The sequence below is a fragment of the Phasianus colchicus genome, chromosome Z (assembly GCF_987193195.1).
Source record: "Phasianus colchicus chromosome Z, bPhaCol1.hap1.1, whole genome shotgun sequence".
NCBI classification, from domain to species: Eukaryota; Metazoa; Chordata; class Aves; order Galliformes; family Phasianidae; genus Phasianus; species Phasianus colchicus.
This window is the reverse complement of record NC_143476.1, coordinates 90,899,771-91,186,695: the sequence shown is the minus strand read 5'-3', so window position 1 is coordinate 91,186,695 and position 286,925 is coordinate 90,899,771. Positions and strand designations below refer to the sequence as shown.

General features: G+C 43.7%; 6 protein-coding genes, 2 long non-coding RNA genes and 4 other non-coding genes across 22 annotated transcripts in view; 9 read left to right on the top strand and 3 right to left on the bottom strand.

Moving 5' to 3' along the window:
* The window catches only part of LMAN1 (lectin, mannose binding 1), a 20,002-nt gene extending 15,310 nt beyond the window's left edge, over positions 1–4,692 (bottom strand). For both annotated transcript variants that reach the window (XM_031597114.2, XM_031597115.2), the window contains exons 1-5: positions 4,478–4,692; positions 3,676–3,830; positions 3,489–3,596; positions 1,202–1,263; positions 402–501 (exon numbers count right to left, since the gene is read on the bottom strand). In XM_031597114.2, the coding sequence (XP_031452974.2) occupies positions 402–501; positions 1,202–1,263; positions 3,489–3,596; positions 3,676–3,830; positions 4,478–4,667 (615 nt within the window). In that variant the 5' untranslated portion in view covers positions 4,668–4,692. The remainder of the gene's footprint in view (positions 1–401; positions 502–1,201; positions 1,264–3,488; positions 3,597–3,675; positions 3,831–4,477) is intronic.
* A 7,903-nt stretch (positions 4,693–12,595) lies between these two features.
* Positions 12,596–19,826, top strand: LOC116231382 (uncharacterized). Its single transcript, XR_016461445.1, has 5 exons — positions 12,596–13,060; positions 15,772–16,132; positions 17,272–17,425; positions 17,890–17,941; positions 19,715–19,826. It is a non-coding gene; the product is annotated as an uncharacterized LOC116231382 (long non-coding RNA).
* On the bottom strand, positions 17,725–18,895 carry LOC116231381 (uncharacterized). Its single transcript, XR_004167444.2, has 3 exons — positions 18,520–18,895; positions 18,279–18,390; positions 17,725–18,149 (listed from the first exon to the last, which is right to left on the bottom strand). It is a non-coding gene; the product is annotated as an uncharacterized LOC116231381 (long non-coding RNA).
* Positions 19,827–30,202: 10,376 nt separating the features above from the next.
* Positions 30,203–42,300, top strand: ACAA2 (acetyl-CoA acyltransferase 2). Its single transcript, XM_031597112.2, has 10 exons — positions 30,203–30,305; positions 32,866–33,032; positions 33,902–34,030; positions 35,075–35,191; positions 35,758–35,905; positions 37,082–37,257; positions 37,924–38,053; positions 40,105–40,175; positions 40,704–40,858; positions 41,672–42,300. Exons 1-10 carry the CDS (start codon positions 30,290–30,292, stop codon positions 41,754–41,756), a joined length of 1,194 nt encoding a protein of 397 aa, XP_031452972.1. The 5' UTR covers positions 30,203–30,289; the 3' UTR covers positions 41,757–42,300.
* A 63,966-nt stretch (positions 42,301–106,266) lies between these two features.
* LIPG (lipase G, endothelial type) lies at positions 106,267–115,028 on the bottom strand. Its single transcript, XM_031597111.2, has 10 exons — positions 114,901–115,028; positions 114,653–114,822; positions 113,577–113,756; positions 112,982–113,093; positions 112,010–112,234; positions 111,359–111,601; positions 110,892–111,012; positions 110,150–110,371; positions 109,184–109,276; positions 106,267–107,681 (listed from the first exon to the last, which is right to left on the bottom strand). The coding sequence occupies exons 1-10, from the start codon at positions 114,989–114,991 to the stop codon at positions 107,660–107,662; spliced, it is 1,479 nt and encodes a 492-aa protein (XP_031452971.2). The 5' UTR covers positions 114,992–115,028; the 3' UTR covers positions 106,267–107,659.
* Positions 115,029–123,939: 8,911 nt separating this feature from the next.
* RPL17 (ribosomal protein L17) lies at positions 123,940–127,632 on the top strand. Its single transcript, XM_031597110.2, has 7 exons — positions 123,940–123,986; positions 124,364–124,416; positions 124,496–124,536; positions 125,878–126,012; positions 126,310–126,408; positions 126,986–127,177; positions 127,538–127,632. The coding sequence occupies exons 2-7, from the start codon at positions 124,377–124,379 to the stop codon at positions 127,583–127,585; spliced, it is 555 nt and encodes a 184-aa protein (XP_031452970.1). The 5' UTR covers positions 123,940–123,986; positions 124,364–124,376; the 3' UTR covers positions 127,586–127,632.
* Positions 124,211–124,278, top strand: LOC116231387 (small nucleolar RNA SNORD58). Its single transcript, XR_004167449.1, has one exon. It is a non-coding gene; the product is annotated as a small nucleolar RNA SNORD58 (small nucleolar RNA).
* On the top strand, positions 126,160–126,226 carry LOC116231385 (small nucleolar RNA SNORD58). The gene has a single exon (XR_004167447.2). It is a non-coding gene; the product is annotated as a small nucleolar RNA SNORD58 (small nucleolar RNA).
* LOC116231386 (small nucleolar RNA SNORD58) lies at positions 126,730–126,797 on the top strand. Its single transcript, XR_004167448.1, has one exon. It is a non-coding gene; the product is annotated as a small nucleolar RNA SNORD58 (small nucleolar RNA).
* On the top strand, positions 127,251–127,320 carry LOC116231388 (small nucleolar RNA SNORD58). The gene has a single exon (XR_004167450.2). It is a non-coding gene; the product is annotated as a small nucleolar RNA SNORD58 (small nucleolar RNA).
* A 171-nt stretch (positions 127,633–127,803) lies between the features above and the next one.
* CZH18orf32 (chromosome Z C18orf32 homolog) lies at positions 127,804–131,352 on the top strand. Its single transcript, XM_090131570.1, has 3 exons — positions 127,804–127,939; positions 129,695–129,944; positions 130,548–131,352. The coding sequence occupies exons 2-3, from the start codon at positions 129,720–129,722 to the stop codon at positions 130,620–130,622; spliced, it is 300 nt and encodes a 99-aa protein (XP_089987696.1). The 5' UTR covers positions 127,804–127,939; positions 129,695–129,719; the 3' UTR covers positions 130,623–131,352.
* A 1,754-nt stretch (positions 131,353–133,106) lies between these two features.
* On the top strand, positions 133,107–285,353 carry DYM (dymeclin). Of its 10 annotated transcripts, none has more exons than XM_031597109.2 (18): positions 133,107–133,261; positions 140,868–141,045; positions 148,480–148,532; positions 149,180–149,273; positions 150,413–150,546; positions 157,073–157,145; positions 167,099–167,224; positions 168,372–168,514; positions 194,817–194,999; positions 197,007–197,185; positions 202,337–202,462; positions 208,894–209,007; positions 210,335–210,429; positions 226,745–226,909; positions 244,452–244,554; positions 259,228–259,410; positions 262,728–262,841; positions 284,174–285,353. In XM_031597109.2, exons 2-18 carry the CDS (start codon positions 140,906–140,908, stop codon positions 284,321–284,323), a joined length of 2,175 nt encoding a protein of 724 aa, XP_031452969.1. In that variant the 5' UTR covers positions 133,107–133,261; positions 140,868–140,905; the 3' UTR covers positions 284,324–285,353. The 10 variants fall into 10 exon arrangements, with proteins under 10 accessions (XP_031452969.1, XP_089988109.1, XP_031452962.1 ...); XM_090131983.1 differs by lacking the exons at positions 226,745–226,909; positions 284,174–285,353 and adding exons at positions 263,527–263,709; positions 263,792–263,862; XM_031597102.2 differs by lacking the exon at positions 226,745–226,909.
* The last annotated feature ends 1,572 nt before the right edge of the window (positions 285,354–286,925 follow it).

The following is a 286,925-nucleotide window of genomic DNA, read 5'->3' as shown; positions in this document are numbered from 1 at the left end:
CAAAGTGCTTTTTTAAATTAATCACATTTCAACAATCAGCTGGAAAACCCTCCACAGCTCAACAATCAGCTTGAGCAATGCTGTCCAAGTTCAATGGCTGCTCAACCACTTGGAAGAGGATGAGGCACATATGCTGGCTTTGGGATACGGAGCAGGTAGGAGGACATTAGTGTGACTGACCTCTAAGAAACACCAGAAAAATCAGCAATAGTTGCTGAGTCAGCTCAGGATGCACCGTAAGAACTTACGTAGCATTTGAACGTAGGGCACCTCATTCCAGCTCCTGAGTTACTAAGCTCAAAATTTAACACAGGAGGTGGGGAGGTGTTGAAAAAACAACAATCATCTCACACTTAAAAAGCTGAGAAACACAAGTAATTATGTTATTTCAGAGTACTTACAGTCAGTGTTTTTTGGTAGTATGTGATTTTTGCTCGAACAGGATAGGGCTTATTACGAAAGTCCCTCTGACAGGAGGCCAATGCTTGTGTGGAACCATCACTACACAAGAAGACAACTTGCATAAGGCTGTATCTTGTGATTTATCAACTAATGCAAAAAAAGCACCAATGTATCACTAAGAAACATCACACTATTTTTTCAAAACATAAAAGCCATAGCAAAATGTGTTTCCATTGTATTGACTCAACTCTGGGCTCAATGGTGCTAGATATTTTACACAGAATAGTAGAGATGGAAAACAGTAATGGGGAAGTCTGTTTGCTTTAAGTCATTCCCACACTCATCAATTAATTATAGTCTGGACCAACCCCAGTAAAGCTAAATAACTCTCTTCTCAGAAAACCCAAAAATATGTTAATTTTACTGTTGACAATAAACCATCAGAAATCAAAACCAAACGTATCAATTTGTGAGCAGTTAGTTCTCAGCCACTCACTCCTTTCAGTTATTAGCTGTGTGTGCAACACATCTATAAGCAATAAAGAGGTAAAAAGTCTGCACATCTGTTCATTTGAGCTCATCCATCCCCAAACCTACATACCACTTCAATATCCATTGCCTGTTCCTTTGCTCTAACTGCCAAAACAGTATTTTAACAAACAGAAAAGCCCAAACACAGGATAAGAGATGGAAAAAGAAGTTTCATAATAAAAGAAACCTTTCTCGAAGACTTCCATGCAACATCTCATCATTCAAAAGAAAAGATTCATGACAAAGCCAAGGCTGAAAATAAACTTACTTCTGATGGTCATACAGAAGCTTTCCATCATTGCCCACAACAACCACGCCAGGATTGTTTTTCTAAAAAATAAACAAAAAAACCCAACAACTATCAAACAAATGAAACAGGTTAATTCAAAGAGAAATATATGCAACCTCACTGACAGGCTTTCAGTGATCAAACACACAGGCTACAAAAACACTACAGCTGGTTTTATTCTGATTTCATCTTGATGTATAGAAAGCAAGATGTCTGAGGTAGTATGTCACACTGCATGCTTTACAAGAGACTAACACATTCTTTGTGCTGCTGGGAGTGGGAAAAAAAGGTTTTTGGCTATCCTACCAATCAGCATCATTTCACAAACATAAATGTAAAATCTGCAGATAGAAGAAATGTTTATGTAGCAAATACACTGATTTTAAAAAGCACAGATGATATGTACATCTGACTCCAGCTATGTAACTTGGAAAAACATCCCAACAGACAGCATGCTGGCATCCCACTGACCTCACCAGTCATTAAAAAGACCACAGCAGCAGCTATCCGTCAGAGACTAAACCATCTGCCAAACACATCCCTGGTTATTCAGACCAACAGAAAAATGAGAACAAGCCGAAGTAAGAGCAAAACAGATCTAGTGTTCTGCCAGTTGAGTTTAGAAAGTTAACTCTTCTTTTTATAGGAACACAAGATTACAGAGATAATCTCCTCTTCAGCATTTCCATTCACTATCTCCAGAATGAATATACTGTCCAACTGGACAGACTCATAGTTCTATAGAAAACATGACAGGCCTTGCCTGGAGTTCAAGAAAAAAACAATGCTCAATTCACAGTGTGGGGGAGGGTGGTCCTTTAATACCATAAGAAATCAGCACAGCTAAAGTAAGTGATTGCTTTACTTCATCATGTATCATCATGTATATTGTGGCAACAACAGAACTGCAACCAACACCAAGGAATACATCAGTTTTTACTCCTCAGCCATTGCGTCTGGTTAGACACATTGCTTCAAATCAGTATTACACGCTCTGTACAATCCAAATACTTCAATGTCATCTTCTTACATTTAGCTTCAGTGTAACAATGGTCGTTCTATATCAGTTCAGAACAGTACCACGAAGAATTAATTTCTCCACAGAGCTGGAAGAAAGCAGTAGGCTATCATCTAAAAAAAAAAAAAACACCAAAAAACAAACAAACAAAAAAACAACCAACTCTCACAACTCCAGGATTTAAGATGTGTCAGACCAACACGGGCATGGCAAAGGCTTTTGTTTCAATTGGATGTCATCATCTCCTTAAAAACAGATAAATTCGTATCACACAGACTAAACTCATGACTGGAGACGCAGTTCTGAAGTCTTGGCAAACAGCACTGTTTACGTGCAGCTTTGGACAGATGGCACCTTTACCCAGCCAAGCTATGCTGGGGTCCATGTCCCTGACAGCAGTTGGAAGAGGGGGGAAAGAAGAAAGGATTTCAAAATTCTTAGCAGGCTGAACAATATTCCATTTCTAGCCTTTTTAAGATGGGAAATATGAATGCCACCCTCAGCCTGTCAACTTCTATATATGTTGACTGTACTTTAAAACACATCTGTAGGGAAACAACAAACAGAACACCCTAAATTGTTATACCTACAAAAACAGAGCTAGAACACTGGGAAAAAAGAAAAAAGCAAAGCAGACAAACTGTTTCATTACAGTTTCTGAGGATCTTCAAATCATTCTGGAACAGGAAAAACAGATAGGTACAGCAAAGCTGTATTTTGGGTAGGAAAAAAGCAAAGCACTGCCATCCTCACTGCCACTGACTTTTTGCTGTTAACTACTCAAGTCAGATTTGTTCCAAGAGAAAGAGCATTTCCAAGGAAAGACATGGAAATGTGTTTCCCTTTGGCATATTTTGTATATTATGCTGCTTCCAAAGCATAAATCTTCAGATTTATCAGTATTTTGAACTGCATATGGAAATCCCCAACTTCAGCTTCTACGTGTGTTCAAATCATTTCCCCTCCAAAGCTAACAGATGAACAAGAACTTGGTAGTCTACTTATGAGTTATGTTTCTGCTTTCTAGCTTGAACCCCTTCCCCACTCCTCAACACATCCCAAAAGAGCATACAGAAAAGGTCCAGATTAAACTGTATTAGAGAAATATGATTGTTTTAATGCAGCCCTTTAAGTAAGAGGTGTGGGGAAATAGGAAAGTGACGCGTTATTTTTTTCCACAAAGCTGTGAGTGCCAAACAAGCAGGAAATTAAATTTATCTTTACTAGAAGAGTTTGCTTCCAACCAACCTTTCCATCATTGTCAAAGGAATCAAAGAAAATTCCAACACCATTCCACTTGTCAGCCGCCCCAAACACGGGACCTTCCATGCCTTGCTCCTCTGTAAACCAGATTGCCTGTTAGAAAGGAAGGAAGAACTGTAAGCCAAGAGCCACTTTTCCGAGTATGTCTCTTACATCAGATCAAACTCAATACCAGCCCATCCGCTCCAATGCGGCCTCTGCCTGTAACTCGAAAGGTCACTTCGACTTCCCAATATTCAAATATTGACTTGTTTTTGGTCCACACCGATCCCTTCTGGCTCTTCAAAGACGTTGTTATACGAATCTGATCCGCGCTCGGTATGGCATCTGGAAGGGAAAGGAACATTTTAGGTAAACACTCCATTAGGGAGGAAAAGAAAAATGAAAAGAACCTAGAAGCAACAAAACACGAGAACAGAAAGGATCGTTACTTTTAGTAGGTAATTACTACTGCATTTCAAAGCGTTTTTTCACCTTCTGTTTGGTACAACAACACGCACCTGAAACAGAAGGTTGATCCGATGGCTAAAATATGATCGTAAATCTTTTTTAAAAAGTTTTCCGCTGCGTTTTTTGCTGGCTTTAACACAAACCACAACATTTCTCGACGCAAACAGACGGCCTTACCCTCTGCTCATCCCCAGCGCGCTGCCCTTTTGACACGTGTAGCACAACGCCACATAACTGTGAGTCACAACCCAGCACCCAGAGAGCGGGCCCGGATCAAACAGAAATAAAGGGGGGGGAGGAAGAGAGGGAAAGGCAGAATAAACGAATTCAGCGACAGCAAAACAGAGCCGAGCTGCGCGCCCAGCGAGGGCAGCCCCGTCGCCCGCAATGACACATCAGCACCACGCACGGCGACGGACCGGGGCTCCGCACCGCGGCCGGGAGGGCGGACCGCCGCCACACGGCGCCGCACGGCCCCGCACCGCCGCCCCGCTCCGCCCGCAGCCCGCTCCCCCGCCACTTACTGCCCGTGTGCGCCCAGAACGGCACCGTGCCGTCCGCCTGCACCAGGTGCGGCCCTTTGAAGCTGTACTTGTACTCGAAGCGGCGGTGCGGCCCCGCCGAGCCTTCCGCCGCCGCCGCCCGCCCGAGGGCCAGCAGCACCCCGGCCACCACAGCTGCCGCCAGCCCGCTCCGCTGCGCGCGCGCCGCCATCTTGCACCGTGCTGCGGGACGGCGCGCGCCGCCAACAGGGCGCCACGCGATTGGCCGGGAGAGAGGGCGGGGCCAAGGGCACGGCAGGTGGGCCTGCAGGCGGGGAGAGAGGAGCTTCCGGGCTGGGTGGGCGGAGCTTCCGGGTGGCCGGCCCTCCGCTTCCGCCTTCGCCTCCGCCTGACGAGGCGTGGGATGGTCCTTCTGCAGTTGTTTGGGGATGGGTGGAGTTAGAGCTGTTTGTGTTAGCTGGGAAATGGTTTTAAGTTGAGGGAAGGGAGACTGAGGTTGGATGTCAGGGGGAAGTTCTTTACAGAGAGAGTGGTGAGGGGCTGGAACAGCTGCCCAGAGAGGCTGTGGATGCCCCGTCCATCCCTGGAGGTGTTCAAGGCCAGGTTGGATGGGGCCCTGGGTAGCTGTGAAATGTAGAGGTTGGTGGCCCTGCATGTGGCAGGGGAGATTCATGATCCTTGAGGTCCCTTCCAATCCTGGCCATTCTGTGCTTCTGTGATTCTCAATTAGGCGAGGTGTAGATGCTGCTCAGATGATGTATGGTAGAGGAGTGTTTCTGAGATGAATGTTGGAGGAACTTAAATATCTTTTGTGTTCTGTATAAGTGTTGGCTGAGAAGGAAATGCTATAATAGTAATAACAGTGGTTATATAATATCCCTCAGAGACTTCAGGCTGTGTCTTGGGTACTGGTGTTTTAAGGGAATTGGGGAACTAAGGGAAATATTATGGGAATAGGGGATATGAAGGGAATTGGGTCTTTCTTCCTTGACAAAACTCAGCTGCATAAAGATCTAGAAGGGGATTCATAGAATCATAGAATCTTTGAGTTGGAAGGGGCCTCTGGGGGCCATCTAGTCCATCTCCCCTGCAATGCACAGGGACACCACAGCTCCATCAGGTTGCCCAAGGGCCTGATCCAGCCTGGCCTTGAAGGTCTCTAGGGAGGGGGATCCTGCTGATAGAATCTAAATGTTCTGGCAATAGAATACACAGCAATTACTTCAGGGGAGTAAAACGTCATAAGCGTCAGAGATGTGAATAGAGCAGCATGAAGCCCTGCCCTGTATATACCATGCGTCTGGCAGTAGGCTTGGAGCTTACAATGCCAGTAAAATAACCATGCTATACTGAAAGGACAAAAAAGCCAAAAGCACCAGCCTTGAAATGAATCTCTTTTATTACCCCCACCCATAAGCATGTCTGAAATTCTACAACTTAAAGACACAAGCGTGGAACAATTCATAATTCAAGAGAACACAAGACTGCAGAACTTCAAGACATCACGTTTTTTCATAGAATCACAAGGTTGTTGGAAATGACCTGTGAGGTCATCGAGTCCAACCGCCCTCCCATCACCACTGCTACCACAAGCGCTAAACCATATCTCGCAGCTCCTCATCCAGGCTCCTCTTGAACGCTGCCAGGGATGGCGACTCCACCACCTCCCTGGGCAGCCATTGCAGTGCCTGACCACTCTCTGGGAGAAAAAGTTCTTCCTTATGTCCAACCTAAACCTCCTCTGGTACAACTTGTGGCCATTTCCTCAGGTCCTGTTTGTTGCTTGGGAGAAGAGGCCAAACCCCTCCTCATCACAACCTCCGTTCAGGAATTTGTAGAGTGCAATAAGGTCTCACCTGAGCCTCCTCTTCTCCAGACTGAACAATCCAAGCTCCCTCAGCTGCTCCTCATAAGACCTGTGCTTAAGCGCTGGTGAGTAAAAGAGAACATTATGCAGCTGCTTTTGCATATATCATCACTGCAGTCAACTCATCTGTTTGACTGATTACGCCCCTTTGTTTTATATAGTAATTCATAGTTATTTCATAACTGTTGAAGAACGTGTGAAACTCCAGACAGCTTCACAGCAGTCTGTAGTCAGGGAATAGGATTTCCCAGATTACCATATGGGTATTTCTTAATTACCACACTGTCAAAAAGGAGAACTCCACTTCATGTGTATAATCATGCTGTTCTGAAAGTTCCTCTGCACTGCAATAACTGTCACAGTTCAGCTTCTCCTTTCCCTTGGTTGAAGAAAATGAAGTAAACAAACTATGTACATACATATGTAGGCACACAAGCTTGCAGATACATATACATAAATGTATACTTTACATATACATTGCCCAAGTGGCATAAAATTCAGGGACATTTTATTCAAAAATTATTTATACAGGGAGTCCAAAATGGTAACAGCAGAGGTAAATGCCTATCCTATAGATGTAGATATGCAAGAAGTGAAGTTTTTTTTTAATGCAGCCTAGAACATAGTTGGCCTTCCGAGCTGCAAGTGCACACTGCTGGCTCATGTCCATCTTCTCGTCTACCAGGACCACTAAGTTCTTCTCAGACCCCAGGTTTTTCTTAAATGGATACCTAAAAGACATCAAAGTGTACCTTAGAAGTACCATTTTCCTCATATAAATGATAGAGAAAGAAAAGTCTGTGGCAGACATCTCTATCACGTGCCCGGGTGAACCGGATGAGGTTCAATACAGCAAAGTGCAGAGTTTTGCACTTGGGCTGGAGGAATCCCAGGCATCCATACAGACTGGAAGGAGCGGTCCTTGAGAGCAGCCCTGTGGAGAAGGACCTGGGGGTCTTGATAGATGAAAAACTTAATATGAGCCAGCAGTGTGCCCTTGCAGCTTGGAAGACAAATGGTATTCTGGGCTCCATCAAAAGAGGGGTGGCCAGCAGGGATAGGGAGGTGATTGTTCCCCTCTACTCTGCTCTTGTGAGGCCCCATCTAGAGTACTGCGTCCAAGTGTGGAGCCCCAGTACAAAAAAGACAGGGAGCTGTTGGAGAGGGTCCAGAGGAGAGCCACAAAGATGATCAGGGGGCTGCAGCACCTCCCCTACAAAGACAGGCTGAGGGAGCTGGGCTTGTTCAGCCTGGAAAAAAGAAGGCTGCGGGGTGAGCTCATTGCAGCCTTTCAGTACCTAAAGGGAGCCTACAGACAGGAGGGGAATCAACTCTTTGAAAGGGTGGATAACAGCAGGACAAGGGGAAATGGTTTGAAGTTAAGGGAGGGGAGATTTAGGTTGGACGTCAGGGGGAAATTCTTTACAGAGAGAGTGGTGAGGTACTGGAGCAGCTGCCCAGAGAGGCTGTGGATGCCCCGTCCATCCCTGGAGGTGTTCAAGGCCAGATCAGATGGGGTCCTGAGCAGCCTGGTCTAGCATTAGGTGGGAAGGTTGGTGGCCTTGCATGTGGCAGGGGGTTGGAGATTCATGATCCTTGAGGTCCCTTCCAACCCTGGCAATTCTGTGATTCTGTAATCTGACACTCACATCTTATGGCTTGCTTGGTAGCTGATCTTCCTCTCTTCACTGTCCTTCAGCACTATTACCTGTTGCTCTCTTGCTTATTGCATTCTAGAGCAGTCAGGAAAATGCTTCTCAACGTTATCTGTATTTGTTCAAACACAAAAGGAATCTTTTAAATCTGTTATATGAGCCTTTAGATTACTTTAAAGCTGTCATAGACATTCCAACAACCACGTTTTCATCATGTACCAGCTTTCTGAAAGGGAATTTCAGTTTACAGATGCCTAAGTTTGAAGATGTTACAAAGCATGCACGTTTCAGTTACTCTCTGCCACTGGGCATGGTAATGACTGAAAATGATGTGAGTGGTCCCAGTGAGCTTTTTATGCATAGCTGTGCAAAGGCATTACAGATACTGCTACAGTTATTTACAATTTTCTAGGAAAAAAAAAATCACAGACTGCATTTTTATATGAGCATTGCTCTCGTGGCCCTTTCTGGCTTTTCAAACAGTGTAAAGTTTTTGTCTACTCAGTCCAAAAACAGAAACAACCCCTAAGCATTACATAATCAAAAAGCAATGCTTAGAACAGCACAACTAAGGCTTTAAATGTTCAGAATAAGAAGTGTCATGAACATGAACAACCAGTTTTTCTCTACTTACCCCATACACACTTCCATCAACTTTCTTAACCCTATTCTATCTAGAAGAAGAAAGTCTGTCAGTTTCTTAGGCCTGGCTTGTAACTGTAGGTCTGTTTCTAGAGAGACTTGGGCAGGCTGTGTGAATGGGCCATCAGAATCTCCTAAAGTTCAACAAAGGGAAATGCAAAGTCCTTCATCTGGGGTGGAACACATGCACCAGGAGAAGCTGGGGAGCAACCAGATGGAAGGTAGCCCTGCTGCGAATGACTTCAGGTCCTGGTGGACAACAAATTAGTCATAGAACAGCAACAGCTCCCTTGAAGCTAAGGTGTCCAACAGCACCCTAACAGAAGAGCATCACTAGCACGTCAGGGGAGATGATCCTTCCTCTCTACCATCTAAATAATAATCTGTATTCTCTCCCTAGACTAAGCAGGGTAGTGCTCTTGCAATCTGTGGCTTGCACATCCTTCCTAAAGCATAAGTTAGATCATTAGCAGACTCCTTAAACACCAGAGAAAAAGAGTTCTTCAGACTAAAAACTGTCAAAATGCAGTTCTTAGCATTAATTATGACATTAACACATTTAATTTCCAGCAACTTTCTGGCATCAATGCTTAGTAGCCACGAAAACAAACAAACAAACAAACAAACAAAACCTGTGGACGTGCTTCCAGTAAGATCTGTTGATTTTTTTTCTATTATTATTTTTTGTTGTTGTTGCTGTTGACTCGAAGAAAGCAGTAAAAGAAAGCAGTGAACTTTAGTTGCATGTTTTAGAAAAAAAGAAATATTCCATTGTCTGTGGTCTGTTTCAGCCTTGAAACAAAGCAAAAGTTCCAGCCCTCTGGGCAAGACTGTTCTGGTACTTGGAAAGGTTATAATGGTACTAGAGGAGCCGACCAGAAGGAATATGTACTCCAGTCTCAGAGAAGTTTCTTAGTGCAAACTGCTGACAAAGCTACATTTGGAATTATATGCTGGGCTACAAACTGGAGCAGCTGATGTACCAGCACACAGCCCTTGCTGCTCCCTGCTAAGGCAGTAGTGATCACAGAAGGCCCAGAGAAAGCCTGTGATGACTGTGGGTTGAAATGCCCCATGAAATGCCCGGAGCTTACCTGCCATACCCTGCAGACTTGGAGACCTCACTGCAGGGTCTGTTAGTTACTAGGAAACCCACAGAAGTCTTTTTTTTGTAGATGAGTTAATTGCCAGACTGGCTGACTGAAGGATCTTGCTGCCTGCCTTTCTAGGTCCCTCAAGCACTCTTTGTTTTGTTACTCTTTCTTTTTCAAATTAATTTGCTCCATTTTGCCATAGGGAACTGAAAAGCTCTTCCAGACTGAACTAAACTTAGACTGAAACTATTCTTCTATGCTTACCGACCTTTTGTTAGGATCCTGAAATGGAATATGCCATAGGCTACAAGGCATTATTGTACGACTACTTTCTGTTGTTTTTCTAAGCTAGAGATCTAAAGGATATAAAACAAAGAAATAAACAAGGAATGCAGATATCTTAAGAGCAGCTGGACACAATTTCAAGTGTTTCCCTCCCCCTTTTCCCCCCCCAATTGATTATTTTAATTCCTGGTAGTGATGTCAATCCAACGGTACAAGAGAATCGGTATTTTTAGAAGGGATCTCTTATTCAGATACTTTCATTCCCCTGTTGGTTTTGCTGTGAGAGAAACCAGTCACAGCTTGCTGCTGCACTGTAGCCTAGCACTTAAAAAGATTATTTGTATGTAGCATATTCTTCCTTTCTACACTTCTCTGGTCCGGTCTACACATGGGGATAGCAGAGGACGTGACACTTTGCTGGTTCTTTTACATGTTCTCACTGGACTGGGAGAGAACGGTAATTATCTTTCCTTTGTCCCCAGGGGAATCTGTGTCACCAGACCCTGTGCTCTCCATTCACTTATTTATGGATTTAGTCTCTTCTCCTATGGTAGCCATGAAGTTCCTATAATCAGTGTGAAAATCTGGCCCACACTTCTGAACCCTTCCCCAAAGAAGGCAATGGTACCAGAATGGTCCCTGGCTTTTTTCTAACGTTGTATGGGGAACTTGAAGGCAGAGGGAAATCACTGAATGTCAGCGACCTTGTTTTCCATCCTCACAGTTTGAATGCAAAAAAACTAAAAAAAGGGAAGCATGGTTTTCTTAAGAAAATGCTTTATTTTTTTACAGTGTATGTGTAAAGTACATATTTATATATCTCTTATTTATCTATATTTTAGAAAGCATCTCAAAATTCTGTGCTTCTGTGAAAACCAGAACTTTTGGGAGAAGTGCTCAAAATGCTGGGAAAGCAAGCTATGCCTTCAAGCTGTTCTGACTACAGGAGCTCAGTGCCGAGCTCACAGCGTTCCTTCCTGCTAAGGAAACAAAAATCATTTCTAAATTGTTAGAACTTCCTTCAATACTATCCTGCAAATAATGCGTGAATTGAAACAGAGAAAAGAAAGAAAAAAAAAAAAAAAGAGGTCATGGTGTCGCCTTTCTAAAAAGTGCTGAGGAAACCATTGCTTACCATGCTAGTAGCAGAATTCTGAAATATGATGTCTTGTACTGAGAAATTCTGAGCAGGAAGGTAGGTGAGCTTATCTGTATGTTGTGTGCCTTTTCTTGCAACTTCCATTTATCACACTGGTGAAAGAAAAGTGTGCTGTCAGAAAATAGAAGCAGTATTTTTAGAGACCAACTTTGTTTTGTCTCTGTGAGGACGTGCAGAAGTAGTAAAGTCACTTCTTGTATGAAGAATATCTTAAAATGTATAGTTATCTTAAAGAGATAATTAATATTTTGACCCTCTTTTGTTATTTCCTCACTTTCCCTGTGACAGCCTTGAGGATTCTCCTGTGTTACTTCTTTTAGTCCAGGAATCCATGTATGAAGCGTGTTACTTAATTTCAATGACCGTGTTAATTATAGAAGACAAGCAGTTACTGAATCTTGCACCATAATTAATCAACCTGATATTTACTTACTACATTGTTCATACCAGATTAAGCTGTAGTTAGACAAGCAGGACAAGGAAAGTGAGTGACAGAAGCATTATCATGGCACACTGCCTCCTATTGGGAAAGTTCATCTTCCTTCTGAAAGAGACGCCTTCAGGGATCATGTAATTTGAATTCCCTGTGAATTTAGTGTCATCTTAGCTTGACCAGCTCTGGAAGAACATATTAACCTCCCCTTGTGATTTTCAGAAAACCATTCTAATTTAGCAAGTAATTAAGGGTCACATGTAGGATAAGGAGCTGGATAAGCTTGGATTACGCACAGGAAGCTTTGTCTCCAGGGCAACCCGAGCAGAGGGCTGCTGGAGCTGGGGGCAGGCAGAGCTTCCACCCCGCGAATCGGTGCGAGAAGCAAACGCCCGCAGAACTGGTCATCACCGGGATGCTGGGCAGAAAGCTGCGGCCAGCGGGAGCCTTCTGCCGAGCGAGGTCAAGAGAAGTCCAAAACAATGACGCTTGGCAAATCCTGTGTTTTTTTAAAGCCGAAACTGCTTCAATCGTCATCGAGGGATTTTGCTGCGCTCTCACTGTGAGGCTGCCGGCGTCCGTGTAACTGTGGCTGCTAACGCACGCATCCGTGGGCCCCGCTGGGTCGGAGCGATGCCAGCCAGGCAGCCCGGGCTGCACACCGTGCTCAGGTGTAACTCTGTGCTCAGGGAGCTCTCCTCACACAGCAAGCATGGAGAGTTAACGTCACCGGCACGGCCAGGAGATCCCAGCTGCTTGGCTGGACGCTTGGGAGCTATGAAGGGAAAGCAGTGCTTTTCTTTACCCTCTGGGAAATTATCGGGTTTCTGGTTTAAAACTAAGCCCTCTAATTTCAGAAATTCCTTCGTCTCACCCTCTTTTATTTCTATAAGAATAGGAGGCCCGTGCCTGTGATCACTGCGTACCACGTCCTTACAGCCACACAACCCCCTTCTTGGACGCTTCAGGGATGCTGATTCCACCGCTTCCCCGGACAGCCTGCTCCAACCTCACCACTCTTTCTGAGAGGAACGTTTTCCTAATATCCAACCTGAATAGGAGTGGCCTATGAGACATGAAATGCTTTCTCAGTTCAGTTGTACCCTATCGATTTCTTATGATCTCTAAGAGAAATAACCATGGGTGTTTTCCAAAGTTTTCTTTGGAACAAACAAGTGCCCTCTACTGTTTGCTACCATCAGGTGTCATTGTCATACGATGTATTTTAACAGTCAGGCCCATCCCTTGCATCTTGAATGCAGGTACACCTAACCTTATACCATGCATTTTGGAAATGCTCATTCACTGTGGATGTGTAAATGATGTTTGATTTCACCTTTCCTCTGCTATTTTCATGCGTAGCCTTTGCACAGAGGCAGGCTGTTCTGCATCAGACCAGCACTACAGGCACAGGGGGAATTTGCACACTCCACTCTCTCACCTGCCATAAAAAGCAAGTTGTGCTGGAGGTAAGTATTAAAAAGGGTAATAGTCTTCAAAAAAGCACTGGGTTTAAACAATTGCAGATAGAATTCATGCAAAACATTACAGGGAATGTTGTATTTGTTGCAACTGCTGAGCACATAAAGAGAATGTTGACCTGCACAAGCAATTTTGGGAGCCCTGAGCAGGACAGGTCACCCTCAGAATCCCTTCATTTTTGCCTGCTTTCTGTGATAAGCCTTGCTTTGCTTTATTCTCCATATTTCACAGTTCCAACTGAAAGAATCACAATACTGTCTTACTTATTTTTCATGAAGGTTAAAGACTTGAGCAGCGTCGTGATACTTTGTTTGCATGTGAAAATGCCCTACAGACTGAGCTAGGGACAAAGAAGAACAAAGAAGGTTCTTTCTCTGGTTATTTTAATTGTGAAGAATAAAAAGTAACTATAAAATACTTAATGAACTATAATGAAGTTCATCTGGAAAACCCAACATTCACACTGTGTTTATGATTCCCCTGGCCTGGACTAACATCAGAGCCTCTGGAATTGCATATCCTGGTTCAAACATTATGGTGAGGCCATTTTGTTCCAGAAAGGGTCCTGTGGTGTTGCTCTTAGCTGCATGTCTCCCACACAGTGCTGTGGTGCATACTGCCCTATTACACGTGACTGCTGAGTGAGCCCACGGAAAGCTTTCAGATGTGCCAAAAACCACTTGGAGGTTCACTGGTGTTATTTTTTCTTGGTGTGAAACAAATAAAAATATCCCGCCTGACTGAACGCAGCTCAGGCTGCAAAGTAATGTTGGTAATTATCTTCTTATTCATATTGGTGGTTTTAGGCAGTCTGAGAATCCCAGCCCCATTGAAACACTGAGACTTCAGGAAAGCATTTAGCCTAACCTGATTTGCAGTTCAGCACCTGATCCAGCAGATGTACCAGCCAAAACTTTACCAAGGGTAACAAACAAAGCCTGGGGTTAATTTAGATATTTCTCAGATTAAGAGGTGGGAAACATGCAAATAAGGCTATGATGAGGCTTTGTAGCTTCCACAATGGGTATCAGATACTCTTCAGCAAGCCCTTGACTTTCAAAACGATTGCAGGATTTTTCAGCACTTCTGCTGAGGAAATTCTTACTGTTAATGACACGGAAAAAAAAAATTCCAAGAAAAATAATCAAATACTTTACACTGTTCAGAAACATTTAGGTTCCTGTTTACTCACATTCTCACAGTAAACAGGAGGCTAGTTAGCAAAGGTACAGAGATGAGATAAAGGCAAAGCACATCTTTCTCAGAGTCCAGTTCAGGGATGCTATCTCAGATTTAGAAAATAAATAAATAAATAAAAGAGGAGACATCGTATGCTAATTACTATTCCCAGAGCAAAACTAAACCTTAGAAATAATGATTAGTCATCAGCTACAACCTGCTTAGTAGAAGAGGCTAGATTTCAAAAAGATGCATAAATTGGGTGGCTAAGTCCACAGACACAAGAATTAATGAACTGCCGAGGGCTTAACATGTTTCAAAAGTCAAATGACTTAACCTAAGTGTGGCCTAAAGCTGCAGAAACCCCATGGTGGTAATTAATTATAGTTTTAGCTTTCATAAACATCTGCTGGAAACTGGTGGGTGCATCTTACCACACAAGAATCCTTTTTTGGTCACCAAAAGGCAAGTGGAGTGGCACAGCAGTTCAACACTAGTCATACTCTCCTCCCTTCGTGCTTTATTCAGTTTTAGAATTGCAAAGTAACGACATTCAGTCAGCTCTTCCTTCATTCCATTGAGCATTTTAAGTACTGAGCAGAACTGATTTGGAAACATCTGAACTGCTTTGAGCACTAGAAGTCATCAAATTTAGAATCTTCAAAAGCAAATGACCTGAAAGTGAATCATGAAAAACACAGAGGCATCCCCAGCTTTGGACTTCTGGCAAATGGAGCTCTTTTGATCCTCATCACAGCACAACAGGAACCACCCACTGTTCTCAGGAATCACACACTGCTGCTTCTCTTCTACTTAGTGAGCCCTTTTCACCTGTCAGGTGTCTGCCCCATGCTATTTATCTCAGCTCTGCTACGTTCCTGTTATCTCATTTATGTTACTTAACCTTTCTGCCTTCTCCATTGTATTCATCTGCCTCCTGACAACTGACCTTCCTTCAGCAGCTGGGCATGTTTTTAGTTACTTTATTGTTTCTTTAAAGCAATATAGCTGTTAACTGTAACGGATAAGATAATTTAAACAACGATCAGTCCCTAAAGCATTACTTGTTGGATAGAGGACCATCCAAATCACTTTCAGCATAAGAATGTGCACTGCACGCTTTTGCTCTTATATGTGAGCAGGAATGAATTCTCAGCAATGTTGGTACCCCAAGGGATAACTAGTCAGATAACAGCTCTGTTCAGTTTAGTTTCATTAAGACTACTGCCTGAAGCAGAAGCAACACTCAGAGCTCAGAGGAAAACATATGCTCATACCCTGAGACATGCTGACAGCATCCTGGTCACTGGACTGGACTGACAGATGGGATCCAGGGCCGAGGGTGTCAGGGCTCCCAGCTGCAGCAAGCCCCCTGTTACAGCACTGGGTCACTGCAGGAGGGTTCCAGAGCACATCCAGCTCTCCTTTCACTCACCCAGCTCTCCTCTGCTGCTTGCATTCCCTGCAGGCATTACTGATGGCAGTGGCTGTGGGAAAGTGTTTTTTATTTTTTCTATAGCAGGTGCTGTTCCACTGTATTGGGAAATCCCCTTGGAGGTCAGAGATGAGAGATTTATCATCAGTTGGAGGCAGGAGCCACTAGTTTGGACTCACACATGATCTGATCTGGAAGTACCCGAAGCAACAAGTTTCAGAAGAAACAGAAAGATATTTCTGCATTCGCAGGTGCAACGTTAATGAGAAATGTGATTTTTACCACGTGACATCTGCTACTTGCACTTTGCAACCACTAAACTGCTCACCACTTCCAGAGGAAAAGATAAGGCTTTCAGACCCAAACCCACCGAAAGGGGGGGTGGTTCAAGGCACTTTAGACTCCTCATTATCAAAAGGTGAGATATGCCATCCTGTAGGCTGAGGTAAGTGGCTTCTACTTTTCTTGCTCCTCTGGTGTAGTAGGGCTGCGTTTGTCAGCTGTAGGTATCCCTAAGCTGTGGCTGATGAAGCAGCATCCAGAGCAACGAAGTTATCTCCTTGTAGGGTTGGGAACACCAGGAGCTGGAGGAATACTCCAGCTTGCTTGTCTTTGCTTCTTAAGAATAGGATCACCTTCAGAAAATGAAGGTAATTTCTATTTAAATTGGCCTCGCTGTGCACCGATTTGTGGCCATGCTCATTAGGAAGGGAGGGGGTCCGGGAAGCACCTTGCCTAATAGCAGTAAGGCAAAAAGTGAACTGGAGGAGGAAATGGAAAGAGGGTAGAATATGTTTAAGGATTACATCTTGGCACGCACAGCATGTGATTTTACAACCCAAGTCACACTGGCTAGGGGTAAATCAGCAGCTATTAATCCCATGGGAAACAAAGGAAACCCAAGGTACTACCTCCTGCAAGGATTCTGTGAGAACTCAGCAGGTAACCGTGATGAGAGTGCAGATCTCTGCAGGCACAATTATACCTACCATGGAAAACACATGAAGATTTTTCAGTGCATAAATCAGGGGCAGGAGGAAGATATTTGTTTTTGTATTTTAATTAAACGTAAAGGGAACTGAAAGATTTTTTTTAGCTCCGCATCTTTTGGGACCTCCTAAAGCAAAGAGCTGTGCTTTGCTGAGCTTCCATAGATGGATAGCTCTGGGAACAAATGTTGAGAGGAATTAATCCTAACTTCATCCACTAGGAAGTTTCTTTCTTTCCAGCCTTTAAGAAAACCCTGGTTTTCATGACAACAGAAAGAAAAGCAAGTGCCCATGCATAAGAGTGAACAGAATCCTATTTAGAAAGTGAATAGGGGTACAAATTACCCAGCATAAACACACATCCAAGTAACTGTCTGTTTGCAAACTAATTGGTTTTTCTAACTATGGTTACTTATGTAGGCAAAAAAAAAAAAAAAAAGATGAAAGGGGAGACCTTGACTGTTATTTTCTCTTCAGCATAAATAGGCCATCTGAGTTGTCTTAATAAGGGATGTATCATGTTCCTGAACTGACCATACGTTTTATAGTTTTAATTGCTTCTACCACTTTTTTTTTTTTTTCTTTTTTTTCCCAGAGGGATTTTGAAGGGTTTAGAGACTGTGAAAGAAGGGAGAAGAGTTGGCAATGTCGGTATCACATCCTTTGCTGGAGTTCATGTATTGATGTAGGGTTTTACCACACAGCAGTGAAAGTGCTGGCTAAAAAAAACCAATTCACAGATCACAGAGGTATGCAAAATCTACCTTCTAAATGAATTTTTTAATATAATAAAGCCATAGCCATATCATAACTCTCTTTTCCAAACAAGACCTCCTTCCCACTCCAATGAAGTCTAAACAAACTGTATTTAGGTCTTTTCCTAACATAGGATAGCAAACATCAGTTAACATTCAGCCCAATTATGATATCATATTTAATTATAATGTCATATTCAAGGCCAGGCTGAGTGGGCCCCTGACCTGGTGGGGGCAATCAGCCCATGGCAGGAGTTGGAATTGGATGACCTTTAGGGTCCTTGGAGGGGACCTTATGGATGGGCCCAGCCATTCTATGAATCTGTTATATTTACTGTGTTATATTTGCTGTGTGACTGTATGACAACTGCTTGTGTTTAAAATCTTACAGTCACCAAGTACAGAATTCAAAGCGCTGCATGAAAGTCCTTATTTAGGTTCACGTATTTTTGTGACAGGTAAAAGTTGGGAGCACCAAGAAGTGCAGAAGCTCAGCTGAACTTCAGTTAAGTAAGTGCTTTACACACTTGACAGAATTTTTATTCAAGATATAACATATTTAGAGCCGCCCAAGGAAGTCCTCCTTCCTTGGGAGGGGTCTAAGAGATGCCTGGCTACAGCAGAAGGGGACACAATCTAATGTCAGGTTGATGGTTGGACTTGATGAGCGTCAAGGTCCTTACCAACCCAGGTGGTTCTGCGATGGGCCAGCTTCTTCCTGGAACCCAAAGGCATCACATGTACGTAAAAAAACACAGCCTCATGGATACTGAAAGATCATTCTGTGCCACGCATCCACGTAGCCGACATATAAGCAGAATCAGACACGGCAGAAGATTGTGCTCACCATGGACTTTTGCAGCGTCACGTTCAGTAAGCCTGCACGATTATTTTTGCTACTGCTGGGCAACGTCAGCAACAGGGCAGACAGATTCTTCATATTCTTTCTTAGCATAAACCTGTCAGCCATCCCGAAACAAATGAAGAGTCTTTTGGAGAGAGGCGTCCATCGGGTGCCTGCCATGCAGCCGGGCTCTGCCGTGCCTGGCACTGCCCCCTTTTCTCACAACCCTCTCGTTGACATTTACCTAAATTCAGTGCTGTCCCTTCACGTGCTCGTTTATGCCGACAGGAAGGCATGCCTATACATGGCGGTGGGGCTGCTTGAGGTCTGTGGGGTGCTAAGCCCTCATTAACTCCACTCACGCTGTCTTACTCTGCTTGCCAGCGCTTAAGCAGTGCTTTTTTTAAAAAGCAACCAATTAGCACCTCATCAGCTCCAATTAGAGGAGACAAAAGCAGTGTAAAGATAACTCAATGAGAGGGGGTGGCACAACATCATGTAATCTTTTAAGACAGCAGTGAGCATTCACTGGGCGAGCCGCGCTGGGCCTATTCACCTTTTTTACTTCCCTCTGGATGCATTTAAGTCTTTTTTTGCTGGGAAGCCGGGCCTCCCAGGAGTCCCAGAGTCTCTCATTCAGGGCTACCTGTTTACAGCTCACCGAACAGAAGGACCTAAACAATCCTATATTGTACGCCTGTTGCTTCCTTAAACTTAGGCCTCCACAATGGCATGTTTTCAGAAGCTGGGCAGAATAAGTTAAAGGCTGGCTTTATACTCATTAAGTGTTCTCCTTGTACTGTCTTCTAATTACATGGCAGGGCAACAATGTATTTTTTTTCTTCAATGGAGTTCTTTGGAGCAGTTAATTTGGTGCCTATACTAAATGCCCCAAAACATTAATTAGTGTGGAAGGAACCCTAATTTCCTCGGTGGCTTTCCTCTCCATTTACTTCCCTTGTTTTCACATAGGCTTGGATGAGCCTCTATAATGAAATTACCTCATTAATGCCTTTATTCTTGCAGAGTAACTCATTCAAGATCTACCATTTAGTTTTAATTTAATGCTGTCAAAAGCAAAAGGTGCATTCATGTCTTTGATTAGTGCTTTTTTCCCCCTTCTCTAAAGAGTGGACAGATTTAAATTATTAAGATGGCAAGTAGTGAGTTATAATTGGATACAAGCAGCACTTCAGTGAATATTAAATGCTTTCAAAGCCTGGTCTATGTGGTCTGCTGACTATTAACTGTGTCCAGTGAGTAATTTGGTGGGTTTTGAATTAACGGCACCTTAGCCACTGTGAAGCAAATTAAGTTTAATTTTGTTTATAAAAAACAATGAAGCTGCAGTTATCAACATGACGGTCGGTCGTAACAGAGTTCAGTTTTTCCCATTGTCCTGTACTGACCTCATTGCTTGGTTACTTTTGCTAACACAGAGTCTCATCCTGTACGTCACAGTCACGCAAAGTCTAGATGGAGACCTATTTATGTATAGCCAACAAGACGGAGCCTTTCACTTGCAAGAACAACTGGCTTCTTAACACTGTCAGGAAGAAACCACTCCATCCACGCATGACCACGTTTTACCCTTCCTCCACACCTGTGCAATACTTCCCAGCCACCAGACTCTTAACATTTTACAGAGAGGGGGAGAACTTCACCCAGAGCAGAACTGAATAACAAAAGAAAAGAAGAGAGGTACTGGAAAACAGCTGTTGCAGCCTGGGAAAAGCAACGACAACAACAAAGAATGCATTTCCACAGCAACGATTTTCTGTACACAAAATGCAGTGAGGTTTACACAGGAGGTGGTGTGCAGTGGTTGTCCTGCATCTGCACCAGCAGCCTGTACCCTGCATTGCTGCAGTGCAGCCTGCCCTCCCTCTGCGTTTCAGCCTTGTGCCAAAGGGGTCATGGCTAAGGGCAGAAGTGTGACGATGCTAATGTTGCCTCTGCTCTTCTGGGTTATGAGAAGCTGAATCTCAGGCTACTGACGGCTTTCATTAGCGATAGTAGATTTAAATTAAGCTTTGTCCTTATTTTATTTTTAAATAAACAGTTTATGTATTGATAAATTGTTTCTCTAATGATGAGCATTACCAGTTTGTTTTACCCCAGGAAGGAATGTATAAGAACTCTTCAGCAAATAGAAGTCTTTGGATTTTTGGACTAGTGATGTTTCCAAGATACTGGGCTTTCCCTGTGAAGCACACAAGGGAAGTACAGCATCTTTAGGGAGAGGTTTTTTTTCCTCAGTTAGGATTTGGTGTAAAATTTCAGTCTGGCTTTAACTACGTCTCTCCTTCAAGGCTTAAAATACGACAGTACTTTAATCCTTATTTTTATAGATGTAAGTAATTCCTACTGCAGGTTTTTGGTTCACTGGCAGGAACACTCAGGTTTGGATATCGCCCTGTTATCTGACTTCTAACTCTGGGTTTCAGCTAGGCTGCATGAGAGCCCTCTCCTGATACATGGTGTTTTTATGCATGTATGCTTTTCCAGTTCATAGTGCCTGAGACAGAGCAAACAATACAACCGTGGAGAGGATACACAGCCTGCTGCACAGAGTGGCATCAGAGTGTAAGTTTGAAGTATAAAACCTGAAGAAGGCAGCAAAGAGTTTGGGGAACCAGTTCTGATACAGTCCATTGCCAGCTCTGTGGTGTGCCAGATCTCTTATAAATTGCTATTTATCATGGTCCAAGAGTTGTGCAGTGTTAGTGACAGGTCCCAAAGTGAAGCTAGTTCTCTGGCATTGGCTTATTTTGCAGTAAGAACATGCCATAAAGTCCTGTTCTTATTCTAGGTCAGCTCAGAATGGTGGGGGTGGTTTATGAAAAGCTAGTTTCAGTCCAGTCATTGTGAAGATAGTAAATGTTCTTCTGAGCCACATGAAGGCCCCAGTCCAGGTGTTTTTCTCGGTGTAATATATGCTGCCAAATTTGTGTGTTTCTGAACATCTAGCAGCATTCACCGATGGGTTTCCATTAGTCCAGTGACTGAAGCACTTGTTCAAGAAGCAAGATAGCTTGTCCAGTTCTCTTTTAATCTGTAGGAAGTATGCACATTTTAAATCGCCACACCATGTCTTTCTAGGAGAAGGGATAAGGAATGATTCTGGCCTTTCACTTACTGCCTTTGAAGCAGGGCATTGTGCAGAAAGTCAGAAAGGGCAGACAAGACCCTTCAGCTGGGAACTGTTTTGTCTCTGCTCCAAGAAGAGTTCCCATATTTCACGTTTGTGTGAAATACAGTGCTAGAGGCAGGGGTTGGGAGCCTCTTCTAGAAGGTTCATGGCCTTCCTGTAGGATATCATGATTGTAGGAGTCACTCAAAGAGCTTGGCTTCTCTCTCTGGTCCAGGGAATATCAGACAGAGAGAGCAGCTCAAGAGCTTGTTCACCAAGTGAGCTAGTTGCAAGGCAAACCCAGCAATACAACTGCATGGCTACAGATAGTGGCTCTGAGAAAATCTGGGCTTAGTATGAGTGCTGATCCCAAGCCTTATTTGCCACAGCTTGAAGACAATGTAGGACACATAGATGTAACCTCTGATGAGTGCCTATGATCAGGCAGAAGACAGGCACAGGAAAGAAGGTATGATCAGCAGGAATCACAACTGAAAAATATTACAGAAATCAACTGAAGTGACACACTATTTCATTCCTCAGCAGGTATGCAGCAAAAACAAACCTGTGTCTGCAAAGCAGATGCAAGAAGAGAAGCAAGGGAATGGTGTACAAAGGGCAGAAGGCTGGCAGGGCTGTCAGGCAATGGGATGGGCACAGGGCTCTCCAGGGAAGCCCGTGCTGCGCTAAGAAAAAAGCACAGCAGGGTTGGCCTGGTTCTGTCCTTGCTGGCCCACAGTGAGCACCTTGAGGCAGCAGAGCAGGCAGTGCTTCACTGTGCAATGTGTCACATTTGGCAGCTCTTTTGCAGCTGCCATGTGCTTGCACCTTTGGATTGCGGGGCAAAGCAATGCTGCAGGTGAAGGAACTCAGATGGACTTAAAGCAACTGCTTGGACAGGTTACTTTCAAATTCCCTGATGAAATTCTTTATGCCGTGCCCTCCTGTTACTAGTGCTGATGTGCAGGAGGAAGCAGAAAGAGAAGCAGAGAAGGATGAGATGAGATGAAAGGGTCTCAGCCCCTGAATGGAATGAATTGCTCATCTGTTCTTGAGTTCTATGAGGAGACAGCATAAAGCAACTTTAGGGAAGCTCACACAGCCGAGGAGCGCATCTTTGCTATCCGTTTTCAAGGAGTATTCTTAGCGTTGGCAGTAAGTTGCAAACTGGTCAATTAACCGCGCGGTGACAAATGATTGCTTGCCAGAGCTGATAGACTCCAGGCACCGTTAGCGAAACTAATGCTGCCGTGCGGAGACTGCGGTGCGAGAGTGCCCCCTGTTGCTCCAGTGAGACTTGTAAGAGTTCCGAGGGAATCGGTCATATACTGCAGAGAGGCTTCACCGCGATGAAAGGTGGAAAAAATGGCACGTAAGTGGGAGGCTGACAAAGCCAGGAGGGTGTGTGGCAAAGCACTAGAACAGCACAATGAGAACCAAGAGGCATGTGCATCCATAAGCAGAACCTCTTATTACTCTAGCAAAAACGTGGCTGTAAGGTCAATGCATTACTCAGGCATAGTGAGAAGTCTGAAGGGATGGAAAATCTCTGCCCCAGCAGATAAGAGCAAGAGAAATACCACCACGAAGTAACGTGTTTGTGTGCAGCCCACACCTTGCTCCCTGCAGCACAAGAACAGTGTTAGTTAGGCACACGTAAGTACCTCTCTCTGCCTTCCATTTAGCAGGATACCTCTGAAAGACTTCTAACGGCAGTTAACGTCCTGCTTTGGCAAAATCTTTCCTCCTGTTTGCTGGAACCCTGGGCATCATCTGCACTGCATACTTCAGAGAGATTTTATTTCTGCACGTCATCCCTGCACTGTTGAATTCCTTCCGATGACCTGGGGCTATGAGGAACACCTGGTTAAGTCTTTTATTCAGTTTGATCAAAAGAGCACTGACTCAGCCACGCATTTAGCTGAATGAGCGCTTCGCTATGAATAGCACAGATATTTGGACTCAAGTGTATGTTAGCAGCAATCAATTGAAATCTTCATAATGAAGGCCTGTGGGAACTAAAGGTGGATGAAAGAAGAGGAAAAGATGCTTTGTAGGGCAAGGTTAGGATATAAAGACCTGCATCTTGTAAGCAGGTCAGCTGTTCCACACAGAGCCAGCAGCGTGCAGACATTGGTATTCTGCCTCATCCCCCCCATCACTAACAATAAGGTGGTTATGGTGAATGCAGGCTGAAATTCACGTCACATACTGGTGAATGTTGCATAATCATCCAGGACTGGGTACGCCGAGTGACTGCAGGAGAAGAAAGCTAGTGATTAATGCAATACTATGATGGGGAGGGTTTGCGTGCTACCTACATCTATAGATGATGTATTGGCATGTGAAATATAGAGGGGTTATTAGAGGCAGCAAGTGAAAGCAACTGTTCTTCTGACAGCAACAGCAGTGACATTAGTGGAAACTAGCAAGCAATAGGATGATGGTTCCTGTTTTGAAAATACTTAATGCATATTGCTTTTGAAGATATGCTTCAGGGAAGCAGATCAACACCAATGAAGAAAACAGGCAGCAAAAAGCTATCTGATTGAGCTGTCACATGGCCTTATTACTTTGAGAAAAAAATGGGGCTTTCTCCCCAATGTCTACGAGTGCTTTGAGTTTATGGAAACAAAGTTTTTATCACAGAATCTAACAGGGAACCATAGTCAAAACTTAGGAAAAATGCTATAAAAGTAGAATCGTCCAGTGATCTTAGTAGTCTGATTCATTGTAGGAGAATCTCCTGAGATCCAGCAAGTTGAAGAGCAACTGTTTGACCCATATTGTTGATTGCAGTCAAATTGTTTAAAGAAGAATGAACAGGAGCATCTTGGGAGGTGAAGGGACAAGAAAGGAAAGTTTAGGGAGAGAGGGAGAAAGAGAGGGAAAATGTAAGTGCTCTGAGTGACCAAAGTTGTGAAGGGTAGAGAGATTTGTTTGCATATATGAAGGTCTGAGTGGGGATAATGCATACCTTCAGCCATGCCACTGGAGCAGACTGATCAGCTCTTCCCCATGCAGAGTTCATGACTGTGAGAACAAAAACCACTGAGGGATGCAGCACTGCTCTTGGCAACATGAAACACAGGCATTCTCACTGATCTATTGTGGTAACTGATTATAGTTTTTACTAGAAAGGATGCAGATACACTTCATGTTTGTAATTATAGTCAGTAACAGAAGGCTCACCTTTCCCATCATAAGAAATATAGCTTCACCTGTAATCAGATTAAATGACTGACAATTTGGTTTACCTATAAAGACCTCTAGTTCTTAACTCAACCCTCCAGCCATGGCAATTCACCTGCAAAACATTTTATTTAAAGAGGTTCTATCTGCAGTTTTTGTGCATATGGCAAAGAAAAGATGAAAAAAATACATAGCTTATAACTAGAAATATCTATTTGGCTGCAAGGCAGTACTGAATTTGCTGTGCTACTGAGTAAAGACAAAAAGAGTAAAGGTATTTAAGACTTCTGTTTGCAGCACCCACTCTAGAGCATCTCTCAGTAGCGGCGTAGATGTTTTGGCTGATATTAAGGGCCCTATGAACTGCATTTTGGGTGCTGTTCTGCAGAGGAGAAACTGCGATCCCTGGATGAGTGAGTTTGGAGTGAACAGCCAAAAAGACAATCCAGTAAATTTATTGACAGAAATGGGTATCTCCTTAGCTGATGGTCTCCAGGGTGTTCTGGATGAGTCTGGAGGACTCCATGGGAGCCTGAGATGTCTCTGATAAGGTATCTCATGGCAGAAGCAAGAAAGCATGCTGAAGGACAAAGCCAGTAATTGATGTCCTAAATCTCAGAAAGGTCTGAACAGCAACTCACTTTCAGCCAAAAACAAACCCTTGTACAAAATCACAGAATCAAAGAATGGCTTAGGTGGGAGGGAAGCTTAAAGATCACCTCTGCCATGGGTTTGTTGCTAACCACCAGCTCAGGCTGCCCAGGGCTCCATCCAACCTATCCTTGGATGTCTCCAGAGATAGGGCATCCACAGACTCTATGGGCAATCTTTGCCAACTCTTGCCACTCTCTGAGCAAAAAATGTCTTCCTAACATCTCACCTAAATCTCCCCTCTTTTAGTTTAAAGCCATTCTCCCTTGTTCTATCACAGTCAGACTGTATAAAAAGTCAGTCCCCCTCCTGCTTGTAAGCTCCCTTCAGTACTGAAGGCTGCTGTGAAATCTCCCCCGAGCCTTCTCTTCTCTAGGCTAAACAAGCCCAACTCCCTCAACCTTTCTTCATAGGAGATAGAAGAAGGCCCCTCTGCAGATCTGGACACACAGGGGCCTTACATGGGTAGCTCTGCACACTCCAGACTCCTTAATGGGATTATCTCTGGTGTGAAATGCTTGCTGCACTGATTAACCCTGCTCTTGGGGATGGCTTGGTGAGTGTTACTCTGGTAGTACCATGTATATGGATGTAGTTCAACACACACATACCCACACATATACATATAGACACACATACAGATAAAGGACCAGCTTGCTTCACCACCTGGAATTCAGTAGTAACTTCTAATGTACATATGCTAGAACACCTGAGACCACACTCAGTAGCTCTGGAATGTGTATAGCTTCTCCTAGAGCTTGCTGTAGGGCCCTGAGAGACCTGTGTGTCACAACAGAGGACCCTGGGGTCCATGTTAGGATACCCTGGGGTTCTGGGGACTGTTGTAGGGTACCCTAAAGCACATTGGGACCCTTGGAAGACTTCTTGGGAAATCTAGGAAGGCTATTTGCTGCCTTGAAATGTGAGAGGGGATTGAAGTGGTGAAATCTGATTGACAGGGAGGTGATTTCCCTGGGAAAGTTCCCTAGAGTGCACTTAAGAGCACACCGAGAGGTCTCTGCAGTGCTCTACAGCACACTGTGGAGCTGATGGGCACATGGGGTTGGACGGCCTGTCACGTCCCATGGTAACGCACAGGAGAGTGTGAGGACAATAATGACGTAAGTGTTGTTGGTAGGAAGACTTGCTTGGGCAAAAAGCAGGGAGAACGTGATGGGGACGTGCGGTGGGAAGTAATATGGTATCCAATGTCAGCGTTTCTGATGAGGTTACGTGGTTGTTAGTTTAAAACTGATTCGTTCATCCTTCTTAGAAGCACTTACCACGAAGCGTTTTAAGAATACAGAGAGAATTTAACTAAAGGCCGTCCTGGCTAGCAAGGGTGCTGCAGTGTAACTGTCGCTCACAGGGCCTCGGCTGCAGCATCAGCCTGGGGAGAAAAGCTCACGGCAGGGCCCGAAGGGTCAGTCTGAGTACAGAACGGGACATCGCTGGCGGGCACAGGGCCGTTCCGAGAGACGCAGCTTAAGGGTCCGCGCTGCTGACGGACCTCACGACCCGCACCGCACCGCCACGTAGCTGCGACCCGCCACAACAGGAAGTAAACATAGCGGCTTCCTGCAGGCCGCGCTAGGCTCCGGATTCCAGCAGGCTCTATGGCCGTCGGTCCTCCAAGTGAATGGCGCACGGGTGCTAAAGCATAGCGGAGGTCATGCACCGCGCATGCGCAGCGGCTCTCTGCTGCTCCCCGCGGCACTGCACGTACCGGAACGGCGGCACCTGCGCGTCGCCGTGCGCATGCGTGGTATAGTCAGGAGGCCCTGGTTCAACTTCCGCGTTACCGAGCGCATGCGTTTCACTTTCTGGAGGACTGAACACCATAGATAATAGCGGCGTAGGAGTTCAGGACAATCAGACGCTGCTTCCGGGAACACGGACGCACGTGTACCAGGGCGTGGAGACTCTATTACCATGGAGACACGGAGCGACAAGGAACAGCGTTCCCGTTTTCCAGCATCCACGCACAGCACGGCTCGGAAAATACCCTGCATTAGCAACAAGCTGACCGCGCAAACTCCGTAGTCTTAAGCATAAGCACAACTTCCTCCATAAGACTTATTGCTAAGACCCAGCCCAACCACACATAAAACAACATAGAACATACAGACAGACGCTTTCTACCCATCCAGTTACCATTGCCACCTTGGCATCTCGAGTCCTCTCCTAGAAGTCAGAGCTGGAAGCAGTATCGGGACCAACAGCTCTGGACGGCTTTCCCCGTAGACTCCATGCTGTCTCTTCTCTCTTTTTCCGTTCGCGCTCCATACCGAGCTCCGAGACCGGACCGCTGTGCTCCCGTCTGTCCCCGCTCCGCGCCCGGTGGAAGCTGATTGGCTCAGCGCCGCGGTAGATTTGCATGCGCCCGCCCCACCGCCGGCTGTGTTGAACTGCGCCACCTCCCGGATACAGTGCGGTACTGCAGCGCGGCTCTGAGACCATTCACCCTCAGCTCCAATCCTGGAACTGTTTATTAACCGCAGAGATTCTTAGTCATAGCATTTCAGTTTTCAAATTAAATTTTATAAAGTCGTATTTCTCTGAGCTTCCGTGTTAAGTACGCTGAAGAGCCGATCAGTATGTTTATTTCCCTATGACGGAACTTGTATACCATCCTGACCTTACAAAAAAATACATTGGATGGAGAAATGTATTACAGTTTAGCACAGCACTTACAGCACAGGAAACCCCCCAGGTGAGTTGCAGGAGGAGGTGTTTTTTCACATGAATCCCTGCATTTTATTCAGACTCGTTAAGAGGTGTGGATGCAAAATGACACAGGTTGTGGCAAAATGAAAGAGGCATCACTGCTGCAAGACGTTTTGTAGGTTGGATTAAAATGCTGAGATTGTGTTTGTTTTAGACAAGGCACACAGCAAAAAAAAAAAAAAAAAAAAAAAAAGCCACCCAGACTGGAAAGATTGGTTTGTTTTCCTTTAGCTGTAAGTGAGAATTGCAAACACAGCAATTTCTGTAATGATGGTTATGTGCAGTGCTGCACTCTGTCGCATGGGAGTTCTTCACACTGAGAACACTGCTTGGAATATTTCTTCACATCTCCTTCACTGGCAACTGGAGAAGCTGCAGAGCTCCCTTTCTCAGCCAAAGCAGAATGATAAATTGGAGTGAATGTTGGCAGTGAGATACTGCTTATTAAATAGTTTTCCATTTTTACACATCTGTACACTATGCCTTTGTTAAAAGGAAAATGCTGTAACAGTTACTGTAATATTCCACTGTGGATAGAGAAAGAACTGTAGAAGAAACACTTTAGAAGAAACGGTGATTTCTGGTTAAAAACGGGAATGAAACACACATTTCAGTATTTATATATTGGAAACACTCTATTTCTAAATTACATATAGAAGTGAGCATTAGGTATTATGGTTTCAGAACTGAATGGAGCTAATGATGTTCAACATTGCAAGGTTTTACACTTGGGCTGGAGGAATCCAAGGCTGTACGGACTGGAAGGAGCAGTCCTTGAGAGCAGCCCTGCAGAGAAGGACCTGGGGGTTCTGATGGATGAAAAGCTTAACATGAGCCAGCAGTGTGCTCTGCAGCTCGGAAAGCAAATGGGATCCTGGGCTTCATCAGAAGAGGGGTGGCCAGCCGGGACAGGGAGGTGATGGTCCCCCTCTACTCTGCTCTTGTGAGGCCCCACCTGCAGTGCTGTGCCCAGGTCTGGAGCCCCCAGTACAAGAAAGACAGAGAGCTGTTGGAGAGGGTCCAGAGGAGCCACAAAGATGATCAGGGGGCTGCAGCACCTCCACTACAAAGACAGGCTGAGGGAGCTGGGCTTGTTCAGCCTGGAGAAAAGAAGGCTGCGGGGTGACCTCATTGCAGCCTTTCAGTACCTACAGGGAGCCTACAAACAGGAGGGAAATCAACTCTTTGAAAGGGTGGATAACTGCAGGACAAGGGGAAATAGATGGTTTTAAGTTGAGGGAGGAAGGATTGAGGTTGGATGTCAGGGGGAAGTGGTTTGCTGTGAGAGTGGTGAGGTGCTGGAACAGCTGCCCAGAGAGGCTGTGGATGCCCCGTCCATCCCTGGAGGTGTTCAAGGCCAGGTTGGATGGGGCCCTGGGCAGCCTGAGCTGGTATTGAATGTGGAGGTTGGTGGCCCTGCGTGTGGCAGGGGGTTGGAGATTCATGATCCCTGAGGTCCCTTCCAACACAGGCCATTCTGTGATTTTGTGGGCTGAAGTGATCAGAGGTATGCTGGTGGCAAAAAGGGAAAACATGAAATATCTTTTCTTTATTCCTACCCCCATTTTTTCTTAAGGTTATTATATGTCACTGCAACCAGATTCATGAAATCAATGGAATTATAAGCAAAACAGTAGATTTTTTTTTTTTTAAATAAAAAATGCTCATTCTCCTAGGATAAACCTCAAATAAATGTTTTAATTCTCAAATTCTTTAGCTGAAGCCATACGGCAATATACATAATAAAGTGTTTCTGCCCATCCTCCTTCTTCTGGCAGCTAGAACTGCTCTGTCAGCACATTTTACTCATACAGATGCTACCTCTCCTCAAACAACAGAGCTTCGAGTGGCGTTCTGGGGGGAGGATTCCCCAACCAAAACAGGGGCCAAGCACAGGGAAGCCGTCTGGAAATCCCCGCGGCTCTCTGTGGCGGCTGTGCTGGTAGAGGCGGCTGACAGAAGCCCGAGAACCACTCTGCCGCCCGCCCACGGTTCCCAAACGCCCCGCAGGCCGCTCCGCCTGAGGCCTACCCCACCGCCGTTGCTAGGCAACGCGCTGCGAGCCGCCGTTGCCTCACAGCCGATTCGCCTCCGGGCTCGGGAAGCCGACGAGGAAGGAAAGAAATTAAATCAGCCTTAAATAAAACCGAAAACGAATAAATAAAATCAGATTTAGAGCGGATTGATAAAGCGTCAATCAATCAGTGCCTCCCTCGCTCGCAGCGTGACGAATGTGCGGAGGGGCGTGGCGTGGCGTGGCGTGGCGTGGCGGAGCGGGCGGCGCAGGCGGCAGAGCGGAACGGCGCGGACCATGGCGCTGCTGAGAGGTGAGGATTCTGCTGGCGCTCGGCACCTCACGGCTCTTCTCGGCGCCTTTCGACGCTTTTCGGCCCTTATCGGCCTCTTTCGGCCTCTCTCGGTTCTTGTCGGGCGGCTTCCCGCCGTCTGTGGGTCCCTCAGCGCGGCCTGAGGGTCCCGGTGTGGGCAGACCGGGGCGCGGGCCTGGGAGCGTCCGTGTGGTAATTTCTGCCCGTGGTCGTAGCGACAGCTGAGCGGCTGCGGGAAGCTCCGTCAGCTCCTGAAGCGGGTTGCGTGGACGTTTCTGCGGAGCTGGGCTGGCTGTGGGTGTTGGTGGTCGCCTGTCTGTGCGCTCAGCTGCCGACACCACACCGTTCTTCCCTCTTCGCTTCTCATAGGGCTGCTTTTAGCTGTTTACAGGTCCAGAACAATCCCTCTACCCCGGGAGTAACAGTTGCGTAGAGGATTTGCAACGTCTGTTTTTGCCTTTGGAATCCACCCACTTGCAAGCATGCCTGTAGGGCTGCTGGAACGAGACAATCTTTGAGGTCCCTCCCAGCCCAAACTAATTCTGTGATCCAGGTCAGGCAGTGTGTGCTTAAACCCTCATTTATTTTTCCAGATATTTTTCCAGTTGAGCTTTTGATTCCTCCTACAGCTCAGGAGCACCTGTAGGAGCTGTCTCTCCCATCATCCAAAATCAGAGTAATTACACTCCAAACTCTATTGTGATTGGTTCAGTTTGGCATAACTTGGCTGCTGGGTGAGGTTGTGGTTTCCTTCTTTCCTTGCAGTTCATCCCTGCCTTCTCACTTTGTCTGGAATCAGTTCTATGGAGCTGCCCCATAGCAGCTGGGAGATGTGGGCAGTGGGGCTGAAAGAGAGGTGTTGTAAAACAAAGGCTGAAGTGCAAAGTCCCCAGCCCCTGTCTGTTTGTAAAGCCATGCTTTGTGATTCAGCAGATATCCAACCTGCTGGTCAAAAGGAGAGAAAATTCTGCTGACTTAGTCAGGAGCCTGTGCTGGCAGCAGCTGTACAGGCACAATTGTGGAGGAGATGGGCAGGAATCAGTGAAGTGCTGGATCAGAGGCACAGTCAGGGCTGTGCTGCTGGGAGAGTAAGCTTAGGAACATCAGCAGGCCTTTAAAACAGGGTTTGAATTATGATTAAATGAGTGAAAAACAACAGGCAGCCTCATTTTTGCTCCAGTGTGTGCTTGTGAAGGGTAAGTTTGTAGTGTTTGTTCCAAGCCTGCAGCACCGCCTTCATTCCTTTTTGACCTCTGAACACACAGGGACTTCTTCAGAGATACGTGTTTTAGCGGCTACACTTAATAACCTGAAGAGTGGGCTTTTTGGATGCATTATCTTTTAGGTCGCTTCCAAGCCAAGTCTTTCTGTGGTTCTGTAATCATACTTACTCCTTGCAGAAAATAAATGCTGCGTCTTACAGTTTTTGAATAGACAGCATATCAGCACTTTAAGGGAGCAGCAACAGTGTGCTTAGCAAAGACTTATTTCTAAGGTCTCCTTAATACTGTAGAAATAAGCCCATGGGTAGCATCTAGGTGTGAAGGATCATTTTGTTTTCCTGTTTTTTATGGTTTAAAAATCCATGTTGTTTATCACATTCTTCCTTATCCTTGAAGCTGCAACTCTTGCTTAGTCTGTGCTAGGGGATCTCCCATATCATCTTCTGAGCATAACTATTGCAATGCTAGGACTTGTCAGTGCAGCAAGGCTGCTCTTCAGCAGTTTGGAAAGTCCTTTCCTGGAGAGCATGTGATCTGGGATCTGAATATATGAGAGATGGAGGAGCACCTGGACTCTGACAAGAGTGATAAAGGCAGTGGATGAGAAACTTTGGAAGCAATTGAGCTTAATAAGCAGACATTTCCATTTGCAATTATTCTTCTATCTGCATATATCTCTCCTGCATTACTTAAAATACCAGCAGGCATTCTGTGGCAACTGCAAGTGGGCATGTGAGCTCTGTTGTTCAACTAGGGGAAAGTTCAGAGCCTGTTCCTGCTTGTTCTGGCACAGCACGGAGCTGTTGTGAGCAGGAGGTGTCCTGGCTAGGGCAGAGCTTTGTTTGATCTGAAATCCCCTTGGGGTCCCTCTGGTCAAGCATTGACAACAGCTCAATAACAGATTATTTCACAGGTGTGTCCACTGCGGGATCTTACAGATGTTCCTTTCCTGCCTGTAGAACACTGTCATTAATGTCTGATGTAGTGTGTCTTCTCCATAGCTAAAACGTCTCCTTTTTCTAAACCTTTTCTTGGAAAAGGGATACTCGTGGAGTCTTCCCAGCTTTTCCTTCTGACTTAATTCTGGCATATCTCCCCCACCTGAAGTATTGCTGCATCCTATATCACTTGTCTTGAACTACTTGGGTTCTTGCAAACTGTTACTCAATTGAGGGTAACTTCGTCATTTTCTACCTAGTACACTCTGTACAAATTTTTTAATGTATTCATTCTCTTTGGTATCTCATATATCTCTCTGATATCTCATAGAAAGGAACATAAGGCAGACCAGCTATTCCCTGCTTTGTCCAGCTGCAAAATTCTTGCTTCTCTTGCAGGTGTATTCATCGTTGCAGCAAAGCGGACTCCATTTGGCACCTATGGAGGGCTGCTGAAGGGCTTGTCAGCCACTGACCTGACAGAGCATGCTGCTCGGGCTGCGCTGGCTGCTGGCAAAGTCCCTCCTGAGATCATTGACAGTGTGATCGTTGGCAATGTCATACAGGTTGGTAGCATGGAAATTTTGTTGGTGGGTGAATATTTCAGTCACCTCCTTCACTGTGGTGCCATAGATAGTTACCTCTGCTTTGCAGCCAAGAATAAATCAGAGGGGTAGAGATGAAATGGGCGAGTAGCATTCATAGTGTAGTGTTTCCTGTTCATGTCTAAGGGACATACCCTGCATGATTTGGGACATTACTGGGAGAAAGGCTTAGCTTTCTTTTTTTAGGACCACAGATATAGTTTTAAGTAGGAGAGGCTGACCTCTGCAACCATACAGATTAATTTAGTGGCTAGTTGCTAATCCCCAGCACGTTTTTCATGTTTTCATGCCTTGAGCTGGATTGAAATCTCGTTAGAACAGGCCAGTGTGCAATTAGAGCATCACACTTACAACATTTCATAGTTCAGTGACTGCAGAGCAGCAGTTGTATCTGCATTTCTCATGGTTTTGTGTTTTTTTTTTTACCCTGTCAATCTGAGCAATTCTAAGTTACCTTGAACTAACTGCTGCTTCCTGGTCAGAATCTGGTCTTATATTGGTCTTTTGTGTGTATGTTGGAAAATAAGCAAGAAGAGAAAACAAAAGACCTTTGAAGCTGGTGACTTCAGAGCCTTTATGTCTCTGGGACCGTTTTTGTCATGATGTCTCCTTTATCACAGCCTCTGCATGTTCAGACATTAGTCCTTTTTGATAATATGAGTTTATTTTTTTGAAGTGACTCAGAACTTTTCTTACAACTAGCAGGATTTCTCTTGAATATCCACCTGTCTTCTGCCAATAATTTTATCACAATATGTTGACTTCTGATCAGAACTTTTACTTTTGAAAAGAATGAATATAATACAACCTACTGTTTGTTCTGCCTGCAGAGCTCTCCAGATGCTATTTACATTGCAAGACACGTTGGTTTACGTGTGGGAGTCCCTGTCCCAGTTCCAGCCCTCACTGTCAACAGGCTCTGTGGCTCTGGTTTCCAGTCCATTGCTAACGGGTGCCAGGTACTAAGTTCTTTTCTGCCTGTATTTCTGCATTAGTTGCAACTCTTATCACATCTTTAATAAGAGAGGTAGAAGCACGTACTGTGTGTTTGTGATGAGTCTTACTATGGGTTTCTAGCTACCACTGGTAGAGGCTTCACACTGCACGTGCATGGTTGTGTGCAAGAGTTCAGCCTCCACAGTGCCATTTTTAATGGCTGGTTTTAAAAATGGTCATTGTAGCTATTTTGAGTTTAATGTAAGGAATGCAACAAGTGTTAACCAGTGAGATAGAGTCCAGCTGTACCGTGGTTGTGTTCTGTGATCCTGTTGGCATGAATTAAAATTACTGGGTGTCAGAACCACAGATGAGGGCTTTTATCTTTTGCCCACTGTTTATATTCCCACCTAGTTGGCTATATAAGCAGCAATCTGTGCTTTTCAAGTGTTTCTTCCTTCAAAGACCCAAACTCTTTCATGGGTACGATAATTTATAGCAGCTAGGTGAATCATTTAAAGAATTTTTTAGTGGTCAGATTGTCTGTTTGCAGTTTAGGACTTTCAGGCTCTGCAGACTTGTAGCAGTGCTGAATTAGTTTGTGGTTAGGGTTTCTTTTGGCAGTTCACTTGGCTAATGTTTTCTAAAACTTTTTCTTTTGAAGTTGCTTTGGTTTTGTGGTAGGGATGTTTAAAACCAAGCCAAAACAAAACCACATGCTCAAACATCTGTTAACCTAACCATACAACCATAGAGATGCCATCAGGTTCTCAGTCCTGTCACGTAGGTGAACCCAAATTCTCTTCCTCTTCACTGATATGCCCATTCCTCACTGATGCATGAAGGGAGGAGTGTGTAAGACAGAGACAGACTCCAATCCTTATGGAATGGTAAACCTTTTGTGTACATATGCAATCAAGCACGAGTTCATTCTGTGTGTGGCTTCACAGATAGCAATATATTTCTGTAAAACAGTTGTTACTACCTTACTACCAAACAAAAGCAGCAAGTTACATCCTAAGTCTTTGGATTTATTGGTTTTTTTTTGTTGTTGTTGTTGTTAATAGGAAATTTGCCTTAATGACTCAGAAGTGGTTCTGTGTGGTGGAGCTGAAAGCATGAGCCAGGCGCCTTATGCGGTTCGAAACATCCGATTTGGAACCAGACTAGGAGCGGAACTCAAGGTCTGATACTTGTTATAAATTTCTGTTTTATAAATAAAGTTGTGTTTACAGAGGAACATATGCTGTCAGGCGTACACTCTTGGAAGTGAAATCATTGCATATTAGGTCCGGATTTAGATGTTCAAAGGGTATATCCAGCATTCAAACATCACCAAAATTGTAGGCTCACAATTTTATTAAGAATGCCAGTTTTCTCCCATTTCTAAAACAGTGCTTGAATTCCTCTTCCAAGATAAGTATATTAGTAAACTCTTAGAGCCAAAATTCGTTTGGTGCATTCCATCAAAGTACTGTCTATAATATATAGGCTCTTCTCAAAGTTCTCAGGGCCATGTTTGAGTGGAAAGAATCACTCTAGGGCCTGGTGTAAACTAGAATAGCAAACGAGAACTTGCATACTGCTTTGTGGTGAGTTTGTTCTAATTTATGCACAGCATCTGTAGGTGACTTGGGTTAATTTTACAAGGTGACTGTAGTTCCCAAGAGACTGGGATAATTAGAAATTAACAATCACAAAGTTAATATTGCTCTGCTTTAACATGTTCTTTAAATAATGTTCCTTGCAGCTGGAAGATACGTTGTGGGAAGGTCTAACTGACACACACGTTAAAATCCCGATGGCAATTACAGCTGAAAATCTGGCTGCAAAGCACAACATCACGCGAGAGGATTGCGACCGATACGCCTTGAAAACACAACAGAGATGCAAAGCTGGTTAGTAAATGTAGGAATTGAAGTATTTTGTTTGAGGCCAGTTTCAAATCTTGCTTTTAGCAGCAATTAAAATTATTTCTAAGTTTCATGTAGCTTGTGCATGTTAACATCATTTGTCTTTTGATTTGAAGAGACTCTAATTCATGCTTTACTTTGCTCTGGATAGAAAGAGCCCGCTCTAGCAGGGTTGATTTGGAATATACTGAACAGTTAGAGCAAACAGAATCTGAATGTATCTGAAGGGGGAACATTTGTTCAGGACCCGCATTTAAACTGTTTGCTGGACACTTTATATGGCCAAAGCCATAATTCAGGGACGTTGCATTACTGCAGTTGATTGTTAGTGTAAATAGGATTGTAGGGTAACGGAAAATAGGATGTGCAGTGTTCTTTGTGGATTTCAGCATACATTGCAACCCACAAGAAGAAAAGATCTAAGCATACTTTTAGGTTCTAATAATGTTGATTTTAACAGCTGCTACTCTTGAAAACAGACTTAATATTTTTTTTTTATGTGAGTAGGAGTGCTGTTTTTATTCTTTCCTGCTGATCTAAATGAATTCCTGGAGCCTTCACTACAAACTGTGCCACTGAAGAGACTTCTGCTTCTTTCTTGTTTTATGTATGATGTATAAGACTCCAGCTTGCTGGTTTTATTTCTATTTGTGCATTCACAGTTGTGCATTAAGGAGACACTCCTATGGCTACTGTGGAAAGAAAAGAATCTTGTAAAACTTGTTAAAAATGCCAGAGGCGAAACAACAACATCAAATGTGGCAGTTTCTGAGAGTTGGAGCTTCTTGGCTCTCTGATAAGCTCGAGAGTTGCAGAATAAAGTAACAATACATGAATGTATGCGAAAAATACATCTAGTGGTTTAAGGACGGGGAAAAGTGTAGTTATTTAAACTTGAAATAACATATCAATATTGGAGACTTTCTTTGGAGAAGTTTTGGATTGTGTTTGTACAGTCTTTGTTGTGCTCTAAAAACTAAACAGTAAGCCCCCAAATGGCTTATTTAAACAAAATCACGTATAAACAGCACTGTCTCTGAAGTTGTAGCTAAGACAGATCAAAAGTTGTGGGCACATGGAAATGGGATTATTGGTCATGCCGGGCAGTCATCTCCTGCTATTTTTGTAAGAGACCTTTTATTTTCCTTTTTGTGGTTTCAGCTCAAGATGCTGGTCATTTTAATGCTGAGATGGCACCAATTGAAGTGAAAACAAAAAAAGGGAAAGAAAGTATGCAAAAGGACGAGCATCCGAAACCTCAGACCACTATAGAACAGCTGGCAAAACTCCCACCCGTCTTTAAAAAGGATGGGACAGTCACTGCTGGGAATGCTTCAGTGAGTACGTCACTGCCTTGGATTATGATGGTGTCACCTTCAATGCTCTTCTAATTTGTTGTCCCTATATTATCATGCATTTTCTCATTGGGTGTGCCACTGCTTGTCTTTGTGGCACAACTAGTATCTTCTATAGTCCAAACCACATTTTGCTTTTGCTCAGAGCAGACTGAGAGCTTAGCAACATGTCAGTAGGGACAATTCCTCTTCCAGACATTATCTTAATTCACTGATTAATGTTCTTTGGGCCAGTACAATTGCTGTAATCATATAATCCAAATTCCTGCTTGAAATAGATCATAACCACAGTATGAATGTCTGTAATGTATCTTTTATAATTGTACAGTCATTATCTAATATTAATAGGGCCCCTGCAAATATACGGAATTATGTTTCCAATGTAAGGGAAACTTAAGTGGAAAAAAAAATACTTTTCTGAAACATTAAAATCAATTAATCATCTAATCATCTATTTGATGTTCATGGTCCACAGAGTAGTGAAAGATCACTGTATGTTTTGAATAAAAACCAATACAGCAGTTTATTACATCTTAACAACAGTGTCATGGACTCAGGTTTTTTGTTGAGGGACGTTTTTAGTTTAAAATGTGATTTCTTCTTGTTTGTACTTTCTCCACTAAGATTACTTTTCTCTGTTGTTACAAGGGGGTGTGTGATGGAGCTGGTGCAGTCATCATTGCCAGTGAATCAGCACTTAAAAAGCACAGCCTCACTCCTCTGGCAAGAATAGTCGCCTACCACTCATCTGGCTGTGACCCTTCCATAATGGGCATTGGTAAGTTGCAAGAAAATGCATTTTCTTTTATAGCATTAAGCAGAGTTAAACTCTTCTTCTGTTGGGCATTTTAGGGAGTATGTGCCGTGCCTGACCTAGCACCAAACCACAGTCCCTGCACCACTTTTCCCTCCTTTTTTACTCTGTCTGTTAGTAAGTCAAGAAAATAGGTATGCTCTCATTTAAAACAAAAAAAAAATCACAAAAAACTGACAGATTTTATCCTGAAATTTGCCTTAGATTCCCATTAATGTTTAATTATGAGTTGTTTTGCTGAAGGAGTACTGGCTTTGTCTACACTTTTCATTATTTACTCCATTGCTTAAGTTAAGACTAGGTTCCAACATCAGATATTATTCTGGTAAGCCCACTAATCATTTTTTCCTAGTCTCATGTTTTATGTTTTCTAATCAAGTAAGCTGTTAATGCAAACAAACCTTCAAAGCTGATCCAGACATGCCAGGATTTTTCCCTTCTGTTGGGTTTGCAGACGGCATTGTACCCCAGCATTACTTTTCCTTTCTGCTGTTTTCTTCAGAGGACTCATTGTTGGCTGGTTTCGTGTGTCAGTACAAATGCAAATGAAGCATTGTCAGATTTGCTTTCTTGCTCAGGCTATCTGACTAAGCCAACCTTCAAAGCAAATGCAGAGGGAGGGTTTCTTTCGCTAGGCTTCATGGAGTCATTGTGCTTTGTAAACCAGACCATTGTTTGCAGGTCAGGCAACTCTTTTAGCCTGTTTAAAAACTTCATAAATCATACGGAGGAACATTTCAGTCCTTAACTCCACAGCAACTGAAAAAAAAACAGATGAGATTCATAGACATGACAGCAACAGATCTGAGAACAGAGGAGCTCAGATGGAGCAACTGCCCTTTCACATACTGATAGTGTTGGGCAGACAATGTCTAAGTGATAGAATGCATTATTTAGAAAAAGAGGCTGGGGAGGGAAGTCCCCTTGGCTGTCAGTGATGGTCTTTGTATTGTCCACAGGAGACCTTCCCATTACTCTCGTACATAACGAGCATACTAAAATCAGTCTATAAAGAGAAACATTTAGGGTCCGGTATTAAGCCTAAACCTTTCTAATGATCCACTGAGCTTTGACCTAAGCCCTTTCTTTTTTTTAATGTTTCTGTCTCTTGGCTCATTTACTCATTTTTATGTTTTTTATTCTTCGGGCTGTGTGGTGTCAACATCATTTCTTGATAGTGAGACGCTCAAGTCATGTTTTATGATCATTTTTGTTCATCTAGCCATCATCTCTCATCTGATTTTGTAATCTTTGACCTACAGGCACATATCTAAATAGCCCTTTCAAATTCTTTTAGAATATTTCTTTCTTTGGGTATCTATGCTTTGAGATTAATCTCCCCTGCTGACTTATATTGGGTTGTAGCTTTCTTCTAGAGGCAGTTCTATTGCCAAATTCTGTAATATTATCCCAAAAAATCCTATTTGTTTTTGTTCTTCAATTGGCTGTTTCAGTCAGGGTCTGAGGCAACGTTTTGCTATGCAGTGCATTTTATTCTATTTTAATTAAAAAAAATTATTCTTTAAGTAGAAGTTTTATAGTTAAGTTTTATGAACAACACAAAAACATCAATTCCATAACTAAACACGTGACCACCAGACCCCTAAACACGTGCCTTTTTCTTTTTATATGTGTCTGGAGGCTGCAAGTGGTGAGCTGAAGCCAAGAGTACTGGAGAGGAGGAGTTGCCTCAAAATGGCCTTAAGGTTGAGGTCTTTTTTGTCTAGTGGCTGTCTTCTTCACTTCAAACCTATGTGTGTCTAACAACATAGCCGTTCAGCAGTAATGGCACTCCTTGCTCTCCTCAGCAGTTTGTGGATGAGGCTGCCACATAGTTTTTAGATTTTTCAGTTCTTTTACCACAATGGTAGAGCTGGTGAGTGACATACCCAGAGTTCACTGCCTTTGCAGGGACTTATGAGAGGCAGTCTCATGAGGCGATCCTACATGTAGCATGTTTGTAAGGCTTTATTTATTTTTCATTTAACTAACTATGCATACCATTTTCCAAACAGGCCCTGTTCCTGCAATTACTGAGGTTCTGAAGAAAGCAGGACTGACTTTGAAGGACATGGATTTGGTAGAGGTAAGAGTTTCAATATGGACAATGGGGTTGCTGGTCTTTTTAGGAGGAACACTGCACTCAATGTGTTTCCACAAGGTAGGTGTTTATGCATGCCTGCAGCCCACCTGTCTTTGCTTGCCTGTCTGACCTTTGTCCAGCTTGTTTCAGCCAGATAGTTGCATGGTCATAACTAAAGTCGCAGACATGTGAAGACTGAAAATGGCTTGATAGCATTCTGTAAGAAAAAGGCTACAACACAAGGCTGTTCTGTTGGCTATATGTCATAAACACACGCATTGGAATTCTTTATAAAAAAAAAAGTATAATACATATTTGCTTTGTGTCAAGTATGCCAGAAGGGTGCAAATTTGTTTTGTTGACATGATGATTTATATGCTATCTTAATACATGTCAAAAGACAATGTTTAATTTTTTTTTTCAATCAAAATGGCTTGGAGAACTGCATCTCATTTAATCTTGTGTGCACACTGCTGAAAGCTTTTGTGGGAAGTCTGTGTAAGCAGGTGTATCATTTCTCCCATGTTTCAGGTGAATGAGGCATTTGCACCTCAATATCTGGCTGTTGAAAAAGTGTTGGGCCTGGACCCTGAAAAAACCAATGTCAATGGAGGTGCCATTGCTGTGGGTCACCCTTTGGGCGCTTCAGGATCGCGAATCACAGCTCACCTGGTTCATGAATTAAGGTACGTTCATGACTTACAGCTGCTGGTAGTGAATGCAGCACTGCTGTTTTTACACCCGCAAAGGAGTTTTAACACAGATACTATGCAGCTAAAAATCTTCCAGTCCACTGACTTTATCACCTTTCTCCTTTAGACCATTTCCAGAAATTTTGATTGTTTTGGTATGCTTAGCACAATTTTAGCCTGAATTTTCCAATTTTTTTTCTTTCTCCTTTCCATTATCTTCAGAGCAGAGATCACTGAATGGGATCTCTGGGCAGCCTGGTTGGCAGCCCTGCACATGGCAGGGGGGTTGAAACTAGGTGATCATTATGGTCCTTTTCACCCCAGGCCATTCGATGATTCTGTGTTTCATTCTATGAGTATTTTGCTGGTGCTTACAACACTCACAAGATTTCAGTCATAAAGGCTCAATTGGCTATTTGCAAAAAAAAAAAGTTTGCTTGTGCTGTAGAAAAAGGAGCTTTAAAAACTCCCATGGCAGTAAAATTTTACTTGAATTATGCCCTTTTTAGTATATGAGTTAAAGAAGTAACTATCCCTTATGGTATTCCTTCCCATTTGGTATGTTTAAGAACAGTATGATGTACCATCTTTTAGAAGGTCCAAGACCCAGACCTAGAACTCTTTTTCTACAGAAATACTTCAACAGCAGTGGAGGCTTTGTGATATTTTTCTAAAAAAAGAAGAACATACACATAATTACTAGTAACTTTGAAATGTTGATAGTTAGTTTCTGTTTATAAAATCAGGACCACTATTACTATGGCTTTACGAATACAAGTCATTTTCACTGTTACTTTTCCGGTACAGGCGTCGTGGTGGGAAATACGCAGTTGGGTCAGCTTGCATTGGAGGTGGACAAGGTATTGCTCTTCTCATCGAGAACACAGCTTGAGAAGTTCTGGAACTGGCAGTGTTGCCTGAATTACCAGTTCTCTGAAAAACTTTGTCTTTTCTGATGGTAAATCATCACTGTAATCCCTTCACATACAACCATTCCTGCAAGGTAAAGGAGTGGCTGAAAGGTCTGAATTCTAAACAAGAAGATTCAGTAATGTCTAATACCAATATAATTTCACACTGGTGAAGTATTTTCTAAAAGCCTCTTTTCAATCAAGTTTAATGTATTGCTGTAGGCAAAATTCTTATCATTTCCTGAGGAAATTGCCTATCAAACTTTCACCAATCTGCCTTAAATAGCAATGCAGCTTTTTAAGCGAGTACTGCTTCAGCTTTTCTAATTTCAGCTGCTGTCTGGCATACGTGCCTCTTATCATCAGGAAGTGTGAAAATGTAATTGGAGACCATCTGAAGTATGTGTTAATTGTAGACTGATGGCTCCAAATTGTACTCTGCTATTTTGCAAGGCAAAAGAAAACGAGAAGTTGAAATGTTTTTGGTGCCTCTCAAGAGAACAATAAATTGAACTGTTAAAAAGAGCTTCGTATTTGTTTCTTTTAGAAGTAAACCGCTGTGAGAATTGTTACTCTCGGTACATCAGTGTTTATTATTGGAAATGCTTCTTTCCCTGGCTGCAGTTACTGGCACTTACTGAGGACTTTTTAGAAAACTCTAGCAAATCTGCCAGCCTTCCAAAAAGGTGATGCTGCATCTGGTAGTGGTGTTACATGTCACTGTGTCCCTACTGCAGCCCATTTTGTAACTTCTTCTGATAGTATCACATAGCTCATCTCTTGAGCAACCTCATGTGGGGCTGTTCTCAACTCATCTGAGAATTCCAAATATGAGCAAGTTCCCTCAGCTCTTACACGCAGCAGAGATCACATTGTGAATTATGTTGGATATGTGTGTTTGAAGTGAGATCTTTTATGAATGCAGTCTTGAGTCTAGAGGACTTCATCCTCTAGGCTCACTTTGCAGTGGAGCAATTTGCAGCTTGCTTAGATAGAATCACAGAATAGAATCATTAAGATGGGAGAAGACCCAAGATCATCTAGTCCAACCAGCAGTCCATCTACATAGGTGTCCACATTGCATGCTTGCAGTGAGTTAGGCAGATCCCTTGTCAGAGAGAGAACATGCTTCTCTGTAGTGTCTTCTGTACTACCTAGGCTAAAATAGTAGCAAAGATTTCAGCCTTCAGTTTCTTTCATCCTCAGCCTACTGTTGAAATTTTGCTTATCTGTGAATTCTTACTGCCCTGGACTGTGATGATTGTGAAAGAAGGGAGGCTGTTCAAAACCAGAGTGTCTAGATTTACGAGAAGTTCAGGTCAAGGCAGCATGTTAGAATGGATAGATAACTGTTGAAATATGCTCATCACAATTCCTGGCATTTCGTATGAGTTAGGTGTCTTTAATGACAGTAGTGCAGTTTATATGGATTAAAAACCTAGCTGCTGTAAGGCAGCAAACCACATGTTCATTGAATGCAGTTTCTTTTTTTCCTTCTTCTATTGTATTTCAGTAAGTTAGGGTTACCAGGGTTTCATTATTCAAGATTAAGTTCCCACATGGATTTTATAAATTAGGATTCATTGCTCCTTCAGAAGTAATTAATTTTTCCTACCTTTCTGACTCTGGATTATAACTGAACTCTTATTTTCAGAGATCTGGCCAGTTTTTCCAAAGTTTCTTCTCTGTATAGCACCAGTTGCTCAGAGCTCATCACTCTGTAGATATAGCCCACATTCAGTATACGGGATGGAGTGAACAGCGTGGTGTGGTGGGAGGTGTCCTTGCATATAGGAAGGGGATTGGAACTAGATGATCTTAAAGTTCTCTTCCAACCCAAGCCATTCTATGATTCTGTATAGTAAAGAATAATCCCCTTCACGTGCTTTATTTTGCACATAATGTCTGATTCCCATCTTTCATCACTCAAGAATTTGAAATCCACATGTAGTTCTTGCTGTGAGAGTTGTACTTGCTCATTCTGAATAATAATGTGTTTTCTGCAAAACGCATCATGATATTCACTCCTCTTTCCGGACAACTTAAGTTATCAGCACAGATTATTGTACATCCTGCCAGAAGACTTATTTTGCTGCATAAGTCAACGATTTATTGGCACATCATTCCATCTTTATTCTGTTCATTTCCTGTAAGAACCTCTAACGAAGGGCTTTGTCAAACCAAACTGAAATCCTTTCCCATGAGGTTATGGGAGTATGTTGCACTTCCAAACAGCAGAAAGGCGGTAATATCTGATCCCTGCACACTTTTCAAAGTATGCTCTGTTTCCCACATACAGCAATAACGAAACTGTTCTCTTGCCTATGGGAATTGAAGACATCTTACTGAACGGCAATCTGGATTTGGGGAATTTTGTAGTGTCCGAGAAGCAGCAGCAGATTTGGAAGAAATGCGTTAGATCTTAGGGGAAACACTGCACAGTTGTTGATTGTAATGACTGTATACTTTTTTTTTTTCTTTTTAGGCTCTGGAGTATTCATCATTTTTGTGTGATTAGTCTGCATGATACAGGATAGCAAAAGCATGGATTTTTTTATCTTTTTCAAAAAGTGTGGGAAAAGGAAGGACTTGCAGAAAGCGCTCATTGTCCCTGGAGTGCTGTGCAGAATTTCCTGATTGATGCAGATGCAGCTCTCTGCCACTCGGTGGTGCGTTTTGGACACTGTAGAGATCTCGATGGATTGCTGAGGCATTCGTCATCCATAGAGTAGCAGTGCTTTTCTTGCAAGTCTAGATTAACCTTGAAAGTGAATAACCCAAACTTTCAGGTCGAGCCTGGGTTTTAAAGAGGCAAGTGCCATGATGCCAGCATTTCTTGATTTTGATTTAATTGGATAATATTTGCTTTAGAGTGAGTTCCGGCTGTGATTTGAGACTTATTTAACATGATGATAACTAAGTGCCATACCTGACCCAAGTTGAAGAGAAGAAGAGATCATATGATTTCTTGTCCTGAAAACAAGGTGTTAAAACTTGTTCCTGTAAGAGAGAGGGAGAAGGTGTGGAGACTTGGTGCTGGCAGCTGGAGGGAGATCAGTGGGGAAGTGAATCCTTCTGGGAAATCACAAGCTCAGGGTTTAATGACAAGGGTACTATTTCCCTCTTCTATTATAAACTAGTTCTAACAATACTTCTGCTGAATGAAGTACTTTCACATGAAAATCTGCATTGAAATGAATAGGTAGATTGGACCGTGAGTTAATTTTGAATTTCACTTGTGTTTGTTGTTTTTAATATTTCACTAGACGAATATTTCTCATGGAATGGGAATGAAGAAGAGAAAAGGTATTATTGTTAACACATTTAAGGCTGCCATTTGATAACAAGTAGTAACACCATGTCAGAATGCTGTAGCCTTAGAATTGCAGGGTGGGTCAGTGTAAACTCAAATAGCTAATCCACAGATATGTGCAAATGCCAGTGTGATACCTTCATCCTGGTTGGTGCTATGGGACAGCAGCTACTGTTTATCCTTAAGCATTTGTGCTTGTACAGTGGTCCAGCAGAAGAAGGACTGCGTGTTCACACCCCACCTTGACTGGAGTTGTTTGCTGGGAGAGCAGGAGTTGCCCAAATGTGGCATGAATGATTGTGAAAGTGCAGCTTTGATCTCTTGGAAAATCAGTGTGATGATAAGCTGCTGCACAGAGATTGAAAATGACAAACTCACGCCAGCTACTATACCATAGATGTGGAGAGATTATCTAAACTAGAGGTACCTAAACTTGACATCAACAACAGGCAGACCAAACTCCTGTCCCTCAGTGTAGAGGTGGGTGCTTTAAGTTAACTCTGGAAGAGAGCTGAGCACCATGCTCTGACTCACTTGCACCCCAATTGCTCTTCCTTAGGAGTAGGAAAGGACGAGGGAAGACCAAACACATTGTGAGTTGAGATAAAAATTGCTTAATAAGCAAAGGAGAGGAGGAAAAGGAGTGAAAGAAAACAATCACTCACCTCCTCCCATGGGTAGAGTGATGCCCAGACAGCTCCTGAGCTAAGGACCAGCCTCCCTAAACTCCTTTCTCTCCCTTTTGGTGCTGAGTATGGAGCCTGGAAACTCCATCTGAATGCATCTCAAAGGAGGACTCACCCAGAGCGTTCTGTTCTGAGATTTTAACACAGGCAGCAAGCTGGAGCTCCAAATTTTTACAGCTAAGATTCTTTTGCAAGTACTCTGTCCAAACATGTTTTATTGGTGTTCAGTGAAAATCTACTTATCTTCTCTAGCAGTATATTTATTGTAGCTGTTGTCAGGGAGAAAAAAAATCTGAATCCCTTCCTTACAAATATTTATCTCTGGCATAAGATGCTGCACCGAAACCCCCACATGATAAATTCACTGTTTTATTTGTTTAGTTTGTAAGAATGTTTTACAACACAGTGTTTACATCCTCTGCTGTGGTTATTTATAAACAGAAATTCTTCTTCAGGTCTTAGAAAGGGGATTGCAAGGGATAGAAAATGTGAGAAGCAGACGACTGTAATTTAAACAGAGAAAGCTGTAAGTAAGAGATAGCAGAGTGCTGAGAAGTCAGATTTATTGAACATTTGGTCATTAAATTAACCATTACACAGATAGCACAGTCATGAGGCTGAAGTTCCTCAACTAGACAAAGCTGGTCACAGCTCTGTGACCCTGCCTGGGCAGGGTGGGGACCAGAGGGGTCTTGAGGTCTAGCCCACCCTAACTATGGTGTATTTCTGTGATCTATAAGGTTCTCATGAACTTTGTGTTGTTTCACCATTCATCTTGCACAAGCTGATGCTCCCATAAAATGCCTCCCTGCTATCTTAACATTGGACTCTGTCTGTTGATGTTTCCTGTGCAGGGTTGGTTTCTCTTTGGCCATCAGTGGCTGCCATTGAATGCTCTTGGAAAACTGCAATTGTAGGCCCAAAATTAGCTGCCTTGATTCAGTCAAACCTGAAGAATCTGTGGCATGCTGCTACTACCTGTGTGATTTCAGTCTGGATCACTGGTGTTAGGGTGGGAAGGGTTGGACTGTGGTCCTCTTGAGAAGGAAGAAGTGTTGGTGACTCCATCAGAACGTACTCTCCCACCTCAACATAATGTTCAGGGGCTACCAATAGCAGAACTTCTGTGTCAGGAAATTCTCTTATTCACTTTGATGCTATGAGTGGGCCCCTACTGTCCGAATCCAGTGTATTTTAGCCGCTGTTCCAAAAAAATAATTAATCAACATCTGAATTTCACATTCATGGCCCCAATCTCATTTTCCATTCCAGCCTTTAAGCTCCTCCTGGCACTTGGATTGCTGGATGCCTGTTTCCCAATGACAGAGCAATTGAGGATTGCTGCTGAGGTTGGCCAACAGCAGGCTGCAGGTGGGAGCTGGGTGGCGTGATCCAACACCTGATGCTCACATCACCACCAAGCAGTACTGCTTGTACAGCTGCTGATCCCTGGTGATAAAAGGATTCAGGTGATGGAAGGAGGTACTTGAGGCCCAGGATCCTCTGCTCCCAGAGTAAGAGACATGACTGTTGTCATGCTAAAAGACTGCAGGTTTAACAGTGAGTGCAAACTCTTAATTTTGTGCAGCTGCTTGGTTCATGCTAACCTGCTGCTTGAGCTCTTCTTTGCATAGCACAACCATTGTGTGCTGTAGTATGAGTGCCAGATGAGGTAAGGCATGGTTATAGTGCTGTGTGCCACACTCACAAAGGCTGATGAAGAAATGAATGTTCTCAGCACTTGCTGAGCAAATACATTTGTGCCGTCTGCTGTTTGTCCTGGGGGAAACTTTGTTTCTTACGTAAATTTATTATTTTTGAGGCTGGTTGAGGCCAGGACAAGGGTCAGCATGGCGTATTTTGAAGTGACCATCAGCTATTTTGATATTAATGAAATCCCTTAGGTCAACAGTCTCTATAAATATTCGTGAAGTTTTTCAAGGTGTTTGCTCAGCTGTTAGAAAACTGGCAATTGAAATTCTCTTTGTCTCATTTTATTTATAAGATTTTGCTTGAAAAACAGAAGGAGAGCTCATCTTGGGGAAAACAGAGTTCTAGTGGTAGTGACTATGTTTAGATATTTTGTGTGGTTTATTGGGCTGTTTGTTGCAGCTCTGAGGGTATTTGATGTCACACATAGAGCTGCTTGGTTGAATTCTCCAAGTTCTCTTTGTGCTGAGGAGTGAAGGAATGTCCTCTCCACCCATTTCTTCTCCCAACACCTGGATGATGGCAGCACACTTAAGCACACACATGGAATTGTTTGCTAAATGTGATGGGACTCATCCAGCCTCAGCCCAGGGGTGGGAGGAGTGCAGCTTAATGGCAGAATAAGGGAACTTTATGAAGGATTTTGAACGCCAGCTGACCAACAAATGGGCATCCATCCTTATCCTCAGAGATGTCAGAGATGATGGTCTTTGCAGTGTACTTTTGGATGCAAGCCCTCTCAGCCTTCTGGGTCCCTATGGGTTGGGCTTAAACCTGCTCATCCCCAACAGTACAGACAAATAAAGCACAAATTTTGTACCCTTCCTGACAAACCGGAGGGAGAAACAATTACACTACAGCTACAGGTAATCTGCCCTCACCGGTGTGTGACCACTGAAGTCAATCAGAGCAAATAGAACCCAGTGAGTTGTGATTTAACACAGCATAGCCTTTCAGAAGGTGTTAGCTGTGTAATGTTCTCAAGGTTTTGACAGTGTGACTTGGACAAACTGTTTCCCAGATAAGTGAAATCTCCTTTTGTTTATTTTGGCCTGGATTTGGGCTTAATCTCTGGTCTTACTCAGCAGCAAGCTTTCTAACAGCTGCTGAGCACTGGTTATACCTGCTCCTCCATCTCTGCTTGGCCACCACCTATAGATCCTTTACATGACAGCTTGGGGCTGTTGCCTTCAGTCAAGTAGAGCATAAAGGGGAGATCAAGATGCCCTGTAGTACTTTTGTAATGAGAGTTCTGTGAGGTGATGTGGCAAAGGTGAAATCTCAGTTTTATCTCCTTGAGCGGTCACTGGAGCTACTCTTAAGAAGTAGAAGTGAGGGTGATCCTTCTTAAAAGGGCTCCAGCATTTCTTCCTACAAAGATGTGGGATCAGTGTTGGGCTGAACTTTGCCTGAGGCTTTGCTGATGTTGCCATGGGCTGGCAGAGAGCAGAAGAGCTCTGCTATGCAACCAGATAGAAAACTGCCCTTGGATGAGGCCACCTGAAGACTGGGGGGATGGGGACAACTGGCAAATGAAGCCTATGAGCTGTGTCTTTGCACTTGGTCTGGAGTTTTCTTTCTTTCTACTTGTTCCAGTGGGATTGGGATGTGGGTAATTTTGGGTGACTGGATGCTAGCTGGGACTTTGGTAGAAGTTTGTTGTCAATCAAGAGATGTTTTTATGTTGGTGCTCAGTTTGTATGGGTTACACCAGCAGTTCTGAAGGCTTAATTTCCACTTTCCTGGACCTCAAAAAGTGGAAAAGAGGGTGATAGGCGTGCTTTTAGGGACAGCACTACTACAACCTGGAGGACTGCAAGGCAATGCTGCAAGCAACAGCCTTGAGAAATCTAGTGCAAAATAAGGCTGGATATATATAGGTTGGATATTAGGAAGAATTTATCCTCTGAAAGAGTGGTGATGCAGGCTGCCCAGGGGGGTGGTGGAGTCACTGTCCCTGGAGGTGTTCAGGGGCTGTGGGGTTGTGGCACATGGTACATGGTCGGTGGGCATGGTGGGGTGGGTTGGGGATACTGGGGTTTTTTTCCAGCCTTAATAATTCTATGATTCTAAGGTGGTAGAGAATTTTTACTCTTTGAAAAATGGCATTTAGAAATTTGTTTAAAGTTCTCTAGAGGAGCTTAGAGCTCACACTAGGAACACCATTAACTACCATTTAACCACGGTTACGATGCATTTATTTCAGCATTCATTCGTGCTATGGTAGTCCATGTTTATACTTAACTCCAAATCTTAGAGAAGGAAATATGTGGATATGGCAAAAAGGCATGTCAAGCTCGTAGGATTTTATAGATCTCCCCAGTACCACAAAGTTTCTCTACCAAGTTGTTCGTAATGCTTTAGGCATCAAAGAAAAACGTGCCACAGCCAGCTCCTCCTAGCTGGCTCCATCGGGCAGTGACACACCAAAGTGACACATCAACCAGGAGCAGGAATTTTTGTGGTCTGCACCTCCCAGAAGAATGGACTGTGGGATTGGTGTCTGGTTGGGATCTTCTGTGTGTCTGGGTCAGGAATCCTGCTCAGCCTCCTTGCAACATTTGGCCAGTTCAGTGAGCCGTCTCTGTTGCTACCATTTAAGTTCTCATTAAATTGCATTTTTGAACATAAAACAAAGGATTTCCCTTCATGCTGTTGGTTGCATTGTGCCAAGATCCATCTGAGTTGGGAAATTCAGCACTGCTCTCGTAATATAGCTTCCACTTGTCTGCAATTACAACGCGAACCGTGCAGCAGCGGGAAGCGCTGATCTTGTAAAATGGGTGAAGGAGAAGCAAAACAATAAGGAAACACACAGAGAAGGTCTGGAGGCTGAACAACACCCCCGGAAGGTGCAGGAGGATGGGAGCGGTGCCACGCATTGTGCAGCTGAGGTCAGCCCCAGCGGAGCCGCGTTACACAGCCCCACGTTTGGGATGTGTGTTGGGTGTGCTCATCCCTCGCCTCCCTCCGGCATCGGAGATTGGCTGCTGAGGAGTCAGCCCATGTCTTGCTAGAAGGAAACTTGAGACCCGCCAAGCCCACATGTATACAGTCAGATGAATGGCAGCACTCAGCGGCAGCCAGCAATGGCCCTTCCCACATTTCATCAGGGCAGTGCTTTCCATCAGAGCCTTGTTTCTCAATGAAACATGTAAAATCAGCTTGTGTGGAGCTGGCAGGGCACGTGGAAAAACGGTGTCTGCATGAGTTTTATTATTATTTTATTATTTTTTTAAATAGTTTTAATCTAACGAGCTCCTTCCAGTTCTTTGCTTGCTGTGTACCTTGCCCAGACAGCTTGGTGAAGAATAAATAGCACTGATAAAAGGCAAAAGGCATCCACACATCCAAACCCCATGGGCAGCAGCACAGGGGAGATTAGACCCCGTCCAGAGTTACCCTGGGACTACTCCAGGAACTCAGCACACTCTGACTGAGGCCATGCATTCGGGCTTGTGTGCTGAGGATGGGATTTCCCTGCTCCAATTTCAACCCCTGCTGAAGTTTGGCACCTGAGTGCTTTCTACAGAGGGAAAGAGAAACCCCCACAAGGCACTTCCTTTAATCTGCGTTAGAAAAGAAAGCAAGATGACTGTCATGCATCAATGGCCATTTTTTTACACAGCTTATGCTGGGGGAAATGGGTCCCTTTGCACCTGTCACTTGCAGAAAGCAGATGCTGCTGACTGCAGGCTGACTCCAGGCTGCCACCTGTCCTGCTCTTGTGTTGCTCTAGGGGAGGTTTTGGAAGTGTGAAGTTCTAGAGTGGGGGAAAAAAAAAGAAGAGCTTCCTGGGAATTTTTCAGTATTGCATCTTCTTTCTGCGAAGTTGTATCTTCCAGGATGTGACCCGTTTCCATATTCTGCTGTCTCCTCCGCAAATCCCAAAACACAAGGCAGAAGACCAGCAATGTGCAGTACGTTTCTGTATCTATATAGAATCTCTCTCTTTCTCTAAATATATACCTATATCTACCTACATATATCTACAGATACAGAATATCTGTATCTATATAGTATCTATAAACAGGGATAATCAGCACATCCCACTGGAAATTCTGCCCAGACCTGTGGGTGCCCTATCCCTGGAGGTGCCTGAGGCCATGGATGGGTCCTGGGCAGTCTGAGCTGGGGGAGCAGTCAGTCCACGGCAGGGGTGGGGCTGGGGGGGGCTGTGAGGACCCTTCCAACCCAACCATTCCATGGTTCTATGTAAATACCCTGTAGGTCTATTAGAAGACAAGAATGTTGTGCATGATCACTGGGAAGCTGGGGTTTTAGTGCTGACCACAGAATTCCAGGAGTTGGTCTTGTTGATCCTTTCGGGTCCCTCCCAATTGGAATACTACGATTCCAGCTCCAGCAACTTTCTCAGCTCAAGCCAGCATCTGTATCTCTGAGAGCAGCTGTGATTTCTTTCTGTCCAGCAGTGTTCTTGCCATCACTGTTTATTCAAAAAAAGGCAATGATTGGTGAAACCTAAGGGAGCTTTTGCACATAGAAGTGTTGCAACTGGCAGTGTAAATACCACGCGATGTTTCTAGAAATTTGAGTACAAAATGCTTGTGCTCAGCTGCCAAATGATGCACGAAGTCTCTTTGTTCCAAGAAATTAAGAGAAAAGAAAGACCTTTCTGCCTTCGGGCTTTCAGAAAGGGATTATGGAAGAAAAAATTTAAGAAATGACAGAGATGTAGCAAAAAAGCACCCAGCTCTAGCATCATCTCTAAACAGCTTTTGTTTTAAGTATATGAAGTTGCATGCACTGCTTTGTTTTGGAAACACTTTTTAATCTCTTCATGGAAGTGAAAGGTATTTTGTTAGGACAAGTGGTGACTCTATCAACAGGTTGCAAAGTGCGGACCAAGATTCCAAAACATATTGCCTCCTTCTGCCAGAAAAAGCTTTTGGGTTCCTAAATAAATAACTACATTTTTTTTTTTTTAAAGCACTTAGTGACTCCAATAAATTACATATTTAGTACTGCAATGTGTTACTTGAAATATAACCATGTACTTACCAAACACGTGACCTCCAATCACTTCTTGAGTGTGGCTCGTGACTTCTTATGTGCTGTTATCTAATGGAAAGAATCGAATTTCGCAAACTACTGATAGTTAGGTAAGGTTTTGAAGAAATCCTGAAATCACAAAAAGAATGGATCTTTTGAGCATTGTTCTTGACCAGGAGGTGTGGAGCAGAGCTCGGTATTGATGGCAAAGGGAGAAGAAAGCTGTGGGCTGTTGGGTGGTGCTGGTGGGGTGAGAGTGATGAGGTCTATGAGAGCATTGAGGAATTTGATTTTTAGTTATATGAGTAGACATGTAGAACTCCTGAGTATGAGCACTTGGAGATGAAAGATGTACTGATGAATAAAGAGGAAGGAAGGAAAATATCCTGGAGATTGCTAGAAGCAAAGTGGAGAAGTAGTGTTGATGTTTTGGCATTGGATGATCTTTGAGATGCCTTGCAACCCAAGCCATTCTGTCATTCTGTGATGATGAGGTGGTTCTGGGTGCCTTGTGCTTAGATTTGTGTCACCAGAGCAGCATTTCTGTGTGATGAAAGGATGAGAGCATTATAGAGTAACAGAAAGTTGCATTGCAATGGGTCTCATGGGAATGTGTGTGCTCTAATCCTAAGAAACTCTCACGTAAGATGAAACTGAGCCTGAACAAGACTATTCAACTAAAGCAAATTCAAATAGCAGATAAATAGATAGGTTTTGTGAGTGCCAATCCCCAAAGCTTCTTCTGGAAACCAAAAGTCGTGCTGGGCTCTTTCCCATTCACTCATTAACGGGAACAATCCCACATATCAGTCTTCATTGCTGCCTTTGAGGCATGAAACGAGGCCATGAATAACACAGGAATGAAAATTATTCCCACTTCTCCCAACCATACAGTTGTACATTGCAATCATATGTCTAAAGGAAGAAGTTGCTGCTTGTACCTAGACACTTTCATTTTCCTAATCAGATCTGAGTTTTGGCACGTAGGTTGCTTCATTGTCGCTCAAAGCTGAATCTTGTCATTTGGTTCAGAAATTTCTTTGTGGCAGACAAGAGCAGTGGTTGTCTTTGGTTTCATAGAATCACTGAAGTTGGGGAAGACCTCTAAGATCACTGAATCCAGCCGTCAACCCAATCCCCACTATGCCCAGTAACCATGTTCCTAAGTAGAATCACAGAATCATTCAGGTTGGCAAAGACCTCTCTAAGACCGTCAAGTCCAACCACAATCCATCCCTACTATGGCTGCTAAACTGCGTCCCTACATAGATTAATTCCAATTGGCAAAGACCTCTCTAAGACCATCAAGTCCAACCGCAATCCATCCCCACTATGGCTGCTAAACTGCATCCCTAAATAGATTCATTGGCAAAAGACCTCTCTAAGACCATCAAGTCCAACCACAACTCATCCCCACCATCCCCCCAAACATCAGGACCTGTCCTCCTCCATTCTTGCTGTCTCCTAACTCCACACAAAGAGTACATCAGGTTCCTGGAAGCAGGCTCTGTTCATGCGGGAAATATGTATGCAAATATGTAAGTAATGAAGGAAATAGTATGTAAAAATATTGCAACTGGCAGAGCCTCTTGGCTCCCTAAGATCAATCCCTGTTTCTCATAGGCTCTGAGATCATGGAGCTGCATTTATGGTTGTAATATTTTCTTCTGGCTTTAGTAACCACTCTAAGGTGTGTTTGGTCTTGCCAAAGCCTTTCTAGGGCTTAGGCATCTTGCAGGATGGTGCGGAATGTGCAGTAAGCCTCAGCATGGGCTAGGACTTGCACCTCTCTTCTCTTGTACCAGCTGAACCTGCTCATGCAGTATGCTCCCTGGAGGCCAGATTCCCACATATGGCAATGAGCATCACCAGAGCACTGCTGTTGTGATGGAGCTGTGTCAGGAGTACTCCTGGGAGGCTGAAAATACCAATGGTGATTTGTCAATGCAGGGTGCAATTTCTAGTGCAAATGTAGGGGCTGAGGTCACCATGTGGAATTATTTCATGCAGCTGCAGGAAAAAAAAGGCTGTGCTCTGCACTTCCCCTTGAGAACAACTTTGTAGAGATGTAGGGCTTTTTTTTTAAAGTAGGATGCGCTCTGGACTCCACCAAAACTATTATTCCTTTTGCTGTTAATAAGTGTTGATCATAGAATCATTTAAGTTGGAAAGGATCCTTAAATGAAATCTGGTCCCACTCTCTGCAGTAAATAGGGGCATCCTCAGCTCCATCAGTGCTCAGAGCCCATCCAGCCTGACCTTGGGTGTCTACACGGATAGGGCACCATCACCTCTCTGGGCAGCCTGTGCCAGTTGATGGGGAACCCCAAGAGAGAGAGATCAGTTGGCACCCTGAATGTGAGATTTCTTTCATTCATTTGCCATTGACCTATACGTTGCCATCCAAAAGCACTGTAGCTAATAGATGAGAGAAAGAACTGAGTGCCCAGGGAGGCTGCACAGTCTCCATCCTTGGAGACATTTAGGACTCAACTGATAAACCCCTGAGCAGCCTGATGTGAACTGCTTGTACAGGAGTCCTCCCATTTGAACCTCAGTTTCTGTCCTATAAGCCTAATGTTGAGATTGCCACATGAATTTAGTAATTTGCTGTGGGTATTTTCCTGGTTAACATCTGCCCATTTTTGATTTGTATGCTTTTAATTTCATAGAGTCATAGAATGGTTTGGATTGGAAAAGACCTTTAGGATCATCTAATTCCAGCCTCCTGATATAGGCAGAGACACCTCTCACCTCCCAGGTATTTCCTGTACCTTGCCCAGAAGAAATGATGAACCATTCCTTTCCACACCGCAGCTGGGAAATCTGATTTCTTGTGGTTCTGTGTCTTGAAGTGGATTGAGTTTGGTGCTTAAGGAATTATGAGCTCTGAATGAAAGCTTTCTGGTGGTCAGAGCATTTTGGTTTGCATCTCTCCGATATTTAACAGGATATGGACTCACAGATTTATCTGAGTGGTTATACCTACAGAGAATCTTTGTCTCTGTTTTTTCCCCAGCACAAATGTTCAGAAACCCTGTAGACAAATTAGCTCTTTGAGGTCATTCTTTGTGCAGTTTGCTCAGAACCTAACCTCTGCTAAAACGCCATCTAAGAAGGGAACCACATCTGAAAATGGGACCATGAAGGTGTCAGATGGGCATGCAATAAGGGCTGCTCTTCTGGTTACAAACTTTGCAAGCACCTTTTCTGGGAGGAAGGAATATGCACTTGATAAGAACAGGGGGGCTAAGATGCAGTGGAAGAGAGAAGAGCCTGGAACTGCTCATCTACATTCACATAAAGCATATTGGAAAGCTGCAGGCGGCCCCCAGATCTTTTGGGTCCTCTTTGAAAACATGACCCTTATTCAGATTTGTACGTGAGAGTTCCTCTGCAGATTTCTGATGTTGTGTTTCTTCCTGTCAGGAAAGCAAATCATAGTGTGGCTTGTGACTGTACAAAGTGGGAAGGATCTTCTTGATGAAGAACGAGATCAAAAAACAAGAGCAGTGCTTTGTACGAGGCTCTGCACGCCCTTTGGCCTCTGATCCTCCTCCCCCTCTGTCTGCTCTTCTTTCTTTCCTTTGCTTTCTTCTTTGCTGCCTTTAAGCACTGGAATTTGCTACTAAAAGCAAAAAGTGGCTGTGTTCAATGCAACAGGGGATGTGCAAAACAAAATCCCGCCCTGTTTTTCCCTCTGGTGGCTCTACTGATGCCTTGTGCTGTGGCACTAAAACACCATGGCACAAATGGCTGTGCTCTGTCTTAGACCACGTGTGCAAGATTTTCACGTCCCTCCATTAAACCCTGATTTCTGATTTTATTGAAAATGTTGACCCAAGCATGGGACAAATCCTGAAGAAAAATCTGGTTCCTCTTGGAGGTCATAAATGGAGTTGTTGTCTTGCAAAATATCTGCTGGGCAGGTTGTGATGGAAGAATGCATCTCGTGTTATGCACAAATGTGTGCTTGGCTGTGCTCTGACTGCTGCTGCTCATAAAAGTCTGTACCTGCTGATGGGTGTAAGGGTCTGAGAAGTAACCTGCCCCATTTACATACATTAAAATAAGTATTTGAACAAAGAGTCCTGTGTCCTGGCTAATTCTTCATGCAGCGCCCTGAAATGCCATCAAGGAGAAGATTGGCCTCACCAAGGAGAGGTCATGACTACAAAGGAGCAGAGGCAAGGGAGAAGGAGTGAGCATGACGGGGTTTTTCTGAGGGTGTAGATCGGCGTGTTGGACCCTCCATGCTTCCCACGCTCTTTTTGTTGCATTTCTGAAAGAAATATGGTGTTAGTTGGCTGTGCGAGCTGGCCTGGAACAGTGGTGGCATGAGCAGGGCTTCTCGTAGGGACACTCCAATCCCTACAGAATGCTCTGAGCGGAGAGAAATGAGCTAGAAAACTAAGGGGAATTGTTATAATCTCTTTGCAATGATACTTGGATCTCATGTAGAACATTCAGGTTGAATATTAGGAACAACGTGAGCAACGTGGCCTAGCAGGGGAGTTGCAGCTAGGTGATCTTAAAGGTCCCTTCCAAACCTAACCATTCTATCTGTGATTCTCTGATTCTTCTCCAAAGAGCAGTGATGCAGTGTCTGCCCAGAGACATGGTGGAGTCACCATCCCTGGAGATGTTCAAGAACCACGGAGATGTGGAAGATGGGGACGTGGCTACTGAGCATGGTGGCATGGGCTGTGGCTGGACTTGGTGGTCTTTTCCAATCTTAATGATTCTGTGATTCTAATTCTAGAAGTTTCAACTCCTACCGGCAGCTGCTTGCTTCTCCCAGGACTGAACCTGCATTGGGCGGGACTTTTCCCTTTGTTTTTATGGATTATATCAGGTTTTATTGTCAGCATAATGACCAGAAACCAACAATCACTAACACCTCTCAGAGCAGATGTTGGCTTTACAAGGAGGACAGGAGTCAGCAACATCTGCAGAGCAAATAAATATACGGATCTGCTCATGAAGGTGCACATGATGGGAATGATAAGGGCTGTCCAACATATCTGACCTGTGAGCTCTCCCTGTTCTGCTGAGCTGTGACTGAAGGCCAGAAGAAGAGTGCCCAAAACAGAAGCAGGGCACCATAGGGGGATTTTTTTCATTCTCTCTGCTTTTTACCTGCAGTTGTGCTCACGTTTTGGGGTGGGTTTGGCTCTTCCATTATGAACCCCACCGACTTTTGTTCAAGTTTTCCTAGGAGAAAGAACAGTTGGTCTGAATCAATGGAGAGAGCTGAGACGGCCCTGAGCCTCCGTGGGCTGGGTTTGTGTAATGGCTGCTGTCCTGACAAAGAAACCATCTGTGTGTCTCACTGCTCTTTCGATCACTGCTTCCACGTTCGGTCTTGGTGCATGGAAAAACTCATCAGCTCATAAAGCAGCTGGCTGGAGAATGCAGCTGGCAGGCTATGGTGGAGAGCAGTGTCCAGTGTGCATCATGTCTTGGCATGTCCAGCTCGGTGCTTCTAGCTGCCTTGGAAGCTTTCCCAAAATATTTGCTTTTTATGAAATAAAACCACTGCTTCCATTGTAGCACATCTCTCCACAGCGATCTCTCTGAAGTTAACTGGGCTGAGGGCAGCAGCAGGCAGACAGCTGTACCTGGTGGTGATGAAGCCGCTGCGGTCAGGATGGAATCCAGACTGCGCTTTCCTGCTCCGCAATGATTGCTGCTATCTGTCTTCTGCAAACTTCTATGAATAGCGATGAGCTGACAGCAAAATTCCTGGAGAAGGCTTCTAGGAAAGTCAGCTGTGCATGCTAGCTCTATACCTCACTTCCTTTTTTATCAGCTTCTAAGCAAGCACTTGGATTTCAGGGCTCAGGAGCTGCACCGTGGCATCTCCTGCTCAGGATGATGGCGATGGGGGGATGCTGGCCTTGAAATGTGCTCTGGATGCCTTGCAGCAGTGCATCCCAGCATTGCCCAACTGCTGACAGCACATCGATGACTGCAATCACAACAATTTGTAGGCACGTTTGTCTTCTGCAAGGTTGGATGACAAGGAGCCGGACAGGATAGGGACTGACCTTAATGTCACGATGATAAATAAGTATGTTTATTTTTATTTGGGTCTGGTTATTTTTAGTCTGTTAACGGATGATGTCTGCTACTATGGAGTAATTAAGAATTTTCTCCAGTTTGTGAGTAAGTTGGGAAAACATCCATGTGCGTGCTATGAGCTCCACTGAACTCTCCAATAATGTAATGATTTTTAATGCTATTTGGGGAATGAAATGGATATTTGCAAAAGATGTCAGTATTGGACTGTAGTTTGCAAATAGTGACGTCATGGGAAGCTGTATGCATTGTGCAAATGCAAAATGGAAAAAACAATGATATGAATAACTTTTTCCATGTGTTACAAAGTTTAGTGTGAATGGACTGTTGTGCCCGAAGCAGATAGCTGGAGAAGAGGCAGCCTTTCATTCTCCATCCATCCATCCATCCATCCATCCATCCATCCTGGGACTCCGTGACTTCCTGCTCCTCCAGCACCAGCTTCCCTCTAGTGCTGTTTGCAGAAAAGAGAAGAAATCAACTCAGTGGAGATGTCTGGGAAAAAATGCAGAATCACAGAGTCCCTAAAGTTGGACAAGACCTCTGAGATCATCAAGTCCAACCATCAACCCATTCCCAGCATACCCAGTCACAGAGTCATAGAATCATTAAGGTTGGAGATGAGCTCTAAGGTCATCCTTAGTCCATCAATTCATCCCCACCTTGCCCACTCTCAGAATCATTGAGCTTGGAAGAGACCTCCAAGATCATTAAGTTAACCTGCACAATACACCAGGATACTGAAGGTCTTTGAAAAGCACGTAAACCCAAGCTTGTGCTTTTAATAAAGATTTAAGTCTGCTTAAGGAGTGTATTCCTAGAATAAACTGGGGAGAGAATTGTCCATGAACGAAGGAGGTTGCCTGATATCATCCAGCAGCCTCATTTATCAAACCCCTTGGGGACGTGTAATTGGGAAATAAAACAGTCGTGTCTGTAGCTTCATGGCGGGCTGTCAGTGAGTGGCCATGCTCCACACAGACATCCGAGAAGTTTCCTTTAATGTGTAGCCAATGCTCAGCCTGGGGAGGGTGGGCTGTGATGCTGCTTTGGCTTTTATTATGCTTTGGAAAAGTGGTTTATGAATGCATTGACTTCTCACGCCTGCTTCAGTCTGAGCTTTCTAACAAGGCCTTTGGTGTAAATGTGTTACTAAAATGAATTGGTCCAGAATTCTTTGCCTGATTCATCTTGGGCTGAAATGGTGACCTGAGAGGTGACCAGAACAGGAGCCCTGGTCCTGCTGGGCTGTGAGTGCCTGTGGATGAATGAGCATAGAAAGGAGGCACCCCTCTGGGCTCATGGACGTGGTGAGCTTGAGAAACAGGTGCTTGGGAAGGAAGTGAAATCTATGCGTCTCTTCTCCCTGTAATTGAGACTGTCAAGCTTTAACTAGCAAAATCATTGGCTAATTTATTTTCTAAAAGGCAAACATCCTTCTTGCATGCCGCCTCACTCCCAAATGCTGCACCACCTGTCTCCATGGATGGAGGGAGGGTGGAGGGATGCATGTGGAGGCACTAAGAAGTTTCAGGCTGGTTATTATTTAATGTGAATTGCTCTGTGCTGCACACTCACGGTACTCTCCTTCTCCAGAATGCAGTTTGCTCTGCAGCAGCTGAGCCCATCACCCCTGCCCTGGGCTGGAATTTGACACTGCTGTCTAGTTTGACGTTTCCTGGTTCCTTGTAACTGGGGAATGCTATCCTGTCTGCTTTCCCGTGAGAGGAGGGGCGTATAACTGAAAGCACAAATCACAGTCTCATCTCTTCCATGAGTCTCTCATCCGCCCCATGGCTTACAGGTGCAGATCTAACATTGGTCTGAACGGTGCTGAGCCATGCAGCACCCACACGTCTCAGCTTTCAGCTTTATGAATCTCTTGCAAAGCCAACTCCTGACTCCAGAAGTGTTCCTAAACTCCATTCATCCCTATCTGTGCTGCACTCATCTCCGGCGCTCCTCTCCAGCTCAGACAAATCTCCTGAGCAGGACCCTGTGCTAATGCAGAACAGATTGAGCCTTTTCATCAAAACCTTTTTCTTTAAGCACACCGTGGCCAATCTGGACACTTAATACATTTGAAGAGAATTGCATTTTTTTTTCTTCCCCCAGCTTTGCAGATAGTCTTACCCTATAAAATATATGGGCCATAAAATAGGAAGTGCATCGTACCGAAGGGAATTTCTGCAATTTTCCAGGCGGGGTTCGGCGTTTGTTGCAGTTTGCTGAGGGATGAATGGGCATTTCGGAGTACGGGGCATGAGCTCGGGTGACACCAGTGTGGGGTTACTGTGGGTCGGTGACCTGCAATTACTGCGGAGGGAACACCTCAGCCCTCTCTTCCAATAGGAGCGGGACTTTTACGGGGCGAAATCAGGAGAGCTGGGCGACCAATGAGCGCTGCTCTCGGAGTGAGTCACATTCCTGAAGACTTTCAAGTTTGCGGTCTCGCAGATGCTGGGAAATGATTAAACCCACATAAAAGAGCGTTATTACTACAGCGCCTATGGTGCTATGCTGCTTCAGCCCCTGTGCAAATGGAAGACGGGGCAGTGCCTACCGGGGTGGGGGGGAGTAGTAAAGAAAAGATGGGGACTTAACCGTGGTAAAATGGCTTAACCATGCTGGAAACACAAACCTGCTGCCCTGGGTGACATACAGGGCTGGGATTGCTCTGTGGGCTCTGCCCTGCTAGCATGAAATTCCCAGGTGCTACAAACCAGAGTTGCAGTGCTTGCAGGAGGATTTCCCCTTAGGTCTGTACACGGGGCTCTTGCTGTCCCATCCCCAAGTCCTGTCCCCATCTGCCCAGCACAGGGACCACGTCAACCCCCCAACAGCTTGGTTGGTTTGCTGAAGCACTGCCCACCTCTGTGTGACCCCCTGGCTAAATGCTTCTTGTCTGCTGGTGGCCTCAGGGACCAGTTAACCAAAGAGAAATCTGACTTACATTGTTTTTCACTTGGTTTGGGATGATTTGTCATGATTTTTCCACTCTTTGAGTTTCTGTTTTTGGGAGACTTCTGTTAGAGGAAATGTTTCTCATTATCGGCTGCGAGGTTGCCAGACCTGGGGAGTATTTCTGCTTTGTATTAATCTTGTCCCTCCTGCTGTGCATGACATATCCTAATCTGACGGTGAGGAGAGCCCTAGTTTATCCCTAGATAAATAGAAGGACCCACACGGTGTTGAGATGGGAGATGCCTCCCTGGAAGATGTGTCTTGGGAAAAATGCCTGCTTGGGAACATTTCCCAGCAGAATCTGCTCAACACTTTGTCAGTGGAAAAAACAAGGCTTGGCTCTATTCCCCTGTGTGCTTGGCGGGTTGCAGCACAGGTCTGACCAACAGCTTCTAGTTGGATCTTCAGATAGACCTAATGTAGACACCCGGAAGATAGGAGATACCCACAGAGCTGTGAGCAGGGCTGTGATTTTTCACTTTCATAGCCTACGACCCTCAAATATCCATTGATTTTGCCTAACTGTTTATCCCCTGATTCCATATGGGTTTCTGGTTTGATGCTAGGAAAAGTTTATTCTCTGAAAGAGTGGTCGGGCACTGGCACAGCTGCCCAGGGAGATGATGGGCTCACCATTCCTGGAGGCATTCCAGAACCATGGAGATGTGGCACTTGGGGACACAGTCAGTGGGCACGGTGGGGGTGGATTAAGGTTGGGCTTGAGGATCTTGCAGGGCTTTTCCAACCTTCATGATTCTGTGATTCTGTGATTTGATCTCACTTTTCCAGCCTTAAACGATTCTGTGATTCTATGACTCGAATTCACTTTTGTAGGCTGAGAGGCATGGGAGATTGTCATAGGACACTTGGCCCATGCACACATGCACAAGTGTGAGTCAAGTTACCTGCATTTTCTCGAGCTGCTCTGCAGGGAGATGTAATTGCTTCTCAGCTGTGCAGTTGCATCCTTCTCTGGCAGAGAATGAAAGCCTCATTCTGCTGTGGCCAAACAACTCCTGGACAAAATGAATCCAAATATGCACACTGCTCATCTTCAGCAGGTAAATAACTAGTGATAGGACAAGTAGGAATGGCCCTAAGTTGTGCTAGGGAACTTCAGGTCGGTTATTAGGAACAATATTTTCTCTGAAAGAGTGGTGATGCAGTGGCACAGGCTGCACAGGGAGGTGGGAGAGTCCCTGACCCAGTAGGTGTTCAGGAACCATGGAGATGTGGCACCTGGGGATGTGGTCAGTGGGCATGGTGGGGTGAATTGAGGTGGGGTTTGGGGACATTGGAGGTCTTCTCCAACCTTCCTGATTCTATGATTCTTTGATTCAAGAAGCAACAGTAGCTGTGGGGAAGCTTATCACAGCACAAAGAAAGCCCAGCCCAGAAGGCTTTATCAAATTAAATTCTGGAAAGCTGTATTTATTTTTATCAAATTTACACTTCTTCAGGCAGAGAGAAATTTCTTGCTACAGTGAAATTCCCATGGCTTCATCTTTTGAGAAGGTTTTGGAGCACTCACTCTTGGGGGGGATTTTTACAGAGTTAACTCAGTGGATATATGCCTGCAATGCACGGACAGAGGAGGCTTTCAGCATGGGCTGAGGCACTTCTCGTTTCCTAGAAATGATAAATGGGGAATTTAGCTGGCTGCCATCAGCAGCTGCTTTTCAATGAAACCCTCAGAGCAAGCTCACATCAGTACAACACTAGAAACCTCTGAGGAGCCCTAGTTTATTAATGCTGGTTTTGAGGGCAGCTATTTCCTAGGGAAATAAACCTTGCACCATAGTCTTCAAAAGAGAAGCGGAAAATTGTTTCCCAATAGTTCCTTCTTTTTTTTTCTCAATGGAAAAATACAACATACACAGAAATACCGTTGGATATAACATAATTTGTGCAGCAGTGCCTAGGGGTTCTGGAGCCCATTGCATGAGTTCATGCGTGGAGAACATTGATTGTAGGGGGATTTTACAGAAATCACTCTGGTCTCTAGAAGCAAAAATCTCTTCAACGCAGATGCCTAGAGAGTGGAGAAAGCTCAGGCAGGGGCAGAAGCCAGCTCTGCAGATTCCCTGTCATTTCCTTATTGGAAAATCAGTCCAGCCCACAAGCCTGAAGCTCTTTGTGAGGGTTAGTTGCAGAACCAGACTACTCCAGAAGACAGAACGGCTTCCAGACGAGACCAGCCTCCCAAAGGGAATAAACCAGATCTTAATTCTGAACAGCAAGAGCTTGTGTATTCAGGAATGCCAGGTGAATTCGGACATGAGAGTCCAAATTTGCAACTGTAGGAAAACCCAGGTCTTGAGTTCCTCATGACCTTTGCTGTCAACCCAGTGTCACTTCTCTGGCCACTGCAGCAATCCCTGCAGTTGCAATTCATGTTGATGGTGGTTCTAAATGCAGCTGTAGAAGAATTTCTGCCTTGGCCTTGGTCTCTACAGAACAGCAGAGGTGTTTGACGGAGCAGTGGAAGAGTGAGGATGATCTGATTTCATTCCATATCCCATCACAGAATGTACCATTCTGCTCCAGGTGTGCAAGGCTCAACTGGAGCACAAACTCACCACTTGGCTCTGCTTTTGGTGTAAATGGCAGAGAGATGTACAGTGGAAACAAATGTCTTTTCTGCTTTTTGATGCCTAGTATATGGTTGTGGAGTAGAATGGGGCACATTTCGATCTTGGAAAGGAATACCATGGTGCTGATGGTATTCAGTATATAAAGCTATAACATGTGCATGCGGTTTCCATGTGGAACTGAAAGTTGTGTCTCCTCTGGGAGGGGAAGACTGCAGCCCCATGCAAAACACCAATTCAGTAATTTTGTACCTTCTTTGTTGGACAAAAATGAAAGTGTTCTGTTTCTCAGTACACTTTACTGGTTTTGAAAGTCCCCCAGACTATTACTTAGCTATAATTAGACTTCCAGAGAACACTGAGTATGTAAAATCACACTTTTTACCCAATTGGTAATTCTCTTACAACTGACTCATTCATGTAGCTGCAACGGAATGCATCATAGGGACTGCTGGAAGTTGAAATAGCAAGTGATGAAGTTATCTGACAGTGGATATTGCAGGCGGAGTTCTGCAGAACATGGAGTGATTTTCAAAGGAACGTCTGACATCTCAGGGTTCTCTGATATTTTGTGTCCTTGAGCCCAGAAATGATGAGGGAAAAGTTGTTGCCCTGAGATGTAGAGCAATTGAAAACCAAGGGATGTCTCTGGACAGTAAATAAGGAACACATCAGGAAATGGCATGCTGCTTCCAAAGTTAGGTGTAAAACTGCAAAGAATGTGGCTTTTTTTGGACTAGATGATAAATCAGGGCTTTACTCAGGCAGTTGCCCAGCTTGGCTTGGTGGAGCTGGCAGAACTATTACATGTGTTGGATGGTCTGGGTTGAGACAGATGGCAATAGAGAATGTCCAGCTAGAGATGAGCAATAGTGCTGTTCCTGCTGAGCACTGTGCAGGTATTGGGTGATCACTGCACATTTTTCAGAGTCTGTGGGCTCATGCACAGGTCCAGCTATATTCCTCCAGGTCAGAGAACTTTCCTGAGATTTTGGTCACCGTTGACATGTTTCCTCCTGCCTATGACATTTTTCCTCCTCCTCATGACCAAGTTGGCGTCTGACCCAAACCTGGTCTGTAGGGGTTGAATCTGGGAGGTCTTTAAGGTCCCTTCCAACACAAACCATTCTGTGGCTCCTTTCCTCTCAGAGCAGTGCTTTGTGGAGGCAGAGCTGGGTCAGTGTGTCCCCTTAACCCAGTTGGAAGGATCACCACACCTAGGAAGAACACCTTGTTGTGTCTCTTGTGCTCACCAGCCACAGCGTGAGACAAGGCAGGCAGATGAAAGAGTGCATCAGGCTAAAGCAGAGATTTGGAATAGAGGAAGAAAGACAGAAGAAGATAAAACAAAAAAATGTCTTCTGGAGATCATCTTTAATTGCAGAGATTATCCTTAGCTGGTTCAGCACGTTGGCTGACAGTTGCAGCTCTATCTCCTGCAAAGAAGCAGCTGGAATCAGTCTCCATTCCCACTAACTCTTAGAGGTTAGCACCACCCTCTCTTGTTTCCATTAACTAAGACGGATTTTGAATATTTGTTTCCTCTCCTTCCCACCTCTTCCACCTTCCTTTGGAAGTGGCAAAAGACCAAGAGCAGAATCTGTGACCCTTCCAGTCAGTGAGCCCCAACTCAATGCTCCTAGATGTGTCTTTTCAAGAAAGCTCTTTGCCTTGTTCTCTGTGACCAAGCAGGGAGGTGGCTGTGGGCTTGAGAAAGGGGAAATCCTGTCCTTTTGCTGCCCACTGTGAACTTTTGCATCTTACTTGGAAATTCAGTGGCCGCTCGCTGCTCTTTCTTCTTGTTCAGACAAAGATGCATTGGTAAAATTCTTTGTTTCTTGGGAATATCCTTCTCTAGCTGAGCTAACTGCTCTTTTTCCCTTTTATTTTTTCTGTATAAGCTCTATATGGCAATTGTCATGGTGAAATGGATAATGAGGTGCTTAGAACGAGTGAAATATTTATCTTTGTTCCTCTCCTAAGCATTCCTAGAGCTCAGACAAAGCTCTGGGCTAACTTTCCAAGCCACCCGTCGGTCTGTTTTCAGTGGGGCTGCAGAAGTCCATAGCACCTTACTGGGGCCCTATGCAAAGAAACCAGGGAAAATCAGTGCACTGCCAACAGGTGTTCCTGCACACAGAGCCTCCATGGAAAAAAAGAGCAAGAGGCCCGGGAAATAATAAAAATGGGAAATGCTGTGGCCAGAGGGCTGAGATCCATTATGTTAGAAATTAACAGAGATGTGGAAACCTCAACCCACGTCTGTGGTTCCTAAGTGACGGTTTATAGTCGAGCAAATTAGTGCTGAAGTCTATTAAGCGGTGGAGTTTGTTGAACTTCTGTCACTTTTTTTTTGAAAATTTGCTTTTCTTTTTCTTGTGTTTTGCTTTCCAGTACTTCTCAGCACTATGTGATGAGTAACGATGTCGGTGTTCAGAGGAAATCCAATCCTGTTCTCCCCCGACATCCCCATGGCTTGCAAAATAGATGCAGCAGCCAAAGAACTAAGGCACTGAGTGTAGACTCCCTTTAATAGAGAGTAATGAGGTTTAGCACGGAAAATAAGTGCTGGTTATGTGGGCAAATACCAGCACAGAAATAGAAGTGTCTGGGATATCTTCCTGGTAATTCCCACGTGCATCTGCTCGCATTGCCTTTGCATCCAACTCTTGGTGAGCTCCTGGTGGCTGTGTGCTGAACACCATGTATTCCTCCTATCATTTGAAGAAGAGCATGTTTACACCACCTGAATTTCTAGGGAACTCCCAAAAGCTTTCCTGTTTGCTGGGATCTGCTCAGCATCCAGAGCCATTCTTGTGCTGTGCAAGCTTCATTCTTTCCTCCTGCCATCCATTATCCTGTATGTGCATTGCTGCCTTCATGCTTTGCCTCCCAGCACCATTTACATAAGAGTAAAATTAACAGCTTGAGTAATTATGAATAAGTCCCATTAGACAAAGCAGCCTTGGGGCTGACTGCAGGAAGCTGGAATGTCTGGTGCTGCAAATCTTCGGCACACTGAACTGCAGGAAAAGATAATTTTTCTCTTTTTCTGAGCCTCACAGAAGTATCAAGGGGTTTAGGAGCCCAGATCCCACTGATGCTGGTGGGGACACAGAGGAGACTCAGGGAGTAAATATTTGAGATCCCATGCTGGTGTCTGGGCATCCTCTCCTTGATGGACACCATGAAGGGCACCGTGATGAGAAGTGACGTGGCCCCACATTGTACCAGGGGAGATCCAGGTTGAGTATTAGGAAGGTATTAGGAACAATTTCTTCTCCAAAGAGTGGTCAGACACCAGGACAGAGAACAGAGAGACGGGGGAGTCTCCATCCCTGGAGCTGTTCAGTGGTGGCATTTGGGGACACGTTCAGTGGACATGGTGGGGAGGGGTTGGGATGGACCTGGAGATCTTGGAGGTCTTTTCCAGGCTTAATGATTCTATGGAACTATGATTCTATGCAGTCTGAGCTCGGGCTGGTATTTCCAAGATACAGGTTTGCACTGCTGCGTTTAGGGAGGAGAGTGCTGAGCCGAGTCCAGGACAACAGCTGTTCTTAGTAAAACTAATGATTGCTTTTACTGGGAAAAAACTGCTCACTGGCAGCAGGAACAGTGTTGTACTTGAGTCAAAACTGCAGGTTCTGTCTCCTAATGGCCACACTAAAAAAAAAAATCTTAAAAGGACAGCCTGCAGGAAGCTCCTGTTGCCGTCTCGGTGGTCTGATGGAAACGAAAGAGTCTGGTTCATTTTTCTTTGCATACAATTACATGCATATTTGCGTAAAAGCAGCTTGCTTTTTTTGCAAAGAATCTCAAAATACATGCAAAAGAACGAGGGTATCACTGCAACCCCCTGAGAACCATAGATGTGCTGGGCGAACTTCTGTATGCATGGAGTGCTCACAGAGGCACCAGCAGAGCACCAGGTTCCAATTTCAGCCAAAGAGAGACCTTCAGGGCCTTCATTCCAATTTTCCTTCCACGCCATAAAATTGCTGCAGCACATCTCCCATCCTTTATGCATGGAAAAGGTCTGGTTCTGGCATTGTGCACTTCCCTGTAGAAATGACTTTTGCAGCCAGCTGGTTTGCAGCGTTGCAAAGTGTGGTGTGAGATGACACATTCTGAGAGCTCAGCTCTCCCTGCACCACAACACCCACTTGCATTTCATTTTTCAAGTCAGGGCCCCGGTGATCTCCCCCTCCTCCCCAGTTTCTTTCTGTTGCCACTCTGGTGCCTTCAGTACCAGGTTCCTCCAGTACCAAATTCTCCTGTTCAATTTTGGCTTCCTAACAAGCGACCATTTGTCTGCTGTCAATCCTTTGGCTTATTTTACGTTGTTTTCCCTGCAAAAATAATTTTATGAAAAGTTGCAGTGCTGCAGATACTGAAAGGTCATGGGAACCTCTTGCTAAGATTAGTGCAATGCCTTATCAATAGCTGCAAGTGGTGTTAGCGTTTTAAAAGGAGTACTGTGTGAGCATTAAAAGACATTTTTTTTCCCAAGTGCTCATTGAAAAGCACTTTTATCCCATTCCCAGGGCTGGGCACTAACTGGAGCTCCATCACTATGGGCTGATGTTTTCTATTCATGGCCTCACAGAGAATGCATTGTTCGGAGGAGAACTGAGCTGCAGAGGTTGGGACAATTTCATAAGCATGATGTTATGGCAAAGGTGCCTGCACGGAGCCTTCGGGTGGATGAAAACCCCACACCGTGGTCTGCTGAGCAAATGGGTGCTATGCTGTGCAGCTCTAAGAATGGAGAAAAAGGAAAAAAAAACCCACTCATTTCATTTTTTCCTTTTTTTCCCCAATTTGTGGAGTCTTTGCAGAGTGAGGGGTGGGAGCTGGGACCCCATGGTTGTCCTTGGCCTCTTCTGACCCCTTCTCCCAAACTCCAGACAAGCGCATTCCTCCTGGTTCTGAGCTTCCCTAAGGGCTCTGCTGGCACGTAGGGTCTCTCTCACACTTGCTCAGCTCTTGGGAAGAAGAGGAGAAATGGACATGGAGGAATGATGGGGAAGGATTAAAGCACCGGGTGGTTTCTGAGAACTGCTCCACGGTGACGACAAATATCCTGACACAGCTGGAGGGAGACAAAGCCGTCCCCCGAGCGCGACCGAGGCTGGCTGGCACAGCAGGAGGGACCAGATGGGATTCTTAAAGGTTTTTCTTCCTCTGAAAAAGACAGACCATGCTTCAGAGAATCCCCCTTACCGAGTGATGCTTCCCTCTGAAAACTGACTCTCTGTGCCAAAGGGTTTTCAACAAAGAAATGTTATCCAGTTCCTCTTTATTTTCCCCCAGTAAGCCGTATTTGGCCAAAGCACGCCATTAAGAAGGGCACTGTCTGGTGCAGAAGACATCACGAAATGCAAATCTACTGTTTCCCATGACACCTCTTCCATGAGGGCAATCAAAGAGTTCGCCTAGAGGCACTTCATTCTCAATTTGCGTGGATTGGCTTCAGCTGCTGTGGTCCTATCAGCACCGTTGACTTCTTCTCCCAATCCAAGTTCTTAGGCTCAATGATCAAGAGCCCCTTGCACCCTTTTGCTGAACCAGAGAGGGGCTGCCCTAGGGGCATACCCAGACTCTGAAGCACTATGGCATGGGAGGACGTGGTCCTGGTAGGGATGGGTTGGGGTTGGATGTAGGGATTTTGGTGGGGATGGACTAGGGATGTGGGGATCATGGCCAACCACAATGATTCTGTGATTCTGTGACCCCATTGCTCCCAGCCTTTCACCATCCCCGCAGATTCTACCCTGCGTCCCTTTTGCTAAAACCTTCCAGGACACATTTTCCCACTGTAGATCCCAACTCTAAGTGCAACTTTCCATCCAGCTCAGTGAAGTTGGGATTTATCCGAATACATTTGGCTGCAGGATCTCCATCATCCCATGCGATTGCCCTGCCCTCTATGATAACGGCTGCTGTGCCAATGCCAGTATTGCCCACAGGCTTTATCAGTAGTAATGTATGGGTGTATTTCTGGCTCGTAGATCAATGAGCACTGCGGTATTCCCCACCTAAAGGAAACATACCCGAGTTGCTTCCAAATTCTTGTCATTCCAAAGCCATGAAAACCTTTCTCTGCATGGAAAGGAGGGATGATGCTGTGTGAAGGAAATTCTTTCAAGTTTGAAACTTTCATTGTTCCACCCCAGAATGTGGTGTGATGCTCCTGCAGATGCTCAGGTGCTGTTGTGGAGGCTGTGCTGTCAGCAGAGCTTTTTCTCCTCCAGCAGTTGGGTGTTGACAGTGTAATATCTTTGGGTGGAGGCTGATAGGACTTAACAACACACAGCAAGTGTTTTATTTGTTTTTAATACACACCCTCAATGAAGCTATTGTGAGGCATGTGACTGCTTAAAGTGTGCAGCTGGAATTTCATTCTTAATTCTGTGCAAAGAAATTAGGAAAGCATTTGCAATATGGGAGATTTTGCTGACTTCTGCTTGCTTTTTTTTTTTTTTTAAATTATTATTTCCTCATCCAGAATGGTAAGGGGATGTAGCAAAATGAAGAAAAATTAAAAGGACATAAAGATTATGATTAACCCAAATATGTTTTCCATTGAGAAATAGTGGCAAATTGACAGGTTTTGATAAAGAGACATTATATCTCAGAGGTCATCCTTCGTCTGCTGATGATGTCATTGTACCCTAGGGCAGCCCCACCTGAGCATCAGCTCCATGCCAGCTCACTGTGTGAGAGCATCCTTCCTCACCAAACCCAACCTCAACCCACGCCACCATGCTCAGTGACCATATCCCCAAGTGTCACATCTCCACCACTGAACACCTCCAGGGACAGTGACCCCAACACCAGCTGGGCAGCCTGTGCAGGTGTTTGAACACTCTTTGGAGAAGAAGTAGATCCTAATACCCAACTTGGATCTCCCCTGGTGCAACGGGAGGCCATCACCTCTCGTGCCCAGATATACGTATTAGCATCTCCACGTGTGGTTGAGGATGAGCTCCCACATTCACCAAAAACACAAAGGACTTTTTCACATAGAAGGTGGTGACGCACTGGCACAGGTTGCCCAAGGAGGCTGTGGATGCCCCATCCCTGCAGGCATTCAAGGCCAAGCTGGATGTGGCTCTGGGCAGCCTGGTGACCCTGCACATAGCAGGGGGTTGGAACCGGATGAGCACTGTGGTCCTTTTCAACCCAGGCCATTCTAGTATTCTATGAATCTATGATTCTCAGTCTACTCATCAGCTGGGACATAAAGCACAGCAGCCCTGGCTGCTCCTGCCCCAGGTACCCGTCCCCCCCATCCCATCCCCATCGCTGCTGCAGGAGTGGTTGAGCTCCCACGGAGCAGCTGCTCAACAGCTGCAGCTTACGCCTCGCAAATGAAAGAAATCCCAAATCTGTGTGAAATTTCCAGGGGTTTAACAGCTGTTGCTTGAGCCAGGCTGTCTGTGCCATGTATACGGGGACGCTGGAGCAGGACGGGCAGCTGGGAGCTGTAATTCCTACAGCCGCTTCATTTTAATCTGCTTTTAGTCATGTCAGAGCCTTTTGAATGAAAACTTGAGAACGGAGAGGACTTTGGATTGCTTTTCCTCCCCTTTCTCACCAGACCCCACGACTGCTGTGTGAGCTGAAGTCTGTCTCAAGGGATTTATTTCTGGGGAGGCTTTTTGGTGGGATTCATCTCCACTGGCTTCTGGATGTCCGAGAAAGTTGTCCTAAACATTCTGTGCTGTAGATGGGGAGGACAGCCCAGCAAAGAGCAGTTCAGTTGAATTCGTTGTAGGACAAGACTTGCTTTCTTTCCCCAGCTCTGAGGTTACCTTTTTTTGGCTAGCACCCCATTTGTGCTGCATCTTCTGGGAAGGCAGCGGTGTCCCACAGAGACGAGGAGGAGAAGAGACACTAAAAATCAGGAAATGAGATGTGTGCTTTGTAAGACCCACGCAGTTGTTTGCCAAAGGACCCGGGAGGTGTTTGGGATAACTGCATGCTAATGGGCTGCGGCATGACCAAAGGTTGGCTGTGTTTGCCTGGGGAGAGGATGGGTTCTATGCCCAGAATGTAGCAGGGAGAAGTCCGGGTCACTGGAAAGGCTTCGTTACCTCAGTCAATAACGAAGTGCAGGATAACATCTGTGGTGTTGCTGGATTTATTCTAACAACACCCGGTACAAAGGCTTGCTTCTGTTTCCCAGGGTTTTGCATTTTCTCTGCATTTATAAAAATAAAACAACCCACTGATTCTTAAAACCAACTCTGCATTCTATCTTCTACTGAAATGGCGTTTGTGCCAGGAGTTCTTGATTTGCTCTTCGTCCTCTGAATCCTCGTGTGAATTCAGGTTAACCAAAAAACCAGAGTGATTTTTAGCTGTGAGGAGCACTGCTGTCAGCTCAGGGGATGGATATGGTGGTACCACAAAGCAAAACTCAAACAGCACACGCTGGGGAGGTCCTGTCCTCCCAACACTGGGTTTTCATTGGAATGTCTCTGCTTTGTTTCTTGCCAAATGAGTCTCCTTCACCATAATGGTAGGACAAGGGGTGATGGCCTCCAGCTGAGCTGGGGAAGGGGGGAGGAAAGGGCTCAGGTCTGATACTAGGAACAGTGTCTTCTCCAAATGAGCAGTCAGGCATTGGCACAGGCTGTGCAGAGAGATGGAGGAGTCCCTGTCCCTGGAGATGTTCCAGAACCATGGAGGTGTGGTCATGGTAGAGGTAGGGTGGGTTTGGGCTTGGGGATGTTGGTGGTATTCTCCAAGCTTAATGATTCTTTGAATCTACGGCAACATCAGATATTGTGATCGTGATCAGTGTCAAAGGGTCCTCTCTTGCTGGGAAGAGGTTCTCCTACAATGAAGCAGTGGGCAGGTCACTGCTTGTGGTTGCTGTGATTGAAATTGTAATTCAAGACGTGGTTTGAGTGCAGGATCAAAATGTGTGTCCCAGAAAACCCTGGCACACAAAAGCTTCTCCTTGGCATGGTCACCCAACACTGCCCCAGGCCTCCTGCTCCCATGGCATGGCCACCCCCGCTGTCCCACCCCATCTCCAGACGGTCCCATTTGGGGACATGGAGTGTGATGCCACCACCCACAACAGCATGGGACAAGGCAAGGTGATGTGTTTGCTCCTTCTCTCCCCTGTTACTGTGCCGGAGCAGAGGCTGGAGGCAGCCAGAGAATTCAAAGCAGAAGCTGTCAGCCTGGGATGGGCGATGGGTTGTTTTTGTTGTGTTGTTTTAAACAGCCTCTGTGAGCAACTGTTGTGTGCGAGGGGTGGGAAGGGGGGGGTTGCCATGGCAAAGTAGGATTTGCTGGGAATGAATAGCCTTCCTTTTCTCCCGTGAAATGAATGGGTTGCTAAGACCTCCCTGCATATGAAGATTGTAGGTGCTACACTCGGTGGAAGAAACATGAACAATATCCCCCCAGCCTTACGTTATACACAGCCCTCTTAATACAACTCAATCTTATTACACAAAAAATGTGATCTCAAGTGTAGATTGAGAGAGACAAAATGTTCTCAGTGGGATCTATCCATGCTTCTTCCCCAGTCCCCTCCAACAACAGGGATTAGCGGCAATGTTTGCATTGACTGTAACTGGGACATAAAGACCATGCTTCATTTCTTCCCATTCAGCTAATTCTTTACATTGCAGACACTACAGGATCCATTTATGTTTTTTCTTTTGTGAAAGTAGGTTGGGGTGGGAGGGGGGTGGGGGAGAATTCTGCCGAGGAAACTGTTGGCCTCGCCGAAGAAAAGCATCTTTTCTTTGGGGATAAAAGAAGCCGCGGTCTGCATCTGAGGCAGTGGCATTTGCAGGCAGTGCTGCTTCTAGATGGAGGCTGGAATGTACTTGCAAAGAATGGCAAATTTTGAGAAACAGGGTGATTTAAGCTGGTAGATCGGACTTCCCATCTCATGGTCCTTGGCTGTTTTAGTAAACGGGAGAGTTCGCTCCCAGTGCCGACCCATGCCCATATTGGGTATATTGGATATATTGCCCATATTCTAAAGCATCAGTTCTAGGTATAGGTTTTTTGGGAAACTTTTGGGAAGCACTACATGACCATGTGGAATGGTCTGGCCAGGACCCCAGGGAAAATACTTTGACCGGTCGTATTCTCACCGATAGGTGCCCACCCGTGATTTCTTCCCAATAGGAAAAACAAACAAACAAACAAACAAAAAATTTCCAGAAGCTGTGAACATATTTGTGGGAGATGGAATTTGTGCAAAGAGGCTGGAAGATAAACTTGGCTCTGCACAGCAGAGCTACGCCACAATCTCCAGTCCTAGGAGGGTCAGTGGGGCAATGTCATCTGGAGCATCTTCATCAGGTCCCTCTTCTGGAGATGGGGATGAGAGAAAGGACAACTAATGCCATCAGAACAGCTCACTGAGGGGTAAGACAAGGTTACCAAGAAAAAGAGAAAGGTTATGGGATGGAGAAGGAGCTCACAAATCTTTCTGATGCGGAGGCCTTTTGCCACAGGCAGTGTTGGGACATGGAGACCCATCTCTACCTTGAGGTCTCTCATTCCTCACTGCTGAATACAGCAGGAAGAGCTACAGAGCAGACATGGAGCTTCTACATGTTGATTGGGGTGGATAATTTCCTTATTTAATTGCAAACTTCCAGTCTCAGGGAGGAAAAGAGTGCAGTGTAGGCACACCTCTTGTCGTCACAGTTTGAAATATCATCATCACAGTTTGAAATATCATCATCACAGTTTGAAATATCATCATCACTGCTACAGATCGTAACCTATGCAAAGATTAACCAAGATTTGTGCAGACAAGAGAGAGGAAAACTGACCTAAAATCACACTTATCTATCATTTCAGGACTTCTCTCAAAGGATATGTCTTGGGGCTGGCAATCCCAGGTTGTGGGTGTTGAGATCTATAGAAAATATGTGAGAGAAGAGAGAAGGAAAGTAGCTGCTGCTTTGCAAGGAAGAAAGTAACAGGACTTCCATAGTGCCCAACCTGAAAACTGAACACCTCTGAATGTGTCAGATGAAGAAGGCAGATGGAAAGCAGAAAATATCCAAGAATAAGGTTAAAGAAATCTGGGGTTGAGCATCCTGGTGAGGATTTCCATCCTGGGAGGTTCCTAAGATGGACACAGGAGGTGGGAATCGGGTCTGGATGCTCAGTGCCCAGATGGGGATGTGTACCAGCATCTCCATGTATTGTTGTGGTCTGAGCTCCCAGCAGAGGTCCCACCTCAGGAACAGTTATAGGACTGAGCCCCAGAGCCAGAGCTGTGCTGGTGAGCTTTCCTAGCAAAGGGAGATGTGTTTTTAATAGGTTAAATGATGTTATTTTTTCAAAATAAAAGTATACTGGCATTTTTGAAGGAAGCCTGTTCACACTGGCGAATTCACCTGATGTTCATAAAAAGGAACAGAGGAAATCTGATGCTGGATTCAGAGCCCACCCCTCACAGCCCTGTGCTGGGTGGATGACTTACATCTTTAAGCCTGAAGGATTCAGAGCGAGAGATGCATTTTGTTTCTGTGGGATTACCACCGACTCAACTCGCTGCTTTTTTATTTGGAGGCTGAAACAAAGGCCATTTCAGTCCATTACTGTCAGACATGAGCGATGCTCTGCTCTTGCAAAAATTATTTCAAAATACAGTGTCACCAATGTCACTCCCCTCTTGCTCCATCTGTGTATGCAGAGATCAAACCTCTCAGCTTTTTCTGGAACAAAAATCAGTCCTCTGTGTGTGAATTTAAGGTGAGGTCAGTGTGCATCTGTTAATACCTGTATCACCTTCACCTTGGTGATAGGATGATTATAAGGACGTGATAGAAGTAACATAGCAAAAAGGAAGTTTTGCTGTGACATAACTAGAATTCCCAGATTGGAAACACTGACTCCACTCTCATTCCATGGCTTTTTGGTGTTTTGGTATTTCATCTGTGCCAGAAAATCACTCAGGCCCCACATCTATGGAACACGCTTCAACACTATTCTGAAACTTCACCAAATCACAGTGTAACTTAACCCGATCTCTGTGCTCTGTGTTGGCTGCATTTTTAGAACCACGGTGAGAGAGGACCGAACCATGCTTAAAAACCAAGAGGGAAGAAGAGCAGACTTAGACATTAGGAATGGACCTGAACTGCTAGATGCTCTTCAAAGATGCACTGGAGATCAGAAACCCTCTGGACTTCCAGTTGCAAAATCAGTGCACATCACACCATGTTGCACAATGGAATGAGTTAGAGATGTGGGACAGAGAGGAATCTTTTCACTGACTGTGATCAGTGTGAGACTGTCTCTGGAGTGGAGCTGAAGCAGGACTTCAGGTCTCATTTGCCTGAAGAGCCCAGACTGACAGCTGGAGATTAGCTCCAGGTATATTACCTCCATTATCAATTAACTCTTGGTTACTTTTGGTTTCATCTCACAGCTTTATGTCCCCATCATGATGAAGCTGCTGTGGATCCCTGTGAGAACTTGGCCAGAGGAGGAAACATGTGGATAATTAATTGTCTCTATCACCAATTGCTGGAACACTCTTAACTAACATGAACTGGGGCCTTCTCAGAGCCCACAAATAACTGCTGGGTCCCACATCCAGAGTCTGATGTCAGCTCAGAGCAACTCTCCTCTCCCTCCAGTGCCATTTGTCTGCAGGTGTTCTTTGTCACCTCCAGAATTAGCAGAGGATGAAGCTCACCTGCAGTGGGAAGCCCTGTTGGGTTGCTTCAGAACACATCTGCAATAAACCACTAAATCTTTCCCAGTGAGGGACATGCAGCTTTATTTCAGAAATCCAAGAACAATCAAAAAACTCTGGAAAGAAAGGAGAGGAGAGGAGAGGAGAGGAGAGGAGAGGAGAGGAGAGGAGAGGAGAGGAGAGGAGAGGAGAGGAGAGGAGAGGAGAGGAGAGGAGAGGAGAGGAGAGGAGAGGAGAGGAGAGGGGATGAAGGGGATGAAGGGGATGAAGTGGAGGGGAGGGGATGAAGGGGAGGGGAGGAGTGAAGGGGATGAAGGGGAGGGGAGATGGAGGGGGAAGGGGAATGGAAGGGAGATGGAAGGGGATGAAGGGGATGGGGATGGGGATGGGGATGGGGATGGGGATGGGGATGGGGATGGGGATGGGGATGGGAAGGGAAGGGAAGGGAAGGGAAGGGAAGGGAAGGGAAGGGAAGGGAAGGGAAGGGAAGGGAAGGGAAGGGAAGGGAAGGGAAGGGAAGGGAAGGGAAGGGAAGGGAAGGGAAGGGAAGGGAAGGGAAGGGAAGGGAAGGGAAGGGAAGGGAAGGGAAGGGAAGGGAAGGGAAGGGAAGGGAAGGGAAGGGAAGGGAAGGGAAGGGAAGGGAAGGGAAGGGAAGGGAAGGGAAGGGAAGGGAAGGGAAGGGATATGACCAGCCCATGCCAACACGCAGTCCTGGACACTGAGCTTGGGTGGACCACAGGATGTGGGAACCACATGGTAATAGCATTGCCCATTTTCACCAGCATTGCACTGGGTTCTGTGCAGGTAGCTTCTCAGGAGGGCCACAGGGACAGAGTGCCATCACCTCTCCTGCTAATTAGCCCATCGGCTAGTTGGTAATGAGCTGGGGTGCCTCCCCCCAGCATATTGTACCAAGGTGAGCAGGGGGCTTGGGTGCAGCAGTTGGGTTGGTGGTGGAGCAGTGGTGTCTTCAAATCATGCGGTGGTTTAGGAAATGGACCACCACCTTTATTTCCAGATGAAACACCCACTTTGGAAACTCATGTCTCAAGTACCAGATGTGTCTGAGAAGTGTTTCCTGTCTAAAAATGTCCCACAACTGTAGCTGTTGGAATGGTAATGGAATAGGGATATGTATGGTTTAGAAAACAAGTTATGGTAAGGAAGGAATATGAAAATTCAAAGGATGGTTCTTAGTTTTAACTAAATTATTTGGGGGAATAATTTTAATTACTGTAATATGAACACTTACCACCTTCAGACCTGTAGTTCATTTGTCACCAGTTTCCCTTTATCATTTAAAGTAAATCTCACTGTCAGTTTAAATGCATTTGGAATACATCTGTATCGTTTTATTTCTGGAATCAATTCATGGAACGATGTACACACTGTTAAAATGAATATCCCCTTGAAGCTCAGTGTTATTAGAATCATAACTCGATGAATTTTTCCATCTCAATGTATTTACAAAAGCAGATTTCTTTTTTCATTGGACTGGGAGTGAAGACACCGAGTTCCAGAGCTAAAAGCTGGGACTTTCTGAAGGTAAAACATGAGATCACTTCCTCACTTGGGGTCCTGGGAGCACTGCACGTTACTGAATCTCTGCATCCAAACAATCCTTCTCTGAATATTCGGGGAGTGAAGGCACGCCCTTGCCTGAAATCCTTCCCATGTTTTTTCTGTTTGGCAGTGTAGTGTTATCAGATACAAATTCTATCGACGATGTAGAAATCTTTGATCTGTGTTGTGCAGCTGGGTACTGAAGAAGGAAAGAATTCAGTGGGCATTTTTAATCCCAACATCTCTGTACTTCTAGAGAGAGGGAACTTAAGGAAGGGATCGGCCCATTTTATCTCCGTGGGTGCTTGGTTGGTTTTTCTTTGTGGGTTTGGGTTCTTTTTTTTTGTTGTTGTTGTATTATTATTCTTATTTATAATCATTTGTTCAATCATTTGGCTTTAGTAGGGACAAACTCTCTTCTTTAAGGCACATATCTTTAAGAACTCAGTGTTGGAAGGGACCCATTGAGTCCAATGACTCAGGATAGCTTGTGACTCTAACTGACCCTTGCTCTCTATTTCCCATCTCTACAAAGGGATAAGAGTGGAATTTCTTGAAGATATTTGATATCCTGCAATGAAATGTATTGCTGAACAAACCAGATTGGGTGTAACGCTGGAGGAGATGGGCAGCAGGACAACACCTTGAGGCACAGAAAACACAGGAGTGAGAAGGTATTGGGGTCAGGATGCCCCCAGAACGCAAAAGAACACACTGCTGTGTGATTTTTTGATTAATCAATTTAACTTCCCACGCGTGAAACCACTTGTGGTTTCCTGTTTTCATTATCAGGCTCTTCACCGTTCGACAAGGATGTTCTCAGAGGCAGAGTGAAGCCTGTGGGTCCACCTGCTGCCTCCATCCTGCATGGGGTTTGGTGCTCCCGTGCAGTGGTGTGGGCTCTGCCAAAGGGTTTTGTGTCCCCCTGAAAAGCAAGCTGCTCTGCGTGGGAAAAGAAGGGAATGAAGATAACTGCTTTTAGGCTTCTGTTGTCATAAAGTCAAATAAAATTTGGCAGTGTGTGCAGTTCCATTGTTGATACCCCATGCTCCGTAGCTGGAGACCATCTCTGATTTATGATGTCGCATAAAGCCACAAGTGCCAAAGCAGACAAAACAGGAAGCAAAACGTTTTACAAACAGAACAAGCATTAAGAAATTGCTGCGTGCTGTCAAGCCTTACAAAACGACAGCGCTTCCCCAAAACTGTGGAGGAAACAAGAATGAAGAGTCTTCCACTGAAAAACGCTGGTTATTCTGAGCATCTGGGATTATTTCTAACTTTATTCTGTTATCTCTAATTCTATTTCCGATTAAGCATCCTGCTTTTTAACAATCTGTGGGCCAACTTTTCCCAAAGGTGATTCTGCAGGGAGAAATCAATCTTGGAAATTATTTCCCCCAACCCCAAGTCATACCCTGCACTGGCACAACCACACTAAGTGGGATGGATATTTGTATCCCCCCTGCATGCTCCCAACTGCCTGAATTTCCTAGAATTTAAGGTTATTTGCCAGTTCAAATGCACAAGGGAAAGGGAGTTGCTCCTAACAGCCCATCTGTATAGACTCTGCAGGAGTGAAGGACAGCACTTCGGTGTGTTCTCTGGCTGTGGGATTGGCTTTGCAGAAGTGTGTTCTCCCTCCAGACTCAAGAAGAAATGTGATTATGGGTAAACACAGGCAGAAAAGAGCCTCCACCGGTGCTGCAGAGCTGATAATGGGAGTGCTAATCAAATCTTACAGATAGGAGTTGGGTGCTGGGAAATGTCCCTGGAACTCATGAAGGCAATGGGGGATGGCGTGTTTGCGTTACCCACTCACTCCCAGCTCTGACACCTGGCCAGCTTTTCCCAAAACACCTTCTCAAATTGCAGTGACATCACGAAGGGCCGCTCAGCGACCTTCTGTGCTCAACTTTTAGAGATAAAACTCTGCTTTTTAGCTCCTTTTGTTGACGATGAGAACTTCCCCTTTTTTTTAAGGGCCAAGCCCTGGAGGTCAGCAAGGATGAGTGCATTACTATCATGTTTCCTGAAAGTCTCCTTAAGTTATAGAAGGAGGATTATTGTATGAAAGACAAAAAAGCTCACCCCATGCAAACCTCTGGGGAGCACTTATTGCAGTATGAGCCAATAGAGCCACGCTACAGCAGAGCTCAGTGCACATCCTGCAGATGACTGATCTGTGGCAGTGGCACATTGGGGTTTTCTAGCTTTCTCTAGATGCAAGACAGTTTCCTGAGCGCGCCTCAGGCTGCCACGTACATCCTACAAGATGCAATCTGGTGTAAAGCTATCTCCAAAATCAGATTGCTGTGTGGCCTGCTGGCTTTGTAAGCAATCAGTGCACATTTGTGTTTGCCGTGATCTCATCCCCAGACTGTGCGTGAGTTGAAGATGAATGCAAAAAATAGATGGAATTAATTATCAAGGCTCTTAAAACATTCTTCTACTTCTTCCTCGGGAATCAAAATGTGCAAGCAGCTCCAGGTGAGAAAAGCTGCTGTTGTTTGGGCTATAAAGGTTGTGTGAAAGACCTGTGCCATTTCCTGCAGCAGTATTCAGCTGAATGCACTTGGAAATGCTTTCATTTTTCTGTTCTACTGCTCAACAACAGTAAATACAGTCCTCTCTTGCACGAAAGCGACTCAATCAATAATGACCTATCCATAAACACTTTTGCCAGGAATAGACATGTTATTCTTGGTATCTCCATCCACTTGAGCTACAACAAGATGATGTGGTGGGAATGTCATCCTGGAGTCACCCAAGGTCAAGCAGGATGGGCTCTGAGCACCCTGATGGAGCTGTAGGTGTTCCTGTTCAGAGGAGTGGCATCAGATGGTTTTTAAGGGTTCCTTCCAGCTCAAACCATTCTATGAGGGACCTTGTGCTCAGGATCTGCCTTGAGCATCTGCAGCTTGAAATTGCTCTCTATTGAGAGAGGAAAGCAGCAGCAGAAATAGGAAATGTCTCCATCCACATATTTTACTCTTTTTTTCCAGCAGGGGATCATCAAACATTTCAATGCTGTGGCTTCTCTGCTCCTGCCTTTCTTCTCCACGTTGAAGGGATGAATTGGATTTAAATGTCCACCTGTGTGAGATGCTCAGTGATTAGGACAAGAGCTGATGGACTCAGGTTGCACCAGGGGAGTTCAAGTTGGGTATTAGGAACAATTTCTTCTCCAAAGAGCAGTGATGCAGTGGCACAGCTGCTCAGGGAGGTGGGGGAGTTCCCATCCCTGGAGGTGTTCCAGAGCTGTGGAGATGTGGCACATGGGGATGTGATCAGAGGGCACAGTGGAATGGGTTGGGGTTGGGCCTGGGGATCTTGGAAGTCTCTTCCAGCCTTAATGGTTCTGTGATTTTATGGTCATTAAGTGGCACTTTCCTGCTGCACACAAACCAAGCTCCTGCATGTTGCTACAAAGAATCTCTATGGGCATTTTCAGCTTTTCTAAGAAACCGAAATGTAAAAGGTTGCTGTTTGTCACTGCCAGTAAATGACAACAGGAACACCTGAGAAGTGGGAAAGAAAAATGTGGTTTTGTTTCACAGAAAGACAAATTCGGGGAAATGGAAGAACAACAACAGAAAGTTGGCTGTAGGTTTAGAAACTCCACCTAACTCCCCAGAGCAGGGGGTTTCTGTGGGGTTCTCTCTCCATGCAGAATGGGACTCCAAGCAAAAAACTGCACAGCTCCAGGAGTGTCAGGGAGAGGGTTACTGGCCAGCTTTGCCTACCAACACTCTGGCAGCAGTTTGCATTACTGTGGCTTCTCTTAGATGTGAGCTGCAGAACGCAGATGACAGGACATGGAAGAAATTGGGGTCAGCGCTGGTAAAAATTGGAAGTGTGTCTATCCTCTATCCTGCAGCTTCTCAGCTGTAGGGCTGAAGACATTTCCTGCTGGAGATGCAGAAAAATCTTAACTTCATGTCCAGATTTTATTTAAAGCAAAAGAAAAACCACAATCAAAACCAAACTACCAGGTGTGCAGCTGGGGATGCTCTCGTGCGTTGAATCACAGAATCATGAAGAATGGAAAAGACCTCCAAGATCCCACGGTGTCCCATGTATGACTGCCTTACTTCATGGCTGCAGAGTGTAACTATGGGCTTTGGAAGAGAGAATCTTAGAATCACAAAGTATGGAGAAGATCTCCAAGACTTCCAAAACCCAGTCCCAACCCAACCCGCCATGCCCACTGGCCATGTCCCCAAGTGCCACAAGTTCATGAACACCTCCAGGGAATGCTGGGGCCATGATGTCCTGGAGTAAGTAAGGACTCTACTACAAGCTGAAGGTGTGGTTGTTCACCTGAGTCCTCCAGCGCTTTGGATTTGATTTGTTTTGGTTTTTAATCAAAATACCACAGGTACAGGTGTGGTTCTTGTCTGGCAGCAGGATCAGAGAAGACAAGCCATGTGCAGTGGGTGTCCTTCACCTCCCAGTACATGGTTATGTGATGCTCAAAGGCACAACGGTGCTTTGACTTGGATGAGAACTGAAAGCTGTTCCAGGAACACCCTGGGAATGAAACACTCCGAAAAGATTAAATTCTTCCCAGCCTCTGCTGACACTGACTGGGAAATAAAAGGAAGCTATGAAAAATGTGAGCACTAATGTAAATAAGGACGACTGCTTGGAGAAGTTGCAGCTGGAAGCAGAGTGGCTCTGTGGCTGGCCGAGAGAGGCAGTCAGAAAAGTGATAAGCACAAATTAAACCATCTCAAGTGCTGCCTGTTTATCTCCACTGACTGCAGGAATACTCTGACTGAGCCTCGGATGTCAGACTTCCAGCAGATGGAGATGAGGTGGCTCCGACCTGGCGGCCTGTGGAACATTCATTTCTGTGTCCCCATCCTCTGTCCTGCCCAGGGGCTCGGAGCCATGTCACAGCCACGTCACCCGGTCTGGGGGTGTCATCCTGGGGGCTCTTTCCCAGAGGATGCTGGATTACACTCACGGTGTCAAAATTCCAGGGTTCTGTTTGAACTGATGACTCTTCCTCACCACAACGGGGAATTCTGCTAAGCTTGAAGCAACCATGCCCCGAGCACTCAGACGTCACCCTAATGAACTGTTTTCTAATTTTGGGATGTTTCAGAGGGATTGACTCATTCCTTTTCAATGCCTGGGACCTACGAGCCCTCTTTCTGCTTGGTTTGTTCAGATTTGAATCCGGGCACTGCACGTGTAGCAGAGACAAAAGCCAGACAGCCAAGGACATGCAGATGGGCTGCCTAAACTCTGTCCTTTGCAGGAGCTGTGCTGGAGGCTCAGCTGCCATTGTGGTGGCTGTGGCTCTGTCTGTGGGTGCATCTCATTCTTCTGGGCTGTAGCTGCACCTGAGCACGTTGTGTGGATGTGTGTTGTCCCCCCCCCCCTGCATCTGGATGGGAATTGCAGCAATTCCCACCCAGATGCTTTCAGGGCTCAGATTTCAGATTTTCTCTGATCCAAATCATATTTCTGTCTGCTTGTTCCTGTCCTTTTCTGAGTGATCCCGCAGGTGACGGATGGGGTCAGACCTGGAGCAATTGGAGTCCGTGAGTAACAGCAGGCTGTGTCACGCTGGGAGGACAGGAAGGGGAGAGAGGTCAGCCCAGTTTTACTCTGCGAATATTGCATATTTTGTAATCTTTCTGTAATCATGATTGGTGAATGGATTTACATCCAGCTGGCAACTGGTAAAGAGTGGTGTTCCCTGGGGTCAGTACTCGGGCCTGTCCTGCTTAATACCTATATTGATGATTTGGAGGAGGGATTTGAGCACACCCTCAGTGAGTTTGGCAGAAAATGCCAAGCTGGGAGGAAGTGTCAATCTTCCTGGGGGTAGGAAGGCCCTACAGAATGATCTGGACAGGCTGGATCAATGGGCTGAGACCAGTGTGATGAAATTCAACAAAACCAAGTGCTGGCTCCTGCACTTCAGCCACAACAGCCCCATGCAATGCTAAAGGCTGGGGGCAGAGCAGCTGGAAGGCTGCATGGAGGAGAAGGACCTGGGGTTGTCATAGTGATAGGACAAGAAGTGAAGGCCTTAAGTTTTTCCAGCAGAGGTTCAGGTTGGATATTAGGAAGAATTTCTTCTTCCAGGAGTGGTGATGCAGTGGCACAGGCTGCACAGGGAGGTGGTGGAGTCCCCATCCATAGAGGTGTTCAAGACCTGTGGAGATGCAGCACTTGGGGACATGGTCAGTGGGTATGGTAGGGGTGGGTTGAGGCTGGGTTTTGGGATCTTGGAGGTCTTCTCCAACCTTCATGATTCCAAGATTCTCTCTTCCAAAGCCCATAATTACTCTCTGCATCTATGAAATAAGGCGGTCATGTATGGGACACCTGGTTCTGACTCAGAGCCCCTCAGGAAGCTGCTTGGACACTTTCACGATGGAAGATTTTCTTTGTTGAAGCATGACCTTCAGCCATGATCTATCCCATGTGGTCAGCTGAGTAATTCAGTCAAACAGTGCAGAAGTTCCTCCTGCTGCTTTGGCTGGAACTGGGGATTTTCCTGCCCCAAACACCCTGCTAGACAGGTGCTCTGTATCATCTGGTAATAGCTGCGTTTCAGCACATGGATCAAGCAGATTTCATGGAGAGCCCAAGAATTGCTTTCAAGCTCAGCTCATGTGACGTGAAGAGCTGGCTCCCCGTGCAGTGAGCACTCACATTATTAAAGCACATTTCAGGGTGGGCCCCCTCTGACTGCCAAATACCACTCTATCAGAAACGTACAGGAGGTGGGCTGGGTGGTGGGAGAGTGTTTGGGGGGGGCTTTTGAAATCTTTTATTGCAAACTCTGGTGCACTCAGCCTAACCCATAGTAACAGAAAGTAGGTAATGTCACGGATGGAGTGGGCTGGTAGGCTCACAACCACTACCAGGAGCTTTTTATGGATTTAGTTGGTTTATGTTGCCACCTGCAAAATACTTCCAGCCTGGCATCTATTTTCTTCTGACGATGTCTTGATGCTGTGAAATAAGACTTGATGATCTAAGAGGATTTCTCCATCTTTAGTGGTTCTGTGATTCTAAGAATGATTGCAAGTGGTGGTGGTGTGATATCCAGCAGGCAGCTTTGCTGGGTTCATTGGCTTAGAAGCCTCAAGTGGCACACACATAGCGAAGCAGAATTTGGGAATCAGGTAGGAATTAAAGCTCTGGTTCCCTGTGTGACCACAGTGTGTCCAGCTGAGGACACAGATCTCTGGACCACATCTGCAGGTGCAACTTCTCCGCTCTTGCTTCTCAGTGCCTGGGAAGGAGGTCACCATCCCATTACCAAGACTTGGTGTACATGGAGCTGGGAGTCCTGGGTGCAGAGCCTACAGGCAGATCACCTCTCTGGTAGGAGCAGGCAGACAGAGTTTCACTTCTGGGGGCAGGGAGGGGTCACAGACACCCTGCAGCACTCCAAAACCGTTACCTTTTCCCTTCCTCCTGTTGATTCTTTAAGCTCAGTGAATTTATTTTCCTACAAGGGCTCTTTTCTCTTAAAAAGGAATATTTTCTCATATTAAAACCTCTCCTAGACTACTAATACCCATCTCCTCCCAGTGCTGCACTCAGCAACAAGAGAAACAAAAAGGTGATCCTCCAAAATCCAGAGGGAAGGAATTCTCGCTTGCAGAGTGCTACAGAATCATCCCTGGGTGTGAGATCCTACTGAAAGTCAGTTGAAATAGGCAGGATTGTTTTCATTTCCCCAAAACAAAGTGTCCAGATTAGACAAAACAGCCTGGTGAGACATAGCAGCTTGTTAATCAACAATTAAGGGTGGGCTGGGCTCCTTGAAGGGATGGGGACCCAAGGCTGGGTTATATTGCATTGTGAATATTCAGGTAGTGGTAGCACTGCCTTCTATTCCAGCTGCCTTTGGGAGCTGAAGGGAGCGTTACTTTGGAAATAAAACTTTCTGCCATGTCACTGCCCCTGGGGCCCCAGCTCTGCTCTCCATTAGGAGAGAGAGCAATTAACATATTGCATTGTTTCTACCGCCCTGCTTTGCATCGCTGCTCCAGCCTGCATCAGGGAGTGTGCTCCCCCTGAAAAGGCCTTTCTCAGCCTCTGCCTCGGCACTTTTCTGCAGGATCTCCATCTGCATGGGGAGAGACAGCAGCTGCTGGCAGCAGGGAAGTCGTTGGTGTCAGTGTGCAGCAAGCAGCTGGCATTGTGTTGTCTCCCTGGGATTTCATGGAAACAACATCACCAGGCATGGCCACACCTGCACACATGTCCTTTTCTGGGGCCATGATCAGTAAGTGCTGGGGGAAGCCACGTCCTTTTCACTTTTCAGGCTATTTCTGCAGCTGTGTCCTCCTGGAGTCTGCAGAGAGCACTTGCACACACCTACAGGGCGCTTGCACCAGAGATGTGCAGTGCTGCCCTACAGGTTTCTAATCCTATTACAGCCTGTTGACATCATTACACCCAACCATGATTATTCCCAGTTTCACTAGGTGCTCAGAGGAAAAGGACTTTCTTTTCAGGCTGGATATTAAGAACAATTTATTCTCCAAAGAGCAGCAATGCACTGGCACGGGGAGGGGGAGTCCCCCTCCCTGGAGGTGTTCCAGTACCATGGAGGTGTGGCATTTGGGGTCATGTCAGTGGGCAAGGTGGGAGAGGGTTACGGATGAGCTTGGTGATATTGGAGGACTTTTCCAACCTTCATGATTCTATTATTCTATTGTGCCTGATTGTTTTATTTGTTGCCTTTCTTTGCTTGATTTGCAGAAGAGGCAGTTTGGGCATCAAAATGGTTTATGTAATGATCTTGATACTGCCCAAAAGCACACAGTTGTACCTCAGTTTCTGCAGATGTGCCTTCTACTAACATGTAGACACCAACTATATGCAATCTTTTACTCCCGGTAATAGTTGCAGCACCTAACTTTCTTTTCAGGCAGTACCCTTGTTTTCTCTGTTCTGCTGACAGCCATAAAACCCTATATGCAGCCAGGCATTTCCCAGATTTCCCTACAGCCAGAGCCTATCTACACTGGAGATGCATTTTTCTAAGCCAAGCTTGGCCATCTTCATTTTGAATGTCCAAATAGAGAATCTCTACCTGACAGAAGCTTTCAGCCATCCCCAGGTGTACAGCAGACATGGAAATTTCACACTGGGGCTTCGTGGCTGTAGGGAAGACCATAGGGATCATGATGGGAAGAAGAATCCAGCTTGAGCAGGTGCTGTGCACCTGGCTTCAGAAGGTCTGGAGCTGTTTATGTCAGTGAGGAGGTCTGGCAAAAGGCATGAAATGCTGAGAGGCAGACAGGGTTCTATTTGTGTGGAGTTTAATGGGAACTGAAGTTGCAAGTACCAACAAGAACGTTCTCCAAGGTGTGTTTACTGCTTGTTGACCCAAGCTGCTATGCATAAGCAAGGCACAGCCAGACGTAGGGTTACTTTGTTCCTTGGGGTTTGTCATTTTTTCCCGTGGAGACAAATAACTACGAGAAGTCAATTTTGTGGAGGAAAAGGGGGCAAGATTATGAAATAGCTTCATAATCTTAGTGCAGTGTACGTGGGACACCAGAACTGCATGTTGACTTGCATCACGCCTCGCACAGAACAACTTACTGTTCTCTCTAAATGCCAGAATGAGACTATTAAGGTTCGTGATGAGAAATTATACACAAATGGAGTAAGGGGAACATATGACAGATGAGAGGCAGAAGGTTTCTCAGTGCTGGTGTATGACATGCTGGTACGGATGAGTGCCACACAGCACTGAAGTGCAGCCTCAGCAGAGCTGAGAGCAGGGCACGATCACCTCCTGCTCCTGCTGGCCTCACTGCTGCTGTCACAACCAGGATGCTGTTGGCCTTCCTGACCACCAGGGCACACTGCTGGCTCATGGCCAAGCTGCTGCCCACCAGAACCCCCCCAAAAGTCCTTCCTCCACAGAGCTCCTTTCCAGCAGGTCATCCCCTAACCTGGACTGATGCATGGGGTTATTCCTCCCCAGGTGTAGGACTCAGCACTTGCACTTGTTAAACCTCATCTTCTTCTTCCCTGCACAACTCTCCAGTCTGTTCCAGGTCCTGATAAATGGCAGCACGGCTCTCTGGTGTGTCAGCCACTCTTCCCAGCATCGTATCATCAGCAAACTCGCTGAGGGTGGACTCTATCCCTTCATCCAGGTCACTGATGAAGATGTTGAACAAGACCAGACCCAGCACTGACCCCTGGTGAGCTCTGCTATGGACAGCCTCCAACCAGACTGTGCCGATCACAGCCTTGTGAGCTTTGCCAGCCATCAGTTCTCAATCCACCTCACTGCCCATCCAACCATTGCACACTTCCTGAGTTTCATAACAAGCATGCTGTGGGAGATGGTGCCAGATACTTTGATGAAGTCAAGGTACACAACATCCATTGCTCTCCCCCCACCTCCCCGTCTACCCAGTCAGTGATGATATCATAGAAGGCTACCAGATTGGTCAAGCATGAGTTCCCCTTGGTGAATCCATGCTGACTGCTTCTCCTCCGTGCAGCCTTCCAGCTGCTCTGCCCCCAGCCTTTAGCATTGCATAGGGCTGTTGTGGCCAAAGTGCAGGAGCCAGCACTTGGTTTTGTTGAATTTCATCACATTGGCCTCAGCCCATTGATCAGATCATTCTGTAGGGCCTTCCTACCCACAGGAAGATTGAGACTCCCTCTCAACTTGGTGTCATCTGCAGACTTCCTGAGGACACACTCCTCCATATAATCATTAAATACATTAAATAGGGCCATCCCAGCACTGACCCCTGGGGACTCATTAAATTCCTCGGGATTTTTGTGGGATAAAGATGAAAGCCAAAGATGTTGGGATTTAGGAATATGGCTGCACAACTGTTTGGCTTCACGCTGGATTTGAAGCTGGCTCCTCAGTATAATATTTCTTAGTTCATATGTTTTCTGAGGTCTTGATTTTTTTAAAAAAATCCCTAAGCCCCTACATACAACTGTAGTGTTGCAAGCTCATGGGTTTCTTTCACAAGTCATGCAATTTGCTGTGATACTTCCCTAAAGTTTGATTTCTCGTGCTTGTAAGGAATTCAGCTTCCATTAAATAAATAAACAAAGTTTCTGAACATCTTGACTGTGGGCAAAATAAAACCTTGAGAAATATGTCCAGAGTGTAGCCCAGCCCTGAGAAGAGATCGCTCATGTTCTCCCTGGAAAAGGGATCAGTTAGAGCCCCCCAGTTGCCTGTGTGGATTGGGAAGGAACAGCTCAGCCATGGCAACTTGTGGAACATAGCATAGCTATGGAAGGGAAGGCTGATTGACTGGTTGTATCATTTCTGATGTCTGTCTGGCAGTTGGCAGGCAGAAGATGCTCAATGCATTGAAGGATTGACAACTTAGAGTCAAAAATGGCTTCTCTACCTCCTGAGATGTAACGGAGGTGTAGGAAGGGCAAAGATTTTGGCACTCTCCGAAATTCCCCATCCTCATAGAATCCAGTGCTCTTGCTGAAGCAGGGGTTCAGGATTTGTGCAGTCTCATCATGGTACATGGCCTAGGAATAAAGTATTTCCTGTGAAGATTGGTAACTCCTTAGGAATTGAGAGAGGAATTTGGAGCCATTCCTTACCCAATCCTTTCACCCTGAAAGCACTGATGTTATTAATTGAGAAAATACATCATGGGTAATCTATTCTCAATCATAGAGCGTAATGGTGATGCCACATGTAGGTGCATGCAGCCTCCCAGCAAATTTCTGCAGTGCAGAAGGGAATGTGAATAATTTTCCAGGTATGTTTTGCAGAATGAGTAAGCAGGAGGTTAATAACTGATGCAGGGGGCAGCTGTGATCCCGTTGCATCTGCTCATGAGATGTTCCAGCCCCACGGGCTCTGAGAAGTGTTATGCCAAATTCCTTCTTCAGCTGAAATAACTCAGCTGAGCTCTCCCCTCATAATGAGCCCTTTATTCTAGACTAATGGGCAGTGAATCTCTGTCCTATGTGAATTTCAGAACTGAGAAAGTAAAAGGAAAGGACTGACTCATTTCCATTCTGGCTACTACGTTGATGACATTTCTGGAATGAGAAAACTGCTGTACTTTTACATCACGATTGCTTATTTTTGAGGCTGCTTCTCTGGAGGCCGTGTAGGAATTGGAGATTAAATGCACTCAGTGCTTCACACTGATGTGGGAAGGCACAGCCTTTCTCTTTGAAGAACTGATTTAGACATCCAGATTTGGCACGATGTAACAGAGTGATTAAAATGGCCTAATTATAGCTGGGGAAAGGCCCACGTACAATGAATGGGCAAACTCATCCATCACACCACTATTGACTTTTGTGTTCCACTTAGTGAAACTATCACTTGCTGTGATGGAAACCTTCCGGTTAGGTTGAGCCATCGTGTTCACCTGCAGATTAGCAGCCAAACACACCCATACCTGTTCTGCTGTGTTAGAGACTGGAACTTGAAGAGCTATTTTAAAAGAGAGTTTTAGAACTAGGAGCGATTAAACCCAACAAATGATAGCTATGTTTCTGTTGGCGTGAAATTGGAGCTATGTGTTGGGGATAAGGGGGATTAGCAGCCCAGCAGTGATTCTCCATCTCTTCTGTTCTTTAATCCAAGTCTTAATGCAGTTCTGGGAGCTACACTTGGGGCCCTGGAACAAGGCTGACTCCATAGAGCCCTCCAGAGCAGCCTCCAAACTGTTTGCAGTTCAGCTCTTGTTTGGATTCGATCCACCGTAGAAAAGCCACACAGGGAGATCTGATCTAATTTTAAACTTTCTGAGAGCTTTTCAAGGTTTTGACAGAGATTTTCCATTGGGAGTTGAAGTACGGGGAGTAAAACACATACATGAGCTCCACAGCCAGATAATGGGATCCTATCAGGGAAGGCCATCATGACATAAACACAGATGCGCCTCAACAATTAGGTATTCATGGGAACTATTTATGTCTGTCTGATCATTTGTGCAGTCCCTGGAGGACTCTGCAAAGGCAGCCAAGCAAGGCAAAGAAGAGGCATCTGGCTCAGCTGACTGAGAGCTACCTGGAACGTTCCCAGAAGCACAAGGAGAAGATGAGTGCCCATCAGGAAGACCAGCTGATGGGGGCCAGGTGGAACAGGGCTGGTGGTGGTTTTGATACAGAAGGTGGTTATTACCACTTGTGAGAGGAGGTGATGCTCAGAGCCCTGCTGGACAAATCATCCATGCAACAAAAATCTCTATCCCGACAATGTGCAGTCTGAGTTGTAGAAAAAGACAACAGACTGGGAGTGTCAAAGACATAGAAAACACCTCTAGGCACAGCAGTAGGAAGAAGGTCACATCTGCCAACTGCTGAATTCCCTTAGCAAGGATTTTTCCTTGGCAGCTGTATCCAAAAGGCTTTTATCAGTCCGTGTTATTTTTCCTCTTCCTCTCACATAATCGTTGAGACTTTATTTTCTCCCCCTCACTCTCACTCAATATTTTCTCCCTTTTTCTGATGTTCAACAATTTGATGGTTTCGCTTTATCTCCCTAGCCCCTATTATCATATATTTTCAGAACTGGATGACGACGGCAATAAGAGATGGAGGAATTACTATCCCAATTAGTGTTTACTAAAACCCCGAGCTTCTACTGAGACCACATTTTGCAGTATGAATCCATTCCAAGTAAAACCAGAGGGCACAGTAAAACACAGGGAGTGAGGCTGTTCTCTTGCCCAGTTCTGCAAGTTCATGACGTTTGGAGCATTCTGGATCTCAGATGCTGATCCAAACCTTGCGACGCAGGCATTCGGGCAAGATGTTTCAAATGCTGAGAATATACCACCAGGGACCACGTTTAGGAAAGGCTCAGACAGCAGCTGGACAAATCTAGGCTGCTCCTTATACGGTGCACCAGTTGCAGAGCTGGGAGCTCTGAAAAGGGCACAGATTTTGAACCTGCTGGGTTTTGAGCTCCTGCAGGGCTGTGGCTCCCAGTGTGTTGTCCCAACAAATGTAATGGGCCTCAGAGACATGGCTGGAAATGGGAATTCTATGCTTCTCCACCAGAAGTCTGCTGGCACAGCTTTTGTTTATTTATTGTAAACTCAGGAAAGTGGTCTTTGTGTGTCCGTGTGCTGCTGGCCAGGCTCCAGGGCATCATTTATTGGGTTTCTGCCAGTGTTAGTTGTGTATGGTTCCACATTTGGGAGGAAAAAGCCTTCCTCCTGTGACATAGCAGCAGCCTCTGTGCTCTCTGCTTAAGTACTGCTTATTGGAACAGATCTTCAAAAGTCCGATTTTGAGTTTCTCATTCAAATCCCCAGGGAGAGGCACCTAAAGGTTTGAATCTTCAATCCAATTGCATGCAAGCCTTAGCAATTTTGTATTCCTTTCAAGACCCAGAGCCTTATTTTGGGGCCTGAATAACTTTTTGTAGCTGAATTTGACATCATTGTTAGCTTTTCCATGTGCCTGTGTGTCTAATGAACCACTGACTCTTATCCCCAGCACCTATCCATTATTTCAGTCATTTGACATCTGAAATAAATGTTTTATATCTCCACGTACTGTGTGTCACACCTCTCCGACCGACCTTCTCAGCTCAGTGCTTGACTTCTTTCTACCATAGCAACGCAAGAACATATCCAAGTCAATAACTATATTTAGGAACACAGTAATGCTTTATTTTGAAAGCCTTTGACTCACTGCCTTGCTACATTCTGTTATTGTTGAGGTTTTCGTGCATGTCATCCGCATCCAGCTTTTGCCGTTGTCCTTGATCAACCCCACATTTCGGGGGGAACCTCTGGGCCATGTCTTGCTGGGACTACTTGAGATGGCCCTGTTTCATAATCCTCCCTGTTTCTGAACCCAGATTCAAAACAGTCTACTTCCTTCCACGTGCTTTGTTCCTACTGTGTTTATTTTTTTGACATTTATATCCACCCTATCCATCTTGGTTACCTTTTTAGTGGGGTTCAGCTCTGTTTTTATAGTCCGTCACTTTGTCTTTTCTCAGCTTCTCCAAACCCCATTCCTCCTTATCTTCACCAAGCAAAGGAGGCTGTCAACAAGCTGCTCAGGTTCAGATCAGTTTGGTTTTTTTTCCTGTATTTGAGGCTGATGGTTGATGTATTTGAGGCTGATGGTTGATGTGTTTCAGTGCTGGGTGGTTGTCACAAACTGTATTACCTTGGAAAATGAACCAAACGTTAAGGAGGTTGGACTTGGAGATCTTGGAGCTTGGACCATTTCTCCTTGGTATCTTTCACATGGGAAACTGCAATTTCCATCTCTATCTGAGTATAATGATGCACTGATGAGAAGTGCTGTTCAAAAACAAAACCTCCACAGCCCTGGGAGGAAAGGTATTTGACCACCATCTTCTCTGTAAGTGCAGAACGTTTCAGTGGGGATCCTTCAGTTTGCAAACAGAAGAACAACAAGCCTAAAAATAAAGGGTTAGGAAAATCTCACATTCTCAGCCTCTTCCCAGTTGCTTTTCTTGCTTTTCCACTGAACTGTGATGGTCAGACCTTGTGGGTTCTGGAACCGGTTTTGTGTCAATTCTTTCCCTTACAAATTGTCAGCAAACATTTTGTCAGTGCTCACAAGTTTTTCATGCCAGTGGTGATTTGGAGTCTAGGTATGAAAATAGCTGAGATCCCGAGGCTGATCATAGAATCAAAGAATGGTTGGGTTAGGAGGAAACCTAAAGGTCATCCAGTTCCAATCCCCTGCAGGCAGGGAAGCTGCCCATGAGAAGGTGATTCTCTTAAGCTCCCGAAAACTCTACTGCTAACATATCTTCAGGTAGGACATCTTATATGTCATGAATGCTATGCTAACAGAGCAAGAATATAGTGGTGTCCACCTATCAGGTAGATTGCATCTAAGATTTCAAGCCGTAAGATGGGGAAACTCCCAACACCTGTTCCAGCTTTCAGCTCTGGCTGACACAGAAAAAAAGAGATTCTTTTCCTCTGCATGCATGCCTCATGCTTCCTATCGTACATGGGGCAGTAACACAGAAGTTGAGAAACTGGGTTTCTGAGTCTTGGATGGCAGGCCCTTAGCTATGGAGAAAAGGGCAGGTCAGCCTTGATGTTCTGCTGAATGAGAAGAAACTGATCCTCCAGTGAGGTGTAGCAGCCTTCCTCTTCCAACACCACAGAAGCAGGAGCTCTGGCTTCACTTCTAGGATGAATGAGTTGCTTTATAAGCAGCTCATATTTGGTTTTGACAATGTGATCTTCTCATAGCATAATGAAGGTTGGAAAAGACCTCTAAGGCCACCAAGCCCAAGCCCCGATTGCCCCCACCATGCCCACTGGCCGTGTTCCCAAGAGCCACATCTCCATGGTTTTTGGACACCTGCAGAGATTTGGACTCTGCCACCTCCCTGTGCAACATGTGCCAGGGCATCACCACTCTTTGGAAGAAAAAGTTGTTCCTAACTTCCAGCCTGACCCTCTCCTGGTGCAACTTGAGACCGTTTTCTCTTGTCCTATCATGATTAATTAATAATTAGCGAAGGCTGCATCATCACTTCTACCCAGAGCATCTCTGCAGGATGCCAGGTGTAGAAAAGACCAGGCTCTGGAGGTGGGAATTCCTTCAGCTCATAGCTAATGCTCCCATGAAAACCTGCAGCCATGCTCTTGGGAGGAGAGGTGGATGTGGGGCTGATGTCCTCGGAGCTGTCAGTGTGTGCCAAGTGAGGTGGTAAACAACACTGAGCTGCCCGGCCCGCTAAGCCATGCATCAAGTAAATTCCCTGGGAATGGGACCAGGGGCTCGCTTCAAATGCAAATTGCTGTTCATCCCTGAGGTTCACAGCTTCACGTGCACACACCGCCATTCTTCCAGCCCTGAAAGCCAGACAAGACTTAAACGAGTAATAAAGTACCTAATTAGACTTTGACCTCCTGCTGAAATGGGTCGGTGTGTGAGTGCTGGTGTGTGTGTGTGTGTGTGTGTGTGTTTTGCTCTTCTTGCTGAATTTCTCCCTCCGGTAACTTGCTGTCTAAATGGTGTGGGTCTGTCCGTCACGGTCTGCTGCATCTTGGCTGGGTTCCACCTGGCAGCGTTTTGGCTGAGCCCTTCAGACAAACAGTCCCTCTGTATGGGCTGCCTTGCTTTTTGCTAGGCTGGGAGCAGCTGAAGGACCTGGAATCACGGCAGCGGTGAGAGGAGGGGAGGTCTGCACCGTCGCCCACCATATGCCATGAGCGTGGGTTGATCTCGTTCCAGTGCTCTGCACCAGCACAATCCTTGTCATGAGAAAATGGTGCTGGAAGCTTCAGCAAATCCCACAGTGGCTCTTTCTTAGAAAAGAAGCTGCTTGGTAGGTCTAGGCAGAGAGAACAGTTGGATGTGGGAAGGTGTCAGGCAAGAATCCCTGAGCGTGCCCAACTTCTGCCTTTCATCCAGAACCCAGAGAACTTCGGGAAACCTGGCAAACAGTTTCCTCCTGGTTTTCATCGGTGAATGACTGTTGGCAGAGCACCATGAAAAGGGCAGATGTGGCACTGAGGAACGTGGCTAGTGGGGATGGTGGAGATGGACTGATGGTCTTAGTGCTCTTTTACAACCTTAATGACTTAGTGAGTCCATTCTATGAGGAAGATGTGCTCGACACGCAGCCTTCTTCCACCCATGGCTCTGCATGCCACCAGGGTGCTGAGCTAATCCTTCAACCTGGCAGGGGGTTTCCTATGTTTTCCTAAAGAGCTTAAGTGTTTCAGTGTGTTATTTTAGTGTTATTTGGGATCTTCAGGAAGGGGAACGGCTGTTTGTGAGAGGTGGATAGTGATAGGACAAGGGGGAATGGTTTTAAACTGAGACAGGGGAGGTTTAGGTTGGATATGAGGAGGAAGTTTTTGAGCCAGAGGGTGGTGAGGCACTGGAACAGGTTGCCCAAGGAGGTTGTGGATGCCCCATCCCTGCAGGCATTCAAAGCCAGGCTGGATGTGGCTCTGGGCAGCCTGGTCTGGTGGCTGGTGACCCTGCACACAGCAGGGGGTTGGAACTGGATGAGCATTGTGCTCCTTTGCAACCCAGAAATTTATTATCAGGAGCTATTGATGGGGTTTGGCTGATTTCCCCTCATTTTTTTTCCTATGTTTTTGTTTCCCTTCCTATACTTTGTACTGTTGTTTTGTGCAATATGACTCCTGGGGATGTCTGTTATTCGGTGGCTCCATGCACAGCACCTGGCAAAATGGGATTTTGATCAATTTTGAAGCAAGCTCTACCATCTTTCCTACGCCAGCTAGGGCTCCTGGAACAAATTCTGCTTTATGATGCAAAGTAATCGACAGCCTTTCCTTTATCTTCTCTTAACGATGAGCAGCAGGAATATTCAGGAATAAAGAAAAACAGGCAAAATAAATGGGCCCTTCCAGAAACAAATGGGCTTCATATGGAGTTAATTCTTATTTTGCTGTTGGACACACTGTAGTGTTTTGCTCTCTGTTAATGCATCTCTCTCCCAACCAGCACAGGTTGCAAAGATGCAGCTGAACATGGAGTTAGACCCATGGTCTGTAAACACTTCAGCTAAGATTAAAGGTACTCCTTCAGTGTGGAGTGCTTTTATAAGCTGTTTCCAGATGAGAGAGATCTGAATTATAAAATTGTAAGGAAATTGGTCAAGGAAAACACCGCACTGCAGAGCCAGGCTCTGCATGCTTTGCTTCTCTCCCATTCACTGCATTCTTTCACTGCAGACCAGTCTGCTGCTTTAGTTGAGGACTGCTGGTCATGCCTGCAGACAATCAGCCAACAGCAGTGTGCAAGGTGGACAAGGAAACAGGAAAACATGTTTTTCCTGTGATGCTTCAGCAAGCTTGGCCATGACCTGGGACAGCAAGAATTTCATAGTTTTATCTGCTGAAGATTTTGGGTGTTTGGGAACAAGCACATGAGGAGGTGCTGGGTCATCAAGGGCTTAGCATGGAGTGCTCCAGCTTGGCTGGGCTGAAGGGACACTCTATGCTGCAAATCAGCTGGAATATGTGTACCCAGATAGAGGCAATGGTTTAGAAATGAATCAGTGAGCCAGTTCAAGGGTGGTTTGACACGTTATGATGTCAGCAGCTCTTATATGAGCTCCTCCTTGCCAAGGGGCAGATCTCTGCCAGAACAATCCTATTTTATTCCTTAAGGAAATTGTGGCTTCACTTGATAAGGGCAATAATATATTGGTGTAAGATGCTTTGACTTTGGAAAGGTTACTTTGTACTGTATGGAAACCGAGAAAGATTTTGGTGCTGTTCCCAGTGTCCATTAAGACAGGATTATGATGGGATGATTTGGAGGATCCTGGCTTAAAAACACCAAAAGATCATAGAATCACAGTTTGGAGAGGGCCTCCAAGATCCCCAACCCTAAGCCCAACCCACTCCACCATGCCCTCTGACCACATCCCCAGGTGTCACATCTCCATGGTTCTGGAACACCTCCAGGGGACTTCACCACCTCCCTGGGCAGCTTGTGCCACTGCATCACTGCTCTTCCGGAGGAAAATTGTTCCTAATATCCAGTTACTGGAATAGTCACTTCTAGTGCTGTGTATAGTGATGGCTAGACCTGACACTCCATGGGGCACTGATAGTTCAGGCAAAGTGCATGAAGCTGTAAACAGAGGTTGGGTTGAGACAAAGAAAAGGGGTAGGGAAAAGCTTTATCACGCTGTGTTTGAGAAGCTTGATAACTTACTGGATAAATAGGGTGATTAATTATGTGGTGATTTCACTGTGTACGAGAGTCATTTGACTGTTTTCACAGGAGAAAGCCCTAATTAGTAAATACTGGGTAAAGGGACACACACTTACCAGTAGTTGCTATGTTGTCTGCAGTTAATGGGAAGTCATCAGGTGTTTGACTCTTGGCACAGACAGCCCCAGGAAGTGCTGGATGTTTTATTTCTTTATGGAGGTCATTCCATAAAGAAAAGTTTTTTGTTTTTTTGTTTTTCTGTTTTTTTTCAGAGCAAAAATACGACTGGAAATTATTTAGCAAGGGAAAAATTCTATACGAGGAGGAAGTGGTCCATTATGTGAGTTCTGATTCATTAGATAAACACTTTTAAGGGTATTTCAGTGGGAATATTCTGTCTTCAGTATATAATGACACGAACTTTTCCAAAACAAGTCCCAAAATGCTACCGTGGCCTTGAGGCACTTTGTTAAAAATATACGTATTAGTTCTGCTCAATTAAATTCTTCCATTTGGCTTCATGTAAAAGGTATCTTGATTTTTCATTTCAATAGCCCATGAGCAAAAATCTCACACGGAAGCATATTAATGCACAGTCTCTGTAGTTATTACGTCTACAAATTTTTAAGTAAAACATCTCAAGTATCACTAAATGAGGCGATATTTTTTGCTCAGTGGCCACAAGAGGAGTTAGATCTATTCATAATAAGTTTCTCCCCTCCTTTCTTTTGCCACTCTTCAGCTTTCTTCCATTTTTCATTGGGAACACACAGCTTACTGTTCCGTATTTCCTAAGTCACATGCATTCAGATGTCTTTGTATCCCAAACCTTTGCCTTGGCCTCCTTCATCTTCTCACCCAGAAGTTTGGAGCCAGCTGGAATAAGCTCCCTTGGATATTCCTGCTCTGTCACAAGAGACCCTCAGCTGTCAGCAGGACCTCAACGCAGCGGGATGTGCCAACCCAGCGTGGTGTGACAGCGACCCAGCATGGTGGGAAGTGCCAATCCAACATGGTGGGACGTGTAAACCCAATGTCGTGGGACATGCCAACCCAACACGGTGGGATGTGCCAGCCCAGCGTGGTAGGACACCAATACAACATGGTGGGACATGCTAATTCAATAGAGTGGGACACCAACACAGTGTGGTGAGACGTCAACCCGAAGTGGTGGGAAGCACCAATCCAATGTGATGGGACATGCCAATGTAACAGGGTGAGATATCCCAACTCAACATGTTGGGACACCAACCCAACATGGTGGGATGTGCCAACCAACTGGGACACCCTACCCAGTGTGGTGGGACATGCCAACCCAACATGGTAGGATACCAAACCAGCATGGTGGGAAGCATTCCCACGAGAAGCTCTCAGCACTTGAAGGTTTTTTTTTACTACTCTAGAAAAAAACTAGGGTGCTCTGAGACCAAAAATCCTGGGTATGTAGAAAGTCCTGCACAAAACCTGCGTTTCTTGTCTCTTGAAGTGAAAGCATCAACCGCAAGGTCCATAAAAATGCCAAGTTCTGGTGGGAGCTCTCACAAACCTGCTGGAGAACTGATCTGGGGCCTAGATACGGCATGGCCTCCTCTGCCTTAGCAAAGGGCTTTTATGCAAGAGCTGTAACCATTTGAGGTTTGTTTTTTGGATCTTTGAAGAACAAGGGGCATGATAGCAGATAGCGAATACAAAGCAGGGTCAGCCAAAGTCCTTCACTAAGGGACAGGCCCTGAAAAACTTCAGATGCTGAGGAAAGTGCTCTAACATAATGCCTGTAACAATACTTCTGATTTTGTTTTTATTTAGGGTCCCAACTGTGGTCTTACTACAAAAGTCTTTTTTCAGGCTCCTTTGTTCCCACTGGAATTTCTGTGCAGTTGGAAAGAAAGTGAGCAGGGTAAAAGATGAAACTAATTTTCCTTATTCTTCCTCACCTTTTTTTTGCAATCCCACCCACATTCAGATGGTGAACTGAAGATGTCAGTGGTCTATGGAAAATTACCCAGCTCTTGGTTGCAGTCTGGCGTCTCTTTGGCTTGACATGCAATCTGATATCAAGTAGCCCCTTTGATGTGGTGCACCTAAACCTGGATGCTCCCAAACTGGGGACGCCTGGGAAGTGCATCCTTCAGCTGTTACACAAGACGTGTGTTCATGGATTACAGAATCATAGAAGCATTAAGGTTGGAAAAGACCTCCAAGATCCCCAAGCCCAATCCCAATCCACCCCCACCATGCCCACTGCCCATGTCCCCAAGTGCCACATCTCCACGGTTCTTGAACACCTCCAGGGATAGGGAGTCTACCACCTCCCTGGGCAGCCTATGCCAATGCCTGTCCACTCTTTGGAGAAGATGTTTTTTCTAGTATCCATCCTGAGATGAGCGGAACATGCTGGTTTTACTTCAGTAGTTAATAGGAAGTTGCCCTGGATCTTTATGGGATTCATAAGGGCCCTCAGCATTAATGTTCTGATGTGCTTCCCCAAGGGTGAAAATAACATGCTGAGTGGAGCAGATTGTACGTAGAAGCTGGGAATTCAGAGCTGTCACTTGGTCACTCAATGGCAGGGGCTATTTCTTCTGCAGAATTGAGTGAAGTAGGAGCTCTGATAATGTCCTGCAATGGAAAAAGGCAGTGGTTGCCAAATAACTTGTCCTTTTCTCACCCTTGGTCAATGCTGGTCCTTGACGTCACATTTGGGATGTGTCTTTCTGTTTGTTCTAACCTGTGCTTGCACACAGCTATGTCCAGGATTGCCACTTGGGTAACTGTGATCGCACTTGGTAAGATTTCCCTTGGTGGCCTTTGCAAAGTTGTCTCTTCTGCTTGTTGTGGGTCTGCGATGCGATGTCAGACTTCCAGCTCTGAGAAACCACAGCCCCAAGAGGCGGCCAGCACACATGCTTGTCTTTACACAGATTTCACTCTTAAATTGCCATCAGCCAGGCTGGGGTGCTGGTGGCACCCATTCCTACCTCCCAGCTGCTCACCTCTAACCCTGAGCATCTTCACCTGTGGTTGTGAACCAAAGGTGCAGTGAGAACAGGGCTACGGGAGTGCTGTGAGGAACCTGCACACCTGGGTAGGCTTCAGGCATCCTTTTGGGAACAGAGACAAGAGCCTCAGAGCTCACTTCCAGCAGCTCTTCTAGGACACTCGAAATGCCTGGGCCGGGCCGTGACCTTAATGCTGTCCTCAGGGGGTCTGAGCTGATGGCCAACCTTGGATGTACTTTTCTGTTCTGTGTCATAACCAGAGCCCCTTCTTGCGGTTGGCAAAGCAGCCAAAATATCCTATCTGTGATTGCTTCAGCATCATCCCCGGGGGATTCTGAAGAGTCAACAGGAGTCCAGTAAGCAGGAGGGATGTGCTTGCGTGTTTTGCAATAGGTCAGCCCTAATTGCTGTGGGTACGGAGAACATCTGCAGTCTAACAGCACTGGGGATTTTCTGTTGGCTTCTGGATCTTCCTTTGGATCTTCCTGCTGCACGGCGTAGGATCTGTGCAGGTGGAAGCTATGGGATGTTAGAGGGAAAACAGCATCCCTGTTTGGTGGAGCAACTGCTGGAGCTGCTGTAGGGAGGGCAATTGGAGGAATTACTAAAACAGATTTCACTTGTTTTTGTGTTTTTTTTTTTAATAAAAAAGGGGTTTTTAATGGAAGTTAAAAGCTGATTCAGCAGAAGTGGAGGAAAACAACACAGCGGGAACTTGAGAAACATTTTCTGTTCGTGGTACAATGCGCAGCTTTGTTCAGAGCACAGATTATGCAGGAATAAAATAATAAATAAAGGGCTCTGAATGGGGCTGACAGACTGTGTCTCCTGAAAGATGCTGAATTAATCGGGGGAATAAATCATCCTTGGTTTACAAACTCGTGCGCCCACCTTGCAAGGTGTAAATCAGCACTGCTCCCCTGACACTGAGCAGCTGTCTGCAGTCTCCTGTGCAAGATAAGGGGCTGATGCAAAGCAGGAGCTGCAGGTTGCTTCGTTCCGACTGCAGAATCTAATGAAGCAGATGGGAGGAAGATGAGGAGGAGCTCAGGTTGTTGGCTGAAATGCCGTTTTCCTTGGCTCAGCGCTGTGCTGTTGAGTTGCTGTTCAGTGAGGTGTTGGTGTTTGCATCCCGTGAAGGCTGGGTCATAGAATCACATAACCATCAGGGTTAAGAAGACCTTCAAGAGCTCCAAGCCTAATCCCAGCCCATCCTCACCATGCCCATTGACCACAACCCTAAACAGAACCATAGGATCGCTAGAGTTGGAGAATACTACCAAGATCCCCAAGCCCAACCCAAACCCATCCCCATCATAGCCACTGACAATGTCCCTAAATAGAACCATCGAGACCTTTTCCAACCTTAATGTTGGAAAATACCTCCAAGATCCCCAGACCAAAGCCCAATCCACCCTACTGTGCTCACTGACCATGTCCCTCAGTGCCACATCTCCGTGGTTCTTGAACACCTCCAGGGATGGGGATCCCACCACCTCCCTGTGCATCCTGTGCCACTGCATCACTGTTCTTTGGGAGAAGAAATTGTTCCTAACATGAAGCCACATGGAAGTATGAGTAGGAGCACCAGCACAGCTGACACTCATAGAGAGGGCTGAGCCCCTGCAGATGCCTGGCAGCAGGAGCAGCAGCTGCAGAAACACAGATGTAGGTCCTCTTTCCAAATAAGAGCAAAATTATGCAGAATTAACTCAAATGGTTGTCTTAGCATGTTTTTTAGAAACTAACGATGGACAGCAGAGCTTGGCTTTGGCTCCACTTAGGTGTATAGAATGTGATTTGATTTCACGATGTCTTCATTAAAATATTTGATGAAGTATACTGTTTTGATATTAGAGTGAAATTTAGAGGGAGGGGGTTATTTTCTCCTGTCCCATTTATTTTCAGTATTGGCAACTATGATTTTAAGATGTAATAATGAAGTAAACACTAACTCTATTTGATTTTGTCCTTCTTCTATTTAGTAATGTGTAATGGGACTTGAAGAATATGTATATATATGTGTGTGTGTGTGTTGGTTTTTTTTTTCTTTTTTTTTCTCATTTTCTTTCTCGTCCCTTTGACAGCACTTCACTTACACAGTCAGATTCATTGCTTCTCCTACATATCTGGCAGGATTTCCCCTGTCATTCCTCATAGCCTTCCAGCAGGGAAGGGGGAACATCTCTGAGGAGCACGGAGGCCCTATACAGAGCAGCAGAAGGTAATTGAGTATCTTGGATGAAAATGAAAAACCAGATCTTCTCTTGGCTCTGCCTTGCAATGATGCAGGAGATATCAAGTTCATCGTGTCCTGTTAAGTAGCTGTTGGCTAGGACACAGAATCAGCTGAGGTCAATGCTTTGATGTTGTTACTGGAGCTGCATGGAAGCACTGTGTAGTTTGGACTTCAGACAGGGAGTGAGGCCAGGAGCTGGGGAAGACAGGAGGAAGAAATATGAAAAAAATACAGATGTAAGTTTAATTTTTCTAAACTTACACCTTTTATACCCAGTCCCACGGAGTGCACTTCTCACCCAGCCATCTCAGCACCACACTAGCTTCTGTCCCTATCCCACACCAACATCCTTCCGTGGGTTGAAACCCACCTCATCCCTGGTGAAGTCCAAGGAAAAACTCCTGCAGACGTCAAAGGGAACCCAGGTGGGCCCTCCCTGCCCCATCCCTGGAGTTTACTCACGTATGCAGCTTTGCTGGCTGTGCCCAGGTGGGTGAACTCATGCCAAGGCAGCTCAGTGGCCTTCCTGAGATCACAGAACAGCTAACTTTTGTCCTTGGCTTCCGAAGAATCATAGAATCGTTAAGACTGGAAATAGCTCCAAGATCATCAGTTCAACTGTCAGTCCATCCCCACCATCCCTTCTAAGCCATGTCTCTACACAGAATCACAACATCATTTCAGATGGAAAAGACCTTTCTGAGACCATCAAGTCCAACTGCCAGCCCACCACCACAATGCCCCCTCACAGAGTCAAAGAATCATTCAGGTTGGAACAAACGTCTAAGATCACCAAGTATAACCACAGACCCATTTCAGGTTCTGAAATACAGGAATTTGAAGCATTGTTATCCAACTGATACTTTGAGATCTGCCAGTGGAAGTTCCCTCTAATTTGGTTGGAATGAGATGATAAGGTTGGCATGAGATGACTGCTGAGGTCCTTTCCAACCCAGGTAATCCTATATCTCAGTGCACGAGTGGTACGTAATCCAGCTTTTCTGGAGTGTTTCTTCTTGGGTTAAGCAAAGAACTGACAAATTTGGCTGTTTCACAGAGGTCTGCAGAGTGAGAATCTTCTTCTCATTAACATCTGCTGATTTTATGGCATGGGAGGAAGATGGTTCCAGGGTATTTTAGTGAAGCTGAAGTGGCTTTCTTCATGGTAGTTCGGTGGGATACATCTGTGTTCAGCCAAAAGCAGGATATAGAAAGACACATGGAAATGAGCAAAAACTCAACAAGGCTGGCCTTAAGGTTTGGTCCAACTCTTGTGTCGTGTCTTGCTGTGCCTGTTTGCAATAATCATGACTGCTGGAGAACAGCATGGCTTGAAAATCCCTGCTTTATTGGTCTCTTTTCTTCATTTTCCCATCTTATTGCAAGCCATAGAAAGGGATTCTGAACGCTTGCACTTTGTGTCCTCTTTGCACAGTTTACCATAAACATCTTAAAGCTTCTTGCAACAGCTGTGAAACAACCTAGGGCAGAGACAGGAAAACAATAACCCAGCAATAAAAGTGATCTGATTTTAGCCTTAAACGTGGGTCAGCTCTGGGTCACGCTGCTTCACCCGTCCCTCCAAACCCTCCCAATACTTCACAGGGATTTACAAAGGTTGCCGCGTTCTTTGTGCTCACTGCTGGGCTGGATAGGATCGCAGGGAAGTCAATGAGCTGTATAATTTATGTTGGAATGCTGACATGGAGCAGGCATAAAATTACAACCTGATAGTGCTGTCGGAGGAGTGGGATCTTGGGTTTTTTGGGATGGTCGATGTCATCTTTGGGTTGAGGCTACTTTGTGGGGAAGGCTGACCTGGCAGAGTGGGGCTGCCCCATTATCTCAGCACAGGGAACCAGCAGGAAATGCGCTGTTCCCATTCCCAAAAGGGCTGGCAGGTCTTACTCTTCCCCAGCACAGCTGTAGCATTGCATTTATTCGACCCCAATTCTTGTAACTTGGAAATTGCCTCTGTGAGGCAGTCTCTTGCAGTAGGGACTTTGCTGAGCAGTTTGTGACGTGGGGCTGACAGCACACAAAAGTATACTTACAACTAGTTGTGCAATTTTTGAATGCACTTTGCTTTCAGTTTATCTTAAAAAGTAGTGATGCTCAGAGAGTACCTGGTGGAATAGGGCACAATCTGGGGCAGTGCTTGTGGGACTGTAAAACATTCCTGGGGCCAAGTGCATCATCACTTTGGAGACCTGACCCTTGGGGGAACCCAGCTGCAGGGCTGAATGGAGGAGAGTCCTAAAAGCACTGGGGGAAGGGAAACATGCAAGCATAGAGCTTGGCCCACAGACCCCTGCAGCCATCCCAGATTTAACTCCAAACTGGAAGAGATGTGCAGGGATGGATGTTGGTGTGTGCTGGGCTGTGTGGTGTTAGCTCTGAAATGCAGAGCAGCAGGACCAGATCCATAGAAGCATTCAGGTTGGAAAGAACCTCCAAGGTTCCCAGGCCCACCCCATCCCTACCATGCCCACTGCTCATGTCCCCATGTGCCACATCTCTATGGTTTTTGAACACCTCCAGGGATGGTGATCCCACCACCCTCCCCAGACAGCCTGCACCACTGCCTCACCACTCTTCCCAATAATAAGTCTCCCCTAATAACCAGCCTGAACCTCCCCAGTGCAATTTGAGGCCATCGCCTCACATCCTAAACCCCTCCTTCTTGCAGTCAATGTCTGCTTTAGTTTTCATAGGAAAAGGTTAACCAAATAATTTCATGTAAATCTCCCACAGCTTAGGGGTATTTACTTAATTTGCAGAGTCTTTCTGCTGGAGTTGTGCCACCAGCTTCAGTCAGGGCTGGGCAGAGCACCATGAGAGATTTCCTTAAGCTGGATGGGGTGCCAGCTGTTAGAAAGACTGAGGAAACCAGTGTTCACATTCTGCTGTTCTGGGAAAGCCCACAATAGGTTAATAATGAGACTTCGCCGATTCATACACAGCTCTTTATTTTCATCTCAAGGCTTATAAAAACTGGAACTCAAAACCAAAACTCTTTAAAACTTTACATATGTACAGCATGAGAAATAAATAATGTTTAAAGTCATACAAAAACCAGAATATACAAACAGAGCTTTTAAACCACTCCATGTATGGCAGGATAACAAGTCTCGGCTACTTACCAAAGGCTTCAATCATTAAAGCCTTTGCACAAAACCATGAAATTAAAAAAAAAAAAAAAGATCCCCACATGTGCTTTGGTCGGATTGAAGCTCTACACAAACTCAGAACCTCAAACGATGCACTCCATCTTCAGAACTCAGTGCACCACATGGCAGCACCACTTTCTGAGGTTGTCTTACTGCATGCCAAAAGTTCAGAGTTGTTACACTAAGTATCCTCCCAAAACTTAGAAAACTAACAAGTTTTACCTCTGATACAACCCATTCTGCTGCAGCCAGTGGGACCAGCTGTGGAGTGTCAAGCTCAGAGCAAAGCCACATTCATCTGGCACCAGGAATGCAAGCAAGGTGTGGTGGCAATGAAGATGGGCTGTTGGCTCAGTTTAATGCTTTACATGGAAATAAGATCTTAATTATGCACTGGTACTACAGCAGCGTTGGAGCAGAGGCAGACATTCTCAGTAGTTACAAGGACAAGTGCAAAGCTCTCCTGGAACAGTCCAGCTCCATTACCTTCCTCCTGTGCTGGGCAGCTGCCATTTGCCTCTCGCAAAGATTAATTAACATGGACTGGTGAGCAAGGAGCAAGGACTGAGGAAAAGAGGACTGAGGAGAAAGGAGCAGCTGCCACTTTTTGCATTATGCCATAGGGACAGGGAGGACAGAGAGCTGCTTGGCACACAGTGATGCACAGATCTCAGCACAGAGCAGTTTTAAGGCAAGCAGAGAACAACCTGAACATAAGTGGCATGGTGCTTATCCCCACTCCTCCCCATACAACCCCACACAGAGTGTGTGCTGGTCTCACCTTCTCCAGCCCATAGTGCTCCTACAGCAGATGCCAACTGGTTCCTGGCATCACTGTATCCAGCAGTTCATATGGTTCTCTTCTCAGCTCCACTGGTGGCAGACCAGGACATCATTGCTGAGGTCTGGAGCTCCAGAGGTCTCGTCTGTAGTCATGGTTAATGGGAGCAGGAAAGTCAGGGCAAGGCAAAATGCATCCCCCAGGCTGCCAGGGGAAAGAGTTGTAGTTATTCTGGTTCCAGGACCACAGTCCATCACCTGCTCCCTAGTTTCTTGCATCTGATCCAAAGTATTTTGTCCTGCAAAGATATTTGCTTTAAGTGCTACCAAGCATCTTCCCACTGTCATGGTCTTCCTGCATCCAGCTTGCTCCATTGTGAGTTCCAGGGAAATCTTCAGAGTGTGTTTGAGACAGATCTGGGAAGAGCAGCGAGGAAAAAGTACCCCATTAAATGCAGAGGTTAAAAGGAATATCAAAGAATTCCTAAGACAACGGGAAGTAGGTCACAAAGTACAGATTGGTATTTTCATAGAATCATTAAGGTCAAACTATCAACCCACCACCACCATGCCCTGTCCATCACCATTCTGTCCAAAAAAAGAAGAAAAAAAAAAGGAAAAAACTCAACTACCTTCCCAGCAGCCATTCAGTGGGAACCTGAAGCAGACATTACACACAATGAACAGGCTGCAAAGAAATTGCAGGTCTTGTCTTTAAGCTCTGCCTGTTAAGATTCACTTGATAATGTTTACAGACTGAACTTCCAAGCAGGGAGCAGTCATCTCCCAGTGACTTGGCAGGAATGGAGAGCTGAAGAGCAAGCAGTTGCTCAGTTTCTGGAAGGAAAGATCATTTCCTGGAAACCATCGTGCTCTGGAGATCAGAGCTGCTCCTCTGCCTCATGCAAAAGCTGTTCTCTACCAGCAAAAGCAGGAAGACATCTGTCAGCACTTCTTTTATGGGTTTATTGAGAAGCACATCAAAACAGCCTTGTTGCAGGAGCATTTACTTGATCATGTGGCAGACGTCACATTTGCACAGGGGTTTCATTCACTGAATTGTTTGCTACTGTATGTAGCAGCCTGCTAGCTTCTGCCAGACCTGGGCCAGTACCAGCAAGCATTTATCAGCTGATTTCAACCAGGAAGGTTGTGCAAAGGGCTCTGCTAGCCCTAAGAAACACTTGGTCTCCAGATGAGAAATAACAAAGGATTAAGTTTACAAAATGAAATTTGTGAGGTTGGGCTTCGTCTTCAGGAAGCTGTCATTTGGTTAAATGAATGGGGATTGATTCAAAGCATGGTTCAAGGCAGCCTGAAGCAATTGGGCTGTCATTGCTGGGACCAGCCTTGCCAGCAGTCATGCTCTAAGGACAGATCCTGGTGTGCTGGACATCTCCAGGGATCAAGGCAGGACAGGCATACTCTGCAATGGGTGAGCTGCCACTGCTGAACCAGTGGAGATAGATGGAGATGAATCATAGAATCTATAGAGTTGGAAGGCACCTCTGAAGGTTATGCAGTCTAACTCCCCTGCAATGCACAGGGACCTACCACAGGCAGGTCAGGATGCCCAGGGCCTGATCCAGCCTCACTTTGAAAGTCTCCAGAGATGGGACATCAACCACAACTCTAGGTTCCCATGCCTCAACAGAAGTGGTGGGAGTCAGTGCTGTAACAGCATGGCAGTCCTCAGCTGTGCCTCACTCATGCACTAAGCCAAATTTAACCAAGACATTTCTCTGCAGCTCAGGCTGATTTTTTAGGTAATGTTCTCCACCTCCAGCATTCCTCTGCTTTATAGGGCAGCAGTCTTTAATAGGACCATCTAATCAGCTTTCCACTACTGTGAGGATCCTGGACTCATTCCCAAGTGCCCACACGCAGCACACAGGATTCTGACCAGCTGACTTCCTTACCTTCTTTTCCATTCATCTTTGCACTTCACAAACCAGAGCTCTTTGCCAGGAAATATGCTGGTCAGCTGGAAGTCTTCCACACAGAAAGCAAACCTGGAAGGAAGAACTGAAGTCAATGAAAGCTCTTGCTGTCTAAAGTTTAACAAACAAGATGTAATATGGATTAGAACTCATTCTAGGACATGCTGTTTGGTTTGATATCCTCTGCGGAGCATCTTGGTACATCATTACTTTGCCAAGTGGCTGATGCAATACTTTCTATCCTATTGTAAAATTGCACTTGTAAATCTTTTTCTCTACCTCCCTTTTATTTCACAGGTTCCAGAAAGCAGGATGCAGATGGCAAGAGAAGCTTATTTAAAGCTGATCAATGTGAGAAAACTGTCAGCATCAACTGCTTTTGACAGATCTGGGTTATCTTCAGAGCAAGAAGACAGGATTTGGGTGTGCTATGCTTCCAATCTGGCATACATGTATTTGTACAGTTCCAGAGATCTCCTAAGGAGCAAAACAATGCTTAAGTTGGTGCTACCATGTTACTAGCTGCAGTCTTACACAAGCTTATGCCAGATCAGCACGTTATCATGTAATGAAGAGCCCTGCCTATGCTTAGGGTATGTGTTCTTGGCACTGTCAGTACTTTAATCCTTCAAGTATCATTTAAGCCACCTTAAAAGTAGGCTGATTCAGTCCTCAGGGGGAGGCAGGACTATTCCAGCATCTAAATAAAGCAAAAGAACCTCAGATCTGATCTGCAGTGACTGGTTCTGCTTCAGGCTTGGTTTGTAGCCTCATGCTGCAAGTAACCTCCTCCTACACCACGAAGATGCAGGAGGTGGTAACACTAAAAACGGGTACAATTTAGGCCACCAGCTGAATTCACACCCTTCCCCCTTTCCTTGCTGGATTCTGAATATTGCTCCGTTTGGCCGAGTCAGCTCAGGTGCTGTCCAACACCACCATTACCTCTGCTGCGTCTCGCCAGATTTCACACGTATCCGTCGGATGTGCAGCTCCTGAGAGGAGGACTTGGCAGGCCGGTACCAGTAGCTCCTTAGCTCCTTCCACAGATCGTACCACGACTGAGTTGCTCCCTCCCAGGTGAGCTTTATTTTTAGAAGATCACCCATGTCCTCTTCAGTATAGACCAGGAAGGTGTTGGTAGCATTAAGGCCAATTTGCTCAAGCCTGGAAGACAAGCAAAGACTCAGTGTTTCCTCATGGAAGCCTGCCAGATGCTCACTCATTTAAACAGAGCCTCTGCAGCTCAGCAAGTGCTCGACATTGAGTTGCTACCGGTTAATTACTGATTGTACTCAAGAAAGTGTTCAATCAACTCATCATGGATTTGGCTCAGCCACCTTTCCATGGCTTAAGGGTGAACGTCACGCCTTGTCTCCTGGAGAGGCTAAAGGAGGTCAACACCACATCCAGAGATACAAGGGCCTGCAGGCTGCCCAGTGGAATAAAGCGAAAACTGAGCATTCAGTGATGAGCCACAAAGACCAACACGTAGAGAACTGGGCACAAATCACTTTCTAAGCAATTTGATGTAATTAAGTTACTGGATGAAATATTGAATAGTGATCAAGTAGGTCTGCTAGACTCAGTTGTGCTGCCAGTGTTACCAGAGGAAAAAGAATAATGCCACCTGGCCTAGTCCCAGTCACCTTGCTGTCTAGGTGAGTACAGCAGGCAGCTTACTTACAGTTCTAAAGAGAGGGGCTCAGATTCTCCGTTGGTGCCATGGAGAGTGACAGAGAAGGTGGGGTCAATCTCCCCCAGGCTCTTGTAGCTGAAGACATGCATCTTCATCTGATAGTGGTAGACTGGAGAGAAACAAAGAGAGCATATATTAACAGCAAAAAAACCCCAAACAAACCAACTTGCACTGTGGCTTGGGTTGGAAGGGACCTTGAAGATCATAGAACTGTAGAACCATAGAATGGTTGGGTTGAAAGGAACCTTAAAGCCCATCTAGTCCCAACTCGTGCTATGGGCTGCCTGTCCTATGGCCTTGGGCACCTCCAGGGATGCAGCACCCACACTTCTTACTGCTGCCCTGCATGGAGGTGACGCTTCTCACCTACCTCTAGGATCTTCCCCACTACTGAATTTAAGGGACTCCTCAGACCCACTCCTAGAAATCAGCCCACGTTCTTTTAAGAAGCATACCTTTGAACGGCATGTCAGCTCTGGTTTTTAGGTACATCTTGCTGTTCCTTTTGTGCCGTGTCCTCCTGGCGTTGTAGCCGATGCCGCTGCAGCGGTTCTTGCGGCAGCTCAGGCAGATGCCCTTCTTGAAGCGACTGGAATCAGTACATTGAAACGCGAAGCTTTGTTTATCCTGGTTCACGAGGGAGTCCACAAACAGGTGCACAGACCGCTCGTGTTCACACTTAACAACTTCACCAATTGCTAGAGGAGCAGAGTTGCAAGGGATACATTTGGTTTGAGTATTTGTCACCCCAGTACGTGTTAAGACAGCGAGCAGCAGCGTTTTGCAGCCCAGCATGGGGCAGGATGGCCAAAAATTGGTGGTTTTTTTTCTCAAACAGAAGCAATTCAAGAGGTTAGTGCAAAACATTTAGAGAGGATGAGTCAGGTGTTGCCTCCCTTTATGAAGGAGATCAAAAGACAGCCTTAGGTTATGATCAGCTGTTAGAGAGACAACATGCTACTTCAGATCTACAAGCAGGTCTAGCTCCTAGCAATTAACTCCAAGAGCACAGATACAGTTCAGAAAGAAAAAATGGTTTTCTCTGCTCTTGTATCTCAACCCAAGGAGCATATCCTGATCAGCAGCAATAGAAGTTGTGAACTTACTGCCATAGGCGATGGCTCCCAGGACATCGCTCAGTCCGCAGCCAGGCTGGAAGTCCCCTCCATTGGGGTAGATATCAACATGGCCCACAGGCATCTGGATCCCAATGCTGACACCCAGCGTTTCCCTCGTATAGGTGTGAAGGACATCCACAAAGGCAGCATCATCAGGGGAAAGGCGCCTGCTAGGGTCCACTCCTTCAAACATGGGGCCAGCAGGGTCCAAGCCTGGGTTGGAGACAGCACAAAGGACTAGGTAAGGAGCCCTCCTAATCCAGGTGCTACACAGTCCCTGCTTCACTGCAAGTGTTGACCCTTCAGAGCTCTTCCACATGATCTCACTACGTTGTTCCATTAGTGAGACCATGGAGATGAGCCCCAAAGGGACAACACTTGCTCACTCACAACCAGAAGTTGTGCATCTGAGCCATTCCCCAACTTTGGCAGTTTTACCAGTACAGATATTTATTGCCAGGCTCTGAGGAATTCTCACTGTCACATTTAAACATTTAAAGCTTTCCCTTCTACCATGTCATAGGTTCTCCCCTGCAGAAATCAGCTCCTCTCCAGAAGTACTCTATGCTCTCAGAAGGAAGGGCTGCTGGTTTTGACCTAACATCCCGTGGGACAAACTGCACCCAAGAGTTATGTGAGTTCTGATTACAGAAACAGTGCCACTCAGAGGCTTAGGATTCGGACAGTAAGGGCATGAGCTGGACTTCTGCTGAACTCGCATGCAATTTCAAATACATTCAAGATCAGGTCCTCAGATTTTTCATTGATTCTCCAGCTCTTATCTGCAGTTCAAAGTAAAAATGCTCTCTCACTGGAAGAGACACTGCTGCCCCATGTAGGGAACTTGTCATTTCTGACTCAGCAAGCCCAAAGCATTCCAGCAGCAGAGGGAATGAGGCTCTATGGGGAAGCTCACTATTGTAGAGTGAATTGTAAGAGACTGCTTCAGGAGGCACTCACCTGTGATTCTGCCTATTTTCCCATGGACATGGTTACCAGCAAAGCCAGCAACATGGGCACCCAGGCTGTACCCGATCAGATGGACATTCTCCAACTTAAAGAGAGGGATTTCCTGTAAGGGGAAGAACAGAACACTTAATAATTTGCCCCTGTGTTTCAGGATATGTGGCTTTGCCTCCATCTGCAGGACTACAAAGTCCAGTTCTAAGAGCAGAGAAGAAGGAGGGAGCAGACAAGCATGCTTAGTGCTTTCTTTCACTAAGATAAGCACCAGCTGAATGGGGTGGGTGATGCTTGTGGCTTGTCCTCATTACTGCACACAGCTTTCACCCACATAGGATGCTCTGTATTGAACTATCTGAAGCACCCTTGCATGGAGAGCTGGCAGCAGACCTCCATCTGGATTTTGCTCAGAACTCACTAGTGCAAGCAACCTGCAAGATGGAGCAGCATCTCCCATGTAAGCAAAGCATGGTGCAAAGGAGCACAGTCCTTCAGCTGTGAACCCTTGCTCCACCTGGCCTTGGGGTTGGGGTTACATCAGTGTCTTCCCCACTTGCTGGCAAACACACAACATGACAGTAGAGCATATTACCTGCAACCAGTTGAGCAGCCTCGCTATGCTCTTCCCAACAACCTGTGTGTTGTTCACTGCATCGGTGTAGAGTTGGTGGGCAAGAGAAAGCCAATCCACCACCACCACATTGGCATCCTTCTCCCTCTCCTGCAGGGCTGAGACCAAGCTGCCCAGCCAGGTCTCAAACATGCCACTCATCTGGAAGGAGATTTGAACATTAGCTTCTGGAGCACCCCAATCACACACTCACACTTTGACAACAAATGCATGCTCCTGTGCAAACCCCAAGCTAATGGTGTAAGAAAAACAGGTTTTGGCACTTGGGCTGCAATGAGCTGCCACGCCTGTAAAGACAGGAAGGAGAGGCACCAGCTCCCTGCATCTTATCGCTCTTTCCTCAAGAGCCTCTGCAATTCTGATGGATTGTAAAATTATTCTCTAGCAAACTGCAGTGTCATGGCAAAACTGGTTAAGGGACATGAAATGGAGAAGCAGCTTGATGAAGTCTGCCTGCCTTCTATCCTTGGAAAGCCAGGAGCATATGGCACAACTGTGGATAAGAAGTAAGAACACAGAATGGCTTAGGTTGGAAGGGTCATAGAAGATCTGAGGACCACAGAATCATTAAGGTTGAAAAAGACCTCCAAGATCTCCAACCCAGTCCTGCCATGCCCACTGAACATGTCCCCAAGTGCCACATCTCCACAGTTCTTGGACCCTTCCAGTCATGAACCCGCTGGGGTTGGAAAGGTCCTCGAAGATCACAGAAGCTTGGAATGTGTTTGCTTGGAATGGTCCATACACCCTGCTTCAGCCCTGTGCCATGGAAAGTCCACACGTCCATCAAGTATCACTTTTACAATGGGCATTTAGTCACCCTTCAAGGAACAAACCTCAGGTTCTGCTGCCTGTGCTCGCCTTGCAGAGGCACGGCGTGATGCAGAACAGGTGCAATTGTTAAGTTCGGCGACTGCGGTATTCTTAAGTTCGGTGAAGCTGCACCATTGCAGCGCTCCACACAGACTGCAGCGCTCAGCAGCTGCCCCAAACCTCCCGATCACAGCCCCTGCTGCGCTCCGATACCCCCCGCTCACCGTCCACCCGTGGATGATGAGGAAGGTCCTGGCCGTCGCGTTGAAGCCACACTCCTCCAGGCTCCGCTCGCTGCCCAGTTCCAGCGCGCAGCCCTCATCCTCGGCGTCGGCCGAGCGCCGGAGCCCGAACTTCACCCGCAGCCGCGGGGTAGGGGGCGCGCTGGGGGCACCTGCAAGCACGGAGCGGCGGCTCAGCGGGATGGTACAGCGCACGGGAACTTCCCGCCGTACCCCCAACCCGTACCTACCTGTGGTCCCCGCGGCGAGGCAGGCGCCCAGCCCCGCGCACAGCAGTACCAGCACCAGCACCGCCCGGCTCATGGCGCTTCGCGGGCGCATCGCCGCCGCCGCTTTAAGACCCCGCGCGGGGCGGAGCTCATGGCCCGATGGGGCGGGGCTTGAGCTAAGCGCGCCGCTCATTGGGCACGCCCTCCTTGGCGTCACGGGCGGAGCCAATAGAGTGCGGAGGGGAGAGGCGGGGCCAGGCGCTGGGCGGGGCTTGCGCGAAGCGGCGTGGGGAGCGTGCACGTGGGTAATGCGGCGGGTGGGCGAGCGGGGCTGCGCTGCGGGTCCATCACCGGCACTGGGGGTGGGCAGCAAAGGGCAGCACCGCTACATGTGTATTACCTATGTTGTTACCGACGTTTCAATCCGTAGGGATCCATAGGGCTCATTATTGATCTGTCTCTCGGCCATACTCCGGTGCACGTGGCTTTGCTGGTCCCTTCTTCTTCCCATTTCTTCTGTTACTCCTCTGTGTCGCAGCAGAAAGCGAGGAGTGTGTGGTGCTGCAGGAAAATGACGGTGGGGAAGGTTTTCCAAGGAGAAATGGGGTAACAGTGCTCTGAGGACGGGAGCACTTTAGCCCTCTCTGGTAGATACTGAAGCAGAGAAACATGGTGATCGAGCTGTAGGTGTTCCCTCTCATTGCAGGGAGTCCAATCACATGGCCTTTAAAGGTCTCTTCCAACTTAGACCATTCCATGATTCTGTAACCTGGCTTCTGTGAGTCTGCTCGATGGGGGAGAGCTCGTTTGCTCAGAGGTAAAGTTCATTGCTTTAGGTGAGATACTCAGCATCAAGGAGTGATTATCGTTCATCTGTAAATTCTTAGTTCCACATAAGAGTGTCTTACACAACTCTTCCTGTCTGGTTATCTGATTCCATTCCTTTCCCCGGTGAAAGGGAGTGGGATTTGCAGAGAGAAGAATTGCTCCAATTATTTTTTCAAGTTATAAAACAGTTTTTCTTTTCAATTATAAACCACGGCTCAGGCAGTAGGATGTAATGAGATTGGTGTTAGCTTCCCTCTTGGCACCTTTCCTTGTCCCTTTCTCTGATGCCTGGGCTGCAGAACAACCTGACCTGTGACCTGGCAGCAAGGACCTATGCCATGGATGGTAACACCTGAAGGCCCTGGGGAGGTGATATCCCAGGGTCACCCCTGTATCCCACCTATATCCCTATATCCTATCCTATTCCTACATCCACACTGCCCCCATATACTTTCCTGCCCCTTTATGTGATACAGTTTCTGCTGTGGGTGTTTCTGCTCTGTGAGCATCACAGCAGGGTGCAAGCAGCCTTGTGCTTTTGTTTCACAGCCATTCCTTTCCCCTTTCCTCTCTCAAGCCTTTCAAACACCCCATGAATGTACTTTAAAAGGTCTGGCGCTTCCCATCCCTCGTTAGGGACGAAGCTGATCTCCATCAGGTTATGAAATCAGCTCACATGTGGTGTTACTCACTGTCATTGAGCTCTTTTTGTCAGAGGAGCCCCCACTCCTACCCCTAAGCTGATTTCTTAGGGCCACATCATTCAAACCTCACAGCCCCGTGCAGTAAAAATCACTGGGGGAAAATCAATGGCAGCCAGCAAGCCACTATACTGCTTGACTATTAATGGTCCTGCTAGCTGCAAATTTACTTTACCACAAAGTCCCCAGCATGTAATCCTTCGATGAATGCCTTTGATTGTGAGGGAATATTTACAGCTGACCCTGCCAGCAGCCTGCAGACCTGCACGGGGCCTCCTGGCCCACAGTAAATCCGCTGGCATCTGTTGCTGGGTTCTTATCGAGCACATGCTCTGTGGCTGCAGTGTTTGGGCTGTAGCCCTGGCAGACACGGTGGGCCTTGAGGAGTAAATCCCCACATTCCTCCTTGATGCTAAGTCTTGCTCATGTTGTCAGCCAGTTGGGAATGGCTCGTACCTGCCTCCAGCCACCCCCAAAGCTGTGAGGGTCTTTGATCCCAGCCCTTCCCTATGGCACACCCCATTGATTCTAGTCACTTCTCCACAGCACGTTCCCATTTATCCCAGACCCTCCCCTATGGCACATCCCCATTGATCCCACTCCTTCCCCTTGGCACATTCCCATTGATTCTAGCCACTTCCCCATGACATGTCCTCACAAATCCCAGCCACTTCCCTATGGCACATCCCCATTCCTGCTGCTGGACAGCCCTTCCCCATGGCCAAACTTCTTGTAGTGCTTGCTGAGCAAGGATGAGTTGGAATTGGACAGGATGATCTTGGTGGTCTTTTCCAACCTTAGTTATCCTATCATTTAGGTTTTAGGAATTAGGTGGATTTTCTCTCTTCTCATGCCTTTCCCAAGCACTTATTTTCCATCCAAGCCATATGAATGCTAAGCGTGTTTGGGCTTGAGCTGGCTTTGGATCCACGCCCATTGGCAGTGCACTGGGGCTGTGTGTGGCCAAGGGAGATGTTTCCCCCTTTATGAGGTCTTCCTTTTGGCGGGGGGTTGGAGGAATAGCTCAGGGCATCCTGCAGAGCTGAGCACCCAATGCTGCACCTGCCTTAATGCTCCTACAGCCAGCAAAAGAGAGGTTCCCCAAGCTTCCCTGTGCCTACAAGAAAGAAAAGGGGCTAGTTAGTAAAACCAATTGGTTTCTTACTTTTGCAAAGCCCAGTAGCAACAGCTTTCATTCTCAGCATCAATACTGCTAAGTCACACCCCACCTTTACTGTTGCACATTCCCAATTTATTTATGCTGGAGTGACAACTTGTGCACATTATCCCTCTACCTGTTGTCCTGGCTGATGTTTGAGAGATTTTTTGACAGTGTTTTCTGTGATTCCTACTGGAAGGGAGTGGCTGGCATCGTAAATCACCAAAAAGGCTGCACACACGATCTCTTGTTTTGCAGAAGCAGTGTGACAATTTTGGGGCAGAGCAGCAAGCAGTACCACGATTAGGATATCTACCCCTTCATGCTGTGCTCTTCCCTTCTGAACCTTTTGCTGCCTAGATGATAGCAGCACTTAGCACTGCCTGAGATGGAAAAACCTTGAGCCACAGATACGCAGCGTCTCCTGCTTTCTTCTCATACCAATACTATTATTCACGTTGTTTTTCATCAGCTTGTGCATTTTGCCATAAGAACCCATCCTCAAGCCCAGTATTACTCATCAATGAAAAGTTAACAGCACCTACCCCATGCATTTGCAGCATGTGCAATAGGAATGCAGGGATGAGATGTCCCTGAATGCACTGCTCGCCACAGGGCTCTGCTTCCCCCTCCAGCCATTTACTCCTAATCGCCCAACTTCTCCCATTTATTATGTTTGTGGAGCATGTGGATCTTATTAGGAAGAATGAATGGCTCTGTAATTAATTAAGAAAAGCTCAGGGCACTCCATAGTGCTTTGTCTTGGTGCTCCTGACTGTGATGCACAGACGGTTCTGATACCCACCCCGGCCCAAGGCCAGCAGACAGACAAAGTCACAGGCAAAAAAGGGGCTGTGCCTCCAGCCCGGCGGAGTCACAGGGTGGTGGGACTGAGGTGTGCTACCCAGGCTGCCTGCCACTGCCATGCTCTGTGCTTCTGACCCATCATATGACCTTCCCGAGCAGCAGCATGTGATGAGGCCATGGAGAAAAACCCACTCGGAAAGGATGGAGAGGGGGAGGGTGGCTCAGCTGTGAGATTAGGGAGCATGGACAGATAGGGAAGGCTGTGAATGAGTGGGCTTAAGGCACAGGTAGTGGAAAAGGGGAGGGGGAAGCAGGGGCAGGAATTGAGGAGGGAGGAATGAGCTCAGAGGTGACATTTAGGATCAAAGTGGGGATAGCTGAGCATTGCAGGAAGGAAGACAGTGCTGTTGTCAGAGCAAAAAGTTGGGAAATCTGTGGCAATATGAATGAGAAAGAAGGAATGCAGAAATATACAACAGCATGATAACTGGGGATGTTGGAGGGGTTGCTGAGGACATTATCAGGGTTTGGGGAGAAGGGAACAGAGGTTTAAGGCAGCAGCTCTGAGCATGAATCTGCCTGCTGTCTGAAACTGTTGTGGAGGTAATATCTGTGCTCCCCTCTGAGGACTTGGATGGATCTCACCTTAGGTCAGAATGCAGAAGGTATTGGTGACAAGTATGGGTCCTGCCTAGGAGGTCAGCTCCTGCCCTGGTGCTGCCCGAAAAAAAAGACTCAGCTGTTATCCATCAGCTGGTCCAGAGGAGCTCTGAATGAAACAGAATGAGCAGATAACAGTGGAGAATATATTAGTTGGGAGAAACAACCAAAGAGTGGATAGAAGATGCAAGAGTGGATGGAGTTGGAGGCCACACAGCTTCAGAAGTGCTGAACAGGACTCAGAGATCACAGAAAGCTGAGGTTGGAAGTGGGCATGGCCCAGAGGAGTTCCCCTGCCCAAGCAGGGTCAGTAGAACTGATCATCCAGGACACAATCCAGTTGTTCTTTGGGTATCTGCAAGGATGGAGGCTCCTCAGCCTCTCCAGGCAATCTGTTCCAGTGTTCTACTCTCCCCACTGAAAAAAAATATGTATATATATTCTCTGATGTTTAAACAGAATTTTCCCTATTTTAATTTATGCCTTAACTTTGGGCACAGACTGTGGGCAATGTTGCTGATGCCAGGGATATTAAATTAAAGCCAGAAACAAGCAGTCACAGCCCCAGACAACATGCGTAAATGCTTTGCTGGCAGGGGATGCACTGAACAAACACCACCAGCAACAACGTTATTCCGTCACGTCGGAGTTTGCTTTCCTTGTGATTCCCCTCTCTGGGCTTGGAAAGGGTGGATGAACTCATTTCCCTGGGACAATATGCCAACAGTTGCTGAGCCTTACAGAGTCACTGATTGGTTTTGGCTACGCTACTGGCCCATCACCAGCAGCACAAGGACAGAGCCCACTGCATCACACTTCAGCAATAGTGACGGTGGAGACAAACACTCTGCTGTCATGACACCATGCTCCCTGAACTGTTTCCTCACCCCTGAACTGGGCACAGTGTATACATGGCAGAAATAAGCAGATGGTGCAGCTGAGCTGTCCTCGTAAAGAAGTGTCTGTTTAAGGAACTTTTGGCTTCCCATGGAATCATCTCTTCTTTGAAATCTTTGAAACTGGTATCCACAAACCAGATGGACACCATAACTGCTGCAGAACAAAGTCCTGCAAGGTGTTGTCTTGCTGATGGTGGTCAGGCTTACGCTGTGGAGATGCATTTTCCTTCATTTACAGGACCATAGCTCTTGCTCCTCAGTAAGCAAATGCTCTGGACATTTTTACTGATTCTGATAGTGATAGCAAAGGCAGAATGGTTTAAAAATCCAAGAGGGGAGATATAGGTTAGATGGGAAGAGGAAACTATTTACTCACGGGCTGGCCAGGAGGAAAAAGGTGCAGGCAGTTGAGAAAGACTAGAAAGTTTTCCATGTCTCCAGCTCCAGTATTCAGGCTGTTTTCAATTTTGTCTTCAGGTTTTTCTGCTTAACCATTCAGCGACCCATTTGTACATAATTTTGTGAATGACAGCTAACATCTCCACGTAACCCTTGGACTCCAAAAGCTGCAGCTGTAAAAGAAATGCCAAGAAAGCTACAAGTCTGAGGAATTAGCTTCCCTTCCTGTGCAAAGAACAGGTCAGAAAACCCTCTTACGGCACAGGGGCACATGGTGGGTTTTAGTGAGCTGGAGTTAAGCTCAACCAATCAGCCCCAATGGAGCTATCTGTCACAGGGCTGTTAGCACAGCCTCTCCTGCACTCTTTATTAATTTGATGTGTCCCTGTGGCTGAAGCAATCTGTTTTGCCATGTCTCTGGCTCCAACTCTGCCAGCCTTGGAGCTCACCTCTCCCTTTGGCCAGGAGGGATGTGGCTGTCATGGGAGGTGAGAGATTGTTGATTAGGATGACATTTGGCTTGGTAGTTCCTGTAGGCTGATAAGGTTGCTTGTTTATTCACAGCTAAATCCACAGTGGGACTTCTGTGATGTTACACTGTTGTACCCACGCGCTCTCTGCCGGTTGCTCCATGGCAGGTCAATGGGTGCCCCACAGGAGGTGTGAAGCCAATGCATCACATTGCTGAAGACCTGCAGCAGGACAGGAGGGAGCATTTGTTTCATGGAAGAGCCTCGTGGTTAGGACACGGCTTTGAATCCTCTCAAGGGGAGGGAACACAATGTGGGTCTCACATCCTGGAAGTGCTTCATGGCTGCTGTGCCATGGGTTAAGCTGCTGAGCTCTACTTCACTCTGCAGTCGCCCTTCCTGGTGGAATGCTTCCAAAGCACAAAGCAGAGGAACAGTTGGATCTGTGCACTGAACACCTCTTGAGCAAGGCTGAGTCCCCAGAGCTGGGTGGAATAGACAGGAGAGATGGCACCAGGGGAGTTTAAGGTTAAATCCTATGGGGTTCAGTTCCAGCTGCCCTCAATTCAGGAGTGTCAAGGAACATGATTTTGGACTTAAGTGCTTAATTTTTGCTCACTTTGATTACATCTGGTGACTTGGAAATATCACCATTCTTATTCCACACAAAACTGAATCAGCAAGAAAGCACTGGAACTAATCTCTGAGATTTTGTTTTATTTTTTCCATTTGTATTGCTCCTCAAAGTCATGGGACCCCAGGGAGGACACTTTCTCATGTCTGTTTATTTTTCTCCAGTAATGCACTGTGTAGGCATGTTGTTATGTGTATTTTGACACTGCAGATTCTCCTTCACATTACCACTGTGACTGTGTGCACTGAGGTGCTGAGCAGCTTCTGATCCCATGCATGATGATGGAAGTGCTAGTTGGTGAAAACAATTCCGCACCAAAAACAAGTGTGTTCTTGAGAGCATGGGCTATTAAATATTCCTCCCTCCTTCTCTCCCTCCTTCTCTCCCTCCTTCTCTCCCTCCTTCTCTCCCTCCTTCTCTCCCTCCTTCTCTCCCTCCTTCTCTCCCTCCTTCCTTCCTTCCTTCCTTCCTTCCTTCCTTCCTTCCTTCCTTCCTTCCTTCCTTCCTTCCTTCCTTCCTTCCTTCCTTCCTTCCTTCCTTCCTTCCTTCCTTCCTTCCTTCCTTCCTTCCTTCCTTCCTCCCTCCCTCCCTCCCTCCCTCCCTCCCTCCCTCCGTCCCTCCCTCCCTCCCTCCCTCCCTCCCTCCTTTCCTTCCTTCCTCCCTTCCTCCCTTCCTCCCTTCCTCCCTTCCTTCCTTCCTTCCTCCCTTCCTCCCTTCCTCCCTTCCTTCCTTCCCTCCTTCCCTCCTTCCCTCCTTCCCTCCTTCCTCCCTCCCTCACTCCCACCAAGAAGAACCTTGTATATAAAGCGAACAACTAATATTTGCATGTGTTCCAGCAGTGCTGTAAGTTTTCCCTTCTTGTAGGCTGGTGCTTGACAAGTTGCTTGGAGACATGCAGAAAGCTTCCCCTTTGACAGCAAAGGGAAAGGCACCTTTTAAGGCAGGTGAATGGAGAGCTGCAGTTACAATTACAGCTCCACAGTTTCCATCCATGTAAATATTTGTGATAGTTCAAATATTTTCCTCTTCCCATCTGGGTGAAATCCTAGCTTCAAAGCTTTGGGGTTTATTAGCACTAAACAAGAGATCCAGAAATAGCTCAGCAGTCATTTACATGGGCAGCAGTTCTTGCTCTGCTCTGCTTTCTCTAAATGCAGAGTTGGACCTTTCTCACACCACGAGGTGCCTGGACATAGACTAATGGCCATGCAGGTGTTTTCCTTTTTCCCACTCGAGCTTTGCTTGCTGGTTGTTCTGTCTTAACTGGGTACAACAGGACATATTTCACTTTTCTTGAAGAGCTGTTTAGCCAAATTTCCCAAGCAGTTCTGGTTTCAAAAGCACCTAAAATGACAAACATCTTTTCTGTTAACATTAATCTTTGACATACCTATTTTTAACACTGCTGCAGTTCTGAACACTGCTATCTTTTGTAAGAAAGACATGCAGAAGTATCTCCTGGATACTCTTTATCCTCATCCTGGATTGCCACCTAGCTGCAGCACTTGGACTTGCTGCTGGCTTCACGACTGCAAACAGCTTTGGCCTTGAGCTGATGTTTCACCGTGTCTTTCTTGGCTCCAACTTTCCTGCACAGAAAGGAATCTGCCATGGCTACTTCGTAATTTCTCCAATCACACATATCATAAAATATAGTGACACAAACAACCCACAAATCTCTTTAAGGTGATCAGAGGGCTGGAGCACCTCTCCTATGAGGAAAGGTTGAGGGAACTGGGCTTGTTTAGCTTGGAGAAGGGAAGGCTGCAGGGAGACCTCATTGTGGCCTTCCAGTACTTGAAGGGAGCATATAAACAGGAGGGGGAATGGCTGTTTATGAGGGTGGATAGTGATAGGATAAGGGGGAATGGTCTGAAACTGAGACATGGCAGGTTTAGGTTGGATATGAGGAGGAAGTTTTTCACACAGAGGGTGGTGAGGCACTGGAACAGGTTGCCCAAGGAGGCTGTGGATGCCCCATCCCTGCAGGCATTCAAGGCCAGGCTGGATGTGGCTCTGGGCAGCCTGGGCTGCTGGTTGTTGACCTGCACACAGCAGGGGGTTGGAACTGGATGACCACTGTGGGCCTTTGCAACCCAGGCCATTCTGGCTTGAATTCTGGGTTGATTCATCCCCATTGGACGGGGCCCTGGGCAGCCTGGGCTGGTATGAAATGTGGAGTTTGGTGGCCCTGCGTGTGGCAGGGGGTTGGAGATTCGTGATCCTTGAGGTCCCTTCCAACCCGGGCCGTTCCGTGATCCTGTGATTTTACCATCTCACAATCACACTTTGCATTTAGGAAGGGCATCTTTGGCAACAAAGCTTTCGTCGTTTTATTTTGACATCTCAGGCCGAGCTGTGGAGCACCAGGAAAGGACAGATCCTCTCCTAGTCGGACCTCCACCCCCAGCCCTAAAGCGCACAGCGCCCTCACACCCCCTATTCCCCCCTCACTCCCATCAGTGCCGCCCCCCTCCGAACTCTCGCGAGAGCTGAGGCACTTCCCGCTTTCTCCCGGTCCCGCCCTTCCTCTTCCGCCGCCGCTCCGAGGTGAGCAGCTGTGGCGGCTTGCGGGGCTGCTGCAATCCGGTCCCATCTCGCTCCATCCCGCCGCGGGGTGCTATGGAGGGGCGTGGAGGGATGCGGGGTTGTTCGGTGTTCTCGGTACTGGCGGGGTTGGCGATGGCGGAGGGGCCGAGGGGCGGTAGTGGGCCGCAGAGGGCCGCGGGGCGGCAGAGGGCCGCGGGGCCGCAGTGGGCCGCTGAGGGCCGTGGCTGCGGTGATGACTCTCTTAGGACACCTTTGAATTGAATTGTGAAAAGAAATGTGACCTCTGAGCAGCTCCTCGGGGTAGGGCACGGCGGTGAGGTGCGCAGTCTGCCTTCTGCTTGCCTTACGGTGTTTGTCGCCTTTTTTTTCTGCTGCAGCTGAGCTCCAAAGATGGTGCGCTACTCGCTGGATCCGGAGAACCCCACTAAGTGTGAGTGCTGCTCCGTGTGCATTCCCATAGGGCTGTAGTGGGGCATCCGTCTCATGCCTTTTGTCTTTTCTCTTTGCAGCATGCAAGTCCAGGGGCTCCAACCTGCGTGTGCACTTCAAGGTACGTGGTGTGGGTATGACACCAAATGCTCATTTTTGAAGGAAATCAGTTTTTTAGTGTGGTTGATGTAGGTTATGGCCTGCGTGACTCCGCATCATTGTAATGTTACGGAGGTGAAAAGAAGTTTAGTTGACTTTGCTTTCCTCTTTTTTAAAAATAGCACACTGAATGCAGAGCACCTAAAGCACTGATACCTTATCCCTGCTGTTTTTTCTTCTTTGCCTCTTTTCTCTTTTCCCCTTTTTAATTCCCTTATATAACTATTAGGTTTTCTAGCTTGTATTTGTAGCTTGTGCTCTTGTGAGAGCTTTCTGTGAGATTCCATATCAGACAGAATCATAGAATGGCCAGGGTTGGAAGGGACCTCAAGGATCATGAATCTCCAAGCCCCCTGCCACATGCAGGGCCACCAACCTCCACATTCAGTACTAGACCAGGCTGCCCAGGGCCCCATCCAACCTGGCCTTGAGCACCTCCAGGGGTGGATGGGGCATCCACAGCCTCTCTGGGCAGCTGTTCCAGCACCTCACCACTCTCATAGCAAAGAACTTCCCCCTGACATCCAACCTCAATCTCCCCTCCCCCAACTTAAAACCATTTCCCCTTGTCCTGCAGTTATCCACCCTTTCAAAGAGTTGATTCCCCTCCTGTCTGTAAGCTCCCTGTAGGTACTGAAAGGCCACAATGAGCTCACCTTCTTTTCTCCAGGCTGAACAAGCCCAGCTCCCTCAGCCTCATTACAGTTTAACATGCATTGATTACTCAGGCTCCTGTTTTTTGGAATAGTGGCCAAAGAGGGAGCTGTGATAAATATAAGTACTCATGTTTCTGATTGAGAAACTGTAGCCATGGGCTGAAAAACAAGGAAGGCATGATGGAGCTAGCTGTAAGCTCAGTAGTAGAGTTCAGACTAAGAATTGTAGATAGCAAAGGATAGTATAGTTTTCCTTTTTTTTTTTTTTGTTTGTGGACTTGTTTTGTTTTGTGTATTTCTTTTGGACTGAATTTATGGCAGAAATGAAACTGTCAAAGGGAAAGATGGTTGCTCCAAGAAAGAGGAACAAGGGACAAGTGGTTTTAAATCACAGAATCTTAGAATGGTTTGAGTTGGAAGGGACCTTAAAGGCCACGTGATCAAACAGGGGCACCTGCAACAGCGGTGCACCCACCACCTCTGGGCAGCCTATGTTGGTGCTTCACTGCCTTTACTGCAAAGAGCTTTTTTCTTATATCCAGTCTCACTACTCTGTTTTAGTATGAAACCATTTTCCCTTGTCCTGTCACAACTCCTGTTGTAATTTGGGAAGGAGCATTAAAAGGAGCTATCACTGTGCATTTTAGAACACTCGTGAGACTGCCCAGGCCATCAAGGGCATGCACATCCGCAAGGCCACCAAGTACCTGAAGGATGTGACCCTGAAGAAGCAGTGTGTTCCCTTCCGTCGTTACAACGGAGGAGTTGGTCGATGTGCCCAGGTGAGGATGGAGATAGGAAAATGTGGTACGGGTGCTTTGGGTACACTTCTTACAGTAGAGATAAAAGGTGACATTCAGACTGCATGGAGAGGATCAGTCGTTGGTGATAATCTATGAAAGTGTGAGTCGGAGAACTGTTGATTGAGATTGCTGTGATGACTTTCTTAGGACACCTTTGGATTCAACGTGAAAAGAAACTTGTATTCTGAGCAATCTTATTAAAAGGGCATGTAACAGGAAGTTATTGGCATGGATGGGTCAGCTACTGGAACCAAACCAGAACTCTTTTTCTCATAGGCCAAGCAGTGGGGCTGGACACAGGGACGCTGGCCCAAGAAGAGCGCGGAGTTCCTGCTGCACATGCTCAAAAACGCAGAGAGCAATGCCGAACTCAAGGTAGGCTGGGTAGTGTTACTAACTGAAATCTGTTCTTGTGAAACTGTTCTGCTGAGCTCAGTGGCTCAAACAAAAAAGCGAGGATCTGCTCTGTAGTTGAAAGCATGACAAAGAAGATTTTGTTTACTGTTTGTTTGAATTGTGCTGTGTTAAATTACAGTGAGTGATACTTTTTCAGGTAGTTCGTGGAGAGTTATCTGATGCATGCTTCTTCTAAGAATTTCATCTCTTAAAATCCACAGAAAACAAGACCTGTAGACTCAGGGTCAGCTTTGCTATTTGTCTTTGCTATGTGTTCAACACTTTATTTGGCAGCTTTGATGGCAGTGATGACTATCTTAGGACACCTTTGGAATAACCATGAAATAACAACTTTTTTTCTGAGCCATCAGCATGAGGTAGCTTCATTGTGACGTGTAGAAGGGTATTGTTTTTCTGATCTTGGTTTGTCCCTGCTACGTAAAATACTCAAACTGAAATCCATATAATGTGCTGCAGGGGGGCAGCATTCTTGTTTGTATGCTGCAGAGATTATTGCAGGGAGAAGTAAGGCACAGTGTTTAATTTTTCCCCCCAGGGTCTCGATGTGGATTCTCTGGTGATTGAGCACATCCAGGTGAACAAGGCTCCCAAAATGCGCCGGCGCACCTACAGAGCTCATGGGAGGATCAACCCCTACATGAGCTCCCCCTGCCACATCGAGATGATCCTCACTGAAAAGGAGCAAATCGTCCCCAAACCAGAAGAAGAAGTTGCTCAAAAGAAAAAGGTAAAAAGATGTCATGTACTCAATGTCTTCTCATTTCTTAATGTCTCTAGGAAACTGTGTTCAGGCAGAAAGGTTGCTGTGATGACTTATCTTAGGACACCTTTGGAATACTCATGAAAAAAAAAATGTTATTTCTGAGCAACCTCGATGTTAATTTAAAGACAGCAGTGATAACTTAGAAACACTTGGTGTGCATATTGCCGAGAACTTATTGCTGCTGCTTTCTGAAGGAGTTAGAGCATTCACAGCGTGTGCATGTAAACATGGATGCAGAGAAGGAGGGTTCGAGGGTGAGCACTGAGTTTTGAAGGCCAATGTGTAAAGGTACACCTTAACACTGTTTCCTTCTGTGTTTTTCAGATATCCCAGAAGAAGCTGAAGAAGCAAAAACTGATGGCTCGGGAGTAAATCAGACACAGCATATGTACATAAATAAAGTTAAAAATTTAAAATGTCTTGCGTGGGCTTGTGCAATGTTTGAGGGATGTTCCGGCGTTCGGCGTGTCCTTCTGGGGCGGTTCCTCGCGGTGTCCCGCTGACAGCAGAGCAGTGGCGGCAGAAAGCGCCGAGCTGGCGTGGGGGAGCGTTCTACAGCCGCGAAGCAGGAAGTCCCGCCCCTGGCGGCGCTATTACCATACGTCACTTCCGTGGGCTGGGGTCACGTGACGCTCACTCCGCCTCCGATTGGGCGGAGCCATACGCGCATCCGCCGGAAGCAGGAGGGCGGACTACTTCCGGTGTGGCTGCAGCAGGGTGGCTGAGGTAAGCGCTGTGTCCCTTCGGGTTTTGCTGCCGGCCCGGCTCGAGCGGAGGTCCCTGCGGCTGCTCTCCCGCGGGTCCCTCGTCCTCCAGCCGAGTGAAATCCGTGCCGGAGGTGGGAGCTGTTTGTTTCAGCGCCTGCTGGAGCCGAGCTACCCTCGTTCGGGGGGCTCTCCGGCTGTTTTGTTCGTGCCCCGAGGGAAAACGCAGCCGGCGGCGGTTCAGCGATTTAGAGAAACCGGGCAGATTCTAGGCCTGAGGGCCGGTAGTCACACAGCGCAGAGCAGTGTTACACGTGCCAGTTCCTTCTGGAGCAGCTTATCCTTCTTGCGGGAGATAAACCTTTTTTATTTGCATGTTTCTTTTTTGTTTGTTTTGTTTTGTATCTATAAGAGAAGTTCAATAATAATGGAGTTAAAAGTGGGAAACAAAGACCGAATGCGTTTAAATGTGCCATGTCATGCTTGTTCTTTCTGCTCACTCGCATGTGGGCAGCTTGGAGACAAACAAAAGCATATTTGGCAGAGTAGTAAGCTTGCTATTACGATTTCACTGCCAGCCAGCCAACAAGGCATCATGAAAGCACAGAATAAACTTTGAAACAATATTCAAATATTTTAGGGCTGTTGTTTTAGTTTCTGTGGCTTCCTTCTGCATCTGACAGTGCTATCATTTGTCTGCATGCAAAGTGACAGCATAGACACTTGGTGTTGCCTCGGGAAGGCAGCCTGTTGTTTCTGTCATTCTTCAGCAGGTGGATAATTCCTCAGGGTTTCACAGAAGATTTGATATCCAGGAAGTCAGGCACTGAGTGCATGAGTCTATTCAGATGGCTTTGGTGGGTTGCCTCATGCTTATTTTTTCAGTGTAAGATTCCCATCTTAGTGCTTCAGAGGCAGTCAGCTCCTGTACTGTTAAACTGGAAGAGGGCAAAACTGTCATTGGAAGCTATCAACTGGAAGCTGATCTGCTATTTCACAGGGCCTGCCTCGGGCTACACTGGGATAATTTGAAAAGAGTAATGGATCTCCCACATGAGTGTATGCAGCTTCGTGGAAAAGATTTTGTGTGTTTTAATGCAAGAATTCAGGTGTTAGCATCCAAGAAAGAGAAATGTGAAGGGCAGAGATGTACTATGCAGCAGAGCATAGTGTAAGTGGTACCTCACCACCACAGAAAGGGACAGTTCTCATTCTACTTAAGCAGTGCCTCTCTCATTTGTACCTTTCTGCCCTTGCACTTTGCTTTTTGCTTTTCTGCTTTGTTCATTGCAGACTTTGGGCTGCTGTTTTTGAAAGTAACTCCCAAAATCACAGGTTTTGGGAGAAAAGGGATTCTTAATTTTCTAATAGTTTGGCAAATTGTATTGAATTGGTGTGAGATCATGTGAGTCCCAGTCCAGTGCAGGTGGAAGAAAGTAGCACATGTTCTCCTCAGATCCTGTTTTTTTGTTTTGTTTGATTTGAGCAAAAAGTTTGATTTTCTGAATGCATTTTTCTGACTTTGAGCTGTGGGGATGATGAATTAACAAACAAAGATTACTACCAAAATGTCAGGAGTGTTGCCCTTTTTGTTCCTGAGGATTTTGTAGCACAGGAACATGCAGCTGCTCTCAGCTTAGGGAATTACACTGTAGAACTTTAAAAATTTGGCTTTAAGAGATCTTTTTTCTTTAAACATTAACTGCAGTCCTTTCTTAAGATTTTGTGTTTTCTTAACTTGAGGCATACAAAAACTGTAAACGTTTTTGCTTTTCAGCTTTGTCACAGAAGGAGAGGAAGCCATGGTGTGCATCCCTTGTATTGTCATTCCGGTTCTTCTCTGGGTCTACAAGAAATTCCTTGAGCCCTACATCTATCCTGTTATTGCTCCTTTCATTAAGCGTGTGTGGTCCAAGAGAGCTGTGCAAGAAACAGCCACCAAACAAGGCCAAGGAGGGAGTGCTGGAAATCCACAGGCACCTTCAGCCTCACAGAGAGATAAGGGGGATGAACCTGGAACTTACAGGGTAAGATAATGCACTTACCTAGTGAGGGAATCTCTAGATAGAGCAGCAGTGGGCACCACAGAAGCTGGGTGTTTTCAGAGAAGCTTTTGTGGCTATTTACTTCTGAATGGGAGCTGTCAGTACTGAGCTGGTTGGAAATAGCTGTTTCTTCCAGACAGCTTCTGGGAGGTTTTAGAAGGACAGGAATTGCATCTGTGTTTTGAAAAAGCTTGAAGACAGTACTCAGGCTGTTCCTTTGGAAAAGCAGGAAGTGAAGTGATGAATAAATCATACCTGATGCATGAAACGGATTATAAAAAGTAACTATTCTGCTAGCTCTGCCATTAATAATGGGATAAAACGTTTCATGTGTTGAAACTGTGTATTTACTGTGTACCTCTTGTAGCAAAAATGAGAGCTTCTGAGAGCTTTGCCCTCATCCTCCACCCCAAACAGTCACGTGTAAATTTAAAGAAATTCCATCACTTTGGTTCTTAGGCAGATTCTGCATGAATCTCTACTGGCTGTGCTTACGAGAGTAATTTTCATCACCAAATATTACTGTCCTGGGTATAAAGATCGTTTTAGACATCTCATTTTAAAGGTGTTGTCTTTTATTTGCAGTTTGAAAGCAATGGGGTTGCAAATGGAATTTCTGCAAAGGGATCAACAGAGGTGTCTGACAAGAAAGCAGATTAGAGGAATTCATTCCTACGGATTTCATTCCCCTTGTGTCCAACATGAACTGGTGATTTGCTATTTCTCACACTGAGATTTTGTTCTTTGCACATTTCAGCTGAATAAAACCCCTTACCACTTACAGGAGAGGATCTCTTTTGCCGCTACAATGGCAGCTAGCAAATTTCTTATATGAAATGTTTGAAAACTGTATTAAGTTATTCTTTGTTTTTGTCGCCACATTGCATCTATAATCTATTTGAAATGATTAGAGATTAGATTAAATAGTTTGTGGATAAGTCTAGCTAAATGTGTTGCTGCTTAGTTTTGCTCGCTGTGAGTGCAAATTTCAGGCTTCCACTTGAAAACTGTAACCTTGGCCTAGTTAAAGAACTACTAATTTCATTGTGGCAATATAAATATTATGGTCAAAATTATGAAGAGTAGAGCCTGCCATGTGAAATTTGTGGATGAGCTAAAGGAGTAATGCTGTGTGCAAAGTTTACTTAGCTTACTAGAAATAGAAGGTCTTGATTGGATATTTTCAGTCATTTTTTCTTTAACTTTTTACCTTTCATTCCTGAAAAGGATCAGCAAAGACATGATGCAAGAGAATTGCTGCTTTATACTCTGTTGTAGTGATTTCAAATGATACATGTCTATCTTTCAGGAAAAAAAAAAAGACTAAAATCTCTTTCAATATGCTTGTGTAATTTGAATTGTAATAAAGCAGGACTTTATTTAACAATTAGTTGCTTCATACTGTTGTTTTTAGTCGTCTTTAGAATAATAAACAGTAACAGTATTCTTTAGAATAAGCAGTAACGAAATTTTTGAAAACCTGTAGATAGTCAGCAGACTGAGGATGGTCATAAAACTACTGACTGCAGGATAAAGAAAGTGATCTCAGCGTGTCCAGCTCTGCCTCCTCCTGGGAGGATGTGTTCTGGTTCTGAATTGCATCCCAAAATGATGCCTTTGTGCTTAATAGGAATAGAAGTTAGTTTCTGCTTTGTCCCCTCTGCCAAACCAGAAGACTATCTAAAAGACTAAAACAAAACGAAACAAAGAACAGCTCCAAACTAGCCATTTCAGCAAGTGGGATTGCTGCTTATCATTTTCTCAAAAGTCTTACAGTTGTACATTTTTTATAGAGAGATGTTTTGTGGATAGTGCCTTGCGAGTGTTATGATAGCAAGAGAAGCTGATGAATGTGTTCGTGTTAATCCAAGAATTATTGCACATAGAGGGGCAGTGCACTGGAGTGCTGAGAGGCATCCTGCTCCCCTTGAACTGTCACTGAGGTCCTGGCTCATTCTTGAGCTGTGATTTCTTCTGCCAGGGAAGTATCCAATCGGTGGCTGTCAGCTGCCTCTGCAGAGGTGTGTTGCTTCCTATTGCTGCTCAGATTTTGTCAGGGCATGTGTGAATCAGCCTGAAGTGCTCAAGCTGGATACTGGACCATTGTTGTTCTGTTATCTTTGTATTAAGTTCAATCATAGAAAATTCCTTTTAATCATGGAATTTAAGATGTAACACATAATGCTGCTTAATTTCTCTAAGTGAGCCACTCTGTTAGGAGGTGAATTTTGTATTACTTGATCAGCTTTTGCACTACCCTTGGAGCATAAGCCCTTACATCTTTCACAGGCACATCTTTCTCCCTGCAGTATCTTCTGCGATGGAAAAACTGGTTCTATTATTTTATGGCACAGTTCATGCTTTAAAAGATAATGCATTCCTGTAACCTCTCACAGACGTGCTGTGTAATACATTCACTTCTAACAGCCGTGAGTGTGACAAAAAATGCCAGAGCTGCGCTTAGGCTCCTCACATTTTGCAGGAAGGAGCTGTGAAATCTTGTTCCCTTGTTTGTTAGTGCTGTTTTGTTTTGTTTTGGGTTTGTTTGTTTGTTTGTTTTCCCCTACTGAAATGATACTTTGAGATGAAACATGAAATAGAATGGGGCTTCTAGCTCCATTTCTAGGTGTGTAGGCATCTACTGAAAGGGCCAACCAAAAAAAAAAAAAAAAACACCAAAAAACTGCAGAAAGCAAAATAGGCACTGAAAGCCCTGGAAGCCCTGGCAGAGACTTGTATTGCAAATCTGTTTCTATTCCTTTTCAAGATTAGGTTCGAGATCCTGCTGCATTGTGAATAAACAGCAAGAAGAGCAGAAATGACTTTAAAAAAGCAGATGGAAGAAAGAAGCTGCCTGAAGGTGGGCAGGGGTGCAGGAGATCTTGTGCTGCAGTGCAAAGAACTGCACAAAGCTGCGTTTAAGAAACAAAAAATAGTGTATTTTATAGGTATCGAACACCACAGGTATCAAATAGGCAGCAAAAACTACAGCAGCCGCCCTCTTGCGGTTGGCACGGTATACATAAAATCAGATTTAGCCGTTCGTTAGAAGCAGGCGGACTACACTTCCCGGCGTGCCCCGCGCTCCTACAGCCCGGCGGACTGCGTTTCCCGGCGTGCCGCGCGGCAGCGACCCTCGCGCATGCGCAGCGCCGCAGTGCCGGCGACGTGGAAAGGCCGCAGGAGGGGGGCAGCGGCGCGTGTGCGCATGCGCGAGGAGGGGGGCGGTGGGCAGCGCCCCCGCGGCGCGCGGTGAGTGCGTGTCCGTTGCAGCCATTGGAGCGGCCGTTCCTCACACGGTAAGCGCGGCCTCAGCGCTCCCAGGCCTTAACGGAAGGCGGAGCCCGGCGCTCGGCTGAGGCTTCCTCGGCGTTAAAGCCTCCGGGGCGCGCTGTTGGCGGAGCGTCAGGCCGCGCGGCTGTGCCCGCAGCAGGGGAGGGCAGGTTGGAGAAGGGGGGAAATTTCTTCTCCAGAGAGCGGTGGAACACGGAGGTGGGGAAGCTCCCCGTCCCTCGGGGTGCTGGAAAACCATGGAGATGCGGCTGCAGGGGGGCGTGGTGGAGGGGATTGGAGATCTTTTCCAACCTTCACGCTCCTGTGGTTCCCGTGAGGAAGCTGAGGGTCGATGTTCTCCTTCCTGCTCCTGGGAGCGTTCAGAGATGCGGGAGCAGTTCACCCTGTGCAGTGTTTTCTCAACTTCCTGGTTATTTCCCACGTATTGGTCTCTTCTGAAGGGTAATACCCAGTAAGAGCAGTAAATATTTTAGGGTTGTGAAGCATACTGTCACTGGTACCGGCTCCTGTCTTCGTTCGACTTCTTTCATTGCGTGTGCTGCAGGTATAACACCTTCCTGTGTGGAAGGACAGGTGGAGAGGACAGGTGTGCTCAGCCTGGAGATGAGGAGACTCTGCAGAGACCTGGGATCAGCCTGTCAGTATTGAAATGGGAAGGGAAGAAGAATAGGAGAGAAGGGCACAGACTGTTTATCAGGGTCTGTGGTGACAGGACAAGGGGAAATGGTTTCAAACTAAAAGAAGGGAGATTTAGATGGGATAGAAAGAAGAAATTCTTTACCCAGAGGGCGGTGAGGCCCTGGCACAGGTGCACAGAGAGGCTGGTGATGTCCCATCCCTGCAGACAGCCAAGGTCAGGCTGGATGGGCTCTGAGCACTGCTGGAGCTGTGGGTGTCCCTGTGCACTGCAGGGAGTGGCACCTGATGGCCTTTAAGGGTTCCTTCCCACTCAAACTGTTCTATGATCTATAGAAGTACAGGACTACTCTCCCCTGTGTTGGGCACTTCTTGAATGCTCAGGGGTGCAAACAGTCTCCTGGTTCATTGAGTCTAATGTTGAAAGCCACTGTGTAGTGTAATTCCTAATTTTACTAATTTCTGCGTAAAAAGCAGTGAAATTGCTCCAGTGATTTTAAATTAAAAATTGTCATTGCTGCTTGCATTGCAAAGAGCTGAGGAAGGCGTTGCTTTGTGCTCTTCGTGGGCTGGAATCCACACAGCACACAGCTGGAGCAGCTGTCAGCTCCTTGCTGCTCTTCCCAGCACTTGGCAGTCTGAGTTAAATTCAGTAGGAAGGTATATAATGCAAGTGAATATGGAAGGTAGGTGGCTTTGATGCTTCCAAAGAGGTAATCAGATGAAAAGGAAGATCCCAGGCTGTTTGCAGTGTGCTAATGACTGACAGTTGGGCTTGCAGGGTTATTAAGTCACATGTCTTTTTGTGCAAAGGATGTATTGAAAGCAAGAAATGCTTTTTGGTGGCTGAAGAACCATTTTAAATGAGGATGGTTGTTTTTTTCCAAGTGTGTTATCTGCAGTGGGAAGCCTACTGTACCTGGTAGTAATTGCACAGCTTGCCAAGTGGCTTCCTTTGCACTCATCCTTTATGAAATGTAAAAGGTAGTTGAATTGGGAGAGACATCATGGCAGCCTAAGGCTGTTTAACTGTGCTTCAAAAAGCTGTAGCTTTCTGTTTTCTCTTGTAATAAAGCTTATTTCTGGCTGCTGGAGATCCTGTCAATGCTTAATTATCTTTACTGGGTGGAGGAAAGCCCTGACGTTTCATCACCTTCTTAACAAAAGGTGTTTGTTGGGCCCATGTCCTGTCAGCAGAGCTCCTTCTGAGTTCCTGCCTGCTGTTTGACTGTGACACCCAGTGACTAAGGGGAGAGGGGGCAAATAATCTTAATGTGAATTGGTGAGTGCTAATACGAGGACTGGTCATTGGAAATAGGGTAGTTTTGACTTTGGGTCTTGAAAGCAGTGGTAGAAAGGCATGCTGCCTTAGGATGTGCATCATGTGTCCAAACATGCATTTGCTTCTTGCTGGCCAGTACCATAGTGTAACTTTGTGTTTCTTTACACTGTATTTTCTTCTGTCTTCTTCCCCAAATGCTGATTACTAATGGATACTTGTGTCATTCAGTGTCATTTTTTATTCGAGAGCTACAGGTCCTGCTGGCCGGTGCTTCCATATTATAAATAAAGGGTTGTAGGTTCTTGAGATGGCACTGAGAATTGATATAAGCCGTGCATCTCCATATCAATTATAGAAGGTACGTTTTCCTTTTTTTTTTTTCTTTTTTTTTTTTTCTTTTGCAGTTCTTTCCCAGAACATTCAGTTTCTTTCAATATTCTGAAGTATTTCTGAAATATTCTACCTATAAGCAAGGTTTCCTGGAATCTCTTGTCTAGCTGTGAGCAGAAGGGCTGTCCTGGAGGTGGGATGGGAAGGAGCAGCTTGTGCTCCTTGGAATATGGAGACTGATTCCCACAGAAAACACATGTGGAAGGTGAACTGGAGCAGAAGGCATGGTGTTGTCCTCAGCTTTCACCTGTTCACTTGTAAGGGTGTACTTTGCTGGCAGCAAATCTGTCAGGATGCATTGCTTCTGCTGCTGTGCAGGACTCCTCAGCTTCAGTGCAACCTGTAGGGACCACATCACATCACAGCAGTGCTGCCTGCTTTGGGCTGCTGCTGCAGAACAGCATGGACACTAGGGCAGTTGCAGATCAGGAGGAACAAAAAGGATACTGTGTTTTTTTGTCTGCAGGAGAAAACAGCAGACAGCTCAGATGAGTAATCTTAAATTCTTTGAGATCAGAATTGAGGATATTTTGGAGTCTGAAAAGGAGTGGGTGGAAGAGAAATGGTGAATGACTGATATCTGGGCAGCTCTGCCTGGGATGAGGGAAAGGAACACTCCCATGTAGGTGTAGGAAAGCTGTGGAGGCAACCACGAGTCAGTACTGTAGGAAAGAACATGAGCAGAAGCAGTTTCTTGGGAAAAATAGGTAGGGGAAGCACAGATAGCAGTAGTTTGATGGCATTTTTCATTGGCTTACATTGAGGTATGGCTGATGCATCTCTGTTTTGTTTTTTTTTTTTTTTTAATTATTTTTTAACATGCTTTGAAATAAAAACATATTTTTATGCTTTTTCTGATTAAAAATAGAAAAATATCTTAAATTCTGAGGGTTGTAAATATATATATATATGTAAATATATATATATATATATATATATATATATATATATATATTTTTTTTGCAGCTGCCCTTGGGGTCATAAGTTCTCATTGTAGTGTGTTTGTGCATCACTAATCTCATTTAGCAGGGATTCTTCCCCCAAACAGTTCCCTGAGCTGTGCAATATGATGAGTGCATAACACATCAGGCAGGGCAGAAACATCTGCACGAAGGGAGCTTTGTCACTTTGCTGTCTCTTGCTTTCAGATAATGAATACTTCGGAGAACTAAGCTGCAAATTGAATTGTCAAATTACTTTCTGCTTTCTGGGTTTTCTTTTCCCTAGAAGTGAACAGAAAACAGTAGGTTGTACTGTTAAAAGAAACTGCAGTTTATCTGCTGGAATTCATGTTTTCTGGTTTTACAGCATCGGCATTGATTTGAGTTCTTCAGTCCTTTGTCAGTGCATTTGAAGCTTTGGATGTGTGTTACCAAACAAGTTTCCCCCTGGCAGCAGCTGCCTGGCTCATTGTGACGTGGGGACCCTTGTGGTACATCTGGCAGCAGGCAGTGGAAGAAGCAGGTGATATCATTACTTAGTCAGATGTTTTTGTTTGGAACATTTCTCATCCCAAAGTTCTGTGTGGTAGTGTAGTGACGAACAGAAATAACATTTCTGACTCCACAAAGGCTTCACAGTCCTTGATGTGTGCTGCAGTTTGGAATGGGCTCAGTGAGGAGGAGTGCAGGTGGGTGAGGATGCAAGCAGTGCATGTGTGTGCCTGCCCAGCTCAGCTGGGACTGGTGTGACCTCCTACCTTTGGTTTGATGGTCTCCCTTGCAATATGCCTGGAGGTGCAGAAGTGTTTTGCTGAGAGCAGAAAGCTGGGATTCTCAAAGGCAACCAACAAAGCGGGGCTTCAGGCTTACTGGAACTTTCTACTTCTACTAGAGCTGGATGAAACACATCTAACAAACATTCCCAGGCACAAACTCAACAGCTGTGCTTCTGCTTCAGGCTTTCAGTGCCCATTGCTATCAGCTTTCAGGCTGCTCACGGAGGAGTGGGATTGTCCTGGAGATTAGGAAGTCCCAGTAAGGACGAGTTTGGAGATTTTAAAGGTTGAACCTGATGCCTTCAGTGGAGATCATCTCTGAGGTGTAACTGATGTCTGTTCAGACTTTGCTACTTGTGGGTGCCATCTCTGCTCTTCAGTTTTGCAGATGAGTATTGTGTATGATACTTAGTCCACGAAGTATTGGATTGCAAATACTGCTGGAATATGAATGACTGTGAGAGAATTAAATATACTGTGTGGGTAGCAGACTTCAAATATTGGAGCTAAGTGATACCTTCTGGTAATGTCTTGTGCTTCTAGGACATTTTATTCTAGGATTACATGGGACATTTGAATGTCTCATTTGAATGTGTGTATGTTGATATTGGTGTCTCTATGTGTGTGTATAGATGTATTTTCAGGCTGCCTGCAGGTTCAGCCTGACAACCATGTGAGGGATCGTTATGGAAAGGGGAACTGCTTTGCTCTAAACTGGCTATACTGGGTGGTTGAGTGAGATGCAATCATTGGGAGACCAGTAGGAGACTTAATGGAACTGTAACTACTGCAGTAACATTATTTAAACAGAAGGCTTAGAGGGTGTGACAAGCTTGCTGGGAGTTCAAGAGTGCAGGTTACCACTAGTTGAGCTTGCAAGCTGTTGTTGTGTTTGAGATACCTTTGTGCTTTGGTAGGAGGTGTTTGTGTGTGTGAGAGGCTGGGAACACTGCAGAACTCTGGCTGAAGGTTGGCCAAAGCAGTTTGATAAAACAGCAGAAGCTGTGAAGCACATGAGTCCTTAACAGCCTAAGAAGCCTGAGGTTATGCAGTTGGATGGCTGTCCTGCAAGTCCATTTCGCCTCCAATTCTAGCATGTGTATTGCTCTTATCAGGAAGATTTGGTATGCAGAGTCATGAGCAGATGCTGTACGTAGCTGTACGTGCTGAATTGCTTTTAACCTGAAGAGGAAAAATGAGATTCTTGTAAACATGGTTAATAATTAATATCAAAGTTTTTTAGAAGGGACAGTGAATTCAAGATCTGTGCTTCCCCTCATCTATTTGAGGTTGAAATAGGTCCTGATGTGCAAGACACTTTCTTGTGTTTGGTCTGAAGCAACTGCAACTGCATGCTGGGGCTGCGTTCTGTGGCCAAACAGATGTTGCATGTAATAGAGCACATCCCTTACAGAGTGGGTTATGAGTCTTTGGGGATGTTCACAGCTTCGTGAGGAGAAAAGAGTCTTGGTAGTGGTGATACTATTACATTAAACTAAATGACTTGCTAATAAATATCTAAGCTTTTATTTTATTTTTTTTTAAGCTAACAGTTAGAGTGCTCTGCATTAAAAAGCAATTAGGTTTTTTTCAATGACCCATGAATTTGTTTAGAGTATTCGGAGGGGAAAAATGTAGATTTGCTAAGTAACCTATTGGTGTGGTTGGGACTGACTTTTCTGAGATGAATGGGCTTTCCTTTTGGCTTTCCTACTGTGATGTGTTAGGAGTCTGCTTAGTTTTGTATTCTAAGGTGAGTTTGGAACTGAGGTCCTGCAGAACAGCCTTTCTGTACAAAAGTGGCTGTTACCAAAATCAAGCTTGGGGAACATCCTTGGTAAAAGAGGATGAGATAAATTCTAAAAATCCTGTTTTCCAAACAGTGCCCAGCCTTTCTTCTGTTTGGAAGAGGTCAGCCAGGCTCTGGGGACGAGGGAGAGCTCGCAAGGTATAGTAGGTAGCAAATCACCATTATTTGAATGGGTGTGCCAGTGCTAAGAGCTTTCTTGGAATCATAGCACAGCATGGGTTGGATGGGATCTTAAAGAGCACCTGGTTCTAGCCCCTGGCTATGGGCTGGTTGCCAGCCATCAGCTCAGGCTGCCCAGGGCCCCATCCAGTCTGGCCATGAAGCCTCCAGAGATGGGGCATCCACAACCTCTCTGGGCAGCCTGTGCCAGCACTCACCACCCTCTGAGTAAAAAATGTCTTCCTAACATCTCACCCAAATCTCCTTTTTTTTGTTGTTTAAAGCTGTTCCCTTTTGTATTGTCACTCTCAGACCATCTAAAAGCCATCCCCCTCCTGTTTATATGCTCCCTTCAATACCAAAAGGCCGCAATGAGCTCTTCCTGACGACTACTCCAGGCTGAACAAACCCAAATTCCTCAACCTTTCTTCATAGGGGAGGTACTCAACCGTCTGATCATCATAGTTGATCCCAGGTTTGTTGGTTTCTGTAGTAGCTGGATGTTTGCAATCCAGGGCAGGAGGGCTAAGATGTCTGTGTACAACTTGAACCCCAGTTCCTGAGCCTCAGTTCTTCTACATATAAATGACAATCCAGTATCATATATTATCCACATTTGTTTCTTTGCTATTTGATCCTCTAGCTTTAGTATTCACTGACTTGATCTCAGAATTAATGCATGCTGGGACTTGTGTGGGTTTTTTTCTTTTTAAGTGGCAAAGTTTGTATTCAGGTAAGATGCATTCATCCTGTTCTGAGTAAACTCTCAGCCTAAGTTTGGAAATCTTCGTTAACTAATTACATCTTACAGTCCTTCAGTGCTTCTCTGCAGGTTTCACTTAAAATTTCACTTTGTGCCTGTTGTCACTGTGACAAAACTGCTTCTGCAGAGGATGCAGATAGATCTCATTTACAAAAAGCTTTAAAGACTCTTATGAGGTTCAATGATTGTTGGTATAGTTTGTTTTTTCCTAAACATTTTTCCTTATTTTTGTAGGATATCACCTGCTAAAGAACATGTCTTTATTTCCTAATAGCCTCCTATATTCTGCAGTTTGACTGTGCTAGCGTTTTGTTTCTGACATTTTTGAATACTGTGGATTTGCACTAAATCTCTAATACAAGATGTTCGGATTGCAGCTGTCTTGGAGGCTAACATTGCAGATTGTGGTTGCATCGTTCATCGTTCTTAGTTTTCCTCATTTTTATGCTACAAGGATGGTCTTTTCTGGAAGCAGAGGCCTCTGTGAAGATGAGGCAAACAAGTTGAAGTGATACTTCAAACAGATCCTGTACCTTTGTTGAAACAAGTCAATAGTTTCTTCTAGGAGGTAGCTTGCATCTTCTAATAGAACTGCTCTGGTTTTTACTTCTTAAGCAAGCTCCGGCATGAGTGTTTTGTTTACCCTGTAATTCAGTGCTTTACCTCTTGGTGGGGATGGTGGAAAAACTTCTGCTTTTTCCAAGTTATTAGTCACAGTTACATATTATCAAAATGTAGATGATTATTAAAGCTGATATCCTGGAAGTATGGGGGTGTCACTGGCACGTGAGATCTGTGTATTCCTTATTTGTACCAAGGACTTTAAATGTTTCTTTTTCTTTTTTTCCTTAAAGAAATGAAAGTTTAGAACGTGATTTGCCAGATAACAAAGATGGGAGCAAATAGCAGCAGCATCAGTGAGCTTCCAGACAATGAGTACTTGAAGAAGTTATCAGGAGCAGAGCCCATCTCTGAGAATGACCCCTTCTGGAATCAGCTGCTGTCCTTCAGCTTCACCGCTCCCACAAACAGGTACAGTGATGGTGTTTGTTGGGTAACTAAACCTTGGTAACATAGCCATAAAAGTGACAAGTCTTAAAGCAAATGTGTTGTTTTGCATTATTCCCGTTTGAGACAGCAGGGGAGTAAATGTCTTTGTAAACTGGACTCTTACCACCATCTTGTCTTTTTTGGGTTCCTTTCTTCCTTGTAGCTGCAATTGCTATTAATTCCCTCTGGCTGCCAGAAGAAATCAGCAATAGAGTTTGTAATGCTTAAGAGGATGTGAGTATATGTATGTATTTGATTTTTTGGAATTTTGTTTGTTTTAAAGTGGCTTTTCTTGAGTAAACCACTTTTTCTGCAGTTGTTGAAGAATCTAATGCCAGTTTTATTGTCATTCTTCAATTTTGATTTGTTCACACAGAGCTCCTGTCAACATAAGTGTTAATCAGATATTTTTTGGAAGGAGAAAAACTGACACAAAGTAATGAACACCGTGAGCTCCTGAGAATTTAATACAGATTAGTGATTGAATACACTTTCTAGTGAGGTATGGCTCACATGTGGTGACATACTTCTGTGCAGTGTCTTGAAAGCTGCTCACAGTGTCTTTGAAAGACAAAGACCACATTTATTTTCATAGCATCTAGGAAAGCTGATAGATAATCTACCTGGGTTGTATTACTGTGCCTGTAAGCTGAAGTTCAGACTCTTTGGAGGGAAAATGGTTAAGGTGAAAACCTCTGTTTTTGTAGTGGTTGAGGAAGAGGAAGAATTTTGGTTTCTGCATGGAGAGAATAGCCAACAATTAACAGGAGAAGAGTGAAAGATTGTAGAGCTTGAAAAGGGCAATACCCATTTGGCAGTAGATGAGAGAACAGCGCTTTTTGTCTGTGTTCTCTGAGAAAGCAAGAATTCTGGTTGCAAGTGGACTGTAAACACAATGGAAAATACTATAAGTTATGTCCTACTGTGTTTGTTTTTTTAGTTATATATATCAAACAGAAACAATTTATTTTGATTGTTCCACTGCCCCTTTCTCTTACAAAGCAAAGAATTATTTCACAGCTCGATTTGGAGCTTTTGATGTGCCTATTTCATGCTCTAAGGTCCAATGCAGAGTTGGCTCATTTAAAAATAAACTTAAAGAATACATATTATAAAAAAAAAAAACAAAAAAACCACTTTATCCAAAAGCAGGTTGAAGGCTTAATTAACTGAACACCAGATGGTGCTCTTGCCTGGGAGCGAGAAGGGATCTATTTTTAGAGGCCTCCTTTGTGCAGTGTAATTGAAAGGAAGCTGATATTTCCCATTAAGTTGCATCTACCTGAGAGGATGGTTTGACAAATGATGTCAAATGATGTTGGCTGCGCAGCATCCTCAGCCGTTGTCTAAATCAGATAACCTTGCCTGCGGGAGCAGTACAATAGAGGTCAATGTTCATTTTAGAGATGGAAAGCTTGCGGAGTATCAAGTTAACTCTGCTTGTTTTAATGAGGCTTGAGTGGAGGTCATACATTTGACAGCAGTGAGGTGCTGGGTTTTGGCAGGTACAGAAAGGAGCCAATTTCCACTTGCAAGACAGAATTTAATGTTTTTTTTTCCTCTTTGTGAATGATACTTTTTACACTAGGCTGTTGTAAGTTATGTTTATAATAGGTGATGGTTTGCAAGTGCTGCTGTGAGCCATACAAGTGCTGTGTTGTCTTCATGGAGGTAGAGCAAAAAACATTATTTCCTCATCTTTTTGCAGAGATGAGACTGACAGAATCCTCAGGTAGAACAGGATCATGTTCTCTGGATGCTTCTTTGGAAGTTGGTTTGTTCTATGTATGGCAGTGCTGTAGGGAAAAAGGAAGAGGAAAAATACAAAAAGAAAAGGCAGTAGGGAAATGAATCCTTTTATTGGACCTAACACTTCTTGGGTATGTTGTAGCACTGCATAATTTTGGCATTTGTTCGTTAGAAAATGTGAAAAGCTCCAAATTGAGCTGTGAAATAGTCCTTTACTTTGTAAAAGAAAGGGGCAGTGGAACAATCAAAATAAATTGTTTCTGTTTGATATATATATATAACTAAAAAACCAAACACAGTAGGACATAACTTACAATATTTTCCATTGTGTTTACAGTCCACTTGCAACCAGAATTCTTGCTTTCTTAGAGAACACAGAAAAAAGGCGCTGTTCTCTCATCTACTGCCAAATGGGTATTGCCCTTTTCAAGCTCTACAACCCTTCACTCTTCTGCTGTTAACTTGAAAGTGTGCATCAGACCTTCAGGTGGCATTTATAGAATAATACACTTTTTGAGGGATTTATCTTCCTCAATAGGAAAGAAAAGATGTAATGACCTGTAGTATGTGTTTAGAAGGGTTGGTAGTGGCAGTCTGTATACAGAATGTCCTTATTGCTTGCTGTGCTGGGGTGTTTTAAGGCAGTAACCACTGCCAATGTAAAAGCTGCATTTTCAGAGTCAGAATCATTTAGAATGGAAAAAGACTTCAAGGTCATCAGGTCCAGCCATCAGCCTGACCTGCTGAATCCCATCACTAAACCACGTCTTTCCACAAGTGCCTTGATGCCTTTAAAATATACCTAGTTGAAACTACTTTCTTGAAAGAATTCTGTGCAGTCAGGAAGCGGATTTCACCTTTAATGACAGTTTTGTTGAAGTCTGGGAATATTCCCTCAAGAGAGCAAATTTTTGCTTTAATGAAGGACTTTGAAAATGCTGGCCAACAGATCACAGAAGAAGAGGGCATTCCTGTGAAGCCTTAAACTTTTTCCTCAAGTGTGAGGGAAGTAATCCTGCACTTCACATTCATCTGGATCTATGTAATTCCCTTTCTTTTCTGAAAAGCTGTTCCCTCCACGTACTCCATAGGATTCTGCTGTGGTTACTTCATTGCAGTTAAGTGTAATGTGTTCAAAAGGATCGATTTAAATGCGTTTTAGATGTTTTTGTCCCAGACAGTGATCTTCAGAGCATCTAACAAAGCAATTCCTTTCTTTGGATGTGGTGTTTTCAGAGGGAGTTAGTACTTAGAATACAAGGTTAGTACATAGAATCACAAGGTTGAAAACGACCTATAAGATCATCTAGTCCAACCATCCTCCCATCACCACTGCTACCACAAGCACTAAACCAGATCTCGCAGCTCCTCATCCAGGCTCCTCTTGAACGCTGCCAGAGACGGCGACTCCACCACCTCCCTGTGCAGCCATTGCAGTGCCTGACCACTCTCTGGGAGAAAAAGTTCTTCCTTATGTCCAACCTAAACCTCCTCTGGTACGACTTGTGGCCATTTCCCCCGGTCCTGTTTGTTGCCTGGGAAAAGAGGCCAAACCCCTCCTCATCACAGCCTCCCTCCATGAAGTTGTAGAGAGCAATGAGGTCTCCTCTGAGCCTCCTCTTCTCCACACTGACCAATCCCAGCTCCTTCAGCTGCTCCTCATAAGACTTGTGCTCCAGACCCCTCACCAGTTCTGTTGCCCTTCTCTGGACACGCTCCAGGGCTTCAATGTCTTTCCTGTAGTGAGGGGCCCAAAACTGAACACAGTACTTGAGTTGCAGCCCTTCCCTGTGCTGAATACAGGGGGTTGATCACCTCCTTGCTCCTGCTGGCCACACCATTTCTAATGCAGGCCAGGATGCCGTTGGCCCTCTTGGCCTCCTGGGCACACTGCTGGCTCATGTTCAGCCAAGCATCAACCAACACCCCCAGGTCCCTTTCCTCTTCGCAGTCATCCAGCCAGTCGTCCCCAAGCCTATAATGCTGCATGAGGTTATTATGGCCAAAGTGCAGGACCCTGCACTTGGCCTTGTTGAACCTCATCCCATTCACCTCAGCCCAGTGATCCAGCATATCTAGATCGCTCTGAAGGGCCTCCCTACCCTCAGGCAGATCAACACCACCTCCCAACTTGGTGTCATCTGCAGACTTACTGAGGGTACACTCAATGTCCTCATCTAGGTCATCAATAAAGATATTAAACAAATGGGCCCCAGTACCGCCCCTGGGGGACACCACTTGTAACGGGTTGCCAGTTGGATTTAGCTCCATTAACCACCACCCCAAGGGCACAGCCCTCTAGCCAGTTCCTTACCCAAAGAAGGGTATACCTGTCCAGGCCATGGGCAACCAGTTTCCCCAGAAGAAGCCTGTGAGAGACCGTGTCAAAGACTTTGCTGAAGTCTAAGTAGACTACATCAACAGCCTTTCCTTCATCTACCAGTCTGGTCACCCAGTCACAAAAGGAGATGAGGTTGGTCAAGCATGACCTGCCTTTCATGAACCTGTGCTGGCTGGGCCTGATCCCCTGGACACCACACACGTGCCGTGCGATCTCACCCAAGATGGTTTGCTCCATAACTTTCCCTGGTACTGAGGTCAGGCTGACAGACCTATAATTCCCCAGATCCTCCTTACGGCCCTTCTTGAAGATGGGAGTCACATCAGCAAGCCTCCAGTCCTCTGGGACTTGCTTGAGCTTCAGTCCACTCATGTTCTTGCTGAAAAAGTTGAATGTTACCAGTGCTGCTGTATGGATTAGTGGGAGGAGGGGTGTTTTAGTTTTAGCCTTCCAGTTCTATGTTTATTCATTAAGCGAATGTCATCTCCACATCTCTCTTTGTGGATCAGTCCTTGGAGGTGTAATAGTTACAGCATTAATTCTGTTGGATTTCAGAACACTTCTTTCCCTCTGTGCATGTGTTGGGGTTGTGTTCTGCTGCAGTATGCTCTCACTGGGTGTTTCCATTCCTTGAGTTGGGTGGATGTTGTTGCCTAGTAATCGGGATGGCAAAGTTCAGGTCTATGTTCTTGTGTGAAGGAGAAGGAGTGGGTTGGTTTTCCAAGGTGTTAAAGCTCATTTTTGTTTTGGTAGCAAAAAGATTGGCTCAGATGTTGAAAGGGTTGCTGAAATTCTGAAGGTTTTGCTTGGTTTGGTTATTGATTCTGACAGTTCTTTGAAATTTGAGTATTGTGTGCTTGAATAACTTAGGGGAAGGGGAAAAAAAACTCATCTAAGAATTGACACCTTAAGAATTAAGGGAAAAAATGAACTGTAATTAGGATTAATATATACACTTAAGGTTTAAATTCTGAAGCAATTGCAATAATTGCTCAGCCTGTATTCTAGAAGTACCGAGCTTCTTTGGATAGCAGGAGGTGGATGGTTTTTGTTGGGTTATGGTGATTTAGTAGCTGAGAGCTCTCCAGTGGGTTGGTGTCCAGGGTAATGTTCACCATGCTTGTAATCGCTCAGAAGGAACACATCCTGGTGACAGCAGCCAGGTGGACAAATTTAGATTCTTAAAATAGATATATCTTTGTCTCACCCAGGCCTAGCAAGTAATGTCAGAAGCTGTTGACAAGGCATTCTGGTTTTATACCATTTGCTTTTAATTACTGTGCATGTTTTTAGCATTGAAACAAGAGACCACCTTTGAGACTGATTTTAATGTTTTAAAGCACATATCTAAGTATGTTTTCTTTTTCTGAGACTTATGTTTGAAAGCAATTTTTAAAAGAGGAAAAAGGCCAGCATTTGATTTTAATGAAGCCGATCTTCATAATGTGAAAATGCCTTAAGATGCTCAGCTGTAGGTGCAGAGCTGCATGCTGCTGGCTCACTGCACAGTAAGTTACTCTGATCCATAGAGTAGTTGCAGGCATATCAAAATGTTTGTTTCTATCTTGAAGTCTCTCCTATTGAAAACCTTTGAAATAATTCTATCAGTTGCTGTTCCTACCAATATCCTTATCTTTTTGTCTTCTGTCTCAGCTGTTTTTATATTAATTAGGTTACTCACTGGGAAATGTAATCCTAATGCTTAGGAAGCAACAGCAATTTTGGTAATCTAATTATGACTGTATTAAGTTTTGCGGTATTACTGTATTACACCTTTCCAACAGGGAAAGATACTTCTCTGGTGAAAAGCACTGTAATTAAAAGCTTGTAAAGAGAGTTGAAGAATTTTTGTTTGTTTGTTTCAGGTTGATGATTTACAATAAATGTTTCTCATACTGAAACATACTTCTGCTTGGAAATATTTCATTTCTTACATTTAATGACATGTCAGCTGTATGTCTTCTCCCATGAGTCCTACTCCAGCTTAAAACTAATGGTATTGAGAATGATGTTGGGTGCTGTAGGCTCGCTCAGGTTTTGAGATTGTCCAGGCTGTTATTGATTTCAGCTGCAAATTAATGAAAAGAAACATTAACAGGTAATTATATAAAAATTTGGATACAGAAGATGTCTTGGCAAGAATTGAGGAAGATGAGTCATTAAGTCATTACTATAATAGCTGGGAATGAAAGATGGGAAAGAGGAGAGCTGAAGGAGTAGTATTACAGAGCTGCTGAGGGCAGAAGGGAGCTCAAGGGCTTGCCTTACCCTATGCCATGCTAAAAGCAGGTCAGCCAGAACAGGGTGCCCAGGGCTGTGCCCTGTTGGGTTTTAAGCATCCCCAAAGATGAAGCCTTTACAAACTGAAAGCAAGCTATTCTGGTAATTGATTGTCCTCAGAATGAAATGGGCTTTTTTTTATGTTTCATTAGAATTGTGTGTATTTCAATACAGGCTACTTACAACATATATAAGTATTTTTGCTTGAAAGTGTATTTAATTCTAGTATGTGACTGTGTTGTGGAGATGGTTTCTTACATGCTCAGTGTTTGCATCCTAAGATAGGATGGAGGAAAATTTTGTCTTTTTTCTCCAAGGAGCTGTCCAGCTTTTGCCACTCTTGGAAATCATGTCTGCCTAGATAAGTTACAGATCTAATCCAAAGATCCTGGGGAAGCTATTGAGGTCTTTCTGGGAACATGAGAATTGACCTGACCAAATCTATAGAGTTCTGTCATGGTCTCTGAATTGTGGGTGAATGGGAGAGGAGAGTCAGCTAGAGCACTTACAGAGAAGTCTTCCTTACTGCCTTTAAGTCATTCTTTTTAATGCCTTCTCTCATTGAGATCATGTGGACTGATATGTGATTACTGTATATTACTGTAATTACAAGCTGAGAATATGCAAAAATGTAGGACAGTGTCGGGGTGCAAAACTGGATTTGGAAATCTAAAGAAGTACAGAATCATTGGGCTATATATTGCATCACATCAGTGTATTTCAGTGGTATATGCCATTTTGAAAGCATCAAACTTGCTGTATAGCTAATGCCTAATTTCAGTGACATCAAACCAAGCATGGCAGCGTCAAAGCCGCGGAGGTAATACTTGTAATAAATGGTTCAGTGATGTCTCATTGATGATTAATTTTTGAATATTAGTTTCCTGTACTTCAAATGCATACTGTACTGCTCAGTATCTATGTAAACTAGCTAATGTATTGTTAAAATGAAGCACTCTACAATGTTTTACTGTTTTGTAATGAATTTTCTCTTCAAGTAATGGAACTTGAATTGCTAATGGAACCATTTTTTCCTCTTCCCACAGTGCTGACTTAAAACTTCTGGAAGAAGCAACCATCTCAGTCTGCAAATCTTTAGGTGAGAAACTAAAGATCTTGTTTCCATCTGGTTGAGCAAAAAAGTTAGGAATGTAGATGTACACATTCACATCTTTTGTGTATGTAACTCTGTATGTGTTCTACTGGTAAGATTAGAATAGTGTCAAGTGTGTTTATGTATTCCAAGCCTTTAGAAAGCTAGCTTTTCTTTTGTAAAACATGAAATGATAGAAAGGTTTAAAACAAATAACTCCATCCTTGCTACCTCTTTTTCCTCCTGCCCTCAAAGATAATCAGTGAGGGAGAAGAATTAATCAGGGGTGAAAGGAAGGAATAATCACTGACCACATTCGTATATTACCAAGAGGCTGCAAGTAGTGGAAAACTGCTCAGCTTCCTGATAGAAAGCTCTATGTAAGCCTTGGAAAGGGAGCCATAGAAGCTTCACACTGGAATATTTTTCATTTAGAACAAAAATTATTTTACAGAACAATCATGGAGTAGTAAAGCATGGAAAATCTTAAAAATAGAGTAACCACTGGTTAGGAAAACAAGTATCATACTTTCTACAGAAATATTTAAGGCATTGACATTTGTTTTCATTCTACAGTTTGAACATACAGTTCGAACTAAATTGTCTCAACTTACAAGTGCTATTTAATTGTGTCTTTGTAATTCCTCATCTAGTGGAGAAGAATCCTCGAACAGGAAACCTTGGGTCGTTGATTAAAGTCTTTCTTTCTAGAACCAAAGAATTAAAAATATCAGCAGAATGTCAAAAGTAAGTACTGGGAAAAAAGGTGGGTGCCTTTTCACACTTAAACTTTCAATTTTTTTCTAGCTTTGGAGTTATGCTCTACCAGTTAACATAGTTACTGAACAAAGTTAAACTTCCCTTAAGTCATTTTTTGAGATGAGGAAAGTGTCTAACACTTTATCAAGCATAGAGTATGAAGTATAACTGATAAATGTATTATCTGAACAAAAGAATGTTTGTCCACTGTGCTAGATAAGCATATTTGTATGTGAAAATGATGTGACTTCAGGCTACTTTTTGCCTTCCCAATTATGCATTCCTGGGGGCTTGCTGTCCTAATTTTCTCTGTGGACTACACATATGCAGTAAGCATGCTATGTTACCAGACTGGGAGTTGAGAACCTCCCCCCCCCAAGCCCTTTGAGGTGGTTTTGTGTGGGGGGCCAATTATTGCATGGTAGGAAACTTAATGATAGGTGTAAGGGTTCAGATAAGAGAATATTTATTTTTCAAAGGAGACATTTCAGCTTAAGTTACTGATTTTGAGATATTTAAAAGTTACCTGACTTTTTAGCTAAATCCTGATTTATGAAGATCCTTAGAAATTATTTTCAGATTTGATTGGGTTTGAGCAGAAACATCTATATATGGATACTGCTTTCAGGCTGTATTATGCAACTACTGTTCAGCAGCAGGAAAGAACAAGAGGTTATGAATGTAGCATCATACAGCTCTTCCAGGAAGCTTTCTGCAATTGTTCCCCCATAACCTTTGATAAATATTTGACTCCCATCAGAGAGAGAAATAAGATGTTCTTTTTAATGCCTCCTTGCTGCCAGAATTGCCCTGCTTATATCTGGAGGAAGATGCTGCTCCTTCCTGGATGGTTTCTGCTTATTTAATCCATAAATGCATCAACACAGCTTGATGTTGTGCTGCTGTATGGGCTTCCCAGTGCTTGCTTGTTGTGACTCAAGGAAATGTAATGAAGCTGTAGCCTCCCTGTATTCAGAAAGAATCTCAGTTAATGGCTTTAGAGCACTTCAGCTTTTCCTTGCTTCAGCCATAGGAACTCTTTTGTTAATGTCACGTATCTTGTGATCATTGCTTTTAATGCATGTTTTCACATTATGTTACTGATTCTGTTTCTGTTTCCTTTGCAGTCACCTCTTTATTTGGCAGGCTCACAATGCATTATTTATTATCTGCTGTTTGCTGAAAGTGTTCATCAGTCGAATGTCAGAAGAGGAACTGCAACTTCATTTTACTTATGAGGATAAGACACCTGGCTCATATGGTAGGTATCTATGTGTATATGTAAGCAGTAGTAAAACTCGCTTTCTTCTTTCAAGTCTGAAATAATTAGGTGTAAATTATCTTCCTTTTTATCTAGCATATGAAGGAATATATCTTTAAAGTGAGCTGAGAGCTTTTAGTGACTTGTTTACTGTTGTCTTCTGCTAGAATTAAACATTTGTTAACAAACTGTTAGCACATTATAGGTTCTCATGGCAAACCAGACCTCTTCTTGAGCTGTGTTCACATTGTTAGGACACACAGGATGGCCTCTAAGCCAATGGGAGGAACAAATGAGAATGGAGTGTAGCTTTCCTACCACTACTGAGACTGATACTGGAGGAGTTGTTTAGGAGACTGGATTCCTTCCATTTGCGGAGATGGGAGGATGTTACTTTTCTTACTTCAACAGTTCAGCACCTTCAGCGACATCAGGGGATTAATGCCACTTTTTCTCCCTCACTGGGACTTAGAAGTTGCCTTCCCTTTGTGGTTCTGTGAGTTGATTGCCACTTGTGACCTTGCACACGTGCTTCACTCCTCTGTTCTCTCATCTGCAGGAAGGAAAGAGATATAGATCATATTGCTTGGTTCTCTTTCTTCTGATGATGGAGGAAGAGAAGAAGTATTCCTCATAGAACACCATTTGAACATAAGATCCATTGTTGTTCTTATACCTTGGAAGTTGTGTAGCCATACTTCAGGAGGAGTGTATTGTAAAAATAAACATACTCTTTGGCTTACCTTCTCATATTCCGTAAGTCAGCAACAGCTAGGGAATGGAATTACTGTAATTTTTAGAAATATTGACAATAGCAATGATTTTTTGATCCCTTGAAAAGGCAGAAACTAAAATTTAGCTGGTGGAAAATAACTTCTACCAAAGTACTGAAAAGTGAAATTAAACAGAATGTCTTAAAGGGAAGAAGTCCTCCCCAGGGAAAAAAAAAAAGTGTAAAACAAGAAAAATGGAAGCAAAGGAATGACTTTGTTGTATAAGCAGTCCTGCTGTCATCTGTTTGAAAAACAAACCGAAGTAACTAACCAGGAAAGTCTTTTCTGAGCATGAATGTGTTCAGTATTCTGTTGACAGCAAAAAAAACAAAACCCTGTTGCCTGCTACAAAGCTTTGTGTAGCACTGTATCAAGACACCTTTGCAGAATACATGGTACATAATGCAGGAAAGACAATGTTGATCTCTTTAGCTTTGTTTTAAGATACTGTTGACTTTGTAGTTGCATATTTATTATATAAAGCCGAAAATGGCTTGGCCAAAAAGGACTGGGATCAGAATGCTGATACTGTGCAAGTGAATTGTGAAAGAGTAACCAAAAATACATGAATGTGGACTTCCCTCATCTGTCAGTCCAGCAAGGAAGGACACCACTCAGAATGCCTGACAGCTGCTTGCTCACTAAATAGTGAAAACTGCTCATGAAAATCTGTTTTAACTCCTTGGCGCCTGCCATTGCTCTGGGGAAATCAACTTCTGATGCCAAGAGATTAAGTGCTGCATGTTGAAATGGTTTAATGTATTTAAACTGAGGTGAGTAATCTCCAAGAATGAGGTCAGCTAACTGTGCAGCAGCAAGTAGTGCCTGCTCTTTGCTCTGTGTCATTGCAGATTGTTTGAGGGTTTAGACCTGTTTACTGAAAAAAAAAAAAAAAAGCCTGCCTACCTCTTGCTTCAGTGTAGCACAGGAAAACAGTTGGAAATGCTGACAATTTTTGTTAGCCTGGGCATCAGCAATCTTTATTCCTCATGCTGGGAGTTCTTTGTGGTGCAGTATTTAAAAAGAAAAAAAAACAAAGTGACTTGCCACTGGGATAGATCCATGTTTATCCTATCTTTAGTAGCACTTGACTGTAATTCTCAGTGATGTTTACTTGTGGTAATTTTGTGCACTTTGATGGCGAATGTGCTTAGCAGTTATCTTGGAGCTGAATGCTAGCTGGATGTTCTTGATTAGGAAGAGGATTGTGTGTGGTCTGCTGGCTAAGGCAGGAGACTGAAGGCAGGAAACCAGTTCTCTGTCCTGCTCAGCTGTGGGCTGAGGCCAGTACTGCTCCTGAGCTGTGTTTCCAGTTGAAATACCTTCTTCAAGGTACTGGGTTTTATAGCATGCCACGTTCACATAGCCAGCATTTCTTCTTCCTAACAAATCCTTTGCATAGTGTTTTTAAGTATATACGGTCCTTATACTTAGCAATGTGAAAAGTGAAGTATAATTTACAGAGTGTAATGGAATGCTTTTGTGTTAGGGTTCATTAAAGTAAACAGAAAAAAAGTTTCTTTTATTTTCATAACTAAGTGTGGCTTTCTACAGTATGTATTTTATTCTTTAGAATACAATTTGTTCTGAAGCTTGTACAGATTTATTTATACAGATTTATTAATACTTTCTGTTTGCATTCATCAGTGTTTTTTGTGGGAAAGCATAACCATTCAGCTTAAAACTCTGGAGTTTTTTCGTTTCCTTGTTTAAGCTATCAGCATCCCATTCTTTTTCCTTTTAGCTTGTGAATCCATCCTACTATCATGTTCTGTGAGATTAAGCAGAGAACCTGTTAGCTCAGAGTGCCTAACCACACTGTCAGCTCACTCAGTTTGCTCACTGTGCAGTCACAACATCAGCACCTGCAATGGGTTTGGTATTTCAGGCAAAACTTTATATGACAGTAATGGTCTGTGGAAATATTTCTGCCATGGACTTTTGAAAAATGCCTTCTATTCTGACACAATTACTGTTATTTAGGTGGTGCTTTACCTGGCTTTTACCATGCTTACCTGGAAGAATCGCCTCCCAGCTTTTACAGTTCATTTTTTTCAATCTTTCTAGACGTTCAGCTTATGCTTTTTCCTACTAGACTGTATTTAAGTTCAGAAGAAAGCTCTGTAATGTTATTTCACATCAGAGGATGTGATTACTGGAGTTTTTCCCCTTGCAGAAAGGTTAAGTACAAGGGTACGTTGCAGCCTACCTTTGTAATGTTCTGATGAACGAGTGGCACAGGGCTCAGTCTCTGCTGCAGGAGGGCTTACTGAATTCCTTCCAGAATACTCAGACTCTTAATAGAAGTTCTCACCCACGGCTGTTTTCAGGTGGTTCCTTATGCCTGGAGGAAGTACACCCTTTTTCTTCACTCATAATTGGGAACTTGAATGCAGCTCTGGAGAGTATTACACAATTTCAGTTGTAGGAAAATCCTCATTGACACTTAAACCATGTCCTTTAAGTTTCATCTGAAAATTACTGGTATCAGTCAGTGCTAAATTAGACTTAGCATATGCTGAAGCTGGAGTAAGTCTTCAGATCGTTTAGCTTTTGGTAAGGCTTCTGTTGCCTGTATCCCTTAATTTCTATGGGTTTTTCAACTGTATTGTGATTGAGAAGTTGGGAGAGATTGGCATGTGCTATGTATTGTATTCTAAAGAAAATTGTTGATTCATTTTGCCTATTCCTTGACCTGTAATAAACTTTATTCATTCTCAGTGTAGAAGTTTTTAGCATAAAGTTGCCAAAGACTATATTTGGTACATTATAACAAACGCAAAAGTATCCCAGAGTGCCTACTGACTTGGAAAGAAAGCAGCTGAAAATGTAGTTTGTTTGAGATCGTACCTGGGCTTTGACATGCAATAGTCTTGTTTTTTCCTGGCAGACAACTGCGGGCAGAGGGGCAAGGAGGATATAGGGGGGGAAATAAACAACCATATATTCACCAGAACCCCTACAGAATTGCATGAGCTTTCAGTTATTGTGTACAGGAAAAGAAGGGTAGCATTAGTTCACGCGTTCATTGTTAGCACTGCTAAGGGAAAGTTGGGAACCCTTGGGAGCTGAAGATCTAACCACAATAGCAAGAGAAGCTTCGAGTCTGTGGGTTGTACAGTTAACTGCATGTATGAGGCTTTAAGTACTGTTGCACAAGGAATTTGATTTATTGCTTTAGTGGTGTCCAGGTTCTATCTAATCTATAGGAGCAATAGGACAGAAAAACAGGTGGCATCTAAGCTGAAGTTATACCTTGCTGTGTCAGTGTGTTACTAATGTTGGGCACATCCTGCTGCTGTATCTCAGATTGGGTTTGTGACAACGTAACATGTTGGTATTTGAGAAGCAATGCTGTTTTATTACCTATGTGAGATCCCATATCATAGCTCTAACCTTGTCTGGACAGATTCAATCTTTACTTACTTTCCCCAAGGCTTTCCATGGATCCAAGTATGTGATTCTATGAATGTGAATGAGTGTTGTGTGTATTGTCTTTATCCTGCTGTTGAAAAAGATATTGTTTATGAAAACATGAAGTGTTCCATGTTTATGGCTTGCTCTCACGTTATAGATTTGGCATGCATCAGTGTCATTGTTTGGAAAGACAAGAATTAAGCAAGAATGCCCGTGCCCCAATGGGGGAAAGGATACATTAATTATTCTGGTTGAATGACATTGATTACAGCAATTAAGGTTTTTAGGAAAAAAAAGTTTGAGAACAGAGCAGGAAAGGAAAGGCAAGCATCTTCCATCCTGCATAACTGTGCCAATCCTGTCTTTCTTGCATTAGTTTGAACATAAAGTATGGGGAAAAACCCTCTTTAATATTCAAATAACATTACTCACTCTTCAAATAAGTTGTGTAATAGATTACGGTGGAAACAATATTCTCAAAATGCACTGTTGTTACTTTTTTTTGTCCTTTTTCTCGCTTTCCTCAACCATTAAGAGAAAAAAACCCAAACACAATAGGACCCTTTTGATGTTGTGGAGCAGTCTGGCATTTTATAGACTCAAAAAGCTTTTCAAAAGTGACACCTTCAAGTGCCTTTAGCACACATTATTTGGGCTTCAATGCTGGCAGTGGTTTTTGTCTAATGTTAAATGTTCCTAGCAGTTCTTGTTTTCAGCTAACAGGAGCTACGCTGTGTTGCTCTTGGGAGGTTCTATATGAAGGAAACCGTGTTTCTGTGATTAAAAAAACTCACTCATTTTGAATGTGCAATTCACTAGGTGACAATTGTTAATATGTTTTTAATAAATTGATTGTGGAAAGAAATAATTTTGCTTTATTTTGAATGTTCCCTTTGATGCATTTGTTGAAATCAAGTTTTGGAATCACAGATTTTACAGTTTGGGTTAAGCAGAATGACACTGTCATAACCTGGCTGTAGTGCTGTGTTTATTGCATGACCTACTTATTTGAAAGCACAAAATGAACAAGAATTGTGTGTTCATTGTGCTGAATGCTGCAATGCCTATTTGGCATTGCAGAGGAAAAGGCTTTGCTTGCTCTTAGGCATTCAGCACTGTAGAAACCCTTTTCTCTGAAAGATTTCTTTTTAAAGTATCGTTTAGTGCATGTTAGACAAAAGTAACTTCTTTCTGTCTCTGCTTATTCTTCACTTGCTATTAAAAAAAAAAAAAAAGGAGAAACACGAGCAATGCAGGGGATTTTGAGAGGAGACTTGAACTGTGGACTGGTTGAAGTCCTTGATGATCAGTCAGTCAAATTGTCTGCAAGAGCACGATTAAATATGAGCTTAGGTAAGCAGTAGGAACTTCCAATTGTTAGTAGCTATTGTTTTGCATGTAAAAATCCTAGCATCGCTGATGATAATCCAGCCCTGCAGAGAGGACCTGGGCGTCTTGAATGGATGAAAAGCTTAACATGAGCCAGCAGTGTGCTCTGCAGCTTGGAAGGCAAATGGTATCGTGGGCTCCATCAGAAGAGGGGTGGCCAGCAGGGACAGGGAGGTGATTGTCCCCCTCTCTGCTTGTGAGGCCCCATCTGCAGTGCTGTGTCCAGGTCTGGAGCCCCCAGAACAAGAAAGACAGAGAGCTGTTGGAGAGGGTCCAGAGGAGACCCACAAAGATGATCAGGGGGCTGCAGCACCTCCCCTACAAAGACTGAGGGAGCTGGGCTTGTTCAGCCTGGAGAAAAGAGGGCTGTGGGGTGACCTCATTGTGGCCTTTCAGTACCTACAGAGAGCCTACAGACAGGAGGGGAGTCAACTCTTTGAAAGGGTGGATAACTGCAGGACAAGGGAAAATGGTTTGAAGCTGAGGGAAGATTGAGGTTGGATGTCAGGGGGAAGTTCTTCACAGAGAGAGTGGTGAGGTGCTGGAACAGCTGCCAGAGAGGCTGTGGATGCCCCGTCCATCCCTGGAGGTGTTCAAGGCCAGGTTGGATGGGGCCCTGGGCAGCCTGGGCTGGTATGAAATGTGGAGGTTGGTGGCCCTGCATGTGGCAGGGGGTTGGAGATTCATGATCCTTGAGGTCCCTTCCAACCCGGGCCATTCTGTGTTTGTATGAATTCCAAATGCTTTTCATTTTATTTACAAATGCTGTAGTTTTAAATCTAACATTTCTTCTAGTGTTTGTCCCTGAATTAGAAATATTCATCATCTGAAACTATGTTTAAATCTGTTTAAATCTAGGTTGTTGAGTTATTTATTTTTGGGTTATTGGTTTGTTTTTCTTTTGTTATCTGAAAATCCAGAAAACCTTTGCTATGATTCATTTTCAGGAACAGAATGTGAAGACCTAATAGAAGAGCTGCTGTGCTGCCTCATCCAGCTCATTGTTGAAATTCCCCTCTTGTAAGTTGGCTCTGTTTTCTTCATCCTCCCTCACAAAGCTGAACATTTGAGAGAATATAAACATGCATTGATGAGATCGTAGCATCGAATGCTTAGATTTGAATGCTGCATGTGGTGATGAAGTACTGATGATAACCCGCAGCCGTGAGTTTGGAAGAAAGATGTGGTCAGCATTGTGCACCTAGCTCATACCATCAGGAGAAGTTATTCTGTTTGCTTCATTTGAGATGTGATGATTCCACATTCCATGGCTATGTGTGCCACAAAACTAATTTTCTTTTTACAGTTGGTAGTTTTAAATGAGGGTAAACTTTCTTTGTTCTTTAGGAATAAAAATGTTTTTCCACCTCTGCCCAGATTAACTCTGACTTTTTTCTAGTATGAACTTCAGCAGAGGTCGTGTCAGCAATTGCTTTTGTGTTTAAATTGCATTTTAGTTTGTGCCTAAAGCGTGTTGCTTCAATTAAAGCATCACAGCTTTGAAAGAGTTCCTGAGTATTTAGTATAGTATGGTATGTAACTCTGATTTATTTTATACTTCAATTGCTTCTTGGTTGGGAAGCAGACCAAGATGCAACAGTTGAAAGACTGCTCTCCTTAAGTGCAGTCACCTCAGCATTGTGTGAGGTTTGGGTAGCACTGTGTAACGAATTAGTGATGTAATTTAGTGCCATTCTGCAAAGTCGGGTACTTCCTGGAGCAGATGCACTTTTTGAGGGGAGCAGATTAGAGGGAAGTACAGAGGAGTGAAAGGATTGAGACAAGTGGGGAATTCATACGTCCAGCAGGCTTTTTTGAATTGAAATCCCATCATTTGTATGGAATCCTGTATCATGTTCTGTCTTTCTGGCAGGAAGAGTTTTAAAGGCATACATGTTCTTAACCCTTTTCAACAGGTGAACCTGTCAGCTTCTGTACTTTGTGAATGTGGATGCTGGGAACAGAAGTATCTGTAGAAAGCACTCAGCCCTTGTCAATACTCTGTACACTGATGATTTAATTTAAAAAGTTACAAAGCCCGTTTAAAATGTTCAGTGATCAGATGTATCAGAAACATTATTTACTTCCTGGAAGAGATGGATGTGGAAATGCCTGTTTTGTTTTTTGACAAATAAGCTTTCTTGCCTATATTTTTCCACAAATGGCATGCTGCAGAACTGTTAGCTTGAGCAACAGTAAGAAGGGTACTAAGACTTACAAAAATGTCAATTGTTCCCATGTTTACTAGTATAAAAATGTTTAATTATGTATTACTGCTTTAACTCACAATTTTTTTTGCATGTCATGGAAGGGGAGGTAGTATAGGGAAAAGCAGGTAGAGGAAAATGTGGCTTTCTGAAATACACAATCACACAGTGGTCCTTGGAAGAGTTTCCTGCAGCTTGTTGGCCTTCATGGTATCTGCATTGCAGGGCGAAAGACTTGAGACCACAGCTTGTTGCAGGAAGAGTGAAAAGAACTCTGTTCTTCATAAAGATATTATAAAACTGAGACATTTGGCCATTTAGTTTTTTTTTTTTTTTAAATTGATCAAAGTTATTTCAGTGGCATGATTATTTTTTAATTTCCTTTCTCCCTGATCAGATTTATACTATCATTTTTTCATTACTTTCTATCAGGGAAGTAGTTATCTTCTTTCTATAGCTGGAATAAATCAAGGAAATTTCAGGCTTAGCAGATGATTTTGGGGATGGAATTGGTTGAGTGGACTACATGAAGTATTCAAGTGTAATGATTTGTGAAGTGGGACTTGGGTCCCTTGCTGGAGGATAGGCTAATTGCAGTGGCACAGACTGTTAAAGTCTGCATGCTCAGCCTGTGTTTGCAATGTAATTCATAATAGCAGATTTTTTTAGAAATATTCAGTTGTTTTAGCAGAGGATTATCACAATTACCATGTATTTGGGTTCTGTAGATACACCTTCATGTAGGAGTACTGGAGGCATCTGCTGTCTGAATTCGTATCTTCTCCAGATCCTGCTTTTAATGTTTTTTTTTCTCCTTCAATAAAACACTAGGATTAATTTTAGTGTGTTTGACACTGTCCCCATATCCAAAACACAGGAGCAGAGGCACGTGTACAGCAGTCACGGAAACTTCACTTTTGAAATTGTTCTCTATTATCATATTAAGTGCCTTTTGGTGGAAGAAGTCAGTGCACTTAGAGCAATAGAATCATGAAGGCTGGAGAAGATCTCTGAAATCCCCAGCCCCAACCCACCCCACCATGCCTACTGGCCGTGTCTCCCAGGTGCCACATCTCCATGTTTCAGGAACACCTCCAGGGATGGGGAATCCCCCACCTCCCTGTGCAGCCTGTGGTGTCACTGCATCACCACTCTGAAAATAAATTGTTTCTAATATCCAGCCTGTATATAACTGAAGGAAATATTTGGAAAATTACTGAAGGAAAAAAAAATCTGCTGATTTTTGCTGGGCAAGGCTCCAGAGCTGTATAGCAAAGCATATCGAGGAACGTTAACTAGGAATGGAAGAAACTGTTTTTCAACGTTGGCTTTATTTTGAGGAGTAAATATCCTTCCTGGCAGCTGCACTCAGTGCAGCTAATGCAAATTGTATCAGAGACCGTGGGGCTTTGCATCGCTGTGGCCCAGTATCTGAAAACTATTGAGAGGATCTTGAATAACCCTCATGAAAAATAGGCTCTGCTGCGTTGTACAAAATGCCAGCAGGGAAGGTTTTGTGTATCAACATTTAAATGTAAGAAACTTTATAGAAATGACAGTTATTGCATTTCATGAATTAGACTTGTGCAGTCTCTTCTTACACTTGTGTTGCAGTACATTTATGGTTGTTTTTTGACTCACTTGGGTGTCCTATGGGTACTCTGCTTTTTCTTTGGTCTTACTAACATTAGCACCCAGGAGTGTACATTAATGACCAAAATTGCATAGTCAGCAAAAGGTACAACTTCAGGGTTTAACCTTACAAGTTTTATGTAGAAACTGTTGTGAGATAGAGCTCCCAAAGCTTAAAATTATAAAGGCTGCTTTCAGCACCTTGTTAAGGGCTGGTGTACGTAACGGAACATCTGGTTGTTATCAGTACATTTTCACTTCATTAATAGCTATAAATGCATGTGGAAGGAAAATGAAATACTGTGATCTGGTTATATCACTGCTAAGTAGCACCCTGTGGTGCCAGTGGAAGGGAGTTGATATTTCTATTACATTCCATTATTTTTTTATGGTTAAAATTGTTTTAGGCTGCAATCTTAATTACTTCCACACTTAAATGTTAACAGTGTGTGACTCGTGTGAGGATGTTCTTTGTGTTTTCTGAGAGCTTAAGAATCAATTTTAGGAGGAAGAATGAAGGTAGAATTGATCATGAAGATCAGTAGAACTGTCAATGCATACAGCCAATGCCATTTATAGATAGTGAGAATTGCTGAGGCTTTTTTAGTTTGCTGATTGTAAGTAGCAAAGGGGTTAAGAACTGTGTGATTGTAGATCATATTTCAATATATATATTTTTTTTGTTTTCAAACCAGTAACTGGTTTGGTTTGGTTTGATGTGTGCTGTTGTATGTGACATGCAGCACAGTCTGCTGCAAGGCTCTGCTCATCAGCCAGGCTGAGTAGAAATGCCTTGAGTCAGTGGATGTCTAGTAATTTTGAAGAATTTTCATCATCTTTAGATCATTTTTTCTCACTGCAAATCTGTGGCCTTTTAAGTATTTGAAGGTCCTACGTGGAAGAATCTTTGTGTCACATTCTTTGTTCTAATATCATTCTAATTTAGTTTCTACGTTAGATCAGTGTTCCTTCTCATGACCTTCCCTTCTCTAGGCCAGCTTTAGTGCCCATTGGTGTATACCAGCCTCACTGATCACAGCATCAGATCGGTGCTGTTTGTTACACACCGTGCAGTACAGTCAAGTTCCTGGTCATGTTCTTTCTCTGTGGTTTTTCAGCCCTGTTCTAACAGAAGCTATTGGATGTAGCATTTTGAAAGACACCCACTTGCTAGTATTTTGGTTTGGTCTTTAGGCTGGGTACCAAGGGCATTAAGGCACTGGAGTCAGTACGTGTCTTTTTGGTGCCTTGGTGGTCTCACATCACTGACTGCTGCCTGACTGAAGCCTTTTTCTCCATTACCCAGCCAGCAGTTGAAGCCTTTTTCCTCCATGATCTGGCCATCCATTAGACCAGAAGCAATTATTGTTGCCACCAAGTGCCCCTTCATTAAGATGGCTCTGCCTTGATATAAATGTCTGACGTTTCATACAATTGTTAATGATATGATCATTAAGGTTGGAAAACAAGTCCAACTATCAGATTATCTACTCCAGCCATTTACTCCAACTAAAGAGGCAAGACTAAGGAGAAGCCATGTCACAAAGCCCTTTCTTCTTGATGGAGCAGGTCAGTCTTTCCTGCAGGCTATGCACTGGGGCGTGATATGGTTTGTTGTCTGACTGTCATCTCTGCAGCTGTCTTTTCCCTTGGAGTTGGAGTTGTCAGCTACTTAGGAGAAGTCATTTGAGCCATACGTTTTTATGAGTATTCAGATTGTTATCTTGTGTTCTGTTGCTCAAAGGGTGAGGTCTTTCACTGAGGTTTAGAACATAGGTTCATTAAGGTTGGAAAAATTCATCAAGTCCAACTACGAACCTATCCACACCATACCCAATATTTACAAGTCCTGCTGATACGAAAAAATAAATGCAGAAGGATATAGCTGTGTGTATAACACTTAAAACTCCCAGACTACTTACAATATTTTGTCTGTAGAGGAAAGAACTGAATGCCAGTGGGGTGAAGATGCATGTGGTTGCATGGTCTCAGACGGTTTAGGTATAGATTTGGAATAAAATGTCTTGGATACCACTATTGTTTTTATCCATTACATACCTTTAGAGTATGTCCACCTTGTTAACTTGTTCTCTCAATCACTTGACTGTCTCCTGGTCAAGAATACCTGCTGGTGGAGGGAGATGCAGTAGGAAATGTCAGAGGTACTCTTTGCTTTCTCAAGAATAATTTAAATCTATGATGAACATTGTTATTAGCTGCTGCAGTGCGTGTTTGCCATCAGTGAGTGTAAAGTTAGGAGTGATTCCAGGAGGAAAGATTAGGTCCACTTGGAGTTGTTGTACATGTATCCTCAGGCTGATAATCAGATCCTCGACTGGCTTTTCAGCTTCCAGCCCTTCTCCTATTCTCTTGATTACTCCTTTTTCACCTTTCTGGTGGGCCATCAGGAAGCAGGGAAATGAAAGCTGGTTCCTGTATGATTGGAGAGACTTTCTATGAATCAGCCATGCTGGCAAAAGTCCTGAACTAGAAAACAAGTTCCCTCTTAACTTTTTAATGCTTGGAGTAGACAGCTTTGGCTGGGGAAAAATTCAGGGAAGTATTTAAGCAAGGAGGGAGTTCGATTTCAGTGGTTTGTTTGTGAGTGCTCAACCTGTTTGTTCTGTAGGCATGAAATCACTTATAGCCTCTCATCCTGTTTGCTAAGGTGTAGAAATAGCTGCATTTAATTGAGGTGTTAATTTGTTTCATTCCTAGCAGAGATTTCCCTGAACATTACCTCTATGCTTAATTTTAGTTCTTCTTCCACACACCTGTCTCCTGGCAGGGAACAAAGTGGAATGATGTGAGCACAGCAAGCAGTGGTGAGCATTGCTTGGCATTGGAGAGAAGCTAACAGCAGCAGGGTAGTGAAAAGTAGGTAGACTGTGGTTAGGTAGCACTGGGAGGAGGTTGTTCACATCCACTTATTAGTTTAAATGGAAGAACGTAAATGCCGGGACAGTGGGGACTTGTTTGGCTAGGACTGTAGCTCTTGTTCTGTCGAGGACAGTTCCATCATATGCCAACAGAACCAGAATCACAGAATCACCAAGGTTGGAAAAGACCTACAAGACCATCCAACCATCAACCGAATTAAATGCCACTCACCTTAACAAATAAGGCACTGGTAGCATCATCCTCTGATCTTGCTTGCTTTTTCTTCACTCTGCAGAAGCAGATAAGTATTTTGGGTGTTGTATTTTTTGATGGGCTTTTGTATTATGATCTTCACCTTTTGGTCTACTTCAGCATTTTCTTTCCACCACGAAACCTGTTGATGTGGCAGGGTAGCTGTCTGCTGCATGGTACCATGCACTGTGAGCATTGGGCTCTGGGTGCACGCAGATTATGGCAAGTGTTCAAGTTACTGCTCAGACAGATTACTGTCTGCTTTTGTGTGCTCTTTTCCTGTTTCTATCATAAACATCATCTTTTATTCTTGTTAACAATTACTGTTTTGACTGTGGAACACTTTTTTTTTATGCATTTGGAACTTGAAAAGGCGGCGTCAGCATTGTGGCACATTTGAAATAACTGCCTGTAAGAACTGCAGAAGGATGAGGTGAAATCCTTATACAGAGAAGGCCTTGTGAGGAGTGATGTATGGCTGAATGGTCAGTTGTGCTTCACAGCTGCCACCACAGCTAATCTCATCTCTCACATCTCTTTCAAAATGTGAATGAAACAATGGCTAGGTAGATGGGAGGGAACGTGGAGAGTTTGGAAAGAGGAAGAAAAGGCAGGAGAAAATGACAGGCTTTTATCAGAGCTTACAGAAATGGTTTCTGACAGCCCTTTCTGATCCAGGCAGGGTAGAGGAAGAAGAAGATGCTTGAGGTTTCAGGCACAAAGATAAAGCCTGGGGCTTATACATGTCCCCTGCTACCACATGTGCTGGCTAAAGCATAAGGAGCAGCATTACTGATCCTGCGTCCCTGTTGCAGAAGCAGGTGCTTGGTAATGTAAAAGGGAAAAAGTGTTATTTCTGGTGGCTGATCTGTGAGCCAGGAAATAAAGGTGCATGTCCTTGATGGATGATCAGAAGTGTTATTCCTTCAAGGTTTCATCCCAGAAGAATCAGTTTCTGCTTTAAAAATATTCATAAGAATCAATTCCTTCCAAGTCTAAATGCAGTGCTTCTTTAAAGCAGTGCTCTTTAGGGGGAGCCCAGCATCTCTGCTGTCTCCTTGGCAGAGGAATTAGACAGAAACCATAACTGACTTCTTCAAATCTTTTGTCATTTGATTTATTGATTTATTTGTTGTCTAAGCATTGCTGTACTAGAAATTGTGTACAGTAGTTTAAATCATTCATTAAACTTGAAATGATTAGATGGCATTGCTTATTGGAAGGAAGAATATACTTATGAAAATGTGTATATTAATACTTTGTAGTACACAATTAGCTAACACCTAATTGACTAATTTTCTCAAAGATAAGTGGATTTACTAAACAGTGTGCTCAATAAATACATAAAATTGTTACTCATCTAAAGTCCTTGTGTTTTTTTCACTCAAGTCCATAATTTTTTGAAGAATTTATATAGCTGTAATTATCTTAAGCTATATGATGTGTCTGTAGATACACACCTTTAAACTGTAAAACAAAATTGGTCCCCAGATGTCTGTTTGAGGTTGGACATGACATGCAAGAACGTGGAGGTATTCAGTGTGGTTAAAAGACAGGGAATGTGAAACCAGGGAGAGCAGCTGCTTGTAGTATGGAGTGGGGAGATAAAGATTTCGGTGTGGTTTGGTGCACTGCTGTCTGAAACTCATGTGCTTTAGGCATGAGCTTTATCTGAGGTGTGTAAGACACTGGGAAAGAAAAAGAACGGCGGAAATTAAACATGAAGTTCCTCTGCTTTTCTGACATGAAGAGCTAAGTAATTCTGGCGTGTAATTGATACTTGAGTTCATTATTTCTAATTTCCTCCTCATCTGCAAGCAAACAGCTTTAAGAGGAAGTCAAAGATAAGCATAAATTCTGTGTAAGGTCATTCTGTACGTGTGATAGCTTTAATAATAATGAAAAAAAATCGATTCGCCCCAAAGTTGTGTAGTCTGTCTATACAATTAAACAGAATTTTCTTTGAAATTAAGATGTTCCCAGTAGTTCTTGTGCCCCTTTGCAAGTGCTTGGAATTCAAAAAACTGTGCACTTGACCCCGGGTGGAAAAAATGATTTAGTTCTGAAGCCTTATCATTGTGCTGCTGATAATTAAGGTTGTGTGTGGCTTATGGGTTACCATGGATATTAGGCCCCCAGTTGAGATTGAGAGAGCAGATTTAATTTGAAGAGGTTCTATAGGTTGAGTGAAAAGTATCTGCAGTCGAACGGACCTTAATTGGATTTTGAATAGGAAGAAAAGGGCTTGAGCTGTGTGAATTCAGCTTTATTTTGACTTTTCAGTTATATAACGATGATTATGTAAGCCTATTATTTTCAAAAATTACTTATACATTAACTTCTTTGTTTTTTACCTTAAACTGAGTCTTATAAAAATAGAGAAGCATTTTGTAACATCTCAGATTTGTGTTTCCAGTTTATGGTGGGTCAGAAAAACAAGCAAAGAAATGGCTGAGATGCAGAGACATCTGGGCTGTTTTACACCCAAGTACTTTGGGTGTTGCAGCATGTCACAGTTGTCCTTCTCATGCATCACATCAGCGTCAACCCAGACTTGGAGACATTCTGATATTCTCAGCCTTGGAAATAAGCTGCTGTCTTTTTGTATAGCAAGGAAGTGTTTCTTCTAAGCTCTTGCGCTTATTTTACTAGGAAAAAAAATAAAGAACTACTGTCTGGCAACTGAATTTCTAATAATCTGCACACCTAGCTCTTCCTCGTGTTGCTTGGGATTGATGTGCGTGGTCAACTGCAGAGCACAGGTTGTTGGTGAGGGGCTGCGGGCATCCCTAGCCCAGCCATACTGCTGGCACAGCTGGGTCTGCATGGCACCAGCTCACAGCAACCTCATCCTGCTCTGATTCTCAGCACTGTCCAACTCCCTGTGCAGCGGGCATAGAGTCGGGTAACTGAAATGCACTGTGTGATTTCAAGGAAGGGAGTTCATTAGGCCTAAGTCTCTCCCTGACGTAAGCGTTACAGATTCCAATACTTAAATCAGACCAGAGGAAACAAAAACAGCAATTGGCATAATCTTCTCTTTCAAACACTTCTTTGTATTGGAAGTGGTGTGGCTCTGGAGTGTGCAGGACTTTGGTTCAGGAAGTAGTTGTTCCCATTTGCTGGCGATATTGAACAGGTAACACTCACCTTCCTCATCCTTTTCCTCAAACTCTGACCCACAACTGCCATAGAAGCATTGAAAGCAAGAGTAGGATTGCTTTACACCAATATTTCATTTTGTTTTAAAACTATGCTATGTAACAAAGTTGTTATAGACTTATTATAAACTTACAGAATTGAAAACAGAAACCAAAGAATCTCCAAAATAACACCATCCATTTTGCTGCACCTTTCCTAAATAACCTCAACTTAATGAGATTTGCTAAACCGTCTATAGTCACCGTTGATTCATTGCACAGTGTTCTTTGGGATTGTAATAACTTTAAATGTCATACTTTGTCACCTCACAATTACTTCTGAAAATGGAGCAGCTTTCTGTGGCATTGTGATATCCTGAACATTTCTTACACTTAAGGTAGCATTTATTTGTATGTGACAACTCTTCCGTAGCGATCCATTCTTCCTGGCATATGGAGTTGTGTTTGGCTCGCTGGCTGTTTCCCAGGCTTAGAATTTTGCTTTTGTGACTGTTTTGTTTAACAAGACAAAGTATATGTCTTTGAGATGTATTTATTATTTTTAAGGTGAAGTATAGTCTGAAAACTGAAGCTGGAATGTTGTAGGCAATACTGTACTGTTTTTACATTGTCCCGTGATATAGCAAGAAATGCTTGTGGCAATGACAAATAGTGCATTATCTGTGTGAAATGATATTGTTTTCTACTAAGGGAGTTTTTCTAATTTGTTGTTTGGTTGTTCTCAATTGAAACTTTCTGTAAAGCGCATAACCTCAGATGAAGCTACTGAAATGTTCTTAGGAGTCAGTTTGGAAACAAAGCCATTAAATTAATCTTTATACATTTTCCCTTTTTCCTGCAGAGATATCACCTACAGCATTTCCTTGGAGGCTGTGACAACGCTCATTGTCTTCCTTTCCTACCAGCTCTTCCACAAGGAAATTCTGCGGGAGAGCCTCATTCACAAATACCTGATGCGTGGGCGTTGGTATGTCATGTTTTGGAGCTAGATAAAGTGATAGAAAGGAGTTTGGTTTGTTTGAACCATTTGTGCTTCTATACAAAGGCAGTGAAACAGGTTTGATAGTAATTTGTTCTCCCTGTAAGGGCTGCCTATGCTTTTTGATTTGAAACAGACTGCCGTTTCTCCTCTTTCACCTTTATATTGCATACAGGCAGCTGTTTGGTAAGGGTAATTACTATCTGTTTCTGCAATTTCTGCTAGAAGCAGGAGGTAGTGCCTCCTGTGAGATATGTGAGGAAAGGAAAGAGGATGAGGGGAATGTCTGGGAGAAGGGCAGAATGTGTTGGTCCAAGCTGGGAGTAGCAGGTAGCTGGCCAGTGGAGATGAGTGGAGGGTTTAGTGGCTGGGCATATAGGACAATGAAGGGTCTGAGGGCACTGAGTAAAAGGGTTGGAGATTACCATAGCACGGCCCTGGTCTGTATTCCTCTGCAACATGTGGGAGGAAGAACTGACTGTTTCTTTTCTTGGAAATCCTCTTCTTTGTTTCTTAGAAAAGCTGCTACCTCCTGTTTCCATCCAACAAATTGCATTTGTGTTTGTCAAAATCACTGTGTAAGTCCTTGCATTAGTCCTTGCACGTTGACCCCAGCCATAGACAGCCACATATCATGAGTTGGAGGAATGCTTTTCTTATCTGCTGTATTTCTCCAAAGCACAGAGAAAAAACTAAACCAATATAGTTTTTCTCTCCTTTGCATAAATATTTTTCGACTTGTTTCTTGGCATGAAATAATACAACAGTTACACAGACCGATTTAAAGGCAGTATTCAGAACAAAACATGTTTGTGACTGCTGTTGAAGGTGCTTCTGCAGAGCCCTACTGAGGTCAGTGTAGCTCTGCAAGGGCAAACCTTTGTGTGCTCTCCCTTTTAGTTTGTACAGTGGCACAGTGCTCAGGACTGCTTTGTAGGTCACCTGGTCTTTGCTGTGCAGATAACAAGTCTCTGCTATTCTGCAAATGTAGGAAGTGATCAAAAAGATTCTGAAAAGAACCAAGATCTAAGCTAAGCCTAGTTCCAGCAAACAGAAATATGTAGCATTGGCTCTGTAGTTGAGCTAAATCTTGCTACTTCTAAGTCAGCCTTTGTTGTTTTCTTTGTCTTTGCAGTCTCCCATATACCAGCAGACTTGTGAAAACTTTGCTGTACAACTTCATTAGACAAGAAAGAAGCCCTCCTCCAGGGACACATGTCTTTCAGCAGCAAACGGATGGGGGAGGACTGCTATATGGGATTGCATCTGGGGTGGCAAGTGAGTCTTCTGCATGCAATTCATCAAGCCTTAGGAAGTACTGTGTTGTGTGTGACCCCTTCTACTAACACACCTGTAGCCCATTTCTTTTCTGACAAGGTACAGTGTTACTTAGTGTACTTAGGGAACTTAATGACACTTTTTTTCTTTCTTTTTTTTTTAAGAAAGCCAAGAAAATGGCTGTTCATGTTTGTTACACTTTGTACTGTTGTTTTGGTCACTCTTCTTCATGCCAGATGTGTGTTTTTTTTGCTATGTATATTATTTATTTGCTATGTGTTTATGCAAAAGATCTTCCTAAAGGATTTTCTTTATCATACAATAAGAATAAAACATAATGTACTGCTAACAGTAATAATATGTATTACAGTAGTACACGTTACTTTTCTTTAATTTGATAAATGTAAATAACACCTTGCAATTCAGTTGCTGTTAGAACACATGCTATTTATTTTGATCTTTTGTGAAATCAGTCACTGGAAGCATCTCAAGGGAATACTGAAGTTCGTGCTGCATATGCTCTGCCGGAAAACATTTCAGTCTGTGACAGTGCTCATGGATCTCCTCTTGGAGGCAGTAAGAGAGCACATGTTTGTAGTGCAGCATATCCTGTATACTGCAACGTCTGTGTCAAGTGAGGTTACATACAGCCCCATGTCTTCACTGGAACACTGTCTTCTTTCTGATTTCCAGTCAATATGGTTGGGGCAGACAGTGCAGTGTTAGGGTTGCAAATGTTAGGGTTTCACACATGCAAATGTGTGAAAGAACAGTTGCTTGGTTTGCTGTTTATTTAAGCAGTGAAGAGAAATTAAATTGTTCCCTATGATATGTTATTTGTTGTGAAAGTCCCAGCAGGTATGTTCTTTCTTTTCAATTGCTAGTGAAAATTGCTTTTAAAATGCTTTCCAAATTAGTTCTTTGTATGTGGCTTGTACTTCAGCTTGTGGCTGGAGAGCAGTTTTCTCTGTGTTTCTCTACTTGTTCTGATCTCACGACCACTGTAGTCATGCTCCAGTATCTTTCTGCCTTAATGCTGCCACAGGCAAAAGAGCTTTTTTTTCTTTTTACTTGCTGAGCTTTTTAAAGTCCATCCAGATTGTCTCCACTCTTACCTTCCTCCATAGCTCCTCTGATATCGTATCCCCACAAGTTCTATTTCTTGTGTATAAAATTTGCGTTTCTCAATTATTATAAATCAATCTGCATTTCTCAATGCAAAATCCTAAGGTCTCTGCCTACATCTGTTCTTGTCTCTTCCCACACTTCCACCACCTTCCCTTTTCTTGAACCATTCCCTCAACAGCTCCCTTGGCACACACCTACACTTACTTTGTTGTTCCTTTTGTGAGCAACTGAAGTGCCATCTTATCCTCTGGTGAATTAAGTGTCTTCATATAAAGCTTTAGGTAAAACAGCTTTTATAAAAAGCCTTCTAATGACCCTTCCAGGAAGAGAAGTGCTGCATTCTGTTAGAAAATTGGGATATTTTTTGTTTGTGTGCACACAGTTAATGTTTTTGTCTGTTTGTTTGCTGTATTTGGTGCTGGACAGTACATGGAATTTGGATGCAATAAGACTGATAGAATAAATGGCACATTTGTCCTTTGGAAGCATCTCTGAGTTAAGCCCTCTGTAATCTTTTGATTTATATAGCATTAAGTCTGTGTGTGGAGTGCAGTAGAGATTTGAAAACAGCAACACAAATGCTAGTTGGTTATGAATCTGAAGCAAGTTCTGAGCAGTGGGCAGCTGTGAAAAACTTCAAAAGCGATGTCTGTATTGTTTTTTTTTTGGGGGGGGGGTATATTTTTGTAATCTTTTATGATTTTACTGGATAAACACTGAAAAGAATGGAAGAATTAAAGATTTGCCTTTTTCTAATCCTTAAAATGCCTAATGCTCAAAAAACTTAGGGTGGAAAGAGATAGGAGCCTGGTTTTTAAGAACCTTCATTTTTCATGTGAAACTTGGAGGCTTAAGACAATTACTGTACTTGTTAATTTGGAATGATATGACTTGACACCACATCTGCCTGATGTGGTCATCTGCCTCCTTGTATTATGTTCTGCACATTTTGTAGCCACTTGTACAGCAGCAGATCAGCACTCTTGTTTAAGCTCTGTATTTACAGCCTCTCCTTTCCTTCCTTGTGATCAGAAGAGTGATCACTATACAAAACATGAGCAGGAGTTTACTCTTTCCCACAGTTAACCTTCTCCTGCTTCTCATCTACTGTAGCCTGTTTCTTTTTCTGAGCCTCCTTAACCACACAGACAACGTGCTCACACTGGTTACTTCCCTTTGTTTGTCTCAACTGCATCAGTAAGCTATCAGTATGCTACAAAAACATTTCTTCATCTTGTACATAAAAGACCTTGATTAGAATTACCAATAATGTTGGCTTCCAGTAGATAAACAAACAGCTATGTATTTGGAGTGAGAGGGAAAATGAAATCTTAGCTTTTGTTAATAAAGGACATTCTTCTATGTAGTGGTTTTGGCTTTGAGTCAACTTCGTTTTGTATCTCCTAGTAGGTAATCTTCTAGCAGGTGTGCAAAGCAGTTGTGCTGCTACATCTAGTGGTGTGTTGTTCATGTGCTGTGAAAGCATAAATCGTATCAATACGCACAGCAGTATAGAATAAAACTTCTTGTTATGAATCAAAAAGTAATTTTTCTTGGTTCAGAAGGTACATTGTGTGAGCTTCAAAAATTGCATTGCCAGTTTGAAGTTCTCTCCTTTTGAGTACTAGCATTTGCCAATTCATAAATGAATTCAGTAACTTCAGTTAATTAAGTTGAGAGAACTGTTTGTGGGCAAGCAAATTTTTTTATCTTGTAAGATAAGACTTTTACAGTGCCTAACAAATACTGTGATAAGACAAAAATATGAGTACTGCTTGAGACTACTAAAAATTAGCCAAATTAAATGGTTTCATTTGAAACACTTCATTATCTAAAAAACAACCACACGGCAGTGCATCAGGAAGTACTTAAGAGCTACTGCAATGGTAGATTCTAGCTGACTTAGTGTGTGCTGTTCAGATGATTACAATTGTAATGGGTACAATGCTGTACCTGGATGAAGTGAATGAAAGGCTATTCATCTTGACGTGACTGATCTTCACAACTCATCTGGCCCACAAATGTACTGCAGGAGAGTTAATATGCATTGCATAATTCAATGTGTAGTCATCAGCAACTACTTTTCTTCTCCTGTCTGAACTCTTCTGTTGGAACTAGACAAACATTCCTGAATGTTAATGACTTTCATAGAAGTGTGTTTTTCAGACTGCATGATGTCATTCAGCATTGGTGTACTTGAAGAAGGAATCTGGTGACTTATTTAGTACATCTTTGACTTGAATATACTCAGATTTATTCATCTTTTTTTTTTTTGAGCCAACAGTTTCATTTATAGGAACACTTCATAGTCACTGGGGAACACTATTCGTCATGACTTCCACCTAGACAGAGAGCTGCTGACCACAACCATCCAACCAATTCTTTATCCTCTGAATAGTCCATCCTTCAAACTCATCTCTCTCCAATTTAGAGGTAATAATACGGTGTGGGACCATGTAAAAGGCCTTGCAGAAGTCCAGGTAGATGCCATCAGTTGATCTTCCTGTAACTACTGAGTCTTGTCATTTCATAGAAGACCACCAGATGGGTCAGACATGATCTGCCCCTGGTCAACCCGTGCTGGCTGTCTTGGATCACCCACCCATTCCTCACGTGCCTTAATCTCTCCCAGGAGGATCAGCTCCGTGATCTTCTCAGGCACTGACAGGTGAGCCTGTAGTTCCCTGGGTCTTCTTTTCTCCCTTTCTTATAAATGGGAGTTACTTTTTTTTCCAGTCATTGGGAGCTTCACCTGACAGCCATGACTTTTTAAATGCTGATGGAGAACATCTTGGCCACCACATTAGCCAGTTCCTTCAGGATCTTGGGACATGTGTAACTTGTATGGTTACTCTTAACATCAAAAGGAAGCTATTTATTCTTATCTAGTGTTCAATATTAAAATTGAAGAGGAAAGTCTGATTTTGAATATGTACATTAAAAATGTCAAAGTATAAAGACAGAAAAGGTGCTTTCACAATGTGTGTTTATTTCATACTACTCCACCAAACTTCTTTTCTACTTACAGATATTTCAAGTAGGATTTTTAGATTTTCAGTACCTTTCTGATGTGTCATAAATCTAGTGTATGTTCTTATGCATAAACTATGATTTTCTCCATCTCTCTGGTTCTTGGCCAATGTTTAATTGCCTGTTCATGCTTATGAGAAATGAAAATGTAAATCTAAGGCATTTCTCAGACTTCTGTCTGTTAAGCTTGCTTCTTGCATACAGACTATAGAGGCATCATCCTCTTGTCACTGTGATCATGGCATTGTGATTCTGCCTCAATGTAAATATTTAGATAAGGTCCAGATTTTTAAATTTTTCTTAATTTCTCTAAAGATGTGTCTGAACTGTAGCAAAATGTGTAGCCACAGCTCAAACTGGAGAGTAGTAGTAATGTAACTATAGGTGGGTCAGTCTGCAAGAGCTGCCCACGAAGCTGGACTCTAGCAGAGCATCATCCTGATCATCATTTCTGCTGGGCTGAACTACTGTCAGACCAAGGCATGAATATCCCCTTTGAGTTTTCCTTTACTTTTTTTCATATACTTTTTTTTTTTTTTTTTAAATGTGTCCTCTGTCTTCCTCACAATAACAGAAAAGCGGCATAAATCTGCCAGAGATAGCTTTTGCTATCAAAACACAGTTTTTGTGTTTTGCACATGTTACTTTGACACACATTGTGGTGTTTTTGGTTTGATTTTTTTTTTTTTTGTTCATTTGTTTGGCTGTGGAATTTTTACTTTAACTTATCTTCGTGATTTTGAGTGATGTGAGAGGATAAAAGAGTTGCACAGCAGTAGCATACCCCTTCTGATAGCATATCCCAGCCCCACGTGGAACAAACATTTGTGGCTTTCAACTGCAAGGATCTGCAAACAAAAGAATTCTAGTATAATTATTCAGGAAATTGTTAATTTTTTTTGTAAATTTCTCCAATGTGCTTTTGATACTTAATCACCAGTTAGAAATGGTTGTGCTAATAGCATAGATTTTGCTATGGGACTTACTCTTAAATCATAGAATCACCCACCACCTCTCTGAGCAACCTGTGTCAGTGCCTCATCATTTCTGTTGTAAAAAAAAAAACAAATACCAAAACCAACAACTTTTCATTATATTCAGTCTAATTCTCCCCTCTTTTAGTTTGAAGTCACCTCCCAGTGTCCTATCACAACAACACCAGTCCAACTACTGACCCCTATGGGACGCTGCTCACAGAGATGGAGATCTCTGATCTCCGTCTGAACATTGAGCCCTTTACACCACTACCTGGGTCGGATCCTGCTGCTAGTTCTTTGTCCATCAAACAGTCCACACATCAAATGCTTATCTTTCCAATTTGGAGAGGTGGATGTTGTGGGGTACTGTGTGGAAGGCCTTACTGAGGTTCAGAGAGATAACAGCAGTGGCTTTTCCCTTGTCTGCTCTTGCAGTTACACCATCATAAAGGGCCACTGAGTTGATCAGGCAGGACTGGCTCTTGGTGAAACCATGCTGGTTGTCTTATATCACCTCTGTCTTTTCTGCGTGCTTTAGAACAGTTTCCAGGAGGATCTTCCCTGGCACAAAGGTGAGGCTGACAAGTTGGGAATTCTGTTTCTTCTCGTATGCTTAAGTGTAAACTGCTGAGGATGGAGACTATCATTCAGGATGTACAGTGCATAACATAATGAGTTGTGGTTTGTGACTAGAGCTACTGATTCCTGTGGTAATACAAATCCTAATTGCAACCATATGTCCCAGCTTGTTTACTGAGAGTTCTGCAGTGAGTTTCACGAGGTGTGTTGTATGTTGGTGATTTCTCTCTCTGACATTTATCCTGATAGGCTAAATCCTCAAATAGCTTCAAATAACCCCCTATAAAACAAAATAAAATAATAAAAAGACAACGACAGAAAACGCTGCCTGCCTGTGGAAGCTGAGGTCTGTGCTGTCACCTTCAGCTTCTGAAATAAACCATGATTAATTTTTCAGTCATCAGCAATTAAATGTACAAGTCTGTGCTTTAACCCTATCCTAGTATAAAATTAATATTTAACTACCAAAATCTGATAATTTCCTGACATGTATTGTGTTCATCAAACTCATGTTCTGAAACAGTTTTATTTGCTTTACAAATAATGTTATCAGGGGAGAGGAGAAAATACTCCAGAGCTTGGAATAAATTAAAAGCAGTCTTTGGCTCTGAAAGGGAGCCCACTTTGTAATTAAATATACCTAAAGAGTACACTTTTCACTGTTATGGATGTCATTATTCCAGACCACGAGAGGCAATGGTGCTGTTCCAGTGGACAAGAGAGGAACAGTGAGTTTACTAACCCGCTTGTTGCAGTAAATCCTTACATTAAATCTTTCAGTAATGCAGTAGAACTTTCTAATTCCTGCAGATCCAGCAGGGCTTATCATTTTCCAGTTAGCAGTAGACAATTTATGTAAGAGGTCGGATCTAGTACATGAATTTAGTTTGTGAATATAGCTCCCATGGTACAGGGCCATGATGTAGCAGTGCTTGGAGAGCTGAAGGCTGTGGGAAGCCCATGTGGGATCATAAAACCATAGAATGGTTTGGGTTGGAAGAGCCCCACCCCTTCCATGGGCTGAGTGCTCCCCAGCTCAGGCTGCCCAGAGCCCATCCATGGCCTTGAGCACCTCCAGGGATGGGGCACCCACAGCTCTGGGCAGCAGTGCTGGGGCCTCACTGCTTCTCAGTAAAGAATTTCCTCCTCTCATCTTCTGTCTTTTAGGTTAAAACCCTTCCCCCTTGACCTATCACTGTCAGACTGTGTAAGAAGTCAGTCTTCATCCTTATTATAAGCTCCCTTCAAGTGCTGGAAGGTCTCAGTGATGTCTCCCCAGAGCCACTTCTGGAGGATGGGGCAAAGAGTGGCCATGAAGGCGAGGCTGATGTGAAGCATCCCTGATGTCGGAACTCAAAATCAGATGAACGCTTGAATCTGTTTAATCACTAATGAAAATATTTGTGTGCATTAGAACAAATGTATTTCAAAATTGTCTGGTCTTGCAGAGTCATACAGAAACATTTTTTACTTACACAAAATTTTTTATCTGTGTTTCTCTAACTGTGGTCATAGTATGGAGAGTATGTTGAATTTTGTAATGTGAGGTAAAAGTATTTTGGCGAAATGAGCATCGTGTCTGTGATACATGCTTTCTTTGTGAGCAGAAGATGTTCTCCTTTACATTTGGGCTTGGAAATCTTTCCATCTTTCTTTTAGTTCCATGGATGGGAGCTGTACTTCCCTCTTTCTGTACACCCATGGAAGAGCTGAACTCTAAAGAATGATCTAAGATTTAATGAGACCTTTGACTAAAATGTTTGTCTCAAACCCTTAATACGATTATAACACAGTTATTTTTTACTTAATGTTCTAGAAAGGCAGTGGTAATTAAACATGTTCTGCCAAGCTGTAGTTTCCAACACAAGTATAAGATTTTTACATAACCTGATAAATGGCCATTTTTCCCTTTGAACAAGCCATTAAAAACATTTTCCTTCTTTCTGCAAAAGCCTTTACAGCCAAATTAGAGCAAAGCCAAGGAGATCATGTGCTGACAGTGTATTAGTAGAAACTATTTTAGCAGTTACAGATACAAATTTTGTTCCCCTCTCCTGAAGCCAGAGGCTATTATAGAGTAGATTTGGAACTTCTCTTTTCCGATTGAAGTTTTAAGTTATTGGTATGTGGTAGTTGTAGTGTGTAGCTGCAAACATTATTTTTCAGGACAGTTGGGTTTGTTTGTCAATTCTTCTCTTTCAAGCAAGTGGCATTTTCCAGAGTGACTCACTTTGGGGAAAGAAAAATGCTATTAAGAAGAGAAGAATGTGGCACCTAGAACTAGACATCCCGATGAAAAGAATGGATTGAATGGATTTCCATTATTGTAAAATGAATTTCTGTATTACATGGAAATTCAATTATTATCCTTATTGTGAATTTTAGCTTGCTCCTCAGTAATTTGATTTTTTTTTTTTTAATTCAGAATTTGCACCAACTTCAGGGCTGTGCTAGTGCCAACCGACATCAGCCTATTTGATAACTGCCCATGGTAGGTAGCTGTGGCTCCCATGGGTTGGGAGCATGGCTGTGATATGCTGGTGGATGGGAGGTAGCAGCTGTAGTGCTACAGGGAGAAGCCATCTGCTCCCACTAGCATAGGATCTGTCTGATGCTTTGATGGAATCCATGAGCTTACCAGAGCATCACCCTGGTCCTTCTGCCTGCTCTCACTGTGGGTGAAGGGCTGGAGCAGGTGGGAAGAAAGGTGCTGATCAAAGGATGCCTTGCTGCTGGCAGTGCTGTAGGATTGGATATGATCTTACAACAATAGTGTTAAAGTTGTCCTGCTGGTGGGATGTTCATGGTGACCTACAAGGAGAGGTTTATAGGGAGAGGCGATATCTTTCATTAGTACAGTTCCACCTTGCTTACATAACTGGTATTCCAGCTGCAGTAACATTGTGCATGTACTGGCAAAACATCCTTAGGTGGCTCTGGGCACTGATGGAGCTGTAGGTGTTTCTGTGCTTTGCAGAGGACTTGGACCAGATGGCCATTAAGGGTTCCTTTCAGCTCAAACGATTTTATGATTTTAGTTTCCAAAAAAGATGTTTCTAACCAATTTACTGGGAACAACTTGGAGATCCTGAAATGTAGATTCCATTGTCAGACCCAAAGCTTAAATAAGCTTTATTCATTTTATTTCTATCAACAAATATTTGACTCAGAGAAAACTAAATATTATGAAGTTATAGGTATATCTCTTTCACTGTGGAAAGTATGAAACGCCAAACAGGAAGGCATAGAAGCAAATTCCTCATTACATAAGTTTCCTGTATTGTTGTCTGGTCCTTTCCATCTTCTGTTTCTGTCCAGTAAGGTAGAAAGAATGGAGATGCATGTTAGATGTGTGGTTCTGCATGGCAGAGTAGATGCAGGGAGGAGGAGAGTGGCTCCGTGGTTTAGTTGTCTGTGGGATATGGCCAGATGGACTGGGGTTAAACTTGCTGATCTTAGAGGTCTTTTCTAACCTTAATGGTTCTATGGCTCTCTGATACCTCTTGAACTCACTTATGAGTTGATTGGCTGAAAATTCTTACCTGTACATAAATCACATTTGGGAGCATAAAAACATTCCTGATGTAAATGTGAAGAATGTTAATATTGAAGCTCTGTTATTGGTTTAAAAAAAAAAATAAAATTCTTAGTTGGAGTTTCATTAAGACTCATGCAAAATGCAGATCATGTTGGTCCAGCAACTCTTGCGTTTTATTTTTGCTTGATGTTTTAAGTAAATGTTTTCATGTTTGACCTTTCTAGATAAGTCTCCGGATGGTATTTTGTCCTTTGTGTCAAGCATTGCCATCTTTTTCCACACATTTTGGAACATGTTGAGATTACTGTAGAAATGCTGCAATTCAGTGGGCAGATTTTGCCTTGGCAGAGATCTGAAACTTGTCTGCCTGTCATGGATATTAATAATGACAGAGTTGAGACCCCATCACTCTTCTAAATCATGTAGGTAATAAATTTGGAAACTAGATTTCGTAAGAGAACTGTGGTCAAGACCAGGGCAGAGTTTTATGCTAACAGAAAAACTTCGGAATCGAACTAACCTTGGAATAATTCCTAATAATTGTAAACAACTAAAATTCTTGGCACTCCTGTTAATATTTTGGATTTTTTTCAGTATAAGAGTTTCTAACTGTTGAACATAGAGATATATATTACTAATTGAATGAACTAAGAAATCTCTTTAGCATTCAGAACAAACTAGTTTTCAGTAGGAATGAAATAGGTTTTCAATGAAGTAGGGCTTTGCAGGCAAGAAACAGCTCCTTCACAACTGGTTGTTCCTGTACCAGTGATGTCATACCTCTCCGAACGCAATGCTTTGCGAAGTGCAATAGAAAAAGTGGAGAGAAGGGTTAGGAAGGAGAATATGAGAGAAGTGAATTATTTGCTATCATCTTAGCTGTTTTTTCCTTTGTATTCTCAAGAAAAACCATGTGTGATAGTTATCAGGCTTTCAAACTTTTATTTTGGACTGGCAAAGGAATATGTTGTTGCTTTAAAGAGAAATTTAGCTAGAGGCTGCATGCCTTAAAGCCTGTTGTCTTTCCAGCTGTGTAAGCTGCTCTTACATTACCCTCTAAATACTTCAGCAGTTTCTATGTAAGCGTATCAGAAGCTGTGCAGTTCTTACCCTACAGAGAACAGACTGTCACAATTGTCGTTAATACAGATGGCAGTGGTAAATTCTTGGATGAGCGGCGTATAATCTTCTCATGCAAAGGACATGTGTTTATAGCTTTAGAACTAGTGATAGTGCTGATCTGGGATGTGATTATACCCAGATGTCTTCTGCTTGTGTGGTGTCCCAGCAGCTTCAGTGAAATCTTCTTTTGGAGTTAAGCCCTAAACTTGCCTTGGCTTTGATAAAAGTCTGAGTTCTTGTAGGAAACGGGCTGAACACAAAAGGGACTGTTCTTGAAACTGAGGTACATCTCCCTCATCAAATCACAGAATCGTTTGAGTTGGGTCCAACTCCCTGCAACAAACAGGAACATTCTTCATAGTACAGTAGGTGGAACACTTTTAATTATTTTTCTTGAAACAATTATATTGAAAACTGCTAGGCTGTGGTCAAGTCAGAATATTTACCTGCCAACTGTTAGGACAAAGGAGGAATGTTGTGATAAAATGCTTTCAGCTAGGTTCAGTCCCAAGGTTGTACAGGAAGTCTTTCAGATCATCCTAATCCTAATGCAAATATCTTAATACTTAAGGTTCAGTTTTACATTCTTTGATATCTAGATACTTAAATTCATTAGTAAGAAATAGCTTTAAGAATAGCAGGGTACATTAGTGAACTGTTCGTGGTGTTACAGAAGATGACAATTTGGCATCGTGCCTCTGAAACCCCAAACGTGTTTATACAATTGCATGTATGCACATACAACAACACCTGTACTGGAATAAAGATTCTTTGGGTTGGAAATTGTCTCCTTGCAGAAGAAGCAGTGGCTGTAAATCTGTAAGTATTCTGTTAAACACAGGTGTGTTTTCTTTATCCAGAGGATTTGCTAGGAAGCTGTATGTTCCAGTATGGAATGTATACTAAATTCCAGCAGGAAGGCTTGTTCCCAAACATACATTCAAACATCTGATCAGGGTAAGGACAACTGCTGCTTGCAGCTAGATCACATGCAGTCTCCTAAAAATACCTTTTACTAATAATCAAATGAAGATAACCAACCAGTTGACCTGTGTTTTCAAAGACAAGGAACTGGAGATATCAGATGCTCAAACAAAAAGTTAACTTCTTTAAATGAATTTCCTGTTTGAGAAATTGTAAGCTTGCTAGGCAATGGGATTGAGCCCTCCTCATCCTGCTACATGGAAGGCTGCTTTTCCATTTCACAGCCTGGGGAGCCAAGGCATGGTGTGGACACATCCCCATGCTTGGGTACATATGGCAGTCCATGACTACAAAGTCTGACTTCACCTGAGATTATCCATGGGTTTCCTGTTGCCAGACCAGGTGGAAGCAATCAGATGATTCTCAGCAGAAAGCCACCAGGGTGGAATCATTTTCCTGCAACCAAGAAGAAGGCAAAGTATTCTTCCACTGACATTTTCATACATAAGCATCGGTTTTCTAAGCTCCCTCTTGTACAGCATCTGGAGCATCTGCTCGCAGCATCAAATCTAACATCTTACTGCAACTTCTAGAGAAAATTGATATTCCAACTAGTCTGAATAACAGTTTGATCATTGAATAGTGCTCACCAGCAGCCCTAAGCATGATCTTGCTTTGTTTTGGAGAAATCTTTAGTGGATTTTTTTTCTGATTTTTTTTTTTTTTTTCTCCATTGAGTTTCTCACTTAATTTCCAGTTTGGGGAGATTTTTTTTTTTGTGCTGTCATTTCTATTAATTAGGGATTTGCTGTAAAATGTAATCTTCTGGGTCTTGTTTTCTGATTCTAGATCAGAGCAGCCCGGGATATGGAGAGGAGCTGTAAAGCCTTTGGTTTTTTAACAGCTATTCTTGGACAGAAATTCTGTGTCACCTAGGTTAAAGAACTGCTCATTATGAAAGATTTTATGCAACTGAAAGTGCAGAATTTTACATTTTTGCAGCTAAGAGAGTTGTCCTGAAATAGACCTAGCACAGATGGAAAATGTGCTCATTAGCCATGTTCTTGCTCTTGCCCAACGTTCTTTTTAATGCTTCTGTTAAATTTTAATGTGCAGTGGCTGCTGTCACTGCAGTTTTGTTGTTATTGTAATTGCCATATTGATTAGAATAAACTATTACTGAAGATTTATATTTTTTTTTCCCTCTTTTTGAGCTCTTTTTCTTTCTCTATCACTAAAATACTCTGAAGCTTTGCATAAGTTGAGCTGTTCCCAAATGAACAGCTTCCAGCTTCTGCAGCAGTCACAAAAGCAAGTCCTGGTGACAGCCCTTGGTGCAACTGCATGATTTAATTGCAGCATTAACATGAATAAATGCAGGGAGACCATTGTGTGCAGCTGCTCTGCGTGCGTGTGCCATTTCTGCTAATGCTATTTCATGAATTGGAAGTGTATTATGTTAAACATGGGCTCTCCTGGGACTGTATGAATTTACTAAATAAGTACATCAGTGATGTGAGCAAAACAACGGCAGGCTGGAAGGCTCTTGTCTCTTTTGACACCCTTTCTGTTCCATTTCTGCACTCTGCCTACTTACAGAACTCTCCCAAAATGAGGTGGTTTTGGTAAACATATATTGAACAACCTATAGAGAATTAAAATCTAGTCAGTAATTTCTAGATCAGTGGATTAAATTGTTTTAAACATAGTCCATGTAGCTTGTCAGGTCAGGTCAATGTTTTGCCATATAGTTTGGAGCTTCCTATGGAATTGTTGTTCTTGCTAAATAGAAAATGTTGATCTCTGCCATTTGACTCTCCAGTATTTTTACTAGGAGAAGAAAGAACTTCTGTGTGTTTTTGCAGTTTGTGTATTGGAAAGTTATGTCTCCTCAGTCAGTTTTTCTCTTCCTGTCATTCAAACAGCATCTCTTTCCCTCCGTATTTTGAATCCTCCCTTGTCCACCCCTCTATCTCTCTGCCATCAGTCCCAGAACTCATGGCATGCACAGATACTATATATCATTTTGGCATCATATCAGTATTTTTGCAGGAGTCAGTTCATGGACTGGATGAACAGTGTCAAACTTTGCTTTGGCAAATATTTAGAGCTTTGCAGTCAATTTTAAATTGAGCTTTCACAGCGACTTGGTGCATACTTGAAACAGGTATGAAAGCTGGAAACCTGAAATGGTTGCAATTGTTGCACCTTGATAGAAATCAGTGCCTTTCTTATGCAGAACGACTGTCATTTTATCCTCCTTGGGGGACAGAGTTTGTGAAATAATGACTCCATAAATGAAAACACAGCTCTGTCTGGTTGGTGTGGGTGTCATGCTAGACACAACTCCTTATGAAGTACACTGTCTGTTATGGAAATTGTCACTATATCCACAAGCATAGGAAGAGATTTTATAATCTGCTAGAATACCAAGTGCTTTCAGCTAGATTGAGTGTGGTCCACTACCCATAAGTTACAGTCGAGCATCCTGTGGGTGTCTTACCATCGAACTGTTATGTCTTTGTGAGAAGTGTGGGATGTAGGGAGCTGGAGACATAACTGATTCACTGTATGCTTCCTTTTAAAATTTGTTTTGAATGTATTTTAGAGCCCTTTAATCCCCATATTCCTTTAAGATATCGTGCTGGGCTTGGTTGAGGGAACATTAATTAAGTTGTACCAGGTTTTGTTTTGCTTTTCTCTGCTGGCCTTGTACTGAAAGGTAATTCAGAAATGAGGTCTATAGACCCTGCTTGAATATGGAAGGCATATTTGCACGACACGATGCTGATTGTAGGACTGGAGCTTTCACTGCAGTAATGGCATCAGAGCATTCCATACTGTGCAGGAGGGTGTTTCTTTAGCTACTTATACTTCTCCTAACTGCATAAACTCAGTCAACAGAAGCATGGCGTGGCATGGCATACATACAGTTATATCTACAGGGTGGATTCTTAGCATGAAGTTAATGGGAACAGCAAAAAGTGAACATGTGCATTGTGTCAGTTGTACAGCTGAAGCTCTGTAGTCCACATAAATTGTTTAGAATCAGTACTTGAAGTGGATGTTGAGTTTTTAAAAGAGAACCTAAAAACATGTCTTAAAAATTTAGCTTACCTGCTGGAGCATGATCTTCTTGGAGTGCTCCCTTAACGCCTCCATCACATCTTGGTCTCTCTAAGGAGTTGTCTCCTTCAGATTGTTCAAAAAAAGCTCTTACTATTAATTTTATACATTTGGCAGACTGTTCCTGTGTTATTTTTTACTTGACTTGATATGGTTTAGCTCTGAACTTGCCAAAGTTTATATACCTTCTTTCCTGATTTGGAAAAGACTTAAAAATCTTTCTACATTTAATAGCCTCTTTCCTCTGCAGCTGAGTCACAGTACGTGTTTGTTCCAGTAGGGGCCTCTAGCAGTTGATGTACAGCTGCTCTGAGCCCTTTATGTGGTGATGTGGCATCGTGCTGCCACCTGCAAGCAATTCGTGAGCTGAACCTGTTTTCTTATCTGGTTCTTAATCTTTTAAGTACATGCGATGTCAACTTTGAGTTTGCTAACTAGCAAAATTAATTCATTTTGGTAAGATACCTTGAAAGTTGAAGAACCCTCTGCACAATTTATAGTCAATTAACTTCCATGAAAAATGCCTGCTCATTTGGTGGGATCATCAGCTCATGACCTTGAATGAAGATTTTTCTCATCTCTATGAGAACTAGGGGAGGTTTTAGCAGTTGGCTGTTTGTTGGAAGGAAGACGTAGATCAAATTCATTTGACCAAAAACGGAATTGAGTTTAGGCACCACAGCATCGATAGTTGGTTGTTTGATACCTACTGGTATTCCATGTATGTACTTGGGAGTAGAAAATATAATACAAAAACCAATAGCTATATACTATATATATTAATGCATTTTTATGATACCAAAATATCTATTATATACACAACAAATACATGATTTTATAGTATAAGGAAGATATAAGGCAGACATCAATATACCTAGTTGATAGAAAAAGATGTATGAGCTTTATATCAGAATAACTTCTGTGTGAATACCATGCGGAGGATATATGACACATAGATATAACAAATGTAAAAAAAAGAAGAAATATAAATGTAGGTATGTAAAGCATACTAATACAGAAGTATTGCTGGAAAATATGCAAAGGTGTTTTGTCTTGCATAGTTTTTATTTTGGCTTCAGGGTTATCTGTGTAACTCACTGCTGAGTTCTGCATTAAGCCTGGATAATTTGGATTTACAAGAGGGCACTCACCAATTGGCATTCTCATTATAATGCCAATAAATGATCTATCTTTCAGTATACGTATAAGCAAAATAGAAATGTTTCACTCCTTGCTTCTACAAAGCTTCCTTTCCGCAAAGGAAGCTTTGGTTCTGAGTAGTGTTGGTGACACCATTGGCACTCTTCCTGTCCCTATGCCTTGCTGGCTGTGCTGGAGGGAGCTGATTGATGGGTATTGTCCACTCTCACAACAAGAGCAAGTGGAGTGTGTTCAGGCCAAGGGCACAGAGAGGTAAATACTCGTATTAACCAGTGGTTTTTCATTTTTGCAATTTTTTCTTAAACGGATTTTACAAATAAAGGAAATAACATACTTGCAGCTTGACTAAAATTATGCAGTGAGTTGACATTACAACTGGGAGCAAAATTCCGGTGTGCTGATACTAATCCCTGTGGTTTAACGCTTAGCCTTGCTTCAAGGTTATTAAAACACACTGATTGCATTTGATAACTTGTGTAGGATTCCCACTTCACAGAACCAGTTCCAGACAGATTTATAATACATAGATAAAGCGTATGTGTGCCGTTGGCTCTCAAGGACAGTGCTGTTGTTCAGGCAGCCTTTTACTGCCTAGGTTAGTCTTCTGCAAAATGATAAATACAGTGTATTTGAAGTTGTGTACAGAAGTTCTATCAGTTCCCTCGCTTTCTCACATTAGCACAGACCGATTGTAAGCGCAGGAGTCAGTTGCAGATGGTTCTCAGTCTTTCCTAATGGCATTCCCAAAGACCAAACACTTTCCTGTTTATGGTTTGGCACTAGTATGAAATCTCTATGAATAGGAAAAGCCTGAGGAAATCTCTTGCTCCACACTAATAATTTTTGGGTGTGGAAGATGAAACTTTTCCGAACTGACCATGCATAGTAGAAATGAAATGAAGTACCTTGAAGTGTAACTTGTTACACTGGGCCGAATGCACATCTGTATGTATATCATGCTAGAGAGTACAGAGTCGTAGAATCACTGAATCATTCAGGTTGGAAATGCCCTGCAAGATCACCAAGTCCAGTCCCAAACTACCCCACCATGCCCACTGACCATGTCCCCAAGTGCCACATGTCCACAGTTCTTGATCACTTCCAGGGATGGGGACTCCACCACTTCCCCTTAAGACACTTGCTTTAAGGAATGTTCTTCATTCTTCAGGGTTACCGTTTTTCTCAGCACTTTCTCATTAAAAGTACCATTTTGATAAGGTTTTCACATGGTTGTTACTGGTACGTAGGCCTACGTAGCACTTTCTGCAGTGAAATCCAATTTTCAATTGCTCCTAATTTTTTACAACCATCAGTTGTTTGTGATGAAACTTTTCATGCTGAGCATCTTCCCTAGGCTGATTTTTTTTATTTGTTTCTTGGCATTGCTTTGATTGAAAACAGTTCTTCTGTTTCTGAGAATGAGGTTAGGGAAGAATGTTCCTTAACCAATGCTGAATTCTTACATCTGTTTTATTGAGGAGTTGAAAGCCTTCATGCCTTGGAACAGGCTCTTGAGATTTGGGAGGGGGCTTAGGAGAGCAAACCCATGCATAAAGTTGTACCATTTGCCATCCCTGTTAAAATTGACTAAATCTGGCTGTGCTGCAAGGTTCCTTATTGCTGTATGTATGCATTAAGCAGGAACTTGTGTAAAAGCTGGCAGCAGTATGGTCTGAGTGTGGAGTTTGGATGAAGTGTGCCACAGGGTTTGGGATGCAGTACCTGGTGAGGGCTGAGCCTGTTCCAGGAGAAGCTCAAAAGGATGTTCCCTGCAGTTCTTCATCTGGATGCCGCAGTGTGAAGCAGGAGAATGAACACCTGGCGACTGTGTCCTCCATGGTGCAGCAGGTAGTATGGAGCAGAAGTTTGGAGGAGTAAAATGTGGTCTTGGCAGGGGAGCAGCACATCTGTCATGGCTTTGCTGTGCCAGCTCTTGCTCCTTTGTTTTGTTTGGAATAATAAACAGGAGTTTCAGATCTTTGACATATGTGCAATAGACTGGGAAAGGGGCAAGCAGACATTCATTTCACGGAGCAAGCAGGGCATGAAGAGGTTGGAGAGGATAGAATGGAGGGAATAATGAAAACTTTGAATGGGAATAGAGATGCATCCTCGCAAAGCTGGGACTAGCAGGGCCAGTCCTTGTTGGATTCGTCAGCAAGGGAATGGAAAGATGAAGATGTGCAATTGAAGGTTTGGGTTGGATGTTAGGAACAATTTATTCTCCAGAGAGCGATGATGCAGTTGTACAGGCTGCCCTGGCAGGTGGAAGAGTCCCCATTCATGGAGGTGTTCAAGAATTGTGAAGATGTGGCACTGAAGGATGTGGTCATTGGGTATGGTGGGGTGGGCTGGGGTTGGGCTTGGGGATCTTGCAGGGCTTTTCCAGCCTTAGTGAATCTGTAATTGTATAAAAATCATTAGGTAATTTGTGATATCCTAATTAGTAAAATTTATCCAAGAAACCCAAGAATCCCTGAAATAAAGATTGTCAGCCAAAAGGGCAATTTGAGTGTTCTTATTTTAGTATCATCTAAGACAGGAAAAAATGATGCCTCTAAGTGCTGCTATCATCGGCATAAACAATAGAAGCAAAGTGAAGCACAGCATGGACAACTCTAATTTTTGCAGTTTCCTAAAATTGTGAACATGTGTGTCACCATAGGAACTCGTGTGCATTTTGTGGTTCATGATTGAAGCAAATCATCATTGCAGTAGGAGAGTGAGAAGTGTTGCAGCTTTTGTCACTGCTTGTTGCAGTAACAGAGCATCACATTTTTTTCAACTTCAGACTTAAGTTGTGCTTGAAGTCCAGCAGAGCACATTTGCTTGGGAAACAACAAATTAGCTATAGGAGAAGCCCTTGTGCTTGGACAGAATGCATGTGTTTGAGGAGTTATGGTCTGAAGAACCTCCCTGTTGCTAGGTGGGCTTTAAAAGAGTTCTCCCATCTCTTATCAAAAATTGAATCAAGGTGTGCATGGATTTGTGATAACAAATACCTGCAGTGCTGTGAGTGCATGGTAAACCAAAATAATTTGAGGACAAGGTTATCAGGATAAATGCAGAGAGGATTCTGCAGTAAGCTAGGAGCTATTTTAAAACGTTTGGCTGCATCCCTCCTGTAAATAGCAATCAAAGCTGCAGACATGTCTGGTAGTCAGCAGCTCCACGTGTTCTTACGGTTCATACTTTGTTATACCAAGATCATTACTTGAAAATGCCACTAGGTTTAGAGCTATTCTTGTTGAATTAAAATACCTCCTCTCTGAACGTGTAGACACCTTAAAAACATTTCCCCAGCAATGCTGTGCATCTGGCTTTAGATCCATGTGGGTGGGGGGGTAGGAATGAATGTGAAATTACAGGATCAGATATCATTGTCACTACAAGTAATTTTTCTTTCTGAAAAATTGATTGTGGAGTTCTGAAAGCTCAGTGTATTTTGCCTGCCTTCTCCCTTAATTGTATTTTAAGCACACACGTAGGATTGGAGGAGGATCTCTTTTTTTTTTCTTTCCATTTTGTAGATGAAGAATTCGAAAAGAAAATAAAAGATTGTATGATCCTATGGAAATATTTATGTCTGGGACTATGAGGCCAGCTGAGCAGGCTTCCCAGACGAGTTGTGCCATCTCCATCCCCATAAGTTTCCAAGGCTCCATTGGACGAAGCAGCACGGTGTGACCCCACTGCTGCCTCTGCCTGGAGCAGGAGCTGAGCCAAGGACCTCTCGATATCCCTTCTAGCCCATGGTCTTCTGCTCTGAAAAATGCTCTTCCTTTCTGCTCAGCTTTTAAAACCCTTTTTTTTTGTCCTCTGAATGTGGTTTCCTTGAGGTATCAGCTTAGTCCTGCTGGTATTTGTTTCACTGGATTTAGCTTGATCGCTTTGTTGTCACAACCAATGCTGCAAATAAACCCTGCTTGCATTTTGCCAGGATATTATTTGAACCCATTCCCGTGCTTGTTCCTGTCCCCAGTTTTGTCTGATTATGTTGACAGAAATGTTCACTGCTTTGCCAATGGGATTGCATACATTCATGGTGCTCCCTCCTGCTCTGACCAAACCACAACAACAAAGCACGAGGGCTGGATAGAAGCCAGATGAGATTTCTATTTAAAATAGACTCAACCAACAACTCCTTTTTAACGTCTCACTGTAGGACTTTGTTGTTGGCTTGAGGTCTGCTGTCCCGAGGCTGATAGCTGATTGAGTCAGACAGTTGTAAAATTGAATCCAGTGCTGGGTGGATTGCTGTTTTTCCCACATTTCTCATACATTTTCCTCCCTCACACCCTTTTCTAGCTTGCACTCAGTTTCCTATCTTTTAAATAGTTATAATACCGTGGTATTGTGTTCTTGTATAATACCCTAATGTCTTAATCTTTCTTCTCTTTTGCAGTCACAGTGCAGATTTAGGAATACAGGACAGTTTTCAGACAGGCAGCAGAAATACCTTTCCATTGCAGGAGTGTTACCTGGGTCTGGAGGAGCTGGTGCAGTTGCACCTACCCATGAGCTGAGCAGGGATGGAGTGGGGCTCCAAGATCCACCTCTCTGTTCTGAGAATTTTTCATTCTGCTATTGCTGTGAAACAGATAGGACTCAAAAGAAATCAGACCTGTGGCTCCTAGTTCAGCAAAGTTAAAGGAAATGCATGAAGATTTCCTTCCTTGTTCACTTTTTGTAGAGTTTGGGTTTTTTGAGTGTTTGAAGTGATTGCATTGATTTCCAACTTTATTTAGCAACTTTTCAGCCTTTCGGTTCAGAAACATTGTGTGTAATTTATGTGTTGGTTCCTCAAGGTATCTGTTAGTTTGGGTAGGTCACCTGAATCATTGAGATTGAAAAAGACCACTGAGATCATCTAGGCCAACTGTCAGCCATCGATTGGCATCAGTTCCTTCTAGTCTCGTTTTCCAGTTTGCGTTACAGGTACCAAAAATGTCCTTCCTAGCCAGCAAAGCTATTCCCTTCTTCACTGTCTGTGTGCAAGCAGGAAAGGTGGGCATCTGAAAATATTAAATGCACAGTTTGAGACAGTGTGAAGTTGTTGACTTGGTTCATAAATGCTTCCATTGTTTTTCAGATGAAACCATGTTTTTCAGTGTCTGTACACATTCCGTGGTGTCAGAAGCTTGGACAGGAGTGCAACTCTGTGACTGAGCTCCGAACTCCAGGGGAAGTCTTTGTATTTTGCACTTCAGCACATAGAACTTAACAATCTGATGGCAAATAGGGCTCCTGCCATGAGAAGAGCCTGTATTGCTTTAGGTGTCACAGTAAGAGAACTCAGATCTAGTGATAAAGAAGAAAATATATATTTTAAAATGAAATAAACATTTTTTTTGCAGAGAATGAAGAATGCGTTTATTGTATTAAATGTGTGCAGTTGAGCGTTATGACCTTTTTCTACACAATGACATTGGAGAGGTCATGCAGAGGGCCAGAGATGGGATTAATCACAGGAAGCAAAGTAGGAAAAACTGAAAGGAATGAAAGAAAAACCTTTGTGTATAATTCAGCCAGGCAACAAAGGAGGCAGATGGCTGTACCTTTTATTTGAGGCAGATAACACTGAACTGGGAAAGAAATGTTTTATGGTATTACATAGAAACATCCACTTACAGAAATAAAGAAGTGAGGTTGAACCAAGGAATGATTAGGAGGAGCACTGGGGAAAAAAACTTAACACCGAGGCTTATTAGATTATGGAACACTCTTCCCAAAGGATGTGGTTCAAGCTCCATTACTTGTCCCTTAAAATTAGGCTAGTTAGAATAACAGAATGTACTGAGGGAACACTTGAGCATTGGTAGGGAATGAACACAGTTACCCAATCCATCTACTCATTTGTCTTGCTTCCGTGATTCATTTCCTGAAAAACTGCTTCCAAAATGTGCTAATGACATCACAGCTTCAGACTCCACGGACACGTTTGTGCTTCTTGGTAACCACACAGCTTTCAGAGGGAGTTTACTGGGAGACTGAGCAAGTCGGGGCTCTATGGCAAGTGTCACTGGGATGCATCCTGAACCTCCACCATGCACACAGAGCTGGGCTGTGTCCCTGGAGGGGTGGTGGGCAGGGGGTAGGGCAGCAGCAGAATTTCTGTTGCAGAAGTCACTGCCTCCTGCTTTTCTTGGCAGTGAGGATAAGAAAGGCTTGTCTCCTTGAGAAGCCAGCCGTATTGATTCATTACAATGATTTGATGGAAGGAGAATAACTTATAGCATTCCCCTAAAGTGTAGTGTGATTAGGTTGGTTTCTTCAGTCTGGGCTTGTTGGTTGTGTACATGCCAGAGTCTTTGTTCCTCGTGAGCTTAATCTTGCTTAGGAATGAAATACTTCATGTGCAAGCTCATTAACCACATAAAAACAATTCCATGTTTCTTTTATTTCAACTTTGTTACTTCCTTACTGTACTGAGTCCAAAAACTTGTAATGGGGCTTCTTTAAAAGCCTTGTAGCTGCGGTTCTGGTGGTTATTTAGTATACCTGGTGCTCCTCACAATTACCAGTTTTAAGCTTATGGAGACCAATCTGTTTGAAGATGCGATCCTAAAACACAGAACGGCTTTGACTTGGGGCATAACATGAACTCCATCTTCAAGCAGCATTTGCCTCACTGCTCCAGTCTCCCATCTGATTCCATGGATCGCTTTTTCCTCTCCCAATCGTTATTACATAACATCCCCGTGGCAACTTGAGAAATGGCTTACATGGAAAAGTAATCGGAGGAAAAGTATTGATGTATTTTTAGTTTTCTTCTAACACAATGTAGCAGCTGGAAACCAGGAGGAGAGCCAGCACAACGTGAGCTGCCAGCTCTCCGTGGGCCACCAGAAAGTGTTCATCTCACCACAGTGTGAGAAGCATTGGGTTGACTTGAGAAATGTGACACATCATAAGCATTAAAAAAAAAGAAAAAAAAGGCTTCTCATGTTCCCAGAGCTGCTGCTTGGTCATAATAGGAATTAAGTCTTAATGGTAATAGTTTTGGATAGTACTTGATTTGCTGGTTGTGGTGGAGGAATCACATGATGCTATCAAATAGAAGTAGAAAAAATCACTTGTGCCTTAGTTCTTCATTATCTCTGTAATTTAGTGCTGTCCTGTGTTGTAACACTGAACTATTAATTTTCTGTATGCTGACAGTTCCATAAATGGAGAAGCAGAGCATGGAGCTAGCTTAATTTGAGAATTCCTAAAACACGGGGTTAGTGAGAGCCACCGAATGGCTTGGGTTGGAAGTCCCCACTTCCAGTCTCCCACCAGAGCAGGTTGCCCAGAGCCCCATCCAACCCCAGCCTGGCCTTGAGCACCTCCAGAGATGGGGCATCCAGTTCTATTCTGCATGGTGCTTTCTGTGGTCGGGTTTTCTGTCTGGTTTTCATTTTCATTTTTTACCAGCTTCTGTAGAGCCTTGTCTACCCATATTTTTTTTGTCTTCCTGTGTTTGCTTTTCCCATTTTAGAATAAGAGAGCGGGGTTGTAACTTTGGAAATGTTAAAATGGCAAAAAGATTTCAAGAAGATCTTTGGAAACTTCTTATCTATTTGAAGTCTTCCTTCTTTCTTTTCATTCTTCTGGGATTCTTTTCATTCAGCCCAGGGATAGTGCCTTAATCCTGTGCTTGTAGGGCTGCTCATGGAGAAGTCTTTGTGGATGAAACGTGGCACTCAACCAAATAGGTTCAAGAGCAATAAAATTCATTTGCAGGATTGTAATGTGTTTAATGAACATAATTGCATTTTGCAGCTCTTATTATAAAAAATAAAAACTCAGTTTTTAAAAGCAAGCTGCTAAAACTTTAGTCTCCTCAAAGTATAAATGAACTTATTTGAGTAGGTACAGCTGTGAACCTCACCCGTTTCTCTTTGCTTTTGCCTACCAGAGACCAGAGTGTTAGGCTGCGATTTCTGCCTCATTCTGCTTACATTAAAAAGTGGTCTGGTGAAAGACAGTTCCTTTTAGATGAATGTGTCATTGCTTCATTTTGCCATTAATGTTGTTCCGCAGGCTGTCAAACTCAATTACAAGTCTGATGTTGTTTTCATGGCTCTCAACAGTGTTTCTTGCCATCCTAGAGCAGGCTTCAGATTCTCTATTGCAAAGAAATGTGCTTTGCTCTTAAAGTGAGGTTTCTATTTATTTTAGTTTGAAACAGATGGAAATATCTATGGCTGAACGATGTGAAATGATATTAGACAGCTTTGAAGGTAGGAGATGATTTTAGGATTTTGGAAGAAACTTGGAAGAGCTCAACACTGCAATCTTGTTGCTCTAGCAAGTAATTTAGTGAAAATTTGATGTCATCTGAAATAGTGGACCAGTACTGTTTGCTGTGCCTTATGCAGAACAGTATGAGTAGGGAAAACAGTTGTGGTGTGCAGTTGTGTGGAACAGGAGGGAAAATGGATCTGCTCATTCTAATTTTAAAGCAAGAAACAACATGGTCCAAGTTCCATTGTTTTTTGTTGTTGCTGCTGTTGTTGTTTTTTGCCAGAGATAATTGGCAAAATGTTTATATTGCTTTAACTGATTAAAAAATAATAATAATTTGATAGTGTGATTCCATGTGGAAACGAGTAAACAAAGTTATGTTAGAGAATGGCAATTAAAAATAGATATTTTGCAGCAAACAGCACATTGCATAGATGAAAAGTGCCCTAACTACAGACCTATTGAAGAGTGTTCTAAGATTGCTAACTTCATCAGGGCTTTAACTGACGTGAGAAGGGCTTTTTTTGGTAGCGTGGAGGTTTTTTTTAGTGTTTGCAGAGCTTCAGAAGCAGGTTGGCTCATCATGCTGTGGTGGGTAGTCTGCACCCTTTCGCCCTTTTTACAGTCTGGCTGTTTAATGCTGAGAACTGTGGCTTATCTTGGCCACTGAGAACGTATAGAATAAAATGAAAAACGTTGGCTGTGACATATCTCTTCCCAGCACTTTAGCACAATAATGCAGCGGTCATGAACAAAAGCATTGCTTTCCTCACTAACGCTGGGGGCACCAACCAGCACATAGCACCCAGTTTGACACTGCATTTTGGAGTTGAAGTGAGTGTTATGAACCCACTAGCATGGGACTGATTTTTCTGTAAGAATGCCCTTGCCAGCAAGAGGCAGAACTCTAAGAGGTCACTTGGGTCGTGTATCAATGTGTGAATTCCTTGAGGACGTAATTAGCTCATTCTCTCTGATGGAAGACTCAAGGTACTAATCAGTACTTGGACCATGTCTCTCTTTACCTAAATGTTGAGGAAAGGTGTAGTAATGGCAGTGGTGGAGTTCCCATCCCTGGAGGTATTCCAGAACCTCGGAGATATGGCAGATGGTCAGTGGGCCCATGGTGGGGTGGGTTGGCATTGGACCTGGGGAGCTTAAAGGTCTTCTCCAACCTTAATGATTCTATAACCCTTTTACTTGGAAAGCTACCTTTCCAAGTGACTTTATTCTGATTTGAGAACAGTAGATCACAAACACAGTGATAACAAATTATTAAAGTAACCTGAAATTTTTGCTATGGAGGTTCTAATCATCACACCTTTTATTACAAGAAGTCCTTCAAGCTGCTCAATGCTGTATGCCATTAGTTCCTTTGCCTTTGACGTGGCACTAATTGCCTTGCCACAGTGCTGATGAAGGGAATGTTGGTTATTACAAAACCTGACCGTATGATTATGTTTGAAGAAAAATCTGGTTTGACTTCCAAAACTCTGTAGGGCTGAGAATAGATTCTGTTAATTGACAATACTATGTGTATGCTTGCAGGTTTTTGTCCTCTGCAACTCGAATCTGTCAGATTAGAATACTGAACTAAATTAGAAATGATACAAACCTCCTTAATATTCATTTCTTTCATTAAAAAATTATGTTATTATTAACTTTGACTCTCTGACATGAATTAAAAATAAGAATTTTGAAGTTGAGTTTCTTCTTACTGTGCTGTATAGTTACTTTCCTAAAGCTCTGTTCATTCCATATAATGATCAGAATCTGCCTTAAATTTTCAAGGTACATTCAAAGCCATTCAGTGCTCAGCAGGCATTTAGGGATGAGAATGCTTACCTATAGAAAGGGGAGAACATTTTAATATGCATTGTTACTGCAGTTAGGTAGCAAATAACAGAGCTGCTGTGAGATGATCAGTTCAAATTGCAGTTGATGATGGTTTTGGTTGTTTTTGTCCCCAAGAAGTTTCTTATTTGCTGTTACGTTGTCTACCCACAGCTAATGAGCAGCAGTTATATTCTCTACTGGACTCTGGTTGTTGAAGCAGTATTGGCTTTTGTTACTTTGCTGTGCCTCAAATACACTGAGGTTATCAACATTAGAATGCAGAATAAAAATACTGCAGCGTGGAGCACATCGGTTTATTCAAGTGTCTTTGTACAAGCTCCTTATTCTCTCTCAAAACATCAGAATTATGAGGGATCCTTCAGCCAGTGTCTGCTCTGTGTTTCGTGTTCACCCTTCGTTTCCTTTCTGCATGCTTTTTCTTATCTTCCTACGGCTTAATTTTCTCATGTTCCTCCTGAAAATCTCATTTTTAGAAATCATGTCTTCATACTACGCAGAGGTGAATTGCTTTTCTCCTTTTCCACATCCCTGCGTGTTAGATAATTCCCTTCTCTCCAAGCGGGCATTCTTCATTAAAATAAGAGTGTGCATTCTGCTGTCTAATTGTCTCCTTTGTGCCTTTTCTCTGCAGCTGGCCTGTGGACAGTCTTCACCTTGGGCGGAGTGGGGAGTAAGGCAACAGCACAGCTGGAGCAGTGCTCCCCACTGGCTAACCAGAGCCTGCTGCTGCTGCTGGTCCTGGCCAACCTGACCGATGCTCCGGACACACCGAACCCGTACAGGCAGGCAATCATGTCATTCAAGAACACACAAGGTTTGTGTCTGATGGGACAAGATGAAATGATTTCAGACTGAAAAAAGGGGAGATTTATGCTGGAAATAAGGAAGGAGTTCTTTACAAGAAGGGCAGGGGGGTGCCAGTTGCCTGGAGTGGTGATGATGCCCCATTCCTGGGGGCTCTGAGCATCTGGTGGAGCTGTGGCTGTCCCTGTGCACTGCAGGGAGTGGGGCCTGATGGCCCTTCCAACTCAAACCATTCTGTGATTCCTTGATTCTCTGATCTGTTCTTACTCCAAAGCATGAACTGATGAAAATGAAGCTTTTAAGTTGCTGCAACTATTTGGAGATTCTCTTTCCAAAACCTGTTTTCTCTCCAGCAAGTCCAATGAAATAGGACACCTTCCTCTGGGAATTGTGATGAGTAGTTGGCTCCCTGGTGCTGAAACTCATGGAAGGGACAGAGGAAGGAGGGTACTTTTTCCTTCAGACTTGATGAATTCAAGAAAGCTTCATAATTTTAGAAGACACAAATAAAGCTGTCTTCCAAGTAAACTGGTTATCCAAGAGACTGCAGGAGTTCTCTGAAGATTTATAGTGCTTGGAGAAATCCTGGTTAGCTGGCATTATGTCCCTTAGAGCTGTGATGAGCTATTGCATTGCTAATTGTGTCATTCTGTGTCGAAAGTAGCATGAAAACCCCTTTTTTCTTTAGATGTGAATGTCTACAGAATGACATTGTTTCCATTAAACTTGTTTCCACCAGTGATATTCAAATAACTGAGCTTATATTTGGTTCTTGAGAACACTGAGTGGGACTGGAAAAAGGAGAATGGCATAAAAAAGTCTAGTTATGGTCATAATGATTCATAGGATGTGATTTTAATGTGAAAACTGGCTTTTGGCAGTGTTGAGAATGTTGTAGAAAACTTTGCCAAGTGTATGCACTGGAAGGCAAGGGGAAGTAGGAAAGCCACACTGCAGTGGGTGTAACGTTGGTGATCAATCTCTGAAGGTACAGACATGCATCCTAAAAACCTGCTCTGTCCACCAGTGACTGTGCAGAAGTAGTGGTGTTGCCACACTGTTTCCTACAGCACAGCTTTCCTAAGCTGATGCATGTTTAATAAGCAATGAGCAATTCAGAAATCTGTAGTCTGTTATTGTGGGAACTGAGGAATTTTAGTTAAAGTCTTCAAGTTTGGACATCTTGTTTAAAGAAATAGGGCAATTTTTTAAGTCCAGACTTGTAGGATACTTGAGTATTTGAACTGCTGTTGTTCCCAGGGTATCCACAAAATTACTGCAGTTTTTCCATATGGTGAGCTTGTTGATATGCTCAGTAAGGATAGTCCTTGCATCCAGTTGCCAAGACACTGAAATAAGTAATTCAATTCCCGAAGGCAGTCTCATCCCCTTCATGTGTCTGCCATGGATGCTTGTTTGGAATAGTTCTTTGTGCAGAGCTGGGCAGGAAGTTACTATACAAATTTCTGGAGAGGTTTTTGAGAGTTGAGAAACGTACCTCTGCTGCAGTGGAACAAACTTTGCACTCTCAGAGGTGTTTTGTGAAAAAAACAAGGGCATTATCTGACATGGGAAGATAGGGAGGCTGAGCAAGGATGAGAACCTGGCTCTTTGCATGCTGAGCACTGACTGTAGTGCTTGCTTCTTCCATTTCCTCTGGAAATTCCTAGAAGTTAGAGGTGTGTGTTGAAAGTTTTTGTTGAAGTTGGTGGAGCTTCTGGAGAGAAAAAGTTCTCTGAGCAGAATGCTGTTCTGATCTCACTTTCAGCTCTGCCATAAATCATACAGTGAGCATGCATAAGGCACTGCTAGTCTGGTTTGTTAGACTGTATGGAAGGAGGCTTCATCAGCACTCTGTAAGGCTTATGCTCATCTATTGTAAGACTCATGGATGCCTTGGGTTACCTCTGTATTATGGTGCCTGTATGAAATATTTCATCCAGAGGTTTAAAAAATTGAAAGCTATCGGGATGGCAAATATATTTGCTAATGATTATTTTGTATTTTTCTATTTCAGACAGCAGCGCTTTCTCATCATCACATCCCCACGTTTTCCAGATTAATTTTAACAGCTTGTACACGGCTTTGTGTGAGCAACAGAAGTCTGATCAGGCAACCCTTCTGCTGTACATGCTTCTGCACCAGAATGGCAATGTACGGACATACGTGTTGGCACGGACAGACATAGAGAACCTTGTGAGTATTGTTCCATTCGCCCTGAGGTCCCATCACTAACCCTTTGTGCCAGATCCACACCACATTTAAGTACCTGTCAGGGTGGGGACTGCACTCGTCTCTGAGCAGCCTGCTCACATTGGCAGATCATGTTGTGTTAACTTATTTTTTAGATATTCAGGCCAAAAATTGAACAGGTTTATCTTGTGTGTATGTGTATAATAGTTCGCAGAATGAACTGTGACGTGTTTGATGTGCCAGGTATCTCACACAATTGATATGAAGCTGAAACTCCTCAGTGAATACCTTGTAGACTCTGTAGAAGTGCAACTTCAGTGACTCCTTAGCTGCTTCAATAGGATTGTGGTTCACAGCTGATGTAACAGACACCTGGTGCAGTTCTTGTAGGTTATAAATTAGTTGATGCTCCCTGGTGCACTTAGTAATGTCACAAACCACTTCAGCAAATCTTACTTATTAAAAAGCATTCCTCTAATAAGATAATGGCTGTCTGGGGGAATAGGTAACAGAATAGAGAACCTTTTCCATTACGGTATTTGAAGTCCTGCCAGATAATTGGATCCTGTGCCTGTTTGATGGCAGATATGGAATGGGTTTGGGCTCCGTCCAAGCTCTGCCACTAAAATCAGAGTTGTTAGAGACTGCTGTTGGTAGACTCAGGCAGGATGGTTGATACTGAATTGATGATTTGAAACTGAGCTCCTGTGTAGTCTACTGCACATTATCTAGGTGTGACCTCAGTCACTTTGTATAAATCCTGTGAACAAGGCATTATATTTGGTGTCCTGTGCTATTGGTTTGTGGAATGATGGGTTTCACAGTAGCTAAGCTTATCAATCTATTGTTACAGAAACAAAGTTTAGGTGTAAGCACTGTTTTGAAATGGATTGCTCTGTCTCAAGCTATCCTGTCCATTTATTTTACCCTTCATGCATCCTGGTGCTTTTAATGGTCATTGCTGATACACTGCTGACATCTTTTAGCAATCTGCTTGTTTTCAGTGGGCTTGTAGGTAGGGACGAGCTGCAGCAGGCAGCTAAGAAGAGCAGTCTCAGCTGCTTTATAGCATGTGCTGAGCCAGGCACAAAGAGGATTGGGAGCGAGGAGTTAATGGACGACAAAACTATGGTCTCCCAGTTACAACCCTGTGGTTAAAAATTTAAATTTGTAAATGAGAGGAAGAGGGGCAGGAGTGTGGGGCTGCTTCCGTATATGGCTACAGTAAGGCTCTGTGCTATTCTAGTGCCGTGCTACCACACTCCATGAAATAATCACAGGCTATTGGAAGATGGAGAGAGTGCACAGAAACAGTTTTTTGCTTAAAAAAAAAAAAAACAAACACCCACACACAAACTAGCAGAACTGTGAGAGCTTGTTGTGGGAAACTCAGAAAGTGAACTGTGCTGAGTTAGTGAGAAAGCTGTCTGAGCAGTGTGTGGATGTGTCAGTGTCTTTGCAGGGAAAACATTGTCCAGGAAGGACTCAGCCTGCTGGGAGGCACGGTAAGGATGAAGCCTGAAAGATGAATCCCACGGCTTAGAAAGATGGGAGGAAAACAAAGTAATTCCTTGAGCCAAGGGTGGATAGCTTCTTGGAGGACCGTGGTGTTATCAGCCTTAAACCAGTGGGCTAGCTGGGTGAAGCACAAGGGCTGTGATATGAGAGATCCAGTCAGCGTTCAGCTGAACTCTCATCTAAATTTGAGGGGTTTTGGGTTTTGGGGGTTGTTCTCTTGCACTTCATTCGATGCATCACAGCATTTGTTGTCTTTTTTCTCTTCTTTAACAATTCTTTCTGGATTAGGCACCCAAGAAGCATCGCTAACAGATGTTCTCTGGCATTTCCAAGGATTTTTCAGTTGTCTTTGCACTTCTATAACATCTGTTTAATTTGTAAATTGAGTCAACTGTTTCTAACTGCTATAGTAGATTGTTTCAGCTTGTTTCCTGACTGGTATATGAATCTACCTCTGTGATTTACATGGAAATACCTTTGTTTTCTTGCTTTATTGTACATAGCGCAATGTATCTTTTTTCTTCTTGTAATCTGTTTGGTAGAATGTAATAGAGCATTTGTATGTCTTCCATAACTTACACCATCTCATGTAATCTCATGCATGTAATTCCATAAAATACGTGCTGTCTGGAAATGCACCCGCATTGTTAAATTGTATGTGCAAAGATTCTCCAGGAAATGGTGACACGGATGAAACAGGGGGCAATTAGTTCATTTCTTCATAAGCAGAGTAGCATGGTTTGTGGATGGGAGAACATTGAGCCTTTTCTTGTTGGTGGGAGTATGTACAGCTTCTAGTGTCTGCTTTAACTGGCCTTTGCTTGGGGGGTTAAACAGAGAACTTTGTAATGGCAGCTGTATGCTACTGGTTAAAAGCTGCTCCTCATAGAAGAGTGTTAGTAGTAATCCAGTAGCGACACTTAAATGATTCTAAATTAAAGGGTCTGCAGAACAAGAAGTGGTTATGGTATGTTTTTTTGCAGTTTCATTCAGAAATCATTCATTGGAGGGTATGACTGCATATTCAAAAGCTTTGGAATAAGGAGTTGCACCATTGTATTTTTTTGCTAGAAAAATCAACCAAACAAATAAGAAGCAAGACACTTATTTGTATGGATATTCCTGGATGTAGCCCTCTTCTATTTGGAAGAATGGGTTGTGGAAGCTTTCTGTTAACCATAAGTGCTAGTGTGTATTGCACCAAGCATGTCTAAACAGGATCTGCACAACGCTTGGCTACACCACGCCCGTGCATAAGTTTAATTAAGTCACACACATGCATTAAGTGTTAATGCACGTGTGTGACATAAACTTTGTGATTTAATGTATGTCTATACCATAAAAGTGTAGAAGTGTATTTTGGTTACGAATCTAGAAAAATTCTAATGAAACTAAAATTTTAGTTTTGTCTTGCATATTAACTTTCTTAAATCTTTTCTACTTAAATGGTGGTTTATAAAATCATAGAGTATCCTGAGCTGGAAGATGATCCATAAGGATCATTGAGTCCAACTCTTGGCTCTACACAAAGACCAGACCACGCGGCTTAGAGCTTGTTGAATATTTCTTGTTTTCAGAACAGTAGCACTTGTCCTAAAGGAATGCACATCTCAGCATATCAGTGTACAAAGGAAAAAGTGCCAGTGGAATTTATGAACTGGATGCATTTATTTGGTGTTCACCTGAAAATGGAAGGTAGTTGGCCATTTGATTCTATGATTTGCCTCTTTCAGTTTGGTCCAGTAATAAGAACATGAGAAGTCGTCTCACTGGTTACTTTTGTGTATTGTTTTGTCCTATATGCAAACTTATCATAACTCTTAGGCTTGGAAAGGGTGTTGAGCTTATGCAATTCAAAGCTCCATAAAATTAAAACATTTCATTTGGGAATAGCTTGAGCAATGGTCTGATGGAGCGACATTTGTATCCCTTCTCAACACAGCTCTGAAGGGTCTGGAATACAGTTCTGTGGGGAGTGCTTAGGGGAGTGGGATTGTTCAGTCTGGAGAAGAGGAGAGTCCCTACAACTCCCTGAAAGGAGGTTGTGGAGAGATGGGCATCGGCCTCTTCTCCTGGGTAATGACAATGGGAATAGAGTTAATGGCCTCAAGTTGCGCGAGGGAAGTGTTCTGGTTGGATATTAGGAACAATTTCTTCTCCCAAGAGTGGTGATGCAGTGGTACAGGCTGTGCAGAGAGGTGGTGGAGCCCCTGTCCCTGGAGGTGTTCCAAAACCATGGAGATGTGGCACAACGGGGACATGATCAGCGGGCATGATGGGGTGGGTTGGGATTGGGCTTGGGGATTCTATGATGCTCTTTCATCCAGAGAAAAATGGTTTTGCAACACACCAAACACATATTCTAGGAAAACACAGTCTTTACTCTCAAGACTGATACTCATAAAACACAGAAAGATTGCCTCCAGTTTTAAGTGGAGAAGAGGAATCCTTGAATATGTAAAAGACGGAAGTTTGCGATGCGTAAATATTTTTTCTCTACTTTTGCATCTGTATTGCCTTGCCCCTGGCTAAAGCATCTGTCAGAAGTTTTTGTGGCCTGCAGTACTTAGCTAAACCTCATAGGTTTTGATAGAAACTGTGTTGTGTGTTTAATACGTTCCAACTGTTTTGGGACTTGTTGACTGAACAGAACATTCTGGTAACTTCAGAGGCTTATGCAGTGCTCAGCACTCTGGCCTCGCACCAAAATAGGTTTCACATGATTTATCCTGCTTCACTGGACTTGTTTTGAAGAACAGAAGTCTGTAGGTGTCTAGAATCTTCTTGGACACCATTCTGCATCTCATTCACTATCCTGGAATTGGGAGTTGTCTCCAGTTCCTTTTTCCAGGGTATTTTTGCAGTGTGGGGAAGCCACATACTGAGCTAGTGGAACGCTAATTTCCAATTGGTAAGACGACAGTGTTTGCATCTGGATTAGCTTTAGCCTAGCATTCAGGTATGCTTGCAGTTGCAATTCATTTTCATTATTACTGCAAGACTTTGGCTGAAGCCGTTCATCCTGGTGGAAATGTTGCAAGACCTTGGGCTGAACTCTCAGCAGAACGTCAGTTCTCGTTGGCTGCACGCTGTCTAAAATGGGAAAAACAGGCCTTTGCTAGTTGTAACCCAACCCAAACTGGTTCTTGTCTGGATTATCTCCACACACCAAAATGGGATCTGAATTTCAGGTCACCTCAGCTCCAATATGCCTGGCTGTGTTTGATGAGGAAAGTTATTTCAGACCAGGCTATGCTAGCAGGAATGGTTAGAAACAACTGTTTTCCTGTTTGCACTGCTGAAAATCTTGCTTATTTTCCCATAGTCTAGAGGGGAACTCAAGCTTTCAGAGCCTACGATAACTACTATGGCTGGAAAAGTAATTTATTAGGAATTGGAATGCCATGTCTCACCACAAGAAAATTTTTGTATGGACTTTCTTGTGGAGACAGTGTAAGACAGACAGAAGGTGTTTGAATGCTGTACGTCACTGCTTAGGAGTGGTTCTTTGGAGAGGGAGAAATCACTGTGGTATTGTTCGGGACGGGCTGATAGTTGGGAGATCTGGAGTCTCCTCGTTTTACTGTCAGCTGTTTGAAAGACTCATCTAACGTGCACATGCCTCCTTCCCTAAAGGTTCTGCCAATTCTCGAAATTCTGTATCACGTTGAAGAAAGGAATTCACACCATGTCTACATGGCTCTCATCATTTTGTTGATCCTCACAGAGGATGATGGCTTCAACCGATCCATTCATGAAGTGGTGAGTTGCTGCTTTGGTAAATAACTCCTGAGACCTAAAAATCACTCCAATCTTTATTTATAATTTTAAGCGTGCAGTGACTGCGGATTGAGGGACTAGAGGGGCTATAAAAGGGAGACAGAAACAGAAAAGCCTTTTTATTTCTTTTCAACATCTTTGCATAACCAGTTTGATGCAGCTGAGGGAGGGTCTTAGTTGGAGTTTTATTTTCCAAACTGTTGCTTCCTTACTTGGCATTTCTTTTCTGTCTTCCTGCTAGATTAATATCTATTCTACACTGTCCATATAATATCATCCAAATGTTGACTCTCTGTGATGGGCCTTGACCATCTGTGCTGGAGAAGACCTTGGATAATAATATTCTGGTTCCCAGCTTTTAACACTGTGATAATACAGATGTCTGCACTGATTATATTTTATTTTTTGACTGGGACATAGAAACTCTCTTTTGGGGTTATGTAAAATCAATGAAATGCAAAAAGCTAGAAGCAACTGCTCTCAAGTAAATTTCCAGCCTGACTGGGAAGTAATTGGTGTTTCGTCTTAGTGCCAATGATCAGACCTTAATAATACGTATGTTCTGAAATGTCAGAGTTTTATATAGCTCTGTATGTCATAAATGGAGCTTGGTGAGGGTTTAGGGTACAGTAGACGATTCCAGCCCTGCCTCAGTCTGTTTCCTCATTGTCCTTCATTTGTTTCAATTGGTTGACATGCAGTCTGTCAAAAATTCCTTGCTGGATAAATAAAGTGGAAGATTTCCCTAATGCTGTTAATGAGGATCCAGCTGTGGAATGAGAGCTTAAATCAAGTGTCCTCGTCCAGTTTATGCTTGCCATCATCACTAACCCTGCCAATGTATTTGTAGCGTAATGTGGATGTTATTTTACTACTTCCGTTTCAATTACAAAAATATCTGGTTCCTTTCACCCTGAACTGATTTGCTCAGCCTTTGCCTTTTTCTATTTTCTTGTCCGTTTAATCTGTTTTACTTCAGCATCTGACTGCTTCTTTCTTATTCCGTGGCTTTTTCTCTCTACAATTCCCTCCATATGCCTGCTCAGTGGCATACTTTCAGCAGTAATGCCAAGGAGTTTGCTCCTTCTGCAGATTGGTGAGGGTGGCTGCGGGCTGCATTTGTGTCTCTGTGAGCTTCTTTGTCACCCTACTTCAGAATAAGGTGTGAAACTTTGGACATAAAAAGCCAGTGGAGCGCTATGACACAGCTGAGGTCAGGTGGAATAATCTTAATTCTTCCACTGGTTCTCCTCTATTTCTTAATACTGATTTTCTCACCTTTTATCACTTTTCTGTGATGTGTTTCACATCAAAGCAGAGAGCAGACTTTATAGAATCATGGGATGAATGATAAAATGGCTTAGATTGAAAAAGCCCTAAAGATCACTTCAAGGCAAATCAGAATGCTGTTCCACCACTGCAGTGCTTGCCTTAGTGATTTTGAAGGCTTTTTCCTTGCCCCATGCTTAGGAGAAAGAGCTTTCCCATCCTTTGAAATGGTTTAAATCCTCGTTTCCAGGTGTTGGTGACTGAACTACTATTCTAAAAGTACAGTGTAACAGAAGTATTTAGTCTCCTGCTTTCCTAAAAATTAAGTCCACGTCTCCTAAAGTCTAAGGGGGGTATTATAAGGGAGAAAATATTATGAATGGAACTGGGAAATTGCATGTACAGTTGACAAATGTGAACATCAGTTACACAAGTGGAATGAAATCTTATTCACTGCAAAGATTGCTCAAATTTAACAACTAGAGCTGTATTTTTTTTTAATCGCTTGGCTGAAGAATGAAGAGAGAAGAAATTGATGTATTTTAGGTCAACCTGGTTTTCTCACTGCTGCTATGTATCCTATGTAATGTTCTTATAAAAACCTTTATACGCTATTTTCCTTTCACCCACATTTATTCATTGATTTCTAAGATTAATTTCAGTAAGCCCGATTTTATAAATCTTGTGATTATACAAACTAGTAAAGAGCTTAGGAAACCACAGAAATTCTTTTTGACCATTGAAGCATTTCTCTTTAAATTGATTGTGGTCTTAACTGCTGGAAACCATGATCCAAACCATTAGTCCCAGTGTGACTTCTTGAATTTGGGGCCCTGGAACCACGGAGAGCTCCATTTTTTTCATTAATAACAACTGAGTAAATGGGTAAATGCAAGAATTCCCAGAACGGATGTGTATCGGTGATTTTTCTTTCCTGATTTATGCAGTTGTAGAGAAAAAAAAGATCAAATGTCACAATAACTTTGTGTAATTGACAGCAACCTGTAGCACTACCACATTACTTTGTTCTGTAGCAGTTAGCGACAGACTGTAAAGCACAACTTAACTGTGTTTATCTTTATTCTGGTAAAGAACATTTCTCAAGCCAGTCAATGAGCAAACAAGAATCTCAGAATGAGAAAACAAGAATCTCAGTGCTCAGGATACAGAGGACTGAGTTCCTGTTCTTTTAGTCTGTGTCTTCAGTGCAGTGCTCAAAAGAGCATTTAATCAGAACCTCTGTTTTTTATCTTGCAAACCAAAGAGTTTGTTTCAAGTGTGGCATTGTTTTCATGTGGATGATATTGAAATTTGAAATACTTTTCACATTTCATGCTTCTGGAACCAGTTGCTTTTGTTTTATGAAATTACTATCCATGTCTAGAATAAGGCCTATAGGATTCTTTTTCCTTTCTTTTTTTCAGGTTTTGTTTTCAAACCTACTGACTAAGGGTTTTGGTAAAGCATGCATGTAATTATGTCTTGAATATTTAGTACTACTGTCAGTGGGATCCAACCTATAATGAAAGATGTCCCTTGGAGCAAAGAAAACCTATGACATACTTGTTTGTGATCCAAGGGCAGAAGGTAGTGTATAAAAAGTAGAATAATACACAGAGTGTGTGGTTTTGAGTTTGTATTTCAGAAAGTGTGACACAGAACAATTGTACTTTAAACTTTCAGTTCTCAATACCGAGAATTTTTATTCCTATGGTGTTTGAGTGCCTTTTGGATCCTCAATAAAAGCATAGCACTGATGATCTATCAACGTCACAGACTGCAGTATAAATCACTTTTCAGTTTATGGGGCTTGATGGAAGGCATGAGCTCGTTTATGTGTTAAACTTACTGCAAGAATTAAGGCTGCTGACTAGAAAATAAATTGTGCAAGATGCATGCTGTCATATACATCCTGCTTGAAATATGAAACGTCTTTGCTGCAACTCAGCATTGCATTCTGCTGGCTGATTGTGTTAGAGGGATCCTAGTCTTGTCATACGAAAGCCTGGTGAGAATTCATAGAATCATGAAATCATTAAGATTGGAAAAGATCTCCAGGATCACAAGTCCAACCCCAAGTCATGCCCACCACGCGCACTGAACCACTCAGAACCAAGGCACGTTGGTGGAAAAGGAATCAAGATCAACAAGTTATTGGTTAGGGAGGGAGAACAAGACCTTCCTTGCTTAAGTGTTCATTTTTAAATTCAACCTTTAATTTTCTCTTTAAAGAAATACCTCTTACTCGATGTGCAATGAAAAATGTGATGTTAATATTAGCAAGACTCCCACTGATGTCCCTCTGTACAAAATCAATATCTAAAAAATAATAATTGCATTATGTAAATCTCAGCTGTGCACACTGAGCTTGTTTTTCTGTAGCAGAAGATGATTAGTAACCATGTACATAAAAATGAGGATTTGCTGGTTTTATTTTTAATGCAGCAAGTCAGTATAACTATAAGGTTAGGCACTGGATTTTTACCTGTCTGTTTGGACACAGATGCATTAACTGAAATATTTTGATGTGCTACATCCGTTAGTCCCTTAGCTGCTCATAAGAAAGTGGGTTATGATTCTCATGTTGTTTTAGAATAATGTTTTAATGTAGGGAGAATCCCTGTGCAATGTTGGTTACCAGGGGATTAAGTAAATGAAGAATAAAGTATCCTTAAAGGTTGTTAAGTGCTCTGCATTAAGCTTCAGTTCTGCTTTTGTTGCTTATTAAAGGGCTTGTTTGTTAGTGTACAGGGAGATGCTTGTAGATTGCAAACCTGTCCAGAATGTTGGTGGTTGTTCAGAAGTTGCTATAATTTGGATCTCTATAGATAGAGACATTGGGATAGTCATGGCAGGTCATACTGTGTCTACAGATAAAGTACATGCTTTTATAAAAGCATCTGCAAAATTTAAAAGAAATGAAAATGCAAAGTTTTGTTGCATGTTGACCCAAAATGAGAATAAATGGAAGAGTGTGTTGCAACTTGCAAATGTAACTCTTCTGTTGGTTGAGTATCAGAAAATGGTGGTGGGATGCAACTGGTAGGGAAGGTGAACTGAAAACCAGGACAAATAACTTCAAGTACTGAGAGATACCAGCTCTGGAACAGCTTGCCTGCTGGAAGGTGGGCTGCTCAACTCATTTATAACAGGAGTAAACAAAGATTTTCACTACAGGCTGTGAAGACCAATCTTGTTTTGTCAGTAATACGGAATATGGGATCCAGTATATTCTTTCCAGTTCTGATGCAGTTCTATGAGTCATAACTTTCATAATAGTTTTAAAACAAACCAAATCAGTATTTAAATGTGTTCAGTATGTGTAATACTGCAGGGAAACAACAGCCAGTGTTAATAACTGATGATTTGGGTTTCACACATAAGGATATTTTCTGTTTGTAGGCTCCAGCATGCCCTCTCTTTGAATCCTCTTTAAAACACCTTTGCACTGGTTTGTTCCTTGCTGAAATACATCCCTTTGCAAATACACCAGCTGAATATAAAAGTAATGCAGTATTGTTTGAGCAGATCCAGAATTGGAGAAGCTGGGTTAATGTAGCAGCTCTGAGTCTCCTGTTTTGTTCTCAAAGGTAGGGGAAGGAAAGAAGATTTATATGCTTCACATACTGCTGTTGATACAAGTTTTTTGGTGCACTGGCTGTTAATAGGAAAAATAGTCACAGGAACAGGGACAAACTCTGTCAGTAGCAACGAGGACACATTGCCCTCTCTGCATTTGTGTCATGTCTGTCGTCAGTGGGGGCAGACACAAAATGAGCAGGATGAGAGGCGAACTGAATAGTGCACAATGAGTAATTCCACGCTCAGCTTTTGCAGGGCGTGGGTTGGTAATGTACTCTGAATTATGGAGCTCTCCATCAGGTACCTCATGTGGCCTCATGATTTCCTTCTAAACCACATGTCTTTAGCAAATACTGCTTGACATTGAAATTCTTGTAGCGGAGTGTCTTCAAGACCTTAAGAAGCAGCAGGAGGGAATAACCACGTGGAGGGCCATGATCTGCAAAGGCACTGAGCAGTGTATGTTCTCCTTAAATATATGTTACATAGAGAATTTCAGATGACAATTATGCTACCATGGAAATGAGCAATTTGGAGTGACCTTTTTGGAAGTCAGTTCTGTGCTTTTTCAATGATTTGCAGCCAAATGATTGCATCAAGCCTGACATACAATTAATGTTTATAACATATTTCTCTTGATTATTTCTCTGGCAGTGTTCAGTTATAGCGGAAGAATTGTGCATCACCCAACCAAGGGCTGATACAATGGCAGATGCCCAGATTTGGCCACGGATATTCTGCTGCAGACTTTGCAGAATTTGGTATTGTGAATTTCTTCAGGATCCCATGAAGATTAACTTACTGAGATTTTTTTTAGGTAGCTGGAGGAGACTTTGGATTCTGAAAGTATTTCCAAATGCTTGTTTAGTTTGTTGCTATGTCTCCATTCTCTCTATACAAAATGGAAGCCTTTCTGAGCTTATTGATCAGTGAGGGAATTTTACAAGCCAGTTGATGCAGGGTGAAGGTCAGCCATTCTTTCCAATCATCCAAACAAGAGATGGGAGGAAGGGATACAATCAGAAATGTTTTTGTGTAACATTTTGACAGCAGTAGTTACTGAAATTGAACAGCGAAGTTTAGATTTTTAAGGTGGTTTTTTTTTTTTTTTTTCTGTTAAACATGAAGTTTCAACAAAACATACTAAAAATATCAAAGATAAAAGCTTTACAGAATGGCAGCTCTTTGTGAAATAGTCCTTGCTGAGTAAATCTTTGGTTTGACACAGAATAACCCTACGTTTATTGGGGAACTTCTCTGTGCTTTTAGGGTATTTGCCATTTATTATTTTTTATCATTTCTTGCAGGCAGGATTTTTTGATATGTGCTTACAGTACTCCAAATTGGTTGCTTATAATTCTGGGAAGAATGACTGTGTTAATTCTCCTCTTGCAATAAGCTCTCAAATAGTGGTAAACCTCGACAGTGAAAAGCACAGAAAGGTGTGAAGCTCTGGCCAGATTTACAAGGCCATCAGCTAGGTTAAGGGAAAAGAGAGTTCGGAGACCTTCCTGTGTTCTTATTCAGACCTAGATGCTGAACAGCTCTTTTCTTCTTTCCAGATATTGAAAAATATCACTTGGTACGCCGAGCGTGTCCTAACAGAGATCTCACTTGGGAGTCTCTTGATACTCGTTGTGATAAGAACCATCCAGTACAACATGACACGGACACGGGTAAGAGTTACACTGAGTGCTTGTGTATACAGTGAGGGCTTCTAAGTTCAGCAGCAGGATTTCAGTCTCAAACAGAGTGTGGGATTTCTTTCTGTTGCAGTGAGTTGGCACTGGAAGTTGAAGGATGGAAGGAAATGGGAAGAAGAGCCATATTAGCTAAGCACAGTGTTAGATGGCTCTGAACTTGTAGGACATTTTCTGTATTATCATTCAATTCATTGAGTAGGACGCTCTAAATTCCATAATTTAGGTACAGAACCGTTTATCAGATGAGAAGAAAAAATTCCATTGTCTAATGGGGAGATTGCTTACAGTTTCCTTGCTTCTACTCTATTATTACTCAGAAGTGGGCAATTCAGTTCTCTGTGTAGTCAGTGTTCTTACGATGCAGAACAGCCACTGGGCCAGTAGGGTATTTTGATTGTAGTACCTGGAGCCTGTTGCTCTCAAATGTAAACGTATATTTTAGATCAGGGTAGGGAAAATAAATCCCTTGTAGGTGTAATTAAACACTGATGTGTAGGGGCTGGTCATGCTGGTGGCTCAAAACAATGTATGAATGCTTGCCAAATTTGAATATACTGAATAATATTATGTTATTAATAGTACCACAGCAAGTCATATATGGATTCAAGATTTTTTTTTTTTTCTCTTTTGAGCAATGGCCCAGTCTGCGTTTACTTGCCTGCAGCCAAACTCCATCAGTAATGATGGTTCCCATCTTACTGAGGGCTCTGATGTTGGGTTTTGTGAAAACCCTTGGCTTTGATAGGGCCATCACTTAAGTGCTCCTCTGGACAAATGACTTCTGGGATTCTAAAGGGGAGCAGAAATGTTAAGTATCATGGAGTAATAGTTGTAGTAGTAATATGATATAGTAATAGTATCACATATTAATATTTAGTAATAGTAGTCATATGGTAGGATATATGGAATGTTTTGAGAGAGTTAGTAGAGAAATACAAAGCAGGAAATGTTAAGATAAGACTACAAAATGGAGAGAGATAAAGGGAGAGAAGAATTTATTTCTGTATTTATTACCACTGTGATGTTTTGTAAAATAATTTGCTAAGGATATGAAGGTATACATGAAAGATATGTAAGTACACTCTGAAATCTTTGTCAAGTCACTCTTATAAGCCTTTTATCAAAAGAGAAATATTTAAAACATCACTGCATGTATGAACTTTGTCATTCTCCTGTGAGCTGTTGACCGTGGCCTTTGAAACAATGGATATCAGCCCTGTGAGTGGTTTCCTGCAACAGATGTCACTATATATAAAAAGGACAGTTTGATGTGTTGGTTTCTCTCTCTTCTTTCTGACAGGACAAATACCTGCACACCAACTGCCTGGCAGCCCTAGCCAATATGTCAGCACAGTTCCGCTCACTGCATCAGTATGCTGCGCAGAGAATCATCAGGTAAATATGAGACTTCTGAAGTGGACTTCTTCTTAAACTTCTCCTTAAACCTTGCTGAATCTCAGGAGCAGAGGGACTTGAATTTTCTATGCCATAAAGCTAGTGAACTTAATAGCTGAAATGATAACTGAATAACTGAAGAGTAGCACAATTAATTTTATTTTCTTTATATCTGGGTCTGTTCTGAATGCACAAAAATGTGAGTATCTTTACCTGAGTAACTCTTGCTTTTGTTTCTCATAACATAAAGCTCAGTAGCAGCCTTAAAGCTTGAAGGTTTTCAAGAATTTCTGTAAGTTACACTTCTTGTACTCATGCATCACATTATAGGAATGCACTCTGCTGGCAGTCAAGTACTTTGCAAACTGGATTTTCAACGTACTTTACTTCTTCCTGCACATTTGAGAAAAGATTTATTTCTTAAGTCAGACAGAATGTGGTGATTATTTTGTGCTGAAAGTACGGACAGTAAACCCTACATGATACTTTTCACATGCTCTGGTTCCAGAGCATGGCCATAGCTTAGGAAGGAGGTACTGGAGTTGGTTCTTCCCATTTTTGCTGTGCTCCAGTCCCTTTGTGAAAGGAGGTATCACACACGGGGCATCCTGCTCATTCTGGCAGCCAGCCCTGCTCCGTGCTCCAGGGGAAATTGGGAAGGTCCTTATGAATGCAATCTGGAATAAACTTCTTTAGTGCTTGTCATTGCAGACAGTGTGCCAGAAATAAGTAAATGATAACTGCGTGCCTGTACGCTTTGTAAAGGACTTGGTTAACAGAAAACATACCTCATCCTTAAACCTCTCTAGTTTGGATTTAATTCACTCCTACTCCCTTCTCTTTATGAAATCCTTGTTTGTGAAAATATCAACTACTCATCAGCGTGAACATTGCCATCGTCTTTTCCGTGTTTAACACACACATCCTTCTAAAATCCTACGACAGTGAGTGTTCAGGCTTGAGCTATTTTCCTGCTATACATCTCAGACATTGCCTTAGATGCCTGCACTCCTCATTTCTCAAATCAGAAGGGTGGATTTTGAGCTTTCCAAGCACTTGCAAACTCTGAAATCATAGTTTCTACCATGCACTTTGCACCACTTCTCAATACATCTTTGGGGCACGCTGACCTTGTTGTTTGACACCTGTCCACGACCCCAGGAAGGATGTGGAACCTGATGAAGTTCTCTTGCACTCCTCATATGCAACATTTCAACAACCTGCCATGAAGTTGGTGTGCCCTATTTGTCATCTGTCTAAACATGCTGAAATATGGCTGCAGCATTGCTGCTTGTGAAAGAATTGTGCTAAAATTTGTATGGAAGATATGGTTCTGGTGTTGTTGTCTAACACAGCAACTGCTGGGTGCCAGCAGGGTTGGCTGTGTTGTTCTGGAAATAATGTTGGAGTAGGGTAAGGATAGGTACAGAAAGTGGACGTTCTCATCAATCGAAGAAGGAAACTAAAAAGGCAATATGGTATATATCATGTACAGTGTAACATTATTACATAGTTCAAAGATATACCACACAATTGTTTTTAAACTTCTGCCCTTCTGTAGCTGGATGCTCCATATTACTATAGAAATTGGAATGAAGGAGATGAAATTTGAAACAGAACCAGAATAAGAAGAGGAGGGTTAGGGACTGCATTTGATTCTTTTTCCCTCAATTTTTGAATATAATTCACTCAGAATCTTATTCTGCAGTTAGAAAGATGTATGTCTGGAAAACAGGCAAAAAGTGGCCACCAAGATTGTGATCTTATTTGTCACAATAATTGTGATCCATTGCTTAGAAATCAAAAGACCCCATTAAAAGCAATTGGAATAAATATTCATCAGTGCATACATTTCATTAAGGATGACTGTTTTGAGGCATATATTCTTCCTTTTCCTACCTTACAGAATCACAGAATTGTAGGGATTGGAAGGGACCTCTAGAGATCATTGAGTCCTCTCTCATTCGGTGTTGAGTCACTGTTATTAAATGTAGCCAGCACCAAAGGACCCAAACCTGCTCCATGATCCCAAAGCAGAACACACTTCAGATTGTTGTTCTGGTTCTATCGTCAGAGTGCAAACATCTCTGAGAGAATAAACCACAGCATCCTGGATTAAAAAGGTCTTTCTGTGAAGGAAAAGCCTATAAAGAGTACCAGGTATTTAGGGATAGATGTATTTTAGGATACAACACTTAACTTAAAATCTGTTTAGCAATATAACTGAATGGGCAGTCATCATTGGAGCTTCACTAGCTGCTCTAGTGGTTCCGTTCTTCATGTGAGAAGTAATTCCATCTCCATGCAAGCTTTATCCTAATCCTGTTCTGAGCAGAAGTTGCAATTGTTTTAAATTCTGAAGACAACTTCTGTAAAGGAAGTAGGGAAGAATATTCAGTGCTGCATGCATTGGAGCTCAGCAAAATCCAGCTCCATAGTGTTGGCTAATTTGTTTCCCATTCCAGCAGGCATGAGAATGGACAGATTTGTGTGAATTTATCACCAGCATGTGCTGGAAAGAAAAACTGATGTCAGAGATGCTTTATGACAAGAAGCAGGGCAGCATTCATTTCAGGTCAGATGTCCTCTCCTATAGGTTTGCCATGACTTTGTGTTGTACAGTGAAATCCTTCCTCACTGCCCACTGTTACCACTGATCTGTTGTTAATTACACAGAGGTGTTTTATCAGTGCAGTGCCAAGGATGTTGTGCTGCACTGCATCTATCCTGTTTGCAAGGTGCTGATGTTTATGAGGCTGGTTATGTCAGCTGAGCATTCTTCCTGCATCTCAATGGCTTCATCTGTAGGAGTGTTTGCTACTTCCTTTGTAGACGTAGAGGTTTCTAAGGAGGACCACTAGAGGTTGCCATACGCCTCACTAATTAGGCATGCACATTAAGCATTAAGTGAATTTATGGGGCTAGTTTTTCCTTTTATCTCACCCTCTCACAACAGCCATTTACATGCAGGGCTGCGTGAGCCACCATGAATGGTTTATCAGCTGCACTTCTCTCCACTGGACAACTTAAGGAAATTAAAAGAAATACCATAAGATGGCAGAGTTTAATCTGTTGCATGCTCTTATCTCTTTGGCCATCCTGGAGAGTCAATAGATATTGCTCCAGAATCCGGTCCTTTAAGAATAAAATTGCATGATGTTACACGAAATTGCACCTTTTCAGCACTGAGATGGTTTTTAATGGAGTGTAATTTGGAAGTAGAATGTCTGAAATTCAGTAAAATAGAGTATTACGTATGCAGAGTGTTTGGTAATAATTAGAGGTTGGACCAGATGACCTTTAAAGGTCCCTTCCAACTCAAACAGTGATGTTATTCTACAATTCCAAGTAAGATCAATCAGCAAATTTCATTCTGAATGAGAAAAATTTGTACCAGAGTTGGTGCTGCAAAAAGAAGAATGCATATGAAATGAGTGCAAGATGTATTTCCCACAGCAATGCTCTTTTAATTTGATTTGTTTCTAAAGAAGTCTCTGGATTTTAATTGTAGGTGCATGTCTGTGTATTTTCATCACTGCATTTATTTGCTGCATATATATGTAGCCGTGCAGCTACATATATAAACATGCAGTAATGCACATCTAGACTCTAGTGATTTCAGGTTTATCAGCCAGTTTTTGATGAAGGCCTTAATTGCTTAACGTAAAGTTGTCAGAGTCCTATAATACCTTCTGTGATCACAGCAGTAACTTGAGATTAACAAGGGAATTACAGAAATGTTTGGTGTGTACTTTCTTCAGTCTTTATGATATTGAATCATTTCAGTTTGTAGAATCATAGAATCATTAAGGTTGGAAGAGACCTCTGAGATCACCTAGTCCAGCCACCCACCAATATTGCCCACTAACCACCTCCCTAAGTGCTACATCTACCCTTTCCTTAAACACCTCCAGGGACAGAAGCCCACCACTCCCTGGCAGCCTGTGACAGTGCCTGGCTGCTCCTTCTGAGATGAAATTGTTCCTAATACCCAACCTGAACCTCCCCTGGTGCAACTTGAGGCCATCAGATCTCGTCCTATCTCTTTCTTATCACTGGTTACCCAAGAATGGGTTTGGCTATGATGTAAATATGAGCTGAGTCTGTAAATTCAGATTTTGTTTAGCTCACCGTGTTGTGTATTAAAGTGTTCAATTTTTTTTCTTTCAGAATTTAATTCACCTTCATGTCAATGAAGGACAAGTTGCCCAAGGAGGCTGTGGATGCCCCATCCCTGGAGGCATTCAAGGCCAGGCTGGATGTGGCTCTGGGCAGCCTGGTCTGGTGTTTGGTGACCCTACACATAGCAGGGGGTTGGAACCAGGTGATTGTTGTGGTCCTTTTCAACCCAGGCCACTCTATGAGTCTACAGTTCTATGATCTTCATGGCATGACACATTTTTGTGATATTTCTGAAATAATTTGATAGAGTGCTATACCTCTTAGTGAGTATTCTTTACGCCCATCTTTTTATAGGCTCTATGCAATCAGATTAGTTATTCATATTGTCAACTGTCACATTCTATTGCTCTAAAGAGAGCATGTTACTTGCCTGTGCTTTCCCCTAGATTGTCAGTTGCTGTTTTTATAAACTAGAGACAAGGAGAAAATTAATCATTTCTCATGTCTCGTGTTTGGAGAATAGTGAGGAGTTTACAATGTGTTTGTTAATCAGGTCTGCACATAGACCTGTCAGTCTTTATGGCTTTCAGGGGAAATTGAAGTCTCTCCTGACTTCACAGTTTGATTTATAAAGCAAAAAAAGGACAATCAGAAAAATTTCATTCTGTGGTTGGTTCCGTAGCAGTGAGTTGCACTGATGTGGGTTTGGAGGTTGGGACTGTGTGGTTTTTGTTTGTTTGTTTTTGCTTTGCTTGTTTGTGTTGCTTTATCTTTACTCCAAATCTACCCTTTCTTCAGGCAGAATCTCTGCATAGAAGCAGCAGACTTTTGGGCTGGACAGGCACTGCTTCTTCAGGCAACCCTTCTGCAAAGAAGGCAAAACACAGTGCAACAGCAGGACATGTGCGACCTGACCTGCTGATCAAGGGCCAAATTAAACCAAAAATTCTGAAATTAGTGATGTGCAAAAGTGATGAAATTAAATTTACCAACTGCTTCATCAAATTTCTTAACATTGGCAATAATGAGACATTATTGCTGGCTTGAAACTCCCCAGCCTGCTCCCAGGTAGGAAGATGAATGCGTCCCTCCCCACCGTGGTTTGCACTGATCATTCTGGTTTTCCTGCCTCTTTGTCCCCTTTGATGTTCAGGTGCTTTTGGGCAGCCCTGTAGCATCCAGCTTCCTGTAGAGCAGTGGGGCAGTTGGTGCAGAACACTGGTGCAACCAGGGTAACCAAATCAAAGGGCTTTCTTAAGGAGAAAGACTGGAAAAAATGGTCAGGTTGCTGCAGTAATGCTTCAAAGCCTTTTGGTTTCTGATTTAACTCTCTTTCATCAACAACAACAAAGAAAGTTGCTTCTAATTTTTAAATGGTAAAATTTCAGAGCAGTCAAAACTTGAGATTTTAAATGAAAAGTATGCGTGGAGCAAAATAAATTAACGAACAGAGTATGCAGCATTTCTGTTAAAATCGTATTTCTGGCTTCTTTCTTTCATCAGTGAAATGAATGGTGTTAAATCAAAACTGCTTTCAGATATGACGAAAATGTCAGGACTATTCTGAATTTAGGGGTGTGACTGTTTGACCCAATGAGGCACTGTATGGGAAAAGCCTGATTTTGTAAATGTCAGCTTTCAGTTTTCAATAATCAAAGGATAAGGTAATTAGACTTAAGACATTAGCAGATGGAGTAAGAGTATGATAACCAACCTTTACATTGACTCACATGGTGGAAAACTGTGTCCTTTCTTACTTTTCCTTTTCACAAATGCTGTAACAGAGCATTTGTAAAATGTGTTGCTTGGAGCTGCATGGCTGTGGGGTGCTTTGGAATGTGCAGGTTTGCATTGCCCCATGCATGCTGGAAGCTGGTCCTCAACATCAGCTTCTGAATGAGACTGTGAGAGCAGTCTGTAGACAAGCTGTTTATTCTGGGTTTCAATTTTAATTGGACAATTAAGCTAAATCTCTGTTTACTGATCTCTTAATCATAACAGAAGTGTCCATACCCTTGAGAAAAGAGGCTGCTCCTGATCTCACACCAAGGCATTGAAGGTCTCCAGCAGTCAAGTTATGCACTAATGGAAGATGGAGTTCTGAATGGTGCAATAAATGCACCATGATCAGGGCTGCTAAAGACTGAACCCCCTGAGTGTGAGCTTTCCCCTTCTTTTAGTAACCAAATGAAAAGGAAAAAGAAACAGAGGGCAATGAGTAGTTTCACTGAAATAGCAGTTTGGCTTCAGACAGCTCACCTGCAACTCAGCTATCATCTTCTGGGTTTGCTTTAAAAGGCAATCTGGCCATCTCAGCACCACTCTGAGACAGATGTCCTATATATATAGCACTCTGCCTGATTAATCATGGAATCATAGAATGGCTTGGGTTGGAAAGGACCTGAAGAATCATGAAGCTCCAAGCCCCCGCCACAGAGCAGGGCCACCAACCTCCCCATTTCATACCAGCCCAGGCTGCCCAGGGCCCCATCCAACCTGGCCTTGAGCACCTCCAGGGATGGACGGGGCATCCACAGCCTCTCTGGGCAGCTGTTCCAGCACCTCACCACTCTCTTGATAAAGAAATCTGTTGCTGTGAATATTTGTGTCAGTGTTTTGTGGCCTTTGCTTTGGTGATGTTTGCTACGTGCTAGTTGCCTTTGGTTAGCACTAAACTCTCTTCAGAATGGAAGGCTGCAGAACTGATAGGCACTGCAGAAATAAAAGCCATAATGACACTGTGCTTTTAATGCTTTTCAATTCTGAAATAGTTTGGTAGCATTATAGGTTAGAGGAGAACATGTTGTTACCTCGCTTGGACATAAATGATTTTCTATTTCTGAGAAGCTGCTTTAGAAGACTTTTTCTGCACAATGCAGTGTGGTACAAAAATGATAATTTCATTCTTACAGGATGTTCCAAGTGGAGTGAAAACAAATGGCTTTTCAGAAAAGAGCCTTCATTATGTTTCCCAGGTATAATAGGATGAGAGGGGATGGCCTTAAGTTGCACCAGGGGAGGTTCAGGCTGGGTATTAGGAAAAATTTTTTCTCTGGAAGATCAATCAGGCACTGGCATGGGCTGCACAGGGAGTGATGGGGTCCCTGTCCGTGGAGGGGTTCTGGAGCCACGAAGATGTTGCACTTGGGGATGTGGTCAGTGGCCGTGGTGGGATGAGCTGGGATTGTGCTTGGGGATCTTTTCCAACCTCAGTGGAGGTTCAAGAATCTCTGGAGTGATTTCGTTGGGAGATAAAAACAATTTGTAAAGATCTTGCCAGTATTAAATAAAAGCAGCATATGCTGGCTTTGTTAGCAGCTTGTTGACCTAGATGAGCAGTGGAGAAGATTATAAGCTGATCAGTCTTGCCAAAATGGGGAGGTGACATTGCAATTAGCAGGAAAAGCTGTGACAAACGAGGGGAGGCGATCATTTCTCAGATTAGGAAAAGAGAGAGCAGTGTCAAATGTCTTACTGATAGCAAAGTAAACGTAAGCTAGTTTTTAAAAGGAATGAAACACGCTTGTTGGTGTGCACTGAGTGTAGTTGTAGGCAGACATAAAAGTGCTATGTTAACAGAAAGAGGAGTGCTCCATAGTGTTGGCCTGTTTTGCTGGGGTGTAGCATATGGAGGTGAGGCTTTAGGACCATGTCAGCTGTTTCCAACATGGAAATATCCTTGAATTTGGTTTAAGCCTAGTGGGTCCTGCTGGGGCTCCTGATGGAACAGTAATGCCATCATCCTCCATCTGGCATGAGCAGCTGAGCATCCTGCATGCCATTAGAAGTGCTTGGGACCCCCCAGCCCCATCCCTGCTGTGGGCTGGCTGCCCCCCAACAGCTCGAGCTGCTCAGGGCCCATCCATGGCCTTGGGCATCTCCAAGGATGGGACACTCACAACTCTGGGCAGCAGTGCCAGGGCCTCACCACTCTCTGGATAAAGAATTAGCACAAAAAAAATTGGCCATAGAGCTGAAATTCATCAAAATCTTGATACCTATTTCATCTAACACTAGTGCATCCACTGCTAAACCGTATCCCACATCCATACATCTCTGAAATGCCTCCAGAGTAGTATCTCTGGAAAGCATTTTGTTTTGGTTTTATTTTCTTTCCTTACTTCCCCAGTTTGCAAGTTGAACATCTGTATTATACTGAGGTGTTCAAAATAATCAGAAAACCAGAAGTGTGAGGTCTCTATGCAACAAATCTTGCTCATGGCTAACTAATCAGTAATGGCAGAACAAAGATTAGAAATACATGAAGTCTTGGTTTTTAGCAAGTTCCAGAAGAAAAGCTTGCACATAAAATGACTTCAGTATTTTTCCTTATTTCCAATGAAGGTGAATTAGTTTTTACAGTCTGGATCAATCTGAAGGAATACATTTGATTGATTGCCATGAATACCATTATCTTCTTCGTTTTCTGTTTTTTGTTTTTCTTTGCTGTTAAAGATCTTTCATCACTGCTAGCCTTCAGAATCCAGTGTCATTTAAGTTTTCTGTGGGTTTCATTTTGAGAAGAAGCAAAAATGAGAAAGCTATCAGTGTTACCTCTGGTCCTGTTAGTGCAATTCTGACTTCTTTTAACTGGTCTGGAAAAAAAGAAAATCAATACCCTGCAAACAATTACTGAGTTGTATTCCACTGTATTTTGTGGGGGTTTTGGAGATCTATTGTGAAGTGATCCTTACAGTTTTTGCAATTTAAAAAGTTTGTTCTGTACCAGTAAATTGTCCTCTGCAAGATCTGAGAATTTAAACAAGGAAGGGAATGCTAACAATCTTTCAGAAACTGTTATCTGTTGTTCTAGGAGAATCACAGAAACTGCAGTTTTGTCTTTGTTATTTCTTTTAAGGAACATTGCCCCATAAATACATTCTATTCAAAACAAATTGCAAAGTGACTCAGGACAATAACTTGCTTGAACCTGTCCTCTGTGGCTCAGTTGCAGTCTGCTTGGCTCGTCACTGCTTCATTCAGACACAGCAGATGCTATTTCCTTTTTAGAAATTTTCTCTCTGGGGAAAAAACTGTCAACTGCAATCTAAATGAATGAATGAGCAACAGACTCAGAAGGGTTTATCTCATAGATGAAAATCGTGCTATGGCTTTAAGTAGGCATTAGTATAAGGTAGCATGGCACATGATATAAAATAAAACAGCACTGATTTTAAATCATGGCTTCTGTTTTTGTGCGGCTGCTGCTGATTTCACATTATAACTGATGCCATTAACCACGGGTAACACTTTTCAAGTTTGCAGTTTCTCCTGGTGTGTGAAGATGTCTTCTTTTGCAGCAGATCTATACCATGCACAGAAATTTTGCTTTTGGACAGCTGTGTGCAATGCCAGGCAGGCTTTTGAACTGATGGTAGGAGGACAAAACCCATCTGAGTCCATAAGAACTTGAGTCACGGTACTTCCCACCACCATGTGCTTTCACCTTATTTTGCATGGCTCAGAAGTAAAATACTGTGCTTGAAAACATCTGACACTTTAAAGTGGAGGATGAAACTATAGAAGCAAAAGAAAGGATCAGGATTTAACTTCTTTAAAGTGCAACTGGTCTTTATAACCGTTGAATGACTCAACCTTTTTAATGGTCGTGGCCTACAGCAAGTTGAGGAAAGAACAGGCTTTTAGGTAGTAAATACACTTAACTCTGCGATGAATAAATAAATTGGCTATGAAGCTGTGTAGAGACATGTCTCTTTAACTCATTAATTATACTCCTGGGTCCACAAATAGCTCTTTCACCGAATACCACAATTCACATGGGCTCAGACTGGATGGATCCCATTGTGCATTGGGCGATGGTTCAGGTGAGCAGTGCTGCAGTCCCTCCTGCTCCTCCCTGGAGCTTTCCTTCCGTGGGAGGTTTGCAGCTTCATGCAGACAGCAGAGTTGGAGCTGACCGTAGGATCATTGAGGTTGGAGAAGACCTCCAAGAGCTCCAAGTCCAGCCCCAGCCCTCCCACACCATGCGCAACTATGTCTGCAAGTGCCACATCTCCATGGCTCTTGAATGTGCATCTTCCAAGGAATGGTTCATCTGGGTGACAAAAGACTTCATTCTGTGTCTCAGATGCTGGCACTAGTTAAACACTCCCAGCTCTTTCATATCTTTTTTGTTAAGGGTCATCAATTCCTTGCGTCTGGTCCTAATGAACAAATCCTTTTGTTCTTTTTGACAACTTCATCTGTACAGAGATAATTTGGCCTTTCTGTACAAGAATTTCATATTTATTATTTGATTTACAGTCTGTCAATTACTTGCAGGATTTGTTTTTCATTTCCTTGTCCTGTTTCACTATGAATACTTCTGTTCACAAACCCAATACTCCTCTCATGAGCCGTCAGTGTACACACAGTGGTCAGCCTCACCAGAGCATGGGAACTTCTGTCTGTGTTGCATTATCACAAATAATCTCTTCTGAAGTATTCAAATAATGCTCATGCTTCTCCGTTCCATGTTTCAAGAGCTGTATAGACTGTGAAAGGCTGATGTGGTCTCCTGCATCCCCAGCACCAACTCCAATAGTATGTTAAGCAGCTTAGCTGTGCTACCCCTGCCATGGCAGAGACCCACCTCACACCACCTCTCTGTTGTTAACTCATGCATGTTAGTCATTCGTAATATTCTTCAGTATTGAACAAAAAAAATAATAGTAATACTCAGGCAGTTTTCCTTCTGCTGTGGTTCTTTGGTTTGACATGCCACTGTGGTACCTTTCCTACAGAAAAGCTGGGGAGGGACTTTTTTGTGAGGGCATGTGGCGACAGGATGAGGGGAAGTGATTTTAAACTGGAAAAGGGTAGATTTGGGTTAGATATTTTTACTGAGAGGGTGGTGAGACACTGGAACAGGTTGCCCAGTGAGGTTGTGGGTGTCCCCTCCCTGGAAACATTCGAGGCTGGGCTGGATGGGGCTGTGAGCAAGCTGGTCTGGAGAGAGGAATGCCTGCATACAGCAGTGGATTGGAACTAGATGATCTTATTATTCCCTTCCAACCTAAATCATTCAGTGATTCTGTGATCAGTGTCATAGATAGCAGAATATCAAACAGAACAGAAAATTTGTCCCGTATCCTAATCTTGCATTCTAATTTTCTGTTGGCAAGCCTGCTTTCTCTGGGTTGTATTTCTGCAGTTTGTGCTATATAAAACAACATTAATAACATCTTGGGCAGAGAATAAAACAGCTGTTCTTACAGATTAGGCAATCAAGTAATTTACTGTTACCCTCTCTTTAGATTTGAGTGGGTGTAGAATGCATTTTTGTTGCATTTGTCTTTGGGAACGTAAGACTAATGACGAGTAGGACTCCTGGAGTATAGGTTATCTGACATGAACAGGAGTACAATCTTCTGTGGCACGTCACAACATTCTCCCTGCATGTATAGAGAGAGTTTGGGAGGCTGACTACCATGTGCTGAAGCTTAATTAGCTTGTTCTTCATTGTTTTTTATAAAAAATGATTTCATGCTGGCTTCCCCATAGAGTCATGTTGTAGCATAACTCCCTTTTGAAACTCTAGTGATTAAGTCTTCAAACTTAGCAGAAGAGGTTGTGTGGTGCATTTTTAACATTCTGCCTCAGAAACAATATGACCTAGATAGTTAATCAGGCTTAGCAAAATTGGCTTTTTTTATTGCTGCAGATTAATCTAGTTTCTCTGAGCTAATGCGTATGGTATGTATGTCTCCAAGACCGTACTTTTTCTGAATGATGTTGAAGATTTATAACCTTCATAAAATCTGGCATGCACTGAGAGAAAGATTATGAATTACACTTAGTTAACCATTAGCACTGGGAATTTGTCTTTTGAATCTTGTATATGTTCTTTCAGACCATATCGTATTTACAGAGGGCTGGGTGAATCCTGTGTTTCTTCTATACCCTGCCCAATTTGCTTCATTTTTCTGTTGTTGAAAAGATATCGGCGTGGTGCTGTTGATTTTTTTTTTGTCTGAAACATTTGTTTTAAAATTTCAATTGACTTCAGTAGGGAAAATATTCACTTTCTGGTTTCTGAGGATGGCAGTGGCTCTGCGTGAGTTGCTTGGTGCTCTTGTCTTGTTCAAGTCTGTCCTTAAAGTTTTGGTTAAAAAACTGCTATAAGCATATCACCAATTCCACCACCTGTTTAGCTCTCAATTTTGCTGAGTGTTGAGTCTGTGCCTTCATTCTTCTGTGCACTTCTTGGACTGCTTGGAGCTCAGGTTAAAGATCTGAAGTGATGTGATCAACTAAGCCAGAAAACTTGGAAGTTTGTGACAGCTTTCTCTTCTGACAGTGTCAGATGGCTGTTGTCCTGCTTCTTCATTCTTTGTTAGGATTTAGCACTATTGATGAGTGATAGAAACTGCATCAAGTTGGTGTACAGGTGGGACTTCCTTCATGTTCTGCATGCGACAGGTTGGGGTGACACTTTGGCCACAGCATGGGACAATTCAGGGAGACTCAGTTTTCTTCAGAAAAACATGAAAAAACGCAAGTGTGGGAAATCTTCAGCAAATTTATAAATGTAGGAGCTGTAATCCCCTCATGGCCCTACAGCCCCCCAATGGTGACCTAGGGCAAATTCTCTTTTGGAAATAGTTTATTTTCTCTGAAAGAGTGTAGCAGTTGACTGTGATTGAACTTGATCTGATGTTTTTTCATTGTTTCAGTGTTTGCTCAGCAGTACCAAAGCTTCCTCCCATCTCATTTTATATCTTGTCTCTGGGCAAGGTTGAGCAATGCCAGGATCAGGCAAGGAAGCATTCCTGCAGCTGCCAGAAAGCTGAGTAGGAAACAGTTGTTAAGCTATAGGCAGCTTACAGGTCTCGTGGATGTCAGATTCTGTGTCAAAAGTTCTTCAGGTGTATTTTGTTAAAAAGTGTGCGTTCTTTGTGGTTACCAAAAAAGCCTTTCCTGAGCTGGTTTTGGTGTTGCATTCTGTATTCTCTGTTTCAATTCCCCACCCTCTGTCCTTGGTGGAATTTTTTGTGCTTCACTGGAAAAAAGACAAACCAGAAACCCCCAGATAAACACATCAGAAGTAAACCCCTGGAGACCTCTCAGTGCCACGTTCTGACTTCCATTACCCCTCACATCAAAGCACCAATGAAAGATTCCATCAGCACAGATGAGGACTTGGGCTGAAGCTTTGGCTTGGTCCCATCCTGGAGATGTCATCCTATGCCACTGAGTTCTCGTTGCTCCCTTCCAAGCAGTTTGCTGGGGACTCACTGATGACCTGGTGGTCGAGATGGGTGTTTATCTGATCGTGGTTCCTGTCTCTATAGCCTACAAAGAATTGTTGCTAACTTGGATTTCAGTTTGGATTAGAAAATTTGGAGGGTTTCTTTTCATTGTCAGTTAGCAGTGGCTGTTAAATACTATGAATGTTTATGGTTTAAGGCTTAATGGGGCATGTGAGATTTCTTCTTTCATAAGCTTAAATGTGTAGAGAATGTAGCTACAGTAATATTTATATATTAGAAGAGTTCTATTATTTTTAGCGCCTCAAGAAATGCGAACCAAAGCTTGTTATTTGAAAACATATACGTACATATATATATATATATATATATATATATATATATATAAAATATCATTATAATTTTGGATAATTCAACCCAGTTTTCCCAAACATATATAACCAGATACCATTTTATAGCTACTAGAACTTGACGCTCTGTAATGTTTTGTTAACAGTATTCAAAGTGCTGGTCAAACAGTTCTTACTTTTTATTAGAAGAGAGACAAATTTCTTCTGGAATGGTATTTTAGTGCACTACGAGCTAAAGTTTGGTCCTTGGGGTAAAGGAAGTACATAAATAATATGTGCACATTACTATCCATCAAATATGATGTTCTTAACTTTCTTTAATGTCTCTTTTTCAGATCTGTTGGAACTGTAATGTAGCTAAAGGAAGGATGTAATGCTAGAAATGCTTAGTCTTTAATGTGATGTGTCCTGTGGCTATATCACAATGCAGCAGACAGGTGTACAGGGTTGCACTACTCATGGCAGCAGTTGAAGTTGTACCTATCAGTAATCAGGGTCACCTTTGGAAGTAGGGACAGGATTCACAGCCTTGCTGTGTGCTGTCCCAGCAGAGTGTGGGAGCTCTGGGCTTGTTTGGTCTGGAGAAGGGAGACCTCCAGCGAGACCTCATTGGAGCCTTCCAGTACTTGAAGAGAGCACTGAAGGCCAGGCTGGATGGGGCCATAGGCAGCCTGAGCTGGTAGCTGGCAACCAGGTCATGGAAGGGGTTTGGAACCAGGTGATCTTTAAGGTCCCCTCTAGTCCAAGCCACTCTATGGTTGTATGACATTATTGGGAATTCCTCCTCCCATCAGATACTGTTCCCATTCGTTTTTGCCAATTAAACCCAAATGTGATTGTTTCACTCAAGGATCAAGTTTCATTCTGATGAGAGGGAATCTTTGGCTATGGAGAGTAAGTGATATTAGGGGATGCTCTCAGCTCCTTGACAAAAGTCTAACAGGATGAAATGGATGGAAAGAGATTTTTACAGCTTGAAATACTGTACAGTTTTTCTAGTAACGAGTGGTAAAATACAAAACAACTAAATATAAGTAATAGACACATGATGGTTTAAATCTTCAAAGCAACAACATTCTCAAAGATGATCTTTAATCTGGTTTTGGAAAAAATCCCGTGGCCTCTGTGGGCAGCTAGAGGGGGAGCTCTGTTTTATTATGGTGTTCTGTAATACATTCCCTGTCCTATCCAGTGATTGGATGTTGCACTGCTCGCAGCATGCTGATAGCACTTACAGCTGTGGTCAGAGAGACGTATGATGCCTAAAGAAATTGCATCCCAGCAGCTGCTTCTCTACTGAAAGTTAGTAAAAAGTACTAACTTTGTTCGCAGAAAGCAAACAGTTTGTGTTCCCCAAATCTTTGTGTTCCTTGACTTTCTCAGCACAGGTAGGTGATTATTTTATCCTAGTGGTGAATGCTATTTAAACCAAACCAATTAGGGACGTTGGTCCTGGTAAAGTGTTAGGCTTAGGGGCCTGCTGATGGCACCCAAGGCTCAGCTGGTCTTGCACTCTTTATTTGGGGATGGAAAATCTATTGGTTGAGTTTTAACCTATAAAACTGAAATGAGGATTTTCATTTGCAAAGGAGGCTGTCGACTAGAGGTTAAGTGCTGATTTCTTCATTCTGAAGTCAGTGAAAGAGATGAGTCCAAGGGCACTCCACGCAGGAGATTCTTGGGCTGCACTGGGGTCAGCACTCAACCAGGGGGGAGCATCCTCATGCTCACGGAGAGCTGGCTGATCTATCTCCCAGTATGACAGGATGCTCCATTGCTCTCTTAGGCACCTTCCATTGACTCTTGGCACAAAACACGGAAAACATGAATTAGCTTTCTTAAAGAACAATACCTGTACAGGCTGGGGGGAGTTGTCCTTGAGAGCAGCTCGGCAGAGAAAGACCTAGGGGTCCTGATAGATGAGAAACTTAACATGAGCCAGCAGTGCGCTCTGGCAGCCCGGAAAGCAAATGGGATCCTGGGCTCCATCAGGAGAGGGGTGGTCAGCAGGGATAGGGAGGTGATTGTCCCTCTCTACTCTGCTCTTGTGAGGCCCCATCTGGAGTACTGTGTTCAGGTGTGGAGCCCTCAGTACAAAAAAGACATGGAGATTTTGGAAAGGGTCCAGAGGAGGGCCACGAAGATGATCAGGGGGCTGGAGCACCTCCCCTATGAGGACAGGCTGAGGGAGTTGGGTTTGTTCAGCCTGGAGAAGAGAAGGTTGCGGGGCGACCTCATTGCAGCCTTTCAATATCTGAAGGGAACTTACTCCCAGGAGGGGAGTAAACTCTTCATAAGGGCTGATAATAGCAGGACACGGGGAAATGGTTTTAAGTTAAAAGAGGGAAGATTTAGGTTGGATGTTAGGGGGAAGTTTTTTACTAGGAGGGTGGTTAGGTCCTGGAACAGGCTGCCCAGGGATGTTGTGGATGCCCCGTCCTTGGAGGTGTTCAAGACCAGGTTGGACGAGGCTCTGGGCAACCTGATCTAGTAAAGGTGTATGTTCGGTGGCCCTGCTAGGCAGGGGGGTTGGAACTACATGATCCTTGAGGTCCCCTCCAACCCAGGTCATTCTGTGATTCTGTGATTCTGTGACCTCTCTTTCTGTTTTCTCCCCCTACCCTTGTCTTTCAGTTATACCTGCCGCCACTTGCGGAGATATGTCTATGTCTTGGACAAACTGTATTTCCCCCACTCGCACTGCTCCACGCTGCAGCATTGCTTCTCGACCCTCAGTGACAATGGAGAGGAACTCTTGTCTTTAACTTGTTCTCACATTCTCAGATCCTATGCTGCCAGGTTATTAACCTCTGCTCTGCACTTACTGCATGCTGCATGCTCCGTGCCTGCTCTGTGCATGTTCTGAGTGACGGGTGGCGTGGAATGGGGAGGGGGTTCTTTGTGTCTTCGTGGCATCTTTGGTATGTGTCCTAAAAATGTGGTAGAAATGGACTTTTAATCTGATTCAGATTAAGTTCTGATTCAGCTTTTCTCGTTCGGAGTATCTGTCATCAAAGACTGAGCACAATCAAAGACTGAGACAAAACTGTGGCTTTTGGAAGTTTTAAACCCTTTTCATGTTAAGAGTGAAAATATTTTAACCCTTTTTCCAGGGCTATAATGTTAGAACTGTGAGCTGTGATTCACAAAGCTTCCATGCAGTTGGGTACTTTGTTTGGATGTAGTGCAGCAATAGAACCTGTCTTAAATGTGTCCAGTACTTCCCTGATGCCCATTATTTCAGTACCACTGTATATAAATTGTTTTTCAAGAATGGGAATGATGAAATTTCATATCATGGCACTTAATGACAAAGTGAGACAGGTCTGCTTTTTGATGTTATCAGTTGTGCCTACACCACATGAGAAGAACAGCAAGAGTCCATTGGTCTGCACTGATTATATAAAAGTTCATGGTGCAGAATTGTGGATGCTCCATGAAACTGTAAATTATAAGAGGAATTAAATGAATTCTAGGCACAGTACCCAAATATTTCCTTTCAGATGTTTATTCCAAGTAAAAATTAAATTTCACTATTTCATTGCTGATGCTGTGGATAATTATTTTAACCAAAATGCTAAAAGTTTTAGGAAAACAAGGAAAAAGTAGCAAAGCAGCATTGGAGAGAGGATGGATGGATGGGTTTCCCAGCCTGGAAATGCATCTTCCCAGCTAACCAGCGTACAATAGCAGAAAACCACACAGTGAACATAAGTAAAACCAGCTTGATTGTCTGGGGAAGGAAACATTGCATGCGAGCTGAAATAGCTCTTCTGGTTCAAAAGGAATGTTACAGTGGTACTTAATGATGGAGAGTTACACTGGGGGCTCTCAACAGGAGATTGAAAACCCAGGGGCCTTCTCCGGATTAATTTGGAGCAGTACAGCATGAAGGCAGGCTAAATCCATCATTTCAAAGACAGTGAGTAATAAATATCAAGGAGGCAGTCCACACCAAAATCTTTGTATGGTGGCTTTATGGGTGAAGGCAGTGCTGATAACCCTGTAACTGTTTTCATATAACAAGCTTATGAGGTTCTTAGAGCAAAAAGTGCATCTGGGTACACCCCATACTGAAACCAATGGAGAGAGTTTACTAGTATGAAACTTTGCTGCATCCAGTATTAACTGCAGCACTGTTTTGCCCTGTGTACATCCTGCTAGTAGTTTATGCATTCCATCTCTCCTCTAAAGGCTGACAATGACTAATTGTGATGATTTACAGGTTGCAGCCCTCCCTTTGCACGCATCTTGCAGCACTCCAGGTAAAAACCATAAAACTTTGTCCTGATCAGTGCTGTTGGTTTCCAAGCCACCATAGATCTGTGTGTGATGCTGGGACCTGTCAGTTCTATGGACACTGCTCGTTCCACGCTCACTGAACAGCTGACATTGGTTAAAGGTGGGGTGGAGGGGAAGGACAGAGGATATCTGCCTATTTATCTACCTGCAGCAGCAGCAGTTGTGGGCTGGGTTGGAATTGAGTGCCCATGTTACTTCTGGTGGCCTTTCTAAATGATAAAACACGATACAGACAGTGGGGTTGTAATCTGCCATTGCTCCTCTCTTGTATGCTGTTGTAGTCACTTTGCCTCGTGATGTGAAATGAGCTCTTCCACTCACACCTTTGGTGGTTTCCTTTTGACTGACACCTTCAGCGATGTTTTAATGCTCACGTCTGTGCTCCATGTCTGTTTTAATCACAGGTCATTATTTCTGAGAAGGAACTTAGTTTGGTGCATGGGTTGGCAGCAGGCAGTGCAAGCAGTGATGTGCTTTGGAATGCTGTACAAATGAAGGACAGTTTTATGTTCATCACTAGCTTGACACTGTGTGTGTGAAAGCAGGAAATTCGCCTTGTAACTGAGCCTTGTAAATTGAGGAGATGTTCATGAAGCATGAGGGCAAAAGGAAAAGCTGTATGACTTCATTGGAATTAGGCCTTCTCTCCAAAGAAAGGCAAAGAAATGTGATGTCAAATTTGCAGAGTTTACCCACTCTGCATATCTTTTATTACTTAATACTTAAGCAGCACAACATAGCCAATAAGATTGTAATGCTCCTTTCAGCAGTTTGGGCATGCAGTCTGCAGCCTGACACAGATGAGCTCTGCAACCATATCCCAGCCGTGCCACCAGAGTCAATGGAATTATGCAATTACATTACTGTAAGAGTGTGCAGTCTCTGCAGATCAGAGCCTTGCAGATTCACTTTGAAAACACTGCAGAGGACCAGGAATGTTTCTGTAGCCGCAGTGCCATGGTGAAGCTCTACTTAAAGCCAGCTGGTCCTCCTTATCTGTGTTGCATCTCTGTTTTTCCCAGTACTGGGACAAACAGGAGAAGTGTCCAAGCATTGTCCACAAAGCAGCTAAGGTTTTCTCATTTTCTTCGGTGTCAGCCTCTGAGGGGAAGGTGGGGATTGGACCTCCTTCCTACCCTGGGATTTTAACCCATGAGAGCAGATTGAGATTGAAAGAGGTTCCAGAATATCAATTCTGCAGGAAAACGATGCTGTAAGTGAACCAAGCTGGGCTGCTCACAGATGTCAGTATCACTGTGCTATCATGGAGCATAATTATGGCTTAGTTATAAGCAGACCATGGTGCAGGTGACAACTCAATGAACAAACGTAAGAAGTAAATAAAAGTGATGGTGAGCAAAAATTGATAAAGCAAAAAGAAGCTGTGTTAATATTTCCTTGAGGATGTGGGCTTGCTTGATGATATTGCAGTGCTGAGATGTCTGTAGAGCAGCCTGTAGGTTATTATGGAAACTTCTTTGAGCTTCGGTAAAGATGTTTTGTGTGGGCTCAGTTCCTGCTCTGGGCTCACAGGTAAGGAGATGAGGCTTTGGTTTTGGCCAGTGCAATGAGGTATGAATAAATCAATTCATTTCATTGTGTTCCTTTGGAACAAAACTCGAACAAAAATAGAAGTTCCTGCAGAGCTCTGTGTTACTACAATTCAATGTTATTGCTTTTTGATTGTAATTTTTCAGTTGGCTGCTGGTAATTTTCTTGAAGAGTTTTTTAATTATGAGGGGATCACTTTACACTCAACATCGAGTGACTTGGCAGAAGGAAATTGTTTATAAATAATTCTAATTATGAATTATTTGTCTTTGTACTGCACAGCGTTTTGATCAGGAAACCGTTGAGATAGAAAATCAATGCTGTGGGCTTGTGGTGGTGAGAAATTACCTGGGTCTCAAAATAGACTTCAAATGGATACTCCTCACTGGTTGCCTGTCTACTGGAAACCCTCATGCACTGGTTCATTAACTCCTGCCCTATTGAAAATCATGTTGTGACCTTTTTTTTTAGAAAGCAGCAGTCAGTGAAGAGGAAAAATTGCTGGTGCCAGAAAGAACCCAACCAGGCTTAATGCCAGCAAGGAGTATTTTCATGGAGCGAGCAGAATTTCATCACCTAGGTCATGCTTTTGGGGACAAACAGTCCAAAAAGTATTGACTTGACTTAAGGTTGGCTTGGGCAGTTTCATGAGTTTACTCTGAAATGTTTCAGGACGTTAAGTGTAAAGAAATTTGCTAGTAAGGAGCCTTTCTGTTCAAAATGCAGAAGTATACTGTGTTCTAGTAGCTGGAAATTGAAGCAAAACCAATTCAGACTAAAACCAATTCAGACTGGTTTGCGCTTTTTACGTGGTGGATGAATCATCAGAATAGTTGAACCAGAGTTCTGGACTTCCCAAGGCTGGAATTTTTAAATGAGACTGGATGCCTTCCTAAAAGATATGTCCAAGTCCATCCACAGCCATTGGGCTTGAAGGAGGAAGTGCAGCATAGGGAATTCCTGTGTCAGACAGCGGATCAGAGTGGCTGCTTTTGGCATGGAAATCCAAGTTGCAGGCAGATTCCATGCAGGGTTTTTGCTGGCTTGGTTGTCCTGCAGTTTTCTTTAAAAGATGGCATGTTGAGTTAGTGTGAATAGGACTACCATTCGCATGCACAAAGTAACGAAGAGGGAAAAGTCACAAGAGCTGTGTTCTTTCTATATAATAGTTAAGATTTCTCTCACCCTGGTAAAAAATGTATCTCAGACATGATCTAGATGCATCCTACTACATTAACATGAACCTTAAGCACATCTTGATCGAAGGGAATTAGCTTTAATTGGACACTTATGAGCCCACATTCCCATGAGATGGAATTGGAACAGAATTACTTTCACACGTTTCCATTGCAGCAGTGTGTTCAGAATCTGGGGGGTTCACACATCATTTCTGGCAATTAATCAGTACTGGGAAGGGCATCGTATTCTTTTATCAGTATGTAAATAAGGCATTGTTTGGAGGCTAAGAAGAGATGTTCTTATAGCTTGCCTGAAGAGTTCAGGAGAATGCTAATAAAAATGAATTCAGACTGAATATAGCTTAATACTTTACAGTTAAAATCAGAATTTATGCTCACGTCAGCCAATCTTTGGCTTAGCCTAAAAAATTTTGCTTAAGTCAGATACTTTATAGTATATGCTGACTGTCTTGGGATGCAGAACAACTCTCCAATAGCTTCCATAAGACATTGTCACTGCAGCATGCAGGGCAGTGTGTATTTTCTCTGTTTTGTCCACCTGGTGATGCACTTTTGTATATTTTGCTGTCCCAGACAGTGTTGGATGAACTTTGGCTGGAGAAGGCAGCTCAGTAAAATGTGTAATTATTGCCTAAATATAGAGAATTATTCACTTGGAAAATAACAAACATATGGTACTGATTCAAACCATCTTCCAATTTGTCAAATTAAAGCGTGGATTCTCACCAGTGCTACATTTTGGCTTATGCAGAAGTCCTCTTCATCACCTCTCATAGCAAATCAGCAGGCTGGAGCTGTGATTCCAGGGCTGAATTCGGATTCAACTAGTGGAAAATGCTAGCTGCTGCTAGAATATAGGTAGATAGGTAATTGGGATTCAGATGTTCCAACCAGAATGTCTGAAGTGAAGCAACAGAATATATACATTTTTTTTCCTTTTGAGTGTTGTGGGTTACTGCCTTCCTCCACTGAAACTGAGAACCAAATGTTTAATGTGGATGTCTAAAAGAAAGGTTGGGTTGCCTACCTGGAACTGCATAGTGGCATAAGAATATTTAAAGAACTTCATCAATTTGAGCAGTAAATGGTCCATGAGTACTCCAGAAGAATGGGGGTGCAAAGAAATTTCCAGAAATTCCACTGAAGAGAGATGCAGGTGGCTAAAGGGTTCGGATTGTGCATCTGTGGGTGGCAGTGTCAAATTAAGTTCTGGCAAATGGCTCTGAAGAATTCAGCAATAAGAGATTTCTGATATTAGTGTAGGAGATAAGACATTTGATACGACATTTGTCAGTAAGCCCAGACAGGTCCAAGTAGCTGCCAAAGATTTGGAAGCTGGCATCTGCATTCATTCACACTGATCTCAGTCACTTGAAACATTCCACTTCTGCAGAGTTGGTGGCACTGTTAGGGCAGTGCTTACACTCCTGTTGTTTCCAGCTTCTGATGAGAACATCAAAGAAAAGAACCATCTTCTTGCATTTTGGTGTCACCGTTGATAACCTTGACAAAGAAGCAGGGAAGTGCCGAAAAAGGGAAAAATTCAGTTCTGATTGCAGTCCTCCAAAGGTTTGTTTTCAGACGTGTAATGAAGGTTTGGATCCCCTCCTGTATAGCAGGATGTAAGCCTGAGAGCTGAAGGGTTTTATTTCTTCTGTGTTTGTGCACTGAATTTGTGAGAAAACATGGAAGGGAATGCTTCCTCTGCATTACCCACAGATCAGAAAAAGCAGTGGGAGAGGGAAACAAGAACCTCAACTGGCTTCCAAAGATGAGTAATGCTGCAGCCCCAGTGCAACCTCCAGGACAGCGATCAGCATTTGGCTTTGCTTCTCAGTGCTGGAAAGGTTTCCTGGGGCACCAGCCGAGCTGAAAACGAGTTCAAGACACACTCACTAATGAAAGAAGGTTTTCAAGTTCCCGTGTCATGTTTCTGCCTCACGTGCTTTGTTACTTTCTACATGCTTCGAGGTGCGTAATGCACAGTATTACATCACATTGCATCTGAGTTTTTATTTATCAGTACTTGCTACTGTAGGATTTTACCCTAAAATACATTTCCTCTATTTCCCGAGGCGATTCGTAGTGTAGTGGTTTTGCAGAATTTACTACGTTGATTTCTTTGCGTCCAGTAGGTGCATTTGCAGTTCTATTTGCAAATGGCTCTACAGAAGAGATGAGTTTAGGCTGCAGGTGAGCCCACATAACCAAATGGTCTGTGGAAAGTGATCTTTGCACACCTTTTGTGGCCACCTGGATGAAGTTGAATTCAGAGTTACAGAGTACAATCACAGAATCATGTTAGCGTCATGGCTCAGTGGGCATGGTGGGAATGGGTTGGGGTTGGACTTGAAGGTCTTGGATATCTTTTCCAACCTTCATGATTCTGTGATTCTGTGAGTGGCTGGTGTTGGGTTGACAGTTGGACTTGGTGATATCAGAGGTCTTTTCCAACTTTAATGATTCTGGGGAGGGCTTTTTTCAGAGGTTAGGAGCATTTTTTAAGTGATAGAGGCAGACAGGGAGTAAGTGTATGAATCTGAGTGGGAGGTAAAGTGCAAAGCACAGCCTCTTTTCTTTGTGGGAATGAGGTTAATTTCCACACAGACTGGAGACAATGTAAATATAATTACTGTGCAACTTGAGGGATTGGGACTTAGAAAAACAAAACAAACACCAAATCTTGTTGGTTTTCAAGATGGAAAAATATTGCACAACTGCAAGTATGCTGAAATGAATCATGAAATCAAATCCGTGTCGGTCTTCCCACCAGTTGTGAGGCTGGCATGTGTTTGTGTATGGCAATGAAATAACCTATTCTGAAGTGAGAAATTCAGCAGTGAATAGGATCTGGGGTGACAGTCGATGTGGGAAATAAACTTTTTCCTACTGAAAAGGCAATGCACAATAAATTGGAAACATTACCTAAAGTAAGATCTGCTTTCTCTTGCGTAAGGGCTCTTTATGCCTTGTAGTCAATGAGATTTAGAAACATGGCATTTGTAACACCTTTTTAACTCAAGGAGGAAAATGATTTTACAAAACAACACCATATAAAGTAGACTGCAGTGAGGAAATGTGATTACATTTTAGTACTGTCAGGGTTGGATCATGAAGCGTGGGTAAGATGTGCTTCTGCTGAACACAGAGGGAGTTTTTAAAAGGAGAAGGGATGCTCAAAAGCTGAGCTCCATCAGTAGTCCTGCCAAGGCTTTCGTCCTTGCTGTGGTGGTTCTCGTTGCATATGTTTGTCATTTCTGGAAGAGCAGTACCAGTGGTGGAGGCAAAGCTGTGCAAATTCAGGGCTCCAAATATCATTCCTTCCTTAAGGGATTGCAGATGATCTGTTCTGCCATCTTCCTGCTACAACCGGGAGTTCAGAGCACTTCACACAGTGTGCAGTGCATTCTCAGGAGTGTTCTGTAGATGCAGGAGGTAGGTGGAGAGGGCCGGCTTTGCTGTTCATCACGAAATTGCATGGGAAATCATTGAACAACAGAGTCACGAAGGTTGGAAAGACTTCCAAGATCTCCAACCCCAACCCACCCCACCATGTTCAACAACCATGTCCCCATGTGGCCCATCTCCACCACTGAACACCCCCAGGAATGGGGACTCCATCACCTCCCTGCACATTCTGTGCCACTGCATCACCACTCTTTCCAAGAAGTTGTTCCAGTATCCAACCCAAAACTCCCATGGTACAACTTGTAGCCATCACCTCTCATCCTCAAAAGATGAAAATGAGCAAGTGAAAGGTGCTGTCGTTATTTCAGGTATCAAGGAATGGGCATGTGTGCTGTTGGGCTCTAACTGCTAAAAGTCTCATAAAGGAAAAAAGTTGAGTAACAGGTGCTGTGGGTTTGCCTCCTTGCTGAACTGAGCAGTGCCAGCACTGGGCTACTTAAAGCTGAATTAACCTCCATGCAGATCATTAGCTGTACATTTTCTGTAGCAAACTGAACTTTTACAAAATGCTTTGGTACTTCTTTTGTTCAGTATGTATTAAAGAACAAACAAACAAACAAAATACCGAAACAAACAAACAGAACCAAACTTGCAGTTGCTTTCCGGGATGAAAAAACCTCATTTTTATTTCCTGTCTATTTTGGCCTGAATTTTCCTTTGGAAAAAAGACTTGCTGATGGCTGGCATTTTGCACATGTATCTAGGTGCATGAATGGACAGAAAGTCAGCAAAGGTGTTTGTTGAGGACATTAAGGATATAGACATTTTTTACTTGCAGCATTCCTTTCTAAAGCACATTGTTAGGTTTTTACAGGAGATGCTGACTAGTAAAAATTAAATTTAATCTTGGTCTCAGTGTTGAGAAGTATTTATCATACTGCAGTGTTTGATGTTATTGTGACTTTTTTCCTCATTTTTTCCCCCTTTTTTTCCAAGTAGTAATACAGTCTCTGGAAACTTCAGCATTTCTCTTTGGAAGTGTGTGTATCTGCATGTCAGTATGACTTGAACAAAAGTCATTCTCCCAACAAATATCACTCCTAGAAAACATATCACTCATGCATCTGTCTGAGCGTGTGTACATTACTGTTGTGCCAATTCAGGAAAGTCACTTCTAGAAAATAGGTGGAGGTTCTTTGCTAAAGTAGGCTGTAAGACATTGTCAAGTCAACATATTGTTTTACGCTCTTTGTACATAGCAAAAAAAAAAAGCCATGGTCACCTCTGAAATTCCACTCAAGGCCGAGGAAATAATAGATTAAGGTTGTCTGACATTTGAATTCTGCAGTTTGTTTCAAAGCAAAAACTCAATGCTTAATTAAGTAATTGTGCATTGTTTTTTGTTCTCACCAAAGCTTGGTTCAGTGAATGCGCTCCCATTCGCTGCTTTTTATCCCTGCACGGCCTCAGGGCACACAAAGTACACCCCATCTAGGCTCTTTTTGGAAGTCAAAAAAATATTCATTTTCTTAATTATAGATTTTCTTAGATCCTATGGAAATCAGTATTCCAGTGCTTCACAAATACTCAAACAAATGCAAAATATGTATGGATTTGGAGATGAAAAACACACCTTATTGTGAAGAGTTATGGAAATCTTTCTGATTTTCTGCCCTTTTGGGGTTTTAAGAAATATAGAAAAGGTCCCATTGTAGTGCAAAAGACAATCTTTGTATCCGGGATAGTTTGGAAGCACTTCTTGGTGATCAGACCTATCCCTGGTTTGGGTCTTCTGAATTTGCTTGTTGTCTCGTTATTCAGGGTCTTTGCTTTTTGGGTGGGAGTTACACTTTGACTTTCTCCAGCAATTTCCTCCAGTGCTCACCCACATTGCTCTGCCCTAATTGAAGTCAAATGTCTCTTTGCAGCAGCTATGGAGCACTCCCTGTTTTGAATGCAAGTGGATGGAAAAGATGAACTGTGAATCCTGTTGTCCATTCAGTTTTCTTAAGAAATATTAACAGGGCAAACTAAGGAAGGAAAGGAAAATACACTGATGCCTTAAAACCCCTGAGCCAAATTCAGGGACATTGAGCTACGAATGAACCTTGTGATCAGTCTGTAGATTGCTGCCTGGTTATTGAGTTTATACTTTAATTCATTTTAGAGTTAGTAAGACGCCATTATTTCCAGGTAGCACTCCTCATCCTCTCCCATTTCCATCATTTATGTAGAAGTATTGTGACACTGTTTGGAATACCAGGTGGAATGAGATGATCCATACCCGTATTTAGGGGAAGGATTTACTGCTTTGGTGATGGAAGCATTCATTGGATAGTGGCCATGAGCTGCCCAACAATTCATGCCTTCAGCTGAAAAATACATTTCGCATTCTCTGCAGATGAAACTCTAGAGTTGCTTTAGTAAATATTTACTTTTGTCTCATCAGATTGAATTCCTTGCTTCCATGTTTTTTCCAGTCTCTTTGTCTTTCAGATTCCATTTTAACAGGAAATCCTGTTTGTGAATGCAAAGTCTCCATTAATTGTTCTGAGTAGCTTCTGACTTTGCTTATGTACTTTTGCTGTAAGTGCGGGGTGACCGCGTGCCTTTCTGCTTCTATTAATTAGAACATTTCTTCCTCTCTCCGGGAGGCAGAGTTTGGAATGTCTTTGTAGCACATCACTTCAGAGCTCTCTGCTCACAGTGAAAGATAAGGTATACTCTAAAATTAATGAGAAGTTTTTGTATTGAACTAAGGATATCTTGAAACACTTTATTTATTATGATTCTGTTTAGGACTGTACAATTAGAAGATTGTAGTGCTTACTGTTTGATGGGGAAGATAGGGTGGAATTAGTTTGTTTGCCCTGGTTGCATTAAGATCATTTGTGATGCTTCAGGATTTCAGAGAATCATACCAAAGTACGGTTTGATTTGGAAAGGAGCTTAAAGGTTATCCAGCCCCACCCTTGCTGTGGTCTGGTTGCCTTCCGCCAGCTCAGGCTGCCCAAGACCCCATCCATGGCCTCAGGCACCTCCAGGGATGGGGCACCACTCTTCCGTTGTGTCACCTGCACCAGTGAGTTTGGTGTCATCTGCAAACTGTTGAGGGTGCAATCAATTCCATCATCTACGTCATTGATAAAGATATTGAAGAGCACCGTCCTCATTCAGACCCCTAGGGACACTTCTCATCACTGCACCCACCTGGGTATAGAGCCATTGATTACAGCCCTCTGGCTGTGATGAGCCAACCAATTCCTTGTTTGTCAAACAATCCAGACACATCTCTCTCCAATTTAGAGATAGGGATTTGGTGTGGGACCATGTCAAAGGCCTTGCTGAAATTCAGGTAGATGACATTTACATTTGTCCAGCAAAGCCTCCACTGCATCATAGAAGGCCACCAGATTGGCAGGGAAGGTATAAAATAAAGTATGCTATTACTTTCTACCTAGCAATTTGATGTCTTAATTAGTCAGCCCCTCTTGCCTGGGAGCCTCTCCATGGATAAAGCTGCCCTGTGTGGCACTTGGATTCTCCAGGGCTCTCCTCTCTCACTGTTTTAGTTTGTGTCATTACTGCTTGGATAATTCAAATGCAAAATGCCTCAAGGTCTCTTCAAAAGACATGGGCATTTGGGGACATGGTGGTTTCTCTCCACTCTGCTTCATGTTAAATGGATTTGTCCCATGTCCTGGTTCTTTAAGTGGTTACAGATCACTGCTCTATTGTCCACAAACATCTGCCAAAGTGCCAGTGGTGCACTTGCCTGGGCACGGTCCTCCCATTTAGCACTAATTTATTTGCATTTCGTATGAGACACTGGGATGCCTTTGTTCTGCTGTGACCTTCTGTGTCAGGTCCTTTGCTCAGACATTGTAGTCATTACACAAGTACAGTCTTTATGTCACGACACTCTTTTTGCTCTAATACATTAAACATTAGGTCAAGCCAAAGAGATGATCCTAAAATGTAGGAGTTAGGGAATGGATTTAACTTCTAGACCTCAGGTCTCAAACCTAAGGCATTCTCAGGGCTTGCTCTATACAGGGCTTGTCTTCTAATACAATTGTGGTATCCTTGCAGGCATTGTAAAATCCTATTGTTTACGGACTATTTACGTAATGTGAGGTTTCAGTGTTTATGGCTTATATTTAATTCTTTAAAATTGAGAACAATAATACATTTGGCACATGTGTAAGAGTGGAACAGCTCAGGGTATTGATGAAATGTCTGAGAACATTCATCATCAATTTCTGTGATCTGTGGGACTGTTTTTCCTCTCCAGATAGTGTTTGGTGTTTGTGTGCTTTCCAATTATTTACAGTCCACTTCTGAACTGGGAGACTGAGAAGATGCAGAACTTGTGAAATCTCAAGTTTTAAATAAAGACTTTGATCATTGCTTTAGTTCTCTAGTAATGCTATACTTGGAACATATAGTATACACTTTTGTCAGTGTGTCTTTCAAACCTTCCCTTGTTTGGGTTTATGCTGATGTCTGATGTTTTCTGAGCAATAGGAGCTCTGATCTGTTGTAATCCTGAGCCACCAAATGGGCCATCTCTACCACAAATCCATATGCCAAGCACATGTCACTGATTTGAAATTTTTCCCAAAGAGATTTGTTGTCTGATCATTTATAGAACTTTACATTCACAAAGGTTGGAAAAAAAATCAAAAATCCCCAGCTGTCCCCCACCATGCCCACTGACCACGTCCCCATGTGCCACATCTCCATGGCCCTTGAACATCTCCAGTGATGGGGATTCCACCACCTCTCTGAGCACCTGCTGGTGCCTGGCCAGATTTTTCATCAGATTTTGTCGTATGAAAAATAATACACAAATGTGGAAGTTGTGCTGCCATATTCTTTCCATCTCTTCTAATGCATGCATTACCTGAATGCATGTGTTCTCAGATCCAAAAGAGACCGCATGGCTCATACTGTCTGACCTCCATTGTACCACAGACCAAAGGAACTTTGTGCAATTAATTCCTCCTCCTGGTCTGGAATTCCTCTGGTGGTGGCTTAATCATTAGACTTGATGATCTTAGTGAACTTTTCCAACCTCAATAATTCTCAAAAATTGAAAGACAAGAAATAAAAAATTAAAAATAAATAAATAAATAAATAAACCCCCACCAAAACAATGCTCTTTTCTCTTTATCTGAAGTTCCTACAATGAATTTACGGAGTATTAGTATTAGTATTCCTTTATCATTGAAGTGTACCAATGATATCATCTCTATCTCACTGTATTTCAGCAACACTGGCAAATCTTAAATGGCTGCTGGCAGGTAGAGGGGCCAAGAATGTAACCCAACTGCGAAAACTTATTTAAAGATGGAAACTTGGGGATTTTTCAGAGTATTCAGGTGTCTGATTTCCCCTTTGTTTAAAACATGCCATATTGCTTTTTGTCAATCTAGTTTCTTAATAAAACATCCCACGTGGAACAAAGTCATACAAATGACATGTAGAAACCTGCTTCAATATTGGCACTGTCTCGCTGTATTTTATTTCTAGTCTCGTTACTGAATGAGCTTGGCAAGCCCTGTTTAGAATGAATCTCATGATTAGTGTTCCATTATTATGCACTGGATTAACTGGCATGTAATTGTGTTGGGTCATAGAACCATAGACTAACCTTGGTTGGAGCGGACCTTAGAGGTGCCCTGTTTCCATCATCCTGCTGTTGGAGCTGCACGTCTCCCCTCTTTTAGTTTAAAGCCATTCATCCTTGTCCTGTCACTATCAGACCATGCAAAGAAGTGGCTCTCCCCCCTGTTTAAAACTGTAAGTAGTGGGAGGCCACAGGGAGTTCTACAATACATTTTACTTTACTCCTGTATTTTGGAGTTAACAGGACTGTCAGCTTAATTGTCCGGCTTTATGAGCTATTCTGTAACTGTTCTGCTGCAAACCACTTGCTTACCATTTCTGAATGCATATGACCTTTTGTTCTTTGTGTAATGGAAGCGATTAAGGGACATATGCCCTTTTTTTTTTTCAGCATTGTTCTGTAGAGATCTGTTGTTTTCGTCTAGTAGCGCGGTAATAATAGTCTGTTTATTTTGTCCCTTTTAATATGCATTAAAATATCATGATATTTAAACTTAGTCATTGTTTTTGTCTTTGTTTTTTTCCTCCTTCAGCCATTTTCTGGCAAATACTGTCTTCAGATTTACCTTCAACCTTAAAGTTTAATTCCCTTATCTTTTATTAACTGTTTTAAAAGCTTCATTTTATGCATTCATTTATTTTTTTTTCTTTATACGTGAGAAACAGAGTTTGTAAGCCACTTCAATCTGCTGTAAATTAGATTTGCTGCAGAAATTGCAGATGCTTAGGATTTTTTATTGATTGTTGGCTTGTGGCTTTGGTGGACCAAGAGGAAAGCTGTTCAGTGAGTTCCCATTATTTGCATTTTTTGAATCCACAGGCTGCTTGGAACTGACTTTTTGAAAGTGTTAAGTTCATATATTACTGGTTTGAATTTTATTATGTGTGCAAATAGCACATAATCAAATCACTTGCATTTAAGCAGCCATTACTATTCAGTCTGTAATCACTTAGTGGGTGAGGTTCAGCCTTGTATTAAATTAACTAGAAATGCTTCATCTTTATAGAAGGAGTTAAGAAATCAGTGATTTCATAATTCCTAAGATCAGAAGAATGAGATGTTCAAGAACCTCGGAGATGTGGCACTTGGGGACATGGTCAGTGGGCTTGGTGGGGTGGGTCAGGGTTGGGGACCTTGTAGGCCTTTTCCAACCTGAATGATTCTGTCATTCTGTGCTGAGGTTTTCCTTCAGCCCAAAGTCATTCCTGTTGGCTCAGTTTCTCCACGATGTGATTTGCTGATCTGGGATATATACCAGCTTTGGAGGCATTCTTAATTCCCACCTGTGCATGAATTGCCACCGTTTTCCCACTTACCCAGTAATGGGGGAGAACAACTTTGACTTAGTAAAGCATTTTTTCCACTTTTTAATTACATTTTTCTTGCCTTAATAGTCAAAAATAACCCCTAAACCTTCCATACACTGAGGATGTGACCATCACAAACCAAGTACCTTTAAAAGGCAACGTTTGTCCATAATCAAAGACCTCCATGAGTTAAACTTTGTGAAATGACTTCTGGTGGCTCTAAGTAATGCTGAACTTTTAAAAACATGTTGGGGCGACTCCTCCAAGGAACTGTTCTCTCCAAAGGATAAGCCATTGGTGATGAAGAAAACTGGCTATTTTAACCTCAATATTGGCATTCTGGGCAGCGATTCCACAAAGAAATGCTTCAGCACAGCTGCAAAGTCAATGAGCTGCAGCAGGAAAGCAAAACTTGGCAAGGGGAAGCCTCAGAGCCAAAGACAATGTATAGCAGAGCTCACTGCTGCTTCAGATATTGAGCCCAGCCACTGAGGGCTTGCTTGTGCAGCAAACGAGCACTCTGGTTTACTTAATTACACTTAAGTAAAAAAAAGAAGCAAAAATAAGGTGTAAAGAAATGTTCTTTGTTTCTTTCTCCTTCTCCTTCCCATTTTTCTCCGTTCTGCCAGAGAAGATGAATTTGCTCTTTGCTGTTCCCGTTCAATGCAGACTGCTGATGTGTGTGCATTCTTCTCGTCATATTGACTGAATATTCAAAATCTGATCCCAATGTTTTGTTTTATATTTACATTGCACGCAAAGCCAAAATGCTTTATTCGTTTTGGTGAAAAATACTGCTTGCTGGACATCCTATTTCATACAATTCTGTGGTCGTCTTCTTTGAGGAATAAAGTTGTGGAGCAGACAGGCCTCAGGTTTAACCTTGCTGCATCCCCAGTAAGCATCACCAGGTTGGCTTTAACTGATTGTTCCATCTCCACAGCACTAGATGGTGCTGATGGCAGCATCTCTGAAATCTGACTGAGCCTTCAGAACTACCTAAAAGCAGCACTGCTGTGCAGCGGAGGGACCGGTCTGCAAATCCAGATTTTGTTTGGAGCAAGCATTAGTCTGTGAATGCAACAGTTGAGTGCAGGAGGGTAGAAGATAGAAATCCTGTTAATGAGGTATTTCTGCATTGCTTCTTCCCTGTTTAATGAGTAGTTGGTGTTTCTAGCTAATAGTTGTGAACTAGTGGAAGGCTGACTTTTGCCCCATGTATTCCAACACAACCATTCTAGGATTCTGTGATTCCAGGAATCCATCGTTCTAGGTCTCCATCATTTGATTGATTCCTCTGGTGAGGGCTTTCTTGGACAGCATGAAGGAGAAACTACGATTCCAGGGTTCATGACGTCAAGTACATCATGTTATGCTAATAACACCAAATGTTTCTCAGTTCTTACAATGAGCACAGATGTTCTGTAATCTCACTGGGCATTTTGTCCCTATCGCTCCAGCCGAGGTTATCCCCATCACAGCAGGGTTCAGCACCAACGTCACTGGTCCCAGTGTCAGCTGTTCCTGGCCCTAGGAGACGCTGGCTGAACTTGGGGATGGCGTGACACCCCAAAGGGCTCCTATGGGGTGATGTCTTAAGTGCTGCAACATAAGCTATTGTTCTGCTCTAAGAAGAGTCTGACTGAAGAGGCGTCAAGAAATGGTGGAATTGAGTTGGCTCTCAATATAGAAGGTCTGGGCTTCAGAAACAAGGTAATTCCTTGTGGCTCTGAGAAGTGCTGGAAAAGCTTTCTCCTGTAACTCTTGGCTGGCAAGGAAGGAGAACAAGCACTGATATCTGCTATCGGTATCTCCTATCTAAGGCTGCAAGGGACTCGACATCGGTGTTATATTTGAAGGTGAAAACAGAGGGCTTCCTCAAATCCTGGCCACCATTTCTTTAGGCAGAAAAGCTTTCTGAGAGCACTGAAGTTGTCCTCCTGTTCCAAGAGGCAGTGGCTGTCGAGTGTATAACCCGGGGCAGTAATTAGCCACTTCTTTGTTTATTACACTGACTTGAATCCTTTCTAACTGAATCTGGTGAGCACAGAGTCTGCTGCTTATGTGTGTCCCAAGAGCAACGTCACCAACCCCAAGGGGCAGTGCGCTTTTGGGCATGAGTGAATGTTGTTTGGTGGTTGCTTTTATTTTCATCAGAACAGTTTGTTTTACCCTCAGAGAACCAATAGAGTCGTCCTAGGAGAGCCTGATGAGGTCCTGAATGCTCACCTTTGATTCTGAGTATTCAGTTCTGTCTTATGGTGTCTTGCAGTGAAAGTCCATCTCAGTGATGTGGGCATGCTTACTAAAAACAGGTAGAATTTGGAACAATGGGTGTTGTTTTTTCAAAATGCATGAGATGACATTTATTTCTCTGTATGTGTATGGACCTCTGATTTCACACTGGTTATTTATAAAGCTAGTGTAATGCTATACTCCTGGACTTTAGCTGAGATGAATGTGAAAACAATATGTATGAGTAAAATACAAAACCTCAGCCTTCAAATAACCAAGGCTTTGACACACACTGGGATTCTTCCTATCCTGAGCAATTAGGTTATTGAACTGAAAAATACTCATGATTATTAAGGAGAATAAATACACTGTGTGTGATGCTGCACTTTAGAAATAGATTTTAACAAACTCACCCTGGTTATGAACTAAAATTAAGTGTGTACCATGTTAAAGTTTGATGTTAAAGAACTTAGAATCGAACATATGATGATCTTTATATCATTTATTTTGTAGAATAGCTCCAGTTCACATTCTACTGCTGCTTAACTCAGATGTGTCTATATAGACACATACATGTAACTATTATACACTGCATTTAAAAACTCTCCACATTCATGTTAGTGCACATAGTAAAGCACCTCTTCTGATTGCTTTGTCTATTTCAGACCATTATTGTGAATTTGTTTGTTTTTTTCTCTCTCCTCCAGCTTATTTTCTCTACTGTCTAAAAAGCACAACAAAGTGCTGGAACAGGCCACGCAGTCCTTGAGAGGTTCCCTTGATTCCAGTGAGTCTCCACTTCCTGACTATGTAAGTATCGAGCTTCATGTTGTACTGGATGCTCCAAAATATGAGAGGTACAACCATAAATCTGCAAAGATTTATCAGAACGTGTGACAGCTCAGCAACCACCAACTCCAACGCATAAGAACCTGCATAAATGATGTAACGTCTGAAAAAAAAAAGACACAAATAGCAAAACAAAACCATGGCTCCTGAGAGCTGGGAAGACACCCTGTCAGTGTGCAGTTTTCAAGCCGTTTCTATTGAAGGGCATTAAAATAAACTTTGAAGTTTCTCTGTAATACTGTCTAAAAGAGTTGTCCTGTTCTATCAGTTACTGCCAATTTGTGAGATTGAAAATGCAACAGCTCTTTTATTTTGGATGTTAGTGCGTATTCTAGGACATGGCTCTCTGATGCATGACGTATCACAGCGCTCTAGCACATGAGTACCAACAAAGGTAATTTGATGTAAAAGTTTGATAACATGAGTTCAGCTAGCCAGGTTTCTTAACCTCTGTCTTCTAGTTGCTGTTGCTGTCACTACCATGAAAACTGGAGGCATTCTGTAATTCAGGGAGCAGATCAGTGTATTCTGTCTGCCTGATGATGCCTTAATTCACACGGAGCCCCTTGCAGCACCGCTCATTGCAGGGTTGTGGTTCCTGTCCCACGAGCTGACCCTCCATTTATCAGCAGCTTTGGTCCCAGCGAGGCCCCCTCTCTGCTCTGTGTTTGGGGCAGGGGATGCTGCTGCTCTTTGTCGTGTAAGGTGACCCACTCTGCTTCTTCCATCTGCAACAGCATGGACATGGGAATGCCCCAGAGCCTTTGGGTAACTTGAGGAGGATTCGATGATGTAGGGCCACAGCTGTGAGGAGTCACATATTTGGGATGCGTTCAGTGTTCCTGATTGCTGGGATTGATAAGGCTCTGGGGCTGCATTGCTAAGAGGTGATTAACCTCCATTTCCTGCCAGCTTCCAGCTTAAGCAATTACACTGCTGCGCATTCTGACTCCTCCTTTGGTCTGTGGCACTTCATTGATCTGTCCTGAAAAGCTGTGGGGCTTCCAGGCAAAAGGGGGCTGTGCTGGTAGAGACGATGGCTTTAATAGCTGCACGTCCAAGCTCACTTCATTCTGTGCAGTGTCACAGAACATCTGCAGTCACCACACTCAGAGACACCATGAGCTTTTGGTCAACCAAGTTGTGTCCAGATACCTTGAGAATAGGGCAGACACCTTTAACACTGGCTTCACAAACTCATAGAATCATTAAGATTGGAAAAGACCACTGAGATCATCAAGTCCAACCATCAACCCATCCCCTTGCAGGTGGATACAGCTGAAAACTGCCCTTTGTGGAGCACTGCTGAGGAAGAACTCCCTTTCTCCTTTTTATGATGTAGGGAAGGAGGCAGGGGAGGAGAAGGACAGCAACTGGAAAGGTTGCTTTAGGGGATAATAAAATCACAGCAGTTTATTGCCTGTATTTTGAGAAAAGAATGCATGCTCCCATGCATGCCTGTTTTCCCAAATTGCTCACATGGCAACTTAGTGTAAGGCACTGTCAGTTGTCTAAATAACAGTGGCAGCAAGATGTCATTTGCTGAAGGACACTCTGCTTCTGAAAGCCCATGATTATGTTGTTTGTAAGAACAGTTGTTTGTTTGCATTTATATTGCTGCAAGAATGCTGTAAGGAACATGAGGAGTGAAGGAGCTGGGAGCTGAGATAACATCATGGACTGGAGTCCTGGACTCTATGTTGGCTGAAGGATTTTCTCTTTTTCTATCTGTGTTTGACCACTGTCCAGGCATAGAGCTAAAGAAATCCTAATCTCTCAGTGTTTGAGCTGGTGTTTCTGCCACAGTTAGCTTTTTAACGTAAACGCAAGATTTTTGACCTAATACCTGTTGGTCTGTGATAGTTGTAAGAATCTGGGATCCCCCATCGCCATATTTCTTGGGGTCATCCTGTGTATGCTGTGGGCTGGAGAAGAGGAGGGGAGAGGAGACCTCATGGCCCTCCAGCCCCTCATGGCCATACAGCCCCTCGTGGCCCTACAGCCCCTCATGGCTCTGCAGCTCTGGCATACACCAAAGCTGTGGGTATTTTTGCTGTGAACCCCAATAAGGAACTGACCCAGCTAATTGTTCTTGCTGAGGTTTCCTGGGCTTTAGTAAGAAAAGAGCAAGTTATTTCGTTGTAAGGTCAGATCAAGTTCATGGTCCTGTAAGGCAGAAAGCCCCTATGAGCTGTGTGCAGTGCAATTCAGATGCAGGAAGAAGTCATAGAAATAATTACAGCTTTGGAATACATTTCTGTCAAGTTTCTCCTGTCCATAAGTATCTCCAGTATTCTCCAATACAAAGAAATAGGACAAATCCACTCTGTTTTGTTTATGGCTTTCTTAGGTTCAATGAAAAAACAGTCCACAAAATTTAAGTTTAACTTAACGAGGAAAGTGGGGGAGTGTTGCTTCTTTTCATATAAAGAGAAGTTATTTAGGTGTGTGTATCAATGGTTTCTCCTGATTTCATTTTTTAAGATATGAACGTAAAGAAAAGAAAAAAAAAAAAAAGTGGAAAAGTCAGCAGTAGGAACAATTTCAGTTTCAAATAGCTTGACATGCATTATCCCTTGGGGCTTTGGTGTGTATGGGGCTCCATAGTTTTAATTAGGTTTCTGCCTTTGTTTCAGCATCATCTAACACAACACAGGGGCCAAGGCTTTGTGGCAGGGGGAGCCCAAACTCCACCCGGATGAAGCTTAAAAAGTGAGGAAAAATTCTAGCAATTACCCATTTTGTGCCTATATCGTTATTTCCCACGCAGGGTTATCACTAAAACAGCACTTCACAAAGTTGTCAGCACTGGAAGCAATGTAGTGCAGTTGGACTTTCCATAATGCTCCCAAACGCATTCCTTTAAATGTCTGAAGAGCCATCCTTTAAACTCTGTCCAGAATTTGTTGGGTCTTTGTTAGTTGGGTATAGCAATGAGTGCACGTTGGCGATCCAAAGGGAACACATGCAGAATGTGGATGCAGCAAGCCGTGTTTGCAGTAGCAATGTGTGGTGGTGCAGTGACTCCTTCCCTGGCTCCTTCCCAACCTCGTTAACGTTACCTGCTGTGCAGAGCAGTGTTACATGGAGCCTTGGAGTTCTGCACATGTCAGGAGCAGGTTGCCTAAGGAGGCTGTGGATGCCCCATCCTTGGAGGCATTCAAGGCCAGGCTGGATGTGGCTCTGGTCTGGTGGTGCACATAAGCAGGGGTTGGAACCAGATGATCATTGTGGTCCTTTTCAACCCAGGCCATTCTATGATTCTGTGATTCCTTGGTATTAGTAACGAGAAGTAAACTTTGCATTTGTGTGATGGGATTTTTCTATTTCTTTTTCGTATCCTCCTCAGTCAGCGCTCGGTAATGGACCAAATGAAGCCCAATATTTAGATTCCTCTTTGATTTATCCTCAATTTACATGGTAAATAGAAAGCAGCTGTGTGTTTAAGCATTAATTCTCGAAACTCTTGGGCCCCTCCAGCGTCATCTGGAAATAATGCAGCTTGTAAAACACAGCTAAGAAGAAAAAGCAATGTTTGTTTTATGTGGGATGAACGACTTCAGTTGGGGTCCTTCTAATGCGGCCATTAAGAGGGTTATTAAAAAGCACTATTACCAAAGTGCTTTCAAGAAAAAGGATTTTTTTGTAACTCGTATCTTGTTATTACAGTTGATTATCTTCAAAGCTGTGAGTACTTCAGAAATAATCCTTCGTTTTAGGTTCTTTAGCAGAGAGCCAGACTAATCTCCTTCCTGTACACGGGGAGATGTTTGAAAGGTTTCCCTATTTCCTTTCCTCCCTGGGAAGAAATGGACTTGTACAAGAGAGGTCTCCATTTTTATCTTAGGAATTTGGGATTGCTGAAGAGTAGTTAAATCACGTCTGTGAGCTGCAGGATTGGCTCTAAAAACAAAAACAAATCCCCAATCTCTGTTTTCTGGATGTAGTTAAGTTACAGTGGATGAAAGCTGGTAGTGCCATAGAGCCAAAGAATGCAGCAAGCTTTATTGTCAGTGCGTGCAGTGGAGCAACCAAAGCAAAATCAGTGTTCTAGAAGTGCATATTATTAATAACTGTAGGCTAAAGCCTTTTGTCCACAATGCGTGTCTACCATTTAACTCCTGTTCTGACACTAACCAAACCATTCTATTTAAGAGTTTGGGATTCCAGATGAAGCCCTGGTGTCTCGTGTTGCAGACTTTTTTTGACAAAGGATGAAATAAATGAGCGATTTCAGCCTATCCAGCACGTGGCACACATTAATTGTTAAGCTACCTAAAGAAGTAGTTCAATACAGAACCCCACCAGCAGCCACAAGTGCTCTCCAATAACTGTGTGCTACTGTAAAGAAATTGAACGTCTTCCCTGGGATCATCTGATAACTTCAGTAATGATGGAGAAATGAAATTAAGCCCACTTCCAAATAAACTGGTCAGTTGTAATGGAGTTAGTGTGATGCAATTAGTGCTATTCAGCTGGTAGTCTGTAAAAATACTGCCTTGTGGTAACTTCTGTGAGCAGACAAAACGGGTATATGACTTGTTGAGCTGTAGAATTGAGTGTACCCATGGAGAATGGAAAACTCCTAGCAAACTAAATTATGACTCCTAATTGAGATACGTCCATATTTCATCAACACTGAAAAAGAAAAGCTAAGTCAGTTCTTTTCTCCTAACTCAGAAACCACCCAGCTTTCACCAGCAGCTCTGCCCAAGTCTCTTCCATGCCATTTTTGTCTGTTTTCTCAATTATTCTATGTCACTAAGTAACTTCATAAGGTTTTGTTTGTTTGTTTGCATTAGTCATAGGATCACAGAATCACAGAATGGCCAAGGTTGGAAGGGACCTCAAGGATCATCAAGTTCCAACCCCATCCACCACAGGCAGGGCCACCAACCTCCACATTTAATACCAGGCCAGGCTGCCCAGGGCCCCATCCAACCTGGCCTTGAACACCTCCAGGGAAATGGTTTGAAGTTGAGGGAAGGAAGATTGAGGTTGGATGTCAGGGGGAAGTTCTTTACTATGAGAGTGGTGAGGTGCTGGAACAGCTGCCCAGAGAGTGGATGCCCTGTAAAGAACTTCCCCCTGATATCCAATCCAAACCTTCCTCATTAACATTTATGGACTGTTGGTGTATGGTTTTAGATCTTCTTTTTGGCTACTTTAACAAACCTCAAATACAATTGGACAAGAAAATGTTTTTAGGCTGTTGTTGAGGTGTGATACCTGGTATACCAGTATCCCATCATATTGTTTTTGGGTGAGGGTTCCAGCAGCTGAGGCTGTACTGGGTAAGAAGACAGTCCTGTACCAACTTACCTTCTTTTTGATCACTCTGAGCTAGTGGCTCTTGGGCAGAAGTGACACTTTCCATATCAGGTTATTCTTAGGTACGCCTGTCCCCACTCTATTATTGAGCCAGAGGCTATAAATACATTTTCTAAATATTAGTCATACCCTCCTTCAAATGAAGTACTTTTAGTTTAAAGAATATTTCTCCTACCTAATTCCCCTATTTTTATACCATCAAAAAATAGTAATTTCAGAACAGTCTGAAATCACCAACCGAACCCAAATCTAAAGCAAGTTCTTGTACTGAGTAATTGCAAATTTCTGCAGTTCTGTCTCAATTCCTTGTCAGCTCTTTTCTTAAAACAAATTAGAAATTTTCCTGAGAAAAAAGCTGCGTAAATTATCCTTAAACAGAGAGAACAAACTGCCTCAAAATCCTGTGCTGAACGTGCTAGTGAACTTCAGTCTGATTAAACTTCCTAATATTAGTAGGAGCAACTATTATTTTTTACTGTATTATTTTTTCATTACTGTATCGTTTTGATAATGTGCTTGAAGGATCTGGGAGCAAATGCATTGCTCTTTGCCGATGCAAAAAGGTTCTTTGTTTGGAATTACGCAGTTGGCTCACTGGTACCTGCTATTGGGTTACGTGCACAGATGGCATTAAATGTTAATTCAATTAGGACCTCTCAACACCCGGGAAAACGAGGATGAGCATCATTCATATTGATTTTAGAACGTTCAGTGTTGCGACAGCATCTTATGGTCATCTGATTAAAAAAACTTTTCATTGTTCACATTTATGAGATGAGAACAAAATTGGAAGAAGCGGAAAGAAGAAGTTCTGGGGCACTGCTGCCATGTTGCAGCAAAGGGTATAAACAGTGGTACTTGTGTGTTTGTACTCAGAATAAATGTTTTGGAAAAGGCCAGTTTTATGAACATTCATAAAACAGAAGATGGCATGGGCTGCCCAGGGAGGTGGTGAACTCCCCATCCCTGGGGATGTTAAAGAACCATGGAGATGTGGCACCTGGGGATGGTCAGAGGGCATGATGGGGTGGGCTGGGGATCTTAGAAGTCTTTTCCAACCTCAGGTTCTGTGATTCTATGACCATAGGCTAAAGACATTGCTAGAGTTTGGTTTAGAAATGGAGGTTCCAGGGTCCCTTCAACCCTCCCAAAAAGGAAGAGTAGAATCCTGTGCCCTGGTTTTCCGCTGTGCATCCGTTTGTGTTGCATTTGGACTGAGGTAGGATGCAGCACAAGCTGTAGGTCGAGTATCTCACCATTAAGAAAGAAAGACCTCACAAGCCTTTCTGTAATTACCACCTATTACTGCTGTGTAAGACAGCATTTGTTCTGTTCAGAGTGATGGGGAATTTTGATATGCTTGGATGAAAAACAGTAACTACCATTCTTCAGAACATCTTTATCTTTTATTTTTATTTATCATCATTGATAGGGTCTTCAGATGGTTTTCCTGCTGCCAAAAAGTAAAGGAGGAAACACTGGGAGCAGACCCATGGATGGCCTCATCCATTTGGGGAAAGCCAAGTACTTCACACATGTGGGTTGTGCAGAGCTTTTCAGGAGAAGCTGTGGTTTGTAGTGTTGGGCTTTGTCAAACATCCACCAACAAATAGAGAAATGGAGTGCAATGGTTCTCCAAAGCATTTTTTGAAAGAGCACAATTTATTTTTGTGGCTTCGATGTATTTCAGCAATGCCATAAACCAAATGTTTAGCGCTTCTCCAGCAAGGTTTTGATTGAAAAATGTAATGTTTAAAAACCAGAAGTATGTTTCCATATGTTACAAACATCCCAGTAATTCCGTTTTTGAATATTCAGCCTTGTAAAAGGCAGGAAATGGACACAGAAAGAAATCTGCACCTTTTCAGGCTGTTCAGTACTTAATGCTAATTGGAATTATTTTATATTACTTTTTTTCTATGTGAGACACCAGTGAAGCACTACAAATCTTGATGTCTCACCTCCTGTTTTCATCCGCTTTTCTTCTGATTTTATGGGCACACATCTGCAGTAACCATTCAGTTTTTGGTTGGTTACTGTTGCTCTAAAAAATAATAATAATGAAAAAATCAATTTTTTTTTAACACAATCTCATCTACTGAAAATGTATCTGTCCTCTGTCTTGCTGCGGGGCTGGTGTTAATATTACCTTTAATGTCACACTATTTAGTTGCTAGGGGATCAAATGATGGTGCGAAGGAAAGTAGAATTCTTTGGAAGTAATCAGTCAGTGACTCTGAAAAATGGCCACTGAATACAGAATTCAGAAATTGGACAGAAAGTAACAGTTCTTGACGTGATATGGAAGGTAAAAATACAGCACTTTAAAGACTCTATGTGATTATAGTTGCACAAATGTGTAATTAAATTGCATATTAACACATGCATCCATTGGCATAAAGGTAGACCTGTGTTTTTATTCATTATCACAGCATCTGTCTTCGGAACATTTAACTCTGCAATTTTAATTTTAAAGCAAGAATGGAAAGTTGATTCATTATTGTTGTTGCTTAATTGACGTCAATGCTAACTTTTTTTTTTTTCCCCTAACTTTTTAAAGTCAAAGAAATGTAAGAAAGAAAAAAGCTGGTGGTCATTCCACATCAGCCAGTGAAATACCAAACATCAAGCCGCTTTAGGGAGACATCTTTTAAAATGTTCATAAAGAGAAAAGGCTCTGTTAGGCGACCTTCATTCAGTCATGCTGCATTCTGATCCCCTGCTCTTCTGGGAGATGCATGTAGTTGCACTGTTTTCCTCCAAAGTGGAGAGGTATAGGATTTTTTTTATTGCTATTCAGATGTGTAACTGGAATGTGGTGGAGGTATGTATAACTCTTGTACATACTTAGGCTTGAGCCAAAGTGGAGTGCGTGTGGGCTGCCACTGAAGAATAGGACATCTCCAAAGACACAGTGTTCTGCCTCATTTTTCTTGAAATAGCACTGGTAGGTAGTGTACAGGGTCTGCTGCATTCGTGTATTCAAGTACATAATAAGCCAAACACTTGATCTTAATTGGTTTGCTAAGAACAAGAACCGACTGTCCTGTTCTGTAGAGCAAAACCCCACCATCCTATTCCATGGAACAAAACCATCCTGTTCTATAGAATAAAACCAAACCATCCTATTATATAGAACAAGAACAAACCATTCTATAACCAGACATTCTGTAACAAAACCCAAGCCTCCCATTCTATAGGACAACCAGCCATCCTATTCTGTAGAACAGAAACCAACCTTCCTATTCTATAAACAAAAACCAACCAACCCATTCTACAGAACAAGAACCCAACCATCACATTCTGTGGAACAAGAACCAACCTAAAGAAAAGTCTTCAAATTACCCATCAGCAGCTCATTCAGAGCAGTGGTAGAGAAATTAGGGACATATGCATTGCAGAGAAAACCAATGAAGAGAGAGTTGCAGTTTTTCCCATTACGTGAGTCTTCGTCTCTCATCTTATCTATGTCTGTCCCTACTGTGCTTAACAAACCAGGGTACACAAAATTCAATTTTGTCCCAAAATAGAAGAGTCTTTATAAATATTTCAGGAAATTGGATTTTGTTGGACAATGCATTTTTTCCCCGTATTTCTATTACAATTTTTTTTTTTTTTTTGCTTCAGAATCTGAAAAATGTCATCTGTTGATTATATTTTGGTTTTTAAATTTGTACCTGTGTGCACAAACTGCTAGAATTATGTTCTGTGGGCTTCAGCTTTTCCCAGTCTCAGTCATAAGGTCCATTTTTCAGTATGAATGCTGTGGCTGCTGTGTGCTTACAGACCATGAGCAGAAAGCTGAGCACTGCTCATCAGCTCCTGTGTGATCAGAATTGATGCAGGACCCATATCCCGTGTTCAGAGGAATGCTCTTTGACAATAAGATGAAATGTGGTAAAAAAATTTAACACAGAATCATAGACTCACTGAAGTTGGAAGAAAACTCTGAGGATCACCAAGTCCAACCATCAGCCCATCCCCAACACACCCACTAACCACGTCCTTCTTTTAATATGATCACTTTCTTACATCTTTATCATACATTTTCAAAGTACTTGCTGATGGAGACTTAGTCTGAGTGCAGTATGAACGTGAAGTAGTCTCATCACTGGTGGTGTGTCTGGATTAGTCTTCCAACTGTGTTGTTACATCCCCAGCCTTAAAAAGGTTTGGGCCTGTTGGGTATCAGTGTTATCAGGGACCTGAAATTTGTGTTGTGCACTTCTTAGCACTTAGGGAAGTACAACATACAAAGAGCAGTGCACCATCTTTTTTTTTTACGTGCCTTTTCCACCCTGAAGGCAAAAAGGCAGAGGTCTTGGGCTGCAGTGTGAGTTATCAGGCAACATAGTGAGCAGTTTTCCACTTGGATTAGGATGAAAACTTGGTGCAGTCCATGGTTATTTTTGTGGATTCCATTGTCTCAGTGAAGTTTCTGCTCATAATCAGAGTCAGAATTGCTCAGAGTGGTACTTTGAGTGGACCAAAACTGCCATATGTAGAAGGCAGTGATGGTTTTTGAGTTTCATAGCAAAGATGCTGAAACATAGCATTTAATCAGTGAGGAACCAGTGCAGAATTTCTAAATTTGGCTTCTTTGCAGTTGACAGCTCTAGTGAGGAGTTGATATTTGTTCAGTTCGTTTTTATGCTTTCTCAATTAAATTAGACACCAAAGTGAGATCTGTAGCAAGGAGTGATTTCCTTGAACAACAGTGATGGGTTCATTAGAAACACACTCTTAGATGTATGCGTTGCAGTGAAGTGCCATAGTTGTTACTGCCTAATATAGTAGCAAGGATGAAGGAAATAGTTGATATTATAGGATATAGTCAGAGATGATGCATAAACAAAGATGCTGCAAGGATCTGATGGATGTATTACATTCCTGTAACTGCTATTCTGTACAGAGGAGGGTTTGGGTAGTGTGAAGGAAAAATGTGAAAGGTGTTTGGTTGAAGTTGTTAATTGGTCTTTGCTGCCTTTTTCCAAGATGTTAATGCTTTTCTGTTTTTTCCTGATAGAAATAAGGGCTTCTGTACTTCAGCTCAATATCACATAGGGTAATAATGCAAAAAATGTGGGGTGTTCCTTTTTGGAGAATCACTTGCTTCCAAGGGGTTCATCAGTAGTCATCTTCAAGGAGCAAGCTTTTAGGTCTAGGCAGTTCATTAAGTAAAGCATACATACTAAATGCAAAAATGTGAGACTTGATGTGGACATTACATAAGACCTGCTGTGCAATTTAAAGAACAAATCAGGAAGTGTCAGAGTTTCAGTTCACGTAGCAGTACTTATTGCATAAAACCTCCCAACAGCTCTCCTGGTGACAATTTACAGCTACACTGGATGTGGAGTGCTGGAATAAGAAACTTTTTCATTTGAGTAACTTCTTTAAAGTCCATGAACTCTGCTCAGGATAGACAGGTTCTGTTAATTAAAGCCTGTATCACAATTATCTGCCTGCCCTCGGATGGTGGAGGTGGGGTTTCACGTGAAACTCATCCTTTCCTGTTCTACCAGTCAAACTAAACAGCATCTTCACATATACCTCTAGGGAATACTGAACCGTAGAATCACAGAATCATGAAGGCTGGAGAAGACTTCCAGGATCACCAGATCCAACCCCAACCCATCCCACTAACCATGTCCCTCATCTGCTTCATTTCGAGGAGGAGTAGAAAATCTTTAGGGAGAACTTTTCCTTTCAGCGAGAGAATCAAGTGTGATGTTTAATTTGAATTTTCTATGGTATGAATATCATCATTGCCATCTTTCCTAGTGATGGTCGCCTCCCAGGTTTTACAGGACCTTATAATTTGTCATTTTGGCATCTGCAAATCACTGGAGAAGGAAGCTTGCCAACCCTTGCTTTCCAGCATGGAATTCAGCACTGGGATTAGATGGGAGGTTCCCGAAAATGGAGTTTGGAATCAAAAGCCCAGATGCTGGGCTGGGGTGAAATGCTAGAAAGCAGGACTATCTATAGTTCTCCATCATAAAATACCTTCTGCAGTTGCCTTACTGAATCCCAGTCTAAGAAAAATGCCAAGGTCTGAGTCTCTCCGTCACTTCAGTGCTGTGTCATCATTTAGGGCCTGTCTGAGTGCTTGATCTTTCCTTTGGAAGTAGAGAAGGCTTACTAACAGGATAGCTTAGGAAACTCAGCATTCTAGGCCAATGTCTAGAAACTTCAGATTGACTTGGGAGCCTGATTTACTGGGGATCAATTGAAGTATTTCAGGATGAAGAGTTTTAGCACTGGGATTTGAAAGAGCAACTGCACAAAAGGAAGAAGAGGGGAAGAAGTAGCCAGGTGATGAGCCTTGGGCTGGCTACAGACCGCCTATAAAGGAGTCAGAACAATGAAATTGCATTGGGTGTTCTTATAAAAGAGTGGCAGAGTTGCACCTTCGCTCAGGTACCTGCATGTCCTCAGAAACAGCTTGATACTTTCCTGCTGTAAACGGGATGGCTCAACAAAACTGAATTCAGTTTTGAGGATATATTCCATGCAAGCCCTAAATTTTCTCTCTCGATACCTCCTTTTTTCCCCTATAAATGATTAACACCATGAAGCTGGAGAGTTGCCTTTGAATTCTTTGGAATCAGGGCATCATTACCTCTATATTGTATTTCGGTAAGGACAGCAGTGGTATTTCAGGATGCTCCAGCTGTCCCCACGGGTTGCTTTTGCTTTTTGCTTCCAATCTGTGTTTCTTGTTAGCGTTTATCAAACTCACATTTTTTGGGTATGGGTTTTGTTTTTTCTGTTTTTTGTTTTTGTCTTTTTTTGTTTGCAGATTACATTCTCGTCTCTGCCCTCCTTGTGTTTCCCTCTGTATTGTGTCTGTCTATTTCCAGGCAGCCACTATTACCTGTTTGTTCCTTTTTGCTCAGACAAAGAGAACTGTGCCTGGCTCATCCTTATCTGGGAAGGGGATATAATGGGGACATAACAGCATGGTCAGAAGAGTAATACAAAGACACAGCCATTGGTGAGACTGCTCTCTACCTGTGGCTGCTGCCTTCTTCCACGTGCAACCAGAACACGAGCAGGCTTCTGCTTTTTGCCCAGCTCCTCCTTCTGTTGGAAAATGGGGATAATTGCGAGAAGTGATTACATTTAATTTCTACCCAGAAGAGGAAAAACAAGGCTTATCTATGGTTACCAACAGTAATGGCAGCACTTTGCCTCCATTTCCTTCCCATTCTTTTGGAGGTTTCCATCTCAGATGGAAATTTACATTTCTCTTGGGCTTCCATCTCAGAAAGTTGGCAACCAGCCCTTAGCATCCACATTTCTCGTAATGGTGGACATAGTTATCTCTAAGGGAATAAACAAAAAAAACTGGGGCAGACTTGCACTCATTGCTGTTGATGGAGGCATCATTCTGAGAGCTGTTTGGTTAAGGAATACTGCAATTATTTTCAATGCGAACGGTGCATGAATTTGTCCATGATAAACAGGGAAAGTGCCACTACTTCTAATTGCTGCTTAATAGATAGAAACTCATCAACCTGTCCTCTCCAACATCAATATCTGGCTTTTCCTATAGCAGCCTGTGCAGCCCAAAAGCAATATTCCTGCAGGGTTGTTGTGCTGATGCCTCGGCCATCCACGTTCTGCATTTCAGCTGTGCTCAGCTGCTCTGGGAATCAATCTGCAGGGTGATAAACTATTTTTCTCTCCAAGACCGAGCTGTTTTTGTAACTTTCATTCTATCTGTCCTGGCGCAGTGTCTGCATGTGGAGGTGTCATTCCTTGATACCGCAGATGCAGAGCAACAAACGCACGTTTATCTGCTCTTCCAGCATTTCTCCGTTGTCTCATCCTTAGCTTTCTGCTTGTTTTTGCCTGTTTTGGAAACTTGTAAGCCTTTGTAGATTCTTCTGTAATCGCTAATTATAAAAGCACGCAGCTCTACAGATAATAGACGAGGGATGCTGAGATTCAGTCCCACGTCTGTTTTATTGGAGCTCATTCTTAGCAAATCCCATTCCTTGTGTAAGGTGGTCTTAGACCAGAAAGATGGTTGTTCAACAGTTGGACAGCTTCAAGTGACCTTACAGCCACCAAAATAAAGTCTTCAGTGAAGGGAAGCATCCTTTTAACTTTAACATCTGGTTTCAGATGCTTGTAGAGCACCTGTGCCACAGGGGTGGGAGAGTGTCTCTTTTCATATGTGCACGTGATGCCAACCTGGTGATTTTGGGAAGCATCCTTGCTTTGTATTCCCACTGTGTAGGGGAGGTACACGGGGTTGTAGGATTTGTACACATCCTATGCGTTTTGTCCAGTACTTTGCATTGTTATTTGCAATTTTATTTGCAAATAACTTGCAATGTTATTTGCATTTAATGGCATCTAAGTGGGATGCTATTTCACAGCACTCAAACCAGAAGGCTACAGAGGACCCACCTGTATTCAGAACTGCTTCAGTCAAAGGAGAATGGAATCCCATGGACAGGTGAAGTAGCTGCAGTGATTGGTTTGTGAGGGTTTCTGCCACCATTGTTAGTGTCAGCACAGCAGTAATTCAGTGGTTGGGGCTGAGTCTTGAAAAAGGAGATCTTCACATTCAGGAAGGAATCTGTAACCTCCACAGTTAGACAGATAGCATTGCTGAAGAGTTTTCAAAGTGGGCATAGAGGGGATGGGTTGGGGTTTGATTTGATGACTGCAGAGGTTTTTTTCCAATCCTGATGTTTCTGTGAGTCTAGCAGAAGTCTGTCACAAGTATGGCCCCATTACCAGGTACTTACGTGCCGCCTTTTCTGAGTGATAACTCAGAAAATGACTGCTTTGCAGGTAGTAAGAGTAAATGCCAGTAGTTTCAGTGCTCCTACCATGCAGAAAAACTCAACTGTTGGTGTGATTCACATTTCTGGCAGACCTGTGGGGTCTCGCAGCCTCTTGTTTAATGTGCTGGAGGGACCTTATTCCTCCCTGATAGGGAGCAAACATAAAATGTGTTGAATTAAATGTATGCTGATATGTTGGGAGACCAAGTTAACTCTCAGTGAATTTGGTTGCAATATTTGCTCATCGGGATGAGTCAGTGGCTCCAGCTGAGAGAAACAAGTTCTGTGGCTGAACACTGTGCATTTCAGATAAAATTTTGGTGATTTCAGGAGAAAACAGATCTCTTTGCCAATACTCAGGGATGCTGGATTAGCTCACCATTGAGACACTGACCAGCCAATAGCTCTGTTAGTAATAGTCACTGTGAACTGTCCTTGTTACCCAACGTGTTTTACAGTGGAAAAGGGTACACTCACCTTTATTTCTTTCTTGCAGGCACAAGACCTGAATGTGATTGAGGAGGTGATCCGGATGATGCTGGAGATCATCAACTCCTGCCTGACCAACTCCCTCCACCACAACCCCAACCTGGTGTACGCGCTGCTCTACAAGCGCGATCTGTTTGAGCAATTCCGGACCCACCCCTCCTTCCAGGACATCATGCAGAACATAGATCTGGTGGGTGATCCCTTATTTCGAGGCTGCGTATGCTTCTTTATTTGATCTTTTTTGTTATTCTTGGAGGTGGGAAATACCTATCATCTCTATATTGATTCTTATCTCTAAATTGGAGAGAAATGGGTTTGAAAGCTGGACTGTTTGGAGGATGGTTGCAGCCAGAGCTGTGGTCAGCGGCTCTACATCCAGGTGGGTGCAGTGATGAGTGGTTCTTTCAGGGGTCTGTTTGGAGCTGGTGCTCTTCAACATCTTTGAGAGTGACACAGATGATGGGATGGAGTGAAGTCTCAGCAGTTTACACCAGATGACACCAAGCTGAGTGGTGCAGCTGACACAGGAGAGGGAAGGGATGTCATCCAGAGGGACCTGGACAGGCTTGAAAAGCAAGCCCACATGAACCTAATGAGGTTCAGCAAGGCCAAGTGCAGGGTGCTGTGTCAGGGCAACCCCAGATGTGTATAGGCTGGGAGAAGAACTCACTGAGAGCAGCCCCATGGAGAAGGATTTGGGAGTTTTAAACTAAAAGAGGGAAGATTTAGGTCAGATGTGAGGAGAAAATTCCTCATTCAAAGTGGTGAAGCCCTGGCTCTGCTGCCTGAAGAGCTGTGGGTGCCCCATTCCTGGAGGTGTCCCAGGCCATAGGGGAGCCTGGGCAGCCTGACCTGCTGGGGGCAGCCAGCCACAGCAGGGGTGGGTCTGGGGAACTTAGGGTCCCTTTCAACCCAACCGTTCAGTAGTTCTGTGATCATTAAGTTCCCTTCCAACCCAACCATTGTGTGATTCTATGACAGATAGAGACCTTTCTGCTTGTCCAAGGCAAACCTTGGTGGCCAGGTCCTTCTGCCTGCCAGCTTCGTGCCTGCCACAGAAAGCAGCGTGTCCTTTCCTTTGTTACAGCTAACTGTAGGTTTTCCTCAGCAATTTAAACAGTTACAGTTCCTCCCCAAATGTATTTAATACAGGGTTACAGCATAATGCCAATTACATTCTAAAACTATTTAAAGCTTTCCAAGGGAGCACACTGCGTTTTTAAATAGCCCCTTTGTTACAGAAGCAAGGATGTAAAAAAAAAAACAAAAACCAAAAAAAGATTTTCTAAAGAATATACCTGTCACCAGTTGGCAAGTGCTGAGAGATCTCAGGCTTGCAGATCTGAATAAGAGATGGCACTCAGCTGACTCCTCTTCCACCCTGCCACGTCCTCTAGTTCATACAGGGATGGTAGTCACACTGGGTGCCTTTGCATATAATGGCCATAAGCAGATGCCTCTTCTGGGATGTCCTGCCTGTCACTCATCTCTTGCTTTTCTCCTAAACCATATCTCATTGCAGGGTTAGAAAGAACTTGATATGGAACTCCAGTTCCATTTTGCCTGAAGAAGAATGACAAATAAAGATTAGAGATATGTATTATTATTTAAGGGGATATTTTTAACTTTAGTCTGCACATCAAAAATAGCAGTTCAGAATTCTGTGTAATTGTAACATGCGTGCAAATATTGGGAGCTCTCTGGACTATAACATCTGTAATTCTAAAGCACAGAAATCTTTAAAACATGGTCAGAGTGGAGCATTTGGCTTCCTACAGTAGGAGCCACCAGATTTCAGGTAGCATCTGCAAGCTTCCTTCACTTTCTGTGTATACATTTGATGATTGTGTTTTATCCTTCCGATTATAGCCTAACACTAATTTTTGCCTTTGTTGTGGTTTAGCAAAACCTTTACATCTGAACTCAGCAATCTTCCTACCCCATTGCTTTTTGCAAGGATTAGCAATCAACAGCGCTGCAGTCCATCCCTGTCTGTAAGGATGCAAACCCTGCTGCATCAGCCAGGGGGAGGGGATTCTTGCTTTACATGACATGACCACGGCGATATCAAGAGGGCCAAGCAGGTCAAGCCTGTATTTTCCATTGAATGATTGCCATGTTTCTGTTGTATAAAACAGAGCCAAACCATCTCTCCCTGTTCCACTCAGTTGTTGTTCTGCAGTATCCAGAGAAAGTTGCTCTGAGATCCAGCTGCCCAAAAAGAGGGCTATGGCTTTGGAATCACAGGAGAGGACCAACAAACCCAAATTGCAAAGCAGTCATGCCATCAGCTGCCTTTGTTTTGTGAGCAGCAGCTGAGCTAGGAGGTGCAATTAGGGTAATGGGTTCTGGCTCCAGCTGCCAGTTGCTGCAGAACAAATAGATTTTGCAGCCAATATACTTTTCCCCCTTTTACTTGGGAGTATTAGCAGAGATTAGTTGGTGTGACGAGGCTGTAATTTGGACACCTGTGGCATTGCCACTGTGCAGAGAAGGCTACAAGTCAAGAAACCTAGCAGCAGTGTGCCCAGAGCTGCGTGTGGCTCCAACCAGGGGGCCAAGGGCAGTGCAAAATGGCTCCAACCATCCTATGGGACCTTCTAAGAACTTGAGGGATTTAAGCTTGGCCCCATATCCATCAATCAGATCTCCTCTAGAAGAGCGGTGTGTTCTTTTGCAGTGAAAAGAGCTCTGGAAGGTTTCTCATGTCCCCAGTGGAGAACGAGTGGGATGTTGGCTGCTGTTGTGACTTACTGGGCTTGGAGAGGGATGAAAGTTGATCTGACACAATTGTGGGGTGCTAACAAGGATCAGCTGGGACACAAAAGGGTTGCTGAGGGGGATACCTGGGGAAAATCAGGTCTCTTCAGGGATGAATGTAGGAGAGCCCTGAGAGGGAGTGTATGGGTCCTTGGTCCTGGGATTTGCCTCCTGATGGGGGAGATACACGAGGATGGCTCATTTGGGGAGAATGGCAGCTTGGTGGGTTTGCTTTTTTTCCCCAGTTGCCATCGGTTTGGATGCTACAAAATCTCCAAGTGAGTCCTGTAGACCCTTGAAGCTGTACTAAGACATTTAATGGTTGTTCTTGAGCCCTCTGTTGAGTAAACGTTGTAAATACAAGAGTTTTGCTTTAATACTTGAAAACTACAGTAAATTTCTGGCTTAAACTACAAAAAGTCAACAGGAATGCCTTGAAAGTCCTGTGTGCATGAAAAGGGTAAGAGCTGAAGAATGCTGAGCTGTGCAGTGTTTGAAAACCTTATTTGACTAATTCAACTGAATGTGTTAAACAGAGAATTCATCCACCCCTTAAAAATACCCACAGAAGGCTGACAGTTGGGACGATGTCTCACCCGTGCAGTGTACCTAATGATGCCCCAGCAATCACATACTGCTTTAAGAAGTGCAGAGACATCAACCCAGGAAAAGAAAACAATGGCTTTGTGTGTATATTGATACAAAAATCCCTTCCGTTTGCTGACATGCTCTGATTCTCCATCACAGGTGATCAGTTTCTTCAGCTCCCGGTTGGAGCACGCCGGAGCTGACCTGTCGGTAGAGCGCGTTCTGGAGATCATCAAGCAGGGAGCTGTGGCTTTGCCCAAGGACAGGCTCAGGGTAAGTGCTCAGCTCATCAGTTAACATATGCTATTCCAGGTAATTACATACACACACTTTGTATCTGTGACATTGGAACATCAATAGCAGTGGATGAGGGACTCCACGGTTGATCACAGTATCTCTGTGGTTTAATTATATGGCTGGTTTGTGCTAAATGTTGGGGTGAGTTTTCTTGACCAGTCATTAAATTGAAGTGTGGAGGAAGTAAGATTTGCTGAGGCAGAGATTTTCTTCATCATATCTGTTACATGTAGTCTCACCTCTCTGCCTATTCAGATGGAACAAGGCTGTCATCATCCTCTTTTTTATTGGCACATTCTTTCCTTGGTGTTCCACATCTCCATGTGAGTCTGTATAAAATGGTATGAAGATGAATTCTGGGGGCTTCAGTCTTGGGTTCTGGATAAACCATTCCACAGAAAATCAGTTCAAGGCTGGTCAGTATGGTGGTAAGCTGTGTGTAATCCTGAGCAGAGCCTCCATGGTCTTCTGAGAGCCTCAGATCCAGGAGGGATTCAGTGCCTTGATGAGTTTTGTGAGGCTGAAATCCATTATGGGCTGTGCGGTGCTTAAATGCCGTGATAACAGAATCTGTTAAAGTAGGTAAGGAAGAAAATGGGAGCAATGTGGCATTTTGTTGTTTATTGGCTTTTTTTTTTTTTTTTTTTAACACTAACAACAGTGTTTGCTTCTCCACTGTGCCAAGAGTGTTTTAAATACTTCCTGGTCTCTGCAGAGCCATTTCTGTTCTTACTCCATGATAAGAGAGCAGGAGTGTCTTCTCAAGCCTCATTTTTTTGTGATAACTTCAGGAAAATACCATCTGATGAGAAGTGCAGAGTACACGTGGCCACTGGCAATGACGGTAATTAGTTTATACCCTGGTAATCCTGAAACACCCTGTGGGAATTGTCCAGCTGTCTGCATGCATGATGTCTTTCCTGCAGCTCCCAGCATCCCTGGGACAGTGCGTGCAGTGACTTGGCCAGGCTGTTACTTTGAAAGAGATGGGCTGCTTTTTTGTGACAGCATTTTCATACGTGCAAATAATTAAAAGCTCTTTTGTTATGGGACTGCAGTGACTGCTGACAGAGCCATCTGTAAGTGAGTTTGTTGCTTAGGAAAAAAAAAAAAAAGAAAAGAAAAGAAGAATGGACTTTCGTGTTGGGCCACAATTTATGGAAGTGTTGTTTCAGGAGTGAAGTCCCCTCAAGTTTACATTGTGTGCACCAATGGTTTGGTCTTTCATTAGTTGCTTTCTTGCCCGGAGAAAGCTGGTGACACTGACCTGCAATCTGTAATTGCTGCAGTAATTTGTAGAGGCACAAACTCCTTTTCTCTGTAATAACACTGCAATTGAATAGCACTCAATTCCTCTTTATAGACATCACATGGTAAGCCTTAGTGCCGTCTGCCCTTCTCTTGCAGGGGTCTTCCAAGTCTCACCATTTCTCAGGTCTTCCCACTGCAGTCTCTGAGGTTTCAAGGGGAAGCTCTTCCAAAGCTTGACAAAACCACAGTGAGATCAGACTAAAGATTGAGTTGCACAATAGTGCTGGCAGCTCCGAGGAATTTCAGCAGCTAAATAGAGGAGAAAGCTTTAATCCTCGTGTCTGTAATGGCACTCTGGGCATGCCTGGATGGGTGGAGAAGCCCTACCCACGTTGGCTCAATGCACAATGGGCTCAGTGAGCTCCCGTGTGTGAGCTGGAGGCTGTCTTGCTGCACGGACCAAAATGCCTCTGAAGGACATTTTTCTAAAAGACCTTGGTTTGGGCATGGCCAGCTCACGGAAGTGGATTCTGGAGTTGGCTGCTATCAAGACAACTTCAGGAACGTATGGAGGAATGATGGGTTGCATTGGGGTTGACATGACCCACGTGGATTTACAGTGTGCAAATTGATGGAGTTTAGTCCTGAGAATTCTTGGATCAGCTTTTCAGTTAATTACTAAGTAATTTTCAGGCCATTGTTGCTTTTTCACAGAGTCACAGAATGTCCCAGGTTGGAAGGTGCCCACAGGGATCACTGCGTCCAACCCCTGGCTTTACACAGCACCACCTAAACTCAAACCCTGTGGCTCAGAGCAGTGTACAAATGTTTCATGAGCAGCACGCAGTTTCTGGCAGCTGTAGGGCACAAGGGAGCTTAAGGGCCATGAGGGGCTGGAGGGCCATGAGGGGCTGTAGGGCCATGAGGGGCTGTAGGGCTGTATGGGAGCTGCAGGCCACCGTGAGACCTCCCCTTAAACTAAGGGACCTTGACCATTGCTCACACTCCATTGCTCATACTCTCAGACCCTTCCCCATCTCCCTTTGGGTGCTGAAGTGCTGTAAAGGAGTGGTGTTCCTACATGGTTGATTCTAAGTCTAGATTGGATTCAATGATCTCTGCGGTCATCTTAGAGGTCTTTTCCAACTTTGACAATTCTGTGGTTCTGCTGTTTTCTAGAAATTGCCATCTTCAACTTAAGCTCTTTGGAGGAGGTGCCAGAGGTCCTCATTTGGGAAAACAGGCAGTGGAGCAGTGTTTTAACTCCCTTGCTTCTCCACAACCCAAACAATGGTATTTTTTCTCATGTATGAGTATGCGGTTTATGCACAGATAAATATAGTGAATGTTTTCCTGCTGCTTATCTTGGCTTTTGTTGAGGAAGTGAGCGTTCGAGAGGCGTTCTGTGCATTCAGATCTGGAGTCTGTTGCTCAGGCGATCGTTCCAACATGAATAAAGGTAACCTAAAAATAACTCACCACCATGATCCCAATCTGCATAATGGAGCTTATCAGTGCCATAGCACACTCCAGTGCTCCTTTCCCTGTGGGAAACGCTGTGTGACACAGGGACATGTGTGTTAGCAGCGGGTCATGTATGTGGGCCTGTGCCTGCAAACAATTGTTGGGAAATGAGGGATGCAAGTCCTATTTTCCCTTTAGTCCTGGAGCAAACACGACATTTTTTTAGCTTTTAGCTCTGTGCTGTGGAAGGGAAAGGAAGTCCAAGCTGGATAATTAGCCTTGTAGAAGATTTTTCCAAAAACACGGAGATAAAGGGCAGGTGCTGAAATCAAGAGCTGCTCGTTTCTCCTTGGTATGTAGGAGGAGATAAATGCAGTTGATGTGCCTGGGACAGAGCAGCAGCCGTGGTTTGGAGATAGGACTGTCTCCTCGTGGATGAACAGCCGAATCCCAGGCTCCCTGCTTTATTGCAGAGCTTATTAAAGGCAATTTAGAGATCACAATGATAGGTGAAAATTGGTCTCCTTTATTTTTATTTTGTGAAGTTCTCAGGCTGCCTTTCCTCCCTTTGGTGCAGTGCGTGTGTTTTCAGCGTGAGAGCAGCACAGCGGTGCCTGGAGACTGCGTGTTATCTCAGGGTTTCAAGGGAGCAGCCAACAGATAACTGCTCTTCTGTGGCACGTGGGAAAGCTTGTTTGCAATGCCAGCTGCTGGCTGGAGGCTGACACTTGGGTTCATGGACTGATCGCAGTTGGAAGGCCACATTTTCCCAAAAAAGAACTTCCCACCAGCTGTACTGGTTTAATCAGAAACCTCATGGTCATGAATGTTGTTTGAGATGCTTTTGTTTTTTTCCCTGCTTCCTAGAATCGCAGAATTGTTAAGATTGGAAAAGACCTCCAAGATCATCAAGTCCGACCACCAACCCACTTCTTTGCTCCCTGTGTCAGTTGGTACTTCTGTCACAGATGTGCATGCTGTTGTGTGTTCTGATGTTACCAGCCATGCCGTCATGCTACCAACTCACACCTTTTTGCCATATTACAAAATCTAATATTAAAGTGCATTTTCATTTTCACAGCATTAAAATTTCACAGAATAATTAAAAGGAGCACTGGTAAATGCCTTCAGTCTGGGCAGAACAAGCTTTGCACTACGTGCTGAAAGGTTTTCTCATGGGTTTCCCTTTCTGTTAGCAGTGTGCTTCCAACTCCTTCAACTTGTGTTTGTTTCGTGGAGAAGAAATCCTTAATCATCATGGCACCAACAAGCATAAATCAGTACGTTGTCATGGGAGTTCTGTTTCCAGAGTCCTGATGTCCTTGGTGCCCAGTGAGTGTTTTTTGGCCAGAATAGGATGCTTGCTTCAGAGTCGTAGAATCATAGAATCGTTAAGGTTGGAAAAGATCAATAAGATCATCACCAAGTCCAAACCCAACTCATCCCTACCATGCCCACTCACAGAATCATAAAACCTTGGAGACAGGGTGAGCAAGTGTGGTGGGGGTGGGTTGATGATTGGGCTAGATGATCTGAGTGGTCTTTTCCAAGTTCAGTGATACTGTGATTCTAAGATTCCAGGAAAAAAAGATCTAGAACGTTTTCATGGGACTTGGGGTCAAAAAATAACTGGTGAAGCTGTCAGCACTCAGCTGGCTCTTGGAATTAATGACCTGTCTGTCTAAATGGGCAAGCCTTGGTGCAGGTGCTCTCCTATTTGAGTAAGCCCAGCTGCTGAACTTGTTGAGAATGAGTTGGAACTTAGCTTTATAATGAGTACATCCAGGAAGGGGCTTATATTGTTTAAATCTCTGTAATTAAATGGTGCAAGCCTGTGTGTAGGCAAGATCTAACTTATACGGAAAAATATAAATTAAAATTGTGTTTATTATAGTGATTAAAGTTAGGTGCATGCTGACATAGCTCAGCATATAGGAATTCTTGGTTGTGCATTTCATAGAAACTTTGAGAAGAAAGATAGCACAGCAACCAGGGTCTGTAATCCCAGAGGGGAACCAGAACACATCTCTTTGGGGGTGCAGAAACAAATGTCACAGTCAATTCAAAGCATAAAACACAATCATAGAATGATTGAGATTGGAAAAGTCCTCCCGGATCCCCAAGCCCAACCCCAGCTCACCCCCACCATGCCTGCTGACCATGTCTTGAAGTTCCACATCCCTGTAGTTCTTGAACATCTCCAGGGATGGAATGCTGACAGAACTGCAGAAGTGCCCCTCACATAAGATAGAAGAAATCTGTTAACTCAGAAGCTTTAAGGAATGTGAAATAAACTATACCACAGTCCTTTGGAATGAAATCCAGTTTCATTTCCATGTTCTTCCATTCATGAACAGCCATGGAATGTCATACTGCTGTACTCAAATGTTTGAGCTGTTGGCATGATCTGGTCGTGTTGGTGATCCACTTATGAAGTGCATTTTATTTTTACAAGTTGGTTTTAAATTTTTTTAAACAAACCAGAACCCTTCATTCAGGTGCTGTTGCAGGGGTGTTTGCTTGGATTTGGGATGTCACACGCATCAAGATTTGGTTTTCTTTGATGATGCCAGCCAAGTCCTCTATGACATAAGGACGTGGTTACAGCTCAGTACATGGTTGGTTTGGATATTGTGTGGTCTGACCACAGCAGTGTGCAGCATGGCATTCACAACCTCTGCTTGGCAATCCCAAAGAGGTTTTGCCAGCTCTGTGACTGGTCCTGTGTTTGTGTGTTACCCTCAGGGCTGCTCACAAGGGGATGTGCTCCCACCTCTCCCCGAGTACCTTCTGAATGTGAGAATTATGCAGTATCACAATTTTAAATTATTCTTATAGCATTAAGGGGAAGGGACCAAAAATCCCCACCACTCCGATTTTCAAGTAGAAATTCTCCTGAGAGCCCAAACAACGTCACTTTACTTTTACACAGCAGCTCTCCATCAGTGCTGGAATTAAACCCAGCTTTTTTAACTTGAAGCAACTTCGGCTTACTGCAGTGGTTATAAATTCTTTCATGGGGGTGGAGAAAAACAAGCAATAACTTTGGCATTGTTGATGAGAACAAGTTAAAAAACAGCTATTTTATTGTGCCTGTCTGCCTGGAGCACAGCTAGAAACGTACTAATGCTTTTCTGACACCTCCCCATCGAAGAGTAATGCAAACATCACTGCAGCGTCAGCAGGCGAAAATATGGTCTTGGATCTCAGATTTTTTAACTGTTTCTTATGTAGATCAGTTTCTTGCTGTAAACGAGCCGAAATCTTTTCCAACAGAAAACAGTCATTGTGCTTTCAACTCCAAGAGAGCACTACGTAAAACCTTTCTTTACAGACTCTTTACAGAGAATAAATGGAACAGTTCAACTTTGGTTTCTTCCTTGTCCCCATTCCTTGCCATATCCCAACACCTCAGAGATCCATGAGGAAAGGAGTGGGCTCACTGGAGAGTTTTCCTTTTGGCTTCAGTGGTCCTGAGGTTTCAAATCGCATCTTTGTGCTGGTGAGATGCCACCAAGTGTGCTGTGAGCACAGCCAGGTGCCTACAGCTTGTGTATCTGATGGAGGGGAGCACTGAGGATCGTATTGACTGATGATTATCAGGTGGGTTGAAGGGCTGTGCTCCTCTTTTCTCTGTCCCCCTCCTTTCTCCAATCCCATACTGCTGTTTTTAGTGGTTGGACTGAGAGAAGAGCTGAAGGAGCAGAATAGACAGCAGTAAGTGCTGTTGGCTGGTCGCTGGTGAACCTGAAGGATTGCTTGCCCACACCAGGACCATCCAGCTCCCATCTTGAAACGGGTGATAAAATGTCAGCTATTCAGAGTGTAATTCCTCTTATGGATCTCACACAGAGTGGTGATGCAGTGGCACAGGCTGACCAAGGTGGAGGGGGAGTCCCCATCCCTGGAGGTGTCCAGGAACCAGAGAGATGTGACACATGGGGATGTGGTCAGTGGGCACGGTGGGGATGGGCTGGTTTGGGCCTGGAGATCTTGGAGGACTTTTCCAGCCTTCATGATTCCGTGATTCTATGATCATACTTTCCAAGGTGGTGGTACTGCTGTTATGAAAATGCTCAGAAAGTACAAGTGCTGCTCTTCACGTCCCCTTCAGGTTTTGTCATTGCTTCTCTCGTGTTGAGTCTGTAGTGTGCAGTAAATACCGCCATCAGAACACGGGTTCCTGGGGTTTGTTTGCTCACATCTCAGACCTTGGTGTGCCTGGAGCCCTGTGGTGCTTCCAAGGCTGTGTACCTTGCTTACAGACGTGGGCAGATAGTTTGCGTAAAGGCTGTAATTTTTCAATGCTTTGAAGCTTCGGCTTGTCAGTCTGTGTTTTAAGCACGAAGGGTGCTTTCTCCCCGTTACCATGACATGTTAGTGCTGCTGTCACTAATCTATTGCAGACACTGCTGTTATCAGCCTGCAGCTGCTTGAACAGACACCCAGGACCGTTGTAATGAGGGTCCTGCAGTTATTATTTGAGCTGTTTTTCTCTTTTATCTTCCCTTCGGGGGCCATCAGAATGGCAGTGTTGTTTTTTTACAAGCTCCAACTTGAAACTTTTAGAAGTTCCTCTTCTCTGTGTGTCGAGCTGCTTGAATTCCCCGTAAAAGTGCCGGAGCTGCGAATCAATTTGTAATGATATAACAGCGTGCAAACACCCACCGTAGCTCTGTGTTAAAGGATGGCACGTGGATGTTGCAGAAAACCACAGCTGAGATGCACTGAAGCACGTTTGTCACTTTGCAGTCAGTTCTGACACTGATGTTAATGGCTGAGCACATTGGGCAGATCCCAGCCCTCTGGCTGACTTTCCCCCATGGATGGGGACTGTGCCTTGATCAGGAAATGAAGTTGGTTGCAGGGTGTCTCGGGCTGCCAAACCTCATGAGGAAATCGGGGCTGTTCCCACCATCAGAGCAGGCAGAGCAGTTAACCCTTTCTGCTCGTTGGCTGCCTCGCTGCTCTTGCTAAGTTGCAGCCAGCTTCTTTCTGACCTGTGAACATTTCTGCAAATTGCTGTTACGCTTTCTCCCGCTATGAATGCACCACTAGGGCAGTGGAAGAGATAATTTACTTAGAAGTCCCATCTTGTGCTCGTTGGGTCACCCAGCTGCTGCTTCCCAGCTCTTGTGTTGATGCCGTTACCTTCCAGTTTTCAGCCAGTTTCAAAAGTCGCATTTGAAAGCTGTAAGTTGTTTTCAGGATTTTTAAATGCAAAGTGATTTAAATGCAGTGGCTGTTCCTGTATCACCTGAATCCCTGCAGTGATGCATTGCAGTGGCACATGGCTATTGTCACCTTTTGTTGTGCCCTAATAAAACCAATGTATGTCGCCTCCTGCTTATGAATTAGTAAGCCAAGAGGTAAAGCATGGTGCACATCTGGTCATTATTATGTCTGGAAGTGGCTGCTGCACTACTGATGGCAGTGGCAAGTAGTACAGCTTGACTTCATTTCATCATTTCTCATATAAAGATGCTGTATGTAGAATTGTTGCAGTGCTATCAGAGCTCTCCTTCCTTTTTGGTCAAGACCGAAGATGGCATCCATGGGCATCAACACAAATGCCCTCTTGCTTTACATGTGGAAACACCAGCCAACCTGTCACAGTCCCAAAACTGCCACTGTTACCAGGATCCAAGCAGCTGAATGCAGTTCCTTCCTTCAGCCCTTGCACAGGATCTTCATTTTTGTTAATGCCAGCAAGATGTGGCACTTGGGGACATGGTCTGTAGACGTGGTTTGGATGGCTTGGGGCTGGACTTGGTGATCTTGGAAGTCTTTTCCTACCTTAATGATGTGATGATTCTTAGGAATGAGTGGCTGGAAACAGACTAATTTAGGGTATTAGCTAATCGCAGCAATTTAAATGCAAATATAATAGAAGAAATCACCACTTGCAAGCTTTTTAGTAGCACTGATAAGGTGTTCATGGCTGTCAGCACTATGATAGCAGAATTATTTTTGTTTAACCCAATGTTTTACGTATTTTGATTGCCTCCTTTCCATCTGACTGAGGCCTTAGCATATCTCACTGGAAGCCAGAGCAGCAAAGATTGTCCAGTGAGAACTGGGCAGTGCACAACACGGGTAGCCTGGGAGGTGCTGCGTTGGGTGAGTGGAGCAGCAGTGATTGTGCAGCTCAGGAATGAGGAGCATTGGCCAAGAGGAAGACGCAGTGTGGGCTAGCACGGGACACTCCTATTCCCAACTGCTTTCTGCATGGAGACTGATATTTACAGGGAGGATCGGTCTGTCCCCTCCACCCCAAAAACTCTTCCATTTGCCTTCTGGAAGCTGTATTCTGGGTTCAGTCATTTCATTCCAGAGTAATTGCTTTCCTCGCAAAACAGAGCAATTAGACAGGAGTGAAATCACCTTGTTCTGGAGTTACAGAACTGCTGCAGAAGAGATGGTCAGTAGTAGTGCTGTGCTGGTCAGCCTTACACAGCACTCAGACTGGAGTTTGGTTGTCCATACCCATCTTTGAGGCCTAACTAAATGTTGAGATCATAGAATCATCAAGGTTGGAAAAGACCTCCTAGATCCCAAGGCCCAGCTCATACCACCCTGCCCACTGGCCACGTCCCCAAGTGCCAAATCTTCATGGTTCTGAAACACCTCCATGGACAGGGACTCCACCACCTCCCCGTGCAGCCTGTGCCAGGGCATCACTGCTCGTGGGAGAATGAATTGTTCCTAACATCCAGACTGAAATGATGATAAGGTCCTCTCTACGCAGCAAAGAGAAATGTATATTAGTAGGGATTCAGGCAAATCCTTCAAACCAAGAGGAACATAAAATGGATATTAAACCATCCTAGGAGCTGGGAAATCAGCAGCACAGTGATTTTCTGCTGTTCCCCAATGTGTTTCTCCTGGGACTGCATGAACATGACACTCTCCTGGTTTCAGTCCATTCACTCTATGCAGAGCTGTAGCTGTAGTTGTAGCCTAGCTGATAGATGTTTCAGCCCTGCCTGTGGCAGCTTGTGCATTGTAATTAACTGCTTCCCATTAAGGCAGCAGATGAGAAATCGTGCAGTTACATGCAGAGGCTTTAGGAGATGGAGCAGTGTCCTGGAACAACAGTCAGTAATGTTTGGTGGTTGGGTTTTGTTACTTTTGTTTTTTTAGGTCTTTCTGACCCAGGAACCTATGAATGTTGTAAACTGGAGAATGCCTTTGAAAGTGAACAGGAGCAAAGCAGGAGGTGGAGGGGCAGCTATGGGGTCTTAAACGCGTCATTTGAGCGTTGTTGTTTATTCCTGTCTGGGACTAACAGCCACAATAAAACAACAACAACAACAAAAATTAGGGAAAAGAGCTATGCAACAAGAACCTTGGGGAAGAGGAGCATTAACTGGAGCATAGGATTCGTTACTCTGCATTTGCTAACATTATAGTTAGCATCCTTTCTAAATGTAAATCTTTAAAAAGCAATATGCAATTCTTTGGGCATCCTGCAGGGAGCAGAAAGATATTTCTGTATCCTGCCTTGGGGGAAGTGCATTGCAGTAATTTTCTTCTTCCTTGAACCAGAAGCTTGCTGGTAGCTCTGAATTTCATCTGTAAAAGATGCTTCAAACAGTTCTTAGGAGTGGTTGCAAAGATGAGCAGGACTCAGCCCTGCAGGAAGTGTTTTCGGGTGGGAGATAGAAGAGAGAGGTAAATGATGGCATTTTCCTATCACTTGGGTGAGGGATATTGTCCTTCCTGCTGCCCTCCTGATGGCACAGCCCTTGCAAAGGCATTGCTATGCTGAGAAATGTGGGACCGATGTTGTATGCTCTGCAAACTCTGGGGAAGAGAAGGATCAGGAGGTGACACACAGACCCCATCACCAAGAGGAGCAGGCATAACCAAAGAGAGAAGTATCTCTGTGTGCACAGCTGAAGTCCAGTCCAAGTCTTTTGTTGCATCCAATAGGACTGGAAGTGACTGGAGCAACAGAATCTGATTTTTTTCAGTAAGAGTTGTTGAACTGCACTGCCTGCACCTCACCTACTGTGAGGTGCATCTACTTTGACTCTGATTTAACTGTGCAATTTGGAAGTAAATATTCCTTGAGTTTTTTTCATGGTATACACAGAGATAAGGTGGTTCTTCTCCTTTGTAGGGAGGATGAGCTCATGTAGGGACACAAAGCAACCAGCTTCTGTCTATCTATTGTTGGCTGCATTACATTGGGTGGTTGCCCGAGCCATTGGTTTGAAGATGCTGCGACAAGAGTTAGAAGTATGAAACGTAAGGCAGAAGGCACGGAGGAAATGAGAGGCTGGGCAAGCAGTTTCTCATGTTTCTCTCCTCTGTCAGAAAGCCACCCTATGTATTCTGTGTTTTTATTACATTTTTCACCATGTCTCAGTCTGCTCAGCACGTGTTGTGCAGCCCTCCTTTCTCACTTGCATGTGTTGCAGGGAAAACAAAAAGTCCACTGCCAAATGCACTGCATGTGCATGATGGTTTGTTCCCAAATTTATTGCAGTTTTGGTCAAAGCAAACAGAACTGTCACTGAAATGCTCTGACATTTCTTTTTCTCCTAATTTGGGAGCTATTTCCAACCTGTTTGTTTCCTGCTGAAGAGCCACAGCACCAGACAGGGAGCGAGAAAGGGAAAAATTGCACAGAAAATCAACTTATGACTTTCTTATGCCAAACTTATGCCAAACCCATTCTTCTCATTCTGGTTAAGGAGTATAAACATATATATATCCTATCCTATATATATATAGGATAATGTGATAGAAGTAAATTTCTAAAATTTTATCCAAGAAAGCTGCAAGACTTGAAGATCTGTGAACAACTGAATACAAGACGGGGAAGAGACAACATAATCGTGTAGCCAGATCCCAATTCTACCTCTCCTGTTGCTCACCCACTTGCAGGGTTCAGCTGTCTCTTCTGATTGAGTCTTTTAATTTAAGTTTCTGTACCATTTGACAGATTGAGAAGAACAGTCCTCAGATTTCTGTCCTGGCTGACAGATAATGCAGATAATGGGAGATAATCTTTTCCATTTACATGATTTGACACATTCTTACTTCTGTGTGTATGTTGAAGTCAAGGAATCAAAATAAATTTGAGTACAGAATATAAATCCCAGACAAATTACAGCTTTCACTGCAGTGTTGGGTTAAATGTAAACAGCAGAAATATTACAGATATCTTCTAATTAAATGCATAAATTAGAGAAATGTCTTGAATATTTACAGCAACTACGCCGAGAAGTGAGAATAAGGAAGAAATGTACGTTGTCAGCTGATGGCTGCCTCAACTGCATCCCATATGGAGCTGAATTTTGTCACAGCCTTTGGTACAAGTTGCATTGCTTCTATGCAGGGGATTTCTCATGTCTGTATTGAGTTTGGGTATTAGGAATAATTTCTTGTCTGAAAGAGCAGTGATGCATTGGCACAGGCTGCCGGGGTGGAGGGTTCCCTGTCCATGGAGATGTTCCAGGACTGTGGGGATGTGGCACATGGGAATGTGGTCAGTGGGCATGGTCGGGTGGCTTGGGGTTGGGCTTGGAGATCTTGGAGGTCTTCTCCAACCTTCATGATCCTGTGATTCTGTTTAGGGACATGGTGGAGTGGGTTGAGGTTGGACATGGGGATTTGGATGTCTTTTCCAACCTTCTTGATTCTAGGATCCACATCTCTACTGAGGGCTCTGCTGTTGGAAATAGCATGGCTTGGGACAGCACGGTTTTCCTGTAGCTGTATGGTTGTTGTACTGCAGTGTGAGGCAGTTGCATTAAATCTTGAATCCTCTTGGATTTAGGTTGTGTTTATGATTTTTGAGTTCACAAATGACGGCTGATCTGGATCATGTTTTCCTTCTGACTTATTACCCTGATGAACCCACTGTACCTCTTCTTTATATGGGTAGAGGTTGATGGGACAAAGGAGAATGCCTTTGCACTTAAAGAAGGGAGATTTAGGTTAGATGTGAGGAGGAAATTCTTTACTCAGAGAGCAGAGTGGCCCTGGTACTGCTGTCCAGAGATGAGTGGGTGCTCCAGTGCCACGGATGGAGCCTGGGCATGCCTCCATGACAGGAGCAAACAACGTGTGGATTGAGGGCAGCCAGCACCACAGTGGGATGAGAGAATTTCCCAGCACTGTTAGTGCACACTGAGTATGTGCTTTATGCCAGCGGAATTACATTGGAATTTCTCTTCTCTTTCCCATTGGGTTTTGCAAGGCTCTGGAAGAACAGCAAAGGCTGATTGCTGTCACTGGGGAACACAGCTTGGACCTGCATGCACAGAGAGGGGCAGATACAGTGGATAACAAAGGGGTGCAATGGCATTGACAAGCACGTGTTAAAAGAAGAGTTTCTGGAACTATTTTCTTTGTGTCTTAAGGACAGTCTTTTGCTGAATGGGAGCTCTGCATTCAGTTCGGTTAATTGAAGGCAGGGAGATATTGAAATACTATATTCAAAGCATAGTAAAACAGTAAAAAAACTGTGATTTTCATGCGTTGTTAAAGGAGTGGGAGAGCACTCGAGCCCTTTCTCAGATTTAGGCGATTGTTTGCTTTAAAAAGAAAGGGTTCATTATAGGAAAGTACTGCTTTCTTATAGGGGAGGTTTCATCTCATAGGAAAGTGCTGCATCCTGTAGGATGTACAGTCCTATAGGATGACACTAAGCATGCTGATCCCTTTTGGCACATGCTCAACTCCTGACCCACTTTACTCAGCCATCCAGATGACTAGTGGTTGCCCAGCTGCAAGACCCAGCAGATGTCCTCCAGCATGAATAACCTGAACTCTTGTTCATTAGTTATCATTCTCATATACAGACTGCTTGCTTTTGCCATTGATAAGGGCTCGTTTCCAATAGCTGACCACAGTATGCTGTCACAGCCTGAAAATGCCTTTAGGAAGAAGCATACACTGAGGTTGACCTAACAGCTGGTGGCAGTGAGTCTACCCCTGGTCTGGAGTAATTGACATTTTGAAATATTTACAGCTCTCTCTGATTGAAATGCCCTAAAGCAAAAGGAGCTCTTCCTCTGAGCCTCTCCCCCACCAGCACTCACAGTGTGTACTGGGGAAAGGATGTTTGGCTGGGAGGGACGTCAGCTCTGTGGTTGCTATTATGTAAAAACAAAACCTCATAAAACGAGCCCTCTGCACCAGCAGACCTATCATAAATGTCAACATCAACAGGCAAATGCATCAAAAGGGGGTGGGGGGGTGGCTGGGGGCTATGTGTCCCTGCCCAGTGCACAAGGCCAAAGCTGAGCACAGTGATAACAGAGGAACTCGGTCCCAGATGTCCAAAATGACGTTCTTGGCTTGGTGGCTTATTTTGGAAGATGCTGCAGCGTTGCAGTGATTTCCCGTGAAAGCATAGCTGGGAGCTCATCACTGGGAAAGTATGCAAAGTGAATCACTGCGCTCTCCTGCTGCCACCTCTTGTGTTGGGAGAGGAGCTGAAGGAGAAAACAAACACATGGGGCATCAGAGGAGCTGTGGGTTGAGAGAGGCTGATGGCTGGGAATGGTATCGCGACTTCTTGGTCTTCGTGTGTGAACTGTGCAATCCCAAGACTGCAGTAGGGCAGTGAGAAGCTCCTGTAGGTCGCTTCCACAAGGAAAACCCTTCAGCTATGAAATCAGTGCGTTTTGCTGTCAGCATGCTTTGGTCCCATCTGGGAGCTGGCAAGCAGCAGGAGGGAAAACAGCGCTGGAGACTGCATGAGTGGCTGCTGGTTCTTCACGAGGAGAAACGTTCTGCTCCTTTCCCAGGGTTGGGGAGGAAAAACTCTGCTGATTCCTGAGGAAAAGTGAGCAAATGGGAATGTTTACATGTTGAAAAGCTGAATCAGAATGTGTGCGTTGCCCAGACAGGGCACTTAGGTCAGGTCCCCTGTGCAGCACGCAGATTGCTGGTGCTTTGATGAAACTCAGAAATGTGGGTCACGTTTTTGAAGCTTAATCATTTCCTCCATTGGTGGAGCTGTACCCCAATGCTGTGCTCATTTCTTTGCATAAGAACTGGGTTCTTCATAGACTCAGAGAATCGTTCAGGATGGAAAAGACCTCCAAGATCATCCAGTCCAACCCAAACCCATCCCCACCGTGCTCACTGACTGTGTCCCCAAGTGCCAAACCCATCTTTTAATTCAAAGTGTAGTTGACTCCAGAGTTTGTGTGCAGAAGATCCACCTTGCCCTTCAGTAAACAGCTACGTATATCAGCATATATCCATTATTCCAGGCTGGATGTGGCTCTGGGCAGTCTGGTCTAGTGGTTGGCACGGGGGTTGAAATTATATAATCTTTGAGGTCCTTTTCAACCCAGGCCATTCTATGATTCTGTGATTCAGCAGGATTATTTCCTCCAAACTTTCCACTGTTCCTATGTTTCACAGACCCTTTTAAAACCCTTAACAGTGAAGGAAAAAATCACCTGCAGAGTTCAGTACATTATACCAATTAGGCTAAAAGCATGTGATTTGCTTTACAGAATATAATTGCGAGATGGTTGTCTCTGCCATGACAACTGGAATAATGGTTGGCAGTTCTGGCATTATTTTTGGTTTATAAAAGGTTTGATTATAGGAATAGAGATCTGTAGTTTTTCTGTAGAGATCAAAACAGACTTTGTAACCCAGATACGTGAGTTGTTATTCTCTGCTGGCTTTGCCCAGCAGGCTTCTCTTGATAGCTAGAAGAACTCCAGGAGGAGGCTTGGCCTTTTTCAGCTCCACGGACAAACTGCCCTCAATGGAAGGCTTCTGCCTTTCTTCTCCGAAGGGTGGTCAGGCCAGTGGGATGAGCTTCACCAAGACCAAGTCTTGCACTTTGGTCACAACAACCCCAGGCACGGCTACAAGCGTGGGGCAGAGCGGCTGGCAGGCTGTGCAGAGGAGAAGGGCCAGAAATAACGCAGCCAGGAGGACAGGGAGGTGACCATCCCCTATGCTCAGCTCTGCTGAGGATGCATCTCAGTGCTGCGTGCAGTGTTGGGCCCCTTGCTGCAAGAAAGACATTGAGACCCTGGAGCACAGTACTGTGGGGAGCAGCTGAGGGTATTTCTGATACAACCGGGATGCCGTTGGCCTTCTTGGCCACCTGGGCAAGCTGCTGGCTCATGTTCAGCCAAGAGTTGACCAACACCTCCAGGCCTTTCTCCTCTGTGCAGCCTTTCAGCCTCTTGGCCCCACGCCTGTAGTGATGCATGGGGCATCACTACACTTTGGTTGTGACCAAAGTGCAGGACCCGGCACTTGGTCTTGCTGAAGCTCATCCCATCAGCCTCAGCCCGTCAGCCAGCTGTCCAGGTCCTTCTGCATGGCCTGCCCACCCTCAGGCAGAACAGCACTTCCCCCAGCTTGGTGTCATCTGCAAACTTCCTGAGGGTGCACTCAATCCCCTCAGGCTGAGCGTTTGTTTTCATTCTGCTGTAGTTTTAGAAACGCCCCGGGAAAAAAAAAGTCATTTTTCACTTCTCCTCATGAGATTTACTAAGCTGTGGGTATTTAGCCTGTGCATGGATTTCTTGAGCCTCTTTTGCCATCTTGAGTTTTCTCTTTCTTTCTCAGCGCCTCCCGACATGCTCTGAGCCATTGCTTTCCTCTCTGAGTTCACACCTATTCCTTCCCCAGCTCTGCTGAGCGAGATGTGCGACTCTTGCTCAGTCTGGCACATTTCCTGTTTGCTTCCTTTGTCTCCCCACTGTAACCTTCTGCAGGGCTGTCTGTGCCTCAGCCCTGAGATAGAGGCAAAGATAGCAAGCAGGTATGCAGGTATTTCACCAACTCCACGTTGATTTTCTTTCTTAAGTCAAAGAGAAGCGGTGTAATGCAAAGAAAAACAGGAAGAAAAAAAAAAAAGATGAATATGTGTCCCTGCAGTAATTAAATAATTGCAAAAATCCATTCCATCAGTATCTCTTTTTCTTTTTTTAATTTACGGCTATTGTTGATAAGGTCCAGTTCTGCTGATGCTGCAGGCAGTGCTGCTGTATTCATTTCCCAGCACGTCCTTGGGCTACCAAGCAGGGCTCCTGCTAAGAGTATCAAACACACACAAATCCATTTTCAGACAGACTTTGAAGCTTTGGATTCATTGAAAATGAACGCAAATTTGACTCTCAAATGTGCAAGGCTCTTTTGGCAATGGTGCTTTTCTTCTAAACCATTGACATGCTTCTGAAAACACCGGCTCACAAATGAGTAAGCAAGCACGAATCCTAAGCAAGCACATGAGAAGAGGATTCTCCAGTTTTGTGTTCATACAGTCCTCGGATTTCTTGCTTTTCCACCCCATTGCTTTGCTTAGCTCCCCATCCAGCTCAATATCCACATCATGGAACAAGCAGAGGCAGATTCCCTCTCTTGAAGCAGCTCCATCTGCTGATGGTATCCGACCAGAGGTCACCCCCTGGTACGGCCCCGGGATGGTTCATTTGTGAAGGGGATTATTTTGTGTTAATGCACGGCTCCATTCGAATGCCTCGGAGCCGCATGGAGCCGTGCCAGCTGCTGCTGCCTGGCCCTGATGCTATCTTCATCATCGTTAACTGCAGAAAAGAAAAAGAAAAAAAGAAAAAAAGAAAAAAAAAAAAAAGGTGTTGAGCTTTTTGTGGTGGCGGAGTCACTGCAGTTCAGCACTGCATCTGCTGGTTGGACTTCCTGTGGTTTTTCATCGAATCGCGTGATTGACGGCGCAGGCTGTCTGCAGTGTTCTCAGCTGTCTCGTTTGTCCTGACCACGAAATCTGACTTCTGCTTTGTCTGCCAGCAGCAAACACGATAGGGCTCTGCGGTGGGCGGATTGACCGGAGCTGAGATGTGCTGTCTGTGTGTAAGTGACACAGATCCAACTGGGACGTTCCCTCCAGCTCTGACGTGTGATGTCTTGGGTTGATGGGGTTCAGAGTGCCCAGGGTTGGCTCTCCTCTGGTAGCGGCCGGGTAGAAATGTGTTCTGCTGGACCCCTTGGTGTCAGGGCACTCAGCTCAGAAACATTGGCAAGGAGGAAGGTGGCAAAGAACACGTGCATCTTTCAGCACCGTGGCTGGTGTCCAGCTGAGCGGTGGGGCTGTGATGTTCCCATGCCCAGACTTCTCCCCTGCTATTAGGACTGCCATTTAAGAGACTGTGGTGTGGTCCTTCTTCTCAGAACGTGCTGCAAATCAGGTTCCTTTGGGTGTCACCAGGTAAGGAGCAGACATCCTTCCAGAATTAAATCATAAAATCGTTAAGGTTGGAGAAGATCCCCAAGCCCAATGTCATCCCCCCTCGCCCTCTGCTCACATTCCCAAGTGCCACATCTCCACGGTTCTCGATCACCTCCAGGTTTGGGGACCCCACCACTGCCCCGGGCAGCTGTGCCCCTGCACCACTGCTCTTCCTGGGAAGTCGTTTTTCCTAATGTCCAGCTTGATTAAGTTGTATATGTTAACAGCAAAGCAGGTTTTTCTTGCCACTTGGAGAGTTCTGTTAGTAATGATCCTTGATGATAAAATCCTCCCTGGAAGTGCTCTGAGCCTCCCATGACCTTGTTGTCTCACAGCTCTCCTAAAACATTAATTTAGTGTCAATCATAGAATCATAGAATGGCCTGGGTTGAAAAGGACCTCAAAGGTCATCTAGTTTCAATCCCCCTGCCATGGGCAGGGCCACCAGTCTGTAGACCTAGTGTCACTTCATGTATCTCTCTCCTTAAAAACCTCACTATCCTGGTCTGCATTCTTCTTAGCCTCATCTGCCTTCCCACTGCCCTTGTCTACACTCCCATTATCCTTGTCTCCATTCTTGAGATAAAGCTGCTCAAGGCATGTGGCAAGTGTGGGAGAGCCCAGACTGATTGCAGAGGTACAGCCTTTAATCTGAAATTGATCATTAAATTGCTCTGGTATACAAGCACAGTGGATGGCAACATTGATCAGGCTGAAGGAAAACTTAATAATACAATCAACAGGTGACTGTTCTTGCTTGAAAACTGGAATTCTGCCTGATTTGTTTCATGCAGAGGACCCACGATATAGTGAGAGCTGAGCGATTCTGAGTCCAGAGTGGTCCCAGATTGGTGTCGTGGGTATCTACAAAACCTAGTAGCTGTAATCTGTGGTCCTGGAGGCAAAAAAAAAGTTCCGTGTCTTTACATTTGCATCGTTAATCACTTTTTCCCCTCCGTCCCAGAAGGACTGCTGCATGCAGCCACTGCTGGGGTGAGGAGTGACAGCGATGCGAGGGCTCTGCTCTGCTGGGAAACGTCGCCGTGGTTTCACCATGGGGTTTCACCATTCATTTTGCTGAAGCAACGCTGAGCTGAGCGCGTTCCTGTCTGCACTGACCACAAGCCAGGAAGCATCAGGAGGGAAGTGGGGAAGGTTACACCGAGGATAAGCAGAGCAGAGTATCATTTATAAAATAAATGTAGATGAGATTTGGATTGAGGCTTAACCTGCCCAAAGAATCGTAGAACCATTAAGGTTGGAAAAGACCTCTAAGATCCTCCAGTCCAACCCTAACTCATCGCCACTCTGTCCCCAGGTACACAAATCGTGGCATCTTAAGAGGGGTGGCGTGGTAGGAGGGGGTGGTAGGCTAAGGACTGGGAGCTGAGAAGGGCTGAGATGGGGAATGGCAATGAAACACGAGGCTGACGAAGAAGAAAAAGTAAACATGAGCAAGAGCAAAATGGAGATACACTGAAGAGAGATACAGTGAAGACAGAGGAATGGGGCCGGGGAAGAGGGAAGATCAGGAGATGGGAAACTGAGAGCTGGGGGTGAGTGTGGGAGCAGGAATGCCTGAAAGTGGGGGAACACGGTGATATGGTGGGTCAGAAAGCTGGGCAAACCCACTCTGTGGACAGAGATGGTAGAAAATAGTGTACAAAAGGACTGTGGAAGGGCTGGTGTACCACAGACTTCATGTCTGGCACAGGAAATGACAGCTACTGATGTGCCTTTGAGGTCTGAGCTCACCAAGAGCTGGATGCAGCGGTGTCACTGACACTGCTTCTTTGAACAGCCTCTGCTCCTTCCACAGAGGAAGGGGTGCTGGAAACAAAGAGTGCTTCCTCCCTCCTTCCCTGTTAGAAGGATGAGCTCCTGCCGTGTTCTGAAGGCCCCACCAGGGGTGACAGCCACCCGGTGTCCAGAGCCATGCCCTCCCATTGGCATGCAGCACTCTGCAAAGTGATGCTGATGTCCTTAGCAAGGATGGTGGCACGTTGTCACCCAACCTTTGGTTGAGTGGAGCCAGGGGCTGGACTTGATGATGGGTCCCTTCCAGCTCAGGGTATGCTGTGATCCTATAAAGAAGCTTCCTGTGGAGCTGCCTTCCCCATGGAGCAGAATTGAGGGGGTTGGAAGAAACCTCTGGAGACCATGGTGTCCAACAGGTGCAGCTCAGTGCAGATGGCAGCTTTGGTGTCACTCTGTGTTTGGGATTTGCACCAAACTGCTGTAATAACAGCAGCCACACAGGGAGAGTGTCTCCACGTCTCCATGTTTTTGAGACTCCCAAGAACACAGAGTTAGATAAATAAATATGAAAGCCAAGTGGCCAAGTAGTACCCCTTCAAAGAAGCTGTTCCCGACAGAAGATCCCCCAGCACAATGCAGCAGTGCATGAGCTGCTCAGAAAGCTGACAGGACATCCGTCCAGAGGCTTCCTGGCCATTGCTGTAATTGTTCTGGTCGTGTTGTGCCATGGAGTTTTAGTCTTTTAGTCTTAGCCACATACAGCCACACACAGCCGAATAAATAATGAAACAGGCATGCTTTATCTTATCCCCAGGAGCATTGCAATGTGGCTTTATCTGAGGCTCTTGGCGTGGGCAACATTCAGAAGTAGAGTAGATGATTGAGCAGTGCATGCTAAAATAGGCTCAGCAATCTCAGGTTGGAAGAATTCTTTCTCTGAAAGGCTGGTGAGATGCTGGCACAGGCTGCCCAGGGAGTGGTGAAGTCCCCATCCCCGAAGGTGTTTGGGAACCATGGAGATGTGGCACTTGGGGGATGTGATCAGTGGGCATGGTGGGATGGGTTGAAGTCTGGGATCTTGGAGGGTTTTGCAAGAAACCACCTCTGTGTGTGCAGGCCTTTGGGAGGCAACAAACCAGAGAAAACTGGGGAAGCTGGGGCTGCAGCATCGCTTTCCAGTTGGGACAAACTGACACATCTGATGTGTGATAACTCTGGAAGCTCTTTCCTTAAAGTTCTTGTGGAAAGGATATTGCTTGTGTTGTCAGGAAGGGGAACTGTCTGCATGGATGAACATTAAGCTGTGTGCACAGGTCCAGTGGGATGAACTGGTGCATGGTACAATCCAGTTGGGGAGCATTCAATGACATTTTTGTATAGGACTCCTTTGTCACCTAAAGGATGCACCCAGTCTTGTTAGCAGAGACCAAACATGAGCATGAGGAGAAGGGCTGAGCACAATGTGCTTGTGTGGCATTCAGTTCCAAGAAGAAATTATAAATGATCTCTTTATGCCTCATGGTAAATATTTTCCTTCAGCTCTGGTGGTTCGGTTCCTTGCGTTCTTTTCCACTTTGCTCTGTGTTTTTTGGGCTGCGTGGTTGCAAACAGCCTTCCCTTTCTCTTGCAGAAGTTCCCTGAGCTGAAGTTCAAGTACGTGGAGGAGGAGCAGCCCGAGGAGTTCTTCATCCCCTACGTCTGGTCCCTGGTGTACAACGCGGCCGTGGCACTCTACTGGAACCCACGCGACATCCAGCTCTTCACCATGGACTCTGGCTGAAAGAAGTCAAACCAAAACTGAAAGCAAAACTGCACCACGTGAATCCATGACCCCTTCCAGTGCACACCCTCTGACCCACCCCTCGCTGCCCATCTCCAGCCCAGCAGCTGTGTTTCTGACTGTCACACACCGACACCTGGGGCGGGGAACATGTATGCAGCCTTGTATTTATCGTCCTGTAACCAGAGCTTGTCTGATGAACACGAGGCCTTACACATGGGGTATGATGTTACTACCAACAACGCCGACTGCTTTTTTAAATGAGGAAAGAGACTGAGAACTTGGATTTGGGCAGCGTTTGGATTTTTATCTCTTTTGGTCCCTTGGGTTCTGCTGTGGGTCACTCGTTGCCCAACCCCACACTCTCACTCCCAGCCCTTTGTTTCAGTGGCACTGGCATGGCTGCTGTCCTTCCTCTGGTGCCACCCAAGCAGCATGTTAATCCAGTTAGCTCCCAGGCAGACTCAAAGCACTTGATTTAGATGTCAAAATGTTTGTGGGAGGGTTTTCTGGAGCGAGTCTTTGTGTTTGGCTGGCACACAGAGGGGCTAGGAACACCAGCTAGCAGAGCCAGTCCTTTGCAGGGCTGCTCTACCATGCTTCTGTGCAAAGGTTGTTGCTGGAAACTGAAAGTGTGGGGATAAAAAAAATCTCCAAAGAAAATAGTGGTAAGATTGTAAAATAGAGCGATGTCCTGTAAAAATGTGTGACGGTGTGGGGTGGGGATCCCTGGCCAAGTTCTGTGTTGAAATCCCCTGTTGGCTGTTAAAGGTTTATGGCAGAAGTATTAATTGATCTGAATGTAGAATGCTTCCTTCTGTTGTGTTCAAGTGCTCTTTCCCAATGTCCCTGGCTCTGCAACTGGATGAGAGACATGGGTTGACCTGGTCTCCAGGGAACCTCCCATTTCGCACAGTGGGGATATATAAGGGAGGTCCCTGGCAGCTCCTGCTCCAGCATGTTCTGCACGAGGGGATGCATTGACTTCTAGGCAGTCCTGAGTGGCTCTAAATAAAAAAAATTCCTTGCACCTTTTTTCATTTTGTCATTATTTTTTTCATTTTTTTCTTTTTTTCTGAAGGAGATGCACCATTTATCTGTTCATTTCGAGGTGGAATTCTGTTTGGGTCCTACACAAATGAAGCAGTGACTTAAAAAAAAATATATTAAAAACATTCCATATTTATTTAAGTATAACTTACAGAGAGGCATACACAACAAGAGCATGTGGGAATTCAGCATGACAGGAGCATTGGAGATGGAGCAACGATAAGACAGGACATGGTCTTTTTTCTTTGGAAAATAAGGGAAATGAATGAACATGAGAATATGGGAAATTAAATGGGAAAACATGGGAAATGAACTGAACTGCAGATGTTTACACTACATTTTGGGTTTGGTTTGGTTTGGTTTGGTTTGGTTGTTTTACCTTTGAACAGAAGTCAAAGAGGGACGACTCTTCTTGGTTGTTGTAGCTATTCTTGATTTTGCCTTTTTATGAGGTCTAAGAGCATTTGTGAGCCAGAAGAGCTGTGCAGATGCAGCTTGAAACTGCATGTCTTTTGGGATGGTCTTCATCCAACCCAAGGTGAATGAACCCTCTCCACTTCCAGCAGCATCTGGAGCAAGTAGGTGCTTGGTGCCAAGCTGCAGAGTACCTGATTTTTTTTTGAAAGGCTCTTTATGATGAAAAGAATAGGTCCAACCAGCTGCTGGATCAATGGAGGAGCACCATAAATTATTTCTTGCTGCCCTCCTGTTCTGATCCTGTTGAATTGAAGTTCAGCAGCTTTGTTCTGACCATGTCATTTCCCCGTGTGGTAATGGATGTGCAATGTTCCCAGTTGCTTTGGAAGAGATGGAGACCTGTTCCCAGGGCGGAGCAGCAGAGCCAGACCCAGATCTGTGCTGAAATCCACCAAAGCCCAATGGCTCCTCCAAGGGCTGAGTGTTACATGGGGATCTGTACAGCATCACCGTGGGGATCCCTCTCATTACTTTCTGTGAAGGATTTATTATGCACAATAAAACAAATAAGAAATAAAGCAGTGAATGCAGCCTGGAATTGTGTTTGTTTAGCCCAGCTGCTGCTGCGTAGTGATGTGCACCAACCAGTCCCAGTGCAATCCTACAGCCCAACAGCACGAGGCTGGTGGCACACCAGAACACGTTGTCACACTGAATGTGTTAAGTGGATGATTGTTTAAATCCATGCTTGATGGACAGAAGGACACATCACTCTGCAGCATCGTGCTGAACCTCACTGTGAAGGAGTTCCTGCTGGGGTGGGGAGAAGGGAGAAGTGCACTGTCCCACTCAGCACCATCTTTCCCTTCCCTTGCAAGACTCATTTTTCTTCCTGCCCAGACAGTGATGGCATCATCAAAATCATCAGGCATTGATGATTTTGGCAGAAGCAGTCCAATGATCTTCCAGATGTGATGGCCAGAAAAAAAAATCAGACTCTATTGGCCAAAGATTGGTGAATACTGGGGAAGCTGTGGCAAAGAAGCAGGTTGTTGGTCTATGGGTTGATCTACTTCACGAAAGGAAGCAGCAAACACAACCCCTCACTTATTTGGAAAGTCAGGCTTTTCCAAAT

Coding starts and splice junctions, on each gene's coding strand:
- LIPG (XM_031597111.2), bottom strand. CDS start 114,991: ATGCGCCCGCGAAGCGCCATGAGCCGGGCGGTGCTGGTGCTGGTACTG. Junction 111,602..112,009: donor GGGAGCCATCGCCTATGGCA/GTAAGTTCACAA, acceptor CTGCTCCTCTAG/CAATTGGTGAAGTTGTTAAG. Junction 110,372..110,891: donor GAGCCCCTCTCTTTAGAACT/GTAAGTAAGCTG, acceptor CTTGTCTTCCAG/GCTTGAGCAAATTGGCCTTA.
- DYM (XM_090131980.1), top strand. CDS start 140,906: ATGGGAGCAAATAGCAGCAGCATCAGTGAGCTTCCAGACAATGAGTAC. Junction 141,046..148,479: donor TTCACCGCTCCCACAAACAG/GTACAGTGATGG, acceptor CTCTTCCCACAG/TGCTGACTTAAAACTTCTGG. Junction 259,411..262,727: donor TCATGCAGAACATAGATCTG/GTGGGTGATCCC, acceptor TCTCCATCACAG/GTGATCAGTTTCTTCAGCTC.
- RPL17 (XM_031597110.2), top strand. CDS start 124,377: ATGGTGCGCTACTCGCTGGATCCGGAGAACCCCACTAAGT. Junction 124,537..125,877: donor ACCTGCGTGTGCACTTCAAG/GTACGTGGTGTG, acceptor TGTGCATTTTAG/AACACTCGTGAGACTGCCCA. Junction 126,409..126,985: donor AGAGCAATGCCGAACTCAAG/GTAGGCTGGGTA, acceptor TTTTCCCCCCAG/GGTCTCGATGTGGATTCTCT.
- CZH18orf32 (XM_090131570.1), top strand. CDS start 129,720: ATGGTGTGCATCCCTTGTATTGTCATTCCGGTTCTTCTCTGGGTCTAC. Junction 129,945..130,547: donor ATGAACCTGGAACTTACAGG/GTAAGATAATGC, acceptor TTTTATTTGCAG/TTTGAAAGCAATGGGGTTGC.
- ACAA2 (XM_031597112.2), top strand. Junction 35,192..35,757: donor GACTAGGAGCGGAACTCAAG/GTCTGATACTTG, acceptor TGTTCCTTGCAG/CTGGAAGATACGTTGTGGGA. Junction 40,176..40,703: donor AGGACATGGATTTGGTAGAG/GTAAGAGTTTCA, acceptor CCCATGTTTCAG/GTGAATGAGGCATTTGCACC.